The sequence below is a fragment of the Sarcophilus harrisii genome, chromosome 2, assembly GCF_902635505.1.
Source record: "Sarcophilus harrisii chromosome 2, mSarHar1.11, whole genome shotgun sequence".
Taxonomy (NCBI): domain Eukaryota; kingdom Metazoa; phylum Chordata; class Mammalia; order Dasyuromorphia; family Dasyuridae; genus Sarcophilus; species Sarcophilus harrisii.
The window spans coordinates 420,531,055-420,797,476 of NC_045427.1; the positions used below are offsets into that span (position 1 = coordinate 420,531,055).

The window sequence follows — 266,422 nt, forward strand, 5'->3', positions numbered from 1 at the left end:
GGCAGGGTAGAAGGGGGAAAGAGGGAAACTTGCTATGGCATGTAAAAAACCATTATATCAATAAAAACTTATCTTTAGAGATTATGTCATGAATCCAACTTATAGCTTTCAATGCTGTCCTGTTTGTCTGTGCTTCCTTCTCACCTTCTTTCAGTTTTCTGAATTATTTTTTTTTTTCTGAATTATTTTTAAAAGGGATACAATGGCCCTCTTTTCTGTCTTGCCACCCTATTTTCCCCGCTCTTTGTCAAAATCCTTGACCTACCTATTGGAAAAGAAAAAAGAAAAACAAAGCCCATGTAACAGAAGAAATAACTTCCAAAATCAGAGCTTCCCCAAAGAAGAAGGCGTTGCCTTTTGGAGCAGGGTGAGAAAGGGAGAGTAGTGTGTTCCCTCTCTCTTCAAGTGGAGGCTAAAGGCTCTTTTATTAGAAAAGATGTAGAAGGGATTCTTCTTCAAGGACCAGCTGCTCCAGATGCCCGCTGAGACCCTTTCTAACTCTGAGATTGTGTATTTCTATCATATCCTCTTCTTCCTTAGAGAACAGTAGTATTCTTAGCAGGATCTCTGGGTCCTGATCTTTCTAAAATGATTCCTCACAGCTGTCTCCTAAGCCCCAACCAGGCCGGCCATTCAGAATGACTGAAGCCAGTACTTAGGGATACCAGGGTCTCTTTCCATCTGGTTTCCTGGGGCTGATTATTCCCATTCAGACCTTTGTTCCCCAAAGCCCTCAGGTCTGTTGAATATTTGGGGAAGGAACACAGAGGCACTATTGTTCTTCTTTATAGGTCTGTTTCCTTTTCTCTTCTAGGTTAACCCTTTCCTTACCCCATCAGAGCAAGATTGCTTGATATATATTTATATCCTTTCTGGGCCTGGCAGACTCTTGACATCAAATTTTGGTCCTGTGGTATCCTTAGGGTCGTGCTCAATTTGTGCTGACAAATCGCAAGGTTAGCTGGCAAGCTAGATGCCAGCCATCTAGCTAGCAAGCTAACCCTGCTGAAGCAGTGAGACTGAAAGGAGGCAGTTGCCAGGTAAGTCTAACCACCATCAACCTCCATTATCTCCTCTTTGAGCCCAATGGAAGTATTTTCTTCCTATTTTCATTCCAGAACCTGAAGTTATATTCTCCAGAGTGGAGAAGGGACCTGAATTCTTATACCAGTTGACAATTACTGCCGCTAAAAGGCATATAACTAAGAGCCCTAGGAATGGCAGTATTGCTCACATCATCAGGCTGCCAGTCTAACCCTCATAGCAACATTGTGGGGTGTGAAAATATGGCCTGACTGCTTCTTCAACAACAACAATAAAAGACCTCGGAATTAAAGTTTTTACTGCCCAAAACCTTGAAACCTTTCTGTCTCAGAAAATGATAGTGTTATCCATAGAAAAGACATGAAATTTGAGTTGTATCCACCTACCTCTAAGGACCGTTGCATTCAACTTGGGGCTAAATCTTCTCTGTCTTTGGGACCCTCATTTTGTTCTATTTCTTGCCAATTGATACAGATAGCTCTAGAGGAGAAAGTGAGCCTTCCCTACCTAAATCCAATTCACTTGCAATTCATCTCCTTTCAGATGTCCTGGTTCTCTTCTAGAAAGGACAATCAACAACAATTAAAATAAGCATCTTAAGAGCTGGAACTGTTTTTTCCATTTGTATTTTCAGTGAGTTAATTTTGCATATTCTAAGTGCCTGCCTAATAAATGCTCTTTCATTTATTCGGCTTTTTTTCCTCCGTGCCTTATGCTGCTCCCTAAGGTGATTTACCTCCTGCATGTGTCCAATCCCTTGCTGACACTATAAAGATCCCCAGCTCTTGATCTCAGTATTCTCCAGTCTCCAGGTCCATAGAAAAAGAATCATAGAATCTCAGAGTTGGAAGAACCTCATCTATTCAAACTTTACATAAGTAATCCCCTCTTAAAAACAACCCTAACAAATAGTCAGCTAGCTACTGCTTGAAGCTCTTCAGTGATGGAGAACTCACTACTGACCAAAGTAGTTCACTACACTTTGGGGCCACTGTAATTTTTACTTAAGTGTCCTGTGATGTGACTAGAAATCTTAAAGTGTCATCTAGACCCCAGTTTCTTTCACTGTAGTTCTTGACACCATCTTGGGTTTTGTAATTGAATGTGGAGATCGCAAAACTATGATTTATTATCAGTAAATATTTGGTTTGTATACTTATTTTATATCCCTTATATGTGAAGTCATCTAAAAATTTCTTGAATGAAAAGGGGTCATAAGTGGAAAAAGTTTAAGAAGCACTGATGTAGACTATCTTACTCTCCACTCTTTCAGGCAATTATTAAACTGCCGTCTCCTTAATCATTTTTTCCTTTTATCTAAATTCTTGAAAAATTTTAAAGTAATTATTCTTTATTTTAACATTTAGCATAATGCTGAGAAGGTAAGCAATACAATATTAATTATATATATGAAGTCATACAAAACATTTTCAGATTAGTCATATTACCAAAAAAAAAAAAAAAAAGGCAAACAAAAGTGAAAAAAAGTACTATTCAATCTGCCCTCAAGAGTTTATCAGTTCTTCCTCTGAAGGTGGATAATATTTTTCATCATTAGTCTCTTGTATCATTGTATTGATTGATCAGTTAATCATCATTACTATGTACAATGATCTGCTCACTTCATCAATCCATATAGATTTTTCCAGGTTCTTCTGAAACCATCCTGCTTGCCATGTCTTATAGCACAGTAGTATTTCGTCATAATCATATACCATAACTTATTCAACCATTCCCCAACTTATGGACATCCTCTGGATTTCCAGTTCTTTGCCACCACAAAAAGAGTGGCTATAAATATTTTTGCACATATACGTCCTTTTTCTTTTCCTAATCTCTTTTGGACTACCTAAATTGTAGTATTACTACTACCTTTTCTTACAAAGGTAATTTTCAAGGCTATTTTCAAATGTTTGGGAAAGGAAATTAAACCCTCTTAGGGATGCATTCCTAGGTTTAACCACCAACGCAAAAGGAAATTCTGCAGGTTCTCTCCTTCGCTAGAAGTTGATTCATTCTCCAAAAAAGGGAAGGAGGTTCAGTCAAGCATAAGGGACTCAGGATGCTGGAAAGACTGTGGACCAGTGGGCAAAGATCGGAGTCAAAAAGCCCACCTATTACAAGATGCTCCAGTGACGTCCGAGTAGGCGGTTCCCCCTTCACAGCCCAGGAGAGGCGGGGACGTGATGCATTGTCAGGGGCCGGACCTGAAGCAGAGAGGCGGGACCAGGACGCTGTCGGGCCAGTCCAGGGATGGGGCCAGTTCGGGGAGGGGCGGGATCAGAATACGTCTGGGCCAGTCCAGGGATGGAGCCAGGTGGGGGAGGTGCGGGGGCGGAGCACTCTAATAGTGGGGTGGGACCAGTCTGGAGGTGGGGCCAGCGGGGGGGCGGGGCTGCGGCCTAACTGAGCTGGGTCCAGCTCGGCCTCCGCTGTCGGCGTTGGCTCGGAGCTGCTGGGACCGCGGCTGCACCACGGGCGATGGTGGGCATCCCGGGAGCGGCTGCCTTCCAATGTAAGCGGGGCTGGGGCTGGGAGGATGCGACGAAGGGGTCCCAAGCCCTGGTGGCCCCTGGGCCGGCGGGAAGAGGGAGTTGTGTATCTCCATGTAGTGCTTGGAGGGTTGGGGGAGTGTGCTCCATCCACGTTGGCTCTCGGGGCTCGCCACGGCCATCATTGAGCCGGAGTAGGAGGTGTCCATCATTGGCCCGAGAGTGGAACGTGATCCAGAACCATGGGCTGAGACCCAGAGAGGGAGATTAACTTGCCCAAGGTCACACAGCTCGAATCTAAGGTAAAGGCCAGGTTGGACATCCCCTCCTTTCCTTAGGGGTCTTGACGTTCAGTCCAAGCTACCTTCCATAGGGCCCCGCCTCTTTCCTTTCCACCCCGGACAAACCCACGGCATAAACACTTTCCCGCTATCTTCGAGTTCGGGCGCAAACCGGCGGCCAAGAGGCCCCAGGTTTGGGAGGGGGTCGTGTTTCCGGGCGCGCAGAGAGGGTTTGCCTTTGTGAAAGGGCAAACACCCTTTCTTGCTTTCCTTCCTCAGCCTCAATCAGCGATGGGTCCAACTAGACCCTTATGGCGAAGACTCCAGTGGGAGATAAAAAACTCATCTTTTGACAGAGACTCGGTGGAATCTTATTCCAAAAACTGGGAAAAGTCCTGCTTCCCTCTCTCCTAAAAAATGCTTGTTGACTGACTGACCGATCTCTGGAATCCTGGGCTTAGAAAACTAGCTTTCTCTTGGAGAGGTTAACCTTTTTATAATCGGCTCCGGTTTACCTTTGGGCTCTTTCCAAAAAGTTGCAACTCTGCACCTGAGCTGGCTCCGAAAGGGCTAGATGTAGGAGGAAGCTTTGGACAATGAATCTTGCTAGAGGGGTTACTTCCCAATTTAGCTACGCCGGAGCATTCGTTTACCTTCTCTGGACGGGACCACCTACTAGGATTTGGTTGCCTCTTGATATTTTGCATGTGTGTAAAGCACATTTTTTAAATGGAAAAAAAAAATGGTACACATTATTATATTAGTTGGTAGTAGGGAAAACTGCAGATTTGGGATAGATGGATCACAGTCACTAAGCATTTATTAAACACCTATTATGTGCCTGGCATGGCTATATTCAAACAAAGATAAGAGCCCCAGTAGTAAAAGACTAGTAGATTTACTGTCTATTGAGGAGACACATTGAAGAGACAGTAGATTTAAAGCCAACTCAACTGTCCCCTTTTACAGATAGTGCAACTAAGGTCCCCGGAGATTTCAAAACAATGATCCCTTCTTCCCTAAGCGAATTTGAATCCTGAGCTCTTTATATTGCACAGAGCTGCCTCTTTACTAGATTCAAATTTCCCCTTTGCTACTTGTGCGACTTTGAAATAGTTTCCTTTATCAGACTCAGTTTCCCCATCTGCAAAATGAGAGAGTTGGATTTGATGAGCTCCTGAGGGTTCCTTTCAGTCTCCACAAGTAAAGAAACAGGATCTGCTTTGAAGATTCAATTCCTGTGGCGTTGGGGGAGGGGGATGATCCTAAGAGAGTGAATTCCGGAAGTTTCCTTGGGCTGTATAGATGGGGCCTACCTGGGTGTTTATTTATTTGGGAGTGGAAATCTTCAAACTGTAATTTTTAATCGGAACATTTTGGATTTTGCATTAATTCAATTTTGGTTATGTTGAGAAAGGTTCTTTTATAAATGAAAGTGGGAAAGGAGGCGGAGAAAAAACTTATCAGATTAGTTCAGTAGTCTTTCCTAAGTTTTGGTTCCCTAAATAATCATTCAGAACATAAAGCAAGCAAAAAAGTTTGACTCTTGGTCCATCATAAATTGTGGATTCATTATGGGGGAAGGAGGCCAGATTTGTGATTTCATCTGTGTGGATCCCCACACTTTGTTTCTTTAGAAAAAGAGTGGCTTGTGTACCTCAAAGTTTCTAGAAGCAGAAAGAAGTTAATGACTTGTCCTTGGTCACTCAGTCAGAGTTGGTCCTAGGTAGAATCTGAACCCAGATCTTTTGTCTCCAAGGCCCTTCCTCTCTTCACTAGTTCATGCTGTCTCAGTGTTTCATAGAGCAAATTTATAGGTTTTTGGTATCAAATCTTTTTTTAAAAAATAATAATAGCTTTTTATTTTTCAAAATACATACAGAGGTAATTTTCAACATTAATACATGCAAAAACCAAATTTTTCTCCTCTCTTTACTTCCCCACTTCCCCAAGTAATCCAATATAGGTTAAACATGGGCGATTCTTCTAAACATTTCCACATTTATCATACTGCACAAGAAAAAATTAGATCAAAAGGAAAAACAAACAAACAAGCTAAACAAGGACAACTAAAATGAAACTACTATGTTATGATCCACATTCAGTCCCCATAGTTCTCTCTTTGGATGCAGATGGTTCTCTCCATTACAAGTCTATTGGAATCACCTCATTGTTGAAAAGAGACGAGTCTCACGTAATTTTTTTGCTGAGTACAATGTTCTTTTGGTTCTACTCACTTCATTTAGTATCAGTTCATGTAAGTCTCTCCAGGCCTTTCTGAAATCTGCTGATCATTTCTTATAGAATAATAATATTCCATCACATTCATGGTGTCAAATCTTAATATGATGAATGATTTGCTCAACTGGTACTTGAACTTAAAGTTTTATCTCTAAATAGATTTATGTACACTACACATGACTTTTAAAAGCACTTTTCATTTTAAAAACATTGAATAGGAAAAAAAAATTTTGTGGATTCTTATCAGTGTTGTTAAGCCTTAGGGAAGTTGTCTCTGCCTTCTAGAAGTTTATCTTGGTACTGAAACTATGGTGAAATGCAGAAAAATGTGATACTTAGAAACTGTGTTAGATTAGGTAACCAGACAAAAAGTTTTAGGAAAACTTAGGAAATTACTGGTAGCTGGGGATGGAAGTGGGGGTAGGGAGGAGAGGTGAAGAAAGGAAAGGAAGATTCTGAGAGATTTCATGGCAACTACTGTACCTCAACCTGGCTAGGAAGAAAATAAGAATTTTAGAAAGCAGCAAGTTTATAGAAGTTGTCTATAGCTAGAGATAATAAATACTATACACATTATATATGCATCTGTATATATGTGTATATAGTCCACATATACATATCTACACACATACACATATATGTATATACACAAGTATATATATCTGTATGTTTTATCTGTTTATATTTATCCACCTACCTAAATTGACTGAGGCAAGAGAGGGAAGGTTTATGAGTTTCCAACTGGTTCAGTTGGACAGGAATATCATATAATGCACGAAAGGATTCAGAATAAAATGTGGCTGTAGAGATATAGATAGAAACACTAGGTTGAGTTTGTATTTTTAATGGCTAGACTATGGGAGAGCACTGGAAATTTCTGAGCAGGTTAGAAACATGATGAAACCTTTATTTTAGAAAAATTATTTTGGCAGCTAGGTGGAGAGAATGGTTCAGAGAGAACAAGATTGGAAGCAAGAAGATCCAGGAGAAAGCTATTACAGTGGTCCAATTGAGATATAATGTGGGTTTGAAAGAGGAAGCCCTATGATTTGAGTGGAGATTGTGGTGGGGAAGTTGACAAGATTTAGCAACAAATTGGGTGTGAAGGAGTGAGGAAGAGAGAAGAATCAAAAGTTTATAGCAAGGTTTTCTGGACCAAAATGACTGGGAAGATAGTGTCACATTAGCTGCAATAGGAAAATGAAGAGGAGAGGAAGGTTTAAGAGGAAAGATCATGAATTAAGTTTTGGAAGTGATGAGTATGAGATGTTTTCCAGACATTCAATTGTAAATATAAAGCATAGGCTGTTGGAATTGAAAGGAATTTTAGAAGACAAAGCTTAGAATGTCACTGCTGGAAAGGACTTTAGAACATTCAATTTCAGAGCTCTTAGAAGGAACTTTAGAATAATAACAATAACAGTAATTTGTTCAGTTGTATACAATTTTTCATAACCCCATTTGAGGTTCTCTTGGCAAAGATACTGGAGTGGTTCTCCAGTTCATTTTACAGATGAGGAAACTGAGGCAAAGACAGTTAAGTGACTTTTTCAGGGTTATATAGTAAGTATATAAGTATTACAAATAAGTATGTAAGTAATACAAATATATTTGAACCCTAGAGGATGAGCCTCCCTGATTTCAGGGCCAGCATTTTATCCACTGTGCCCCTAGCTCTCTCCAGTAGCCCAAGACTGGACAGTGCAACTCACAAGCATGTGAATGGCTGAGAAGGTCTGTTGCCTTCACTTACCAACTGGGGAAACACAGTGAAGGAAAGAGCATGTTGGGATACCACTGGCACTGGTGATGGCCTATTCTGGCTCCATTGCTATAATAATAGCCAGCATTTATATAGTGCAATAAGATTTGCAAAGCACTTTACAAATATTATTTTGATTTGTCTTTACAACACTTCTGGGAGGTTATTGCTATTATTATACCATTTAATTAGGGGGGAAACTGAGACATTCTGCAGTTAAGTGACTTGCCCAAGGACATAGTGTCTGAGGCTTGTATAGAATATCAGAGTTATAAAAGAATTTAGAAATGTACCTGTAGAACCTAGACTATTAAAAATGATAGGAGTCTTAGAATACAAAGAATAATATATCTGTACTGGAAGGAACTGTTAGGTTCCAGTACAGTCTTTTCATTTTGCAGATAGGCCTGGAGAGGGTAAGGGCCTTTCCCACCTGTCCCCAGCATGTTAGTGGCAGAGCCAAGATTAGAAGCAGCTCTCTGAATTCCAAGTTCAGGGAATATCCATGGTCAGCCGCCTCTCTGGATAGCAGAATGCATAAACCAGGTCATCTTCCAAGTGAATAGAAAAAGCTTTTAGAAAGAAAAATGATGGCAGGTACCTAAACTAGTTCACAAATCCCAGGGACTGGAGGATCCCTACCCCTCCCTACAAAAAGATAGGAAGACCCAACTAAGTTAATAATTTAGAAATAGATCTCTGTGGCAGCTCTTTCAGTCTTTAGTTCCTTTTGATGATAACTAATAGTAACAGCTAATATTTATATCTCATTTAAAAAACATTTGCAAAAACACTTTGCAGGGTGTCCCAGGTGACTTAGTGTGTTTTTAAATTGTAATGGCTTAAATTTAAAGCCATTTTAAAGAACTTTAAATTTAAAGAACTTAAAACTTCACTAAGGCTTTTGAGACACCCTTTAGAATTCTGTGAAGTAGGTATTATTATCCCCATTTTACAGATAAGGAAATTGAGACCAAGAGAGTTTAAGTGATGAGGTTTATAGTCACATGGTTGATAAGACTCGTATCTAGAGCTGGAAGAAACCTCAGCTGCTATTTAGCCTTTCACAAGGAATTCAAACTCAGACCTTCCTGGTTCCAAGTTTATTCTTTCCACTATCCACTACTGCCTTCTGTAAAAGTAAACACTATTTTGAAGTTTATATGAGAAGGGATGATGTAAAGGGATTCACATACTCTTTCATTCCATATATATTAGTCTCCTAAAAAAAGTTTTCATTATCCTAAATGATTTGGAGCCAATAAAAATGAATTTTCATAGAAATAAAAATGGAAATGCTAGAATTCAATTATCCCACAGGTGTTTTATCATAGATGGAGATCTCAAAGAGGCTTTGGAAATGTACTGTTCAACTGTGGCACTTCACAGATCAATCAATTTTTAAGCACCTACTTTCTGCCAGGCACTGTGTTAAGTGCAGAGAATACAAAAAGAGGCAAAAGACTCTGAAAGACTCTCACCATTTATTGGGAGGAACAACCTGCAAACAAATTATATGCCCAGAAGCTTTTGTATCCATTCTCTCAAAAAGCAAGGAAAAAGAGGAAATAATGAACAGAGGGAAGACACTGGAATTAAGGAGGGGAATGCTACCTGTAGGAGGTGGGATTTTCATTGGGACTTGCTGGAAGCCAGGGAGGTCAGTTGGACTAGTCAGAGTCGAAAACAGTGAATATTCTGGCATGGAGGACAATCAGAGAAATGGAGTGGAATATTTCATTTGTGGAACAGCCAGGGGGTCAGAATCAGAAGAGTATAGATAAGAAAACTGAGATCTAGAAATGTGAAGCGATGTGCAAAGTCACAAGGTCATTTACATTGAATAATTTTTAATGAAGGGGGAAGGAAGCATCTTCAACTTGAAATTCAACAAACCTTTATTCAGTGCTACAATTAAGTGCTTACTATATGCCCAGCACCATGTTAGTTTTGAGGATACAAAAACTAAAATGAAGTAACTCTTATCCTCAAGGAACTTAGATTCTCCTGGAAGTACATGCCTAAGGCTTATGCCTAGATCTGGGGATAGGGATAAAGAAGAAAAATGATCTGGTTTTTCTTTCCAAGTAGTTTAGGAAAGCACCTTCCCTCTATTGATTATTTCCAGTTTGAGAGCAAGGAATGCCTTTTTTCTCTCTTTGTATTCCTAGCACTTAGGCCATACTGGGCTTTATTGACTGACTGAGCCAACCATACCTGTACATATAGAAATACACTTACACAGTAAGTGTCTAAGGCTATATTTGAACCCTAGAAGATGAGTTTCCCTGATTTCAGGGCCAGCATTTTATCCACTGTGCCCCTAGCCCTCTTCAGTAGGCTAGGACTGATGAGAAGAGATAATAAGATGTCCAGAAGGAATACTTAGAGGAAAGCATGAAGAGCTGAGCTCCAGTTTACCTAGTCTGAAGAGGGGAATCAGGGAATATATTTTGAAGAAAATGACATTGGAGTTATGCCTTGAAAAAAGTTAGATTTCAACAGGTGGAGTTAAGGAAGGAATGTCTTCTTGTTTGGGGAAACAGCCTGCAAATATGCTTCAAGTGGGAGCAGGGGGAATTCTGAGAAAGGCTAGCAGTCTTGTTTGCTGAGAACGTGTAGTATGGAGTACTAAGGCTGGAACCATAAATCTGAGTTAGATGAAACAATGAGCTTAAGACATTTTATCTTATAGGGCTGTGGTCTTCCCCCCCTTTTTTAAAAATCATGTACCTCAATAAAAAAAATTTTTGAGTACAAGTCCTCTAATATGTATATTTTTTACTTATTAAAATGGTCATTGAACCAAGAAGACCAAATCTGTACACCTACTATGTATCCTGAACCAGTCACTTAATCCTTATGCTCCCTTCTCTCCTGAAACACCTTTCTAAGACTATAAATTACCAAGGAAATGTGCAACTCTAAGATGGTAGAGTTGAGTATATCATTAAAATCACAGTTCTTTTCCTCAATTCCTCTCCATGTACTGTTGTACAATATTATTATGTATATTATAAAAGTTATATAAAAATAAAAAATTTTTAAAAGTAGCTTATATGAACTATGATTCTCAACTTTTTGTTGAGTTTTGGACCCTGTTAGCAGTCTGGACCCTGAAGCAGTCTATGAATCCTGCTTCAGAATCATGTTTTAAAATAATTGAAGGACAGACAAGATTTCAATTAGAGCTTAGGGAAATTAAAGATGTAAAAATTTTCTATCCCCAAAATCTCTACACTGATCCCCTCAGCCTCTGGTTAAGAACCCCCTGTCCTAGGAAGCCATTGGAGTTTATTCAGTGGGCATATAACATAGTTTTATCTTATTGCAGGAAAATCACTGGCAAATATGTGAAAAATGCATTGGAGTAGAGATAGAGTTGAAACAGGGAAACCAATGTGAAAGGCTTTTACAACAGTAAGCCAATGGAAAAAGGTGGGGACATTGAGACTGTATGATGCCCGAGTAGAGAAATCTATAGTTGAGGGGTGGTGCGAAAAGACATGCGACTGGGCAAATATTGGTTGAGAGTGAAGAGTTGAGATTGCAAACATGGATGACAGGAAGGATGATGGCCTTAGATGAAATGGGAAGTTTGGAAAAAGGGGTAGATTTGGGGGAAAGATAATGGAAAGATGAGATCGGTAATGCAGATTGTATTTAGGTCTCTTTAGCCTGTGCTAGTTAATTGTGTCCCATTAAAAACCCAAAGTGGGAAGATGGGGGCGGGGGGGGGGGGAATTTGACTTGTACCCTAAAACAGGGCTTCTTAAAGTTTTTCCACTTGAGGCCCCTTTTTGTCCCCTCTTGTCCCTCCCCAATTTAGAGATCTCTACTGTAAGAAGTAAGGAGCAGCTAAAAGTTTTTGTGGAAGAAAACAATGGGGTCAGAATAAGACATTAAGATTTTGGAGGCTGTGTGAAGAAGGCTGATAAAGGAAAGTCCAAGATCACAGTAAATAGTCCAGAAAGTATCTCGTGGGCCATCCAGTCTAATTTCTTCCCTTCACAGATGAGGAAATTGGGGATTTTAAACAACTTGTCCAGTATCCCACAGGTGGTAAGCAGCAGAGGCTAGATTTGAACCCATTTCCTCTGACTCTAGACCTCATGTTCTTTCCACTGTACTGAGCCCAAGAAGTATTTACTGAATGTCTGTCCAATCTAGCCTTTGCGCCTGGTAAACTGAGAAACTGAAACGGAAGAGAGCTGGAGGGGGATTGTGGTGGTACAAGTGTGGGAAGCTTTATTTATGACCGAGTATTGAATTTACCTTTCCCAATTTCCCTGTTGCTGTGTGGTCTGGGAATGCAGAATCATTTTAAATATTAACTTGACCAAATCATAATTAGGAAGATAAACCTGGTGGGAGAAAAGTCCCATGCTAGGGGAGAAAATCCAGATAGAATATAAATGACTTTGAAATTATCCATCCTCCCAGTCAGTGCCTGGCTATTTTTAGGGAGGGATGAAGCACCTTTAACCCACACTGTTTGCAAGTACATGGACTTCTCCAGACAGCATGAATTCAGTAGCTGAGGTTGGGCAATAAGGGTGTTGCAGTGTCCAAGCCTGGATTTGGTGTCTGGTATATTTGTGAATGTTCTGGCGTCGTTTCAGAGACACTTAGTCTCCTAGGCTGCCGCCCTTTTAGCTCAGCAGATTAGGGCTCTCCCGATACTCAGGATGCCAAGGGCCGTCCCTCCTAGATTTAAGTCACACATGGGTTGTGTAGCTCTATCATGGGTTCCATCATGGAAGAGTATACCTCACCCCACCCCCTCCGGGTCAGCTGTCTCTCAACTATGTGCCCTTTAACACAAGGAGAGCTGGTATAGGGAGTGGGTGGTTCAGAGCAAGGGTATTTTGTGTATCCCACTTACTAAAAAAGAATTCTGAGAGTGTGACCCCAGCTGGGGATCAGCTTTGGACACTATTACACATGGTGATGATAAGTATTTTGGTTGTACATAGGGCTGGACAGTTTCACAGACATTCTTTCACAGGTGAAAAAACAGGCAAAGGGGGAGATAGAAGTGGTCACTCAAGTAGTCATTCAAGGTCCCCTGTAATAGTGGAAGACCCAACCTGGCTTAGTCCAGGTCTCCTACTGCCTGATACAGCTTTTTCCCCGCTGATCTATAGACACCTTATGGGTTCATTGAAATGGTACAGCAAGTCAAATTATCCTCTTCCTCTAAATTTGATAGATGATAGGACATTTTCAGATGTGATATTCCCCAATGAAGCAGAAAATTAAAAAAAAAAAAGAAAAGGGCTCTTTCTTGGTCTCAATGTAAATTTAGATGGCTTTTTGTTTATTTAAAAAAAAAAAAAAAAGGAAAGAAAGATTAATATGAAAAGAGAGAAAAAAAGAAAGGAAGGAAAGAAGTTGACAGTTATCCAAAAGAGATGAGCCAGTCTTCAGGAAGAAGGTAGGCCAGGAATTGTTAATCTGAAGTTCCTAAAGGGTTGTGGATAGATTTTGGGGTCCTAGAGCTTAATTAGAGGGAAATTTACATCTCTATTTTCATTACAATTGGTTTCCTTTGTAACCCAATGTTTTTTGTTTTATGTATTTAAAAACATTCTGAGAAAGGGTTTATAGGTTTCTCTCCTCTCCTTTCCTTTTCCTTCCCCTCCACTCTCCCCTCCAAGCTCTCTTTTCTGTCCTTTCCTTTTCTTTGTCCTTTTCCTTTTCTTTGTCATTTTCTTTCCTTCTTTTCCCCTTCCTTTCAAAAATAAACTGAATACTATCTAAATTTACTTTGAGAAGTGTAGTGAACAAGAAAAGCAATCTTTTCTCAGAAGGGAAAATTACTTGGGAAGCCCAGTTAAGATTGGAATATTGCTAGATAAATATAGAATCTAAGGTGTTAAGGGAAATTATAAGCAGTGGAGGAGGCATAGGGAGTGTCAGCTCTTTTAGAGTTCTTTAGCTATAAGCCAGGTCACCTTCCCAACCTTATCTTCTGTTCCAGCCATTCGGTTCTGCTTACCCTCACTCTTATGCCAGACTTTTGCTATTGTGCCTTGGTGGGCTCTGTCCTTAGGGATGTTCTGCCTTCCTTGCCCCGCTTTTCCTTTCCAATAAATAATGTTTTGATAGCTCTTTAAATTTTACAAAGTCCTTTGATGTACATTATCTCATTTTATCCTTACCACAACCCAGCAGATGGGTAATGAAAAATGATAAAATAGAAGTCTGAGACCTCAGGTACTTCAAGTGGTTATTCATCGATCAAAAAAGTTAAATGTCAGGGGCAAGAATGAGACCGCGGGATCATGTAGGTTTAGATTTAGAAAGAGTTTTAGCCTAAACTCTTCTTTGTGCAGGTGAGAAAACAGGCCGGTAGCAGCAAGGTCACAAGGGTCTTTTCATCTAAATGGGAGAATCATAATTCAAACTCAGACCCCCTTATTCCAAACCTAAAAATTTTCCCCAGATCTCTTCTGGATTTCAGGACTCTCTTCACTACATCCTTTAAAGCATTTCTCAGATGCTTTGTCCTGAATGAAGCCCATATCCCCCACAATCAATAATGACCTTCTTTGGACCTCATGCAGCTCTGGGTTTGGTTGTTTTTTATTTTTGTTTTGATAGAACATTTCCTGGCACAATTCTAAACTCTCTTGGGGGAAAAAAGGTTTTAAGAAACTCCTCATGTATTTATATTCCCCCAAAGTCATTTAAAAAAAAAAAAACCCAAGGCATTCTTTTGTCCTTCCCAACAAACCATTCCACTATGCAGGACAGCTCTTTGGGGGTAAAGCCCCATTACCCTCAGCTTAACCACCCATTGAGATACAGTAGGATTATACCTGAGAATTTAGGAATACACACTGACAACCTCTTCTTCCCCCAGCCATTCCTCTTGATCTGTCTTGGTGCAATGGTGTTGGATTTACATAACATACGACTCCCTAAAGCTTGAAAGGGGTGCTTTATAGTTGTGGGGCTTCCTGTCTCTTCTTGATGATCATTAGCAATACAAAGGCATCTGGTCTCACTCATTCTTAAGCATTTGCCTTTTTCTGCTGGGGGGAAAAAACTCATGCTTACATTCTCCAAAATTCATTCCCTTCTTGATAGATTGTAGTCAGAATGGGCTGAGAAAATGAACTTGGAGACATAAATGATTAACCTGTATCATAAATGCTATTGCGAATCCTGTGAGGAGTCATCTTCCTGGAGGGCATTTACCCCCACCTCAGCCACTTTTTCTTTTAACGTTCTTGAATTTTTTGTTTTGTTTTGTCCTCAATTACAAAAGCAACACTTTCAATATTTGTTTTTGTTTTTTTCCCAAAATTTTGAGTTCCAAATCTCTTCCTCTTTCCTCTTCTTGAGAAGGCAATTTGATATAAATAAAACATGTGAAGTCATCCAGAACATTTCCACATTAGCCATACTGCAAAAAAACAAAAAAACAAACAAACAAAAAATCAAAAACCTTAAGAATAATAAAGTGAAAAAGTATGCTTCAGTCCGCATTCAGATTCCATACATACTTTCATTTAAAGGTGAGCTAATATAGGAAGTCCTTTGATACTGTCTTGGATCATTGTGTTGCTTGGGAATCATTCACAGCTGATAATCGTTCAATATTGCTGTTATTATGTATAATCTAATCTTGGTTCTTGCTCACTTCACTTTGCATCAATCCCAGGTTTTTCTGAAAGCATCTTGCTCATGATTTCTTATAGCACAATAGTTTTGTGTCATAAATCTGTACCACAACTTGTTCAGCCATTCCCCAGTAGATAGGCATCTCCTCACCTTAGCCACTCTTGATAATACCTTGTCATTCTTATCACAGCAATCCCTAGTAGAAGGGGATCTTGGATATTGGCATTTCAGAACTCTCTGGATCACTGTGTGTTTCTACTGCATGCATGCAGAAAGACCTCTCTAATTGAAACTGCTCTTTTATGGACTATATTCAGGAGTGCCATTTGTAGGGTCATTAGGAAGGCCTTATCAAGGAAAGACTGATATCCTAACCCACAGAACATCAGGACCTTGCGCTAAGGCCTTCAAACTGGACTTCCAGGGCCTTGATCTGAATGGGGTGTTTTTCCCCCACTGCAGACTTTTTAAGAGAGAAGTGAAGAGCTTGCTTCTGCTAGCAAGCATCGCTCCAACATGCCTGCATTGGGGCAGCAGAACGAATACAATCAGAAAATTCACCAAAAACACCCTTTGGAGGCCCAGACAGTATATAATAAGCTAGGTTTTCTGAGGCAAGGCTTCAGTGTAGGAGTTGCATTAACTGGAATGGAAGGAATCCTATAGCACTCTAATAGTTTTCACAGAATAATTATTTGTGGTATGAATGAAACTAGACCAATCTAAATAAGACATTACCTCCTCCCAGAGCTCCTAACATCCCTTTGCCTATCCCCTACTCTCTGGACTGTGCACATGGTTGGTCCCAAATATTTCTTTAATTGAATTTGCTTTACCTACAAAGTAAAGGCCTAAGTTTTGGCTCTTTGCCTATTTACTCTTTATACACAGGTATAACAAGGTTTTTTCTGGGGGTTTGAGGTGTGTTTTTTTTTTTAAACCTAAATTTCCATATCCTAAATTTAGAAAGTTGGAACAAAGAGTTTCTATGTGTAGCTTTAAAGGATAGCAAGGAAGAAGAAAAACAATTATAGGCAGGCCAAACCAGTTTGTTCAGACTGCTTCAGCACTGATGTTCATAACTATCTCCTGCTTCCTAGAGAAAAGACATGAATAATATTCAATGTCTCCAGTAAAAAGCCAGGGACATATGTGAAACATTGAGGTTTCCATCCAAAAAGGTCAATCTTTGGTTAAAAAATCAAAACCAAAACAAAGGATTTTTTTAGGGGGAAAAAACTGTTGCTTCAAAGGATTAAATGTCATTCCTTCAGAAAATTCAACATCTCTGTAGAAAACTTTGTGATTTTTTTTGGGGGGGGAGGAGAATAAGAACAACATTTAAGGGAAAGAAAGCATCTGAGGGGATCTGGAAATGTCTATGTTGGAGGGGACTCTTCTATTCCAAATGCTTTTTCCTTTGTTGGGGAGGGGAGGAGCAAATCTAAGTCAGGGTCACATAGTTAAGAAACATACTGCCACAGGGGAGCCTAGTAATGTGCAAGAGGAGGTGGAGCTGAAGGTTTTTAGGTTTCTGCCTTCTCCCAGTGCTATCTCTCATTCTAAAGACCTGGGGAAGAATGAACAGTTTCAAGTTAGTGACATGTGTTTGTCTTCATCCCTGTACACATTGTGTTCTGTTAGGGCATAGATTAGAGTTTTTCTTTTCTTTTTTTTTGGTGGAATATTTGAAAGGGGACAGTGGGTTGAGGTCCAAGGTTTGGAATTTATTGAATCAATCAATCAGAATTTATTAAAGGCCTATTATGTTAGTGGACATTGTGCTAGACTTTGGGTATCATAGATTTCGAGTTAAAAGGAACCTCTGAGGTTATCTCCATCCAACTCCTCATCTTACAAATGAGGGAAACTGAGACTCAGAGATTAAAGTGAGTTGCCCAATATTAACATAGTAAGAGGCAGAGGTAGGATTTGAACCCAGCTCCTTCTATGCTTTTTAGAATCACTTTATTGGGGGGGGGGGCAAGGATCTTGGGGTTAAATGGCTTGCCAAGGATTACACAGCTAGTAAATGCCAAGTATTTGAGGTCTACTCAACACCATTTTCCTTTATGTTACACTGACTCGATTAAAAAGTCAAAAATCAAATTCCTTTCTTTTTTAATTAAACAATTTCTTGACTTGGATTCGTGAGTTGGTTTTAGCACTGTTTGATTTTGTACAGGTTTATTCTGGATAGAAACCTGATAGAATTGTAGTTTTCAGAGGCAGCAATGGTCTTGATAGAAGGGACATAAGAAATCATGATACTACTGTAGAGTATGGATTTTTAAAAAATTAATGCCTTTTGTTTTAATATCACATTTATTTCCAAATACATTCTTTTCTTCCCTTCCCTAGTTATCCTCATAGTAAGGATTCCCCCCCACCCCCCGCTTTGGTATAGAAAGGATTTATAAGGAAAGGAAGTAAAAGTAGTTTGGAAAATTCCATACAGCATATCTGTAGGGGTTGATTGGTTATACAGTATTTAACATCCATAATTCACTATCTATCCAGTGATGGGCAAGAGATGCATTTTATTATTTGTATATTAATTTTTAATAGCTGTTAAAGGGTATACGTCTCCAGGTTTTTGGTGTTTTTTTGTTTGTTTGTTTGTTTTTGTGGTGAGCTTCTTAAATCAAATGTGTGTTTAACCAGAAAATGTGAGACAAAAGATCAGGAGTTTAAATTTTTTACTATTCTCTAAAAGAAAAGAGGGAAGAAGCTGTGTAATTGGCAAATTTTTTATCCAATATGAGTCCTAGAATATGAGCCTAAATGTATAGGAAGATCCTATTTATGGACTGCTAAGTAGCCAGTGGGGCATTCCCAGGCCCTTCTATTAAGATACTCTAATAACTCTGCCAATCCAAATTTCAATATCAGAAGTAACAATATAATAACTCCAGTCTCTTAATCTCTGTCCAACAATAATTATAACTATTGCCATATGTTTTAATTTACAAAGCTCTTTACTTATAACAACCCTGTGAAGTAGGTAGCACAGTTATTGTACTTTTTTGTGTAATATGAAACACCTTCCCACCTTCCCATCTCCTTCATTCTCCCAATTCCCACAAGAACTGGAAGGTTGGGTTCCCAGAGGATAGTCCTCTACCCCTCATGGAGTTTTCTAATACAACATATTGTTCTTGAGCCCCAATCTGGTATGCTCTCTACTGATCATCTATTAGCTAATCCAAGTTAATTAGCCTTTAGAAACAGGCATTTACTAAGGTATAATTAATAGGAGGATTTGGTACAAAACATTACCCACAAACTAGGGCATTCTGTCCTAACATACAAATTCCTTGGGGAGACTGGGCTCAAACTTAATACATGTGGCCAACATATAACTCAGTGTTTTTGTTTACTGGAAGACATTTTCTTCCTTTATGGAATCCTTATACAATTCTCTTGGAAATTTATCTTCCTTCTAGAGTGAGAATCTCTGTCCGTATAGAGTCCTTTTTCAGTGTGTCCAGTTTGCCTTAACTTTGATGTGTTTCTCAGCCCCTAAAGTGATTGTAACACTGGCATTAGCCTCTGTTGCTCCAGAGACAATACTGTCAAAAAATGAGTCCATGTCTTTCAAAGTTCACAAGATCATCCACTGGGTGAGGAAGAGAAATTCAGTCTTCTTAGTTTGGCTTGTTGCTGAAATCTCCTGGTGTAAATATTGGAATCCATATATATTTATAGGCATAGGTATGTATAGGTATATATGATATATATGAATGTATGTGTATGTCTATATACAGATATACATAAAAATGTAGACATAGATATGGATAGATATATGTGGTATAGATGAATATGTCTATATGAGTATGTCTATATGAGTATGTTTATATACATATATATTATACTATACACATATGTGTGTAGGCATAGGTATGTATAGGTATATATGGCATATATGAATAAATACATGTATGTCTATATATAGGTGCTATACTTTATATATGTGTGTATAGATATAGGTATGTATAGGTATATGTGAATAGATTTGTGTGTCTATATACATATGTATTATACCATACATATATGTGTAGGCAAAGATATGTATAGATATATGGTATATATGAATATCTATGTGTGTCTGTATACATATATACTCTATATGCTTATACATATCTACCTATATATATGTGTGTGTGTGTACATATATATATGTATATATGTATGTATTTCCATCCAGAAGTAAATGATTCTTTAAACCCTTCTTCATAGCCATCATCTGCTTTCATTCAGTTATCCAACTACCTCATGCTTCCCAGATTTATGAAGAATTTGCGCATGCCTAATTCACATCTTAGATTAATTTATTCAATTAAGAAATGTATGTTCTCTCTGTCCACATTAAATGTAAACATTCATGCAAATACACAGACAAAGGAATTGTCGCCCAGATAGGTGATAGATGTAATAAAAGACTGATAAGTCTTCTTTAAGCCAAGGACTGCCTCTTGAGTGAAACAATGTTTCATGTTCTTAGGTATCTCTTTGTGGATAATGTTTTTATAATAACTTTGTGGATAAATTTGAGCTACTTTAAGTCTGCTTGCTCCTGTGGAGCTGGCCCCTTCTCTGATAAGGGCACGCCATTCTGGGCGATCCTGTGCCAGTATCTCCTCGGTCACTAATCAGTTCCGGAGTTCTTATGAAAGACCTTGAGAACTGTCCTTGTATTGCCTTTTCTGAGCGCCATGTGAGCGCTTGCCCTGTGGGGGGGAAAAATAGAATAGTCTTTTTGGCGAGCGGACATCTGGCATTCGAACAATGTGGCCAGCCTCATGAAGTCGTGCTCTCTGTAATAGATAGAGTTGGAATGCTTGGCAGTTTAGTTCGAGGAAGGACCTCTGTGTCTGGTATCTTATCCCGCCAGGACATCTTCAGAATCTTCCTGAGACAATTCAGATGGAAGCCATTCAGTTTCCTGGTGTGGCGCTGATACACTGTCCAGGTTTCACAGACACACAACCAGGAGGTGAGCATAAAGACTCTGCAGACCTTCAGTGTGATAGGCAGTCCACTTCCTCTCCTCTCCTGCTCTATCCCTTTGGAGCCTCCCAGACACTGAGTTAGCTCCAGTAGTTTGTGTGTCAACCTCATTGTCAATGTGGACATTCCTGGAAAGTGTACTCCTGCCAAGGTTAAGTGAACTTAACCACAGCATTCGGAACGCCTCTGTTTGACGTAACCTATGGTTCCACATATGGATGATGTACTGGCTGACGGAGCACCTGTGTTTTCTTAGTAGTAATTGTTAGATCAAAATTAGCACAAGCAGCAGAGAATCAATCTATACTTTGTTGCATTTTAGCTTTGGAGCTGCATTGAATACCCAATTATCTGCATACTAAAAATCTGCATCAACACTCCCTCCATTTTGGTTATGTTTTATTTTTCTGATCACCTTCACTTCTGAGTATATTCCTCCTCATTCTCCTCCTCAGTAAACTATGATATAATGCAAAAAAGAAAAGGGGAAAGGGATGAAACGATAAACATTAATGCTCTGAATATTTGACCAGCATCTCATGAGCTGATAAGATGAGATGGACCTTGGGCTGCAGCAAAAATGGCCAATAAAAGGAGAAATCCAATTTACCTTCCCTGACTCATCTACTTTCCCTTTTGCTACTTCTTTTTCTAAACATGTAGTAGAGTATTGGAGCTTTCCTTGGCTCTAGGCTAAGGGTGCTGACTGCTTTTATTTTTTTTTTTTTCAGCTATATATGAGCTCATACTTTCTGAAAGTCTTGTTGAACTTGCGTGAACTATTTCTCCAGCAGAGCCTGGGTTCAGTGGCCACACCCCCTACTTCCTTTTTCATCTCAAGTATAATTTTACAGCTTTTCTTCTCTCCAGTACCTAGATCAGGACACTGGATTACTACCACCTTCATCAGGTCTCAGCTGTTGTGATCCTCTCACCTTCCTAAATGCCCTTGTCCTTAGCCCTTGATAAAATAGAAGAGAGGTGGTAATTTCATTAGTAGTGGAGGCCAGGCCACTGGCCTGTGCATTAAGAAACTGGGAGTCACGCCAAAAAAAGGGAGTCTAGTGGCACCCAGGGGTGCAATGGGATCCTTACCTATCTTCACAATGAGTGGCAATAGGTCTATCTTTTTTGCCCTCCTCTCCTTGTCCTAGGGTTAAAAGGTAGGTGGGGGAGAGGAAAGGGTTCTGCCTTTCTTAATTGCTTTCCTGGTGTGCCTCTGGAAAATGCAAAAAAGTGATAAAGCCATTTAACTAGACATTACCATTTTCTGTAAGGCTTCTTGTTTTACAAAGTGCTCTTTAAAAGCTTAGGTCTCCAGATTTATCTAAAACAGAATTCCATCTAGAAAAGAATGTAGGACTTTTCAGTGTCTTAGCTCTGGCCTGCAAGAAAGTAGGTAAACTCTTAAGTAGAAAAATGCTGAGTTTGTATTGGGGTTTGGGTAGATCTGTGTTTTGTTCATTTATTTGATCCTTCCTAAAAAATGATGATACTTTGCACTAAATTTGCTTCCCAAGTTGATATGAGGGGCTTTTTGCTCTGGGTTTTTTTTTTTTTTTTTTAATTAGGAGGAGAGATGGAAGAGCATATTGGGTTATTTGGTTTATCGTTTGAGTTAATATATGACTCTCCTTTCAAAAGAAGTTCATGTATTTTGCTTTAAGAAATCAGACATTCCTTCTTTTTAAATTACTGATGGAAAAAATGTAAATTTGATTAAATTTGATTTGACAGAACAGACATTTTCCAAAGTTTTATTTTTTCAAAAGCTCTTACTTGTACTACTCTAAAGAGTAGTTATAAATATCTTAAGATATCTGTAAAAATCATTCACCTTGAATGTGGACACCATCAAATACATGCCAGGAATTTCAAATGTTTTCTTATCTATTCTGCAAAGATTGAGTATCTATTGGCTATAGAGCCCTGTGCAAAGTGTCAAGTATACAAAGGCATTCTCTGGTCTGTCAGCCAATATGTGTCCAAGGGCAGGGACATCTATCTACTATTACTACTACTGTGCTACCACCACCACTGCTACTACTACTACTACTACTATTGCAACTAGTACTGCCACTACTACGCTATTACAACTAGTACTGCCACTACTACTACTGCCATTACTAGTGTTATTACTACTACTGCTTCTATTACTACTGTGCTACTACTATTGCTGCTACTTCTGCTACCATTACATACTGTACTACTACTACTTTGCTACTGCTACTACTACTACTACTGTGCTGCTACTACTACTATTACTACTGTGCTACTACTACTAGTATTACTAGTACTGCTACTACTACTACTGTCATTACTACTGTGCTACTACTACTATTACTACTGTGCTACTACTGCTACTACTATTAATTACATGCTACTACTACTATTACTACTAGTACTGCCACTACTACTGCTATCATTACTATTGTGCTATTACTGTGCTACTGCTACTACTACTACTACTACTATGCTGCTATTATTATTATTACTGCTGTGCTTCTACTATTACTATTGTGCTACTACTACTATTATTATGAGTACTGATACTACTAATACTTCTACCATTGCTACTACTGCTACTGTGCTACTGCTACTACTACTACTATTACCACTAGTACTACCACTACTACTACTGTCATTACTACTGTGCTACTACTACTGCTTTTATTGCTACTAGTACTATGCTTCTGCTACTACTACTACTGCCATTACTACTGTACTACTACTACTGTTCTCCTCCTCCTCCTCCTCCTCCTCCTCCTACTACTACTACTGTGCTATTACTGTTATTATTACCAGTACTGCTACTATTACTCCTGCTACTGTGCTACTGCTACTACTACTACTATATGTTATTTCTCAGATACATTTGTAAATAAGTATGGCTTTGTGGATGGATGGAAGAAAGGATGGATGGGTAGATGATAGGTGGATAAATAAATGTATACATGGAGCATATATATATATATATATATATATATATATATATGCTGCATGTTGGGTATATTATATATCAGAGACAGCTAGGAGAGAACTTTGGCCCTGAGTTAAGAGGACCTGATTTAAATCCAGGCTCAGACACTAGCTGTGTGGTCCTGGGCAAGTCACTTAACTGTTCTTTGCCTAAATTTCTTCATCTGTAAAATGAAGATAATAGCATTATTTACCTCCTTAGGATTATGAGATTTAAGTGAGATAATATTTGCAATTTTGTTGTTGTTTTTGTTCCCATTTGGGGTTATCTTTGCCAAAATACTGAAGTGGTTTGCCATTTTCTTCTCCTGCTCTTTTATAGATGAGGAAACCAAGGCAAATGGGGTGATGTGAATTGCCCAGGGTCACACAGCTGGTAAGTGTCAGAAGGCCAGATTTTAATTTAGAAAGATCAGTCTTCCCTACATGACTCACTGTGCACATAGCTGCAACATAGCTGTCCATATGTGTATATATATATATATATTATGTACATATACACACATATAGATGTGTGCACACATTGACATGCATGTGTGTGTAAGCACAATATACATGTATTGTTATGTGACTTTGGACAAAGCCTTTATCTGAGTGCTTTAGGACACTAGAATTTGGGAGAACTCTGGCTAGAAGTTGGGAGAAGCTATTGGTCTGGTCCCTATTCCTAAGTGTGTGTTTGTATGTATACATAGCTCACTAATATAGAGATACCCTTGTGATAATAAATGCAAATTTGTACCTACTTTGTAATTTAGAGCCCTGTAGAGTTGGCCAGAGCCCTAGAGTTAAATGACTTTCTCTTGTGATCTTTTGGTCAGCATTTCTTGTGGTGAGACTTGAACTCAGTTCCTGATTTGAACCCAACTGTTCCTGATTTCCTTTAAAGCTGCCCCATAGATTGGCTGTTTCTTTTCTGCTATTCTTTCTTTGTTGTACCTAGTAATTTGTGATAAACTGACTTGCCCCAAATCATGCTGGCCATATTCTTTCTTACCGTTTCTTATAGTTGAAAGTACCCATCCTATGATTAGATTTGCAAGGTTGAGGGGCAAATATGTTTTTGAACTAGCTTTTCTTAGTTATATTTCATCCTTAGGCAAGGTCCATCATGCCTATATTTTAAGACATGGCCCCAAAATCCAAGCTTTCGTTATCTAATGCCAACTTAAAATTAATTCTTATTTTTATCACTGCCTTTTGTTTTGATCGCTTTCATTTCCAAATACATTCCTCCTTTTCCAACTCAAATGAGCTGGAATTTAAAATTTAATTTTAAATTTAATTGTAGCAAAATTTTAAAAAGAAAAGGGGAGAAAATCAAGCTCATTAAGCCAAGTTAGCAAGCCTACCAATCATCAGGGGTCTGGCAGTATTTACAGCGTGCCTTACCTCTGCCATATAGGTACAGAAGTGTATTTTCTTAATTGTTCTCTGAGGCCAGGAATAATCATTATGACTGGTGGTCCATTTTGAGTTTTATTTCTTTACAGTAATATTTGCCTTTCTTCGCCGTATCATCTATTTTCCATGATGAAGATAGCACTTGGATCTCCAAAGTTTTTGGTTTCTGATCCAGGTTTCATTATCCTATCAGTACTTTCCAGGCCTCTCTTGTTGATCTCTGTTGACTAATCTTCACAAGTTGTCTCTTTTTCTCCTCTTTTTCCATGACTAGTAACCTTTTACCTGATAGTGTTAGTGGACATAAGCTGGCCGGTGCTCTATCCCCTGTGGCACCTCGATGTTCTCATTTATATTCTTTGGAAAATAAGAAGCTACTTCTTCTGGAGGTGGTCCAGCTCAGGCGTCTAGAGGAAGAGCCTTGTACAGAGAACTGTAGTAGAAGAAATGTTAGCTTTAGAAGCAAAGGAGCTGGGTGTAAATTCCAGTTCTGCCCCTTACTATCTGTGCTGTGTGAGTGTGGGCAGGACAATTCCCAATCTCTGGACCTTTTTCCCTCAGCCTTCCTAGTTTCCACCTGTAGCCATATAGGCTATAATTCTACTGACCTGTATGTCCTTACCACTTATAAATCTATGATTCTGTGTATTTGAAGATCAAAATGAGCCTGATTTTTCAGTAAATTGTCTTTTCCCTCCCGAGGCAATTGGGGTTAAGTGACTTGCCTAGGGTCACACATCCAGTAAGTGTCTGAGGCTAGATCTGAACTCAAGAAGATGAGTCCTCCTGATTCCAAGTCTGGTACTTTATGAAATGCATTACCTAGCTGCCCCTTGTAACTATGACTCGATAACTTTTCCAACCTTCAAGTCCTTTGCACTTCAATTGTGACATTCAGAGATTAAAATGAGTCTGATTTTCAGTAAATTGTTTTTGAAGTGATTGAATTACCAACTTTTTATAGTGCCTGGCTCGTTGTAGATATTTAATAATAGGAACAACAGCAAAAATAATAATAGGCACTTAGTAATCAATATCTGCTTATTGATTTTGAAAACAGTTTAGTCTTGACACTATATTCCATAGAGTGCCATAATCACAGCTAGGGAGAGTAAATCACTTTTTAAAATAATAGCTTTTTATTTTCAAAATATATGTAGAGATAATTTTTTAATATTCACCCTTGCTAAACCTCGTGTTCCAAATTTTTTCTCCCTCTCTTCTCTTCTCTCCCAGATAGCAAGTAATCCAATATATCTTAAACATGTGTAAGTGAATCACATTTGTTTAAAAAAAAAGATTTTGCAGTTCTTTGTGACATGTTGGCTTAAATTTCTCTTATTTTCAGATATAGATATAGTGCTAAGATCCTCTACCTTAATTGGACTGCCTTTGGAAGATTTTGTTCAGTTAGGGAAGTACATTTTAGGAAAGATTGACAAATTAGAGCATGCCCAGGAGGGGCAACCAGGATGTTTAGGAAACAAAACCAAATCTTACAAATGCATGATTTGAAGAGACTAAATGGGAGAACTCCTTGACCCCCTTTGCCATAATTGTTGTTTTAATAAGTATTTAAAGAAGTGTTCTGTGGCAAAGACTTTTTTTGGGGGGACAGAGGGCATTACAAATGACATTGGGCAGATAAGATCTTTGGGCCTCAGTTTCCTTATCTGCAAAATTAGATCAAACCAACGAGATGGTCCCAGAGATCCCTTTCAGCTTGAATTATAGGATCCTATGAATAATTTCCTGAGGATCAGCTATCCAAAATGTTGCAGGCTGTCGCATCTTGAGGTAAAATTAGGGTTTCTCCCCTCTTAAGGCTTTCCAACAAAAGGTTGTATAACCACTTATCAGAGTGTTTTGTCGAAGAGATTCATGGGCAACTACCAGTTGGATGCTATGTCTCCTTCCTCCCGCTCTGAGCTCCTCAGATTGGTGTCAATGGTTTGGCCCCAGTTTTTGCCGGCAGCCGCAACCGCCTGCCTGAGTTCCCAATAGGTAATTTATGGTGTGAGAGCTTGGCCATGTGCTGAGCTGCAGGCTTGCTCTGAGGAAGGCCTCTTTGTGCACAGGCTCATTTGCCAGACCCTGTTTACATAAGGGCACTCTGTGAGGTAGGGGGAAAACAGACAGACAGTCAGCCTGAGAGTCTGTTTTACATACCAATTAATCCTGAAACATGCCAGACTGACTCAGACACCACAAGATCACAGAGAAAAGAGATTTCAGATTTTATTAAATCTATCCTCAATAGAGTGACATTTATTTTTAGAAATATTGGTGGGGGTATCTGTGGAGAATTATGTGTACTAGATATATGCAATTTTTTTCTTATTTAAATAATTCCTTGTACCTAGCCTGACTTTGTCAGAGTAACTGGGCTCAAATCCCTTTCTTCTGTCACCCCACTCAACTTGAGGAAAGCAGTTAACTTCATGTTCTTATTTGTCAATATATTTCCTAAAATGTTCCCCCAGAACTGAACAAAACCCTGGAAAGATAGTCCAATCAAGGTAGAGGACCTCAGGGTTATATCTATACCTGAAAGTAAAGGAAGTTTAAACCAACCTGTTACAAAGAAAAGCAAAATCCTCCTCCTCTTCTTCTTCTTTTTTTTTTTCTTTACAGATACGATTCACTCTCCCCAGCTTTAGTTTCCTCAAGATTAAAATGAGAGGGCTGAGTCTCTTCCATGAACTCCATGAATGTTATACACTAGAGCAAATCTTAACAGATAATCTATTCTAACCCTTCTGTACAGCTTGAGGTAATTGAGGTTCAGAGTGGAGCAACAGACTTATTCACAGTTATATAGGAAGGATTCTAACTTTCCTCTCCTGGGTCTGGTTCAGTATTTTTCACCATGTTGCAGTCACGTTCCAAGGGTTTGGATTTATCTTAATTTTAACACTAGTAACCACTTTTTAAGGATGATTGATCAAATCACATATTCATTGTCAGAGTTGTGCCATTTGTAAACTGAGAATAAACCCTATTCCTCCCTTCTCACAAGTAGCTGTTGTGGAGACAAATTCACAGTATTTTGTGTTTGTTATGATTAGTAGTTAATATTCACATAGCACCTACTATGTGCCAGGCTAAGTACTTTATAATTATTATCTTATTTGGTTCTCACAACAACTCTGGGAGGTCAGTGCTATTATCCCCAATTTTCAGATAAGGAAACTGAGGTAAATAGAGGTTAAATGACTTGCTCAGGATCACATGACTAATAATTATTTGGGTCCAATTTTGAATTCAGGTCTTCTGACTAGGCCCAGTACCCTCTACCCACTATACCACTTAGTGCCAATCTGTCATTTTGGTGTAGGTAATTTGTTCAGTCATTTTTCATGATCTGATTTGGAGTGTTCTTGGCAAAGATGCTGGAATGCCATTTCTTTCTTCAACTCATTTTACAGATGAGAAAACTGAGGCAAACACATCTAAGTGTGTTTATTAGTAGTCTAATACTAGGTATTGCGTAGGTGCTGTGAGTATAGTGAGAAAAATGATGTAGTTCTGCCCTCAAGCAGCTTGAATTCTACTCTTCACCTTGCATTGATGTCATTGGACAGGACAAAGAATATTGGATTTGGAATCAGGAAACTGGTTCTAATCTCATTACTGCTGTTAGCTATCGGGGTAGCTGCTCTAGCTTTGCTAAGGGCTGTATAATCTCCAAGGATTCTTAGTTCTAAATCCCCATGTTCCCATGGAAAGGGAGGAAGGAATAGAGTAGCTGTTTAGGGTAGGGATGGAGGAGGCTGGAGTTCCTAGCCAAAAGCAGCTTTTGTTCACCAGAATATGTAATAGGATTAACAAATCTTTGTGCTGAGAAATTAAGGCCTTTCTGAATCAAAGTACAAAAGTTAAATTTAAAACCAACATCCTGTTATGGTGCTAAAGAAGTTTAATAAAGACTAGGTTTTATACATCCTAGGTTCTTTTTTTTTGCTGGTCAATCCATACTTTGCTATTAGGGATTAAATCATCAGAACATTTCATAGATCATCTATTTTGAATTGAAAAAAGACTTTAGAAATTATCCTTAAACACAAGAGTTTTCACAGAGTCAATCTTGAAAAATTGTCCATGCATATGTTTTGAAAATAAAAAGCTTTAATAAAAAAAAAAAAAAAAAAGAAATTATCCATAGTCAAACCTTTTCATTTTATAGATAGGTCAAATGCCTTGTCCAAGGTCACACAGTGAGTTGTACAGACAAGATTTGAACCCAGATTCTCAGCTTCGTTTCGAAACCAAGCTGCCCTATTTCCCAGTGAAGTTTTGAATTCTACCTTTCCAAGTGACTTCTAGTACTCCAAGTGAATATTAGAGAGGCAGCATGAATCTACAGAACCCTGAGGCCTCAAGGACTTCAGAGGTTGACTGCTGGCTAAAGTGCATTGCCAGTACAAATAGAGTAGATCAAGAACTGGGCTTGGAGTCAAATTTTGCCTCAGGCATTTACTTGCTCTGAGAGACACCGGGCAAGAAGTCCTTTAACCTTGGTTTGCCTCCATTTTTTCAATTGTAAAGCAAGGGTAATAAAAGCACCAATCTCCGAGGGCCGTTGTGAAAATCAGGCCCTGCCTGGCACAAAGCAGGTGCTATTTAAATTTTCTTTCCCTTCTTTTCTTCTCTCTAATATCCCTAACAAGTAGTCACTTAGACTTCTGCTAGAGTTAGTAGAGCTAAGATCAGTCTGTCGCTCTTGTTTCACTCCCTATACCCAGAGAACTTGTGTTGTTTTTGGATTGCATTGATGGTTATGCTCCCTTTTATGATGAGAATTAATGTTCCCCAAACCTGAATCTATCAAGACCCTTGAACTCTACTAACCAAAACCAATAATTTTAACCACAATATTCTTATTTCTTACCAATTCTAGATGAAGAGGAAATGTTTTATACTTATGGGCAGATAGATACCTCATCTCATTCATGTTCTTGATTAGGCCTTAATGGTTCAGAGAGGTTGTTATTTTACATAAAAACAAAACCACAGGGGAAGCAATATATAGGAGTAGTGAAGTATGATGGGGAAAGCATTGGACTTGGGATCCAATTCTTTATGGATGGGTTCAAATCTTAATTCTTTCATCCGTGGAGCGATTTCTGACTAGAGTCATAAAAAACTCTGAGCCTTATCTCTATAAAATGGTCCTAATAGTATTTAAATTTACCTGGTGTATATATGCAAAATAAAATCATCAATATTCTGCATGGTGCAGCAGGATCTAATTAAAATAAAATTGGGAAACTTTAGCAAAAAAAAATTACAGTTTAGTATAAGTAATGTTAACATGATTTTCTAAGTCAATATCATCCTTCAGGAATCTTTTAGTAGGGTTTAGTGGTCTGGTTCCCCTTTTGTTTGCCTTTTATATTACTGACTAAAAGCACCATGAAAAATGGAAAAAATAGATTTTTTTTTAATCTATGTGGAGCTGATTCTATATCAAGGGCCAGAGAAATCCACTGTTGATATTGTTAATCTCTTGGGGATTGACCAACCTTTGAAGAGATCACACCTTTCCATCTTTTTTTTGGTAGACAACTTTCCCAATGTTCTTCATGGCAAGGGTTGACCTACCTGTATGTGATAGATCTTTTTCTCTTTCTCAGAAAGTTCATAGTTATCCATTTGGGCCAGAGGGAAGCATTTGTTCCTCCAGGTGCTCCTTGTTACTTGGGGGTTGTGAGAGCTGATATTGCTCCATCTGCCTAATGACAAAAAAGAAATAAAAGATCTGTAAAGTTCTGTTAGAGTAGAACCAGGGCCCATTTTTAGGTTTGCTGAAGGAGCAAGAAGAGCTTGAAGGGATGGCCCTGTCCTTTATATTGCTGCTGTGCCTTGAGCCAGGTCTCAATTTAGAGACAGACAGCTGGCCATCTATGCAGACTGCCTTATGTCCCCAGCAGATTGGATTTTGTTTTTAACATCTAATGTTAAAGATTAGCATGCATCAAATTCCTCAATATTTAGGATTTTCCTCAGGGGCAACCTCCTCCCTCCCCCAAAAAAGGATGACTCAGTTGGTGTGGACCATCTTAATAGGTGACATTACCATGGCCAGAGCTTAAGATATTCCTTTGGTAATGGGGGTGGAAATAACAAATGAAGTCCTTTGTCCCTTGCTGAACTTATCTCTAGTTAAGGAAAGTGTGAGCTCATAATATGAGCAAGTGTAAACTGAGCATATAAAGAATTTCATGGTGTCCTGAATTGAGCAGTAGATTTGGAGACAAAAGTTCTGTTTGTCTCTCTAACACTAATTTAGCTGGGCAAGTCTTTTATTAGCATATAAGCCTCTGTTTCCTTATCTGTTAAATGGGTATTCTAATCCCTGATATGTCCACCTTCCTAGAGTTTTGTGAGAATCCATTAAGATTGTGCACATAAAACTACTTTGGGGAAACTGGTTTGCCAGGTTGCTAGTGTTTGTTCATTCAGCAAATATTTGTGGAAGTGTTTTATTTAAAAAGTGATAAGGAAAGTTGTGGGGTGAGTGTTTCAAGGGGAAAAAAAGTCCACTGGTATTGAACAGATTGCTTTGGATAGCAATAGAATGTAAGCTTTGGGGGTGGGAGGGAGGGTGAGAGTAGAGAAACAGTCTTTTATTTTTTCATTTTCTGAGTCTCGAACTGTATGTACCCATGGTGTTCTACTTATCAGATGCTTATTGAATTGACTTTTGACATTTGTAGGGTAGAGAGTGGACATTTGATTGAATTAATGAATGGAAAAACAATTAATAAGCCTATGAATTTTGTCCAGTTCTGAGTGCTTTGGATAAAAACACAAAAAGCAAAAAACAGTCCCTATTGTCCAGGGACTTTTTACCTTTAAAAGGGAGGGGTACTTTGATTGGAAAAATGACTAGAATGGGGAATTAATAATGAGGAAGGTTCTGTGAATTAAAAAAAATTTTTTTTTATATCTATATTTCATTATGCGGGTTTCCCTTTTAATCTTGTACATTTTATTGTATGCATTTAAAAACAATTCTGGGGAGTTCCATGGCTTCACCAGATTGCCCAAGGGGTCTCTGACTTAAAAAAAAAAAAAGTTTAAGAACCCGCTTCTAAGATAAAACTTTAGTTTCACTGAAGATAACATTTAGAAGTGATAATATTGTGGCTTGCCAAAAACTACCCAGAAGAGAGGCACATTTTCTTCCCAGAGAGTTAGTTGAGTAAATTTGCCCCTTGGCTTAACAGATAGAAAAGGAAATTAATTCCATTGTCATTTTCAGAAAAAGAAATTGCCTTGCTGTAATTTAAAACTGGTCCTAACTACTGCCCCTTCAGTCCTTCGAGGCTCTATGTGTTAACCATTCATTTTCCATCTAGCCTTGGGTGTTTTTTTTTGTTTTTTTTTTTTTTTTTAAACCAGTTAATTACTGTTTGGGGAGGGAGAGTGGCTGAGAAAAGGAAGCTTGGGTTATCTGCACATTTTGTCTGAAGTCTCTAGCTCTAGCTAGTTCCTGATGTATTACAGAGGCTTGTGGCTAGTCCTACTTCAAGTCCCTAGGATAACCCATGGACCCAACTAAGCTTCCCTGAGTGAACAATGGAAATGCTGATCTGGCTTAAGAGAGGCCCGGTGCTTCTGAGCTGCTCTGGAGGCTGGAGGGGCACCCTGAGCCAGGTGTTTCACTCTCCCTGCAGCTGGGCCGTCTGTGGGAGCAGGTGGAGACATTCTGTAGAGTCAGCAGAGCACAGCTGGGAAGAGTTTAGGGGAAGTGCAAATTCACAGCTTCCCAGGGGCCAACCTAGCCCCAGAGTGCAAGCACATCTGATTCCAGGCTGATTTTACCCTTACACAGGTGTTGCCTCCAGCCAGGACTATTAGCGGGCAAAAAAAAAAAAAAAAAAAAAAAAAAAAAAAAAGGTGTGTGTCAGCTGCTTGTTCTCAGAGTGGTAGCTGAGAAACAGCACTGAAAGAAACTCAGTTTTTCTAACTTGCCTCAAGTTCTTGAAGAAAAAGTTTCACATGCATCCTGCAGTCAGCCTTTCTGAGCACTGCCCATGGCAGTCAAGTCAATAAGGATTTATTTTATTAAATGCCTGATATGTGCAAGGCACTGGGGATACAAGTTAAGGCAGAAATCAGTCTCTACTCCCAAGGAGCTCGCAGCTTAATTGGGAGAGACAACATGCAAAATAATGCTGTACAAACAAGCTATAGACTGGATAAATTGGAGATAATTAACAGAAGACATTAGCAGTAAGAGAATTTGAGAAAGGTTTGCTTTTTGTTTTTTTTTTTTTTAACAAGAGTTGGGGGTTTAGTTAGTACCGGAAAGAGGCCAGAATGCTGGGATGAAGGACAGACAGAATTCCAGGTGTAGGGAAAGGCAGTGAAATGAAGTCAGAGATGGAGTGTCATGAGTGAAGAAAAGTGAAGGAGGTCAGTGTCATTGGATTGCATAGTGGGGAGATGGGAAGGAGGTATTGGAGAGGAGGGTGTAAAGTGACTGAAAAGTAGGAAGGGGTCAGCTTGTTTAAAAAAATGCCAGAGAAGAGAATTTTCATATTTGATCCTGGAGGTAATGGGGAGACACTGTAATTTATTGAATAGGAATGGGAAAAAAAAAATAAAGGGAAGGGAATAAATATGTGTGTGTAAGATATAGATACACACACACACACACACACACACACACACTACTATATGCTAGGTATTGTACTGAACATTTTTTTAAACAAAAAATATTTAATTTGATACTTACTGAGAATATGGTAATGCCCTCCACAGTGTTAGGGAAATTAGGAAGAGGAAAATGCTTGTGGAAGAGGAAATATAGTGAGCTCAATTTTGGATATCAGTTTAAGATGTGATTCTAGACATTAAGAAAAAAAAAGTTAGGGTTTGGATAAGTAGATTTGAAAATTATCAGCATAGAGATGATTGATGAGAAAGTAAAATAATAATCATGAAGAGGAAAAGAAGGCCCAGAGAAGAACTTTGGGGGGACATTTGTGATTAGTAAGAAGGATCTGGCTGAAGATCTAGTAAAGGAGCCTGAGAAGGAGTTCTCAGACTGGTAGAAAGAGTATCTAGAGAGAACATTGTCTTGAAAATCTTAAGAGAATATCAAGAAGATTGAAATTAAGGCAAAAGGAGGCATAAAGCTCCTAGCAATTTGTTTGCAAAGTTTCACTTTGCCAGTGAACAGATCTCAGCCTGAGAGCCTGAAGAGAGCTGACAGATCATTTTTTATGAACTAAGAGAGGGTTATCCAAAAAACAGAAGGCAACATCATAGATGGAGAAAGTGGTTACAGAGTCAGAAGCATCATAGAAGTGAGGGATGATCTGACTGACTGGAAATTTGGAATGCAGAGCTAGCAAGAACCTCCCTTTCCATCTTGTTGCTATGGAAAGCTCATTGGTGGTGTCCACTGACGGGGCTAGTTAGTGTCATGGTGATAACAGATCACACTTTCTTGAAGGATAGTGTTGCAGAGATAGCTGGCATCTTTCTGCATCCTTCAAGAATAACAGATTTCTTTGACACAAAAATAGAACAGTGATTAACGGGAAAACCGAACCTCTAAACTTAAATCAGAGACAAATAATTGACAGGAAAACTGAACTTGTAGACAAATGAAACATGATTTACATAGTTATACAAAATTTTATTAGTGATCCAAAATGAAATCAATTGCAGAACAAAATCAGTTTGATTTTTCTCAGTTTTCAGAAACAATCAATAGGCTAAGGATTGAGCTAAAGTCCATTCGATTTGTTTAGAAATCATTGGTTATTCCAGAGAATTCAGTTCCAGTTGAATGATATAGTTAGACACCAGATTGTGAAGAGTTAAGAGAGTGAGAGGAAAGAAAATGAAGGCACCAATTATAGATGGCCTTCTCAAGGATTTTAGCTATGAAAGGGAATAGATATAATGTTACTTAGAGAGGATAAATTAAAGGTTAATTGAGGATGAGGAGATATGGACATATTTGTAGGCAGTAGAGAAATAGCTAGTACATAGGGAAAGATTAAAATATAGTAAAGGTGGAGATAAGAGAATGCACTCTTCTAGAGAAGAACAAATGAAATGGAATCACTTATGCATATAGAAGGATCTGCCTTGGCAAGGAGCCAGCTCCTCATTTCAGACCAGGGTGAAGGAGGAGATTATAGGGGAAGCCTGGCACCTGAGTGATGTGAATGAAGAGAAAGGAAGAAGAGCAAGTTTTCAATGAATTGTTTAAATTTTTTCAGTGAAATATGAGGCAGGGTTTTCAGTTGAGAGTCGGGGGAGGGAAGAATATGGAAGGAAAGGAGGAAAGAGTTGGAAATGACATTCAGGGGAGTGGGATAGTGAATCATTTTAGAGGAAGTGTAAAAGGATTGCTTCCATGAGGCTCCAGTTGGGATTATGTAACATAAATTTGTAATGGACCCAATCAACTTGACTTTGTAATTTTCTTCAACTTTCCTTTAAAACAAACAAACAACAAAAAAAAAAAAAAAAACAGTTCTGGGTTGAAAGCTTCTTCTATTCTTTATTTTATTTTATTTTGGAAGGGACTTGCCCAGGGTCATACTACTAGTATGTATTTAAGATAGGATTTGAACTTCTCCTGACCCCAGGGCTGGTGCTCTTATCAACTGTCATCTGGTTGCCCCAATATGTTGGGGGTTTTTGTTTTTTTAATTCATTCATTCCTTCCTTCAGACATGAGTAGGAGCAAAGGCAGCAGCAGCAAATGGTGGGAATGATCCAAGGCACATTTTTGGCAGGTCAACATCAGCTATAGGAAAAAGTCTAAGGGACTAGTGAAAAGAGGGCAATGTAGAATTCAATTACGGTCATAAGATATAGCGTGGGAAGGGACCTTAGAGGTCATCCTGTTCAGTCCCTTCTTTATACATGAGGAAACTGAGTCTCTTAGAGGTAAAGTCATCCCTTCTAAAATCCTAGATCTCAAAATTCTTTGAACCTTTTTTTTTTAAAGCAAAAAGTGCAAAGTTTGCCGGAAAACTTTCCATAAAAGTGCAAAGTTTTTTTTTTTTTTTTTTTTTTTTTTTTTTTGACAGAATCCATGCCAGGGTAATTTTTTTACAACATTATCCCTTGCACTCACTTCTGTTCCGATTTTTCCCTCCCACCCTCCACTCCCTCTCCTAGATGGCAAGCAGTCCTATATATGTTGAATATGTCCTAGTATCCTAGATACAATGTATGTGTGCAGATCCAAACAGTTTTCTTGTTGCACAGGGAGAATTGGATTCAGAAGGTAAAAATAACCCGGGAAGAAAAACAAAAATGCAAACAGTTTACATTCATTTCCCAGTGTTCTTTCTTTGGGTGTAGCTGCTTCTGTCCATCATTGATCAATTGAAACTGAATTAGGTCTCTTTGTCAAAGAAATCCACTTCCATCAGATTACATCTTCATACAGTATCGTTGTTGTCGTATATAATGATCTCTTGGTTCTGCTCATTTCACTTAGCATCAGTTCATGTAAGTCTCTCCAAGCCTCTCTGTATTCATCCTGCTGGTCATTTCTTACAGAACAATAATATTCCATAACATTCATATACCACAATTTACCCAACCATTCTCCAATTGATGGGCATCCACTCAGTTTCCAGCTTCTAGCCACTACAAACAGGGCTGCCACAAACATTTTGGCACATACAGGTCCCTTTCTCTTCTTTAGTATCTCCTTGGGGTATAAGCCCAGTAGAAACACTGCTGGATCAAAGGGTATGCACAGTTTGATAAAAGTGCAAAGTTTTTATGGGAGGTAACAAATCCTCCAGTAGGAATAGAGATCGTCTAACCCTGTCTTGGAGAATAAGGTTCCTTCACCATTTTGGTGTCTTAGCCTCCTTGGGAAGTCCAGTAATATCTATGGCCTTTGTCTCAGAATAATGTTTTTTTAAAAATTTCATTATTATAGCTTTTTATTTACTAGATATATGCATGGGTAATTTTTCAACACTGACCCTTGCAAAACCTTCTGTTCCAAATTTTCCCCTCCTTCTCCCCCCACTTCCTCCCTTAGATGGCAGGTAGACCAATACAAGTTAAATATGTTAAAGAATATGTTAAATCCAATATATGTATATATATTTATACAGTTATCTTGCTGCACAAGAAAAATCAGATCTAGAAAGAAAGAAAAACACCTGAGAGGGAAAACAAAAATGCAAGCAAACAATAACAGAAAGAGTGAGAATGCTATGCTGTGATCTATACTCATTTCCCATAGTTCTCTCTCTGAGTATAGATGACTCTCTTTATTATTGAACAATTGTAACTGGCCTGAATCATCTCATTTTTGAAGAGAGCCATGTCCATCAGAGTTGATCATCGTATAATTTTCTTGTTGCTGTGCACAATGATCTCCTGGTTCTGCTTATTTTGCTTAGCATCAATTCATGTAAGTCTCTCCAAGACTCTCTGAAATCTTCCTGCTGGTCATTTCTTATAGAACAATAATATTCCATAACACAGAATAATGTTTTTTAAATGCATAAAATAAAATGTGTAGGATTATAAAGGAAACTATGTTGAAATGTAGTTATTAAAATGTTTTTAAAAACAATTTCGTGGATGCTAGGTTAAGAATCCTTGCTGGAGATAATTGACTTTTGTATTATCCATGAGCAGATTATTATCTGTAAATCTTAGTACCAGCTACTTGCTTCTTCTCCCTCCCCCATCTCCTTCTCTCCACCCCGCCCCTTCTCTCAGTCCCAAGCACCAAACAAGATCTCATTTCCCTTTGGTGTGTGCTTAGGGAAGACAGGCTTATTTTAATATGAACCCAAAAGACATTTCAGGTGCATTAGTTTGGCTTCCATCCCAAAACAACTCCAAACAGCTTCAGGCCACTGATAGCTGCCTTTGAGGCAGATCACTGAACCAGTTATCTGTCCCAAAAGTGCTGTTTCAAATACATGGAAGGCTAAAAACCTGAACAGTATTTACTTGCTGCTCAGGTTGCTAGCATTAGAACCTATGTCCTAGGAAAAATACGGAAGTTACCTTGACACTCCATCCCCTAATTGAGCACTTTCCACCAGCTGGCTCCTATACCTGCCTCCTCATCTCTGTCTCCTGGCTTTTCAGTTTTCCTTCAACTCTCAGCAGAAGTCCCCTTTTGCAAGATGCCTTTCTCAGTCCCCTTAAATCTGGAACCTTGCAAGACCACTTCCACAAGACCCTACCTATGTCTTGTTTGGCCATAATTGTGGGTTGTTTTCCTTGAGAAGAGAGTGCTTTTTGCCTTTCTTTGTATCCCCGGTGCTAGCCTGCTAAATGCTAGCTGACTGATTTGAAGAGGTAATGTCGAATAGTATCATGATATGATATTCTGTTATATGGGACAGTATTGGGAAATAACGAATTCTCTGGTATAAAGAACAGTCAATAATCAGCCTGCCTTTTCAAGAACAGGTTTTGTCTGGCTAAATTAATCTCCTTTGATGAGTGTCAGGAACAATAAATATAATCTAGTTTGATTTTAACAAATCTTTTAATTCTGCCTATTGGTGATGGATTGGGAATATTTGTCACCGAACCCATCTTGCTGTTGGGGAGGGAGAAAGTACCACCTCCCTGGTGAATGCAGAGCTTTGATTAATAAGTAATGGGAGTCTGGGGGGTTAGGGAAGGGATCCATATGGGGTGGCCCTGGGGGGCTGGTTCTGCTTTCCAGAGTTGTGATGTTTTTGTGACCTGGATGGTGAAAGCAAGACTGTGTTATCTGGGTTTATAGGTGGCACTGAGCTTGGGGCAGGTGCCAGGTGGCTGGCACTCTGGAGGATTCAGTTAGGAGTCAAAATGACCTTGATAGGTTTGAGAAGAGGCCAGAATAAGAGGCAGTTAGCCTAAATATGCCCAAAGAGGAGGGACCAGAAGTAGAATTGGGACTGCCCCTCCGATAAGCAGATAAGATATGAGCATATGGTGGGAGAGAGTGAAGATTGAGGGGGTCCACACTATAGAGGGGAATCAGCCACCTGAGTGCATGCTGTTTGGAAAGTACTATAGTCATATTTCTGAGATGTGTGTAAGTAATAGCACAGAAGAAGCAGGAGGGCAGCCTTTGGTTAAACTTCAGGCTACCAAGAACCCCCAAATCCTGATAACCTCTTAAAGTTGTTTGATGCACCAGTGGAGGAATTCTGGCATTTCTTGTCTGTGCTAAAAAAAAATAAATCATCAAACCTTTTCCATGTGGCTGCCAAATTAAAATTCCTAAAACACAGGTCTCCCTTGCAAGAGGTCCCTGTGGCTCCCTGTGGCATTTAAGACCCTTCAGATTTCTTCAGATTTCCTTTCCCAACTTTGTTATGCATTACTTCTCTTTCCTCAGGTTCAATAATTTCCGTTTTTTCCGATTCTTAGTGATCTCATTTGGGGTTTTCTTGCCATTCTTTCTCCAGTTCATTTTAAAACTGAGGAAAGTGAGGTAAATAGAGTTAAGTGACTTCCCCAGAATCACACAGCTATTATGTGTCTGAGGGCAAATTGGAACTCAGGTGTTCCTGGCTGCAGGCCAGGTGCTTATCTACTGTGCTACTCAGCTGCTGACCTAATATTTAGGGCTCTCTAAAAGTGGAATGGCTGACTCCTGAGGTAGTAGAAGTCCCCATCACCAGAAGGCTTTAGCAGTAAATGATGGATGACTTTTGGGGGATGATGGAGAAAAGATTCATGTATGGATTGGACAGGATGAACTCAGGAGTCCCAGTCAACTCTGGAATTCTATAATTCTGTGAGGCAATGTGTTTATTTAAATCTAAGTTCTGTTTGAATAGCAAGCGAGCACAGTTCCTCCCTTCATTGTTTATATGACCATCTGGTGGTAACTGAGGGGTTTATGGACATGTGGGGTCTTGTGTACATTGTGGCTTCTTTCTGTTTTATTTTTCTGGAATTTGCCTCAGTGGACATGTATCTGGGTGGAGTAAGCTACATTACTTGGAAATGTTGTGCCCTTTTCAAAGGAAAGGATATTTTACTAATTTATTTTTAATGTGCCTTCTAATCCAGATGTTTCAGCTAGGCAACTTAAAAAAAAGAGACAATCCTAAATAAAGGACCTATATTAATGGGACAGGCAGGTAGTTGGATCTCTTCCTGAGTTCAGTTTGGCTTCAGGCACTTATTAGCATTGTGACCCTGGGCAAGTCACTTAAATTAGTTTGCCTCAGTTTCCTCATCTGTCAAATGAGCTGAAAAAGGAAATGGCAAAATCACTCCAGCACCTTTGTCGGGAAAACCCCAAATGAGGTCACTAAGAGCCAGCTACAATCGAAAGGGCAGAGCCACCACAAATTAATGGGACAGTTCAAAACCCATATGAAGTGGATTGCTTTGTTATAGCTGTTCTTCAGCCATCCAGTGCGTGAATAAATAAATGTTGTAGCACATTGTCTTTCATGCATTTGGGTCATAATTCTGTTAACCCATGACAAGTCCCAAGTTTTAACAGAAACTCCAAAGCCAGAATTATCAATTGGTTGGGGTTTTTTTGGGGGTGGAGTGGGGGGAGAGGTTTGTAGTAATTCTGTTGCTAGCAGTCATTTTCCAAAGCTAGAATTACCAATTGGTTAGATTTTTAATTTATTTTTTTGCTGTAGTTCTGTTTTTATCAAAGTCCTTTCAGTCGATTATAATCGCCTCCCTTCCCCAATGTACCTCTTCTATGTAACAAAAAACCCAGCAGCTGCCTGATGAGGTCCCTGTGTTCTCCATCTCCAGATCTCCTCTTATCACCTAAGAGGTGTTTATCAGTTCTCCAGACTGTTCATTACACTTCATCATAGAGATTTTAATTTTAATTTTCCCCAACATGGAAGATAATTTATTTTTTTCTGATTCTGCAGAATAAACATTTTCACTTTAGTTAAGGTAATAACATCAAGTTATGTTCTCAGTTGGGAAATTTCCTCAAAAATGAAGATTTGGTGATTATTGTTCTTTGTGATTGACAAAAACCCAGGTAGAGAACTAAGGATCTTACCTCATATCTGTTTTATTTGGCCTGCATTTTTTGTAGGGAAAAGAGAGTGGGAAGGAAGGCGGGGCTGGCTGTGCTGTGGGCCTGCACCTGGCCAGTGCAGGTGTGTATTTGCATGATTGCATCAGCAAATATGTACACCTGTCCTCATGTGATTGGAGTGACCTCTCCAGCATCTCCTTTCCTTATTTTATAGAGCGAGCTAAGAATCTGCTTCTGATTCATGCCTCCCAAACTGCCAGAGGGCTTAGAGCTGGGAGTTCTGACCATTCAGCCAAGATCATCCCATCCAATGCTCTCTCTTCAGCCTTACTCCCCCTTGGCCTCTTTGTAGTTCTTGCTAACCACCCTCTCCTCCTTGCAAGATGCCTTCCTTGATTGTTTTCTAATCACTATCCCGTGTTCTCCTTCCTCTTTAACCTGATCTCTCTTTTATTTCTCTTCATTTTGAACTGGCTCCTCCCCTATTTTGGTAAATGTGGGAGTGCCTCCCTCTAGGTGCTGTAATTAATTAAGCCTTTGTATTTGGCCTCTTTTCTAAAATTTAAACTCCTCCTCCCAGGTGCAGCCAGATCCCTGCCCAACTACTCCTTGCACCTCCGCAAATTCCCCCTGTCCTGAACCATATACTCTCTTCCTGTTCTTTTAGCTATTCATCAATGCTGCCTGGGGATATTTCTTGGATTGTTGTATTGAACTAGTATTTATCTAGTCTATTTGTTTGGCTTTTTTTTTTGGCTATCTGTCTTTTCTTTGGAACTAGATTGTAAACCCTTAAGAGCAAGGTCTGGTTCAATTTTGTATATGCCACAGATCCTCACTATCTAATTTGTCATGTAGCCCAGCAAACAGCTTTCTTTTCTCTCCCTCCTTCCCTCCCTCCTCTCCTTCTCCTCTTCTCCTTCTCCTCGTCTCTCCCTCTCCCTATCTCTCTCCCTCACCCTTCCTCTCTCCCCATCTTCCTCCCCTCCCTATTTCTCTCTCCCTCCCTCCCCCTCAATTTCTCTCTCTCTCTCTCTCTCTCTCTTTCTCTCTCTCTCTCTCTCTCTCTCTCTGTCTCTCTGTCTCTCTCTCTCCTCCTCCTCCTCCTCCTCCTTCTTCTTCTTCTTCTGTCTCTCTCTGTGTCTCTGTCTCTCTGTGTCTCTGTCTCTCTGTGTCTCTGTCTCTCTGTGTCTCTGTCTCTCTCTGTCTCTCTGTCTCTGTCTCTCTTTCTCTCTCTCTCTCTCTCTCTCTCTCTCTCTCTCTCTCTCTCTCTTTCCTTGAATTTCCCTATCTTTCTTGTCCAGCTGGAACTACAATAACCATACATGACCAATCCCAATATTGATTGGTAAAGAAACTTTAACCTGCTCCATTTCTGAGCCTCTTTGTCCCTCCTTAGCCAGCCTCCTGGTCTTCTACCAGTGGCCCACTTCAAACATCCATTGATTTTAGCCGTGCTACCACTTAGAATTCTGGAACTTCAGAAATCCCTAATTGGCAAGGATTACAGGCATATACCCCATGCCCTAGCATACTTGGCCAAAGAGAATTTCAACAACTGTTTGTCCCTCTGTTGGACCCACTTCGTTACACCCAAGACTGTTACTCATTCTCATGAATATACTAGCTGGATGGAACAGTGGATAAAGCACTGAGTCTGGGGGCAGGAAGACTAGTGCATATCCTATCTCAGACAGATACTGGACAAGTCACTTAACTTATATTTACCGCAGTTTCCTCATCTATAAAATATATATATTTAGCATCTATAAAAATGCTATAATAATAGCATCTACTAGCATCTACCTCTCAGGGTTGTTGTAAGGATCAAAAGAGAAAATCATTATAAAATGTTTAACACAGTGCCTGGCACATAGTAAGTGATTTTTAGCTGTTGTTGTAGCTCTTATTGCTATAAAGTCTCCCGAAGGTAAGGGTTTGAATATCTCCTCTTATACTTACTGGCTCTGTGATTGTAATCTAGTCACTTAAGTAAGTTCCCTAAACCTGGGTTTCTTTATTTGTAAAATGAGGACCATCAAAACTATTAAAGTAGGTAAAGTACTATCTACACTACCTATGGCTTTATCAGTCTTGGCTTTCTTTCTGTTAGTTCTTTCATATTGCCATTTTACAGATGGAAAAATTATGACAAGTGTTTTCATTTTTTCAATCAAATATCAAATCAAAAGTCATTTACTATGGACCTGGTACTGTCCTGTCCTCAATGAGCTCAGAGGTCCTTCTCAAGAAGAATGAAGTTCTATAGGACATCTTTCATTTTCAGGAAATGGTGCTGTGTAGGCTTGTAGACCATCACAAAACATCACAATGGAGTATACTGTAATGGAGTATGGTTTGTAATGGAAGAATATGGTATAAATTCAGAGGAGGGAGAACAACTTAAGGCATTTGTTCTGGATCTTAAAGAATCAGTTACAAAACAGTCACCAAGATGTATGGCAGATTCAGATCTAATAATAATAGCATTGTTCAGATAGAATTTGAAGGTTATTTAGAGGTTATTAAGTAAACAGAATTCCTTTTTAACAGCCTTTCAAGATGGACACATTTTACAGATGAAGAAACTGAGACTCATAGAGTAGGAAGCAGCTTTCCTGAGGTCACAGTTATTAAATAGCAGTGGAATTTGGGTCTTTTGACTTTAAATTCTACTACACTGCAGATGCCTAATTGAACCTCTATTTCTTGATGTTTCTCCCCCTTATCCTCCCTTTCTCCAAATGGATGTCATTAGATCACTGGTTCAGAGTATCCATTAACTTTCTCCTTCATCTGAACCCAAAGATTATGGGATTCTAGCCTTTCCCAGAAGGGTGGTGATAGTAATTCAAGCTCTCTGGCTCTGGACTAGACTGCATCTTTAGTTCCAATCTGAACTTGAAATTTGAGTATGGAGCCAGGGACATGACCATTAAGTGCTTTCCTTCCTTCCCTCATATGCTCCCCCCTCCCATCCTCCAACTTTTGCCAAAGCGGGATTCCATGCCCTCCTTTGGGAAGAGATCCAATGTTCTACCCCAGTAAGGCCTTCTTAGGCAGATTGTGCCACCCAGTGGCCAGTATGGAAAAAAATCTGACCCATCACCTCTTTTCTTTCCTTTTGGCTAGTTAATATATTCATATTTTTCTCCTCTTTTTCAACTCCTAGTCCAATTAGTCCTTATTTAGAAAATTATTTTCATATGTACTTAGGAATTCTTCATCTTCTTTTCCTTTTCTTCCCTTGCCCAGTCAGTGAGTTCAGGGAAATCTTTTTGTTGCTTTCTTTATTCTTCTTTCCTATTGATTTGTGATCCAAACCATGATTCTAATCGTGGTTGACCAGTTTAAAACTAACTATATCAAGGAAAACCATAGACTTAGAAGTGAAATTAGAAGTAATAAGAGCAGCCAGGGATCATTAACCTCTGAAAGGACTCAGAAATACCCTTCACAACTTATCCAGAAGTCTCCATCTGTCTCTTTATTATCCTAATTATAATAATAAAACCAAATTTTCCTTTAGCACTAACATTCATGAGTAATAAATTTTCTTATTTAATTTTATTCTATTTCATTCCAGTGCTAAGATTGCTACTATTCATTGTAAATGTGAGTCTTGGGGTTCTGTTGCTTGTAGATCGATAGATATTTTAATGAATTGTTCTGGAAATTAAACCACTTTTATAACATGGTTTCTGTGGGGAATTGTTATCTGAGTTAGAAACAAAACATGCACACAATACTATGAATAGAACATAATAAGTTAGGCACTGCCTGCCCTTACTAAGTTTGATTCCTTTATATCTTTTGATGATGGCTCCTATCTTGCTTGTCGTTTTCTCTTTGTGGTATGTGGACTTGTTTAGAACACAATTCCAGAATCTCAAGTTTGATCTGTAAAGGGCCAGGGTGTTAACTCAGGGGGAAAATGTTGCAAACTCACTTTAAAATGCCTGCTATTGATTAAGTACTTTCCTCTAAGATTTCACATGTATGTATATTGTCTACCGAGTGGGAAAGTGTTCATTTGGGGAATGGAGGTGGAGACTTCTGTTTTTGTTTCCATTTCTGTCACAATTAAGTATCTTCCAATGATTGATAGTTTTGCTTGTCTCATTTTCTCATAGGAGAGCAGCAAACTGAATTAGACCAAAGTCTGACTTTAGAGGATTCTATTTTGTTTCTGGGATGGGAGATTGAGCCTAGTAAAATATATACTGGACATCTCAGAAGTCTCCATGCATTTTTTAGCTTATTAAATCCTTTTACCAGGTGCAAGGACTGTTGTATTTAGTAAAAAAAAACAACAAAAAAAAAACAAAAACAAAAACAAAAAAACCAGAAATAAAAGATTTGAGTAGTTCTGCCTTCTCTGATGTCAGGTAGAATCATCCCACCCATCTCATGCAGTGGTCCTTGCCTTTCTTTGATCATTAGGATGAAGTGCCCATGCTTGAGAAAACTCACACACACACACACTTTTTAATTTAACTTAAATATCCTTTACCATCCCTATCTTATACAAAGCTTTACAATTCCCGTCCTAATTTTTATAGACCTATACCATATTGCTATATTTATCCTCTTTTCCCTGCCCTTTCTTCCAGAAGCCTTATGTTATCTGTCTTTTAAAAATGCAAGTTGCTTGGTCAGTTTCCTGTGCATACATACCAATTTCTTCAGATAACTTCTGTTTTTTCTCCTCCTTGGGATGGTTTCCATTTGTATCTTTAGAATTTCATTTTTGAGAAGTTTCTGATTCCTCCAAGGTTGACCTATTCTATAGAATTGTTAAGTTCTCGGAATCCCATACTTGAATGGAATTAAATACTTGAAAGACATTATTATTATTAGAATTATTGTATTATTAAAATATAAGCTCCATGAAAGAAGGGACTATCTTTCTGTTTGTATTCTTAACACCCAAGACAGTGCCTAGCACCTAGCAAGTATATTAATTTTCAGATAGTTTTTAAATATTTCTTAAGGGCTTACCAAGCACTGTGTTTAAGTGCTGGGGATACAAATTTAAAAAAAAAAAAAGAGAGAGAGAGAGAAGAGAATCTTTTTTTTTTTTCCATCAAGGAAAAAATACACAAAAGAAAACTGGGGGGTGGGCAAGGAAGGTACCCCAAGGACACACAGGAGTGCAGCCAGCTGGGGAAGAAGAGGCCATGTAGGAGGAGGCATTTGCTGAAGCTTGTTCCAATTGATCCCAAGGGGGTAGAACCAATGGCAGCAGGTGGAAGCTACGGGGGTAAATTTAGACTTAGTGGAAGAGACAATCTGAAAGTGAAATAATAGACTTCTTCTAGAGGTGGTGGGTTCTTCCTTCCACATAGTTTTCAAGTAGAGATGGGATGACTGCTTGTGGCCAGTGTTTCGGTAGGATTTGCTTTCCAATATGGCTTGGCCTGTATGATCACTGAAGTCGGGTCTTTTCCAACTCTAAATTTCTGTGATTCCATTATTATCAGTTAACTAACTAATACTAATCTATTAATTAAATAATAATGATAAAAACCATTTCTTTAGGTCTTTGACGTTTATAAACCATGTTGTACACATTTATTCAATTTGATCCTCCCAGTTCTATGGGAGTGGGTACTATGAGTGTTACTGTCTCCATTTTGCAGATGAGAAAGCTGAGGCTGAGAAGTTAAGTGACTTGTCCAGAGTCTCACAGCTAGGAAAGTATCTGAGTCAGGATCTGAACCTGTCCTTGAGTCCAAATCCATTGCTGTTGCCATTATACCATACTGATCCCTGCAGTGAGATCCCAGAAGGGGTTAGGATGACTGGCTAGCATGGCCAACACATGAGACAATATGTGACAAGTGACATGGGAGTGAAAGTCTCAAGGAGGGAACAGATTATTTTCAGCTGAACTGGGATTTAAGAAGGACTTCATGCTGAAGGTGGCCTTTAAGGTGGACCTTCTAGGAGGAGTACAATGGGACCATCAAGGTCTCCAAGCCCAAACCCCTCATTGTTCAGAGGAGTGAAAAATGGTGATTGCTCAAGATCTCACAAGTTGTAAGTAGCAGAGGGGGGAGGTTTGAACCCAGCCTCCAAATCTTAGGCTTTTCCACAGTACCTCTTTGGAGGGGGTCTGGGAGGAAGCTGTGGAAAGGACGAACTACTCAAAAGAAGGTGTGAACAAAAGCAGAGAGAGGGAGAAGAAAGCATGGAGCATATTCAGGGAAGTCCAGTTATGCTGGAGCATACCATGCATATTGCTGCCATATAGTCTCATCCTCATGTGTTTGGGCATTTTTAAAAGGCATTTTTGTAGGATTACTCCTTCAGATTTTTTCCCCCTGATCTGTTGTAACTTCATTTTTGAAAGCATTCCCTTTCTGTTCCCTCTTCCTGGGATTCCATCCCCCCTCCCCCACCACTCCCCATGCTCTGTGGTCATACTGGCCCTGAGCCCTTCTGGGGCTGAATGTGAGCACAGCATCCCAGGGCCTCTGTGTGTGAGCAGGGATGGAAGGCATATGGGAGTGGTAGGAAGGGAGCCCTTGGAGTTTTGCATGCTTGGGTGGGCGAACTAAACTAATAGCTCCCAGCAGTTCTTTGAAATCAGACATTGTGGAGCCAAGAGTCTCGAGTTTGGAATGCCACTGCCTGCTCCAAAGGTCTGTCTTTTATCCTCAAACCACCATTTGTTACAAGGCTAATGATCCAGTGGACCGGTTGACAACAAAGGACCCTGGTAAAGATCAAGTTTAAAAAAAAAAAAAAAAAAAAAGAACGAAAAGTTCAAAGGCAGGTAAAAACAAGACTTGACCATAGTCTTCTCTCTCTTCCCTCCCCATTTCATTCCCGCCCCTTCCCTGACCTGCCCCTTGGCCATTTAAAAGTACAGTTTTGGAAAAACTCAAAACAGTGCTTCAGTATTAAGCCTGATAAATAAAATCAAAGAGCCAAAAGTTTTAATTTCCTTTTTTCTTCTTCTTTTGAAGTTCATAGCACATCAGCACTGGAAGGGCATCTAGCCCAAAAGTCTAATTTTTCATGTTAAGGATACTGAGGTCCAGAAAAGGGAAGGTTTTATTCAGGGCCATACAGTAAGGGTGTCATTGGTGGGACCATAATGTTTCTTCTTGTGACTTGAGGCTGTTGCCTGATGCCCTCTAGATTCCCCCAGTTTTCCTTTCTCCAATGGAATTGGCTCATGGACCTAACAATCTCCAGAGTGATGGTGGAATGAGCAAATGGAAGCCAAACAAGCTGGTCAGGGAACCCAGGTGGGATTGGTGTCCTGGATTAGTAAGCAAGAGGCAGGGGGATGTTGGGGAAGGAGGCTGGGGTTAGAGGCTAGACGGTTTGGAGCTGGTGGAATGTCCAAATCCCATCTAGGCTGCTTACTACCTCTATGACTTCAGGCAACTCGATTCATAGCTCTGGGCCTCTGCTTGCTCCTGTTTAGATTTCAGGGTTTGGACTATATATATGCATACTTGGGAGAGTCTAGTAGAATGTGAACTTAAAAGTTAACTGATTATCAGCACCTGGTATATGCAGGGTATGCATTTGATAAATGCTTATTCAATTGAGCAGAAGGTTCCTTCCCCCTCTGAATTCCAAGTTTTTTCTTAACTAGAGAACTAAGGTCATTTCTGGCTCTTAGATTCACAATTTTTCTGCATTTGCTTTTCAAAAATGTGTTTCGTGCCCAGTTTTTCAGAACTACCTATTCTGAAGGTGAAGCATACTTGGAAAACATGAAGTAAATCACAACTTCCTGGACTTTAGTTCTCTCATTTATAAAACGAGGGAATTAGACAATAAAAGTAACATCTGAGATTCTGCCTCATCTTTTGGAAGAAAGATGTCAACAGTATCCCTGACAGCTGGTATTCCAGCCTTTGCTTAAACACAACCAGAGAAGCAAGCTTCCTATCTCACAAAGCAACCCATTCCAGTTTCTTTCTGTGTCTCTGAGAATCTTTCCTATTTTCCAGTGAAACTAAAAGGGAATGAGCCCCAGATAGTCAAAAAATAGGTTTGAATTCTGACTCTGTTATTTGCTCATGTGGCCCAGGTGAGTCAATTTCCTTTTCTGATTGGCCAGAAAGTTAGCATGTCATTGGAGACTTGGGAAGGGAAAAAGAGGAGAAATAGAGATCCAGTTTCAAAATCAGCACAACCAGAGTGTAAATTCCACTTTGAGGACATACTGGCAGAATGATTGGCCAAATCATTTGATCTTTCAATGCTCCTCAAAGCGAAAGGGCTTGTAGAATAATTGCAGATCTGCATGAGTGGAGGGAGTTTCCCCACTGGGAAGGACTTGTCTCGATGAAATCACAGATGTGTACCCCAGAATCCCCAATAGAAATCTTTTTCTGCCTCCTTCACTGACCTTTTGTAGGGCAAATACTTTGTAAACCTTAAAGCACTATATAAATGTTGGCTGTTGGCAGTTTGACCTAATGTCTAGATCACCATTGCTTGCCAGGAACTTGCTGTCAGGAACACCTGGTTCTGTGTTCTTGTGGGTCTTAACCTCTTCAGTTGAAAAGTGGAATGTTTGAATTAGATGACCTCCAATATCTTAGCCAATTTCAAACCTATGCTTTCTTTTACAGTAATAATAGCAATTCTTTATCGGTGTTGGGAAAGCATTGTTTTAGCTAACTTGGTACTCTGTAACTAGAAAGTGGGGCAGCTAGGTGACAAAGTGACAAATGCCAGTCTTGGAGCCAGTTTAAATCTGGCACTTAATTGCTAGGTGACCCTGGGCAAGTCACATCACTCTCTGTATTTCAGTTTTCTCATCAAGAAAACCCCAAATGGGTTTGTGAAGAATTGGACACAACTGAAAAACAAATGAATGGCAGCAACAAACTAGAAAGTGCTATGTAAAGGCCAACTGGGAGCATATGAAAAATTGCAGATGGACTTCTCCATGGCTGGCCTGGTAGGGTCATCTCATTGGAATAAACCAGTCTGCCAAAAGATCCCAGAGCCACAGACTCCCTGAGCCTTCCCTGAGCATTCTGACTTCTTGGAATTCTCAGATGCTCGAAGGCTTAGGAGACCGACCATAAATAGTTTCTATGGTTAATAAGGTAATTATGGGAGCAGTCTGTTAAGTGTTTCCTTGCCCTCTTTTGCACCTTTTCTCCCCTGTAAACAGACACTACCCATCTGCTCTTTAAGACCCTGTCATGGAATCATAGAATCTCCCTGATCTGGTGCAGAAAGCCCTCCCTAGTATTTCTGACAGGAAGGCACAGACCTTTGCTTAAACACTCCAGTGATGGGCAGCCACTGCTTGCTTTACAGAACAACCCATTCTAGTTTTTTCAGTCTATTGGAAATTTTTGCATATATTAAACTTTAACCTACCTCCCCTCCTCTCCCATTAGTTCTGCTTTTGCCTTCTGGGTCCAAGAATATCTACTTCTATGCATGACAGGTTTTCAGATATTTGAGGACAGCAATTATGTACCCTTCTCCCCCAAGTCTAATCTTCAGGCTCAACTTTCCCAACACTTTCAGATATCTTTGGATAGATGTTTTCCTATCCTGATCACTTTCCTCAGGCTTATCTCAACTTTCAATTTCCTTCTTAAATGGTGGTACAAGTGTCAGAAGTGGGCACAATACTTCATTCAGACTGAACAAGACTGTTTCCTCCCTTACCCTGGATATTTTGTGAGATACTATTGACTCCTGGAGCTTGAAGTCTCCCAAGAACCCCAGGTCTTTGTAATGGGAATTAGTATTAAAATGGGTTTTGCACATCTTTCGTGTTGCTCACAGTGCCTTTCTTAGTGCTGGTTGTATATAGTAGATACTTGGTTTATGCTCCTGGTTGAAACTTACATGGTACTTTTTAGTTTCAAAATACTTTATATACATTATTTTATTTTGCTTTGATGGTATAATTCCAGGCAATATTGTTGATTGGCAGCTAGGTTATTTTCAAGGATGATGGAAAATCATTTACAAAAGAATAGTGTGGTGAAAATGCTAGTAATTTATTGCCCAGCTTGAATAAAGTTTGTTTGGGGGAAAAGTACAATTTATGGCCAAGCTGTATATTAGCTGTTCTGTGTTTACAGCTCAGCCTTAAACCATAGTTTATCACCAACCGACTGGTAAGGTCTTGCAGCAAATTTGACCTGGTGGGACTAAAACCATTTATTGCCACCGTGGCTCTTTGTCAGCTTTTTGACTTTCGTGACCCTGAGAAATGGTTCCAGACTCAGTTTGAGGTTGAGTGTTTCCATGTGGTTGGCTCTCAGACAAGTGAGTACAGACAGCTGGTGGGAATAGTCTGGGTCCTCGGAGCAAAACTTAACCCACCCACCCCCTTTCCTGTAGCAGCCTTATTTCAAAAGTTTCTTTACTTCTTGTTAGGTCAGAGCCCCACAGAAGAGTTTGGTCCTCCGGGCCAGGAAAAGATGTCCCTAGATAAGGAGATTGTAGGTATAAACAGAAAGTTGTAAAAGGAGGTCAACCAGTATAACCTGGAGGTGGCCACTTAGGTTATGTGCAGGACTTCATGGAGCATTCCCAGTGAGCAACTGGGTTTTTGTGGTTGTTGTTTGTCCTTCATTCTCAAAGAGGGCCATGACATGCAGGTAAAGTATAATTAAGTAAGGGAGCGCTACGCAAGGTCACCAGCGTCACTTTTTCCTCTGGAGCCATCTGGGTTCAGTGGCAAGATATGGATCAGGATGGCCTTGGATGCAGTGGGAGACCTTGGCCTTTTTTAAAAGGTCTCAAATTGACTGTCCTATTAGTGGTTAGGTAAAGCTAGGTAAGAAATGAGGCAAAGAAGTGGCCTCTTTTACATAGTTTAAAGGGTTTTTACCTCAAGGTTTCTGGCCAAAACAGAAACAATTGCTATTTATATTCACTCTGAGCCAATCAGGGATCAAACTTTGACCAAAGGGGACTTGGCCTGGGACCTCTTGTTGGCCAATCAATGAACCCCAATGATTTGGGTTTAAGGCATGGTCCTTAAGAAAGAAATGTGGCCTATAAATCCCAAGATTAGGGGCTGTTTTTTCTAAAGCATAATGCTTTACTTTGTCAGATTCTTTCCCAGCCAGAAACATAAGCTATTTTAACAAAATCTTTTAAGCTGGGATACCTTTGATGTAGAGTCAGAACATTCCAGCCTGAAAGCTCTGGCTATAAAAAAGGTAAATTGAGGATGAGAATGGGTCTAGAAATGTTGAAACGTGCTCTAGAGGAAGGATTGCGGGATTTAGTATCAGTCTGGACTTGGATATCTGTTTCATCACTTACTTAACTGTGTGATCTTGGATAAGTCTTGGACTTCCCTGAAACTCCATTTCCTCACCTATCAAACAAGGAATTGATTTAGATAACTTCTTAGATTCCTTTCATGTTTGACTCTAGGATCCTTTGACCCTAAATAGTTGATGATGATTTGGGAGAAGAAAAATTTAGGAAATGGTGGTAGAGATGATGGGGTTAGAGTGAAAAGAATATTGAGAAGATAATAAATGAGAAGTTATTCATGTTGCTGACCCATTTTGGAAAACTTCCCTTACTGGCTCTGCCTCTATTATCAGGAGCTGATTCAGAAACTTGAGTATGGGTATGTGTGTTGGGGCTGGCTCCCTGCCATTGGTCTAAAGCACAGAGATCATCACTTTCAAGTTCAAACTGGTGACTCAGTTCTCAAGTTTTACAGATTAGGAAATTGAGGCCTCAAAAAGTGAAATGTTTCGGCCAAAGTCACACAGATCTATATTAGCAGCTACTGTATAGCTTTCTCCAGGCCCATATCACGTTCTCCCTGAATTATAGCTCTTTTTGTCTATGTCTTATTTCCCTTAGTAGACAACAAGCTCCATATGGGCAGAAGTTTGTGTGTTCTTTATCTTTGCTGTCACCAATGACACCTCCAATAAATATTTGGTGAATATTACGTAGGCAGGATAGTATGGTTTTAAGAACACCATCCTGGGATCAATCAGCCTGGGTTCATATCCTGGCTCTGGCATTAGCTTTATGTGACCCTGGGCAAGACACTTGAGCCTCTTCATATGTAAAATGGTGGGGGGTGCTAATAATAAACACATAGCCTACATATAACCTACAATAAGGTTGTTGTAAAGGAAGAATAAGGTCCCAGAGAAATATGAATCAATCCTCTTATTATACACACCCACGTGTGTCATCTGGGTGAAATCTGTTAGAATATAATATGACTGTGCTTTGTTCCTGGGTTTTGGGGATGCTACTGAGGCCTGAGTTCTTTGGTTCTCTCTGCCAGGCTTTGGGTTTTTTGTTTGTTTGTTTGTTTTTTGCTCTGGGACAGCAGGTCCCCATATGCTCTACCTAGTGACAGAATGAGGAATTTTGCAATTTCACTTTTTTACTGGACTTAAAAAAAAAAAAAAAAAAACCCACTCTTCCTCCCACTCCAACAAACTCCTATTAGATGTAATCCACAGGTTAGAGAAAGATGGAGAATGGTTCCCACCTAGGAGGCCCCTTGATGGCTTTTATAGCAGGACAAAGGGGGGGGGACATTGGTTTTCACAGCCAGAGAAAAGGAAAAACACCCTAGGGGTCCTTGGGTCTTGGGCCTTGGGGTCCTTGGAATATTATGAGCCAGAAAAGGGCCTGAAGTACATAAGGTGGATTCTATATGGAAGATACAGGAATCATATAGGATGGAAGATGTTAAAGAAATTGCAGTTTGTCCCAGTGGAGGGAGTATCCATCTACCATTGATGAGATCCAAGATTCCCTTTGAAATTTTGGGTTATTTGATGTTTGTCAAGTTCAGAATTTAAAAAATACAATATTCGATTCAGTCAGGCATGGAGACTGCAGAGAGCAAGGGTGAGTGGGTGGAGACATCATGAGCAAATGACTAGCATTGTGTGTGTGTGTGTGTGTGTGTGTGTGTGTGTGTGACAGAGACAGAGACAGAGACAGACAGACTGACTGACTGACTGATTGTAGAGGTCTGACTGCCATAGATTTTTAGACCAAAAGAGAAAAAGTGGAAGAGAATATTGAATTAAAAGTAGGGTGTGGTCATATTATAGAGAGCCTTGAATTGCCAAGTGATGGGGTTTGGATTTTAGCTTGTAGGAAGAAGAGATTGGGGGGGGGGGAGGTAAGGGGAGTAAGGGGCTAAATTGGATTGACTTGAATCCCAAAAAGGTTCTGAGAGCCAGGATGAGATTGCTTTGAGTAGGTGAGGTATCCATACCTGACAGCTGTGCACAGTTCAAAGGATAGATTGTAGGGGTGGAAAAGAGAGAGGAAGGAAGACTGGAAATCTGAGAACAATTACAAGATGTAGTACCAGTTTAGGTTTTGAAAGAAGAAAAGCTAAAGGATTCCAATAGGGAATAGTCTCCTTGAGAGCAAGGGTCTGTTTTTTGCTTCTGAATTTGTATCCTAGCATCTAATACAGTCAGTGTCTTGCATGTATAACAAGGGTTCTTAATAAATGTTTATAGAATTAAATCAAATTCTTTGTAATCACCTTAGTAATCACTAGGCCAAAGGGCTCCCTCTTTCACCTCATCCCCATTTTACAGGAGAAGGCCCTGAGGCCCCTTACTCTCAAACAAGCAGCAAGTCAGTGCCATGGATGTGACCAGAATCATGGTTTCTGTTTCCTAGTTGAGTATATTTTCCCCTGGACGCTAACTCCAGGCACCCAGGGTGGTCCTTGTAGGATCCGGGTGTGGTGATGCAGTCACTGAAGGAGAAATCCTAGAGAGACTACATCCCGTTCCCTGAGAGCCACCAGAAGCGTGGGAATGAAACCAGAGGAATCCTTTATACCTCTTTGCCACTGGAGCTTAGGATGAGATGTAAGAGGCTGGAGGTATTAGAAGGAAAAATTGTTATGTGTTGACATTTCAGAAGCAAAAGAAAGAGGAGAAATACTGAGCCTCATCCAAGGGGGTTTCCACTTCAGAGCCTTGTGTCTTCTGCCAATGTAGTTTGGAAAATGCTTAGATGATAAATCAGGGAATTTTGAGAGCTGTAAAGGTCCATAGAGCATAGAATGGAACTGGAAGGGGCCTTAGAAATTCTATTTGGGAGTTTGGCTTATATGTTCCATGACATCTCGAGGATGGTGACTTTTTTATGTTTGAATGAACATGTTTCAATTTCAGGAAAAAAGTTTCATTGGAAAGCATGCTACTTTCAGATATACTCTCCCCCTCAGCACTACCACCACCCAAATCAAGGGCAAATAGCAAAGTGGATGAGAATAAAATAGAATTTTATTTTTTAAAAAGATATGAATAATGCCTTTTGTTTTTTCATTGTAATAATATCTGGATAAACTTCCCATTTCCACCACCAAATGAGCCCTTCTTACGATGGAACAAAATTAAATAAATAAAGCGATATTAACACAGTGACACTGTAGGACAGCATGTACAGCACTCTATACCTGGAGTCCCCTGCCACCTCTGTAGCCAAAGGAGGAAGTGCTTTATCTAGAGCCAAAATTGCCATGACTCAAAATAACAGCTCATTTTTTGCCTAGCTTTCTTGCTAGAAGAGCCTCCATTATAATGCTATTCTTCTAGTCTCCAAGATGATAGTGAAATGTGAAATCTCTGGGTCACAAAATGGACTCACAAGTGAGGACACTGAAATAATCCCAAACTTGTTTGTTTTCTCCTTATGAAATCTAGTTTAGCAGTTCAGGATTTAATTTCCAGCCCAAAAATCTGTAATAAAAAAAATCAAATATGGAAAACTTTTGAATAATTATCTCATGTTGAAATAAACTTAAATAATAAATACCCTATTGATGCCAAGCGAGGAAATATGATTAGACTTAGTCGATAAATAAATCTGTTAACATAATCTACCGTGTGCCAATTTAAATAATGAGCGTTTTGATGTAGGAGTATGTTTGTTAAATGTACTGCAGTGATTCTGTCTTTTGTGAGAGACCAGCACACTGTGGAGGTTTCCTAATTGTTCATTGATAATGAAGCTGCATTTTCTTCCCACCAAGAGGGCTGTTAACTAGTCACTCTGAGGGAGAATGTATTTATGAGCATAACTTCCTTTGGCTTTAATAGGATTCATTCATAGATCCTGTGGGTATCAATAACTGAGAGTCTTCTTATACTGTAATTATAGGATATCAGAGTTGGAAGGCTCCTTGGAGACCATTTATTGTGCTAGTCGAGCACACACACACATCCCTCTCCCCCCACATACACACTCTGCTCTTCTACCCCTCATCCCTCCAATTTGCAGATGGGAAAACTGAGGTCTAGAATAAGGGAAGGCACTTGCTCTAAGTCATATTCCATTCCTTTCCCCAAAACTTCTGTTGTAGTTTTTATAAGCTCAAAACTTGGCTAATACTTTCTGAAGTCTTTTATAGGAAATAATAAAAGCAAATTAAGAGGATAATAAAAATTTATCTTCCTTGCCAAGGCCTAGAAATGACAGAAGGAAAAGAGACTGATTCTGCTTCATGTAAGCTTGTTTATAGGATATGCCATGATATAGGATAGGATGCTCCTTTGACAGATTCTAGAGGTCCAGGGAGTGTAAACATTTGTGGTTTATCAGGACACCTGCAAAGAGAGGGCATGTTCAGAGTCACCTGCTGTAGAGATGGATAGAGATGGAAGTGACAGATCAAAATGGAAAGAATAGAAATAGATAGTTGGGTAGAGTTCTGCTTTCTGTTTAGGACTGGACAATAGTGTATGCAAGTAGTTGGTTGAATTTTGGCTTCCATTGACGATTTGTTTTAAAAATGGAAAGTAAAAATATCTATGAGCAATTTCCATTCAGGAATTAAGTTTGCCCAGCTGTCAAAGGTGAGGGTATTGAACCTTCTAAGCTTCCATCTAATTCTGATAGTCTCGGATTATTTTGTATGCATCGTGCCATATCAAATGACAGGAAACAAGAAGGCCAGTTTTGTGGAATTTTATTTTATACCTGTAGAAAATTCTGCATTGGCACACATGCTCAAGGGAATTCATTCTTGCAACATTGGTTTAACATCTGTAAAGTGTAAACTTGCATTATAAAATCTGAAACATAACCACAAAGGGGGCGGGGGGGGGGGAATCTCAATTGATTACAATGAAAACTTTTTAGGAAGGTAGCTCTTTCTTGTCTTTGGTTACATTAACTATTTACTCTTGCATTGCATTTAAAAATTTTTCTCTTGTATCTCTCCATTCCTTATTGGTTACATTCTAGCTTCCAAAGAATTATATTCTTTGGAGAGAGAGAACTGTGGGACTGAGTGTGGATCACAACATAGTATTTTCAGCTTTTTTTTGTTGTAGTTTGCTTGCATTTTGTTTTCTTTCTCATTTTTTTCCCTTTTTGATCCGATTTTTCTTGTGCAGCATGATAATTGTGGAAATACGTATAGAAGAATTGCACATGTTTAACATATTAGATGATTTGTCTAGGGAAGGATGAAGGTGGAAAGAGAGGAAGAAAAATTTGGAACACAAGATTTTTCAAGGGTGAATGTTGAAAATTATCTATGCATATGTTTTGAAAATAAAACAAAAATTGTAATAATAATAAACAAATGGGAGGGTTGAACTAAAATCATCTTTAAGGTCCCTGCTAGCTCTAACATTCTTGGAGTCCTTTTTTCCACCTTTTCTTTCTGAATATACTGTCTAATGGAGTTTGGTTGCAATACTATGCTTCACCAGTAGGTACCATGGCTAAACACATTTCTCTGGAAGATTCTTAGGATCTTAAAATACTGGGGCAGAAAAAGACCTCTCTGCCCTCCTGCTTGAGGCTTTGACCAATGGAGATATTTGTTTCCTGATTAAGAAATTTCGTATATTTATTTTGCCCAGGTCAATCATTCATGCCTGTCAGTGTTTTCTTTTTTTTTTTTTTTCTGCTATTGGGGATTGCTGGGAGCCAAATGCATTGTTTTCTCCTTTTTGCTTGCTTCTAAAAGCTTTTCTCATATAGAAGAGAACAATCTCCACCTACCTGCCTGTGGGCTAATTTCTATGTTCAATTCCCAGGAATTTATCAGAAATCAGGCAAGGTATCACTACCTGTAGGATGTTCATTCAAGCTTGAGCATAGTCAGCTTAAGAGTGCCATATAATTGGCTTTCAGAATTACAGGGAGTCCTCTTCCATTCTCTTTGACTTTTTATCATTTCCAAATGGGTCTGGGAGCATTTCTGAGCTGTCTTGAGCAGTGACCTTTCAAAGAGTATTTTCAGCTACATAGATTGTAAGAACTTGCATTTAGAGGTGAAAGAGACCCACTCAGGTCTTCTAAGTCAACTTCATTATTTTAATTTCTTCTTTCATTTTAAAAATGATGTCTTTTATTTTTCCTTTTACATCTTGTTATTTGTTTCTATTTTTCTCCCACCACTACCACCACCACTGAACCCTCTTATGCAACCAAAAATGAAAACAAAACATAGGTAAGCACATTGACCAAAAAAGCAACCAAGTCTGATGTGTTGTGTTGTCTCTATCTACCAAGTGTATCACATCCTTTGTGCTTTAGTATTTACTGTCCATTGTGATTAATCCAATTTGTATTATTTCTGTTTGCATCATTACAGTCCTTGCTTATGTAGTTCATTGCCTACTACTGTCTTTGCTTTGCATCAGTTCATACAAATCTTCACAAGTTTATCTGGTATATATTATTCCATTCTATCCATATCCTACTTTTTGTTCAGCTGTTCCCCAACCATTTAGTGCCTACTTTGCATGCAGATTTTTGCTGACATAAGGTGCTGATGAGGTTTTGTTATATACAGTTCTTTAATTCCATTGTCTTCTGTCTGTTGATTATTTCCTGTTAATCTTGTATACAACTCATTTTGTCCAGAATTGTTTGCAGGGCTTTTTTTGCCCTTTAGATTGTGGAAGCATAGATTATCTTTTGCCTTTCTTTGTATCTCTAGTGCCTAGTCAGAGTGCCTGAGTTACAGTAGGTGCTATTTAGCAGAGTGCCTGATGGGTAGTATGTGCTTAATACTTATGGACTCCATATTTTTTTTCCTTTTTTTTTTTTTAAATCTCCTTGGAGGTATTTTGCTGTTTAATAGTAGGACTATTGAAGCAAAAGATAGAAACAGCCTATGGGACTTTTTTGAAGTTATTTTCCAGAATATCAACCTATATTTTATAAATAAGAAAACTGGGGCTCAGGGACATTATGGTATTTGCTCCAGGTCACATAGATAGTACATAGCCAAGCTGGGATTTATACATGGATCTTCTTTTTTAAATTTTAATATTTTGTTTTCCCCCAATTATGTGGGGAAACAATTTTATTTTATTTTTGGGACAATTGGGGTTAAGTGACTTGCCTGAGGTCATATACACCTACTTAGTGTCTTGAGGCCAGTTTGAACTCAGGTCTTCTTGACTCTATCCACAGTGCCACCTAGCTGCCCTTTAAAAACAAATTTTACATTTATTTAAATTGTAAATTCCAAATTCTCTCCCTCCCTACCCACTTTGTTGAGAAGGCAAGCAGTTTGATAGAAATTATATAGGTGCAGTTGTGCAAAACATGTTTCCATTAGTCCACATGGGTCTTCTGAATTCAAATCCACAAATCCATCTCTCTTTCTACTTTATCATGTTGCCTTCCCCCAAGGGACACTAGTGCTATCCCTTCAGGACTGCTGGTTAGTGGTGACTGCCCTCAATTAGCCCTTAATACTTTGGGTTTTGCTCCTGTGTCCTTGGTGAAAACTAAAAGACTATTGCCTGACTTTTTACAAGCAGCAACTAGACCCCCCCCCCCTTTTTTTTTTTCTTTGTGTAGTGGGGGAAAGGCACTAGGTTAGAATCTGGATTATAAATCTCTGCAAATGATCTAGGGAAAGTGCTGTTTTTAATTACTTGTAGTATGCCTAAATTGAAAAAAATTGAGCTTTCCTGCTAGAATGCAGCTCTAGCTCTGTAGAAATACACCTTGTCTTTGTAATGCCCCTTCCTTCAGACACTTCCCCACCAAATTTTTTTTTCTTTTAAAAGTATTTTTTCAATTATATGCAAAGATAATTTTTAACATTCGCTTTTATTTTTTTTTCCTTCTCCAGCTCATTTACTTTTTATTTTTTTATTAAGGCTTTTTATTTTCAAAGCATATACATGGATAATTTTTCAATATTGACCCTTGTATAGCCTGTGTTTCAAATTTTCCTCTCTCCCCTCCACCATCTCCCCCCCCCCCCCCCCTCGGTCAATGGCAAGCAATCCAATATATGTTATACATGTTAAAAATATAGACATTCACTTTTTTTTGTGCTGCAGCAGCTGGGGTTAAGTGACTTGCCCAGGGTCACACAGCTAGAACAGTAATTTTTTCCTTCCAATTTTTGTCTCTTTTATTCATTCATTTATTTAATTAGAGCTTTTTATTTTCAAAACATATGCATGTGTAATTTTTCAACATTGATCCTTACAAAACCTTGTGTTTCAACTTTTCCCCTTATTCCCCTCACCCCGTTCTTTAGATGCAGGTAGCCCAATACATTAAATATGTAGAACATTCACTTTTATTTTTTTCACTCTTGAATTTTTATTTTATTTTATTTTGAATACAGTAGCATTCTTTTCATTAACACTTATTTTTTTGTTTTTTTTCTTTTTCTTTTTATTATATAGCTTTTAATTTACAAGATATATGCATGGGTAATTTTTCAGCATTGACCATTGCAAAACTTTTTGTTCCAACTTTTCCCCTTCTTCTCCTCACCCCCTCCTTTAGATGCAGATAGTCTAATACATTAAATATGTAGAACATTCACTTTTAAAAAGAGATTTTTGAGTTCCAAATTTCTTCCCTCCCTAAGACAGTAAGCAAGATGATGTAACTTATATTGGTATATCATAATCATATTTTACTTGAGCTGAAGACACTTCATGGTCCTTTTCCTGAGAATGATAATCGTAATGGCACTCCTAGTAAACGAAGATACTGCTGGTGATATTGAATTTATAGTTATTGCTTTGATCAGAGTTCTGGTATGTTGTTTTCCCGTACATTGATGGCAAGTAACAGTAATTAACATTTAGAGTGTTTTAAGATTTGCAAAGCATTTTACATATATTAACTCATTTGATCCTGACAATAACCCTGAGGTAATAGCATCTATGATTATCTCCATTTTCCAGATGAGGAAACTGAGGCTGAGAAGGGGTTAAGATTTTCTTAGGGTTACATTGCTAACAAATACCTGAAGCAAGATTTCTACTGAAAGATATTGATTCTAGGCCTCACGTGAGGTCTTTATCTAGTACCCTACCTCAAGAGTAAATAATAAATAATAAGATGGACAGGCTGTTCTTCATTGATAACCAAGCAATGTGAAAAGGTCCCCAGCATGTTAGGTAAATTCTCCCTCCCTGCCCGCTACTGAATTGATGGGAGGACATGGATGAGAGCACAGAATAGATCAGTGTGTCTGGGTTGTGGCTAGAACCACTGGCAAGACTAACCACATCAATGAGATCAGGCATATGTTGGAGTTGAATAACAGCAGTAAATATCCTTGCAAATAGCTACTCTTCCAGTGAATGTGAGCCAAAAAAAGAATTTCTCTAATGAGAAATTTCTTATCACTTAGATGTTAGTTTAATAGTTTCTATTTGTTCTCTGCTACTAAACCGAACCGAGATTGCTCTTGCTGTACTCTCCTTTCTATCTCCCTTAGGGCCTAAAATATAATGATAAGCATTGGATCTGTGATTTTTGTGGGTATAAGAAACTCCGTGGAGAGGAAATTTCCTTTATCAATGGAAGTTCCAACTTGTCTGGAGAGTTGCCTAGAATTCTTACTGAGAAGTTTATGGCCCAGGATCACACAGCCAGGATGTGGCAGATGCGGGACTTAAGTATAGGTCCTTCAGGCTCCAAGGCCATTCATCTCTCCACATCCCCATGCTCCTTTTCCTAAGGGCATGTAGGAAGTGCTTAAAAATATTTCTTGAATGTGTAAATGATTTAAAATGGAAAAATCCAAACAAACCAGACTGTTTATCCAATGAGTTTTTGTAATCTTATTTGTTTTTTTCTTTTTTCTTTTATTTTTAAAATAAAGCTTTTTATTTTCAAAACACGATAGATAGTTTTCAATATTTACCCTTATAAAAACTTGTATTCCAAAATTTTTTCTCCCTCCCTTCCAACTTTTCCCCTTCCCTAGATGGCAAGAAATCTAATATATGTTAAACATGTGCAGTTCTTGTGTATATGTTTCCACAATATCATGCTGCACAAGAAAAATCAGATCAAAAGAGAAAAAAAAAAGAGAAAACAAAATGCAAGCAAACAATAACAAAAGGAGTGAAAATACTATGTTGTGATTCACACTCAGTTCCCACAGTCCTCTCTCTGGATGCAGAATGGCTCTCTCCACCACAAGGCTGTTGGAACTGGCTTGAATCACCTCGCTGTTGAAAAGAACCACATCCATCAGAATTGAACATCGTATAATTTTGTTGCTGTGTACAATGTTCTCTTGGTTCTACTCACTTCATTTAGCATCAGTTCATCTAAGTCTCTCCAGGCCTTTTTGAAATCATCCTTGCACTCTTATTTGTGATTAAAATATTGAAAGGCTTGGATTAGTTTGTGAGTTCCTTCAGGACAGAAACTATCCTTTGCCTTTTTTTGTTCCCCAGCATTTAGCACAGCGCCAGAAACATAGTAGGTTTTTAGTACATGTTTATTGAGTTGAATCGAAAGGTTATTCACTTCTACTTTTTATGGATTCTGTTGAATTAATTGAAAAGTTATTAGGCTTACTTCAATGAAGAAAAGTTAAGGACGCTGACATAGATTGAATAACACTGTTTGTCAAGAATCTGTTTTATTATGTATATGAAGCTAACTCTCAGGGTCACAGGATGAAAGAAATAGAGCTTGAATTTCAGAAGTCACCTAATATAATTACTTCATTTTACCTATGAGGGATGGGAGGTCCGAAGAGATCAAATGACTTAACTTTGGACATTAAGATAGGAAGTGACAGAATCTGGAATTCAAATTGAGGACCTTCCATTCCAAATCCAGAGTTCTTTGTTACTCTGTGACCTTGCCTCCATTTCCTTATGGATGAGATTGGCTCCCACATCCTCACCAACTAGCTTTGTATTCTCTTTCTGTCAGGATGCTAGTCATTGTCAAATATTGGCTTTTATTTGTCCAAGTTAATAGATTTGAAAAATACTCAAGGGACAAGAGAGGGACTTTAGGGTAGATATGTAATTGAGTGGTGAGATTGACCTTATTCTAGGCTTAGTCCTCTTAGAATCATAGAAAATTAGAAGGATCAGGGACTTGAAACAGAACCCCACTTTCCAAGTGAGAAAATTATGGCCTGGGGGGTTTTCTGAATATCAAATGCAGTGCTCTTTCCCCATTATATGCTTTTGCCTTAGAATACAGGATTTATATGTTGGTTCAATAAATAAATATCTGCCTTTGTTTATCTTTTGATACTCTGTCCCATCAACTTTTTATCTGCTTTGCCAATTCAGTTGAGTACTTCAATCAATAAAATCAATCAGTAAACATTTATTAAGCATCTACTATATACCAGGTACTGTGTTAAGTGTCAGGGATGTAAAAAGAGTCAAAAGGCAGTCCTTACCCTCAAGGGGCTTATAGTTAAATTCGGGAAGACAAGATACCAAAAAACCAAAACAAAAACAACAACAAAAAAAACTATATAAAGAATAAATGAGTGGGAAATAATTAACAGAAGGAAGTCAGTAGAATTAACATGTTTGGGAGAAGCTTCCAGTAGAAGATGGGATTTTAATTGGGATTTAAAGGAAACCAGGGAAATCAGTAGATAAGAGTTGAGAAGGCAGAATATTCCAGGCTTAGGGACAGCTGGAGAAAATGCCTAGAGCTGAGAGATGGAGCATCAGTACCTTGTTTATGGAACATCCAAGAGACCAGGATCTCTAGATTGTATAGATATGAAGGGAATAAGGTTTAAAAAGATTTTAAAGGGAGGAGGGATTGGGACATGATTTGTGTCCCAACAGGGCTAGTGACTCATCCACAAGGAGAGTTTATACTCACTGGGGAGTACTCTACTTTCCATGGCGAATCTTAAATGTGGTGCTAGAAATTTTTTGTGTTGTGTAGTTTCCCACATAAATAACAGCTTATTAGAAGGTATTATATTATGAAAGGTAGCATAGTATAGTAGAAGGTGGAAGGCACCTTGGGCAGCTTATCAGGAAATCAGAATTCAAATCTTGGCTCTCCCTGACTTTAGTTTCTTCATATGTAAATGGAGGAATATTAATACTTATGCTTATATCCCAGGTGGTTGTAAGAAAAGTGCTTTGTTTATAAATCATTTTGTTGGGGTGGCAGTTATTAAATCATAAATGTCTGAATGTTGTTCCATTGACAAAAGTTTTAATTTGGCTGAAATCTAAACTTAATTATTCTGTTTTAAGTAGCTTTTTTTTTTTTTTTTTATGACAGGAGCCACATGCTAGATGCTTAGAGATACCAAGATAAATCTGAAACTGCCCTTGCCTTCAGAGAGCTTATAGTCTAATTGAGAGACTGTATAAAGAGATATATAAATAGTATACATATAAGTACAAGATAATTTTCTGAAAAGAAGGCAATTGCATCTAGGATCTTGTGGAATTCATTTCAGAGGGTTTCCCAAAGAGCTAATATTTTTTTTAAACTACTGATGGGGGCAGATAGTGGATGGGTGTGCAGTGGGTAAAGTATTGGCCTTGGCGTCAGAGGTCCTGAATTCAAATGTGACCCCAGACATTTACTAGTAAATACTTTTTCTAGTAAGTGGACTTTAAGTAGAGTTTTGGAGCTTTGAAGCAAACAAAAAGTTTTGTAGGAAGAAAAAAAAGTAAGAAGTTGGATTGTGAAGAACTTCCACTGTTGAACTAAAGAGTTGTTATTTGATCTAAAGGCAACAGGGAGCCACTAGAGTTTATTGAGTAGGGGAATGACATGGTCAGAAGTGACATGGTCAGAGGTGACCTTTAGAAAAATTTCTTTGGTTGCTATGTCAGATGGATTGGAGTATGGGGTGTATCAACAAGGAGGCTATTGCTGCAACAGCAGCAACCTTCTTGTTAAGAAGGGAAGAGGTACTCTAATCAGTAAATATTGCCAAACTTCATGAAGTATATTTGCAAACAAAGTTTCCTTTTAAATCATACTTCTCAAACTTGTTCCACTCATCATTCCTTTTTGCCTGAGAAATTTTAATGTGACTCTGGGTATATAAAATAGGTATACAAATAAAACATTTGCTGATAATGAATCATAATTTCACAGCCCCTACATTGAGTTTAGTACTTTAAAAAATGCTAACTCTTTGGATGCCCCTCTAAAATGAATTCCACATGCCCCCATGCTGTAAAGCCAAGGATCTTCAGTGATGATAGCTGAAAAAAATGTCTTACTTTATCCTTGGGAATAAGATAGCGAATCATGGTATAGAATGTGAGCTCTCTGAGGGCAGGGGTACTTTTATGTTTGTGTTTGCATCCTCAGCTCCTAGCCCAGTGCCTGACATTTATTCTTGGTTGGTTGACTGACTGGGCTGGCTGAAGTTATGTGGCTTCAGGACTAGATGAAGAACCACATCCTAGGACTAATGATTAAGGAATCTTATTCTACCTTTAGGAAGCTCTCCTTTGGTAGCCATAGGATCTGTTTTCTGCTCTTTTTTGGATACTTTTTGGTGAATGACTTGGACAAAAACACAAGGAATACAATTATACAATATCTAGAGAACATGCACTTGGGATGGATAGCTGTCAGATGTCTGAACTATTACTACCATGATCCAAAAAGCCCTCGGTAGACAAAACAATGGGTCAAAACTAAGGTGACATAATTTAATAGAAATTAATATAAAGTCTTACATTTGAATTCAAAACGTCAACTATGCAAGTCCAGGATGGGAAAGGCTAGTTTGACAGCCCATCAGATGAAGAAGAGGGCTGGTGTTTTAATGACTGCCAAGTTTCATATGAGTTGTCAACACCGTGACAAGGAGGCCAAGAACACTAATGCAGCCTAAGGTGTGAGAGGACAATCTTGATGTCTTCAATTCCCATTTCAGCTCAGCTGACAGTATTGTATTCAACTCTGGAGCTATGCTTTATAGGAAAAGAACTGACAAACTGGAACATCCGAAGCAGGGTGACCAGGTTGGAGATAGTACTAGGGACCAGGGGCACTTATCCTTCAAGTTGGTCAGTGTCTGTTTGGCCCTGGCTGAGGAGAAAATGGCCCTAGACATATGGGGATCAGCACATAATTATTGAGAATAGCATATCTATCTATTCTGTCCACATTTGAATATTTGTGTATTTATGTATGCACATGTATGTGCCAAAGGTTTTGAATGACTTGGTAGAGGTTCTTGGATCATAATTTATAGATAAAATGGACCTTCACACCATTGAATTCTACTTCTTAGAGAATAGAAAACCGAGCCAGGGAAGTGAAGTAATTTGCCCATCAACCTGAGATGTCAAGCTTTTGGGCATGGGTTGCATTCAATTTGGTCTATTTGGTATTTATTATGTATCTCTTGGGTATGAAATGCTGGCCTTCTGGTTGGAGGGGATCCCAAAATCTGAGTTGGAAGAGACTCTTAAGTCATTCACTCCAAATTGTACCTGACCAGGAATTTCCTCACATGCTTGAAGTTGTCAGTCAATCTTCTCTTGAACACCTCCAGTGAAAAGAGCTCACTAACTCCTACTTGTTTCTTTTGGACAGCTCTCATTGTAAGTTTTTTCTAATGTCAAGCCAGAAGCTCTCCAGTTTCTTCTCTCCAAGACATTATTCTTTTTCCCACCTACGCAGCTAGGGCCTGGAATTGAGAAGATCCCAAGTTCAAATCTGACCTCAGATACTTATGAGGTGTTTACCTGTAGGCATATCAGTTAAACTCTTTCTGCCTCAGTTTCTTCAACTGTAAAATGGGGATCATAATAGCATTGACTTCTTAGAATTGCGAGTAAGGATCAAATGACACAATATCTGTAAAGCACTTAGCACAGCTGCCTAACACAGAGTAGATGTTGAATTGTTTTTTTTTCTTTCTATCTATCATGGAGAGGTGTAGTCTAGGAATGGAATAGAACATGTGAATAATTGCAATGCAGAAGACCATGGGAGAACTAGAAGAAACTTTAAAGGCTATTATTACCTCATTTTACAAATGGGGAAACTGAGTTCCAGAGTGGCTAGTTGACTTGTATAGGATCACACAAATAATAAGTTTCAGAATTAGGATTTGAACCCATATTGTCTCTCTCCAGATCTAGCTGTCTTTCTGCTGTACCACATGACCTTTCACTGCACTTCCTTGGGAGGTGTTGAGTAGTCTCTCACTGAAAGTCTTCATGCAGAGCCCAGATATGTCCAATATGTTACAGTAGGAATTTATTTCTCATATGGGTTGGACTAGATAACAACTAATGTCCTTTTCAACTCTAAAATTCCGTGATTCTGTAAACTAGATGGGGGGGAGGGGAGGATGCTAGACTGTTCTTGTACAATTCCTCCTTTTAATTCTTTTTACCAAAACTTCTAGTAAGTGTTAAGACTGTCTATTTCAGGGGAGATGTCAGAGCAAAGCTGATTAGTTCAAAATAGTGAGCCATTCTCAAGTGATATATTCTCATTTTAGACTTGCCCTGGTTAAAGGATTTGGAAATTATGGATTAGGAACTCAAAGGAAATGTAAAGCCATCTATTCCAATTAACCCTCTTATTTTTAGATAAGAAAATTCATCCAAAACAAGGGCTCTTGCCTTTCAAGGTCACTTTTTCCTATAAAGGCCACTTGTCTCCCATAAACTGATTATTTAGCAGTCTATTATGACTGATGAGGTTGTGATGTAAATTTATAATCATTTATTTTCACTCCTGAATTAACATTAAGTTAGTTTCAGAACTGCAAGTTTTTGTGATCTTAATTCCATATTAAATTTCACAATGAGAATCTCTTTTGGTTAATTTGTGTTTTTCTTTATCTTTTCTTTCTGTTAAAGAAAAAAAAAATACAGAATTGTAGAGTAGTAGGGTCAAAAGACACCTAAAACTGGAGACTGTGGACACAGACTGCCGCATACAGCATCGGGTATAGTTGCTTGGGTTACCTTCCACTTTCTTAAACTTTGGGTTGCAACCTCCCAACTCTTATAGTCTCACAACTAAGTGTGTGACAGGGTCATGAAATTATGATTTATTATCAGTAAATGTTTGATTTGTATGTCTATCTTACATACCTATAAACCTGGCATCACCTAAAAATTTCTCAGGCAAAAAGAAGTCACAAATGGACAAAGTATAATAAGTCCTGGATTATTTTATCTGGTTTTCCTTTTACAACAGATTAGAGGAGCAAGGAGTCTATTCATAAGTATCTATGATGTAAAAAGAATGGTTCTCAATAACGCTCTAAAAAGTAGTGAACATAAAAAGCATCGCATTGAATTCTTATTTGATGGGAAGGAATTGAGGTCTAGATTTGGGGAAACCCTTGGCCAAGGTCATGTAGCTCATTAGGCACTATTGAGGCTTGAACTCAACTTTTTTTTGACTTGTCCAGCCCTTCTAACAGTGTATTGTCTCTCATTTTCGCTTAATTTGTTTTTATTTCAGTAATTTTTTATTGATGTCTTTGATTTTTTTTTTCATATTTGGTTTATTTTTAAAGACATGTAGATGTAGTTTTGAGGAAGGATATGCTGGCAAAGTGTGGAGAGGGTAGGCTTGAGCCTCTGTACTTATATACTAGAAAGGGAGGGAAGAAGAAGGAAGTCAGAGATACCGAATACAAGGAACAGAGAATTGCCTTTGACTTGGACCATCTTTTCCCACCATTATTTGAGCCTAAGTATGGCTCCCTGGAAGAAGGAAAGAAATGAGAACAAAAAGGGGATGGTATAAGTCCCTTTGAGGAGGACTGGACATCCCAGCATGGGAAGTCTTCCTGATGTGTTTTCCCCCTTATATATACTCCTTGGGTAGAATAATTTGCTGGACAGCTCATGGAATTGCAAGGAACCTGAGTCTGGGAGGGGGGAACTGGAGTTTTTCCAGTTTAGTTGTATGATATTAAATCAGTGATTTCAAATGGGGGAAAATTTAACAAGTTTGCAAATCCAAATGAGTTTAATTCTCTTTCTTCTACTTAACCTCCTGTATTTGATGTACTGTATAGCAGGATATGAACTGGTATTGACATTCTAACACTAATTCTGAAAGTCCCACAGTGACTGAGCCGCCCCCCCACCACTGCCTTAGCCCCGTTTCCTGCCCATCTCCTATCTTGATCCTCTGACTGTCCCTCAGTTGTGTGTTCCCCTCACTCGTATAATCTTCACAGCCTCCCCGTCTTTTCTGCAGTTGTCTAATTTTAAACACATGCCAGTTTTGCAGAGCTACTGAATCTAGAGTGGAGAGGCAGCTTGTATGAGTGATTTCCATAGGTCTCAGAATGTGTTCTTCAGAGTTTGCAAGTTTACTACATTTGCCCCACTTCTGAGTTCATGTTCAAATTCAGTTTTTCTTAGGGTGGTGTGGGTAGGAAGGGGGGAAGGCATCCCTAGAGTGAATACAAGCATGGAAGAGGGCCCCAGCAATTGCAGAAGCTAGTCTAACAATAGGGAAAGCAAAAAGACAACAGAGAATATTAGGGAGCTACTAGAGAAGTGAATGTCCCAGCATTTGCCTTTGCACCCTTGTCCCTCTTTACATTTACTGGGGTATCATGGGGAGAGTTTGCACAATCTCATCGCTGTTATTGTCAGCCATAAACAAATTACGCGTATTTAACACGTTAATGTCAGATTGGCTAGGAACCACTGGGAGGTGTGTACTTAGTGACATCAGCTGGCAAGGAGCCCTGGTAATAGGGAGGGAGGGAAGGAGGGGTGAGAGAGAGACAGAGAGAGGGAGAGGGGAAAAGAGAGAGACAGAAAGAGGGAGAAGAGAGGGAGGGAGGAAGAGAGGGAGTGTGTGTGTATGTGTGTGTATCTAGGGATTCTGGCAAGGTAAAGAGCTGGTCTGTTTGGCAGGACCTTCCCATCTGGGATCCATCTGTGTTTCCCTGGAATTGGACAGGCAGCTCTAGTCAGTGAGAAATCACAGATGTGAGAGAGCTGACACATGTCCAGCTAATGAAAGGAGGAGGAAGGCTGGTCCCAGGCTGTGCTCAGAGATCAGGAGCAGGGGAAGAGGAGCATTTTATTCCTATTTCAAATAAATTTGGCTTCTTGGGCATCTGGATTGTGGTCATCTGGGCATCTAGGGTAAGTGAGACTTTTCATCTTGCTACTGCTTTTTATGCTGAGACAGGCAGGGATCTCCCGGTGCCTTTCGGAGCTCTTGGTTGTCTTAGATGAGAAACGATGCGGTGTTTCTGGGGCTTTGGTAGAAGAGCCCAACCTACAGGCGGCTGCTCAGCTTTGCACAGGGTAGCTTCGGGTTGGCCACATTGCCTGGTCGACTCTGTCATCCACCTCCGTTCAAATGCTGCATTTTGCTAAATGGAAACTTGGGGCAACAATCTAAGAGTAAAGTGTGACTCTTACCCCTGGAAATGCAGTCCTGAAAAAGCATCTCGACAAAGGATAAATGGATAGATAGACAGACAGAAAGACAGACAGAGACAGATAGATAGATATATAATCATGTTAGGTACTTCTGTGATATGAATGATGAAGAACTGTCTCCTTTAGCAATAACCTGATGGTCCAGGGTGTGAGACAAACATTTTTTTTTTTTGAGGGAAGGTCTTTTTTCCTTATTAGACTTCATACTAGTGGAATTATGGCCATTCCTAATAGAATTACAAAGAGCCTGCCATCCTTGCTGTTCCTGTTATCTGTTTAGCCTAACTGCTCTCAAGACTAAATTTTGCCCTTACATTGTAAGTTAAGGGAGCCACTTCTGTTGCCCTCTAGTAAATGTCTCCCTGGGAGGAAGTTTAGGTAGTTTTGTAATGCAACAAATCTATATGCAGCCTTCCTTGTGTGTCTGTGTTTCATTTTCCAATCCGAGGATCAGAGCTATAGGGCCGGAGGAAACCTGAGAGCTCAGCTGGTCCAACCTCATCAGTTTACAGATGAGGAGGCAGCTGAAACCCAGAAAAAGAAAATGACTTGGCCACTGACGCCCAGCTAGAAAGTAGTAGAGTTGGTTCTCTGAATACAGGTCTTGTCCATACATAGGATTATTATTATCATCATTATTTTACCAAATAAGCACCCCTTTTGCACGAGGTCAAGATGATCTCGACCTTTCTGGCTCTAAAATTCCCTGGCTCTCTATATTTTTAAGGTCATCTAGATTTCACTATTGTTTGTTTAGGGAATAAAGTCCATCCATGGCAGTAATCCTTCCAGTTTGACAGCATCCATCCAGATCCTGAGCTAAGGTTCCCCTATAACCTTGATTATTTTCTTTTTCCCTGAAAGTCTTCCTTCTGTCTGCTTCCACCACCCTGAGCCTCCACTGCTACAACCCACTTATTCCCATGCCTTTTTGTTGGTTGCAAAGACTAGTTTTTTGTGGCAAATAACAATTAGAGGGGCTGTCTGGGTGTGAATATGTAAATGAGCCTCCTAGAACCTAACTGAAGGGTGAAAACTTTGGAAAGTCTTCCCAAGAGCCAGATTTGTGCCATCCCTGGGGAACACTGGTCCATCCTTTTGTCCTTTGGAAGCTTCCAGATAATCTTTTTTAAAGAACTGAGGTTTCTCTAGGACTTGGCACATAGTAGGTATTTAATGAATGTTGATTGATTAATTCTTTCCACCTGTCTTTTGATGAGCTTTGATCAATGTCATTTTAGTTCTAGGTTAGATAGAAAAGACCTTGCATTGAAATGTCAGCCCAGAACTTCATTATGGCCATTATGGCCTCCAGGGGCAGTCTGTATATCTGTTCTCCATCAGAGATTTGAACAAGCAGCTTACAGATATGGGCCCTGAGCATATTTGCTATTTCTTGCTGAAGGTACTAGACTGACTTCATAGAGGTTTCTAGGTTTTCGTTTTAGGATAGATCTTACATATTTTTCTCCACAATATTTCCCTTTTGGTATTTGATACTGGCACAGCTGTCCAGCATCTGTATTGGTTAATTTGAATGTCTGAAAAATGTATGTACATGTGTGTACATATTTTTATTTAAGACTTTATTAACTGGAGATGGGTATAGAGAGCTATACTAAGGCTCAGAAAGTTACAAACATAAATGAGACATAGTTCTTATTCTCTTGATGCTTACAGTCTAGTAGAAGAATATGCATATAAACATAATTGTCATTAATTTATATAATCTTCCTTCAGAGTAAACAAGCCTCAGGAATTTGGTTTTTGATGATAAGTTGAATTTAATTCAATTTTAAGTCAACAAATACAGTACCTGATGAGCCATACTAGAGCTCAGGAAGATACAAAAATAAATAAGACATAGTCCTTGTCCTCTTGGATCTTACAGTCTAGTAGAGGCACATGACACATAATGATAACTCAGAATACATGGTAGAATATGTTAAGTAAATAAGTGAAATATAAACAAAAGCCCAATGAAGAAAGGATAATTTCCAGCGGGAGTTGGGGAGGGGACTGGGTAGGCAGAGATGGATCTTGAAGGATAGAGAAGTTTTCAAGTTCATAGATGGAGGGAGGGCATTCTTGGTAGCGGGCACTTGAGCAAAGGTATGGAACTTGGAAATAGACATGAATAGGAAAAAGAGAAAGCTGTGTTTTCACTGAAGTAGCCCATGCTTTATCCATTTAGCGACTTGGTAGCACCATAAGAAAAGTGAAAAATTTGTAAAGTGGAAACCCCTACAAATGTGCTTCTCTTGTATCCTGGAGTTTAAAACCTGATAAAATTTATATTAAATTTTATATAAATTCTGTTAAATTAAATTTATTTTAAACAATAGAAGAAGCAATCCTGGATTAATTTCAAGGGGAAGTTCTAAGCGAAGTTTTTTTGGGTTTTTTGAGCAATAGAATTATGCAGTTCTGTAGACACAATATTAGTAAAAAACAGTACAGAACATATAGTCACAAAATGTTTTGGCTGGAAGAGACCATAGAGCATAGAATGCCATAACTAGGAAGTAAGAAAGAAGAAAAGAAAACTAAGAAAGCATCTATTCCAACCCACACTCTTTACAGATGGGAAAAATGGAGATTCTGAGAGTAGAAAAAGCTTTAAATAAGGCAGCTAGGTGATACATTAGATAAAGGTTAGACTTGGAGTCAGAAAATCTTAACCTTAAATTCAACTTTAGATGCTTATTTATGAATGTGACTCAGAGCAACTTTATTTCCCTTTCCCAGCCTTAGTTTCCTCATCTGTAAAAAGGGGGTAGCATTGATTTCCCAAGTTTGTTATGAGGTAACACATATAAAGATCTTTGAAATCCCAGTCCTATTTAAATGCTAGCTATTATTGGTAGTTATTATTGTTAACATAAGTTGAGCATTATGCTTGAACACCATAAAACCAACAAGTCAGATAAAGGGGAAGTTATACTTTTTGAGGGCATCATAAATTTTGAGTTTTGATTAAATAAATTCTGTACAAGGTTATGTGTGTATAGTTGTGGAGGATTTGAATTCGATTTTAAAAGAAAGTTAGTCTAGTTTGTAGAAAGTCCTTCACATCACATGTTCAGGGGAAGAGATGTCTACAGGCTTGCATAGCCTTAATAAATGAGATCTGGGGACTTTTTTTGTGCCAAATGTATAGATCAACCTAGTACTTCAAAAAGCTAATTGGGAGCTGGGAGGATATTTGGCACAGTCCCTTCTTGAACAGATGAGAAATTTGGGATCAGAGAGGGAAAGGGACACGCCCAGCCTAGTAGCAGAGGGTACCCCGACTCTTACAGTCTAGTACTCATTAGGCTTTAGTGTTGTTGGGATGGAGAGAAAAGGACATAGAGGAACTTTTTGGTTTTCTGGTGGTTTTAAAGGAAGAATGTCTTTGGTTATAATACCAGACTTAATCCTAGGATAATTCTTTTGGATGTGATCAAAAAGTCTTGGATTGTTGGAGAGTTGCAGAATTTGAATATTTGTTTTGTTTTTGGGGTTTTTTATGTGAAAGTCACTGGTAATGAGAAGTGGAGGTTAGGTTTTTGTGGCTTCCAAAAAAATCATTGTTTTGTGACAAGGGTTGGATCTTTTGGTTGTCCAGTGGTTAAGGCAGGCCTCTGTGGCTGGGCCCCGCTCATCCTTGGCGCAGCTGCCTGTGTTCAGGGGCCTGCCAGTGATGCAGACTGTGTGCATGCAAACTTGAAAAGCGCACCCTGGATGACTTTGAAAAAGGGCGCCAGAGTGAACTCCCTTTGTTCCGCCCAGCAAAGGCAGGGCTTTGTCTATTGTCTGGGGTCTGGGCCAGTCACATTCCTGTCTCCTTTCATTCTGAAGCAGTTGGGAGATGATGGGCAGGGCAAGGGTTCTGTGTCGGCACAGAATCTGGACACCCTCAGCCACAGTTGGGAGTGGGGGGTGGGGTGGGGAACGGAGCTGGGGCTCCAAACATGTCTGTACATCATCCATTTGTATTTTCTGATGCAATCATTGTGGCCTTTCCCATGACCACTTCTCCCCTAAGCAGCATAGGATCAGCAGAAAGCCTTCTGGGGAAAAACAACATGTATTTTATACCTTTTAAAACTGATGTGTGTGCTTAGTGGGAGGGGTCATAGACCCCTAAAGGCACAGGAGATTTGAAGCCAAAGGAGATCTGGCTTCAGATTTTGGTTCTGCCACTTCCCAACTTGTGTGATATGTCACTGTGCCTCAGTTTCCTCATCTGTAAAATGGATTGGACTAGATAATTTCTAAGTTCTCTTTTAGTTCTATGAACATGATGGTTACCGAGTGTGTGTGTGTGTGTGTGGGGGGGTAGTATTGTCATGTAGGGGCTGGAGCCACTTAAAACAAGTGCCACCAATGGTAAATCAGTTAACCTCCCAGAGTCTCAAGTTTTCCACTCTGTAAAAGAACTGGGGTGGGGGTGGGGTGGGGGGGTTAGATTAGTTTCCTAACAAAGCTGCTGGCTTAGGTTCTATCCAAGAGTATAGACTGAGCACCAGAAGGGATTTTGGAGGTCACAGAATTTGAATTTAGACCTCATAAGGACATCAGAAGACAGCTAATTTGACCCCTTTGGTTTTACAAAAGAGGAAACTGAGTCTCTGGGGGAGTTGGGTGATTCGGCTAAGGTTTTACCAGATCCTAAGTCCTAGGAGCCACCTCATAAACCCATTACTTGGTACTTTGGCCTTTCCACTACCTCCTCACCCTTTAATTTTTGGGGTGAGGGTTATTCGTCCCCAGGGTGGCAGGAGAACCAGGATTCAGGGTCAGGATTCGAATTCGGGGCATCGGATTCCCTATCCACTCTCACCACTAGAGCTGCTGATCCCCAATTGAGGCCCAGAGAGGTGTGAAGGGAGTCGCTGGAGATTCCTAAAAGGAATTAATAAATGTGGATGATGGAGTGAGCATTGGAACCCAGCTCCAACTCCTCCATGCATCTTCCGGAGGCAGTCGTTCCTTCTTGCTTCTCTAGCTAAGGATAGGAAGCAGACGCGAGAAGACTTGCAGCAGTTTCGAATTTGGGGGACCGAGGACAACAACGACAACAACACTGAAACCTGTTGCTGAGCTGCAAGCTGTTAATGTTTCGCGGTCCCCGGATTACTTACCAGGCGGGCGGGGGGCTGGGGGCTGGGCCGGCCCAGGGTAACAGATGTGCCCTGGGCTGTTGGCGCGTGCCGGCTCTGTTCCCCTGCTCCTAGCACCAGGTGCAGCTATTGTTCGCCTTGGTCTCCATTCATCCGGCCTCGTCTGTTGCTCTGCGCTTTCTAGCTCATTGTTTCGGCAGGAAATTAGCATTAAAAACCCATCCGAAACCCCCACGTCCCTCAGCTGCAGGTGACTGCTATTGGCCCCAGCTGCCACCCTTGCGCTTGATTACTTCCATATGGGGCTGTGCAGAGACGAAGTCACCATTTATTGATTTTCCAGCTCCCCACTCCCCACCCCTGCTACCCGAAGTATAATGCCCTGAAATCTATTAGGCCCCCAATGGGCTCCATGGCTCGGTCAGTATTACAACTGTGATGAACGGTTTACAAGCAAAACTAATTACTCCCTCCCACCCAACCACCCAACCTAAATATTAAATGTAAATAACGGAGGGTGATGAGCAGGATGTGAAATCTTTACGATGACTGGAGACCAAGCCGGCTTCTGAAGCAGGAAGGTTGTTATACTTTGGATGGGCTTTTATGGAAAATTTTTAGTCACTGCTTTAAATATTTCATACCACGCCCATGAACATCCAAGCCAACGGGACCCAGTGGGCCCCTGGGGGGAAAACATTTCTATCTTCTGCTGGTTAATTTCCTAAGTTTAGTTAGAAGGGGAGGAGGGGGGAAGAGAAAGGCAGGGCGCTTCCAGCACGACCCTATTTTTTTTTTTTTAGTGGGAATGTAGGGATTACTTGAAACGGCCCCTCCCCCAATCCTTTTAACCCTTGGGTTTTGAAAAGGGTTTTTGTTCTGTTTGCCTACGTGGTTATTCTAGTTTGCTTAATAAAATACTCTCCCTGCAGCACGTTGGTAGCAGTCTGGTGTTCCTGTCTTTGCTCCCACCAGAACAAAGTTAGATGGCCCATTTGGGATTTCTTTCTAGATGGGCTTTAGAGGAGGAGCAGATGTTGATAAAACTAGTGTGGAGGAACCAGACATGTAGTTCTTGGAGAACAGGTCAAGAGCAGTTATTTCCAATTCTGATGACTCCCTTTGTGACCAAAGACAAGATCCTTTCCCTGTCCTCTATCCCCATCTGAAAAGTGAAGACAGTAATAGCTCCCTTGGGCAGTGGTCCTTAAGGGACCCATCTCTTGTCTGAGGTCGTTAAGCACTGTCTGGGGTAGGGTAAAGATTGGAATTGAGGACTAAATTTCTGCTGACTTAAGTTATGCAACCTAGTTTTGAAACAGAGCTGCAGCAATAAAATCACTTTGTGGTTTTGAAAGTTTGTAAACTAAAGTGCTAAAAGGCATTACCACATTCTGGGCGGGGCTAGTTAACTAGTTAGTAGAACCCAACCTAAAGGACTTTAAGTGCTAGATGATCTAGGCTGAGTGCCAGCAAGGCATTGCTAGAGATTTTAGAGACATGGAACTTTACAGTCAGAGTGGGACCCTAAGAGCCTGGCAGGTTCACCCAAATGTTTGACATGAAGGAACTGAGACCCTTAGTGGGGAAATGGCTTACCCAGGATTGATGTAGAAGAGTAAAGAGAGTTATCTGTGTTCACATCCCATCCCTGCTGCCTTTATTATTTAACCTTCTGGGCCTGAGTCTTGTAAAATGGATTTGGTCTCTATGGCCTCTGAAGTTCTTTCTAGCTCCAGACTTTGAATCTTCTGAATGGCACAGCTAGTAAATGGGAGAACCCAAGTGTACTGTGCCTGGAGATGAAAAAATTAATATTTTTGCACTCAGTGATGATAATAATAATAACTGACATTTCTATGGCATTTAAAGATTTGTAAAACACTTTGCACGTGTTGGAAATTTTCTCCACCGGGAGGATTTCTTGGGAGAGGCATACCAGCCAGCAGGGGTCCAATGATTGCAGGTCAAAGATAGAAGGCCAAACTGAAAGCAGAGAAATGTATTAGCATACTAAGGAGGCCTGCTGCCTGAAAGCAGCTTCAGCCTCCTAGGCTGCCAGTTTGATTTTTATAACTTCTCAGCACACTTAGAGAAAACAGCCCAGCAGCGGCATTTTGCAGCAACTTAGGATAGGTAAGTATAGCATTTTAAAGAGAGGAAGGGGTACAGAAAGGGGGGAGTCATTTGAGGGAGAAAATGGGAGCATTTTGAATGCATTTAGCAGGATTTATTATTGGAATAAGAAAACATTTCCTGATTGAGGGCAGGAGACAAGGGGAGGTGGCCAAATATTTTTACAATTGTTTAAGAAATCAGATTTAGACAAAAATGCAGGTGCCTCTTGTTTAAGGGCAATACTGAATGGAACCATCTGCTTTAGTGTACCCTTGCATAGTTACATTTTATTTTTTCTTGAAGATGGGTTTGGGACTTTGCACCATTAGATCACCAGGTGATTGAAGATTAGTCCATCCAATTTTTCCTGAAATGATTGTAGTTCCTATTTCTCTCTTTCCCCCTAACACCTCCACCATACAAGTTTTTTTTTTTTTTCCTTTTTTGCTTCAGACATTATTGTCTCTATTTCACAGTTGAGGAAACTAAGAAAGAAGTAAAGTGATTCACGTAGGGTCACACACCACTAGTAAGCACATGAAACATTTTTATCCAGGTATTCCTAGCTCCTGAATCCAGCTTTCTATTCACAAGTCAGACTCCTACAAGAATGATGGACTCCCTGGTAAACTATCTTATTTTACTTGGGAGGTTTAGTTGTTGATTTTTTTCCTCTGATGCTCTTTAGTTTAAGCAGGATCATGGATTTTCATTTTTATTCTCTAAAGCCGAGTTTTATTTCTAAGACAGTCCTGCACGAGCAAAGTATGTTCTTTCTCCTGTCCCCAAAATACATTATCGTGTCAAATGACCACATGTGGCCTAATTTCCCCAAATAGCATTTTGGGTCATGACACTTCAGATAATGTCCAGAATATGGTGGTGAGGGCTGGCCTGGGTTGCCTCCAGCTCTAACGACCACGGTCTTCTATCTTTGTGTCCAACAATGAATAACATTATGTGTCCCCTTGGGAGATGGCATAAAGTCTTCCTAGCCAAGAATAGCTCAGCCATCAGATCTTGAAATCTGTCTGAGAGGGAAGCAGGAGTGCTTACTTGGAAATTATTTGTGGTGATTGGATTTCTTTTTAAGTAGCCTCCCCCAAAATGGTTAATAAATGTTCGATGAATTGAATTCAGTTCCTATTGTCTATAGGCCACTATGGTGGGTAGAAAGAGAAACAGAGATGAATGAGAATCTTTGCTCCCATGGGGCTCATAATCTAGTTGGAGGATAAGATAAATAATGCTTAACACAAAATAGAACATGAGATAGAGTTTCAACACATGGGGGATGAGGGCAGTCAGGGGAAAGTCATTATAGGAATGGGGAACATTATAAACAAAGACACCAAGATAGAAAGATTTAGTTTATGAGAAGGACTGAGGCTGCCAAATAATCTAGGTTAAGGAGTTAAAAGAGAATCTGTCTTTCTATTGCTAATTTATGTACTTGGTACTTCCCTGAATCTCTGCCTCCCCCTGTATACACAGAAAGACTTCCCCTTCCACACTGTCAGGTTGGTCAGGAATTTGGGAGCTGAAGAGACATTGGATTCCTTCCTGGGCATCTCACAGCACTGCAGGGGATGTTTCAGGCCATACCTGACCATCCACAGAGTCCTAAAGTACAGGTGCCACTCAGGCTAGTCTCATATTTTGTCTTTGGATACTGTTTCCATGCCTCTGTCCTTGGTTAGAAGGTAGGAAGGAGGTATCCAAATCCTATTTGAATATCAACTATGTAACTTACAGGAATCAGAAAGTTGAAAAAAAAGATAATAATCTGAATATGGTGGGATCCTGGGAAAAGAGATCCAAGAACTAGGAGGAGTTTCAGAGGTCCTTTGGTTTAATCCTTTCTTTTTTCTGCCTAGGAAAGTGCCCAAGGTCAATAGCAGGGGTCAAAGGCAAGGTTAGAATCTGGTTCCTCTGGCTCTGAAGCTAAAGCTCTTTTCATTGTCCTAGACAAGTAGGCTCCTTGCAGACTCGTGAAGTACACTGCTCAGATTGGTACTTTTCATAAACTATCATTGGCATAAGCTTTCCAGAATCTGGCGAGCCTTCTCCCTCTAAACTGGGGGAAAAAGGAAAACTAATCTTGAGTGTGCTACACCAGGACAATTGGGAGGGTGGGAGCCATGGCAGGGATGGCTACAAGTTCTTCCCTTGCTAGGCTATGAGGGTCGGCCTGTGTTTGTTCAGATGCTCAGATTTAAATAGGATGTTGTGCCTTACTCTGTGAGTCATGAAACAAGAGAAAAGAATATTGCCTCTCAAATCAGGGAACAGGGCTCATATCCCTCTTCTGCCATTTTTAGCTATGTGACCTTGAACCAGTCATATTAATTCTGGGGGCCTTAGTTTCCTCATCTGAAAAATGAGAAAGTCAGACTAGCTGCCCTCTAAGGTTTCTTCTGGCTCAAAATCAATGATCCTATGAACTTGATCTCCCCAAAATATATTGTTAAGGATCTAGAAATCCAGAAATCATGACTGAAAGTCTGGCTTTATAAGTTGTTGGGTCCTTTTGTAAGATTTGGTAACTCTGGGCTCTCCAATACCCTCCAATACCAAATATACAATATTTGTATACTTTGAATTTGTCCATTTTAAATCTCTGCTTGGAAAACAAATGCTTCTGTTTATACATTTTGTCCTTCTTTAGCCCAGATCAATTAGTGGAGAAGCAGAATGGGGGAATTGGAAAGACCAGGAAAGGAGTTAGGAGATTTGAGTTCTGATATCATCTCTGGCACTTAAACTCTTTTTGTTTAGTAAGTTTTTATTGATGTCTTTGGCACTAACTCTTGTAACACTTTATTGATAACCAAACCTCTCTGGATATCAGTTTTCCTTCTTTGTAGAATGAGGTGGTTGTTGGATTAACATCTTAGAATTCATTCTTCTATCTTTTAAATGTGTATGACTCTGAAAGGTATTTGAGTGCAAAGACAGTCGTATTTATTGTTCTTATTTCCCTGTTTCTCCATCCAGAGACACTCACTAAGTGGCTGACTTAGGTGATTGGCTGACTGAATAGTTGATGAATGAGTGAAGGCACTGGCTCAAGGAATTATATGGCTGTTACAGTGGCCACTTGAAAAAGGGAGAGCATTGGAATGGTGCAATTACAGAGAGGGAGGATTAGATCCAGGCCTGAGTGGTTTTGGAATATAGAAGAGAAAAGTTTGATTGGAGTGGAACGTTTTTAAAGGGAAGCAGGAGGTAAAGCTGGGAATTAATCTGGCCCTCGAGATGCCAGGAACTTGATCCTGAAGGCAGATGGGAGCTAGTGAAAGTCTGAGCAGGATAGTGTATGGTCAAAACAGTATTTTAGAACATTTTGTTAACAGGATGGATTGGAACAGGGTGAGTCTGATTTTGTTTCATGATCTGTCCTGAAGTGTCATGTCAATCCAGATTTGTTGAATATTGGGATAGGGAGGTTTATGAAAGCTGAGTGTTGTGGGGTTTTTTTTGGGGGGGGAGGAGGGCGGGTTTTGGACCACAGTGTATTTTTACAATATTACTTTTTTTCCTCAAGTTCTGGAGCAAGCATCCCTCTGTACAGGAAGTCCTTCATGGGCAGCACTGAATAAATGAGCTGGGTAGGGTAGTGAGACATGTAGGCTGTGTTGTAGATGATATTAGAAAACCTTCTTATTGAGTATTTTCAAAAGTTCGTCAAACTCTTAACTGATAATAGCTCAGTTATATTGTTTCTATAGGACCCTGCTTATAGTCTTGTGGGCAAAACAGAAAACTATTCAAAAAAATAATTACTTAATAACTAAATTAACTATTCATTGATTTGGAATCAGAATAACCAGAGATCTAGTTGTTCTTCAGATATGGACTGTGTGACCTTGGGCAAGTCACTCATCATTTTTTGGCCTCAAAAATCCTCATCTTAAAATGGGAATAATAATAGCACCTGTCTCACAGAATTATTGTGAAAATCTAATGCGATAATATATGTAAAGTTTTTTTGTAAACCTTAAAGCACTGCACAAAATTGGTTATCAATAGCTACTCCTACTTCTATCTAATATTACTACTATAGTCCAGTTATCTTCTGCCTTTTCTTGTATGCATACTTTCATACTTTTTCTATATCCCTACAGCACTGGGTTTCACTCAGCATTCAATATTCTCTATATTGCATTAATCTGATATCATTGGATAGCATCAGAAAAATCTATTCCTGAAAAAAAAAAAGTGAGCTGTTGGATGGCCTGTCTGCTCTGTTAGCATCCATTCAGCATCAAGAGAACCAGAGGAAGATTGCCAATAGATTGGATGAAATGCCTGTGGGGAAGGGGACATAGATGAGGGTAAAACAGAATAGGTTGTGTAAGGTTTGCCCATCAGAGTATTAAGCCAGTTGCTTATTTCCCCATCCAGATTGTGAGCCTAGCTTTGAGGACAAGGGATGCTTGCCTTATAATTCCATTCCAATAAACAAGTATTTTTAAAGTGCCTGTTCAAGACACTTAGATACTGCTTCTGTGCTCCCCTAGAAGGGTCTGATGCTGAGTAGATATTAGATAGAATGGGGAAGGGAGTATTTAGAGCTGGAAGGGATCTCAGAGGCCACCCCCTAACTCAATCCTCTTATTTTACAAAGGCCCAGAAAGGTTAAGTTACTCACCCCAGAGGTAGTGAACTCTTTTTTCCACTGCGCCATATTACTGGCAGCATATTGGCGTACAAAGGATGGCCTTTGTTTCCATGAGAAGCTCGGGGTCATTTGGAGAATTCTTTAGTTTCCCAAGGCAATCCAACATGCTCTCTTCTTCCTGTTCAATCTTTAGTTCAGTTTATTGTCCAGTTGCAGTGTCTCTACAAGATAAATGCACTGAAGGGTGACCTCTGTGATTTTTTCCAATCCAAACTGCCCATTAGAGTCTGGACAAAAGACATTCTTCAGTCACATTGTTTTTCCTACATGGATAATGAGTTAAATAATTTGATGCAGTGAACATAATGTCATCCACTACTAGGACTATCTGAAGGACCTCACCATCTCTATGGAATCCCTCTACCGCTTGGTCTCTGCCCTGGATCTCTCCTCCATGACATTGGCAAACAATCATGGTGAGCATCTTTCTCTCTTGCTTGATGTAAAAACAAATGAAAAACTTGTAATTGGGGAAAAATAAAATATTATTTTAAAAAAGAGAGCAAATGAAAACATGTAATTGGGGGAAAATAAAAATATTATTTAAAAAAAGAAAACAAATGAAAGACATGTAATTGGAAGAAAATAAAATATTATTTAAAAAACAAATGAAAGACATGTAATTGGGGGAAATAAAATGCTATTTTAAAAAAACAAATGAAAGACATGTAATTGGGAGAAAATAAAATATTATTTTAAAAAAACAAATGAAAGACATAATTGGGGGAAAATAAAATATTTTTAAAAAAGAAAGCAAATGAAAGAAAAGTAATTGGGGGAAATAAAATATTATTTAAAAAAACAAATGAAAGACGTAATTGGGGGGAATAAAATGTTATTTAAAAAAGAAAATGAAAGACATGAGGGGAAATTGAGGGGAAATAAAATGTATTTAAAAAAGAAAACAACTGAAAGACATGTAATTGGGGGGAAAATATTATTTAAAAAAGAAAACAAATGAAAGACATGTAATTGGGGGGGGGGAATAAAGTGTTATTTAAAAAAAAAATGAAAAGCAAACCTTGAAATTCACATATCTTTTTAAGCTTTTAGGTTTAAACAAACAAGCAAATAACAACAACCCCAAAAAATCTCTTATCTACACAGTTCTGTGATATAAGTCAGAGTTTTTAAAGATGCCCAGATTAAAAAGTAATCCGGAAATACTTAACAAAACCAAAGTTTAATAGAACATAGATAAGGTTTATATGTAGTTTCCTAAGTCAATATGCAGCCAGAAAGGATCCTCATGTATGATTTAGTGGCCCTGTTTCTATCTGATTTTAGCACCACTGATAGGAGCAATTCAAGAATTATTTTAAAGATGAGGAAACTGAGATTCAAAGAATGGTAGGTAATCCTTTGTCTGATATATAGGTCTTCTTGATTCTAAATCCAGTGTTTTTTCCAGTAAACTACAATGCCCTAATATTTTTGAAGGCCAAGGTATTTTGATACCATAATTTTGAAAAAAAAATTTTTTCTTGATTCTTTAAAAAAAATCACTTATGTAATAAAAGCATAGGTAATTAAAATAAACCAGCACAGTGTCCAGGCTGGCCTCGAATGCCTCATTCACACTTCCCTGCCTAGAAGAGGAAAATATGTTTTAGCCCACTGGCCTTCTTGAATCAAGATTGAACTCCAGTCAAAGCAATAATCAGATTATTCCAGTGCTTTTTTTTTTTTTTCAATATTACTGTGAAACAGACTCAATTCTTTTAGCTATCCCATAAGATTGAAGGATTGGTGTCATTAACTCTTTTTTTTCCCCAGGAAGAAATTAAAGTGATTCTATCTCTCAAACCCTCTTCTTCTCCTACTCCCTGCCCCCTAAGCTCACAGTTAGCTGGAAGCAGAGCCAGTTTGGGACCAAACATACCAATTCCCAGTAATTTTCCTAGTAGGCTGTTACTTTGTGAATTTGAGGTTAAAGAGGTGGAGTTGGGGGTAGGGGTGCAAGGTCAGCTGGCTTTTAAGTTAAATGCTCTGGGAGTGAATAGTTATGGTGGCCAAAGGGTGATCAAAAAACAACTTGTAAATGAAGCATGATCTAACAGGACTGAAGTGGATTGGTATAGTAGAAAGAAGTAGGGGAGTCCAGGGACCTTGATTTGAATCCTGTAGGATCTTGGGCAATCCATTCCACTGCTCTGTTGTGTATCTATAAAATATAGGCATTGGATTCTGAGGACCCTCCCCACTCTGTGACTAACTGTCCCCTTGGCCAAGGGGCCTTGACTGTGTTTTCAGAACTTAGTGTGATAAAAGCCTTTTTGTTGCAGAGGGAGGCTGGCAAATAAGGATGGGGCATGATGTATTTTATTAGACATTTGGGGGCGGACAAAGCAATACAAAAATATCTCACCACTTTATTTTCATATTTATCTAAAGCCTGAAAAAGTAACTTTTGGGCTTTCTTCTTTGTAATTAGATTAGTGAAGCATATGGTGTTTACCCAGGCTGCCTGTGCAAGCTAGTGAGAAAAGGAGGCCTGTGTGTGTGTGCAGGCAGGCCAGGAGACTGCCTTCTGGTTTTTGAGGACTTGATCCTGCCATTAGCCCCTCTTCCTCTCCTTAGGTCACGAGGTCATTCTCACCATTCCCATTTCCTTTGGTGATTGATATAGGGATGTTCTTCAGCTATCCCTGCCTTTGCCTCTGTTGACCTGAGAGAAAAAGATTTTTGAGAGCCTTGAAAAGTAGAAAAGAAGCTCTCGCTATAGAGCTTCTACGTGCCTATAGTCCTTTCTAATGTCTTGACTGGCATTAGAAAAGGCTGAAAGGGGTGGGAGTGGGGATTATTGTCTGGTTGTGGTCTTTGTATAAAGGCATTCCTTGCAGCCCATTTCATACTGTTTGGCTCCTAACTCTGGGTTTACTTTTTAGGGGGAATGTGTGATATGATCCTAGCATAATTAGAAAGGTTACTGTGGCCAAAACAGAAAGATCCTCTTTTGGTATAACATATTAACTTCTGTTGTCAGTGGTTCTCCTCCCTCTCCCCCCAAGGTTTTGTTAAGTCTGAAGTGTAATAATTTCATTTAAGTGGAAACTACCTCAAATATAAAGACCTTGAAGTGAATTTTTTTAAAAAAGTCTTTGTGGTGAGAAAAATAGCAGCTACAAAGCCCATGCACTTTATTCTGATTAAGAGAGTGGTTCTACTGTGTAATATAATGACTGGAAGTTCTGAATGGTACTTGAAGAAAATCACCGATACCCAGTGATAACACTGAGAAATGATTGTAAGAAGAGGTAGTTGAACTAAAAAAATGAATCTAGAACCTAGAATGACCTAGAACCTAGAAATGAATCATATCATCCCAGAACTCTTAGTAGCCTCACAAATTCAATGCAAAGTGTTAGCATGGACTCACACAATTTAATGGTGAAAGAAGCCCCAGTGGCCACAGAGATCAACCCATACCAAAACAAGATGTTCCGTAGGATCATAGAATGAGACAGAATCTCAAGTGCTTTCTAATTTAACCCCCTTGTTTGATCCATAAACAAACCAAGACTTAGGAAAATTAATGATTTCACAGTGTCACACAGTAAATATCAACATTGGGATTTAAATTCAGGCCTTCCGACTCCACTTCTAGCACTCTTCCTACCACACATCTTCATTTCCTTTCTTCAGCAATGGGGAACTGGGGATCCAAAAAAGAAAAAAAACAAAAGTATCTTATTTACAAAAGCACATTACACCTTTGAGCTACCTTCTTCTTGAGCAATATTCCCTGAGACTCAGCTGAAGGCTGCTTGATCTTTAGCTTCCCCTCATTGCTCTTAAGTTTTGTCTAACTCATTCTTCCATATGACCAGAACTTCTGGGTACAGTGTGACTTAGACTGTAGGCCTTGAATTGTTTTCCTTCTCGAACTCTCTATTTATGATCCTGCTTGAAATGTTGTAAAGAGTGGATGGTAGGGTCTAGAAAATGGTCCAAGCGAACTCTGGTGGTAGACTTGTAGCAATTTTGGCCTTCATAGCCAAAGATCTGGGCTTAGGTGATGGTGATTGTGGTAATGGTGAAGAGACACATAAATTACAATGGAAGAATGGAAAGGATGGTGATGTTCATGACGTAAATGATTGAAATTTTTGAACCTGGATTGATTGACTGATAGAATGATGGTGCCATTAATTTAAATGGAGATATCCAGAGGCTTTGGTAGTGAAGATAATGAGTTTTATTATAAGCCAGATTGAGCTCCTTTATTCCAAAAGAGGTGAAAGAAAAAGGAAAAAGACCACAGTACAATTATATTTATAGCAGCTATTTTGTGGTAGCAAAGAATTAGAAATCGAGGGGATACCCACCAATTGGGAAGTGGCTGTACAAGTTGTGATATCTGAATGTGATGAATGCTATTTTCTACAAAGAATGAGAGAAGTGGTTTCAGAAAAACTTGGGAATATCCACATGAATTAGTAAAAAGTAACTTAAGCAGAACCAGAACATTATACACAGTAGCAACAATATTATAACAATGATCAACTATAGAAGACATTTATTACTCTGATAAATGCAATAATCCAAGACAATTCTAAAGGACTCATGATGAAAAATGCTATTCATCTCCCGAAAGAGAGAATCGATGAACTCTGAATGCAAATTGAAACATAGTTTTTTTTTTTTAACTTTCTTAATTGTTCTTGTCTTTTTTTTTTAAACAACATAGCTAGTACATAGGAAAATGTGTTTTTATGACAATATATCAATTATAAAAAATGTTTTTTATAATTGATATATTGTTTGCCTTCTCATTGGTTGGGGAAGGTCTGAAGGGAGGGAGAGAATTTTGGAACTCAATTTAAAAAGAAAGAGAACACCACAAATGAATGAATGAATGATGGGTGTTTGGTTTGGCTTTTTTTTTTCTCCTTTAAGTCAGGGCAAACTTGACGCTATGCCTGGATATCCATTGATATCCACCAGTTTGTTAAAAAGCATAGATTATAGAATCACATTCAGTTTCAGATTTCAAGCTCAAAGAGGCTTTAGAAGTCACTTAGTCTAACCTGCCATTATACAAAGGAGAAAACTGAGGCCCAGAGAACTGAAGTCACTTGTCTAATGGGACGTACATCGTAGATGCTTATTATGGGGAAGAATTTGAGTTTGAATACAGCTCTTCTAACTTCAAAATCAGCAGTCTTTTCACTCCACCATCCTGTTTCTCTAACACAGGACTTAAGCATAAGAAAATGGGCTGCTTTAGTTACAATTTTTTATATAAAGTGATTGCTTTAGAGAGAGAGAGAGAGAGAGAGAGAGAGAGAGAGAGAGGGAGACGGAGGAGACAGACACAGACTTTTAAGAATACTCTAAAAGTAATTTAAGAGATAAAGGAATGACAGGTGTGCCTTATACCTGCACTCTGATCTCAAAAGTGATCAAATGAGGCAACAAAGAGGCTCTGTAAAAATGCTACCTTTTAAAAATGTCAATTAGTAAATACATTTGCTGACACTGACAGGAACTCAACAGGAGCCTCTGAAATCATTCTCTTCCATCATCTATCTTCGATCATTCCCCCCTTTTTTTCCTCCAATAATCCCTTTCATATCTCAGCTTTCCTCATTTAGGATTTGATATATCCCAAGTCGGCATAAGAAATTAAGAGGAAATTTGAAAAGAGTTTTGGGGAGGTTACAGATGACACATGACAACCAGCAGATGACACAGAAAAAGTTTACAAACGCAGAAATGAATAAAATATATGTATAGTATTGTATACTAGCAACATATTTTATCTTTTAATAACATAATAGTTCAAACAAATAATCCAGAGGATGGACCAAAAAATTTTATGAGATTTTCTAGATTGAGGAGCCTTGAAAAGTGGAAGGGGTAAATGTACTGTCCAGCAACATTCTTGATCCAGATTTAGAGAGCCACATCAAATCTGAGTCTGTCTAGAGACTATGGGAGATGTTATATTTGACTAATATCAGTTAATTGCTAGTGCTACCTTGGTTAAAAAAACAAACAAACAAACCCAAAAACTGATACCTTGTTCTCAGGAGGCTGGCCCAGGATAGATAAATTGTCCTATTAAGATCAAGTTTGATTTATATTCTTGTCTTGGATCAGAGGCTCTTCTGCTTCTTGCTATAAAGCATCCCATTTCCTGATATTAACCTTGAAGAAGAAATTATTGCCTAGTGGGGTTTTGTGATAATGATTAACAATTACTATTAGTAAGTTCCTTGAAGGTGATAACTTTGTATCTTAGCCCTTACTCCAGGGCCTGGTATATATATATATTAGATGCTTAATCATAGATAATATATAAATATTGCAACTTATATAAATAGGACTACAAATAGCAATATAAATATTATACAAATATGTAAGTAACTATAAATAAGTAATATGTATATAGTTGCAAAATACTTTTGTACATTACCTAACTTAGAACAACCCTATAAAGTAGGTGTTATTATTTTCCTTGTACAGATTAAGAAACTTAGATTTACATTTCTAGCCATATAAAAAAAGTGTTCTAAATCACTATTGATCGGAGAAATGCAAATTAAAACAACTCTGAGGTACCACTACACACCTCTCAGATTGGTTAAGATGACAGGAAAAAATAATGACGAATGTTGGAGGGGATGCGGGGAAAACCGAGACACTAATACATTGTAGGTAAAGTTGTGAACTGATCCAACCATTCTGGAGCGTGATTTAGAACTATGCAAACTGTGCATACACTTTGACCCAGTTTCTACTGGGCTTATATCCCAAAGAGATCTTAAAGAAGGAAAAGGGACCTGTATGTGCCAAAATGTTTGTGGCAGCTATTTTTATAGTTGCAAGAAACTGGAAAATGAATGGATGCCCATCAGTTGGAGAATGGCTGAATAAATTGTGGTATATGAATATTATGGAATATTATTGTTCTGTAAAAAATGACCAGCAGGATAATTTCAGAGAAGCTTGGGGAGACTTATATGAACTGATGCTGAGTGAAATGAGCAGGACCAGGAGATCATTGTACACAGCAACAATAATATTATTCAATGATCAGTTTGGATAAACATCATTCTTTTCAACAATGAGATGATTGAGGCCAGTTCCAATGATTTTGTGATGAAGAGAGCCATCTACACCCAGAGAGAGGACTGTGGGAACTGTGTGTGGATCACAACATAGTATTTTCACTCTTTTTGTTGTTGTTCACTTGCATTTTTTTTCTTTCTAATTTTTTCCCTGTTTGATTTTTCTTGTGCAGCAAGATAATTGTATAAATATACAAATATATATATATATATACATATATTGGATTTAACATATGTTTTAACATGTTTAACATATATTAGATTACCTGCCATCTGGGGAGGGGAAGATGGGGGAAATTTGGAACGCAAGGTTTTGCAAAGGTCAATGTTGAAAAATTATCTATGCATATGTGTTTTGAAAATAAAAAGCTTTAATAAAACAAAGATGAAACCTAGATTTAAGGAGGTAAACTAATTTGCCCAGAGTCACAACTAGGAAGCAACAGATGTAGTTTTGAGCCTGTGTTCCTGACTCCAAGGTTAGAACTTTAAACAGTATCCTAGGAATTAGAAATAGATTTGTGGGAAACCTTGATGTTGAGATCTATGACAGATCCTACAGGTGTAAGATAATTCTCTTCATGAGGCAGAGAGAGGGTGGGGAAGAAGGCTGTATTTATATTCCAAATATAAGGGGGATTTATATTCCAAAATTATAGTCTTAGAGAAGAGACTTAATGTACTAAAAGTTAATTAAATAACATTTCTAGGATCACATAGCTAGTATATGTCATAGGCAGGACTTAATGATATTGTTATCAGGTACTGTGAATATTATTATTCACATTTTGTAGATGAGGAAAGTGAGATTCTGGCAACTTAAATGACTTGTCCATGGCCATCTGGCTACTCCGGATTTTTTAATGTGATTTCCTAATCTCAAAGATTAAGAGAGGGACACAAAGAGACATGGAATCTGGGTTTCAAAGACACAACATTTATCATATTTACCAGTTGTTTCTTTTAAGAGTCTGGCAAGGAAGGTGAGGGAGGAAAAGGAGAATGATTGAGGCAATGCCCTGCTCACCTTATTCCCTCTATTTCCCTAATCAGTTTGATTTTCATATGAAACCCCCTTTCCAAAGCCAGTCAGGCTGTCTTTTGCTGGATGTGAGGATATTATAGACTACTTAAAATACTCAGATTTAGGGTATTGTAGTATAGACACATGATTGGCTCTCAGGACTTGTAACTGAACAATTGGTATTTTTTTGTTGGGAATGAGACTATTATATATATTCCAAACTATTCAAATTAGGGTCATTGTAAGACAAAGATGTGATTGGCTCTGTGGTCTTGCCATTGAGACATTGCCACTGACTACTAGTAGTGACTAAATGTGAGCCCTGACACAGGGTTGGTCATTGGTCACAGCCCTGACTCCAAGCTCCCCACTCTCTAGTATTTATCTCATGTAAAAACTAGTAAAAGGCCACAGTCATAACAAAAAATGTAAGCCATTTTAAATGAACAGGCTGCCTTTACTACACATGGAGTGGCAGAAGATGCCAAATGTGGTCAGGCTCCGGAGCAGGATGGCAGCAGAACATAGAATTTGCCATGATGTCAGCAATGGTGGTTTGGTGGGTTTTGGGTTTGTTTGCTTTTTAATTTCTGGGTTGGTCGTTTTCTCCCAGAAGAGAGCAGAGGAAGTTAGAATCCTGAAAAATCATTCTCAAGGGGCAGCTCCCATGACGCAGTGTGGGCTTTCTGGGTGCCCCATAACAAGGGCTTTCTCTCTCCAAAGGCAAACTTACGAGCCCTTTGTCATAGAAGCTGGTGGCAAAAATACTCCCCATATGTGCAGAATGTTCCCTGCTGAAAGCCGTGACCAAGAGAGAACAGAGAGAAGCAGACAGAGTGTCGCTAACACAGTTCCGTCCGGGTGGGACATCTGTGAGTAGCTCTTGAGGGGTGGATTTTTCTGGTATCCCAGAACTAGCTAGGACATCAGTCAGTTGACAGCTTGCCCTATTTACAGAATACCTTATATTGACTCATTTCATCTCACCTTCTGTACGTCTCCTTTAATGCTGACCCAGTGGTGATGGAGCACAGATCAAACCCTACCAACAGGGGAAAAACACTTAGATACCCCCAAAATGTGCATTGCAGAGAGAAGTGCAAGTTGTTTCCAATCCTGTTTTGATGTTGGCTGGCATATTCTCCATCTTCCTGTCTATCTGGGTGCCCACGTTCAAGAGTTAATATGGACACTTTTCTATGTAGTTGCCAAGACAGCTGTCAAGCTAAAATCCATCTTCTCCAGCAAGTAGTGAAGGCTGTCATGGTTTTAAAGGCATCAAAAAAAAGTGTTCTGTCAAAAGCTGTCCAAAATACCCCCAAAACACCCATTGACCTGGAAGTGGAAGCCATGTGATTACTGTAAAACAGAGACTCGTCCTTTTTTGTGACATGAATCCCTTTGGAGGGGACTGGGGAAGCTCATGGACTTTTCAGAGCCATGTTTTTAAAGGCAAATATATATATATATATATATATATATATATATATATATATATGTATATATATATACATATATATATATATATATATATTTTTCAAGTCATGCTCTACTCTTTGTGATCCTATTTGGGGGTTTCTTGGCAAAGATACTGCAATAGTTTGCTATTCCTTTCTTCAGCTCATTTTACAGATGAGGAAACTGAGGCAAACAGTTAAGTGACTTGCTCAGGATCACCAGCTAATAAGTGTCTGAGGCCAGGTTTGAATTCAGGAAGATAAGTCTTCCTGACTCTAGGCTCAGTACTCTTTATCTACTTTGATACCTAGCTTCACCCTTTTCTCCCTTTCCCCCTCCCCATATATATTGTATATGTAAAACTCTTTATCTAGTTTTTAAAGTTCACTGACCCCAAGTTAAGAACTTCTGCTATAAACATATTTCATGGTTCCTAGAAAAAAAATGATTGGAAGAAATGACTTAATATGTGCACTATATGTTTCTACTGGGCTTATACCCCAAGGAGATACTAAAGAAGGGAAAGGGACCAGTATGTGCCAAAATGTTTGTGGCAGCCCTGTTTGTAGTGGCTAGAAACTGAAAACTGAGTGGATGCCCATCCATTGGAGAATGTTTGGGTAAATTGTGGTATGTGAATGTTATGGAATATTATTGCTCTGTAATAAATGACCAGCAAGATGAATACAGAGAAGCTTGGAGAGAATTACATGAACTGATGCTAAGTGAAATGAGCAGAACCAAGAGATCATTATATACTTCAACAACGATACTGTATGATGATGTAATCTGATGGAAATGGATTTCTTTGACAAAGAGAACTAATTCAGTTTCAATTGATCAATGATGGACAGAAGCAGCTACACCCAAAGAAAAAACACTGGGAAATGAATGTAAACTGTTTGCATTTTTGTTTTTCTTCCTGGGTTACTTCTACCTTCTGAATCCAGTTCTCCCTGTGCAACAAGAAAACTGTTTGGATCTGCACACATACATTGTATCTAGGATATACTAGGACATATTCAACATATATAGGACTGCTTGCCATCTAGGGGAGGGGGTGGAGGGTGGGAGGGAAAAAATCGGAACAGAAGTGAGTGCAAGGGATAATGTTGTAAAAAAAATTACCCTGGCATGGATTCTGTCAATAAAAAGTCACTATAATAATAATTTTTAAAAAAAGTGCACTATAAGAGAGTCTATCTTTGACAGAGAGAGTGGGAGGGATTGATGCAAAGCCAGAGTCTTCAGCTCCTGGGGGAGCTGTTCTATCCCCCTGTGACACTCCCACAAAGCAGCCCAAGGGGAGATTGTTCGGAACAGGGCCAAAAACTGCGCTAAGTTTCTATTTGTAAGGAACCTCAAAGTCCATCCAGCCCTTACTCCAGCATCTTACAGATGACCTGGAGAGGTCAAGGTCACGTTGTAAATATCAAAGCTGAGATCTGAACCCACATTTTCTTGGTTATTTCTCATTTATACTATAAATATTTTGGGACTGTGTTATTTTTTTTTAAACCTTTTGTTGTACCCTCAGAACTCAGTCCAGTACCTGGCTGGCCCATAGTGGGCACTTCATGTTACTCGACTGACTACAGATTCAGGACTCTTTCCACTGTTCTGTTCTGATTCTCTCTGTGGAGGATGCACATCTGGAACAACCTTATCAAGTATTTTGTGTGAAGCTAGATCACCTCAATCTTTGCCCCCATCCTTCCTCTATAGTCTTCCTATCTTGATCAGGGAACCCAGAAAGTGAGATATGTCACTTAATGTGCTTGTCATTCAGATTTAGTAATCTGCTTTCTCTGGGACCTACAAATGAGCCTGGTTTTTTCTCCTGCTGAGCTGAAGATCTCCATAAGCTACTCTGATAGGATTTTAGATTTTTATTTAATCTCAGAGCTCTCTCACTTTTTGTACCTTTTATTATTTCTTTCTTATTCTTCATTTGAAACAGACCCCAAATTGTGGGACTTTGAAATCCTGGCTTATTATGCTTAATGCCTAGTATATATATATATATACTTATGCCTATTATGGCTTATTATGCTTAATGCCTAGTGTATATATATATATATATATATATATATATATATATATACTTAATAAATGTTTGTTGATTGGTTCAAAATTGCCCACTCAGATCCCGGAGAAAGGTGTAGAGAAAAGAGTCAGTGTGGGATGGTGGTTCAAAGAATAGATTTGGAAAAGGACCCAAGGTCAAATTTCAGCTTCATTAGGTCTTACCAGGCTGGGAAAGAAGGCTTTGAGTAAAAAATGGATATTTACTGAGGATCAGACTCCTTAAGAATTCCATGTTCCCTTTGTGACCCTGGGCAAGTCACTCTACTCCTGGACCTCAGTTCCTTCATCTATGAAATGAAGGGGTTCACCTAATGATCTTCAATGGCCTTCCAACTCTAGGTCAAGAATCCTATGTTGAAGAAGCCAAACCAAGAAATTTAGCAGAAATTTGCTGCTCCTTTTTAGAAGCTTTGGTGAATAAGGCCCCTCCTTCTGCCTGGGCACAGCTGGTACTACTTTTCCCTATTGCTTTTTAGCACTTAACTGTGTGTTGTGAAGGTGTGAAGAGACTGTGTCAAGCCAATGTGGCTCGGGCAGGAGTACGTGTGTGGCAGCCATTCCTGCCAGGGACTCAAATGCCCCAGTGCCTCAGCCTACTTCCTACCAGATGCTGCTCTTGCCACTCTGAGTGAAGAGGAGCTCACAAGTGGATTTGCTCTTAAAATGGGGAAAAATTCTTACCTTGGTCCTCTCATTGCATGTGCTGTTGACTAGAAGGGAATGTTTTGGGGCTCAACTTTGACTTGAACACTGGTTTTGTGTTATCTTTAAAAAAATTTTTTTTTACTCCAAGCTTGCCCCTTTCTCCTAAAGTATAAAAGGTAGAAAACACTGACCACATTGCCTAAAAGTTTTTGGAAAAAGAAAAAGTGTTGCATGTTCTTCTTTGCAATCCCTGTCATCTAGAGATTAGATATAGAGACAGCACAAAAGGAAGTCTTGTGTCAATTCTGTTTAAATTTTATTTTGTCCTAAAGTACCAATCATATATTAATTACAGCTAATATTTAGATAGCATGTTAAAGCTTGCAAAGCTTTTTGCATATGTTATTTCATTTGATCTATGGGTTAATGTAATTCTTCAAAGGCAAGTTTCAAGTCTGCTACTTAAAGAGGATGTAAAAGAACAAAAGATAGCAATAGAGTGAATACACACACAATTTTTAAAAAGCTTTTTATTTTCAAAATATACTCCTAATTAATTTTCAACATTCACCCTTGTAAAACCTTCTGTTACATATTTTTTCCTCCCTCTCTTCACCCTACCCCTTCCCAAGCAATCCAAATTATGTTAAACAACGCTCATAATTAAAAAAAAAAAAAAGGTCTGACCCATAGCACAGATAACTTCTAAAACAAGAGAATAGAGAGATTTTTACTACTTCTCAAGGGTGAATTGGTGTGGTTTGAAAATAGGATCATAGATTTTGAGCTAGATGGTGATATAAAGGTTCTCAGACTGACCTTGTAGATGTAGACTGTGATCTCCTTTACATTTGAGAAAACTGAAGGCCAGAAAGGCGAAACTGTTACACCACAGCTGTGTAGCTAGCAAATAGCAGTTAGGATTTGAATCCCCGCCCCCTGGTACCTCACCCAACCTCCCAGCACTTGCCACCACTTTATGATACCCATCTATCCAGAATGAGGCAGAGGATAGCCCATTTTGCGTTCGTGGCTCTACATCTGCTCTATTGTGTTCCGTTCACACGACTGCACACTTTGCCCAGAAATGATGGTGGTGAGCCATGGGGTAGAGATATGAGCTTGAGCTCTGCAGCCTTAAATGTCAGAGACAGACTGAAGAGATGAGGTGGGCCATGGCCCAGGATTTGTAACCAACAGGAGTAAATCAGATTCATCAAGTAGCCATGTTGACTTGGGTAGCTTGAGAATACGAGCATCATGGGACATCCACTAGCATAGGGAACGATGGGCAAGCCAAGGATCCCATCTAGAAGGGAGGCTTGCCAGGCTTACCTCATCTTTTTTCAGTCACCCTATCCCATAGATATCACAATATCATTGGCCACTTTTAAACATGAAGGATCATACTTTTCTGTGTTCATAGAGGCATTCCTCAAAAGTTTAAAATCCAACCCTATTTTAATTGTGCTTAGGAGCCAATAATTATGGTTTGTTTGTTTTTTTTCTTAATTAAAATTGTATTGATATCATTTATTTTCATATCATGGTCATTTGTAGATTGTATCTGCTCTTTGCCTCTGGAATTGAACTCCTCTTCCCTGCAACAAAGAAACAGTTGAACAAAAACAACCGACTCAGTGACCACGTGTGACCAGTATATACCACATTCTGCCCTAGTAGCATCCCGCAACTCTTGGCAAGGAGGAAGGAGGTATAGTCGATCTTCTGTTCAACAGGCCCAATCTTGGTTATTCTGCAACACAAAGCCCTGTGTCCCTTGACTGATCTTTGCATTTGCCTTGTCATTATGGGTATTATTCTTCTGCTTGTTTCATCTCAGAATACATTGATCTTACCTAGTTTCTCTGAATTCCTCAGTTTCTCTATTTTTTCCTTCCCAATGTGATGTTCTATCCATAGAGCAACCTTAATTTAAGTGACGCATGAGGTGAATTCTTTCCCCCACTGCTTTGGAGGGGCTAGGACCAACTAGGTGATGTCAGGCATGCCTCTGTGCCTTTCTCAGCCTTAATTTCCACAACTATAAAAGGTGGAGGTGGGTCTGACAGGCTCCTAGTCTCTCATCTTGATAATCCCACTACCTGCCGACCATCAGTGCTTTTAACAGAAAAACTTGAAGAACGGCTCATGAACTTCCGCAATTGTGAACTTTAAATACATTTTGCTCTTGAAGGTGGTAGCTGGGGTGATAGGCCCCCACCTCTCTTCCTGATGTATGCAGGCACTGAAATTGCCTGAAAAGTCCAGGGGAGCCAGAGGCGTTATCCCATGTTTTCAAACTCGGTTTGGGTAGCGGCACAAACAGCTGCCACACTGAATAATTGTCACGTCATTATGAGGGTTCCTGTCACTAACTGATCTGTTTGTATAAATCGAGCTCTCACCACATGTGATTGGTAAAATTAGTTCTTGGGAGACTTTCTGCTGTTGAGGCCATCTGTTCCCTGCTCCCCAAATCCGGGATGAAGAGTTAGCTTTGAAGCCACATGGTAGAAAATGCACATTAGCCCCTGTAGTTTCAGTGTGAAGTGTGTGAACAGGAGGGAGGGGTGTCAGGAGGCAGGAGGGGCAGGATGAGGAGTGGCTGGATCATCCCTCTGAGCCCTAAGGAAGCTCTGCAGGTGGCTCTCTTGTCAGTTGGCGTTAATGGATGAGCTCCATTGCCACCCTAGCCAAATGTCAGGATGGGCAGGGTCCAGTTTTTAGGTTTCTGGAAGAATGGTTCTAGGCAACTTATATAGTTTCCTTTAATGCCTGTATTCTACCCTACTATACCCTCCCCTGCTCCTAAAATATAATTTCTTTTTTTTAATCTCCAATAGAACTCTTTCTATCATTCAATAATTTATCAATTTATTAGCTGCCTAATCTGTTCTAGGCACTGAGGATGCAAATACAGTAGATGAAATAATTCCCTTTCTCAAAGAGCTTGCATTATATTAGGGGGAGTCAAGCAGACATGTCCAAGTATATATACAGAATAGTCAGTAAGCATTTATTAAATGTCTACTGTGTTCCAGGAGCCATAGTTAGTACTGTGGATACAGAGAAAAATAAATGGCTATCCCTTCTGTCAAGAGGCTCTTACTCTAATGGGGAAGATAGCCTGCATCAGTTACGCACAGACAAAATATATGCAGGATAAATAGGCAATAATCTTAGGGAAAGCACTGAGATTCAGGAGACCTGGAAAGAGTTCTTACAGAAGATTGGACTTCAACTGATACTTGAAGGAAGCCAGAAGAAATATAAATGGAAGAAATAGAAATAAAAAGTAACTAAATATAAGATAGTGGATGGAGGACATTAGCAGTTAGAGGTGGGAATCAAGAAAGACTTTATGTAGAAGATGGTACTTGTACTAGGTCTTGAAGCAAGGAATTGTGCAAGTGCAGTACATTGGCTATATAAGGACACAGGCCTAATTCTATACTTATATAGTCTACTGCCTCTCTGCCCAAAGAAGGAAGGCCTGCCTCCCTGTCTTTGAAGAGTTTATGATCTGATTGTGCATGAATGATTCCCATAAACAAATGAATAGACTGTGAAGTGCATACAAAATCCCATATATTAGGAGAGGGACATAGAGCTCAGTTATGTCAAATTTGTCTTAGACTATAGGGAATTAGAGGGTCAAAGTCATATATATAGATAAGAGTTTGTTAAATGTAGATCATATATGTGTATGGTATAATTATTTGTGTAAAACAAGAGAAAGAAGAGAGGGATAGATGGGAAGAGACAAAGGCATCTTTACAAACATATATACTCATGGAAGTCATACCTTGTCTCTTCATTCATACACACATACTCATACACACATACAAGCAGTGAGGTGATGCACTGGTTAGAGCACTGTACCTGAATTCAAATTTAGCCTCAGACAGTAGTTGTGGGATTCTGGTCAAATCACTTAACTCTCTTTGCCTCAGTTTCCTCATCTGTAAATTGAGCTTGAGAACAAGATGGCAAACCATTCAAGAATCTTTGCCAAGAAAACCCTAAATGGGCTGGTGAAGAATTAAGCGTGACTGAAATGACTAAACAACAACACATGCACATATGCATACTAAAGTGATATAGTGGAGGAATACTGTCAATAAACATTTATTAAATGTCCACCATGTGTGCTGGGGATTAAAATGTAAAGAGAAATTCCCTCATGGCATTTACAATTTAATGGGGGACCTCTCCCCTCCAAAAAAAAAAAAAAGGAAGCTGAAAAGAGAAGATGAAGATAGCCCAAAGAAGTAAGGAACAGAGTTCCTTAAGTAGTTGGTTGGAGTTCTTGACCCTACATTCTTTTTTTTTTTTTTTTTTAAATTTAATAGCCTTTTATTTACAGGATATATAGATGGGTAACTTTACAGCATTAACAATTGCCAAACCTCTTGTTCCAATTTTTCACCTCTTACCCCCTCCACCCCCTCCCCTAAATGGCAGGATGACCAGTAGATGTTAAATATATTAAAATATAACTTAGATACACAATAAGTATACATGACCAAAACATTATTTTGCTGTACAAAAAGAATCAGACTCTGAATTATTGTACAATTAGCTTGTGAAGGAAATCAAAGATGCAGGTGTGCATAAATATAGGGATTAGAATTCAATGTAATGGTTTTAGTCATCTCCCAGAGTTCTTTTTCTGGGTATAGCTAGTTCAGTTCATTACTGCTCCATTAGAAATGATTTGGTTGATCTTGTTGCTGAGGATGGCCTGATCCATCAGAACTGGTCATCATCTAGTATTGTTGTTGAAGTATATAATGATCTCCCGGGTCCTGCTCATTTCACTCAGCATCAGTTCGTGTAAGTCTCTCCAGGCCTTTCTGAAATCATCCTGTTGGTCATTTCTTACAGAACAGTAATATTCCATAATTTTCATATACCACAATTTATTCAGCCATTCTCCAACTGATGGACATCCATTCAGTTTCAGTTTCTAGCCACTACAAAAGGAGCTGCCACAAACATTCGTGCACATACAGGTCCCTTTCCCTTCTTTATAATCTCTTTGGGATATAATCCCAGTAGTAACACTGCTGGATCAAAGGGTATGCACAGTTTGATAACTTTTTGAGCATAGTTCCAAACTACTCTCCATAATGGTTGGATTCGTTCACAACTCCACCAACAATGAATCAATGTCCCAGTTTTCCCACATCCCCTCCAACAATCATCATTATTTTTTCCTGTCATCTTAGCCAATCTGACAGGTGTGTAGTGGTATCTTAGAGTTGCTTGACCCTACATTCTAACCAGTCAATCCAGTACTCATAGTTTTAACTTATTTGGACTTGCAGTGTATCCTTCTATAGAGAAAACAAGTTAGGTGAAATGGTTTGTAAGATCTCTGCCAATTCAATTAGGCAAGTATTTATTAAGTACCTACTAAGTGCTTGGCACTAGAGAGACAAAGGCAAAAATAAAACTTCCTGCTGTCAATGAATTACATTCTATCCTAGGAATAGAGCATTGAGCCACCTAGATAGCAGAGTAGAAAGAGTGCTGGATATGGAGGTAGGGAGACCTAGTTCAAATTCTTCCTCAGATATTTACTAGTTGAATGACCCTGGACATACAACCTCTCTGTGATGAAAGTTCCTTATTTATAAAATGACGAGTTTGGGCTTGATGACTACTTAAGGTCCCTTCCATATTGTATAATTAAAGAGAGAGATAACATTAAACTAGAGACATTAGAGAAGACTTCATGGAGGAGGCAGTAATCTGAGGAAGCAGAGGTGAAGAGAAAATGAACTCTAGACATGTATTTTAGAAATTTGTGCAGATGTTCTATATCCAAAGTTCTTAAGTTGAGGGTCAGTAGGTACATATCAGGAGTTCATGAATTTAGATAGGGACTGCATTTGAATTTTCACTAGCTTCTGACTGAATTTGCGTTTCCTTTAATTAGGAATGTAGGCAATAATTTGCAAGGGTCTGTAAGCTTTAATAGGTTGCCAAAGGGATTCTGAACACAAAAAGGTTAAGAATTCCTGCTGGAGGTGCTAGGATGAGTTCTTTTCACACCTTACTTCTGTTTTATGGAATGTTAATGAATTTGTATTATCAAATGTTTTCAGTTGAATAACAGATAGGCTGCCTATAGCCTGGGTCATTCATGAACTCTTTCAATAGGACTGGGATACCCATTCAATAGGTCTGGGAGTCCTATTGAAAGACTTCATGAATGACCCAGCCTATAGGCTATCTACTTGGGCATTGGACTGGGCAGAGAGCCCACAGCTCTCTTTGCTAAACAAGCCCCAGAGCTGTGCCAGGACAGCATCACAGCTATAGTCTGAACTCTCAGGGAATGTGATTGGACCATGTCAGATCAGAGGCTGGGACACCCCACTCACAGATTAGCTAGAGATGTTGGAGAATTTTTTAAGAGGCAAAGGAGCCATTTTCTCTGTGATATCATAGATACTATTCATTGAGAGAGGGGGAGAGAGGGAGGGAGGGGGAGAGGGAGGGGGAGAGAGAGAGAGAGAAAGAGAGAGAGAGAGAGAGAGAGAGAGAGAAATGATATGCCTCAAATAATATTGCTCTAGACTGTGTCATTTTACCAAAAAAAACACGCTTTTAAGATGTTTTAAAGGCAAAGCCCACACAGGTCCTTTGAGCCTAACTTCACCATATCATGGTACATCTAACTAGATGTTCCTTAGATCTGTCAACCAGTCAGCAAGTAACACTTATTAAGCCTAGTTCCAGGCACTGCGGTAGGTGCTGAGGATACCAAAACAGCTCCATTATTTGGTGTGTTTTGTGGTTTGACCCATTCATTCTTTAGGATTAAATTATTTAGTTCCAAATCATTTTTGGTCTGTTTTTTTCCCCAGGGTCTTTATCCCACATAATTTTTGCTGCATCCTGATCTGAAAAGGATGCATTTAATATTTCTTCCTTTCTGCATTTGACTGTGAGGTTTTTATGCCCTTGGTCAGCTTTTCTATAGGTGATATGTACTGCTGAGAAAAAGGTTCCTTTTTATCCCCATTCACTTTTCTCCAGAGAGTCTGTCAGACCTAACTTTTCTAAAATTCCCTTCTTGGCATATTCTGTCAACCAAAACAAACCTAGTTCAGCACTGTCTCCAGGGACTCCACTTGGGACTCTTTTTCCCTTGTCCCAGCATGAATACTGGCATCTAGCCCCTCTTTCCTAATCTACTCTGATTCATTAAAATTAACTTCCTATTATTATTTTGCCTATTTTTTTTTTTTTTTTGTTAACATCTGTGCTATTCTTATAAGTGGGTCCCAGAGCCCTTCAGCAATCATTGTCAGTCTGGTAGGTATGAGAGGAAGGGGAGGGAAATAAGCATGTATTAATTGTCTACTACATGCTAGCCTCTGTGCTAAGCATTTTATCATTATTCTCATTTGATACTCACAACAATCTCATGATGTAGGTGCTATTGGTTTTCCTTAAGTCCAGCACTCGTTATGGACTGTGCCATCTAACTACTTAGCTAGGAATAATAATAGCAAACATTTATATAGCACTTAGTATGTATCAGAAGCTGTACTAAGCACTTTACAATCATCTTATCTGATCCTTGAGGTGATTCTCCCCATTTTACAGTTAAAGAACCTGAGGCAGACAGTTAAATGATATACCATGCAAGTGTCTGAGCCTCAGGTCTAGGACTGTGCTGTGGCACTTAGCTAGTAGAACATTAGAGTTGCTTTAATTTGCATTTTTTAAATTGTTTAATATTTTCTTAATTTTAAAAATAATTTTAATCAGTATCTTGTCTATAAAATCTTTATCAGAGATACTTGCTGATTTTTCTCCCAAGTGACCTGTTTCTCTTCCCTTTTTTTTCTACAGAAATTTTTAAATTTTATATCATCAGATTTACCCATTTTATTTTCTTTTTGCCTTTCTATCCTCTGTTCTGTCATGAACTCTTCCTATATCTACAGGTCCAAAAAGATAATTTCCTCCTTCCTTGCTCCTCTAGTTTGTTCATGAAGTCACCTTTTATGTCTTAAGTTATATATCCATTTGTAACTAATATTTTGGTATATGAAATAAAGTGTTGGGCCATACCTAATTTCTTGCAGACTATTTTCTAGTTTTTCCCCACAATTTTTGTTAATGGGTCTTTACCTCAGTAGCTGATTTTATCAAATACTGTGGTAACCCTTTGCGATAACTATAGTTCACCTCTCCTTAAGGTTTATGAAACTCTTTCTTCACAATAGTTCTGTTAGGTAGTACAAGCTTTGTTATGTACTCTTTTGGTTTATTTATTTGTTTTTGGTGACCCTATGGGGTTAAGGACTTCCTCAAGGCTACACAGCCAGCAAGTGTCAATATTCTGAGACCTCATTTGAACTCAGTTCCAGGACCGGTGCCATCTATTGTGCCCCTGTACATTTTCCAGATGAGGAAACAGGCCCAGAGAGGCTGAGTTGCCCATAGTTACTCAGCTCAGAAGTATCAGGATCTGGAGCTAGAACTAAACCAAAGCTTTCAACTGTGCCATAGTGCTTCAACTACAACATTTAGTGATTCTCTGTGGACTTCTTCAATTGACAGATGCGTTCTGTTGAGAAAAGCTGACTTGTTGACTTGGTTGATGCCAGTCAGCAGGGAGAAAAACCAAAAAGATAAGTAGCCAGTTCCTGATTGGGGTTGCAGGAGGTAGTTATTTGTTATTCTTTATGAATAAGAAGCTAAGTTTAATTCAATTCTGTTCAATAAGCATTTACTAAAATCCTACATGGGCAGCTAGGTGGTGCCATAGGGTATAGAGTGCCCATCGTAGAGTCAGCCAAGATGCATCTTGGTGAGTTCAAGTCCAGCCTTAAGCACCAGCTGTGGAGTAAGTTACTTACTCCTGTTGGCTTCAGTTTCCTCATCTGTAAAATGAGCTGGAGAAGGAAGTAGCAAACCATTCTGATATTATTGCCAAGAAAACTCTAAATGCATATAACCTGTAAATAAAAGGCTATTAAATAAAATTTTAAAAAAAGAAAACTCTAAATGAGGTCATGAAGAGGCAAAAGTGCTTGAATAACCACACTGGATCCTACTATCTACTAAACTCTGTACTAGGTATTATGCAGAGATAAAAACAAAAAAGTCCTGCCCTCCAAAAGCTTGCATAATGATGGGGGGAACATAAAACATGTATTCAAATAATATGACATATATCCAAATAAGCATAATGTTATAATGGAGAGCAGGAGAAAGACGCACTAACAGTTTGGAAGGCTCAAGAAGGACTTCTTGTAAGAAGTTTGACTTGAGCCGAGCCAAGTTGTGATCCTGTGTTGAGTCCACAGTCTCACTGATTATAAGTTAAAACAAAAAGTCTTTCTATACCTTAATTCAATAATAAGATAGCAAATTAGATTTTCATAAAGCTGGATGAACTAACCAGAAATGCAGACCAAGATCTATAATGCTGAAGTCCACATGTGATGATTTCACTCTTTTTTTTTTTTCTCTTTTTTTTTTAACTCTTTTTTTTTTTATTATTTTTTTTATTTTTTTTATTTAATAGCCTTTAATTTACAGGATATATACATGGGTAACTTTACAGCATTAACAATTGCCAAACCTCTTGTTCCAATTTTTCACCTCTTACCCCCCCCCACTCCCTCCCCTAAATGGCAGGATGACCAGTAGATGTTAAATATATTAAAATATAACTTAGATACACAATAAGTATACATGACCAAAACATTATTTTGCTGTACAAAAAGAAGATGATTTCACTCTTAATGGTGGTAAAAAGAGCTTGTTCTAAAAAACTCTACTTTTTTTTTTTCCCTTCAGTTTCTCATCTATTTGTTGTCCTCTCTCTAATTTCATCCTTAAATTCCATTAAGGAATTAGTCAACAAATCAATGTAGAATAAATTCTATTAATTAAATGTGTTAATTTCAGGAACCAGTGAATTACTAAGCTTCTTTCTCTTCCTATCTCTTAATGATGGATGTGCTGATAATTCCAGAATCTTCTATATTTGCATTGAAGAGTTAACTTTTTACTTGGGCATTTGATTCTCTGGCCTCATTGTTTTTGCTTTGACTAGTGTTGATGTGACCTTAAATTCCTTCATTGAACTTCATATCCCAAGGGCTGATAGAGAAAACCTGGAATTGAAAAGTGTTTATGAATAACTGAGATATATGACTGTAAGAAATGTAGGAGTAGTTTCTATGATAGGCTCAAACAATAAGTGAGGAATTACCCTGTCAGCTTGCCTGTTTCAGAAGACTCTAGTTTTGCCAGTTATATGACCTTTGACAAGTAATTTGCCTACTCTAGATCTTGGTTTCTTTCTCTACAAAATTGGGAGAGTGGATAAGATTATATGATGTCTTAAGCATGGTTATCTCTATTTACCAACTACATCTCTTTTTTCCCTTCTATTTTCTATCTTCATATTTCTTCCCCCTCCCCCACCAAAAAAAGGGGAGATACATTGGAGCAGTAACATTAGATCAGTAGAGCTAGTTTCCAATCTTTGGAACATAGATTACAAAGCTGGACAGGATGGCAGAAGACAATTAATGCAGCCTACTCTGGGACACATCAATAATGGTGTCAGAAGTGGGATGTAGTGCTTCTTACATTACAGAAAGGAAACTAAGTCCCAGGAAATGAAGGGATTCACCCAAAATCACAGAAGCTGGCTTAGAATTCGAGCCCATGTCTTCCAGCTTGGAATCTAGCAGTCTTTCCACCATATCTTGTTTCCTCTATTTATTCAGTGGACTGCATTTAGTAATGCCTTAGAAAAAAATAAACATTTCTGTAGTGTCCAGCTCTTTGCTGGCACTCAAATGGAGTTTATTATAAGAAAAGTATTTGCATATCTTAAAGCCATATATAAATTTGAGTTATTGCTAATTGATTAATTGCTCTTGCTTTCATAATTTATTTATTTTTAATTGGCCTCTTTATCTGAATCTTACTGTTAAAACCTTACTTCCTTGTTGGAAGAAATTTTAATTATTTTTAGGCTTCATGTCCTCATGTGGAGAGAAATCATAATTTAATTTATCTCAAAATGTGATAGATAAATACCATATAATTTTTGTGCTTATTTAAATTTTCTTTTGACTGGGCCCTTATAAAGTCAGATTTAACCCTCTTCTCCAAACTCTTCCTTGCTGTCCTTCCTGTCCTAGTCAGGAGTCTCTTCTCCTTTTTGTCATAATGATGCTCTCCCCCTCAGATTTCCTTTATCTAAATATACTTACCATCTAAAATTGTGTGTTGTAGCTATCTGTGAATTGATGTTATCCAGTTTTCTGGATACAAGCTCAATTGCAGCAGGACTATGTCTGATTTATTTGTTTCCCCCTCCGTGTCAGCATGGAGCTTTGTATACAGTTGGCACTTAATGTTTATTGATGAACTCTCACAATTTAGTAGCTCTTATCTAGTTGAACATGTACATTTCTTCTTCCTCCTACTGTACAGAGCTTCATTAGGACCGTTACTAGGTCTAATCCATCTCCCTGCATTCCTGTAAGTACCAGTCTCAGGGTTCTCTGCTTAATAGGCACTTGGGAAACATTAACTGAATGAATAAATTAATCTTACTCATACTTTCTTTATACAGGCAGATGAGGTAGATACTCACATCTGGAATGCTCATTCCAAACATTTCATTCAGAAAGTTTTAATTACACTAGAAATTCCTAATAGAAAGCAGTGAACATAGTCAAAAGAAGTTAATACTACTTGTCAAATTCCAACAGTCATAAAATCTTGTTTCAAGACACCCAGGAAGTCATCGGGTCTATATACCCATACCCAGTGGAAGAATCTGCTCTGAAAACAAATTTTTGGGGGGTTTTAAGGCATGGCCATTGATTAGACAAAAATAGGTCCCAGGGCAAGCCCCAATTAGTCGTTGATTGATAAATGACAAAGTTGTTGATTGGGAACTGATTGACAAAGAGTGAATGTAAATAGCGGTCATTTCTATTTTGGCCAGAAACCCTGAAGGTCTCCTCCTCCCAGATTCATTCATTTAAAAAATTTATTTAGATTGTGTATTTGTTTAATTTTTTGGCTAGGTGGCAAGAGGCCATTTTCTGCATCAATTGCTACCTAGCTTTAATCACTGAATGGGTGTTGCCTCCGTCAAACTGAGACCTAGTTGAAGACCTTAGCTTAAAAAGGCCAAGGTCTTCCATTTCATCCAGGGCTATCTCAAGTTATCTCGATTTATATCTTTTTACTGGATCCAGATGGTTCTGGAGGGGAGCCATCCCTCCAGCTATGCTATCTCTTGGAATTTTTACCAGTACTAGTTTGATAACTTAAGAATGAAATTGGTTTTTAATTAGACAGCTTGGCTGATCAGTCCTTTTTCTTTTTAAAATTTAATTTAACTTAAAAAATTTTTTATTAAAGCTTTTTATTTTCAAAAATATGCATGGATAATTTTTTAACATTAACCCTTGCAAAACCTTGTGTTCTAATTTTCTCCCCCCCCCATGGCAATTAATCCAATATATGTTAAACATGATCAAAATATGTTAAATCTAATATATATATATATATATATACATATTTATACAGTTATCTTGCTGCACAAGAAAAATCAGATCAGATAGGGAAAAAAGTGAGAAAGAAAATAAAGTGCAAGCAAACAACAACAAAAAGAGTAAAAATGCTATGTTGTGAATCACACTCAGTTTCTACACTCCTTTCTCTGGAAACTGGAAATTGAAGGGATGTCCATCAGTTGGAGAATGGCTGAATAAGTTATGGTATATGAATGTTATGGAATATTATTGTTCTATAAGAAACAACCAGCAGAATAATTTTAGAGAGATCTGGAGAGACTTACATGAACTGATGCTAAGTGAAGTGAGCAGAACTAGGAGATCATTATACATGCAACAACAAGATTATATGATGATCAATTCTGATGGACATGGCTCTCTTCAAAAATGAGATGATTCAGACCAGTTCCAATGATCTTCCAGTTTCTTGCCACTGCAAAAAGGGCTGCCACAAACATTTTTTGCACATGTGGGTCCCTTTCCCTTCTTTAAGATCTCTTTGGGATATAATCCTAGTAGAAACACTGATGAGTCAAAGGGTATGCATAGTATGATAATTCTTTGGGCATAGTTCCAAATTGCTCTCCAGAATGGTTGGATCAGTTCACAATTCCAGTGTTTTAGTGTCCCAGTTTTCCCATATCTCCTCCAAATCTTTTCCTGTCATCTTAGCCAAGTTGAGAAGTGGGTAGGGGTATCTCAGAATTGTCTTAATTTGCATTTTTCTGATCAGTCCTATATATCCTATCTTTCTAGAAGTCTCTAACTTTGTTTTTCTTTCTTTCACCTATTTTTTTTGGGGGGGAGGGTGGGATTCCATTCCTCATGTCTTGTGATTCCATTTATTATGGGGAACTTCAGCATGGAAAGTAAATTATAGTTATTTACAGAGTTTTCTGGGCACTGAAAGTTTAAATGACTTGCTTTAAATGACATAGTCACATAGCCAGTATGCCAAAGGTAACACTTGAAGCCAGGTTTTATGACTCCAAAACTGGTCTTTTTTTCTGCCACGTATATATTACCTCTCTTTCAACTTAAACTGTTGGAATTCTTTATCTCATCTGAAGATATTCAGGTTCTTGGAGGACATTCATATCCTAGAGTAGTAATTCTTAAAGTAGTGTGCCTATAACACCCCCCCCCCCAAAGAGGTCTGTGGATAGATTTCAGTGGAGGGTAGAGAGCAATGGATGGGGGGAAATAGCATCTTTATTTTTTGTGCTACAAATTTAAAAAAAAAAATAGCACTCTAAGAAAGTGTCCAGAAGCTTAAACACACTGTCTAGGTCATATAAAAAGATTAAGACTAACATAAAATGCAAAGGATTACAAAAGAAATCAATTATATTGAAGTATGGTTATTAAAATATTCTTTATAGTTCTCAGACTCCAGATTAAGAATCCTTGACCTAGATAGTCCCAAATAACTTCAGAGTTGAATGCTTATTTTCCCTTTGAACTTTAAATCTCTAGATGCCATTTAGTTCTCAAACTCATATTACACTTGGAGACTAAAAAATTGTCAGTTTCCCCCATGGAGCTTACAGTCTAGTAGTAAGAGTCTAATCTGAGGAGACTTTAACCAAGGAGGTTCATGTAAGTATGTTGAATGTGTACGTGCCTGCTGTTAATAACTAGAATTCCATTGAATTTGCAAAACATGGCAGCATTCTGAGTTTAATATTTGCAGCCTGAAAGTGAAACAGCTGTGTGTGGGGGAGGATGGGTATAAATATAGCATCCTTGAGAAGGAAAAGGCCTATGGAGTGAGTGAATTATAAGAGCAAGAGAGTGGATGCCTGCCTTTAATCTGAGATTTTCACTAGCGATTTAAACACATAAACATTCAACCTTGTTGGAAACCATTTTTAGTGGAATTTATAGTGTATAAGCCAGATAATGCTATCCTTTGTACATGAAGACAGCCCTCGTGAGCTGTATTTCCAGCACTGGGAATGGATTGACACATATCCCTACATTTGCATGCAATTCTTTTGCACAAGTTTCTGAGGTGAAGATCACAGCTTCTGGCCTTTGGAATAGAATGTTAGCATCCTGATCTAATTAGCAATGCTAAGTAATGTGTCTTAATTTTATACTAACTTTTCATTTTCCCCATGAAAATTGTTTATCAAAATTATATATATATGTATGCATATATTGGACTTAACATTTATTACTACCATATTTAACATATATTGGACTACTTGCCATCTAGGGCAAGGCATGGTGGAAGGGGGGAAAAATTGGAACACAACCCCTTTTGCAAGGGCTAATGTTGAAGAATTGTCCACGCATATGTTTTGAAAAATAAAAAGCTTTAGTAAAGGAGGGGAAAAAAGAAAATTGTTAATCAAGTTCCTGCTTGGTCATCAAACAGCTTGTATATCTCAAGAATCAGTAACGGTCCCTGCCTTCAAAAAGCTTAGAGACTGATTAGCAAGATAAGAGATTATATGGGAAAGTACAAAGGTGTGCAAATTTTAGTTATAATTAGGATGTGGCAAAGCTCACAAAATCACAGAATCACAGAATTTTACAGTAGGGAGAGATCTCAGAGAGCATTTAGTCCATCCTTACCTGAATAAGAAATCAACTGAGTAAACACTGATTAAGCACTTATTATGTACCAGACACTGTGCTAAGTGCTAGAGATGTAAGTGTAAAAATTAAAGATTCTTTCCTCGAGGAGTTTACAATCTAAATGGGTAGACAGAACACCATAATAAACTGCAAAAAGGTGGGTGAAAGGAAAGGAAGGACATATCAGGTAGCACCTGGTCCTGATGTACATAATGTTCCCTGGAGTTGAAACAAAGTTCATATGCTAATAGAAATTAGAGTTACCAGAAAGTTCTGAACTTTCTATAAAAGAAGACTTTGGGGAAAGTTTATTGCCCTTTAATTAGAAGGGAAAGAAAATTGAGAAGTTATCAATTATCACAAATTAATTCAGTCTGCATGATGATGAGATTTCAGATGATTGGTCTTTCGTTTTATCTGGGGAAGCATGATGTTCCATGCAGTTAAAATCAATCAGAGACACCTTCAATAATGTCTCTTTATAACAAATATTCATCTGTCTCCTCAAATTTGAAGACAGCTCATTACAGTGTTTCTAATAGTGAGTATAATGCTGCCTGTTTCTTCTCATTCTTGTTTTAAGTGGAGATAAAGACCATCCCCTTGTATTATTCTTTTTCTCTGGACCTAGTGTCTTTAACATTTTTCCTCGGTTTTATTTTCTTTTATTATGTTTGTGACTCTTCTCTTGAGCCTCTTCAAAGCTCCTCATGTCTTTAAATCTGAGACCTAGAAAGAAAAAAAAATGTTTTAGCCAATTTTATGTATAATACAATAGGGCTCTGAAGCTTTTTACCAAATGCCTTATCATGATACAGAGCCAGCTCGGAGCTCTGAAAAACCAGTCTAGAACATTGAAGTTTAAGGGATGGGAGGAGCTCATTCAGCAGGAGTAGAATAGTTACACAAATCTTGTTGGAAGATGCAATGCTTTTGCTGGCCCTTTGAAGAATAGCTGGGAATTAGACAGGTAGAGAGGATATCATGGAGATATCTTGGGCCAAAGATGGAGAGAACATGCTTTGAAGTTGTGGGAAGAGAACATAAAAAGGCTACGGTTCAGTTAGTCTGCATATATTAAGCATTTACTATGCCAAGTCATAGGGGCACCTAGATCACAGCCTGTTTTATACCTGCCCAGATGGTCCTACTCACCCTAGTCTCACCTGTGTCTTCCCATAAAAGTGCCACAATGAAGTTCCTATACAACATACTGGGGGCCCTCCTTGCATTAAGGCTGAGCTGACCCTGGAAAGAACTGTTTTTCAGAGACGTATTTATTTACCACATTTTACCTTAAGTCTCAGTAAATACTTATATAGGAGTCCTCATTTGCCTGAAATTGTATTTCTACAAATTACTAAGCACTTATAACAGGAAGGCATCTTAGAGAGTGAATCCATCTCCTTGTTTTACAGGTAGGGATACTGAGACCTGGAAAGGGTGAAGGCTTTTATATAGACAAATAGTGGGAAAGAATCCTAGACTAATGAGTCCCCAGGCATTATTCTTTTGAGTTGTATTTCAGCAAATTCAAGCTATTGTGGGTCTGGCCTCCTCAAGCAGGGAAAATGTTAATCCAGTTTAATTTTAAGTCTTCCTATTTCTCAGTTCTTGATGTGAAAAACATTAGCTTGGTGGAGACATAAAACAGATGGTGTGCCATTGAAGTAGATAATGCTATTATTCAAAATCAGCGTTTGCAGAGCTGGAAGGCATGGATCCATATATCATGTCTCCTGTTTACCTTATCAGGTTGGGCTATGCTGGGACTGCTCTTAGCTTGCATTGAGCTTAGTAACCACAAGCCATTTGCAATGGCAGGCAAATTAGTCTATCCTTTTGAATCTAGGAAGGATACAGTTACAAATCTAGAGATACAATGAATGGACACATTTCTTCCTGGTCATGACTGATGGATAGCTAGTTAGCTAGTATCTACTGAGAGAGTCAGAGCTTGGTTCTGACATCTGGATCCACTGCCAGACTGCCCTTCTAGTTAGAAAATGCCTTGTGAATATGTAATCCAGTCCGTATCTGAGAAAAAAATGATGGACTGTTCATATGACAGGCGAGAGACAGCCACTGGACAGTCTGTGGCTCCCATGGTAACCACATGAAATCCAAAATCACAGCTCTAGAGCTAAAAGGGACCTTGGAGGCCATTTAGTCTGATGCCTTCACAGATGAGTAAACTGAGGTTTAGAGAAGCTAAGAGAAAGCTAAGCTTTCAGAAGTGGGCATGTTATTGAAAGAGAGCAAGGAAGGCCCCCAGTATGCTGTGTGGGAGCTTCCTTGTAACACATTTATGGGAGGACACAGGTGAGTGTGAAGTGAATAGTACCATCTGGCAGGCATAAACAAGCTATGATCTGAATCACTGAAGGGAATCTTCCCATAGAGGAGATGACTGATTCCCTAGACTATTTCTTAGGCAAATATTTGGTACATGGCGAGAGTGCTAGGCTTAGCAGTAGGGAAATGTGAGTTCAAATCATGCTTGAGATACTTTATAGTCATAAAATCCATGGCAAATTGTTTTAAAATCTTTGATTTTTCTCATTTGTAAAATGGGGTGTTGGACTCAATAGTCTCTGAAGTCCCTTCTAACTCTTTATAAATCTGTAATCCTATTAATCCAATTCTCCTGGTTCAAATAAGCTTTTTGCAAGTAGTTTCTCCGTTTAACCATTAGAGAAGCCTTGACTTTTAGGGCCAGGTTGAGGGAAGGACCAGATTTGACATAAAATATGTAATCTGATTTTAAATATCTGTTGCTGAGGTTGTGGATTTGTACTACATAGATCTGCAAATAGAAGGAAAGGGACACAAGTCATTGGTTGTTTTTTTGTTTGTTTGTTTTTTTGTTTTTTTCTATTCTGACCCTTCTCTATACTTCAAGATGCACATTTCACTTGTTGGTGCTTCAAAAATGAGCCAGGTTCCATCAACTTTGTTTAGAAGGATATTTTTATGGTGGGGTTATTATATGAAATGGTCCATGATATATTGACATCATAGGATTAGTCTTGTAATAATAATTCTGAAATAATGAGCTGAGGTATAACAGAATTCTCTTGTTACTTGGTTTGAATTTGAGTGTCTGATGATCTTGGAATTAAAAACACTTCAAGTAAAATTATTAAATGATGCTGTTAGAACCCAACTCAAGAGATGCTGGAAAATTTCATAGTTTACTCATCTCCTTCCTCCCTCCCTCCCACCCTTCACCCCCACTCCTACCTCTTCCCTTTTTCACATTCCATTCTAGAAATAAACAGCATCACCTTTCAGTCTTTTAGCTCTTAGAAGGGTTACCCTTCCTTATCAAGCTTATTGCCTATATGGTTCCCATCTTCTTTCCCTTGCAGTAATGTTTGGCTTTTACATAACATTTGTAGGTTACTCCACATTGTGAGAGGTCTGTGTAACAAAGTAAAACCAATAACACAATGGCCTCATCTGAAAGTACATGCATCATTTCATATTTGTAGCAGCCTGGTGCCTCTTTATTTAGAAAAAAGTTTTAAAAATTTATTTTCTTTCCTACCCTATTGAAAAGAAAATTTCTTGTCATAAATATGCGTAGTGAAGGAAAACAAATTCCCTCAATGTTTGTTTACAAAATACATCTGTAACACTCTATATATCTATATGTGTGCATATGTCTCATTCTGCAACCTAAATCCATTTCTACTTTGCAATTGATAGCATGTTTCATCATTGTTCCTCTGGAAATCATGCATGGATGGCCACAGTTAAGATAGTCTGACTTCAAAGTCATTTGTTTTTATAGTGTTATTACATAAATTATTCTCCTGTTTCTATTTATTTCATCCTTCATTGATTTATAAAAGATCTCTGAATTGTTAATTTTTATAATGTTGATTTACAATGTAAATATTTTGGGGGTTCTACCTACCTTACTCTGCATCAGTTCATAAAAGTTTTTCCATATTTTGCGGGCTGGTAATCACAGGTTTCAAAGGTCTCTGGCCATTCATTGAGCCTATCTTCTTATTGGTTTGAGAAACAAGTTAACAGAGATGATAAAAATCAGCAAAGGAGTTAAAAAAAAAAAAAAAAAAGGTTTGCCATGAAATCATGTGGACAGCCTTATTTAGTGCAATAGCAAAAATAACTGACTTTTATAGTGCTTCACTTTACAAAGCACTTTACACCTTCTCACATCATTCATTCTTCATAAAAACCTTGCAAAGGACATACCGTCAGTATTATTGCTACTTTGCAGATAGAACAGACTCAGAAGGGAAGTCACTCAAGGTGTGATGGTAAAGTTGTTTAAAGTTACATAGCTATAGTAGAATTGTTCATGTTTAACATATATTGGATTATTTGCTAACTAGAGGAGTGCGTGTAACAAGAAAAAAGGGAGAAAAATTTGGAACACAAAGTTTGAATGTTGAAAACTATCTGCTCATATATTTTGAAAATAAAAAGCTATATTATTTTTTAAAATAAAATTTAAAAAAGGTATAGAGTTGTAGATAAACCCAGAAGGCCGCTGGATACTGTAATAGTAATCTTCATGTAAGATGTGACTTAAAGCAATATGGTTAAGTAAATGGATAATTGGGTGTGGGGGTAGGTGGGCCAGGAATGTAACAAAGGGGAAAAATAAAATGATCCATGAAATATAAAAAGTCAAGAAAGCCTCTAACATATTGTATAGGCCCTCTGGAGAGGATTCATGGGAGAAAAATCAGGAGAAGGTGTGGTTGGGTTGTGATCTGCATCTTTCAGTGAGCATTTATTAAGCATTTATTTTATACCAGATTCTGGGCTAATTCTTGGTTACTGAGATTCAAAAATGAAACAGTCCCTGCTCTCAGGAGCTTATATTCCATCAGAATAGAGAACATGTGGTTAATTGAGAATGTCCATAATGTAGAGAAGAGAAATACATAGTAATGGGCAGGGGAGGATGTGAACAAAGATTCTGTGTATAAAAGTTGGTGTTTGAGTTGAGTCTTGCAGGGAGCAACATTCCACAAGATCACACATCTCTTAAAAGAAAAATCCAAACCCTGAAGTTTGCAGTAGGGTCTCTTCCCATTTTACCCCATTGCTCTTGGGTAACTATTCTGGGGAGAGGGCTTCATGTTAGTTTTGATTTTTTTCAATTGTAAGAAACCACAAAAGTGTTTTGTGTGATTTATCCTATGCCTTTGCTACTCTGTCTAGCATACAAAGTGTTTGCGAGAAGAATCACACATGTGGCCAACCATTTCATCCATTCACACTCTAGTCCAACCAGCTCATTCTGCCTCCTACAGGAAGGCTATCCCCAGTTCCCAAGCTCCTCTTTTGTGGCTTGGCCTTGGAGAAGGGATTTCCCACAGTACTCTGTAATAGCCTATTACTTCCTTTGTCAGTCACCACAGATATCTCCTGTCTTGTCCAGGGGGAAGAAATGATGGCCTGGGGAAGCTAGAGTATTGTCTATAGTATTGTCTTTGGTTTTCGGTGGCCTGTAGTCACCTTTAAGTAAGGCTGGGAGCAAGGAAGAGCAGCCAAAGGAGAGGAACATGTCTTTTCCTTTTACTCATGATAAAACGAATCTCAGAAGAGTTTAAATTAACTTCCCAAAGATTGTTGGACTTCCTAATGTCTAGATTATCTGCTCCCTTCACTGTTTCTTACTTCCTTCTTTAAAACCTTAAACGTGAATGTCAGTATAGCCAACTAAACTTTTGTAATAACTATTTACATTTTAATTTCAATGATAGAAATATAATAGTTTTTTCAGTCACTCAGTATATTTTGTCTATTCATCCTGATTCATTTTTCTCCTTACATGATTGTAGTTAGTGAATACATACTCTGTTCTGCTCTGTTTTTCTTTGCATTTTTAAATCATAAAGGAAACATGGAGGTAGAGCAAAATTCTCTCCCCCCTATTTAAAGTTAAATTTTATTTTCAATTTTAAATTCTTTCTCTTCCTTCTGCACTCCACCCATGAGAAGACAAAAAAACCAAAATTCATGTGTCAAAATAAATTCCTACATTAACCATGTCATTTTAAAAATAAAAAAGAAAGAAAGGAAAATATGCTTAGATATGTACTCTGAAGCAATCATCTCTATCTGGAGATGGAAAGCATGTTTCATCATGTCTTTTGGATTTGCTGATGGTTGTTGTGTTCATCAGAGGTCCTTAGTCTTTCAAAGTTGTTTATCTTTACAGTATTGTTATTGTGTCGATTCTTCTCCCGGTTTTGCTCTTTTCACTCTGCATCACTTCATATAAATCTTCCCACATTTTTCTAAAACCATTTTCTTCAACATTTCTTATAAAACACCTTCATAGACTATAATTTATTCAGCCATTCCCCAACTGATGGCCACCTCCTCAGCTTCCAGTTCCTTAGATCTGAAATTCTTAATCTGCAATCTATAAATTTAAATATATATAGATAATTATTTCAGTATAATTTATTTCTTTTGCAAATTCTATGAATTTTTTTTTGCATTTATATATCTTTTTTTTTTTTTTTGAGAAGGGGATCCAAAGGCTGTAGAACAGATTGTATAAGGACATGACACAGAAAAGTTTAAGAACTACAAACTTGGTGACTTGGATTCCAGTGCTGCCTCTGACACATACTGGCTATGTGTTCCTGGCCAGGTCACTTAACTTCTCATTGCCCCTTAAAGATCATAAATTTCAGAAAAGATACAGATTTTCATTGGTAAAGTAAGCACTTAGCTGGGAATTGATAAAATCACAAACCAAAATTTCATTCATCTCCTTATAGATTTTTTTACATCCCTCATACTTGTCCATTTTTAATGGCATTATAGTATTCTATTTATGAACCTCCTAATTTTTTTTTTTAACTCTAATCCTGTTCTTGGACATTTAAGTTGGTTCCAGTTTACAATTACATTTAGTGCTGCTGAGAAATCTTTAAGGGGCAGCTAGGTGGTGCAATAGCCAGAGCACCAGCCCTGAAGTCAGGAGGACCTGAGTTCAAATTTGGCCTCATACACTTCCTAGCTGTGTGACCCTGGGCAAGTCACTTGACCCCAATTGCCTCAGCAGAAAGAAAGAAAAGCAAAATAAAATCTTTGAAATGCAAATTAAGACAACTCTAATATACCACTACACATCTCTCAGATTGATGAAAATGACAGGAAAAGGTAATGATGAAACTTGGAGGGGATGTGGGAAAACTGGGACACTGATACATTATTGGTGAAATGTGAATGAATCCAACCATTCTGGAAAGCGATTTGCAACTATGCTTAAAAAGTTATCAAAACTGTGCAAACCCTTTGATCCAGCAGTGTTTCTACTGGGCTTATATCCCAAAGAGATCTTAAAAGAGAGAAAGGGACCCACATGTGCAAAAATGTTTGTGGCAGCCCTCTTTGTAGTGGCAAGAAACTGGAAACTGAGTGGATGCCCATCAGTTGAAGAATGGCTGCTTAAATTATGATACATGAATATTATGGAATATTATTGTTCTGTAAGAAATGATCAGCAAGATGATTTCAGAGAGGCCTGGAGAGCAACATGAACTGGTGCAGCAAGATAACTGTATAAATAGGTATACATATATTAGATTTAACATATTTAATATGTATAGGACTACCTGCCATCTAAAGGAAGGGGGGGAGGAGGAAAAAATTTGGAACAGAAGGTTTTGCAAGGGTCAATGTTGAAAAATTAGCCATGCATATGTTTTGTAAATAAAAAACTTTAATAAAAAAAGAAAAGAAAAGAAAAAGAAAATCTTTGCACTAAGAGTTTATTTGTGGTTTTTGTTTTGTTTTAATAGGAATGGATCAATAATATTTTCAGGCTATGATCCCCATTGGGTCAAGAATAATTATTCTTGATTTGCACTTTTAATTTTTAATAGCATTTTATTTTTTCCCAATTATGTGGAAAGATTATTTTGAACATTGATTTTTTTTTAATTTGTATTCCCAAATTTTATCCCTAAGATGTTGAGTTGAGAGAGGTTATATATGTGCAATTTATTCTTGTAATATGTGTTGTGTCTCCCTTCCCTCTTTTGTAAGAAGATTCCCGAAATCAAATTGCATAGGATATTCTTCTAATCTCACCCCTTAATGGAATCCCCCATTACCTATGAAAAGATGTGACTGTGTTGCTCTTTCTCTTTTCTGTAAAAATCAGAGGATTGTAAGCTGCCAATGATGAAAAGGATCTTTGAAATCTTTTAGTCCAGTGGTCTTCAGACTTTTTGACTCCATGCTTAAAAATTGTTGAGAAACTGCCTAAGAGCTTTTGTTTATGTGGATTGTGTGTATCAGCATTTGCCATGCTTCAAACGAAAACTGATTAACACTTTAAAATATTTATTTCATTTAGTAATAATAAATCCATTATATTTTAAAATAAATAACATTTTAAAAATAAAAATAGCTATTTTTCCAGAACAAAAGAAAAATTTAGTGAAAAGAGTGGAATTGTTTTACATAGTTTTGCAATTCTCTTTACTATATGGCTTAATAGAAGTTGGCTAAATTGTCCTATGCTCTTTTGCATTCAGTATATTGTGATTAGTTGTTTTGGTTCGAGTATATGAAGAAAATTCAACCTTACACAAATATGTGATTAGGAAAAGTATTTTAATAAGCAAATAATTGTAATAATATTACTAATTTAATTTTACCTCACACACTCCCTGAAAGGGTCATCTAGGTTACCCAGTGGAGAGAACACAGAGCTTGAAGTTAGGAAAACATGTCTAGTTGCAGACTCGGGTGACCGAGCAAGTCATTTTACCTCTTTGTCAGCTTCCTTAGCAGTAAATTAGAGATAATAATCGCACTCACCTTTCAGGTTTGTTGGATAATAATCGCACTCACCTTTCAGGTTTGTTGTTGTTTGTCCTTAGTTCCCCAAAAAGACCATGACATCAGGGAGGGGATGCAATTGAATTGAATTGGATTGGATTGAAGTGAAGGAGGGCTGGGCAAGGTCACCTGCCTTACTTTCCCCTCCAGAGCCTCTGGGTCCAGTGACCAGATAAATATCAGGATGACTGGAGATGCCCTGGATGCACTGGGAGACCTTGATCTTTTTCAAGGGGGTTGTTATGAGGAACAAATAAGATAATGTTTGCAAACTACTTGGTGGCACAAAGTACACACTAGAAACGCTTATTCTCCCTCCTTTTCCCCTTTCTCTGGACCACATTTTGAGAACTGTTGCTTTAGTCCCACCCTCTCATTTCACAGAGAAAGAAGTTGAGCCTACAAAAAGAGAGCAGCATCTCATGTCAAGTCAGGACTGGAGCAGGACCTACATCATGGTCTCCCAGTTCCACCCTCATCATGATTGGTTTTCGGCAAAACTTGGGAATTACCAAATAGTGACTGACTTGAGTTCTCTAGAATAAATAGCTATTTAGTTACTATTCCAGATTCTGATCTGGGGAGACTGTTATTTTGGGTATTTTTCATCTGGAGTTGTGTTTGGTGAAGTCTTCATAGAAAACGTTGTTGACAGTCCTTAGAGATTTTAAAGATTATTCTGAGGCTCTGCACTTGATAAATATTGGAAATATTTTGCTATTTAGATTTGAGTTTTGTTTTTAGGTCCCTTCAAGTGCTGAACTTTCACCCACCATTACCCCTATCATCCTTGCTTGGATAATGGATTACTCAGAGCCTTAGGGTTAAACGCTTCAATTTATTTCATTAAAAAAAAAAAAAAAATGTAAACCAGCAGTCCCTAGATAGAAAGTAATCCACAAGGTGATAAAAAACAGACTGAGAAAATGAAAGCCATTGACAAGGAAATTCCTTGGAGTTTCAGAATTCCCTCCTTCAACATCCCAATTTTTTTTTTTTAATTCTCCTTGCCCACAGGACCCACAGCTAGCTCCCAATAAGTATACCTGAGGTCAAAATGAACCCAAACTGCCCTAGACATGTTTCAGGAGCCTTGCTCATCCCAACACCGATTGGTGTTGTGGGAATGCGGAGCTTACTTCAAGATTCCCCCGCTAGTATTCATACCCCATGACATGAAGAATTGAATAGAATGGAGAGGTGAGTTGCAAGGGAAGGTCCAAGATGTCACCAGGGGATAGATCCCAGATCCCTTTTCATATACTATAACTGTGTCTGAATTTCTTTAAAATGGAGATTGTTTTAACTTCTAGTTCTGTTTGTTAAAACGATCCTTCTCATATTTACCCCTTCCTACTCACTAGTGGGAGGGGAAACCCCTATAAAATGACTCACTTGGGCGAAGGTCCCACTCAGCTCTTTACTGCGATCTTAGGATTCCAGTATTCGTCAGAGCACTTCAAAGCCAAGAGTAACAGGAGGCCAATACTGGACTCAGGTGATCTGGGTTTGAATGCCAGCTCATAATTACTAGTTGTATATCCCCAGAGAATTCCATCTAGTTCAGTAAAGCCTCACATGATAAAAAATAGATTCAGTTCCACCATTACTGGATATTCATGAATTTTCAGGCCATATTTTGGACATTTTGTTAATTTTTCCAGGCTAGTGGTTAGAGAAATCCTTATTATCTGATTACAGGATGGTCCAGGTGTCAATGACTGAGCTCTCATGCTTATTATCAACCTGGGTCTTGGTGGAGCCGTAGATTGTGTGGGAGTTGGTGTCAGAAAGAACTGTGTTTGAATTTTGCTTCAGGGATTTTTGCTGGCTGTGGGATCCTAGCAAGGGTATTTGGGAACCAGCTCCAGCCCTGAGAGCCTAGTGAACTTTCAGTGTCAGCATTTACACCTCACAAATAGACATTAAGAAAGTGTTAATGATGCATTTTAAACTTTTTGGAAAAAAATTCAATAGAATCTCATTTTCCAGTTAAATGCAAAGAGAATTCTCAATATTTATTCTTGACAGGTTTCTAGTTCCAATTTTTTTTTCTCCTTCTCTCCCTTACCTCCCTCCTCCCCAAGACTAATACAGGTTATCTGATGCAGCAATCTGCATACAGCAAGCAATCTGATACAGGTTATACATGTATAAATAATTTTAAACATATTTCCATATTAGTCATGTTGTAAAAGAAAAATCAGAATGAAAGGGGGAAACCATGTGGAAATAAAGCAAATCAAAAAAAAAGGTGAAAATAATAATGTACATATTAAACTTAAACGTGTTTGTCCTTATATATGTGGATAGATATAATTTTTCCTCCCAGAAAGTTCTGTTAAACATTTGCCAACAGCCTCAGTTTCCTCATCTGTAAAAGGGACTAATAACATCTTAGTGTTATTGTGAGGATCAAATGAAATTATGCATGTAAAGCATTTTTCAAATCTTCAAGTCCTATGTAGGTACTAGCTATGGTTAATTTTTTTTTGTCTTATTTAACCTTTTGGTTTTGCTCCACATTCATTTCCAAATATATCCCTTTCCCCTACCCCATTCTCTGTCCAATGAGATATCCCTTGCAATAAATATTTTATAAGAAGGGTTTAAAAAACAAAACAGTTTAAAATAGGGTTTTGTAGCAAATCAAATAACTTCACATTTTGAGTTTTACAAAACTACTTCCTTATGACACCCCTGTGATATAAACAATGTAGATATTTTTGCTTGTCTCCATTTTACTCATGAAGGAACTGATGCTCAACAAAGTGAAATAGCCAATAGATGTCAGAGCCTGAACAGTTTCATAACCAGTAAAACCCCACTTTGAGGTTCCTGAAAAACCTCAGTCTTAGGAGTTTTGGTAGATCCAATGCCCTCTGACCTATACCTTGGTTCCAACAGAACATCCTTCTAGTTAATGAGGGATCTTCCACACAGATGTTCATCAATTATTGAATTAAATTTTTTCCTTTTTCTTTCATTTCTCCAGAGTCAGACTCATCCTCAGTGTATTGGACCTGTTGAAAGTGGATAGCATTAGTAGCTCAGCACTGGTTTTTATTTTTTGCACCTTTGTGATCTGAGACTAAAATGAAGTGGGTTATATGTGCAAGTACTGATATTTCATTTTACAAATGAGGAAACTAAGTCTTTGAAAAGTCGTGACTTGCCTAGGATCATTAAGAAGTGGTAGTACTGTGACCCTACATGAGGATTTCAATTCCAGTGGTTTTCTCATATCCGTCTTCAGGAACTTTTGACCCAAGTGGAAGCAGGCAATCCAATAGGACAATATCAGATGAACATGTAAATAGGAATTAAAGGGACATTGATAATAATCACAAAATCTGTATCACAGACTCAAAGGTTGTTAGGGACCGTAAATCCATCTAGTCAAACCCAGACCAGAAAAAGAAATCTCTGTCAATCAGTTAGTCAACAAGCATTTATTAAATGTCTACTATGACCCTCATTTCTTTCACACATACTAGCTATTTGACCTTTCATATCTCCTCTTCCTAAAGGGAATAATCCTAATTAATACTCCCTTAGCATGTTGCTAAAGAATATGCTGATGGATATTTGAGAAAAGGGGAATAATATTTTGGGAAATGAAGGTAATAATTTAATTTTTTTCCCACTAGGAAATATGTAGAGTTCAGATGTGACAACAGTTCTTGGTCCCCAGGGTTCTCACAGTTTAGGAGGAGCATGGCACACATTGTAAGGAACAGCATCAATTGATTGATAAGTAAATTACAGATTTCTAAAAAATGAAGTGTTTCTGGAGATCTGCTAAAAGTTTGAAGAGAAACAGTCCAAGATGCCTGTTCCTAAGTATGTTGGGTAGTGATCAAGACAGTCTGTCCCTGTGCTTTCTTAGGACATGGAGACCGTAAAGAAGTGAATACTAGTATTTAGTTAGTTTCTTGGAAGTGATGAAGCATTCAAGACAGAGAGAACAAATTTCCCATTTGCAATTTTTTAAAATAAATTAATCACTTTTATTTTTAAAATTTAAAAAGTTTAATTAATACCTTATATTTTTCTCTCCTTTTTTTTTTTTTTTTAAAGCAGTGCCTGGTGCATTGTAAGCATTAAATTTTGATTTAAAATTGATAAAATCATTACCACATTAATAAAATTATTCATTATTGAATTCTTATCTTTTATACCACATTTATTTCCCACTTGGCTCCCAACCCCACTCCACCTTGATTCCTCCCTTTGTAATAAAGAAAAACAGTTGAGCAAAACTAAACAACTAAAATACAAAATGTGTAACATTCTGCTCCCTTGGTCCACCACCTTTCCAAAAGGAGGGAAATGTGTTTCATGCTTTATTCTGAAAGGTCAAAATTGATGGGTATAATTAGTCAGAGTTCAGAGGCTTTTTACTATTTCTGTGTATATTTTTCTCCTAGATCTGTCTCACCTTGCTCAGGGACACAGGATCAGGATGTGTGAGAGATCAATTTGAATGGGATTCTTGTAACTCCTTCCACCAAGTTGCCCCTCATTCATCTATAGCTAGATAGAGCTATATTCACTTTATTCATAGATCCACATATATGAATATAATGCTTTTCAGCCTGATAGGTACTTTTACTATTGTATTTACTGTCAGATGTAATTGATGTGTTTTGGATTTTTTGTAAATCTGCCTTATTTTTCTTTCAATAATGCTATTAATATCTTTTGTTTTTTCATCCCTAAACTTCATCCTGTAAATCCCATCCCCTTTATTTTTAATGCTTGCTACAAGGCATGACTTACTGGGGAGGGATATATTTAGAAATGAGGGTGTTGTGAAAACAAAAATCAAATCTGAAAAAAAAGATTTTTAAGGCATTTTGATATTCAGAATCTTCTTTGTCCTTATAGCACTGCTGTGGAGATAGGCAGGCCAGATGGCATTATCCCCATTAGACAGATGAGCAAACTGAGTAGGGTTAAGAGGTTAACCCCAAGGTCATATCCAGACCAGTTAGCAGAGCCAGGCCGAGCGCTCAGGCCTCCTTGTTCCCAATCTGGTGTTCTTTTCACTATTGTGTGTATTAGAGATTAACTTTTTTCACAGTGCTATCTGCTAGTGAAAGCTTGTGGCCAGTGGAAAGTCACGTGGCAGGCCTTTGATTCATCGGCCTGGCAGCTGGTGTGGCAGATCCATCAGAAAGGAACTGAAGCTTTCAGTCCCCTACATTTGGGCTGCTCGGGATTTTTCCTTCTGCCAAGCCCTGAATGTGAAAATGTGTCCAACTGCTAAGCTCTCCTCAGGCCCTTGGCGCCAGTGTGGGGAAGGCAGGTGGTCTGAGGAAAGGCTCCCTTTAGGTTGCCGCACAGCGCACACAACGCAGAACAGTGTGAGACAACTGTCAGTTCCTTCCTTCCCTTCTCCCCCTCCTCAGCAAAGCTGGGCCACAGATGGATGAGCTGGAAACATGTCAACCCTTCTCTGAAGGGCACTGCGAGAGCACAGTCCCGGCAAAGGCACCAGCTCCATCACTTGGCTAATCTGTTTGGCCAGCAGAGAAAATGGCCTGTGAGCGGGCAAGGAATAGGAAGGGGTGGCTAGCTTGTCTGTTACTGCCCTTCCTGGCCTGACTGGCCTCTCTAGCTTCCAGAGTCCAGCAGACTTCTCCCCCAGACACTTGGTGGCTTTGAAGTTCGGTATCATTCCTTGCATATGTCTCTAAAGGGTAGCCATTTTTGAAGGAAAAAATCTGAGGTCTAAAGTAGACGGCTTTATTTTCTCATTTTTGTTAAGAACTGAAATTTATATAGTACTTTAAGCTTATAAGCACTTCAAATGACATTATATCTCATTTTGGGCCTTATAACAAACCATGTGAAGGTACTCTGGGCATTACTGCCCCCATTTTATAGATGAGGAAAGACTCAGAGCTTAAATGGCTTTTCTTGTAAGAGAAGGAAATGTAATGTAGTTGGATAGATAGTAGTGGAAATAGTTACAGAAGCCTAGAACTAGAAGTGAAAGGGAGCTCCTAGAGTCCTCAAACTTTTAAAATAGGGGCCAGTTCACTATCCCTCAGACTATTGGAGGGCCGGCTATAGTAAAAACAAAAACTTTGTTTTGTGGGCCTTTAAATAAAGAAACTTCATAGCCCTGGGTGAGGGGGATAATCGTCCTCAGCTGCCGCATCTGGCCCACTGGCCATAGTGTGAGGATCCCTGTGACCTAGGCCAATAAGTAAATTGAGGCCTATGGGAGTTAAATGATTCCCCCATGTTCCAGAGGGAGTAAGCTTTGCAAGTTGATTATTTGGTTGATAATGGAGTTGATCCACACTAACTCAAAGAGACTGCCACAATTGCAATTAAGGTAAACTGAGGCACAAAGTTCTGTGCACAGAGTGTTAATTTGCCAATAAATAGTCTCAACCTCCCCATCAATAGTTAAGAACCAGAGGTAAGGCTTTAGAGATCATTTTAATAGACACAAGGAGGATCATCATAGATGAGAAAACACTTATGATTGGCTGGAGATCAAATAGGTGGGAAGGGAGGGTAACAAGCCACCCTCCTTCCATCTAGTTGTTGATTGATTATGTCCACCTATAAGATTAGTTAGTGGTACATAGATAACAAACCAGACTTCCTTGAAAGGTGACTAGTAGGACAGAGAGAATAGGTTTCTTTGACACAAGAATAGACCATTGATTTCACACACAAAAAAAACTGAATTTGTAAACAACTTAGAGACAAAAAATAATTTACTGGAATGATAAACTTCTAAACTTAACTCAGAGGCAATAAAACATGACTTAGGCAGTTACACAAATGTCAGCAGTAATACATATTGAAATCAATTCTAAAGTAGAGTCAATTTTATTTATTTATTTTTTTTACAGGGCTTGGGTTCAGAGGCCCCCCTCAGATTCTAGAGCACCTGTATGAACCTGGGCAAATTACTAAATTTTTTCATTGAGGGGATAAAAATACCTAAAGTACCTACTGGGTTGTTAGGCTTAAACAATAATGGTATTGTTCTATATGTAATGCTTAGTGACTTCAACTTTGCAAAACCCTATGTAAATATGCATAGTTGTCATCCTCTGTTCTAGGTCATTTCTAGTGTTGGTCCAGTTCTAGGGAGAAGAAAACTTTAGAATTGGCCACAGCCTGAATCTGAACTCTGATCCAATTTCTTTATGTATAAATTCCAGCAAATATGAAATGAAGTCTGGAAAGGATCGATGGGATACAGATCTGAAGAACTTTTTATTCTTGGCAGATAGGCAGTTCTGTTTTTGAATGGTAAAAGATTTAGAAGATTTGACCTAGTTATTAACTAAATTAAATGACTGATTCTTCAAAAAGAAAGAAATATTTTTTTGAAAACATGAGGGATAAGAATCCAGTTACTCTTTTCCCATTTCTGTGAGTTTATAGAATCAGGTTTATTTTAGATGGAAAATGCCATCTGCAACCAGAGAGAGACCTATGAATATAAGATCAATGCATGCTATTTTTACCTTTTTTCCCCCCTTTCTCATGGTTTTTTTTTTTTTCCCTTTTGTTTTATTTTTCTTTCCCAACCTGACTCATATGGAAATATGTAAAAAAAAATGAATGTACCTGTATAGTCTAAAAAGAAAATAAAAAAAGATCATTCGGACCAAATTTCATCACTGTCACATTAAGCCTTTACCTGCCTTTCCTTCCTGCCATCCTTAAATGTCCAGAGTTTCAGACAACTGCTATAAATCACCCCAGAGCGAAGTGTAACCTCTGCTTAGTCTGAACAGTTCACTTAAGTTTATGAATGAGCTCCATGATAAGGGAGTATTCTTTCACAATCTGATGGTATCCTATTCCCATTGCATACTGGGAAACTTGGGTGTGTGTGTGTGTGTGTGTGTGTGTGTGTATGTATGTATGTATGTGTGTTTGTGATGGATTGGGAGGAGATGGATTTCCACAGACATCTCCACCCTTAGCTCACTTCAGATAAATGAACCTCTTTTCTTTTTCTTTTTAAAAATCTCTTAAGAACTTTATTTTTAAAATGTTTTTGTTCCAAATTTTTCCCTCCTTCTCCCCACCCCTTCCCCTAGATGGCAAATAATCCAATATACTTTAAACATGGATGAACCTCTTTTCTGTAAAATGGTGCCGCCAGTCGCCCCACCACCCAGGAGTAAATATTTCACAATCAGCTATCCAAAACATAATTTTAAGTTTGAGCTGCATTTTTACTATTTTCTTCATCTCTTTCCTTAAGTCCAGGCCATCAATAAAACAACAAATCAACCTCTGATTTGTAGCTTTTGCAGTGTGTCTGAATTCTAAATGCTCATACTGAAAATTTAACAATTGGCTTTTGTGAGGATGGCGTCCAGCCGGCTCCTGCATACCTCTGACATTACCCGTCTTGAAGGGCATTGGGAATGAATGAAATGCAATCTGTGAAGCATTCTACTTAGCCTTTTAGAGAACATCAGAGCCCAGTTCCAGGGTAGTGGTGAAGGGGAAACCCCGGAAGCCGGAGATAGAGGGCATGAGTTCAAGTCCATTTGCTGAAAACTCACCATGTGATTTTGAAGTTCTTTTCCCTCTCTGAGCCTCAGCTTCCTCATATTAAAAAAAAAAAAAAAAAAAAAAAAAAAGAGAGGGGGCATTGGATTGGATGGGCTCTCAGCCCCGTCCTCCAGTTCTAAGTCTTTGGTGGCAGGTTATGAATTCATATTTCCCCAAGCTGCGCTCGCTGTATGCCATGTCCCCTATGAAAGAACTGTGTTGTTGCTCTGTCTTGTTGAGATGTATATTCCTTTTTTCCTTCACAGTTGCTGGTGAGAAGAGGGTGCCAGCGATGCCTGGATCCCCCGTGGAAGTAAAAATACAGTCCAGATCATCACCTCCCACCATGCCTCCCCGGCCACCCATCAACGCCGGTGGGCCCCGCCCGGGCTCCTTCACCCCAACAGCATGTGAGACTGCCACCCTTGCTCACAGAGCCTTTGATGATGAGGGACGGGGAGGGGGTGGTTCGGGAGAGTGGGCAATATTGCCATTTTCTTTTCTCCTTAATTTAAGGCACTTTCTCTACCCAGGAGATCAGAGCAGGACAGGAACAGGACCTCTGCTCTTATTAGTATGGGGAGGTCCTTTTACCAAGGCAAGATGCTAATGACTTTTTCTTAGGAAGAGAGGGGGTGCAATTTTATTCTTTTAGGACAGAGGTTCTTATTAACCTTTTTTTTGGGGGGGATTTCCCTTTGATAGTTTAATGAAGTCAATGGACCCCTTCTCAAAATAATGTTTTTAAATGCATAAGATTACTAAGAAAACTCATTATGTTGAGATTATGTCAGAATCAAAAAAAAAAAAAATGTTCATAGAATCCAGCACTGAGACATTCAGGTCACTCCGCCAGTAAGTATCAGAGGTATGATCTGAATTTGGATCTTCCTGATTAAAAAGCCAGCTCACTATCTGCTGTGCTATGCTGCCTCTCAGTCCAGGTTATTTCTGTGATCCAGATCATTTCTGAACCTAGTGCTCTGTTTGGTTTTCCCACGTGGTCTTTTTTTTTTTGCCTGGGGAATTTTGTGGTTCTTTTTGAGTGAAGCTAAAATGGCCAACTTAAATGATTATCTTGGATTTTCAAAATACTTAGGACTCCAAATATTCCCTTCCTAATGTTATTGGAATTTTAGGGCAATTTCCAAAACACTAGCATGACTATTACCAGATGCTGGTTAAAGTAGCTTTTTTTTTTTGGCCATATGAGGATACATAGCTTTTTGTGGAACAAGAAAATGTGTTTATTTTATTATCCCTAGCATACCAATAGGTGCTTAATTAATACTTATTAATTGACTGCATCTGCCTTAGTTTCCCTTCCCTGCATAGAATGCAGCTTGACAACCATGATCCAAAAGTAGCCTCTGGAGAGGTAGGGTGTCCATCGTTCATCATCACACTGATCCATACTCCTGATTTTTCTCTTTTGTTCAACACTCCTATCCTCTCTTCTCCCATATCTAGTAGTTCCATGCCATGAGTACCACATTCTAAGTGCTGATTCCACCTTTAATGTCTGCAGGTGGGGAAGAAAATCACCATCAGAAAAGGGAAGAAATTACATATCGCTGCCTGCTGGGTTAATATAATTTCTGGACCTCATCCAGAGATCCCAGAAAGAAATTTGCTTGCAAAGTAGTTAGGCCTGTAGTGGTAACGGGAGCTTTAGGTTACACAGGACTTGTTCCAAGGCAGGGCCATCCTGGGCTAATTGTGTGGACATGAGTGGAAAATGTCCCAGGATCATAGAATCAGAGCTTGAAAGGCCCTTGGTGAACACTGAATTTTAGTGCCTTTAGCCAAGCAAGATAGAGCACCAAGCATGGAGTCAGGATCTCAGATCAGGCCTGTAACACTTTGTGATCCTGGTCAGATCAACTAGCTCTCCTTATATGGGCAATGGATGGGGACAGGGGATCATAATAGCACCTACTTTATGAGATGATTGTGAGGATCAAATGAGATAATTGTAAAACAATTAGCAGGTCCCCGGAGCATAGTATTACAGATGAAGAAACTGGGACAAGCAGAAGGGAAGGGACTGACCTAAGAACTTAAGGGGGAAGGGGATTCATGCGAAGGCCTCCTGCCCTTCCATCCTCACCAAGCACTCTCACATAGCAAAAAGTGAGAACAAGCCAAAACGTTTCAGGGCCGCCTTTAGCCCGAGACTTCATGTTCTTTGACAGATCCCCATCCCTTGAAGTGAAAGAGCAGGGCTGTGGATTGATTTTAGCCCCAGGTGATCACGGCCACTGGAGAGTCCTGAGCAAAACCAGTGACTGCCTTGCGGCTTCTGGTCTAAACAGACCTGTGTGTTTTGAGATGAAGCAGACCTTAATTACCTGATAAACATTTCCTGGTATTTAGACTTCAGAGGCCAGGCCAGGCTGCAGATGCCTACATGAATGTCTTCCATTTTTATCTCCATGTTTGGCCACTTGGGGGTGGGTATGTTTTATTTGGGAAAAGACTGGACCATAATAAGCTTTTATTAAGCTGGCTGTCAAAGAGACTTCCTTTGAGCTAAGGCCTGTGGGAAGAAAAGCGCACAGTGGGGGTGGGTCAGCGGTGGGAGGAGGGTATTTATGGGGTCACTTGTGAGGAGGGCAGAGTTCCAAAGACAACTGACCTTTCAGTGGAAACAGGCAGTAAAACATTACAGAAAGGGAGCAAAAGGTGAGAGCTAATTTTTCATGCAATAAACAATGCAGCTCCAGCCCCTCTGTCTGCCCCTCGCTAGATAATGTTTGAGAGTGGCCGTGGCCAAAATCATGGTCCCCTGCAGCCTCCCTGGTGGCCTTACCCCTGGATGAACAACAAGCATACCAGCCAAGGATCATAAATTTAGAGCTGTAAAGGAGCCCTCTAGGCCAGCTCCCATCTTGTAGGAGTCTGGGGACCAGACATGTTGAGTGGATTGCCCTAAGGGGCCCAGCTAAGATTTGATCTCCTGTCCTCTACTTTCAAATCCATTGCCCTTTCCACTACAATAAAGCATAAATGTGTGAGAGCTATGATTGTCCTTCTTGGAAGAGAGAGTGGAAGCAGCTGGGTGGATCAGGGAATAGAGCCTTGGTCCTGGAGTCAAAAAGGCTCTGAATTCAAATGTGGCCTCAGACACTTATTAGCTGGCTAAGTCACTTCCCCCTATTTGCCTCCATATTAGGTCATTTGTAAAATGAGCTGGAGCAAGAAATGGCAAACCCTCCAGTATCTTTGCCAGAAAACCCCAAATGGGGTCACAGAGACTTGGACACCATTGAACAATGACAATAGGGAAGGGGAGAGGCTATTTTTTAATCTAGGTACAGGGCTGGGAAGAAGATGGAGCTTAGAGAAGGCTACTTGAAGCAGTTGGCATCTGTGCTAGGCCTTGAAGGATGAATAGAATGTTAATAAAAGGCCAGGGGTGGAGAGGGGGGAAAAAAGGAAGGGGGAGAGCATTCTGCTTTGGTGAAAGACCCAGGCTGCCTCTCTCAATGGCCCAGCCCTCTCAAACCACTTCTCGCATCAAGCGGATTTTGTGGTGTGTTCAACTGGAAAATTATACTGAAAGGCATGTAGAATCCCCTTGTAATATGAGGGAAGGACATTGAAAATTTGAAATTTTAATTAGTAAGTAGCAAATTAATTATATCTAAACATCTGATTTCTCAGGATTAGAGACAGACACAGGGACTGGAATTTTCAGTGGTATAGGAAAACTGTCCAGGGAGACATTCCTTCTCCCAGGGGCGGATCAGCACCTTCTCTTCAACTTAGAGTCTTAGAAAATTTTGTAGAACTCTGAGGAAAGTGGTTAAGGATCATATAGCCAGTCAATGTCAGAAGCAGAATTTGAATCTGATTCTTCAGGCTTCATAGGCAGCCCTATGCCATCTTGCCTTCATAGTATTATAGACAATATGTACATGAATACACACTCTCACACACACACACACACACACACACACACACACACACTTTTTTGCTTCACTGTGTCACATTGTTGATTTCCTTAAATTAAGATCTTTCACATGAATTGTTATCCAGCCCTGCCTCCCATTTCTGGGAGGTTAGTTTCTTGGACTTGAATGTAGAGTTTCACATTTATCCCTATTAAATTTTCTGAGAATGGGTCCATCATTCAAGCGTGCTAAGATTTGGAGCAGGTGTCCGGGGGGGAATGCTGAATTTTGTCATCCAAGATACAGCTTTTGATGCATCGGAGTCCCAGCCTCAAAGGCCAAAGGCATTAGTAGCACAATTGGCCTTAAGGTTCTGGATCGTGCTGGCCAGTCACTTATCAAGGGTACTCTGTGTCTCTCTTTAGTGTCCAATGGGATTAACCATTCCCCACCCACCCTGAATGGCGCTCCATCCCCACCACAGAGATTCAGCAATGGCCCCGCATCATCCTCATCCTCTTCGCTCACCAATCAGCAGCTTCCTGCTACCTGTGGGGCCCGACAGCTCAGCAAACTGAAGCGCTTCTTAACCACCCTCCAGCAGTTTGGTAATGACATTTCCCCCGAGATTGGAGAGAAGGTTCGGACCCTCGTCCTGGCTTTGGTAGTAAGTATAACGTTCCCATCCTCCACAGTCTCAGTACCCGACTCTGTCCCCTTTTCTGAAACACCCTCTTTTTCTATCCCAGAATGACAAAATCTCTAATATTTGTGTATTCTGTTCTCCAATACTCATGCAGAATGTGAACTCCTTGAAGGTAGGGGCCATTTTGTTTCCTCTCCCCACCCAGAACTTACATAGTGACTGGCTGATAGTAAGCACTTAATAAATACACATTGCTTTGGATTGAATTCATAATGAGGGCATTTATGAAAGAATTGTTATACTCTTTGTTCTGGTTGTGTATTTTTTTGTCTGGCCTTTCAGGCCTGATGAGCCTGGCAAAGGTACTTTTCTTCTGCCTCCCTAACTATGTCCCAACAGACTAACATGCAGCAGAATCAGGCCAAGGTTTTTATTTCCCGGCCACGTGCCTGTGACATTATTTCCATACTAAAGAAGAGAAAACCAAACAGCAGGTTTAATTTTCAAAATAACAATTTTCCAAATTACAAGCTTCACTTGTCTGTCAGCTCCAGGGGGCTCCCACCACTCAGCACCTCACAGGAAGGCAATTCCCTTGGAACTGCTAAGCACACGTTATTTCTGTAGCTGCCACTTTCACATTTGGGTCCCTTGGGAACAAGATGGTGCAGGGGAGCTATGATTTCCTTGTGTCCACTGCTCAATGGGCCTTCAGTTTTTTGCTGTTGCTTTCAGATGCATCAGTGCTGGATTCCCAGCATTTGTAAGCCACAAACTGTTCCATAAAAGCTGCTGAGGTGCTGCTGACCCTAGTAGAGGAAGAAGTTGTTAAGGTCTCCTGTCCTTTTGATGTCAGCCCCCATCTTAAATATTTTTCTTGTAAATATATGCAAAGCATGAGTGTGAGCCTGAGACGGAAGATTGTATACTCAGCACCACAAATAAAACTGTTGATCATCACCTGAATTATTAGAGAAGCAATTTAATGCAGCAAAAAGAAATCGGGCTGAGATCCAGTCTTTGGCATTTACTAGCTGTGTGACAACAGCTGTTTGTGAGGAGCAATTTACTTAATCCCTCTGAGCCTAATTTTTCTCATCTGTAAAATGGGGGTACCTGCCTCATATTGTTGTATGAAGAGCAGTCAGCGCTTATTATAGTACCTATTCTGTGCAGACACTAAGGACACACATTTAAAAGGGAAATAGGCTCTGCCCTCAAGAAGCTTATGTTCTGTCATTTGAGACAAACATTTACATACACATGTATGTGTATTTTGCTGTGTTTGATCTATACCAGATCGATGAAAGGTGATTTAAGGAGACAAAGACAAAGGTAATCAGAGAGAAGGGTGGGGAATGAGGAGAGACAGATCAGCAAAGCCCAGAAAGGGGCCCCTATGGTCAATATCGATGGAACCTGATTCTCAGAGGCAGGAGTGAGGAACAAGTGCATTCACATGGAAGACAAAAGTGGGAAATGAATTGTCCTGCATGAAGAAGGAAGAGATGAGATAATATGCTTAAAGCTCTTAGGAAAGCTTAAAGTATTACATAACTATCAGACGTAATGGGGTGTCTCAGCGGAGAAATAACAGGGCTTACAAGACTCCTCTTCCTGAGTTCAAATCTGGCTTCAGACACTTATAACTTGTGTAACCCTAAACAAGTCACTTAACCCTGTTTACCTCAATTAAATGGGCTGGAGAAAGAAAAGGCAAACTGCTCTGGTATCTCTGCCAAGAAAACCCCAAACGGGGTCACCAAGAGTTGGACAAGACTGAAATGGCTCAATGACAACAGAAGTGTCAGATATCATCCTTTTATCCAAAAAGTCTAGGGAAGGTTTGAACCTCAAATTTCAAGCTTGTGAATTGAGAATCTTTCTCACTTAAGAGTACTGTCAGCATGTCCAGATGTTGCTCTGGTAGCCAGAGCCTTAAAAATAAAAATTATTCACACTACTGTGTTCTACTTTAGGATTTGCCAAATACTTTCCCTCCCCTATAAGGTATGTCCTATGGCTTGTAAGATCATAGGATCCTAGATTAGAATTGGAGGGGATCTTAAAGGCCATGTAGTATAATTGAAACTGAGACTCAGGGTCATGAGATCCCTGGACTCTCAGCTCTCTCAACAATTTCTCCTCATGCTGATGAAATGAGTAAATGAAAAGACTTTATCCTCCCCCATTTGGGACCAGCAACAATGGATTATACTCACGTTCCCCATAGATCTTGAATTGAAACAAAGTTTTGTCTCCTATTTCCCATGCAACATTAGCGCCCTTTGCAGTCAAGCAGTTACCTGTTTAAAGAGTGAAGGGTTAGATTTGGGTGAATTTTCCATTTTCCAAGGAAGATTGGAAGATGTTACACTACTGAATTGAATGGACCTTTTCACACTTTGTATTGGAAAGTTTTGAAATTAAACCTCCTGTCTGATATTCAGAAGAGAATGGACGAGATGTTATCTTCTTGCTTCATTCCCTTTCAGTTGGAATTGTAGGTTCTTGAAATGAAGGAAGTAAGACTAGACCTCTCTGAGGATTCCATTCAAACTTGTGATATATGAAGGAACACATTAATATGTTCTTCCCTGTGCCCCTCTTCTTCTTCCTCTTCTCCTTTTTCCTTCTGCACTTTTCTTTTTCCTACTCTTTATCCTTTACTTCTTCCTCTTCCCTCCCTCTTTTTCTCCTTCTGCTTTCCCTCCTGCCTTCCCTTTATTCTCTCCTCCTTCCTTTTCCTCCTCTCTTTACTCCTCTCATCTGAGCCTCTGGGAAAAGTCCATTCTGAAATCCAAAGAATGCTGCTTAGTGTGGCCACCCAAGTCTCTGGCGGTCTTGTGTGGGGGACTGCCTTGGGGTGGGGGTGGGGGGTAACGGTGAGTTGTCAGCAGCTCCGGCATCTGCTTATCCCCTCTCACGGTAGAGATGATCCTCCAGTGACAAGCCCTGCTCAGGCATGGAATTCTTGTCTCCTGAAGTGTCAAGGGGCAGCACTGTCTAATGGGACCTTTGAGGCAGCTGCATGATGTTAGAAGCCTATAATGCAGCCCAGCAGCAGTGGACAAAGGGAAATGGACAAAAGGAGCTTGTTTGGGTTTGGGGAATGGGGGTATTTTCTGAGTGTCCCCCCCAACTCTAACTTCCTCTTTACAGAACTCCACGGTGACCATTGAGGAATTCCATTGTAAGCTGCAAGAAGCCACCAACTTTCCTCTTCGTCCCTTTGTGATTCCATTCTTGAAGGTAACAAGCAAACCCTGGCTACCCTGGGGTCCAAGGCCAGTACTCTGTGACCCCCTCCCCAGCCTCCCCACCCCCTACCTCCCAGGCATTGATTTCTAGCTTCAAAGGTTTCAGTTTTTAAAAGTGGTTCATCATCCCTGAGCAGGGCTCAGCAGGCCTTTCCAAGGTGACAGATAAATCTCAGATTTCTTAATCACTCTTGCAGGGATGAGTGGGGAAGAGCCATTGTTCTTAACAAAGCAGGACTATCCATTTAGAGTTTCCTGGGACCTCCAGGGTCACTTGGTCCAACCCCCTCATTTAAAGAGGAACCAACTCTTACTGAGGGCCAGGACAGAAAGTAAATTGCCCCAGACCACCCTATAATAAGACTCACAGATGGCACTTAAACACAAATCATAGCATAGTGGATGGAGAGATGGAAGGGACTTCCAAGCTCTGTCACTCAATCCCTTCCTTTTACAGTGGGGGAAACAAGCCCAGAAAGGTGATGTGCTTTGCCTTAGGTTATTTGTGTGAAATTTGTTTCCAGCTCCTCTGACTCAAAATTCAGCACACTTCTTTGTACCACAAGGTGATACAGTGCCTTTCAGATCTGACACAGGAAAGCTTTTGACCCACATTCATTTGGGATGCATGTGCCCCTTTCTCTTGCTGTCCTGGTAGCTGAAGGGCTTGAGAAAGGAGTTCAGAGGTACAGCTTCCTTTGCACCCCTTCTCTGCAAATGCAAAGCCATGAGCACCGGGGGCTTCTGGCTATCAGTAACAACATGGTAGGAAGGAGCCGGCGGGCCAGCCGAGAATGTTGGGCTGTTTCCACAGGGGAACCAGAAGTGGGATCTTGAGCAGAAAGGGAGTTAGGAAAATCCTGGTAGTCCTATCTCAGAATGAGAAGAGAGGGAGGCTGCTGGGAGTATCTTCGGTATGAATTAGTCTGGACAGGAACGGGCTCCAGATTTTAGCTGGGATCCTTTCACCATTGAGTCCTGATGACTTTGGCCGAGTCTTTAGCCAATCTCCTTGGCCCTCACCCCCATGGGGATTTCCATCCAGTTTGGGCACATAGTCCAGCTGCCCCCAGCTCTTTTCTCTTTGTCCTTGGAAAGTCCCTCTGAGATTCCCACTTCCAGAGGGGAGAAAAGAGTCCTGTCTGATCTCCTGGGTCTGCACCAACCCCACTCATGATTCAGGAGACGCCATCTGTTACCTCTTCCCCTTGATTCCTTTCAAAGACTGTGTGGGGACCTACCCCAAGAGCAGCTGGGTGTGAGTGATTTAGGAGAATTTGGCAGTGGTTGACTTTCCAAAAGGAAGGCAACTGAAAGATTGTATTTGTGGCCTGTAAAAAGCAGGGTGACTGCCCTACACTGATACGGCCCTCACTGCTGGATTTTGGGAGTTTATGTTTTATATCGTTTCTCTGACTCCTTCCTCATATACTGACCTGCTGCAAACCCCAGCCCCTCACTCCCAGCCCTGCCCTAACTCTTGATTTTCCAGTTCTGATTTGATCTGGGAAAGTTAGTAAGATAACCAAGTTTGTTAGAATTGTGAATAAAATAAAGAGTCAGCAGGCTCTGAGTAAGTGCTTATAAAGTACATGGATTGGGAGCCAACTGTTTTCGATTTCATTACTTAGGAGACTTTTTTTTACTTTTGTAGAAATATTGCAATTAGGTAATTTATTTGGTCTATGACTTCTGAATAAGTGAGATGTTGATTGTATTTACTACTTAATGCCTCATATCTCAGAAGATTTTTCCCTACTACCTAAAGGAGATGGAAAACAGAAAGTTGTAGAAAAAAATTCCAAAATGATAACTTTTCAATTTAGCTGAATATTTCAGGAGCTGAAATAGGTCTGCCTACCAAGAGAGTGGTAGTATTAGGTCTTTAATTATCACAGTGACTCTGTATGGACTGCCCTATTGTCCCCACTACAAACAACTGTGTCTCCAGCAGGTCTAGATCTTGAGATTTCCTCGACAGATATGTTCCACGAGACTCCAGAATCATGAAAGTATTAACAGACTTGTTATCCTAAGAAATAATTATAGTATATTTTTATCCATCAAAGGACAGGTTGAACACAGGCAGAGCTCACACAGCCTCCTCCACCACTTTTCTGCGCCAAAATACAAAGATCCGACATTCTTTTTAAAAAAAAAAAAAAATTGTTAATCCCGAGTGCCTGCTGTTCATCTCCCTAGAACAGTGAGCCTGTCTCTGTAACTGCTCTGCCTGGTCAGGTCCTCCTCCCTCCTTCATTCTGCTATTTGGGCACACAGCAGGAGACAGGGACATGGTGGCAGCTTTTTGGCATTGGGGCTGCTGTCAGCTTCTTTCAGCTCCAGACACTAATGAGGGTGCTGGCTGTATTAACCCTTCATGCAGAGCTGGCTCCATGCATGTACATTCAGTCCCTCTCCTGAGCTGAGGGCTCAGCCAAGAGGCAGCATGACTGCCAGAGAGGGCTGCTGGCCCTGAGTCAGGAAGACGGGGTGCAAGTACCCAGTCTGACTAGCACAGCAGTGTGACCTTGGCTATTTCGTACTTTCATGGCCTGGGCAGCAATTTCAGACTGCCCTTTACAAACAGGTCACCCAGCTGCAGTTGAGGAAACTTCCTACACTAGTGAGTTTGTAAAGAGATGAAATCATAGGCCTGGACCAGCCTGACCCCTCCAAGAAAAATTGATCATCCATCTCCCTTTAGGAGAAAAGTCAGTTTTGATTCTTTAATTCAGGCTCAGTTTGAGTTTGGATCTGCATTTAAAAACAAAACAAAACATCTTCACTCTCTTAAATTAGGGTTGTATAAACATGATAGCAAATTTTACTTTTTCTGTCCAAAAATCTAATACACTTGAAATGTTAAATTCAGATAATTAGAGTTCTAATTAGGGATAGTTTTCAGTAATAGTTTTAAGTTTGGAAGAAAGGAAAAGGGAGAAGAAAATCAGCACTTGTATAACACCTAGTATGAACTGGCACTGAGCTAAGTACTTTACAAATATTGTTGGTCCTTGCAACAACTTTGAAACATTAGCCCCATTTTTCAGATAATAATAATAATGATAGCTAACATTTATATAGGACTTATTATAAGTGAACACCGCATGAAGGGCTTTACAAATATCTCTGGTCCTCATAACAATGCATGACAAGTAAGTACTACTATTATTCCCATATTACAGTTCAGGAAACTGAGGCAAGCTTGCCCAGGGTCATACGGCTAGTAAGTATCTGAGGTCACATTTGAACTCAGGTCTTCCTGACTACAGGTCCAGCACTCTACCTATTCAACTGCTTCCTGAACAAAATAACCAAAGGAGTCATAGGATTTTAAAAAAAAGCTCCTTCAGGTGAGGAAATTGTTATTCAGAAAGGTGAACTGAGGAGTCCTGGATGCCAGAATCATAGATTTATATCTGCATTCCTGATAGGAAGGGCCACTGTTTGAACTCTTTCATCGATGTGCAGCTCACTATCTCACAAGACAGCTTGTCCCATTTTGCAGCCCTCAGTTTTTAAAGAAAATATTCACATGCTATTATTGACCTGGAATTTGCATCCTTGGATATCTGCCCACTAATCCTGGCAAAAACAGATATCTGCTTTTTCTTCTGTGTAACAATGGCCTTCCAAATCAGGATTCAAAATAAATGCAAGGACCAACCTAGGTTCCAAAGGACAGGAGGGGGTAGACGTTGGGGTGCAGAATGTTGTGTACCTTATCCAAAATAGTTATCGTGTCACCTGCGGAAAGACTTTACTGTTTTCCTTATACATATATACGTACGTTTGTGTGTGTGTGTGTGTGTGTAGAGATAAACAAATTGTTTCATCTCTTCTCTTTTGTTCTCTTCTCTCCTCTCTCCTTTTTCTTCCCTCTTCTCTTTCTCTTCTCCTTTCTTTTCTCTTTCTCTCTTTTTTCTCTTCTTTCTTTCTCTTTTCTTTCTCTTCTTTCTTCCTTCCTCCCTCCTTCTTTTTCCTCCTCTCTGTTCCCCACCCCCCTTTCCTCCTCTCTCTAAACATTTCAATTTCTCCAATCACCAGTCCTTATAGAAGAACATGACCTCCAGACCCCCTGGCCCCCGTGACTTTTTTAGACTGTCTCCAGCCTATCAAATCAATGTTCTTCTCAAAATAAGTTATATACCTCATTAGTGCAGTCTGAAAGGATCTTTTTCTCTTTTGCTTCTTTCACATCAGTTTTTCTTCTGTGGTGTCTGTGCTTCGCTCCTTCCCCCCCCAGCTCTCTTGCCATGTGACCTGTTCTCACCCTGTCCCCCCGTCCTGTACTCATGCATGTGGTGTTGCAGGCTCTATATTTAAGTTCCCCATTTCCTTTCATCTTGCTGCTTTCCTCTCCATCACTCCAGCCATTGAGGTCACTTGAATCTTGGTTCTGTCATCCATCATCTCCACACACTTGATAAGCCATCTGTGCTTTCACCCAAGCCATTGATAAAAATGCTGAATGGAACAGGGCCAGGGACAGATATTTGCAACTACCACTAGGGACTCCCTCAGAGTTGATCTCAGTCACATACTGTACATAATCAAAACTCCTTGGGTCCTGTTACTCGTAACATAACGAAGAGTGTGGCAGAGGGAAACTGCATCCCAGAATTCTAGAACTTGGCGGCATTTGTTGAAGATGGAGAGTTTACTTCTCAGACCCTGAAATCCTCAAATGTACTTTGGTTCTCATCTACTTGGATGTTCCCTCCAGAGGTAAAGATCGCAGACCTTCCAACTGGACTCCATGCATGGGAGGAATGCTGTATTTTTTCAATGTATCAGATAATGAACCTTAAGATGTGGTTCTGGCAGAGGGCTGGAAGGCAAGGATCAGAAATCCACTCTGTTTTATCTTGGGCAGTGGCAGTTCTGGATACACTCATTTCCTGTCTCACCTTCCTTGCTCATGTAAAGTTTTGGGAATCGAAAAGTATCAGACATGGGCTGCACTAGCCCCCAGGAATAGCTTCATTTGCAGAATTGAAACCTATCCAGCGTGGAGAGTGGGAAATATGAAATCACATATCATTGCTATAGGGTTTTGACATTTAAAAACTAAAGGTCTCCATAGTCAAGTGTGAGAACTGGCTTCCTGTCTTTCCTCTCCATATGCTGCTCACCGCGGGGGGCAGAGCGCAGCCTGCATTGGCTGTGAGCGGCACATGGAAGCAGGGCAGGAGGCTCCCCGCTGTCGCCTTGTGCCTTCAGACTGCAGGGTGTACTGACTTGGAGATGTCTGCCTTAATGTGACCCACGTGGAAAGCAGGCAGAGAGGGTGCTTCTGGATGTGTTCTTGCAGACGGGCTGGACTCTCCCCAGATGTATCCAGTGACCATTTCCCTTCCACTCCTTGGCTCCCTGGAGTGTGCCCCGGGCATCAGGACAAACCTCTGCCTTGGGGCAATTTAGCCTCCACGCCAGAGCAGCCTCCACACTCCGGAGATTCCCTGTGCCTCAGTGGCCCTTTCCTCTCGTCGGTCACTTCCTCCTAGATCCCCCCATGTTTAAGAAAAGTATCCATTCGGTTATTCTCCACACCAGTGCCTACTTTTCATTTTCCTTTTTTGTGTTGCCTTCTCCCATTAGGATATAAGTTCCTTGAAGGCAAAAACTGTCTTTCTGCTTTATTTGTTTTTGTGGTACTTAGCATAGTGCTTGGCTCATGATAAACATTTAAAAAATGCTTATTGACTTGAGGACAGTTCTGCAGGATTGTAAAGTGCCTGTATTCCTTATGAGTGACTATAAAAACTGTCTATCCTTTGTTGGAAATTATGTGTGTGTATATATGTGTGTGTGTGTGTGTGTGTGTGTGTGTATGTATGTATAAAAGAGAGATCCTAACCCCATAAACCCAGCTCCCGACCAGAAAAAGCCCCCCAGAAGAAACATTAGGATCCTATAATAGAGCCCCTAAAATGCTTTAAAAACAAAACAATAAAACAATAAAAACTCACTGGAGGCTTTGAGAAATAGGATTCAGCTCACTAGACTGCAAGATAGGAGGTCTGAGTTCTATCCCAGTTCTGGAACTTATTGTGTGACCCTTAGTAATCACTTCCCCCTCATTTTGATTTCCATTTTCTTGACTATTCACCAAGGTGGGGGGCCCAGGTGTATGTGTATGTGTGAATCAGACGAGATAAGCTCTTAAGTTCCTCTCAACTCTCAAATTAGTGAGCTAGTATTAATAATCATTACAGTGAGGATTTACTTTTCCAGGAGGGGGAGGCACGTATTTATGTAGTATATAAGGCTAGAGACGGAAATGGTTTCTAAATTATAATCAATACTTCTTGCCTGTGTCAGCTTCTGCTCTGCTCTTCTCACAATACCGGGCTCGGATAGGAGAGACAGGTTTGAAGATTACTGCTCACACTTATCTAGTCGTGTAAGAGACAAGTCACTCAGTGAGCTTCCCAGAGCTCCAGGGTTTCTCATAGGTAGACAGGATAATAATAGTGACACTTTAGTTGTTTTAATTGTGTCCATTTCTTTGTGATCCCATTTGGAGTTTTCCTGGGAAAGATGCGGGAGTGGTTGGCCATGTCCTTTTTCAGCTCATTTTATAGATGAGGAAACTGAGGCAGACAGGGTTAAGTGATTTGTACAAAGTCACACAGCTAGTAAGTGGCTGAAGGCCAAATTTGAACTCATATCCTCTTGACCTCAGATCTAGTACCATATCAATAGTGCCAGCTCGCTTCCTCCAATAATGGTACATATCCTGGGGTTATTGCAAAGATCAAATGAGATAATCATTTTTTTCCTTTTTTTTTTTTTGAAAGTTTTTTATTTTCAAAGCATTTGCATGGATAATTTTTCAACACTGACCCTTGCATAGTCTTGTGTTCCAAATTTTCCTCTCCTTCCCTCTACTCTCTCCCCTAGATAGCAAGCAATCCAATATATGTTAAACATGTTAAATCCAATATATGTAAGCAAATTTATACTATTACTGCATAAGAAAAATTAGATCAAAAAGGAAAGAAGATGAATAAGAAAACAAAATACAAGCAAACACTAACAAGAAGAGTGAGAATGTTATATTGTGATCCACACTCAGTTCCCACAGTCCTCTCTGTGGGTGTAGATGGCTCTCTTCATCACAAGATCATTGGAATTGGCTTCAATCCATGAGATAATCATTGAAAAAAGACCTTTTTAAAGTGTCATTTTCTTTTTATAAAGATTTGATCATTTCTTTCCAATGTTTTAATTTGTTAAAAGATCATCTTTTCAAATTCTGGTTAAAATGGAGCATCAGAGAAAAGCTGCTATTCTAACCTTACAGATGACTAACTTCATAGGGAAAAGCAGGGATTTCAGTGGTTAGCACAGAGACTAAAACTAGTCTTTCTGAGTTAGGAGTCCATCTTTCCAAGACACTTGGGCCACACTGGGGCTATCCTAGCTCCCTCCACCCTTCCATTATTCTCTTGTTACCCAGCTTCCCTTTAAGCAGACTTAAAGGGAAGATGAGCTTTGAGCCCATAGGAAGACAGTTTCATATGAAGAATTAGAGACTCAGAAGCAAAAATAGGACTTTTTCCTTCATTTAGTCTTGAGCCCAAGAGGAAGTTGCAAGTGCCAGACAGGGCAGGGGAGAAACCATCTTTCACTGTCTCTTCTGTTCCAGGCCAACCTTCCCCTGTTACAGAGGGAGCTGCTGCACTGTGCCCGGGCAGCCAAGCAGACCCCTTCGCAGTACCTGGCCCAGCATGAACACCTTCTGCTCAACACAAATACCACCTCCCCAGCTGATTCTGCAGAGCTTCTCATAGAAGTGCATGGGAATGGCAAGAGACACAGTCCTGACAGGTAAAAGTGGCTCAGTGTTCTCTAGCCTCTTAATCCCTTTTTTCTCTTTTCTCTCCTATTTTCTTTTCAGTAGGTTCCCTTTCCCCCATGATCAGAACATTTTCCCTCTTCTCCTCTGCTTCCTAGTTTCCTTTGAGTCTCAGCTAAAATCCCGCCTTCTATGGGAAACCTTTCCTGAACCCCCTTAATTCCCGTGCTTTCTCTTTCTTGGTTATATCCAGTTTATCTCCAATCTATTTTATTTATTTGTTGTCTCCCCCATTGGACTGTAAGCTCACTGAGGGCAGGAATTATCTTTTTTTTTTTTTTTTTTTTTTTTTTTTTTTTTTTTTTTTTGCCTTTCTTTGTATCTCCCTGCACTTAGCAGTTATTGTTGCTCAGTTCTGTAAGATCATTCTCCCATTGAAGGTGAGAGCTGGGCTTAATTACTTCATAATTCAATAAACACTTATTAAGGTCTGTTATGTGCCAGGCACTGTACTAAGCACCGGGGATAAAAATAATTTAAAAATACCTTACAACCTAATGGAAGAGGAGGCTGAGAGTGGTGGGGAAGTAGGAGAGGCAGGTCAACATACCAGCCACGGGGACACGTTGTTCTGTGGAGTGGAAGCCAGGCAGAGTTGTTGCTGATGGAGAGTGGGATTGCCAGGAAGCTGGTGAACTTCACAAAAAGGAAGGCTTTGGGAGTAGTCTAGTGTTCCACCTTCTAGGTCTCCAATCAGAGGCGTGAGACCTCTGAAAATGAGCTGAAAAGGTGCAGAGCATCCAAACCTGAGTTGCCCTTGATGATGAACTTACCCTGGGAAGGGTGGGAAGGTATCTCTGTGTGTTCCCACTGCCACTGATTTTTGCATGATCAGCATTTTTCCTCTGGTTTTTCTGCAGGAGAGAAGACGCCAGCTTTGAGCGAGACACAGTCCCCCCTGAGCCTCCTGCCAAGAGAGTGTGTACCATTAGCCCCGCTCCCCGGCACAGCCCTGCTCTCTCCCTGCCCCTCATGAATCCTGGTGGACAGTTCCATCCTACCCCACCACCTCTGCAGCATTATACCTTGGAAGACTTTGCCACTTCACACCTATACAGAGACTCCACCAAGATGCTGGAGCATCGAGAAATCCGTGGTGGCGGCAGTGGTGGAAGTAGTGGCGGCGGCGGCGGAAGTGGTGGCGGCGGCAGCGGTGACCGCCATCATGCACTTGGTAAGCCATCTGTAGAGAGAGCTTTCCTCCACTCAGCAATTGTGTAAATTCAATATATCTTACTCCAGCCTGAAGGCTTTCCTAATCAGTAACAAGTAAAGTGTTGTGGTCAGTATTCCAGAGAGAAACCAAGGTAGTAGTAATAAAAGAGTCAAGGAAGAAAATTGGGGGGAGAGGGGAGACCGACCTGTGATTCCATCTGCATCAGAAATATCCTCCAAAAATGCAAATCAGTGACTCATCTCTAACTTAGTCCTTGAGAGTTGCCTGTTAACAAATTATCATTTATCCCTGGTCAGCTGAAGCTCAGGTTTTCCTCCATCCAAGGTCTTTTCTCTTTCTTTTGTGTCAAGAAAGCCACAAATTTCAAATTATAATTACACAAATTTTCCTTTTTTTGTTATTTTATTTTTATTATGAATTTAACAATCATAAACAGGTATAAACATTTCAGTAGACAAGTATACAACTTTTGTTATGTATACTTTATTTTTAAAAGAGTATGTTAAATTTCACACACAGTAATAACAAAATTGCCTTATTCCTTTGTCTTCTGTGAATTTATGTTTTATGGGCCTTTTAAAAATTTATTTTTATTAAATGTTATTTAATTTAATATTTAATTTAATAAATATTAAATTTTACACATAATAATATAAACATTAGCTTTAATAAATAATGAATATTAAATATTATTAAATATTTTTATTTACAAAACATAGGCATGGGTAATTTTTCAGCATTGACCCTTGCAAAGCCTACCATTCCAAATTACCCCCTCTTTCCCCTCTACCTCCTCCCCTAGTAGAGATCAGGTAGTACAATTATACGTTAAATATGTTAAAATATTTGTTAAATACAATATATGTGTAAGTATTTATACAGTTACCTTGCTTCACAAGAAAAATTGGATAAAGAAGGAAGAAAAAACTGGCAAGAAAACAAAATACAAGTAAACAACAATAGAGTGAATGAGAATGCTATGTTGTGTTCCACACTCAGTTCCCACATTCTTCTCTCTGAGTGTAGATGGCTCTCTTCATCACTGAACAATTGGAATTGATTTGAATTATCTCAGTGTTGAAGAGAATTGACCTTTTTTTTTTTACATTTTCTTTACATATCGATCACTTCTTGCTAACTCAAACCACCTATAAACCAATATTTCTAGTGAAAAATAATGGAAAATATGGAGTACAAGGTACTATATATGGCCTAGCATATTAATGTATGTGTGGCATATTAATACACTTCCATTTTATTTCTATATTTTGTAACATTTTGCATTAAAATATAATATGTATAATATGCAAACAATAAAAAATGAAATTTAGCTATAATTTCATTTAACTGTCACAACAACCCTACAAAGTAGATGCCATTACAATACCATTTTATAGATGAAGAAGCTGAAGGAAGTTTAAATGACTTGCCTAGAACTACAAAACCAGCCAGGAAGTACCAGGGGGATACTTCATATCTTCCTGACTCTTAGGTCCAGTGGTCTGTCTTCCACATGGCCATACAGAAGAGCCCAGTGTCCTTTACTTGGCCCTTCCCTTCTCTAGCTTGGAGGCTCTAAACATTGTTAATGTCCTAGGTATCTTGGCTATCTGGAGAAGTCTATGGATCCCTTCTCAGAATAATATTCATAAATGAAGGAAACAGGATTTCAAAAGAAGCTAATTATTTTGAAATAGTTACCAAAATATGGTGGAGTTGTTTTTTAAGTCCAAAAACCCCGGGTTAAGAACCCCTGTTCTGAATACCTACATTTTACCATTGTTTGGAAAACTGGACTCTTGTGATTAAGAGGAGCTCATCTCATGGTTCTTACCCACAAAGATGACTCCAGGAAGCCATATCCGTAGGGAATTGTCATCAATGTTTTTTTTTTTTTTTTGAGGGGCAGGAGGGAGAAAGAGTAGTTCCCTCTTTGTTTCATCTTTTCAACTCATAACCCAGTGTCTGTCTTCTTAATAAAATGCTCCCAGGCTATAGTGAGTGATCTCTGTCATCAATAGCCTCACCATAAGAGAAAATGGCAACTTGTCCTGGATCATTCTTTTTCTCCAGCAAAGCTGCCAGTAATTTCTCACAGAGTGCTTACTTTGGGCCCCATTTGCGGTAGGTTACTCACAAGTGGATTTGGATAATAGACCTAACAAGGTCATAAATTTAGAGCTTATTGCTCAGTCATTTCAGTCTTGTCCAATTCTTCATGGCCCCATTTTGGGATTTTCTTGGCAAAGATGCTGGAGTAGTTTGCTATTTCCTTCTCTAGCTTATTTTACAGATGAGAAAATTGAAGCAAACAGGTAAAGTGATTTGCTCAGAGTCATCTCTGTAGTAAGTGTCTGTGGCTGGATTTGAACTCGGGAAGATGCGTGGGCTCGGCACCCTAATTCAGGCCTCCATTCACTTGGGCTATATATTGCAACAGTTTTCCGTCCCACAGTCCTTCCTTCTACATTCCATCCTAAACTCTGTTGCCAAATTAAACTTCCTATAATTTCTCCAATAACGTCACCCTTTGAGTAAAAAAATAAATAAAACTCCCCTTTTTCATTCATTTTCTGAATAAAATCCAGACTCTTCACCCTAGTATTCAAGGCCCTGAGACTGAACTCAACCATCCGCTGTTTAGCATTGTCTCTCACTTTCTCTCTAGCAAGCAATCGATTCCCTGTCCCCCAAACACACCCCATTCTTTTACGAACTGTGACTCCATGAGGCACCTACCTCTCTGTGCTTCCTCCTCTGTCAGATGAGGGTAATAAAAGCCCTGCTTTGCCAGCAGCTCTTAGAGGGCAGAACTGACTCCCAAGAGGGTAATACGAGGGTCAGGGCTGGCTATTTGCGACTGTTGGCATGGGACACTATTGAGATTGTGGAATGAGAATTTGGAACTTAAAAAAAAATTAATGTTAAAAATTTTTGTTTATATATAATTGAGAAAAGATAAAAATTAAGTGTAAAAAAATTAAAATGTGATAACACTAAAAAAAAAAAAAAAAAAGATTGTAGAATGAAATGTACTAAGAGCTGTCCTGCTTTAGAAGCCTTTGCCTTAGGGCATTTCTAAGGGAAAGGGGAGGGGGCAGGCTATTGGCCAGCTCAGCTGAGCTCAGAGGGTCTTAAAGGAGATTCCCTGGCTTTGAGTAAAAATCACAGCACTGAGTCATTCATTCCTCGCTGTTTCCCCAACCAGCACTCCTTGGCTAGGCGTTCTCTTCATAGTTTGTGTTTCTTATCCCATCATCACCGCTGCTGGCTTCTCCTTCCTGCAGTGCTGCTTGTACACCTTCCTCAGGCCTCTCCCTTCCCTCAGCCAAAAGCAGACAGATCCCCATTGGGTTTAGAACAGTATGTCCCACCCTGGAGCCGTGAGCCTGAGTTTATATTCCAAGAGGTTGCAGCCTAGTACGGGAAGCAAAGCAAAGGCCAGGGTTTACTTAAATGTAAAATACAGGAACCACCAGAGTTTCCTCTGACCCCCAGCACTGTCCCATGCTCCCCTAGCCAAAGACAGCCTTTCACCCCTGAGCCCCAACACATCAATAGTAGTCGTAGCCTGAAAATTCTTTCACTTTGTCTTGGGAAAATGAACTGGCCTTTTTTTTTTTCCTTCTTTTATTTTTAAAATTGATTTATTATGAACCAAAAATAAACACATGTTTATAACATCATTAAACATAAAAAGCTGTCAGTCACTCTGCAATAAGGCAGCCTCTCTCTCTTCCTGTTTCACAACAATCTAATCTCCCTCCATGCTTTCTTTTTTTTTATTTGTTTTCTTTTTCATTAGCTTAGCCAACAATAAATGTGCACATTTTAGTAAAAAAAAAAAAGGAAAGAAAAAAAAGATTGGATATGAAATGCTGAACTTGTATTGCACTCGGTTTTTGAAGTGTATATGGAATTTAATATAGTAATAAAATCTGCTTGGTCTCTTCTCATTTGTAAACGGTGCAGAGGCTGATTTTAGGTTAAGGGCATAGGTGTATAAAGTGGGTAGCACAGTCATTAGGGGTTTGGACTTGCATTTTCTAAGTTTCTTAGAACAGACATAAAACAGGCACTTAATAACTGCTGATTGATCGATTGTTAACTATTGTTAGGGCCTAGCCTTCCCAGTTATACTGTTCTCATACCTTCTGCTCTAAATTACCTTGTCTTTTTTAGTGCACTGTCCATTATGTGATGACTACAGAGGAAACTCAGAAATTTTCCCATCAAGTTTTCCTCTCCCCTCCCCAACCAGTCATTTCATTGTTGTAAAGACTTTCTGGTTATAATAATGAAAATGCATTTTATATATATCATATATTATTTTATTATCTTATTTCATCCTCACAACAACCTTGTGAAGTAAGAATTGTTATTACTCATATTTGACAGATGAGGAAACTGAGGCACACAGGTTAAGTGACCTAGCAAGTATCTGAGGCAGGTTTTTACCTTGGGTTTTCCCGATTCTAAATCCAGAACTGTATCCACCATACCATCTAACTGCAGAAATAGACTCGAAACCAAGCTTCTCATCCTGACTCCCTAATACTGTGTAGAGATAGGATCCTAAAACAACACACCCCTACTCCTCCCATTCCACCGCCTCCACACCAGATCTTAAGCCCCCAGTGGAACTGATCACCCAGGTTTAAGACACACCTAATTTTTGTAAACACACTCTACTTCTCCCAAAGCTTCTTTACACTTTGCCAATACCATCTTGGCTTACTCCCTTGATCTTCCCCACCCAGACTCACCCTCTCTTCTCTGCATTCTCAAGGCTTAATTCTTCCCACCATTCTTTAAACACCCGGAAAGAGGTGTGTTCTATAGTCTTAAAGCAGCCTGGGTGATAACTGGCATATTCAGGCAGGGGTATTACCCGCAGCCTCAGTCACCCAGCTGTATCCCCTTCACCAGCATCTTCAGCTCCACTCAGCTGTTGCCCAATTTGTGTTAAGAGTGAAAGTCTTCAATTCCAGTGTTCTTGTGATGGAGAGAGCCATCTGGACCCAGGAGAGAAATGTGGGGACTGAGTGTGGATCACAACATACTGTTTTCACTTTTTTTGTTGTTGTTTGCTTCCATTTTGTTTTCTTTCTCATTTTTTCCCTTTTTGATCTGATTTTTCTTGTGCAGCAAGATACTTGTGGGATTATATATAGAAGAATTGTACATGTTTAATATATATTGGATTTCTTGCCATCTAGGGAAGGGAGTGGGGGGAAGGGAGAGAGAAAAAAAATTGGAACATAAGGTTTTACAAGAGTAAATGTTGAAAATAATCCTTGCGTATGTTTCAAAAATAAAAAGCTTAAATAAAAAAGACTGAAAGCCTTTCCCAGCACCTCCCTCCTAATTGTAGAAAATGTACTCTCTAATTTTGTACAGGCTTAAATGGAGGATACCAGGAAGAGCTGGTGGACCACCGTTTGACAGAGAGAGAATGGGCTGATGAGTGGAAACATCTCGATCACGTAAGAACCTGGGCAATGACATCTTAATAAGTTGTAGCACTGGCGGGATGATTCCCAGACAACCTAGAAATTCCATCAAATAATGTCGAGGTTCTGGTCCCTCTCTTCTTTCCTGTTTTAGTGTCAATCTAGATTAACTAGCTATGTGGGTATCCTGCAAGATAGAGATAGAGAAGTTGGGCATTTTTGCAGTGGGTAGAATAGGCAAATTCTCTTTGTCTGAACATAGAAGATGGAGTATCCCAGGTGAAAGCAGAGAACTGCCAAACGGGAAATAGGAGACCAAGATGACTTCAGAAGAAAGGGGAATTTGTCTGCCTCTAAAACAGAGTCCTAGCAGTCACTCTCATTTTAGTATGAAGTCAAGCAGTTTTCTCTCAGATTCCTAACCACAACATACTGAGGGCTTAGAGGTTGGGGCAGGTAGCAGAACAAAAAGTAATGACTTGGGATCATGGGGTATAACAATTGAGCAGCAGTTGGGGACGGTGAAAAAACCTTTATACATCAAGCCAAGGGAGACCTGGATTTGAATTCCAACTCTAGTGCTCTTCCTTTTTCTGCCCCATTAACAAATCATTAACTTCTCTAAACCACTTTAATTCCCTTGTCTGTTGGAGGCAATCAGGATTACTTGACTTGCCCAGAGTCACACAGCCAATAAGCGCATGAGGCTGGATTTGAATTCAGGTCTTTCTGGCTCTGGGTATGCTGCTCTATCCATTGAGCCTCATTGCTGTCCTCTCTTCTCCCTCCAGTGAGGTTTTACCCAGTCCACATCTACTACCACATGCTGGTAGTTACTGTCCACTGACTTCCAAAACATCTTGTTAGTGAGTTCAGTGACTCACAATATTTCTTTTCTCCTTAGCTCCTGCCCCCATACATACTTAGGTAGTTCTTCTCAACCCCCCTAACTTCACAGTTGCTTGATTTACTTATTTCACAGGACCAGTACTAACCCATCATATCTCACCTCCCACAGAGATGGTCTTGCCCTTAATCTGGCCATTACCACAGATGCACCAGTACCATGCTCGTGAACTCTGAAACTCCCTTATCTGATCCTAATCTGGTATAATTCCATCTCTCTCTCTCTCTCTCTCTCTCTCTCTCTCTCTCTCTTCCTTGCAACCCCAAACTCTTTTCCTTGTCCACATTATGGTGGATGAGTTGTTAGCATCCAATTCCTTGACCTCTCAGTTTGTTTCCAGGCTATATTGTACTGACTATAATCTTTTTCTTTCTTCCTGAACTTTGGTGAACCAGTTCAGCTCTTCCCTGTCTGCTTTTCTTATGTCCTTTGCCCCTCAGTAAACTGCCAATTTTTCCCTGTCAAACTTAACTCTAGGTTTTTCTCACCCTCTGTTGTATTTACTATTAGCACACTTGCTACTAAGTGAAACTGGAGAAAATCATGAAACCATGCATCCACTTTCAATTTATGTTATGTACCCTCAGGTGGGCCCTCTCTGCTGCTGGGCATTCCTATTACAGCTGCTTAAGTAGCTCATTATCCCACTCCCCCCAGCAGCTTTTCCAAACTTTTTCATCTATCATCCACCCTCTTAACTGTGAAAACCTTGTTTCATGTTTTACTGAAAAAAATTAAGGTCATTTGCCTTCTTCTCTCCTCCTTCTTATCTCCCATCACCCAAATGAATTCTGCCACAGTCTTCATCCTGTTTCAGACAAAGAGATGGCCCATCGATGTTGTAATGATGATCAGCTCTGAAAGACTTGGCTACTCTGTTCAGGAGTAATCTAAATTAGTTTCTGAAGACTCATAATCGAAAAAACTTTCTACCTCCAGAGAGGTAGATGATGAACTCCGATTGCAAATTGAAGTGTAATTATTTCATTTTATTGCACAAGTGATCCCAGTCCACCCCATCTTCCACAGCAGTCTAACTCCCCCTGATTCTTACTCTCTTCGTTGTCTTCAATCCTGTTCTGTGTTTTGGCTACTTCTCTACTGTCTACAAACATATCTATATTTCCCCCATTCTCAAAAGCCCTCACTTGGTCCATCTCCTAGCTCTCATTCCCTCTCTCTTCTGCCTTTTGTGGCTAATCTTCTTAAAAAGGCCATCTACAGTGGGTACCTTCTTCCTTCCCTCTCCCTTCTTAACTCTCCACACTCTGATTTATGACTTCATCATTCAGTTAGAAGGCACTAATGATCTCTTAATTGCCAAATCTAATGACCTTTTCTCAAGCCTCATCCTTCTTGAATCACTGCAGCTTTTGATACTCAGTCACTCTTTTTTGCTTAATACCCTCTCTCAGCTCCTGGTTCACCTCCCACCTTTACTTTTTCTCTCTCTCTCCCCCTCTCTCTCCCTTTGTGTTTCCTTTCATTCTCCCCTATCCTTTCCTTCCCTTTCTCTCTCCCTTTTTCTTTCTTTCTCCTTTCTTCTTTCTTTCTCTCTCTTTCCTTTTTCTCTCTTTTCTCTTTCTTCCCTTCCATTCTTCTCTCTCTCCTTCCTTCTTTCATTCTTCTCTCTTTTTTTTTTCACTTTTTTCTCTCCTCTTCCTCCTCTTCTCTTCCTGCTCCTCTTTCTCTCTTTCACACACACATACCTTCCCCATTTCTTTAATAAACTTCATTGGCTCCCTATCACTTCCGACCAAAAGTGACCATTCAAATAATAACCTGCACCCACTACTCCTTTTTCTACTCTTCTTCCCCCTTACACCCTTCAGTATACTCCACAGTGTAGATGACAACTGGCCTCCAGACATTTTTACCGGCTGCATTCAGTGCCTAGAATTCTCCCCATCCTCACCTGTCTCTTGGCTTCCCTAGCTTCCTTCAAGTCTCAGATAAAATTCCACTGTCCTTGGGAAACCTTTCCCAGATTTCTTGAATTCTAGTTCCTTCCTTCTGTTGATTATTTCCGACTTATCCTCCATTCTTTCATTCCCAGGCTCTGAATTGCATCATGGAAATGGTAGAGAAAACCCGACGTTCCATGGCTGTCCTGCGGCGCTGCCAGGAAGCCGATCGGGAAGAACTCAACTTTTGGAAGAGACGATGCAGCGAGAATACAGAGACCAGGAAAGCCGGGAGTGAGCTCATTTCCAGGCAGCACAGCCCAGGAAGCTCAGACTCACTCAGCAATGGTAAGAAATGCAGCCGGGCACACCTACAGAGATGTCCGTGGCTCCACTTAGCACATCTGGGAATGCTTTTTGTTTGTTTTGTTGTTGTTCTTGTTTTGAAATTTTTTTTTTCCTTTTATTTTTGTCTTTTAAAGAAGCTAGTCTTGGTAAAGTATTAGGATAAAAGATCAGTAAAATATTTTTCTCTCTCCTGGTTCTTACACCCAGGGACATGCTTCAGAGTGTGTCAGTGCAGGAAATAAGCTCACCTCATTGTGAATTTGAGTTTTTCTTGAGAGCAGAGGCAGGAGAATCAATCCCCTACCAGTGACAAGGAGGGAGGAACATGGCTCAGTAGCTCAGGCAGCATTCATCATGAATCTTAACCAAGTTAAAATTCTTCTGTCAGCCTATGATAAGAAGGTATCAACTAAAGCTGAGAAATCTAATTTTTTTAATAGATAGAAATCTAATAGCTTTGTTGTGTGACTTCATTAAGGATTTTCTTGGCAAAGATACTGGTATATTTTGCCATTTCCTTTTCTGGCCCATTTTATTGATGAGGAAACAGAGGCAAACAGGGTTAAATAGCTGGTTAAATAGCTGGTTCCGGGTCACAGAGCTAATAAATATCTGAGGTTGGATTTGAATTCAGGAAGATGAGTCTCCTGACTCTAGGCCCAGCATTCTTTCCATTACACCATTCAACTGCCCGGTAGCGTTAGAGACATCTGTATCTCAGGGAAACAAATGGGATTTGATGGAAATGGAAGAGACCCCAAAAGCCCATCAGGTCAAAATCCTTCATTTACAGATGAGGAAACTGAGACACAGAGAATGTAAGTGACCTACCCAAGCTCATAGTTTATAAATATCTGATGCAGTATTTGAGCCCTGTGCATGCTCTACCATGCATACTGCACGGTGACCTATATTTCATGTTTACCCATTTTTGTCCTCTCTATGTAGTTATCCCCTCCTTACCAAATGGATAAAGATTTTTAAAAAATGTTTTCCCTCAAGAGTTTCCCACAGTTTATTTTTTTCCCTATATTTATTTTTTCATGTTGTGAAACTTCTGGTGACTGCCACATTTTTTTTTTCGGATGACTGACAGCAAGAGTTCTCTATGTAGCTGTCTCCTGGCTGATGATAGTGGTGACCATGTCCACCTGTATGTCATTAAGAGGGAAAAGCAGATGTGTGGTTGCTATGGATGATTTAGATCAGTCCCCATATGTGGAGGCCCAAAGGTCTAGATTACAGGCACTTGTTCCAAGGGTTTGTGACTTGGAGTGAGTTATTTCGTAGATAAGAATGAGACTAAATAGATTATCTGTAGATGAGAAATCCTGTGAGGATTGGTAAAGGGGACCAGTGGCAGGCTGAGGTACCTTCTCATTCTCAATCAGGGGCTTACTTAATTTATTTTGTTAATACCATAATTTTAGATTGAACACCAAACAAAAACAAAAAATCCACTTTAATTAGGCAGCTTTCTTTCTGATTTCTAGCTGAGATTAGGTAAAGTCAGAACATGGATATTCAAATAGTATGAGAATTCTAAGTTAGATAATTTTGGAGAATGGAGCACTTGGGGGTGAGGGTGGAAAGCAGTACTTAGAGAAACTAACTGTTCGTTACCTGGGATACAGAAATAGGTGGGAGGAAGACAAAGACAAATCTGTACTCTAGAGATTTTGCACAGGGCAGTTCTGTGTCCAGGAGGATGGTGGGGGAAGGGCAAAAGAAGTCTTTTTCTTGCCTATATGGTTTCCTCTTCTCCCTTTGTTCTCTGCTATGTTTTATCTTTCCTTCCTCCACCTTGTATTTCATTTTCTCAATCTTTTATTTTCTTCTTTATCATAGAGTTTCTGCCCATATCTCAAAACTCAAGACTGGTTCTATTGGTTAATATATTATTCAGCTACTTTCAGAGTTGAATGGCTTCAGAGGAAAGCCAGCACAGATTTCCTATTTGTCATTGTATGTTTTTCTCAGTCAGGAAAATATGTTCAGAGACCCTCTACATTGCTGCTCTACCTGCCTTCACCACAAAAGAGAAGGACTTCTACATAGACTTTCAAAGCATATAGTATTTATAAGTTGGAGGTTATCTGTACCTGTATTGGCACCTATGGGTATCTAAACGTTAATAAATAGCATCTTAAGAACCACTCCTGAAGACCACAGATGACTTTGATAGCTTTCCTAGTTCTGCTGAAGAATAATTTCAGTTCAGTATCATCTGGAACTTGACTTTCTGAGTCAATGAATTGTGAATGCTCATGAATGAGATTGCTGCTTTTAAAATAAATGTAACATTAAATCCTCAGCATTTTTATACATCACCAACAAAATCCAAGAGCAAGAGATACAAAGAGAAATTCCATTTAAAATAACTGTCGACAGCATAAAATATTTGGGAATCTATCTCCCAAAGGAAAGTTGGGAATTATATGAGCACAATTACAAAAACCTTTCCACACAAATAAAGTCAGATTTAAATAATCGGAAAAATATTAAGTGCTCTTGGATAGGCCGAGTGAATATAATAAAGATGGCAATACTCCCTAAACTAATCTATTTATTTAGTGCTATACCAATCAAACTCCCAAGAAAATATTTTAATGATCTAGAAAAAATAACAACAAAATTCATATGGAAGAATAAAAGGTCGAGAATCTCAAGGGACTTAATGAAAAAAAAATCAAATGAAGGTGGTCTAGCTGTACCTGATCTAAAACTATATTATAAGCAGTCACCAAAACCATTTGGTATTGGCTAAGAAATAGATGAGTTGATCAATGGAATAGGTTAGGTTCACAGGACAAAATAGTTAATAAATATAGCAATCTAGTGTTTGACAAACCCAAAGATCCTAACTTTTGGGATAAGAATTCATTTTTTGACAAAAACTGCTGGGAAAATTGGAGATTAGTATGGCAGAAACTAGACATGGACCCACACTTAACACCGTATACCAAGATAAGATCCATAATTTAGGCATAAAGAATGAGATTACAAATAAATTAGAGAAACATAAGATAACGTTTACCTCTCAGACTTGTGGAGGAAGAAATTTGTGACCAAAGATGAGCTAGAGATCATTATTGATGACAAAATAGAAAATTTTGACTATATCAAATTAAAAAGCCTTTGTACAAACAAAACTAATGCAAAAAATAAATGTAACTTTGGAAAAATAAAAATATTATTGAAAAATTTAAAAATAAAATAAAATATTTTGTGTGTGTGCATGTACACACAAAGAATAAGTGTAAAGAGAAATATAAAAGGTCCCAGTCACCCACAGTGTCCCTTTTCTGGAGTCCCTGGGCCCTAGCCTTACCATTTTTTTCAGTATCCTTTAACATCTGTCTCTAGTAGTGAAGGCTTTGGGCAAGTACCTTGGACTAATTAGAGTCTGAATTCCTTTCTGGCAAGTGCTCACAGAGTTGCATAAAGAAAAGAGGTCTAGGGGAAACTGATTCATAGCATCTGGCTTATGGCCTTCATTAGCGAAAGGTGCCAGCTGCTGCTTTTCTCCCTCTGTCCAGGGCTTTGAAAATTTTCGTTTCTAATGGTTATCAATCAACATGATTGACAGACTATATACTAGGCGCTGTCCTTGGCGCTATGAAAACAGATTTAAAAAAGTGAAATTGCTTGTCCTCAAGAAGCTTATGTTCTGTCGGGGGAGACCACAGACACATTTACGTAAATATAGGAGTAAGACAGTTGGGGAAACAGGATCAGAAAGGGCTTCCTGCAGACAATGCAAGCAGTGAGAGATCCTGTGAGGTGAGGATGAATGTGGGGTGAGCCAGTAACAGCACGTGGAGTGTCACCTGTGAGCAATAGAGAAGAGAGTGGCTCCCATGATTTTAGCAGCAAAATCCTGAGGGCTCAGAGTGGGAACAAGAGCCCTTGCCCCTTCTCCCAGACCGGAAAGTCTCATAGCCCTTCATTGCTTCTGTTCACTATTACAGTGCTACATTTCCTCTCTATCCCTTCCAGTTGCCTTCTCTAAATGCCCCTTCTTTGCCTCTTTGTCCTAAAGGCTTTTCCTCTTTTCCTCAGAGCTTTCTGGATCTTTGGTTCCATCTTAAGGTCTTTGATCTAGAGTTGGATGGGACCTCAGTCCATCTAATCAGGCCATTTCATTTGATCAATGAGTGAAACTGAGGCTCAGAGAGTTTAAAGGATTTTCCTGAGGTCATCCAGTAAGTACTAGAAGTAGAATTTGAACCCAGAGCCTCTGACCCCAAAGCCAAACTTCTTTCCACTTATCTTGCAGAATAGCATCCTTCCTGTTCCTAAAGGGAATACCTAACGGTTAACCCTCAGTTTCTAGACCCTAGTCCATCATTAATGACAGACCAGAATTGCATGGCTTTGAAGAATTCTATTCATAATCCCTTGGTTTCTCCTTGTTTTGGTCCACTTTAAAGTTTTGTAGATGAATTTTTTTCAAAGGGATGAGCCATTTCATTTTAATTCACCAAACACTTATCAAGTACCTATACCACACATAGCCCAGCTGTTCCCTTTTGGCATTTTTAAATATAAATACATTATAGCCCATCTCTAACCACACAGGAAAAGATCCGACCTCTGCATTAGCCTTATTTCCTGGCCTTCTGGTGCTTTGGACTACATTCTACTGCACTCACTTAGAAAAGCCTCTAGTGGGGTTTGCTATTATTATTTCTCTCTTCCCGGAGAATCATGAGATGTCATAAGTGACTTGCCTCTGGTCAAGTAGGTAGGAAGTAATCAGAATTTGATTTGAGCCCATAGATTACCAATTTTGCATTCACTTTTTCTACTATGCGCTTATGCTATCTTAGTATAAATTTGTTTTTTTGTCATTTACGTAATTCTTAAATTCATTTACAAAGCTTTATTAATTTAGATTTATAGTACTAACTTAAGATGTGACCTGAATCTCTAAATGTTTGGAGTTTCCTCTCATTTCCTCCCCTCATCCTTTTCTTTCTCTCTCTCTCTCTCTCTCTCTCTCTCCTCCTCTTCCTTCTCCTCCTTCTCCTGCCTTCTTTCTTCCTCTACCTTCTCCTCTCCTTTTCCTCTCTTTCTCCCTCTTTCTTTTTCTTTCTCTTCTCTTCCTCTCCTTGTCTCTCCCCCATCTCTTCTCTTTGTTTCTCTCCCTGCCTTTTTCAAAATGCAGATGAAAGAGAATTTGGGGCCTCAATGCATGGAGATGGGAGTTGGGGGGTCCCCTCTGATACCACTTTATTTCCCCTTCTCTCTGCAGATTCCCAGCGCGAGTTCAGCAGTAGGTCAGGAACAGGCTATGTCACTGAAGAGATCTGGAAAAAAGCTGGTAAGTGTGTGAGTTTGCTTGTGGGTTTTATGAATTCCCTACAAGTGGAGTGATTCTACTTAGAAGAAAGCATTTGACCTGGGCTGCAAATGTAAATCAATTTTTCCCATCCTTGGATCATGTAGATTAAAGTCTCCCCTGCTGGAATCATCTAAGATTGTGGGGCTGACTCCCAGCCCTGGCTGGCCTTGGGAGCCAAGCATCTGGTCCGGAGGCCCTTCATGCAATCTGAAACTCATGAGTATCGATTTATCTGATGTCCCGTGGGTTATTTTTTTCCTGTATTCCCTTTTCCTGGTTCTTGGTTGGCCAGTCATAGAACACAGAATGGACGGGACCTTAGAGATCATCTCGTCTAAACCTCACAATTAATGGATGGGGAAATAAACCCAGAAGAGAAACCAAGGTCATTTATCAAGCCAGCAGCATTCAGAGGAGAGTTAAGGATCTTCTCATAGTGCCAGATGCTGCCTCTCTCTTTTTTTTTTTTTTTTCACCTTAATTTTTCTTCCATCCTTGCCATTTCCTGCTTTGCCTTGTCACTACTGAACTCCACTTAGGTTTTCTTGACACGGCCCTTGTCACCCTGCCCAGGTTTCCTGGTATTAACTCAGTTCACTGCCCAGAACTCAAAGGGCTACAAAGCAAAGTTTCCTTAGCTCACTCCTTCTAACAGTCAGTCTCCTATGTCCACACACTTCTCCATCATTCGGTGACCCAAATCACTGCCTGAACTTCTGTATTCTGGTCATGTGCTGCCTCAGTCACCCCACTTCCAACCCCATAGCCCCAGGCCTTCCTTAAAAACCCTAAAACCCGAGTCTTTGCTTTGTTGTTCTTCTCTTGTTCATACAGCTCAATATACTCTGAAAACTTCTTCACAAAAGTTTTCTCTTGGTCTCATATTTCTTTCTATTTCATTCAGTATGGTTAATCCTGTTAAAAATAGCATTTTTATTATATTACTTCCCTGCTCAAGAACATGGAATGGCTCCCTAGTTACCTCCTCTCTAGACAGGATCATGGTCTCCTAATTCTCTGTCTCACACACACACACACACACACACACACACACACACACACAAAGCCTTCTCATTTTTGCCTTTCTGACTTTGCTCATATTTTGCTTTTCTCTGCCTAGAGTTCTCTCTCCCAACTCTACCCTGTCATATTCAGTCATCCAGTAAATATTCACTAAGCACCTACTATATATGTCGTCCTATGTCCCATGCCAGGGGATATACAGAATTTAGATAAAATTGTATTTCTGTTTTGGGGGAACTCACGGCATAGGTAAGAGATACATAGATAGATAAGTGTAATATACAATGTTATTTGATCAGTGCTTTAGAGCTGTCCAAGCAAAGTTCCACATGGGATCTTGGGAGGAAGATTGTTCTTAACCAGGACTATTAGGGAGGTTTCCGGAAGGAAATCGCTTTATAAGATGGATAGAAATTCAGCAGAGGAAAAAGAGGAAGGAAGACGTTCTAAACATGACAGCCGTGGCAAAGGCAAAGAGAAAGCAGGACAAGACATATTTAGGGGAAAGAAAGTATTCCAGTTTAATTGGTGGGTAGAGTACATGGCAGGACATAATGTAAGAGAAGGCTGAAAAGGATGGGTGGTCCAGGTTATGGGGACCTTGAAAGCCAGGTAGCTTTACTCCAAAGTCACTGAACATTTGGGGAGATCTAAACAGGAAAAAATCCTCATTTTGGCCACGAGGATTGCTGCAGTGGTCCATGGCTTGGAGCAAGCCCCAGCTCCCAGCTGTTCCAGCCCTTGGCTCCTGCCTTGTCCACCCTCCAGAGTGGTAGCCTCCTCTAGCACCATGCACTTTTTCATTGTTTCTCCAGTTCTTCTACTTGTCAAATTCTAAACTCCCTGAAGCCAGGGAGGGAAGAGGACCCTGTTGCATTCCTCCTGTATCCCTAGTGGATTAAGTTTGGGGTCCCTTGACCAGGTTCCCAGCCTCCTAGGCTGACAGAGTTACAAGAGACTTTAGAGACCATCCTGTCCGGCCCCTTCCTTTTAGGTGAGTGCAGACAGGATTTGAGCTTGGGTCTTCTTGACTCCCTGTTTAGAACTCTATTCACTGGACCCCCCGGTAGGTCCTACCTACCCCAGCTCATCAGGAGACCTTCTGCCCGGCATCCCTGCGGCGCCATTGTTTTTTCCCTTTTTCGCGAGGCATTTGGGGTTAAGTGCCCAGTCATGCAGCTAGTAACTGTTAAGAATCCAGGCCGGGTCCTCCTGTGAGTTTGGGTCCCTCCTCTTCAGGGAATTTACACACTAATACATTTGAAGGGTGAAAAATGAAATACTAAACTGAATAGGATAAAATTCTAGAGAAGGAAAAGCCCTGGAGAAATGGGCTGGAAAAGCTAAAGAAGGGGGACCTGAATGTGACCTTGATCAATGGGTAGCATATAAGAAGAACTCTTTACCCTCTTGTGCTCATCTCACACAAGGGCTGGGGAATAGACTTGGCCACAAAAACCTTAGTTCTCCTTAACCCAAAGGAAGGCCTTGGTGAGCCAGCCAGCCTAGAGAGGCCTTCCTAACAGCGCAGACAATGTCAAGCCAAGGTCATGTCGCTCCCTCCCATCACACACCAGTGTGGCCGGGCTAATAGCCCGGCTTTCCAGCTTCTTCAGGATCTCTGTTGGACACGTTTCCTGCAAGCACCGTGAAGGGAGTGACTATTTCTCAAGAGTCCCGTGTGCCGCATGCTACACGGAGCAAATATTCCATTCTAGAAGTTCTAGGGGGACGGGCCTTCCTATTGGAACGTGAGCCTAAAACCCAAGGGCAGCATTTGCAGAAACGGGGCGGTTTGGATGTAGTCCCTTTGCTTACGCTCCCCCTTAGCCGGCAGCAGAGGAGCGCAGCCGCGGGCTTCTCTGGCCAGTTAATGATCCCGTTGTGTTTCCCTAGAAGAAGCTGTGAATGAGGTGAAGCGTCAGGCCATGTCGGAAGTGCAGAAGGCCGTGGCGGAGGCCGAGCAGAAAGCCTTTGAGATGATTGCATCAGAGAGAGCCCGCATGGAGCAGACCATCGCCGACGCCAAGCGCCAGGCCACAGAAGATGCGTTCCTTGTCATAAATGAACAGGAAGAGTCCACCGAGGTAAGAGCTTTCTGAATTAGCACCTGGGTATAGAATGTTACATCTTTTTTTTTCTCACCCAGAACTTTATTTTATTTTTTTTTTATTTAATAGCCTTTTATTTACAGGATATATGCATGGGTAACTTTACAGCATTAACAATTGCCAAACCTCTTGTTCCAATTTTTCACCTCTTACCCCCCCACCCCCTCCCTTAGATGGCAGGATGACCAGTAGATGTTAAATATATTAAAATATAAATTAGATACACAATAAGTATACATGACCAAACCGTTATTTTGCTGTACAAAAAGAATCAGACTCTGAAATATTGTACAATTAGCTTGTGAAGGAAATCAAAAATGCAGGTGTGCATAAATATAGGGATTGGGAATTCAATGTAATGGTTTTTAGTCATCTCCCAGAGTTCTTTCTCTGGGCATAGTTGGTTCAGTTCATTACTGCTCCATTGGAAATGATTTGGTTGATCTCGTTGCTGAGGATGGCCTGGTCCATCAGAACTGGTCATCATATAGTATTGTTGTTGAAGTATCACCCAGAACTTTAAAAGAAAAAAAAAGTAATGAAATGAATTTTTGGCTTAAATTTGTGATATTCAAAGGAACCAACAACATTAAATTATTTCTGTATACAAATATTGTATTTAATATATACTTTAACATATTTAACATGTATTGGACTACCTGCCATCTAGGGGAGGAGGTGGGAAGAAGGAGGGGAAAATTTGGAACAGAAGGCTTTGTAGGGGTCAATGTTGAAAAATTACCCATGCATATGTTTTGTAAATAAAAAGCTTAAATTAAAAAAATTTTTTAATTAAAATATTTCTCCTTGGCAGCACAAAGAGAAGGTGAATGTAAGGGATGGTCCATATGATCCATATGGTAGTGGGCAGATTATAGTCCTCAAGCAAGGAAGACCTAGGGGTGCCTGTCCTTCCTGACCCATGCTGGCTTCGTGACTCTGGACTAGTCACTTAACACATTAGTGTTAAGCTCTAAGATTGTTGCTGGCTATATTGGGTCAGGGAGATTAGTCATCCAAGAGGTCCCTAATATAAATGAAATCTCAGTGAAGTCCTTGCATAGGGACCCCCTCTCCTTCTTCCCTCCCCTGGCAGATTTCAAGTGGAATCATCCCGATGGGGCCCGCTTTCGGCCCCTGCCCTGGTTATTCTCATCCAGTCACACTGGCAGGGTGGGCTTTTTGGGGTGAGAAGGGGCACAGGACAGGGAGGGGGATTCAGCCCCTTATTCCCAGCCCCATGAGACCTGTTTCATTAGCCTTGAGACTCAACTTGAAACAGGTGTGACAGTCCCACATCGTATTACTAGCCTACAGTGGAGCACTACGTAGGCCGAGGATGGTACCAAAAGAGAGATAGACCCTTTATCTCTTTGCTGGGTTGGTCCCAGCTCCTGCTCTGGATAAAGACTGGCAGTTTTGTATATCTTAAAAGTTCTGCATTTCATTAACTCTGCCAAATAACTTCAGTCTGTCTTTTACAAATAAAAAAATAAAACCCACCCTCTTCTGCATTACAAACACTGATATCTTTGGATATTAAGTGACCCAGCCTGATCCCTCTGAATCCAAGACCAGTTTTTTGTCCACTAGATGACGTGACTTCCCATGGTGCTTTTCCCTTCCCCTTAATTAGAGTGGGCCCTAAGGAAAGTTGTGTCAGCATCCTTATTCTCACACCTATTTTCTTTTTCTTTTTTTTTTGCTGAGGCATTTGGGGTTAAGTGATGGGCCCAGGGTCACTCAGCTCATACTTATTTTCAAAGTGACAAGCGTTATTTTTATTCCCCCGCTTACCCTTCCTGTGACAGACAAGCCCCATTTGTACACCCTGGGGCTCCCATCCTCGGGTAGAGCCCTGGGGTGCCTGGGCCAGCCCACGCGGTTACTCAGTGTGTCTGGCAGGTAAGCGGCTGATGCTGGGGCCCCCAGGGCCCTGTTGGAGGGGACGCACAGCTCTTCTGGGGCTCAGCCGCCGCTGGGCCCACATCAGTAAGTATTTCTCGAGCAGCCATGAGTGCCGCGGCATGGGCAGCAAGAAGGGCCCTGGGATCTTCTCCTTTTCTGCCCGTTTTTGGCCTTTGCCTCGGTCTGCTCCCCCTTGACTTGGACCATTGTCTTTCAGAGCTGCTGGAACTGCGGACGCAAGGCCAGCGAGACCTGCAGCGGCTGCAACATTGCTCGGTACTGTGGCTCCTTCTGCCAGCACAAGGACTGGGAGCGTCACCACCGCATCTGCGGCCAGGGGCCCCACAGCCAGAGCAAGCCACTCCTCCCCCCCAGTGGCCGCGTCTCTGCCACCAAAGCTGCCGACGGGGGGCTGAGCCCGGCCCTGGACAAGAGCTCGGCGGCCACCTCGCGGTCCTCGACCCCTGCCTCGGTGACCGCCATCGACACCAACGGACTCTGAGTGGCCGCTCGCGGCTCCCCTGTGGTCGCTTCTTTACCCCACAACTGGCCTGGGTGGCCCCCGAGAAGGCAGCAGTTTCGGCTGATAGAGGCTCCCTCAAACCCTTGGCACCCCCGATCCCACCCGAGTGGGCAGCAGGGGCGGGGACAGCAACTTTCTCCGCCTGTCCCAAGCCCCGGGGATGACTGATGGCCACTCCCAAGGTCCCTGGCCAGAGCCGGCCTTCCTCGGCCTCCCTCCCCCAAGGCCGTCAGCCTCCGTGCCCGGCAGTGGGGATCATTGTGCCGCCCACTTCCCTTGGGACTGCCAGCTTCCCTGCCCTTCAGTGCCCCGGTTCCAAGCTTCCCTGCCTCCCGGTGCGCTCTTGAGGCTGTGGAAGGGATCCGGTTCTGCAAGGAGCCTCAAGCCGCCTGCCCCGGCTGCATTTACTTCCAAGCCATTTGGTGATGGAGACCCGCTCCAGCTGCCAGCCTCAGCACAGCTTCCTCACCCCGCCCAGGAGCCCCGATTGAGCACCCGGAGAGAAGGTGACCCCACAAGCTACTTAATCATTGAGCCACACTGTTGGGCGGGAGTCCGGAATCCCAGGCCTGACGGGACCTTCCACAAGGAGAAAAGCCACTGCCCTTTGCATTCTCGACAGCTCCCAGAGCCCAGGGGAGAGTCAGCTCGGACTTGGAGGGAGGGAGGAGCTGAATGTGCCATGAAATGCATTTCTAGGAAGGGATGTTAGTCATCCCTGCCCTGTCCGAGCCGGAGCCTGCTTCTCACTGGCTCCTGAGGTGCAGTTTGGGACCACAAGGAGGATGGATTCTGATTGTTCTTTGTTTGGGGCTATGCAGAGAACGTCTTATCCACTGCATGGAAGAGAATCCCTTTTATATTTCTATAGAAATGGCTTTTTTTTTTTTTAAAGAGTGAGCACAAGAGACAGAAGAGAGAGAAATTGAATTTATCATTAGCCCACTCTCTCCAAGCATGTTGGCCAAAATTATGCCTGTCAAGTTTAGGAACTGCAGACCCTCATGCCCCGCACTCCATGGATTGGAATATTAACTGTGTTCCAGATCATACTTATCCAGGTCCCCGAGTTTCTTCCTGACGTGCCTGTGAGTCCAGGAATAGTCTCACCTCACGCAGAATGTGAAACAAACCGGCTGGGATTAATGCGGCCTGGCCCAGGGTGGCTATGGGTCCTGCCCAGCCAGTCAAGCAAGGCCCTACATTTGGGGGTTTTCTGGTTTTTGTTTTATTGGTGTTATTTTGGTTTTTGGTTTTTGTTTTATATAAAAGAAGCATGTGCCACGTCCAAAAAGATTTCTCCAGCTTCTGTGCTTTCAGATACTTTAACATCTATCATCTGTCTTGTTAACCATCCACAGGCTACATGGTGCTTTATCAAACGGTCAGTCCAATCCAGTGAGTGTGTTTCCTAGGTACTAGGGCCTAGGACCACACAGACAAAATGGGGGGGAAATGTTACTGGCCCTCGAGGGATTTACATCCTGCTATTTAAAAGCCTTCTCCCTCCCATCACTGCCCTGTTGATGCAAGAAATGAAATAACATTTCCTCTGAGCTCCTCCACCCCTAGGCGATTTTAGGAAAATCTCATGGAAAACAGAGAAAAGCACATTGCTAAGAGCCAGCCTGCCACGGCTGCCTGGTTGGAGCTGGGACAGAGGGAAAACATTGAGCTCCTTAGGGAAACGTCCTTGGTCCTACAAGCCTTTCCCCATTTACAAATCCCTGAACCTTGTTTCTTGGGTGGGCATGCAGGGGCACATCTTGGCATATGTGACCAGTGTTACGGGTTCAGTAGAGGAGCACATAGTGAGTAACCTAAGAGGCCCCACCATACACATCCTGTCTGCCAGACACATCAGGCCGGTCAGCGCAAGCTACAGCAAGCATCTAGTAGATCAGAAGGGTCTCCTACCCAAAAGACAAAGAAGGTTCCAAAGATTTGCTCCTATCGCAGCGAGCAACCGAAGCCTGGACTGACATCTCCTCACAAGAGTGATACTTAAAACCCAAAGAGGAATTGATGACGGAGGAGGGGAAAAAATGTTTCACATGAGGAGCCTCATTGAGTTAGGTTTACCTCACTTTTTAAAAGTCCAGCAATGATTAACCCACCAAACTTAGAAAACAAAAAATCTTACTTTCTGAAGGAAGTTGCTGTGGAGTAATAGTAGTATATTCAAAGTTATATTGGGTAAAACATTAGAGAAAGAATAAGGAGGTAAAGTATAGGGTAACAAGATCGCTTCCACTGGCAATCTCTGTATTTTGCAGTGAACCCCAGGACTGTCTGGCCAGTAATTAGTGCCCGTTCCTATGAGAGAGCTGGCAATGCCATGTGTATTTCTCAGTGGATTTCAGCCAAGCCATCCCAGGGTATCCATGGTAACTCTATAGAGAGACAGGGGCTAGGTAATAAGAGATAAGTCAAATAGTCTCAGAACTGGTTGAACAATTGGACCCAGGATTCCACTAAGGAATTAGTGGTTAATGTCGAGTGGCGAGGGAAGAGTGTCTAGTGATGGCCACCAGACACTGTCCTTCTCAACGTTTTTATCAGTGGCTTTGATAAAGGCCTTGTTTATCCAATATGAAGCCCAAAAAAACTGGGGAAGGGGTAGCTAATGTGCAGGATAAAAATGTCCAATACAGGGATTTTTCAGTATGTTTCAAAAGGATAGGCTAAGGGTTGAAATTTAACAAGAATCAGTGAAAAATCTTGGATATTTAAATTCACATAAATTCAGTGAAAAATCATGGATATTTAAATTCACATAAATTCAGTGAAAAATCATGGATATTTAAATTCAGAAAATCCATTACATAAATAGAGAATTGTCTAAACCGACAGCCATTTGGGTAACAAAAACCAAGAAGCTTTAGGATGAACCAAGAGTGTGTGATAAAGAAGCTTGCACAATCCTGGATTCCATATATAGAAGTACAGTGCCCACAGTGAGGGCGATGCCATCCTCTGTCCTAATCAGGCCCTACTGGGAGTATATAGTTCCCTTTGGGAACAAACTAGAGCCTCTCAGATGGTGAGAGCCCATGAACAGGGATGTGCAGCCTGAGGAAAGGGAAGGCTTTGGGTGGGAGTAGGAAGTAGCACGGGATTGATGCCTTCTTTGGACTAAGGAAGAGAAATTAAGAGGGCTTCCTCTTGGCCCCAAGGCCCGAAGGAGGAGGGGTAGGTGGAAGTTATGGGGAAGAACCCTTGAGGAGCTGCCCAAGAACGGAGCAAGCTGCCTTGTTTGGGGGGCGAGCTCCCAGCCACCGGCAGTATTTTGAGCTGGCTAGATGACCTTCCATCTGTAATGCCATAGGAGGGGTTCCTGCACCAGGTGAGGGATGACCTCTAAGGTTTGCTCTGGTTCAGTGAAAACAAAGACTTTACCCTAAATGCCCATTTCCAAAGATGAGGAAACCGACGAGGTGGGGGGGAGGCAGGGAGGCTGAGCAGCGTGCTCCCCATAGGCAATGCTCCCACAGGCAGTGCTCCCGTTACTCCAGGAGGCCCTTGCTAGGCCCGCTCCTGCCCCGTGTGCCCTGTTGCTTTGCAATGTATTTCTCAAACCAAATAGGTGTGCTTGTGTGTGTCTGTCCGTCTGACTGTCTCTCCTTGGGTGAAAGCCCCAAATAGCTGTGGGAAACGTGGGAAGGCGAGTCAGGGGTGGAAAGAAGCAGAGAGGGCGTGGGTCTCCTAGGGCCCCGGCCAGGCGTCTGCACCCGGCCTTCCAAGTTTCTGGGGAGGAAACCGGAGGGTTCTGGGTCTCAGGCGGGATGAGAATGGAAATGAGGGGTGCTCCAGCAGCTCCCCACTGGGGCCTTCAAAAAAGCTGAGCAGGAGAAAACCACAGGACTGAGGAGAGGACAAGGGGGTGTTTTCTATCTTCTTTGCCATTTAACCTGAATAGCAATTTTTTTTTTTGTCGTTTCTTAATTCCATGCATAACTTATTTAATGTCTTGTATAAAGGAACCAAAATTGTTAAATATGTATTTAGTTTGTTCTACTTTAAGTAGTCAATAAAAGGCTATATTCCTTTTCTGGCTCCAGGCTGCTTTGGGAAGGGAGGGGAGAAGTTTGCCGGCCCCAGTGATCGCCCTCTCCAGGCTGGCCTGAGGGGAGCCCTGGAAGGCGAAAGCAGTGTGTCATGCTCCGCAGGGAGATACCAAGGACACTGTGCCAGGCTCTGGCACCGGGCAGGGGCACAAACAGCCTCACACACGCACTCTCCCTCCCCCAGCCAGCAACTTTTTTTTCTCCTGGGTGACTGGTCCACACAGCCTGGCACAAACCTGGTGTCGGACTAGATTCGAATCCCTCTTCTGACACAGCTTTGTGACTGGGTGGGGGCAGGGTGATTTAACTTCTCCCTGAGCCTCAGTTTCTTTGTCTATAAAATGGGGACAATTAATAATATCAGTAGTACCTGCCTGGTAGGGTTGTATATGTGCCACATGCTCTATAAACTTGTATAAACACCATATAAGGGGGACAATTAGATGGCACAGTGGATAAAGCACCAGCCCTGAAGTCAGGAGGACCTGAGTTCAAATCTTAACACTTCCTAGCTGTGTGACCCTGGGCAAGTCACTTAACCTCAATTGCCTCAGCAAAAAACAAACAAACATGAAAACACCATATAAATATATCAGTTATTTTCACTGTGTGCAAAACATTGTACTGGGCATGGGAGACAATGTAAATATAGGACATAGTCCCTGCTTTCATGGAACTTATGACTGAATGGGTCAGGGAGTGGGGGGAACAAATAATACAGATCATAATAGAGGGTATCCATGATTTGGTGCAAACTTAAGTTTATAACTATAATTAAGTTAGTAATTTATTAAATCCAGAGACTTTTGGACCACTCTATTATAATAACGTATCACTGTCAAAGCAGAGGTTCCAGAGAGGTCCAAAGTGGGGTAGGGCGTGCAAAGGAAGGTGATTACTTACCAGGGACATCAAGAAAGCCTTTTTTGGATGCAGATGGCCTTTGAGATAGGTAGGAATTCATTCAACAAGCCAAGAGGGAATGATGTGAATAGACCACCAAGTTAGGAGAGCTTGGCGGGGCTGGGCTAGCAGGGAGTAACCCGGTGTGTCTGAAGTAGAGAATATTATATAAAGGGGACTAATAAAGGCCAGAAAGGTAGCATGCTGCCAGGCTATGGAGAGCTTTGAATGCCAAGCAGAGGAGTCTGAATTTTACTCCATGGGCAAGGAAAGCTTTAGGGCAGAGATCTTTGTTTAAGGAGTGTAGTCATCCCATCCTGCTGAACTGATCTTTGGCCAGCATGAAGACAGAAATAGACAACATCTGGATACCTTCTCTTCCTTCTCCCCCCCACATCCTCTCCTTAATTCTCAGGCCTTTTCCTGTCTGTAGGGCTGAAGTTGAGATGAAAACTTACAGATGGTGTGACTTTACATGAGCCAGCAGGGGAATTGTGGCCTGGGTTTCCAAGCCCCACTCAGACCCCTCTCCCTGCATAATCCGAGTTCTGCTGGTGATACAGATGTTCCCTACCTAGGATCTCCAGAGAGCTGGAAGGAACTTCAGAAACCAGATTGAGACACAGGCCCAGAGATGTTGATTCATCCAAGAGCCACACAGGTTCTATATCAGAGGGGAATCCAAACTGAGGTCCAAGTACAAATCTGGGGGTTTTTGTTTTGACAGATTTCCTGCATCTGCAAGATCTGCTCCAGGAATTAACTCTTTCCCCCAGTTCCTTCCACATAGAAAGGAGGGGAAATGGGCTCATTCTGTGGATCTTCCAGCCTGACTTTGCTTCTGATCCTTAATTTTTGTGGGAGGATAAAGGGATCGAGTAGGGAGCTGCTGCCCTGGTTCCAGATGTAAGAACAATAGGAAGCATATGGTCCCCACAGGTTCCATCCCTCCCTGACCCATCCAACCTAGTCCGTTCTTTGGGAAGAAAGGATCCTAAACATAGACAGAGGGAAGACCAAGGAGGCATGGAGTGAGGGCAGCAATAGACCATTCAGGCAGACCTGTGGAGGGAGAGAGGGAAGAAAAGGGGAAAAACAAGCTTCTGGAGCCCTTAATAGCCTATAATAAAATAAAATAAATAAAAGGGTCTGCGTCCTGGGGATTTATCTGAACCCTTGAATCTACATCCTGTTCAGCCTCTCAGGAAAAAATACATTAGAGACCTGAGCAGCCCCAAGGATGAGGAAGAATCTTCGGGAAGAGTCTTTGAGGACTTAGGAACAAAGAGTTCTTGTTTCTTTTGAGCCCAGTGGGCCAGGGCCAAGTTGGAGCATCCCCTAGTGGTCACAGGCACTCATTACAACCAGGAGGTCTTGGAGATTATAACATTTGAAACTGAAAAGGATTTCATCCGGCCTTCACACTGAAGGTCATCTAGTCCCTGTCCTTCGATCTAGTGTCCACAGGACTCCCAAAACAGAGTGGGAGCACCACAAGAAGCCGAACCAGACGGCCTCAAAGGTCCCTTTCAGGTGATCTTCCAAAAGCAAAAAAAAAACTTTGGTTCCAAAGTCTAACAGTCTCCCTCGCCTGCCCAAAGAAGCACCGGGGGTCTACCTCCATGAAGCAGTTCCAGTCCTGCCCAATCAAGCTCTCCCTACCTTTCCGGGATGTCTGGGACTCCCTCTCTGCACACTGAGGCAGCCAGTGCCCTTCATACACATAATGTTCCACCCTCTCAGGGACTTGGTACGGGCTCTAAGCCATACATGGAGTCCTCGCCTCTACCTCTCAAAATCCCCAGCTTCCTTCAAAACTGAGCTCACATGACACCCCCTAGAAGTGTGAGCCACACCGGGCAGTCTCTAGGACCCCTGCCCCAGAAATTTCCTTTTTACCTTGTAAATATTTTGTGGGATTAAATGAGATCATCTTTGCAAAGCTTAAAGCTATGTAAATAATAGCTATTATTGTAGACTTAATCTGAATTTTATCACACCCTCTGCCCCAGTGGAATAGCCTTTTTGAGGGCAAAGACTAACATAAAAGGCAATTAGTAAACACTTACTGAATAAGTCCAACTCCATTTTATAAAGGAGCAAACTGAGGCTCAGAGAGTTAAGGTGACTTTTTTAAGGTCACACAAATAACCTCCGGCACGACCAGGATGCCACCCCAGGTTCTTAGTCTCCAAATACAGCCCTTTTCTGGGCCCTTACTGCTGGGAGTTGAACACCCTCATTGCCAAGATGCTCCCATGGTCTAGCAGGGGTGACAGAACAGGGTTCAGAGCCTGACTTCCAGTTCAGGAATCTCATTCAGCTTTGTGCTGAAGCAGAACTTTTGTCACCATTTTGGACAGAGCATTTTTTAAAATTTGCTCTCCCAGACCCTCTTGTGGATGCTGAGATTTTCTCCCCGCCCACCTAGGAGAGAGAAGGCATTCCCATTAGGAAGTACTCCCTCCGCTCTGTTGGCCCTGGGGCTATCGCCATCCCCATTTCAGGCGCATCCAGTCCCTCACCCACAGCTGCCTCGGGCCCGTTTGTCCCCGGGGGTGGGGGGGTCCGAGCTCTGCAGGTGCACGGCCAGGGTGTGCCCCAGAGCGCGGCCATTCCTCGGAGAGCGCCTGGAGGCGCTGCCCACCCCGGCCCCCCACCAGGCCCAGCCCCAGAGGGGTGACAGAAGCTGCCTCCCCCAGGGACTGGCTGACAAAGCTCCGGCTGGGCTGGAGCCCCGGGGCCGGGAGATTCCACACCAGCCCCTGCCTCTAACCCCCCCCCCTGCAAGCTGGCATTGGGACCCCTACAGAGAATGAACTCAAGATCAGGGGGTGAGGGTGAAAGTGTGCCTCAGTCATGAAGCCTGGAGGAAGAAAAGGAAAGCGATGACCGGAGTGACACAGGAACCTTTATTGCAGGTGAAGTGGGAGCATCACAGGCTCCTCTTCCGTGACTCAAGTCCTCGGTGTTACTGCTACTCATGCAGTCACTTTTATCCTAAAGATAGCTGCATGTGGGTGGTACACGGACATGCAAAGTATATGCAAAATACATGCAAATTAGAGCTCCTCTCCTTCCCATGAGGAGATGGGGCAGAGCCCTTGTTCCTCCCCTCCCCATCACCACTTAACACACACAGATACTTATGCTACACAGCAAGGCCTGTATCCTGACTCCCCAGCAGGCCCAGTATGAGGTGACCCAGTCCCCACCAAGGCCTTCAGTCACCCTTCTAAGCCCAGTGAAATGGTCGTCAAGCAGCCACAGGACCTTAGAAATCATCAGATACAACCCTCCCCCCATTTTACAAACTGGGAAACTGAGGCCCACAGAGAGGAAGAAAGCGACTCAGATTGAGACCCAAGCTGACCCTGCGCTTTCCTCCGCCATGGAGAAGTCCCCCCACCCTATGGGATCTGCCTGTGCATATGGAAACCCACCACCCTCAGCAGCCTGGGGCCTGGGGCACGTGGGATGGGTGTTGGGGGCAGCTTGGAGGAGGGCTTCTGAAAGGCAGCGCGCGGGCTGGGAAACCTCCCTGTGCGGACACCTGGCTCCCCCCACCTCCGGAGCTTTCAAACCACACAGAGCCAAGTCGCTAATCTTGAGTCCTCAGGCTCCTGGGGATAAGCGGCAATGAGGGGCTGAAGAGACCTTCATCCCAAGACCAGGATTCAGTTATTCATGATCCACCATGAAGCTGGAAAAGGAACGTTAGCGTCAGATCCCACCTCACTGAGGGCCCACTTTGTGACAAGCCAAAAAACGCAAGGAAGATGAATGTAGAGTTAGCTTAGAATCAGCCTGGGCAGCATTCTGGGAAAAGAGGGAGCTCCCACCCAGAGAAACGAACCAAAGGGAGCCTGAGATCGGGACATCTGTGACCCTTCCCTCTCCCTCCACCCCAGCACCTCGTCCTTAAGGTCTTGTTGGGTCTAACCACAACCTCTCTCCCAAACTCTTCCCTATCCTCTCCACTCCTTTGGTCTCTTGTCACATCTCTAAGAGCCTTTCCTCTGCTCTCTTTTTTCCCTATTCGGTAATTTTGGGAGACCCCTTAAAGTAAGAGCGTAGGAGGTAGGAGCAGGAGTGGAAGAGACGGGGTCTAGTGCTATCTCCTCTGACTTTGACAATTCCCTCCTCTACGCTCAGTTTCCCTATTACTAAAATGATCTCTCAGATAATCTCTCAGCCCTTTCTATCTCTAAGTTTCTATAAATCTGTAAGAAAATACCAAACTTCGGATGCTGGTATTCAAGGCCCTCTGCCATCTGCTTCCACCCTGCTCCTCTCCTATCTGATTTTACACTATTCCCTTCCGTGTAATGTATGCCCTGGGGATACTGGGTTACATGCAAAGGTCTGGGACTGGGAGTCAGGGAGATGGGGAGCTCACCAGGAAAAAGCATGGTGGTCAAGATCTCTGGGGTCTGCAGGTGGTCAATGAGAACTCTCTGGAAGGCCTTGGAACAGCTTGTCTGGGAGTGACTGCGGGGTATTTAGAAAAAGTAAGGAAGAACACAGGTGGGTGGTTTTCTCTACTCCTGCCAGCCCCCGATTGGACCCCAAACTCTCCACACATGACCCCCAAAAGATGAATCATGGGATCATAAATCTAGAGTCATAAGGAATACCAAAGGACAGCCAGTCCTTCGGAGTCATAGAGGCCCAGTGAGGGTTAGGTCATGCAGACAGCAGGAGGTAGGCCTGGACTCCGGGCCTTGAAAGCCAGAGCCAGCGTTCTTTCCCAAGTGCCTCACTGCTCCAGGGGCATGGAGAAGGTCCCCCTCATCTCCAGCCCCTGAGGGATGCTTACCTCTTCCAGGAGGCTTCATCCTTCCAGAACTCAAACAGAATGAAGCTGGCTCTGTCCCGCAGGTGCTGCACCGACACGCTGGAAGGGACAGAGCATGCATGCACTGGCAGACAAGCGGCCGGACCCCCGGAGGCTGGCCCTTCTGCCATCAACTCTCTGCGGGGCCCGACGCCCCGGCAGCACCACCCCTGGTGGACAGGTACCCTCCCAGCTCAGGCTTCCCCAGACTCTGCCCCCACCACTGCCTCAAGTGGTGCCCCCACACACTCACTGGAGGCAGCTGCTCTGGGCACTTGTAAAATCTGTGTAGCAGCTGAGGGCCCGCTGGAAGTCCTGCAGGGCCTCCCCAGTCACTGAGATCTGCCTCCGCGCCACCAGGATCTGCTGCCAAGAGAGAGAGAAGCGCTGTGGAGAAATGAGCCACTGCCCGAGGGGCCACCTGGTGCCGGGGCCTCTGAGCCTCTGGCAGGAGGCCTGAGCCAACAAGCGGAACACCAGAGCAAAGGTGAGGCGGGGGGAGCACGGGAGAGAGGGGTGGGAGAAAGGATCAGATGTTCCAGCCAGGAAGTGCAGTTCTGCTGGAAGAGAACCCCCCTCCCCTTCCCACAGGGGCTGGGTGCTCTCTAGGAAAGGAACGCCAGGCCAGGGCTGGGTAGATAGCAGGGCCTAACAGTGCAGGTTTACAGGGGAACTCAGAGAACCACATACGGTCTGGACTACCATGGGGAGAAAGTGTGCCCTCTCTTACTCCATTTCTGTGCCCTGAGACTAAGTCCCATTGCCCTAGCCTAGTTATAACTCTTAAGGGAGCCATTCCCTCCTACCTTAGTCAGGAATGAGATAAGGGAGCACAGCCAGTTAAAGAATGCAAGAATGGGAGGCAGTGGCAAAACCCCTGGATTCGGGGGTCAGAAGCATTGGATTTGAGTTTGGCTCTGACATTAACCCTATAATAATAAAAAACTATTTTATTGTTATATATTATATTAATTATATCTAATATAAATAGTATTATCTATAAATTCTATATATTATAGAGACGTTTATATAGCACCCACTTTGTGCCAGGCACTGTGCTAAGCACATTACAATTATTATCTCATCTGATCCTCACAACAATCCTGGGAAGTAGGTGTTATTAATATCCCAGTTTACAGTTGAGGAGACTAAAGAAAACAGAAGTGGAGTGACTTGCTCAGAATCACATAGCTATTGTCTGTCTGGAGTGTATTCTGAGTCCATTCCTGGTGCCCTACCCACTGTTCTTGTTATAATCATAGATTTGTGGCTCGGACCTTGTGTCCAGGAGGGCCCAACAGAAACAGAGGCTTAAAAACAGAGTCTCAGCCTTATTAGGAACAGCCTGAAATGAAGAAGAGTGCCCGCTATAGGGAGGGACCCAAGAAGCAGAAGATCCAGGACACAAGGTTAGTGATCGACTGAAATAGGGGGAAGGAAGGGAATTCTGGTGTGGAAACTTCCTCCACTTGTGCAAATCAGCATCTCATCAAAGACTGAGATTCCAAACCCAGCGCCCCACAATGCCTCAAAGTCCCCGGATGCTGTGGTTATATAGTGGGGCTTTCTATTACTCAGAGTCTTTTTATATCAATTCTTCCATTAGATCCTGATAATAGTCTTTGAAGGAGGATGCTAAAAGAATTATCGTGTATTTTATGTGTTTTTTAAGTGACACACAAGTGGTGATTATTAAAGGTTTAATTATTTGAATGGGCAATCACTTGCCCAGAATCCAACAGAAAGTTAGTGGCAGAGCCAGGACTCCTGATTCAAAGCCCCACAGTGTGAGGGAATCCTCGCTGAAGAGAACATTTGTGGTTATGAATAAGTTGGAGTGGTGGGCCCTTTTGCCCTCCCCCGCTGGGCAGGCTCTCCCTGCCCTCCGGTTGGCGGACCCCCCCACTGAGGGGAGTTGGGTAATGGCATCTGTGGCCTCCCCTCTCTTGAGAGAGAGTCCCTTCCAATTATGTGATTCTGTGAGTCAAGCACGGGAATCCTGAGATGCACTCGTAAGATTCAGATTGGGACATGGGGCTAGCCAGACACGTAACTGTACCGCCTGGCTGAGCGTGGAGCTCCCCCCCGGGCTGCCAGCCTCTCCACGCACCCAGACATGCCATGTGGGACTTGGGAACAGCTCCTTGATGCACTTACTGAGTCAGCTGCTCTGCAGACTACGCCTTCTGTTAAGGGCTCCAGCCGCAGGGTCTGCTGTGGAGAAAGGCAATGGGAAGCAGGGTTGAGTTTGGAAGAGGTGTAGAGATGAAAGGTAGGTAGAGTAGGGAGGTATGGGAAGGAACTGGGGAAGAGAAGATGGGGCTGGGATGGGGGGGGGGAGAGGAGATACATGATAGCTATGTACAAGTACATAGGAGCTTAAGGTCCCCAAATGACAGAATGAGGAGCCAAGGGTAAGTAAGTTGAGGAAGCTGTCAAGAGCCAGAGTTCAAAGCAATAATAAATAAAAATTCATTATTTATTTATTTATTATCATTATTTTTTATTCTGAGGTAATTGGGTTTCAGTGACTTGCCCAGGATCACACAGCCAGGAAGGGTTATGTGTCTGAAGCTGGATTTGAACTTGGGTCCTCCTGGCTTCCGGGCTGGTGCTCTATCCATTGTGGAAATTTTTTTTAATGGATCTCTCCAAAAAGGAAAGGTACTGCCTTGGAAAGTGAATAAATTCTCCTTTACTTGAGATCTTCAAAAAGAGGTAGGATGACTATCCATTTGTGGGATACTGTGAAGAAGGGATTCCTGCCCACCCATCCCAATTTGGGTGCTGAGTCCCTTCTAGTTCTGAGGCTCTGTGAGTCTGGCATGGTGGGCAGCCATCTTTCTGGGACTTCTCTTTGGGACCCCTCCTGGCTTCCTGCCTGCTCTCAGCTGCCCCTGGAACACAGGTAGAGAGGGGCGAGGATGCCTCCCACTCAGCGGAGCAGCACTGGGACCTGTAGGGCCTGGGGCTGAGCTAGACCCGAGGGCCACATACCTTACACTCCAACTGGTCTATGAGCTGCTGTAATCGGTTCACTTGCACCATCCACTGAGTGTCAGACTCCACATAGAGATCTGTGTGTGTCACAGAGACGGAAGAAGGGCTTTGAAATCCTGGGCCCCGATCCCTCCCGGGCAATCTTTCCCCCACCTCCATCGCCACCCCCTGCCCTTTCTTCCCAGCCGGCCCCCTTCGCCATCAGGCTGAAGGGCCAGGGAGGTGACACAGACCTGCTTGTTCTGGCTTAGGACAAGGCCTGAGAGACTTTAAAAGAGAGAAAAGACCGGAGAAAGGAACCTCACCGCTGTGCACTGAGGAAGCGAGGCGGCCCACCCACCTGGGTTCGGGATCCCACAATCTGGGGTGCTCGCAGAGAGGCAGATGCTCCGCATGGCCCGACGCCCAGACCGCCTGCCAGCTCGAGGCCGCCCTGACTCTTCTGCTTTCTGCATGGGCATATCCATCCTGCAGGGAACAGGCTTGAGACCCAGATGTTCGAGGCCACTGCCCCTCCCCAGCCCTGGAGACTGGCTCACAAGCCCAAAGGACCACAGCTGCCAATGCAAGGTGGTTCCCCAGTCTCTGCCACTCCCCAGGTCATCCCTCCTCCCAGCGGGGTGATCCACCTCTCTCTCAGCCCATTGTGATCTCGCTGCCCGACTCTCACCATAAAATCATAAGATTTAGAACAGTTGAAGACCTTAGAGATCAGGCAGTCCAATCCCCTTCATTTTAGGGGTGGGTTTGGGTTGGGTTTTGGGGGATGGGGTTGGAGGCAATTGGGGTTAAGTGTCTTGCCTAGGGTCACACAACTAGTAAGTATCTGAAGCTAAATTTGAACTCAGGTCCTCCTGACTCACTGTCCCCCTTCATTTTAGAGATAAAGAAACGGAGGCACAAAAGGCTTAAGAGCTTTGCCCAGGGTCAAATGAGTAATGAAACTGGAAAACAAACTCGGGGTTCTTTTCATTGGCTCTGGGTCCTCTTCCTTTTCTCCTTTGTCTTTGCTGCCCTCTCAGACTCACTACTTTCCCCAGCACTGCCCAACCCCCATTTCCACACTGGGCCTTCTTCTCATTCTTACCGAGAGCCACCCATCTGTCCCTCAAGTGTGTTTGAGGCTCCCTCCAGGGAGCCCTGCAGGGCCTGCAGCTGATCCACTGTCTCCCGGAGAAGGAATCGCATTACAAATTGGTCCACTTTGGATGCATGGTCATACTCCTGGGGTGGGGGAGGAGAGAGGGGAACATGGCAGTGACCAGGCTCAAGACCCCCCAGAAATCTAGCTAATCACAGGTGTGAGTGTGCATGTGTGCGCGCACACACACACATACACACACACACACACACACACTCTCACTCCCTCTCTTTCTCTCTTCCTTCCCGCCTTCTCTTTTTCTTTCTTCCTCCCTCCTTCCCCCTTCTCCCTCTCTCTCTCTCTCTTTCTCCCTCTCCGTCTCTTTCTCTCTGTCTCTGTCTCTCTCCCCCTCTCTCCCTCTCTCCCTTCCTTCCTCCTTCCTTCTATCTCTCTGTGTGTGTCTCTTTTTCTCTTTCAATCTCTCTCTCTTCCTTCCCCCCTCCTCTCTCTGTCTTTTCCTGTGTGTGTGTGTGTCTCTCTCTCTGTTTCTCTTTCTCTGTGTATTTTTCTCTGTGTCTCTCTGTTTCTCTTTCTCTCTATCTCTCTGTATTTCTCTCTGTCTCTTTTTCTCTTTCTCTCTGTTCTCTCTCTCTCTCCTTGCTTTGTCTCTCTTTTCCTTCCCTCCTCTCTCTTTCTTTCTTCCTTTCTCCTTCCCCCCACCCATACCAATCAGCAGGGTTGCTTCCTGCCTCAGGGCTGAAATAATGTAAAATAACTCACACTTTTATGGTGTTTTGAGATTCGCAAAACTAAATTAGTTAATACAAGTATTATCATCCCCACGGTACAAAGGAGAAAATGCAGTACTGAAGAGAAGGGAATCATGGCTACAAGGGCAGAGTTCATGTTCTGGCTCTGACAGTAGCTATATAATGGTGAGGAAATTATTTAACCTCTCTAAAAGGGGTTGTTGTAAGGAACGCATTTTGTACACTATTAAGTGAGGCATCATTAGGATAAGTTATTAAAACTATCTAATTTAATCCCTCATTTTACAGATGAAGAAACAGGCTCGGGGAAGGAAGAGTGCGCTGGCTAATGTTACACAGCAAACGGCAGAGCCAGGACTTAATTCCAAGTTCCCTGCCTCCAAAGTCACTGCTCTTCCCATTAAACTTCTCTGTCTCTCTGCTAAACTTCAATAGGTGGATTTCTGTGAGTCCCAAGCTAGCCAGGATATTCCTGTGCCAGCAGGATTAGCTCCAACGCCTCAGGCCCCCACGTCACGTGGGGAGCAAAGGGGCACCAGAGAACCTGGGGCAGCTCAGGAACGGGGTGGGACAGAGGGGGCACAGGCCTCTCCCAGCCGGAGGAGGGCCACCCAGCTGGCACTGGGCAGAAGGAGCCATTGAAGCCCACGGGGACCGCCAGTCTCCCTTAGGCTCCTCCTGCTGAGCAGTGAGACAGAGAAGAAGCAGAAGTAGCCCCATAAAAAGGTCAGAGCTGCTGAGAACAGCAGGAGGTCCCGGAAGCTCCAGAAAAGCAGCAGATGAGAAGTTAGATTCTCCCCTCTCCCACCTCCCATCCCCCTAGGAAAGGAGATGCTGGAGGATGGGTGGGAGGGATCGGGAGGGTAGGGAGGAGAGGCAAAGCTAATGATGAGAAAATCTGCAGGGAAAGAGAAGGCAGATGGGCTCACACCCATGATTCTGGGCTGTCTCTCACCAGCTTTCTCTCAAAAATCCCAGAGGCCTCTCTAGTCCCAAGGTGCTCCAGGAAGTATGCTCACCTCCAGCCTCTAAACCTCTGCAATATACCAGTTATCCCTCCTTTGTCTCCCTTCGCCCCACTCCCCCATATCCTCCTCCATCATAGCCTAGAACCTATCTCTAGAACCATAGCCTAGAACATAGACATCTCCCCCTCTCCCATAGTGCTTGAGGTCTCCCTCCCCCATTCATGACTAAAAAAACCTGACTTCCCCACCTTCTCTCTGCCCACAGTTGCAGCCTACGGACCCACCTCTTCCTATATAAGTGCATACTTATACACGTAAACATGCGCTCCCAAGGCAGCCAATCTCCATCTGCACAGGGACACACTTACCCAATTTTTTCCACAGTTATATCAATCTCTCGCCCACAACACACCCCGAATATACCTGCACACACACAGATGTCCCAGATTCACAGCCCCCCAGATATACAAGCACTCGCCATTGCACATACCCCAGACCTTATCTCCCCATCAGCAATCTTGCACATGCACACATATACCTGAACCCCGACTTTATCACCCTATAGTTTCTCTCTCCTCCTCCTCATTGCCAAATCCTATGGGAGAAAATTACCTGCCCTTGTTATATCCTCCCCTCTCACTCCCTTCCCAGCCTACTTTCTGTCCCTCTCCAGGGTTACCCAACAGTATCTCGGTCACCACATCCAACGGGTTTTCCCAGTCCTCATCCTTCTCACCCACCTGCAGCATTCGCCTCTGGACAAATTAGCCCTCTCATTTCTTGGCCATTTCTCTTGGCTAAGGGGTCTCTTGCCTGTCTGGCTGCCGGCTCCTCTGCTGGCTCACCATCCCCCACACACCAAGAGGAGATACCCAGGGCACTGTCCTGAGCCCTCCTCAGTTCTCCCCGGCACTCTCTCTCAGTGATGCCCTTCGCTCCCAGGGGTTCCATGATCGTCTCTGAATAACCAACACTAGATCTCCATATCCAACTCCATCTCTCTCACAACTAACAGCAATATTGAACAAATGTACCAAATGGTGCTGTGCCAATGGCACAGCATCTAAATATTTAAAGGAAAAGTAAATGCATTATGAGGAGAAATAGTAAAACAAATAGCAGGGCACTTCAATTTATGCTTCTCAGACCTAGATAAATCTAATCAAAAAAAAAAAAAAGAAGTGAAGGACCTAAATAGAATTTTGGAAAAGTTGGCTATGAGAGACTGAAATTTCTGAATGAACATATCAAGGAATATACATATTTCACAGCTGTGCATGGCACCTTCACAAACATTAGTCATGTATTAAGACATAAAAACCTGACACATCCAAGGAAACAATAATCTTAAAGACATTTTTACAATGCATTTTCACAATGCAATAAAAACTTTTCAGTAAACTGACATTGAAATTAATTGAAGACTAAATAACAATCCCAAGAATGAGTGAGCCAAAGAACAAATGATAGAAATAATCGTTACCTTAAAGATAATGATAACGATAACACAAGATATCAAAATTTAGGGTATGTAGTCAAATGTGTTCTTAGCAGAAATTTTATATCTCTCGAGACTTTTATTAATAAACAAGAGAGCAAATTAATAAATTGGGCATGCAACTAAATAAACCAAAAACCCCCAACAAATTAAAAACTCCCAACTAGCTACCAAAATATAAATCCTATCAATCAAAAAAGAGATCACAAAATTGAAAACAACCCAACAAACTAGTAAGCAAAATCAGGAGCTTTTTTAGATCAATAAAACAGATAAACCATTAGTTAACTTGATTTTTAGAAAGAAAAAAGAAATAAGAAATTCAAAATATCAGTATCAAAAATAAAAAGGGTAAATTCACAACCAATAAAGAAGAAATTTAAAAAAAAGTATTAGGAACAATTTCATCCAATTATATGCCAACAAAATTGGCAACATAAATGAAATAAAATAATATTTTAAAAATAGAAAACTTAATTAACCCAATTTGAAACAAAAAAAATGTAATCAGTTGTAATCAAACTCCCAAAGGAAAAAAAGAAAAGGTCAGATGATTAACAAGCAAATTTTCTCACATTTTGAGAGAATACTTCATCCCAATATTTTATAAGCTGTTAACGATAGGAAAAGAAGGAATTCTACCAAATGTTTTCCATGACAAAAAATAAGATCATTTGATTGTAAACTCCTTGAGAGCAAGGGTTTGTTTTTTGCATCCCCAGCTTTTGTCACTGTACCTGGCCATATGTGGTGCCTTAGCATAGTGTCTAGCCCTAAATGTTTATTGAGATACCCAAATCCAGGAAGAGTCTAACCAGGAAAAAAAAACAAAAAACTAAAAACTAATCTCCCTAACAAATATTGATACAAATTTTTAAAATTAAATTTTAGTATGAAGACAACAGCAATATATCACAAAGTTGTTATGCAATGAATAGGCCAGAATTATAACATGATGCGAGGCTGGTTCAATACTAGAAAAACTATAAACACAATATGATAATATGATAATTTTTATTTAAAAAGAAACTTGGAAAAATGGAAAGCAGTCTGGAAGAGAATAAATGCAGATTAATATCTCCTATATATCAAGAGAAGCTACAAATGGGTACATGACTTAGACATGAAGAGTGACATTAAATAAATTAAACAAAAAGAAGAAATTATCTGTCAGATCTACGGATGGGGGAAGAATTCATGACCAAACAAAACAAAGAAAGGGTCCCACAAGATAAAATGGACAATTCTGATTGCACAATTTTTAAAAAATGTTACACAAAATCAATGAAGCAAAAATTAGAAAAAGAAGCAAAGAAATGGAGAAAATCTTTGCAAAAAGCTTCTCGATGAAATTCTTATTTCTGAGATGTATAGGGAATTTCAGATTTATAAGAATAAGAGTCATTCTTCAATTAATAAGTGGTCAAAGAATATAAATAGGCATTTTCAGAAGAAAAAACCTAAATTATCAATAGCTGAATAAAAAAAAGGTGCTCTAAATCACTGATCATTAGGAAGATGCAAATTAAAATGACTCAAATTATATCTCATATCCATCAGATTGGAAAAGTCGATCAAAAAAAGGTTAATGAAAGGTACACTGTAGAATGATGACTAAAAAAAGTTATTAAGTTATAAGAAATGACAAAATGAATGGGAAGAACTGGGAAGACTTGCATAAAATGATGCAAAGTGAAGTGAGCAGAAACAGGAAAATAATTTATACTTTAACAACAATATTATAAAGGCAATATTACATTATTTCTTTGAAAGATTAGGAACATTGTTCAACCTAATGACCAACCATAAATCCAGAGGATTCATCATGAAACAGACTACTCATCTCCTGATAGAGAGATGAAACTCAGAGAATAGATGGAGACATATTAACGCACATTTCAATAAATCTAAACCATCAAAATCTCTACATGCCCTGAAATACACTTAAAACTTACCCACATAATTCAAGTCAATCAGCATTTATTAAGTACCTATTGTAAGCCAGGCATTGGACTAAATATTAAGGATATAAAGACAAAAAAAAAATAATAACCGTAAGGAAGGGACCTTGGAGACTATCAAGTCCAATTCTCTCAGTTTACAGATGAGGAAGCAGCAGCAGCAAAGTCAAGTCAGAAAACTATTAAATATTGAAGGGAGAATATGAACTCAGGTCTTCCAGACTCAAAGACTAACACCTTATCCACAATGCCAACTAAGTAATTGTCCTTGCCTTCAAGGAACTTATTGGGACAAGCCCTGTGATTCTCTTAACATATCCATACACATTTCCACTATCTCCACAAATACTGAATCTGCCTACTTAAAAACAAAAGTACCCCTCTCTCTCTCTCTTTCTCTCTCTCTCAGAAACATGCAACCCTACTCTCTCCTACATACACACATAAAGTTCTCAGTCATGGCCTTGTCCATAGATGCCCAATTGATATTTAGATGAATATAATGGAATATTATTTCACAGTATATGGCTAAAAATAGGCCTATTAGGATTTGTATAACTAAGATAAGAAAATAGGACAACTAAGTAGAGCACTGGATAGAGCACCTGGCCTGGAGGCAGGAAGACCTGAGTTCAAACTCAGCCTCAGACACTAGCTGGGTGACCTTGGACAAATCTCTTAGCCCTACCTGCCTCAGTTTTCTCATATGTAAAATGACCTGGAAAAGAAGATGGCAAAACATTCCAGTATCTCTGCCAAGAAAATTCTAAATGGGATTATGAAGAATCAAACAAGACTAAAACAAGTTACAACAAAAAGAAATGATGAATTGGAAGAATTCAGAGAGACAGATTCTTACAAACTGATACAGAACAAACATGAGCAGAACCAAGAAAACTATATAAGAAGACAACCAAAAAAAAAAAAAATAAGTGAAAAGATCTTATAGGAACTTATTTTCACCTTTTCTGTTGTTGTTTTCTTGCTCTTTGTTTTCTCTCACTTTTTTATCTGATTTTTCTTGTGTAACATGATAAATGTGGAAATATATATTGTACATGTTTCACATATATTGGATTATTTGCTGTCTAGGGGAAGAGAAAAGGGAAGGGAGGGAGAAAAATTTGGAATACAAGGTTTTGCAAGGATGAATATTGTAAACTATCTTTGCACATATTTCAAAAAAAAGTTATTATTTTAAAATAAATAATAAATATATTCCCCCTTTAAAAATAAAATAAAATAAAGATGCTTCAAATAATGGAAAAACCAATGTTTTCCCTGAGAATGCATTATAGACCCACACATTTAGAGCTAGAAGGGATCTTAGAGACTAAGTATAATAAAAATTTGTTTCCTCAAGTACTGCATACATTATTAGACATGGTTCCTGAATTGATGTTTTAGCATAATTGTTTTTCTTTGTCACAAGGGAGAGCTCAGTCTCCATTCTTCTCCATGTTACACTTCTAACACTTTGGACTTTCTCTACCAAGCCTTTCTCAATCAAGTCTTACCCTTCCCACCTTTGTTTTTCAGCTCCTTTTTCTGTATTTCTTTTCCTCATTAGAATGCAAATTCCTTGACAGCAGGAGCTATCTTTCTTTCAGCATGTATTAGTAATCTAAGAGCTTAGTCCAGTGCCTAACACATTGTTAGCACTTAATAAATGCTGCCTGACTTACTTGAGCCTGAAGAAAGAGACTGAAATGAAAGAACTGTGGTATTGTAAAGCAAAAAGGCATAAAGAAAATGTATTTTAACTAGTTCAAATAATTAATAACTTTGGCAAAGTTTCAGGATGTATCAGCATTTCTATATATTGCCAACAAAGTCCAACAGCAAGAGATAGAAAGAGAAATTTCATTTAAAATAACAACTGCAGAAAACATGAAATACTTGGGAATCTACCTACTAAGACTAATCCAGAAACTATTTGAACACAATTACAAAACACTTTTCAACCAAATAAAGTTGGATCTAAATTATTGGAAAAATATTCATTGCTCACAAGTAGGATGAACTGATATTATAAAAATGACAATTCTACCTAAATTTATTTACTTATTCAATGCCATGACAATAAAAATACCAAAAAAAAATTTTTATGGCGGTAGAAAAAAAAAATTCATGTGGAGGAAGAAAAAGTCAAGAATATTAATGGAATCAATGAAAAAAATTTTAAAAAGTAACCCAGGAGTATCAGATGGTATTCTGTATTACAAAGTGGTAATCATAAAACAAGATGGTGGAGCAGCTAGGTAGCACAGTAGATGGAGCACCTGAAGTCAGGAGGGCCTGAGTTCAAATCTGCTCTCAGACACTTAACACTTCCTCGCTGTGTGACCCTGAAAGTCACTTAACCCCAATTGCCTCAGCAAAACAAAACAAAACAAAAAATAACCCAAGATGGTACTGACTAAGAAATAGAGTGACAGATCAGTGGAAATTCAGATCTAAATTCTGATCAAAAGGGAAGAAATATGAGATTAAGTACACAATACACAGTAGTAAATGACCACATCTATTATTTAATAAACCCAAAGGTCCAAGTTTTAAGGGTAAGAGCTCAATATTTGATAAAATTGTTGGGAAACCTGGCAAAAATTAGGTACAGATCAACATCTCACACTGTATACCAAAATAAAGTCAAAATGGATGTTTCTTAGAAATAAAGGGTGATATTCTCAAATTGACTAAAATGATAGTAAAAGATAATGATAAATATTGGAGGGAATGTGGGAAAACTGGGACACTAATGCATTGTTGGTGGAGTTGTGAAATGATCCAATCATTCTGGAAAGCCATTTGGAACTCTTCCCTAAGGGCTATAAAAATGCATACCCTTTGATCCAGCAGTGTCTCTACCAAGTATATATCCCAAAGAGGTCATAAAAAAATTTACAGCAGACCTTTTTCTATGCTAATAGCTTTTTTATTTTTCAAAATACAGGCAAAGATAATTTTCAACATTCACCCCTGAAGAACCTTGGGTTCCAAATTTTTCTTCTTCTGCTTCCTCTCCCCCCTTCTATAGACATCAAGTAATCCTATATAAGTTAAACATGTACAATTCTGCTAAACACAGTTCCACATTTATCATGCTGCACAAGAAAATTCAGATCAAAAGGGAAGAAATATGAGAGAAAAAAAAAAGCAAGCAAACAACAAAAAAGTGAAAATACTATGTGGTGATTCACATTCATTCCCAATAGTCCTTTCTCTGGATGCAGATGACTCCCTCACAAATCTATTGGAATTGGCCTGAATCACCTCACTGTTGAAGAGAGCCACATCCAACAGAGCTAATCATCACATAATATTTTTGTTGCTGTATATAATGATGTTCTCATAGTTCTATTCACTTTACTTAGCATCAGTTCATGTAAATTTCTCCAGGCCTTTCTGAAATCATCCTGCTGATCGTTTCTTATAGAATAATAATAATATTCAATTACATTCACATATCATAACTTATTCAGTCATTCTCCAACAGATGGGCATCCATCCAGTTTCTAGTTCCCTGACACTACAAAAAGGGCTGTGTGGAAATATGTTTAGAAGAATTACATATGCTTAACCTATATCAGATTGCTTTGCTCTCTTGGGGAAGGGGATGGTGGGGAGGAAGGGAGAAAAATTTGGAATACAAAATTTCTCAAAGTTGTTGAAAACTATCTTTGCATGTATTTGGAAAAATAAAATACTCAAGAAAGAAAGGATGATAATATAAGCAAATTGGTAAAGCATGAAAAAATGTTGAATCTATGGATAAGAGAAGAATTTATGACCAAAAACATATAGAGAACATTAAGGGATGTAAAATAAATAATTTTATTACATTAAAAAGGTTTTACACAAATAAAACCAATGTAATGTATCCACAATTAGAAAGAAAGTAGAAAACTTGAAGGATTTTTTTTTTGCATTTCTTTGATAAAGTTCTCAGTTCTCAAATATAGAGAGAACAGAAGCAAATTTATAAGAATGAGTCATTCTCCAATTAATAAGTGATTAAAGGATAAGAACAAGCAATTTTCAAAAGAATCAAATCTATCAAAGATATCAAATCAAGTTGTCGTATAAAAAATGCTCTCAGTCACTATCGATTAGGAAATGAACAACTCTGAGGTACCTTCTCATATCTATCAGTTTGACTAATACAATAGGAAAAGAAAATTACAAATGTCGGAGGGAAGGTGGGAAAATTGGCACTCTAATACACTGGTGGTAGAATTATGAACTAATTCAATCATTCTGAAGAACAATTTGGAACTATGCCCAAAGGACTACAAAACTGTCCTTTGACCCAGTGATATGACTACTATATATCCTAAGGAGATATTTTTTTAAAAGAAAAAGCACCTTCCTGTACAAAAAATACTTATATCAGCTCTTTTTGTGGTGACAAAGAATTCAAAATTAAGGGAATGCCCATCAATTAATGAATGACTGAACAAGTTATATGATTGTGATGGAACATTGCTGTGTTATAAGAAAAAGGCAAGAAGATGCTTTTCAGAAAAACCAGAAAAGACATACATAAACTTATGCAAAGTAAAGTGAGCAGAACCAGGAAAAGGTTGTACATAGTAACAGCAATATGGTAATAACAATGATCAACTATGAAAGACTTAGCTATTCTCAGCAATGCAATTCTCTGAGACAGTTCCATAGGCCTCATGATACATCCATATCCAGAAAGAGATAGTTCAAAGTTTATCAATTTGAATCTAAATTGAAGCATTTTTTTAACTAACTTTATTTTTCTCAAGGGTTTTTTGTCTGTTTTCTTCCACAATGTGACTAATAGGGAAATATGTTTTATATGACTATACATATATAGATAGTTTAAATAAAATTGCTTGACTTCTCAATGAGTGGGGAGAGGAGGGAGGGAAATAATTTGGAAATCAACATTTTTTTAAAAAGAATGCTAAAAATCGTTTGTATGTAATTGGACAAAAATAAAATACATTTTAAAAAAAATAGCCTGAACATCAGAAGAAAACTTAGACATCATCTAATACAATACTATCATTTTACAGAAGAGAAATGGAGATTTGGAAAAAGAGATTTGCCAAGGATCATATAGTGATACAGCTAGGAAAAGAGCCTGAGCCTTTCTGAGTCTCCATGCTGGAAGAAAAGACAAGCGAAGAACTCTAGAACTCTAGAGGGTCCTGATGAGGTCGTGGACAATGAGGTCACAATATCCCCTCCTCAGGATGTTGGAGGAAGAATGCAGAGGGCAGCCCAGAGGGCAAGGAGAGGCTCAGGATGGGACCGGGACCTTAATGTGAGCTGATAGGGAGCTGCACCCATAGCTGCTATCCACCATGGGTAACTACAACTCTCACAAGAAAACCAAGGTTCCCAAGAAGAAACTAAAGAAGAAACCTCCAGACAAGGAGAAGGCCAAGAAGAAGCCCTTCTTTGGCCGCTCGAAGAGTGTGAGTGTCCGGGAGAGTCCCAGCCCAGTGACCCACCGGGGGAGGCTAGCGGACCTGTCTAGCTCTTGATTCCTGGCTCCTTTCCAAGCCTGGCCTAAAGATGAAATGTTGTGCTTTGAGCCCATCCCCTGGGAAGGACACAGGGGGCCCACAGTCCGCCCCCATGGATGGTCCCTTCACCTCCCATCCCAGGGCCAGGGTGTTCCTCCCTGCCCAGGGAGGAAGAGAAAAGAAGTCTTAGGAACACCCAAAAACCAGTCACATGAAGCCCTAGGTCCTTTTGGGTTCCAGCCCTCAGTTTTTTCCATCTGCAAAATAGGAAGGGGACCCGGCCTCTGGTGGAGGCAAGAAAGTTTCACCAGCTTTCCTTCTCCTTCTCCACAGCCCAAGATTGTGCTGCTCCTGCCCTTGAACAAGAGGAACCAGCTGGCAGAGACCACCGTGCCCCTTAGATCCCAGTGGGCCGGAAGACCCCAGGATGAGGCCGGAGCAGCACCCGCAGACTGCTCGCTGAAAGGCGCAGGCGATGGGACAGGCCCCCGGGCGGACTCTCGGGCGCGGGAGATGAAGAAGATTTTGGTCTTCCTGCTCCTGCTGGATGCCCGTCTGCAGGATGAATGGTGGAAAGCGGACAGCGGTTCCAAGAGTGCCCAGGCCTGGCAGCACCTCCACAGCCGGCTGCTAGCTGAGAACGAGGCTGAGGACCAGCCGCAACCGCAGAAGCGCTGGCACCAGGCCCGCTGCCAGAACTGAGCCCGGGCAGGGCAGGCAGGACAATAAAGATCATGGAGCATTCAACTGGCTGGCCCAAGCTGGTATGTCCCTGAGCTGGCTCTAGGGCACTCCCCCCAATGTAGGGTCTGTGGCAATAAAAGCACGGCAACAGGAGGGGGGGACAAGCAGTGACTGCCACCCCTTTCTCTCTCCCCTCCTTCCCTACCCCCAGGGTTAGAGCAAGAGAGGGGGATCAAGGCAGAGAGCCTGGAAATCTCAGGATCACAGACCTAAAGCTTAAAGGACCATGACTAAAGATAAGCTGAGGTCTCTTGGGGTCTCTGACCCCTGGCACAGGGCGTAGTGAATGGATGCAACTGAAATAGAAGCCTCTTCTGACTGAACCAACACCACCAAACATGGTGTCTGCCCTACCCACCGGCTTCATTTCTCCCCCACTACACTGATACTCTCCTTCTCCACAGAGACTCCCAAATCCCTATCTCAAGCCCTGTTTGTTCTCCCAAGCTTCAGTCTACATCTCCACCTCCCTGCAGGGCATCTCCACCTACATGTGCTACATACATCTCAGACTAAAGAGGTACAAGACCAAAATTTTTATTGTTTCCTACAAGGAGGGGAAAAAACCCTACCTGACTATTCTGTCAATGGCACCGCCATTCTCTGGGTCAGCCAGGCTGGAAACCTTTAGCTTTCCCCTCTATGGTCAATCAGGGTATCTAGGGAAGAAAGGGCCTGATGTGAGGAAGACTCATCCTCCTAAGTTCAAAGTGCTAATAGTACTATGTGCAAACCGGACAGCTCAAAGGTGCAGGGCCTAGAGTCACAAAGACTTCCTGAGTCCAAATCTGGCCTCAGACACTTAGTGGCTGTGTGAGCCAGGGCAAATCACCCCGTTTGCCTCAGTTTCCTTATCTGTAAAATGAGTTGGAGAAGGAATTGGCAAACTATTCCAGTATTTCTGCCAAAGAAAACCCCAAATGAGGTCATGAAGAGTTGGACACAATTAAAATGACTGAACAACAAACAAAAATCCAGTTAACGACCAATTCTTCTCAATTCTATGTGGATAATATATGTATCACTTCTCTCCTTTTCCACTCTCACCGGCTAGTTCAAGCCCTCTCTTTCCTTGCTTATACTTCTGAAGCAGCCTCCCTAAGAGTCCCCTTGCCTCAGTCTAGTCTCTCCAATTCATCCTTTACATGCTGCCAAAATAATCTTTCTAATATCTATGTCTAACCATTTCACTCCCCTATTCAAAACTCCATAGTTTCCTATTGCCTCTATGATAAAAGACAAACTCATAATCTGATGTTTGAGGCACTCCACAGCTGTCTTTTATCTCCTGCTTCCCGTATGCTTCAGCTAAACTGGTCTGCTGTCTCCCTGAAAAAGACTTCTATTTTCTCAACTTTCCACCTTTGCTCCTCCCTCTACCCACAACCCTCCATTCCTCTCCCAGAAAGGTCTTCTCTGGCCCAACTTGCATAAGTCCTATCCATCCTTCAATGCTCGTCTTAAATCTTACTTCTCCAATTAAGCTTTAACTGACCCCTGCAGCCCAAAGTCTTCTGAAATAAACCCACAAATAGTATTCTTATCACTGGGCATGAGCCAGCCTGCCCTGATCTTCAAGCATTTTATATTTACCTCCTGTCTCCACTGCTGGAATCCACCTGGATCCCATCAATGAGACCACCATCAGAGCCAAGAGAGATAGCTGAAAGTGTACCTTTCCAGGATATACCTGAAAAAGTCACACAGCCTCTCTGTGGGTAGGCAGGAAGAGTGGGCAGGGATGAACAGAATGAGAATGTGGGAGTAGGGGATAGCATCTAGAGAGATGGTAGAGAGGGCTGGCTTCTGATGGGCCTAGCCCAGCCCTTGAGGTCTTAACCCCTCTCGCTGTTGCCATTCCCATCCTATTTCTCGCAGCCTACTCTTCTCAAGGGAACTTGACTGGGAGAGGCAAAGGTAAGAACAAAGGGAAAGCCAGGGAAGACTGTGAGGATCCTGAGCCTCAGACAACAGAGGTAAATCTGCAACATCAGGGCAGCTAGGTGATGCAGTGGATAGCATTCCAACCTGAAGTCAGGAAGGTTCCTCTTCCTAAGTTCAAATCTGGCCTTAGACACTTAACTAGATATGCGATTTTTTTTTGGTGAGTCACATAACCCTTTTTGCCTCAGTTTTCTCATCTGTAAAATGAGCTGAAGAAGGAAATGGTAAACCACACCAGTTTCTCTGCCAGGAAAACCCCAAATGAGTCTACAAAGAATCAGACACAACCAAAAACTCAACACCAAAAAGCATAAGGCAGGGAAAGTCAGAGGGAGTGAGGAGGCAACACCCCGGATGGTGTTCAAGTCCTAGGGATACATAAGTCCTAAGTCCTAAGGTACATAATAGTTTGGGGGCCTCAGTTCCTTGGCTGGTTCACAGAAAGGAATGACTGATGTGACCAGCCCCTAGCAACTGCCTCCCACGCAGAGAGAAATTATTGCTGCCTCCACATTGTTGCTTTCTGCTCAGAAGACTGGCCCCTCCGTCTTTGTCTTTATCCAACATTTGCCTGGCTCTCTGGCTCACCTTCTGCACTCCAGCTTCAGCCCTTCATTATTTAAAAGAAATTGTTCCTTCCTAGGTCACCAGTGACTTTCCTAATCACCAAATCACGGGATTGTGGATTTAGAACTGGCAAGAAGTTAGCCCAACCCCTTCAGCTTTCAGATGAGAGAACTGAGGCCTGTTGAGGTTAAGGCCTAAAGTCCTTTGGGTAATGCCAGCTGGGGGATCAAACTAGGATGCCTGGTACTTGAGCTGGGGGTCTTCTCCATGCAAGGCTCCATTCTCTTGCTCCCTCCATCCCCTCTCACTTCCCTGCAGCTTTTGACACCATCAGCTCCTCCATCAGACAGGCTTTCCTCCCCAGGCATCTGCAGACAGCTCAGTCTCTCATTTCTCCTTCCTGCCTAGCTCCATTTCCTTCTCGGTGTGCTTGAATGGCTCTAACTGTTGTTATGGAGCCAAAACCTATGTTTCCCAAGAATCGGTCAGTAGTTTTCATAGCATTTCAGTGATCTGTGGGCTGACTCCAGCTCCTGAGAGCAAGAAGTAACTAGCTCAGGATCACAGACTCCCACAATATAGCGCAGAAATCAGGGCTCCTTCCTTAGGACTTCCCTCTGCCCTCCCCATGGGCAATCTCACGCCTTCCCTGAAGGAACAGGAGTTTCTGAGGGCTCCCTAAGTACAGGGCACTGCTGGGAGAGAGACAAGGATCGCAGCCACCCAGTTCATGCCCTCGAGGAGCTTTCATTCCAAGTCAGACACCTTCCTAATTTGAATCTTCAGTCCTTTTTTCCTCAGCTTCAGGTCTGCAGTTCTGGATCATTGTTCAGTTGAGTCTCTGAGACCCCATGGCCCATAGCGCATCAATGCTGGGGATGGAGTTTTCTTGCCTGGTTTGCCATTTTTTCCTCCGGCTCATTTTACAGATGAGGAAACTGAGGCAAACAGGGTGCAGGGACTTGCCCAGGGTGCAGACACTTGGGAAGTGTCTGAGGTTATATTTTAATTCGGGTCTCCCCAACTCCAGGCCCAGCGCTCTGTTCACTGACGCAGCTAGCTACCTCCTCCAGAATAACCCTTACCTGCCCCAGCCCCTCAAACTCAGCATCCCCAAACCACATCTTTCTCTCAATCTCCCACCTGACACCACCATTTGTAACAGCCACTCCCCCGTCTGAAAATCTTGGTGTGCTACAGACCGCTCCCTATCTCTCACCAGCTGTGGCCGTCAGTGCACCAGGCCTTGTGCACTCCATCCTTGGGCCACTCTTCTATGTGGTCTCTCCTCCACAGCCCCATCGCTCCCATCCTAACCTGGGTGTTCATTAATCCTTGCCTGAACTGTGAGAGCAGTTGCTTTGCACAACTCCTTTCAGTTTGCTCCCTCCTCCCCCAGGCCATTACCAGGACCTAAGTCATGTTACTCTTTCCCAAAAATGCTTGGATCAAGCGCTGCATTGGCCTTCAGAGCCCCCTTTCCCTTTCCAGCTAGAACCTTCGCCCCTCTCCTCTGCGCTCTCCACAATCTAGCCAACGTGGCCAGGTCCCCTAGCCCTCTCTCACCCCGCTTTCCTTCCCTTCCCTCGCCCTGGGACTGGCCCCCCTCGCCCCTCGATTTGTTGACTCCCCAGCCATCCTCTAAGGTCCCATTCACACACCACCTCTTGTGTTCAGCGTTCCTTCCTCCTTCCCCTCTCCTGGTGGGCATTTATCCCATAAAACTGGGCTACCTTAGGCTCTATCTTCTCATGCTAGACTGTGACCTCCGGCAGGCAGGGGCCCCGTCTTTGCATCTCCCTAGCTCCCAGGTAGCTCTTCATGGCCCATTTTGGAGTTTTCCTGGCAGACACTGAAGGGGGTGCCACTTCCTTCTCCAGCTGACTTAACAAATCAGTAACTTGAGGACAAGGCTGCCGGTGCCCCTGACTGGTGAGCGCCCGCTGCCCCACACCCTGGTTCCAGCCTGGGCCACAGCTCTCAGGCCCGGCTTTCCAGGAAGTGCCCATGCTGGCGGCCAACATGCTGAGGGCTGGGGGTCCCCATGCTATTTCCTGCAGCTGCAGGCCCCGTGCCAGGAGCAGCAACAGTGCCAGCCATGGTTGCTGCAGGCAGCGACATCAGGGACAGTGTCGCATCCACAGCTGGTGGCCAAGCCTGAGAGGGCCCAGCAACCTGGGTAAGAGGGTCCATGGCTGTTCCCTCCTTCCCTGGCCACGGGTGGCCCCTGCCCTGTGTGAGGAGTGAGGGGCAGGCTACGCACATGGCCTCTGCATAAAAGGGGGTGCCAAGGCAGCCCTATCTGAAGTTAATGCTTAGAATGCTACCGAAGACATTTGGGAGACCACAGAGGGCCTGGGAACAGAGCCAGATTCCCCCTGATCCTGGGCAGGGCGACTCCTTGACCCCGAATGGGGATCACAGAGCCAGGGAAGATAGTCCAGGGCTTACCTGGGCAGAACCTGGCCAGCTCAGTCCCTCCCAAGCAGCTCTCTGGGAGACACGCAAGAGCTGTGTGGTTGTGAGGATGTATGACTGCAGGTAACTCAGCTATGACTGTCTACCTCTGTGGGAGCAGGAACACTGGTGAGGGAGCCTTTCTGGGGGGATCTGTATGTGAGAGTGGGCTGATACACAGGGAAAGAAACGTGCTCGAGTGTGAGCAGTGTGTACAAGGAAAACAATCACATAATGAAGCCTGGAGAAACACCGGTAAGGGAAAGAAATCTCCCTTTGGGTTTTTTTTTTTTAATTGGATTGTCTTAAAGTGAGATATTATGAAAATGGGCCCAGGCAGGACAGGAAGAAGTGGATCTGACCGGATCCAGCCCCCCAGGCTCTGCTCACCCTCCTCTCTGCTCAGAGGATTCCCAAACTATCTCCTCCTATTCTGATTCTACCTGTCCAGGCCAGATGCTGCCTCCTCTTCCCTGCTCCCCTCTCTTCTTGAACACACACACGCACACAACACAGTATCTCTCTCTCTGTCTCTCTCTCTCTCTCTTTCTCTCTCTCTCTTTCTCTCTCTCTCTCTCTCTCTGTCTGTCTTTCTTTCTCTCTCTGGAGTTTTCAAAAGGATTTTATGTGAGATAATGAAAGGAAGATCACAGAGTCGTAGGGTTAGAGCTGAAAGAGACCTTAATGGTCACCTAAACAAACCCCTCATTTTAAAGATGAGGAAAAGACCCTGTCAGGTAAAATAGCATTCCCAGGGCCACCCCAGGCAGTCAAGGTAGCAACAGGATGAATCAAGACCTGCTGTCCTTTCCACAACACAGTTCTGTCAAACAGTCAAACTAGGCAAACTCAAACTCGGCACCGCTGGTCTCAAGGGGTCCCGGGCTGTTTACTTGCAGGCTTGGGCCCTACCACTCTGTCCCTGGAAGTCTGCCCTGCTGGCTGACTAGCTAACAACAATAGGCGGATGCCAGTCCTTGCCACCAATTTTGAGGGCCGGGGCCTCTAGCCTGTGTATTTGCCTTAGTGTTGCTTCCACGGGGGCCGGGTCCTCGTTTCTGTCCCCAACCAGGGAGATTGCCCACAGGTCACCACCGCCAACCTCTACCGTAGGGACATGTCCATCCCCATGCACACCTGGGACCTGCCCAACAACGCCCACGCGCAATTTCCAGGAGCAGGAAGGGAGTAGGAAGGGGCGAGGAAGGTGCATCCATGAGTACCGGAGCACAGATTCACCTGGATTTGCTCATCTGGGTGTGTGCATACATATAACATGCTGGCGCAGACGGCCCCCAGAGCTTGTGCCGAGCTTATCTCAGACTGGCTGCTTCCCCCAGCCCCCTGCCCTCCAGCCACGGGACAGGGGGAGCCCAGCACCAGGAGGTCTTAGGCCCTGAATGCCCACTCACCAGCTTGGTGGCATCCATGGCGGCGAGCACTGCGCTGTTCAGGGCCTCCAAGGCAGCCAGTACAGGTCGGTATGCACCCAGATGCTCTGAGAAATAGTCTGGAGTTGGGGTGAGAGAGAGAGGGAAATGGCTGTGTTCTACCATGAAAGATCTGCCCACCTGGGGCCCCAGACCCCCAGGTCCCTCCCTGCCCGGGTCTTCTACCTGGCTCACCTCCCCAAGGTCCCCATCTGTCTGGTCAGTGGTGCAGTCTTGGGGCCTGGGAACAAGGAGACCAGAGGGAAGGCTGGTGAGAAAGCCCTGGCAAGGGTGCACTAAGGACAAGTGGGAGAGTCCCAGCCTTCCAGACCAAAGTAGCTCTTGGAAGGATAAAATGCAAAGCTGGGAAGAGATGGGCTGAAGGGATGGGGCAGAGGGCTAGGCCCGCTCCCTCCTAGACCACCCTTGGGACTCAGGGCCCAACAATATCCTGTGATGGTCTTCTCTGTGGTGGGGGAAAGAATCGGTGTTCCCTTCTGAACCAAGAGACTCAGAACTAGAGAGGCCCCTGTATAACTGAACTCTCCGTCCCGAGACCCCTAAGGGGGAAGGGGAAGGGCAAGACCTAAACGAATGGCTCTCCTTTGTCTCTTAATAGCACTCAAAGAGTTCTAAAAACTTCCCTCCTCTCTCCATTCCCATCAGCTAACGAATCCTATCCCCTTCAATTCAAGAGCTCCCCAAATTCTAGAGCAGGGCTGTCTCAGGAGCCAGACTTCAGGGCTACTGGCTTTGGACTGCTAGAGTGACGGGGCCTACCGCCACCCCAAACAGACATGGAATGTATATGAATTCATACAAATCTATATAAATGTGCATCAGGACAGAGCCAGGCCCATCAGAGATCTGGCAGCAACTTACCACAAAGCTTCTCAGTTTCCAGATTGCTGCAGGGAAAAAAGAAATCAGGGCTTGTTAGACAGCATTTGACATCCAAGTGGTGGCTGCTACAAAAATAGCATAGGGGAACCTGCTGATTAGGGGTTTTGTAGCTCGAGCCCCTAGCAAGGACCTTCCCTCGGAGTCTTTCCTCACAGGGGCCAGAGGGAGGCATCAATCTGCAGCCATTATCCCTGCTCCCTTTGGGTTGGCCCAGGACCTCCCAGGAATGGAAGGTCAGCACCTACTTCCCTTTCCTGGCTTCAGGAACTGACTGGAAACCGGTTTCCAGAGGCACATATGCCCAGTCTTATACAAATATGTTCCTGTCATATATGTGTGTCTGTATGCATGTTCAGAGTGGTACAGCGCCCTGGGAAATGGTTTTTGTGCTGCTTCTGGGGGCTGACTCTATTTCAGGCTCATGGTATCATTCCAGCCCATCCCTTTTTAATCCATGCCTTCTTCCTCTCATCCCCTAACTCCCCAAGGAAATTCTCATTAAGCACCACTCATTCCTTCTCCCAAACCTCCCAGTCTTTCTACAATCCTCTCAAGATCCCATCCCTACCAGACTAAATTCCCCTGAGGTTCTGTCCCTGCCCACATCCCTCAAAGCCCTTTAGAGAAGTCAGAGACCATATCACTCTTTCCTGGAAAAGGTGGAAAACCCTCGTTTCCTCTATCCCACTTAATAAGTGACCTATTTGGTAGCAGAGTAACAGTCTGGTTGTGAGAGGAAGCTCAAGGTCCATCCCAAAGCCAGACCCTTCCTACTCTGTGGTTCAGATAGATGCAGCAGCCAGAAGCTCTCCTGGATCAGGGGATAAGGGTTATAGATCCCCACTCCAAAACCTGGATCAAGCTTGAGTGGGAGGCCAGACAGCCTGGCCCACATCTGTCTAAAGTCACTGGGATGAGCCCAGATTTCTTTGATGAGGACTGTTCTGCCATGGGAAGTTTTCTCCTTTTGCCCCTCCATGAGCTGGGAATTGGGCAGTTCCTCCGCCCTAGACCAGGTTGGTGCTAGTGGAAAGTGGAGGGGTGCAGAGGAGGAAGCCTGGTTCATCTCCAGGCTATTTTGAGACCCTGGCTTGGATTTATCCCAGCAGGCAGGAGCTGAGCTGCTCAGAGTGTGTCTGGAGGAGGAGTGGAGGAGGAGAAGGAGGAGAAGGAGGAGGAGGGTAGACCATCAGCTCAACCTGAAACCCAGAGGTAATCCCTAGCCTCCCTGACCTCGCCCCTTACACCTAGCCTCAGCCCAGGAGAACGGTCTCATCCCATAGCCCTGTGGCCTTGGGAGACACCTCCTCTCCCAGGACTGTGAAGGCGGGACCCCCCTAGGACTCCTCACTCAGTTCAGCTCAGCTCAGCTCCCAGCTCACGATCAGCTCCTGGCAGCTGCCCCTCGTTATTCTCAAATGCTCATTAACCATAATTAGCACTGAGCTGGTAACGAAGGGTGTGAGTGAGTCACCATTCTCTTTCAGGGAGCATCTGCTGAGCAGAGCAAGAGGGAGCTAGGAACACCGAGACTGGTGACTCCATGACCCACAGCTCAGCTCCACTCCAGCTGGGGCCCCCAGCCCCATTTCTGTCCCCATCCATCATCCCAGCTGCCCCCATCTTAGAACCCAGTCTAGTGCCAAGGTGGAGGCCCAGAAATTGCAGAGAATACTTCTTCCCCTGGACAATGAGGAAATCAGAAGGGTCTACCCAGCAGGTGCTCCACCACTCTGTCAGGGCACAGGCTGTAGATTAATGCTGGGCAGTGCCAGGCAGCAGCAGTCTAAAAGAAAGAGTGCTGGTTCGGTCCCCAGCTCTGCCACTAACTTGTGTGATCGTGGACAAAACAAGGCCATCTCTGGGCTTCGGTTTTCTTCTTTGTCTTATAGGACTATAGGATGACAGGGCTAGAAGGGAGCTTATACTCCTTATATTATGAGGACACTGAGTCCCAAGGGAAGTCCCACTACCCTTCCTCCTACACTGTACCCAGGACACAACCTTCCCCTCCCACCAACCATCATGTTCTGAGAGCCCGAATCCTGACAAATACTCACTCTGAGTAATGCCGGTCAATGTTGCTGAAGAGCTCCCGGAGTTCCCCAGAACTGAGAATCCCATCTGCAAAATAATTCTGGAATTCCTCAAAGGACAGCTTCCCATCATCTATGGGAACGGGGGAAAGGAGAAGTCAGAATCCTAACTCAGAATCCAAGCCTTAGCCCCAGCCCCTTTGAAGGACAGGGAAGTGGGAGACACAGATGCTGGGGACAGGGATCGTCAGGCCTCTCAGAATGCCCCCATGAACCTCCTCTTTTCACAGACTGGCAGGAACCAGGGAGATGGACCTCTCCTGGACCATCAACATCAGGTCATTCTGCAGCTACCATCAGCCCATAAGGAGACAGAGGGAGTCCTGCCCTGCAAGGTTAAACTTCCGGGAGTTCTAAAAGGGAGGCTAGTTAGTTGTTTGTGGGGAGGGGAAAGGATCTGAGCTGGGACCAGGAATCTGGGGATTGATGAGAGATTGTGGGAAGCAATGAAAAACAGGGGCTATCTGGACAAGGACAGATAGATAGAAATATCCCAGAGGTTATCAGAGACATCTAACCAAGGCTCTTTGGGGCTGAGAAGGGGAAAGAAGGGAAGGATCTTCAGAGCTTCAGGGCAAGTCAGCCAGGCTTTCCCATGTTTCCCAATTCATCTCCTCCTGACTGGCCTGGCAGCCCTAGTCTCTGGTCAGCACTCTACCCCAAGGTACTGTGGCCCTTCCTGACCTCTTTTCCTCTTCCCCCATTCCCCTTCCCTGGGGGCTATTGCTCACCATTCTTATCAGCTCGACGGAAAACCTGAAAGGAAATTAGAAGGAACATGTATATCCCGGTGCCCTCCTGGGCCTAGCCACAAAGCCCCTCCCAACAACCAGTAGCCGGCCATGAGACTTCCTCCCTCAGGGAGCCCTCAGGCAGAACAACACTCTTTGCCTAGGCTTAAGTCCCTGCAGTTAACACCAGACAAGAAGCACTCTCTGACTACCATGTCCCGGTCCTAAAACCGATAACTATCTTTTGGCTTTATCCTCCCAGCCAATAGGCTGCTCAGAATTCAGAAAGGCGGAAATGCTGACTTTAGAGCTGGAGGCTGAGGATTCAAATAGTGAGACCCTGGGCAGAGGAGAACCTACTTAATCTCAGTCTCAGTTTCCTCATTTGTAAAATGAGGGGCTTAGACTAAATAAATTTGAAAGTCCCCTTTAAAGCTATGATCCTAAATTAAATATTGTTTTACACCTCGGAAGCCAAACCTCTCCTGGGAGTCAAGTTCTTTCCATAAGAGGAAAGGGAAAGCTCTCCCACAGTATTAAGGGGCCGGGGCTTGTTGTTTGTCCTTCCTTCTGGAAGAGGAACTGGATTGGAGGGAGGGAGGGTTGGGCAGGGTCCCCTCCAGAGCCATCTGGGTCCAGTGGCCAGATATAAATCAGGACGACTGGAGAAGGCCCCGGATGCAGGGGGAGGCCTCAGCCTTTTTAAGCTAAGGTCTTCAACAGGTCTCAGCTTGACTGAAGCAAGGCCCAATCGGTGATAAGGCGAGGCAGGAAGCAAGGGCTTGTGGGCTACTCTGGCCATTAAACAGAGACACCTCAACTGACCCTCCTATGCTAATCTTTTACTCCTCAATCCTCCCAATTTAGAGTTGGTGGGAGTGGGAAGAGGCTTAAGGTCTCTCTTGTCCCTGAACAAATAAACTGGCATAGCCCTCATCCCCTTAAACTGTCTCCTCATCCCCATCAGCTAACTACCCTTCCTGCCTCCCTCTGAACTCCCTGGTACGGACTCCACAGAAGAGAGACCCCTCCAAGTCACAGGGACTCAGACTCCCCTTGCCCGCAGCAATGGCCCAGGCCTGTCCCCATCCCCCTGATGACCCACGCCTGTACGCAGCAGACAAGCCTAAAAGTAGGCAGCCTCCTGTCCCCAGGAGGAGGCTCAAGGGGACACTGCGGGACTTCCCTGAGGAGAGGGAACCCTTCCACAGAAGGGCTTTGAAAGGGGCAAACTATCTGAGCAGTCCCTAGCTCAGGTGTTTTTGCTGACCTTGACTCTGGCCCTCCTTTCACTCCTGTTGCAGCCCTGGGAAACCTCAATGATGGAGACCGATTCCGAGTCACATGGGTGGGTGCAGAAGGCAGAAGGCACCTCTCCCCCACCCTATTTCCAACCTTGGCTCTGGATGCTATTTGTAGCCAGGGGCCTCCTGCTGGTGCCCTTTCTTCCTCCCTGGCCTGTCCCCAGCCCCTTCCTGGGCACCCAGCAAGAGCTTCCCCTCAGACAGGAGACTGGGAAAAGCTCTGAACTTACTTCCCCTCTGCTTCTCCATCCAAATCCACTGGCCCTTCACCCTGGAAGCTCTGGGCCACCCCAGTGAGAAGGGACACGCTTAGAAGGGAAGGAAGGGGCAAAAAGCAGAGTAGGGGGAGGAGCAAGGTCAGCGCCGGCCGCTGGGGCAGGGGGCAAACAACGCCCTGGCGCTGCCGCTGCAGCAGAGCGCCGGCCGGGCCCCAGTCCCAGCTCGGCGGGGAAAGGATGCCCGGAGCTCCCTGTAGTCAGAGCAGAGGGAGGGAGGCAGCCCGAGGGCCTGTTCTCACTGCCCGGCTCCGCAAGAACACCCTTCCCCAGGCAGCTCCCGGGGCACGCGGCGGGCTGCACGGCCCCGCTGCCCCCCGAGGCAGGGCCTCCGCCCCCGACCCTGCTTGCCGCCCTGGGCGCCCGGGCCATGCCCAAGGCCCGGGAAAGGCGGCCCCTGCCCCAGGAGGAGACGGCGGGGCCAGAAGCGCCGCTCCGTCGCCCGCGCCCTTCGGTCTCAGCCTGGGAGCCAGAGCGGCTCTCCTGCTGGGGGGAGCGTCACCCCGTGCTGCGCTGGGGAGGGTCGGCGCGGTCCGCCTCGGAGATGCTGACTCATGGGAAGAGAAGCCTGCCCCGCGGTGGGCGCGCGAAGCCAGAGTGGGGCGGGGGTCCCCTCCAGGGAGTCCGGCCCCGGCTCGGGGCAGAGAAGGAGCGCCGAGTGCGGATGCCAAAGGTGTGCGGGGGAAGGGGGCTCCTCGCCCCGGACAGGGGGGCACGGGGCGGCAAGAGCGCGCCCTCGGACGGAGCGAGCCCCGCGGCTTCGGCCACAGCGGAGCCCCGGGCCGGCACGGGCACTTCTGCCCCTCTCCCGCAGCTCAGCCCCACTAGGAGCCGGCCACCCCACGCTCGGCGGTGGGAACAGCCGGCTGCCCGTTGCCCTGCTCGGCGGCTGGGAGCGGGGAGGCCGGGGACAGCGCCCGTGCCCGGCCCTCCTGCCCGCCCCGCTGCCCTCGCCGAGCGCGGCCCTCCGCAGACCCCCCCCCCCCCGGGGTGGTAAGTTTCCGGCCCGTTCTCTCGGCGGGGCCCGCCCCCGGCCCCGGCCCCGGCTCGCCCGCACCTCTCCCCTCCCCCTCCCCGTTCTGAGACCCACGGCCGCCCCCCCCCCCCCCGCCCCCCCGGGGTCCCCCACGTCCTGAAAGAGTGCGAGGCCGGCGAAGGCCGGGGCCGGGACGGCGGGGAGGGCTGCAGGGGCCTCTCGGGCGGCAGCCTTGGGCCGGAGCAGGCACATGGTCAGCAGCTCCACGCACGACATGCTTGAGGACCCCCCGGAGGGGCGGGGGAGAGCCGCAGGGCAGGGGCAGGGGGAGGGCAAGGGCGAGGACGGGGCCAGGGCAGGGGTCCGGCAAGGGGGCGTGGGCAGCGCGGGGGGAGGGAGTCCGGGACAGCCACCGGGGACAGGTGGGGCTGAGGCGGCGCGACGGTGAGCGCTCCGCAGCGGCTGCTCGGGGCCAGCCCGGGACAGGAGTCAGCGCAGCAGGGCCCCGGGAGTCCGAGTCCGGGACAGGAGCGTCCGGGCGTCCCCCGGGCTGCAGCACTGAACACGGATCCCTCGAAGTTGGGCCTGGAGCGGGGAGCTGGGCTGCCGCCTCTCGCCGGAATGATTGGTCAGCGGAGCCGATTGGCAACAGGGAGCCCCCGCCTCCAGGAAGGAGGATTGGTCGCCAACCGTGATTGGCAGCCCCGGCCCCGCCCCCACGCAGACCCCAGATTTAGGGAGCGAAGGGAGAAACCTTCGGGGCTGCAATCCCGGCTTTGGGCCCATTTCCCTTGCCAGGAAACTAAGGCGCAGAGAGACACTTCGAGGTCCCGCTGAGGACCGGCGCAGAAAAAGGCGACGCGCCCCGGTACGGCTCAGGAGCTTGCGTCGTCTGTCCGGCCGCCCTTCCCGGCCGAGGGCCTGGAGCCGGGTGCGAGTCCCAGGGCCGGTGCTGTCTGTGGGCGCGGAGGGAGGGAGGGGAGGGGAGTCGGGCCGAAGTGAGCTCTGAAAGCCTCCTGAGCTGCCCACGCTTCACATGTGTCGGGGTACTTGCCTTCTGGGGCAGGGGTGGGGAGAGGGGAAGGGAGCACTGGCAGCGCAAGGCTTCACAAGGGCGAGCGCCGACAACTGCCCGTGCGCACGTTCTGAAAACTAAAAAACCTCCTTCCTAGCTCCACGGGGGGGGGGGGGGGGGGACACTTTTCTGGTGTCTGGTGATTGCTAATCCCCGCTTGCCCTGACAGCCCGCCCGCCGCTGCCCCTCGGGGCAGGCCGGTCCTCGGGCGGAAGGCAGGCCGCGCCCTTCCAGGAGAGCAGGCGGAGAGAGGGCCGGAAGGGGCCCGGGATGTCAGATGGCGCGGCCCGGTCTGCGGAGCCACTGCGGAGCCGCTTGCTGCACCTCGCGGTCCCCCTGGAACGGAGACTCCGGCCCACTCTGCAAAGGCTCCACCTCTCAGGCCCGAGCAGAAGGCCTTGGCTCCAGCAGCGGACAGGGTATCGCCCGGGGCGCCTCAGGACTAAGCCGCCCAGAATGACCGGCGCAACGGCGCAGTCGCCTTGGGGGGTACGGTGGGAGAGGGAGGGTGGCTGAACAGCGGGGGCCAGAAAAAGAGCTGGGGTTTTTAGTAGACTGCAAGCTCAGTACACATAAACCATGTCACATGCGCGCCCCCCCCAAAAAAATAATCAAATCAAAACCCGAGCTCCGGGTACAAATTTCCAGCGAGGCAGTAGGAATGGGGCCCCCCCCCCCCCCAATCTGTTCTGATTATACTGGAAGAGGGACTAGGCTTGTTCTGTTTGATCTCAGGGGACACAACTAGGAACAAGAAGTGGATGTTTCAGAGAGCCAAATTTAGGCTTGATGTCAAGAAAAACTTCCAAATTTCCTGTTGTTGTTCAGTCGTTTCAATCCTTTGCCACTCTTTGTGACCCTAGTTGGGGTTTTCTTGGCAAAGACACTGGTTCACTGTTTCTTTTTCCAGTTCATTTTACAGATGAGGAAACTGAGGCAAATTAACTTGTCCCAAAGAGGGTTGTTAGTATCTATTAGATCTATCCCAAAGTGGAATGGACTGTTTCTAGAAGCAGTAAGCAACCCTTTACTGGTGATTTTCCATCAGAGACTGAATGACCACTTGGTCCAGTATGCTGTAGTTAGTATTCTTGTTCAGGTGCAGGTTGGGCTAGATGACCTTTGAGGGCCTTCCCAAATCTGAAAAACTGATTTAGGCCACATCTGGAGCATTGTGTTCTATGGTTTGGGTGCTACAACTTATTAAGGACATGATGAGTTGGAAGGCATCGGGTATGATGAAGGGCTTCATGTTTATGTCGTAAGAGCTGGAGATTGTCCTGAATCATGTCACTATTTTCCAGTATTTCAAAGGCTGGCTCTTAGAGTTTAGATTTGATTTATTAGGCCCCAGGGAGAAAAGCTAGGAACTATGTTGTGGGGGCGGGGGGGGGGGGAGAACCCAAGTTGGGAAGAGGCAAATTGAAGCCTGATGTTAAGAAAAACCTAACTAGAACCCCAAAAGCGTGTTACCCCAAGAATTAGGAATTTCTCTCCTCATTGGAGAGAGTTCTAAGGAGGAGCTGGTTGACCAGTTTTTGGCATGTCATGAAGAACATATGGGCTTGCTTTGGTGTGAAACTAAATGGCTTTAGAGGTCTCTTCCAACTCTGAGATTCTGTGATTCAATCAGCCCTATCCCTCCACCCAGCTCCTCATTCACCCGTGCTTGTCTCCCTCATTTCCTTCTTCCCTCCCTTCCTCCATCTCTGTCTGTCTCTCTCTCAAACACACATAAAACCAGCCTGGCCTCAGAGATATAAAAACTCTGGGATGACAATGGAGGATTCAGGAACTCCCCATTCAGCCTTCTCTCAATCTGAAAGGACATTAGAAGGCCACCTTTTCTATTACCAGTATGACTGTGCTTGAATCCTTTGGAGTCCCCTACCAGGGGATGGGGCTGCCATAGTGCTACTCCCAATTTCTCAAAACATCCTATCTCACTGAAGACATAAATGAGGAGTCCAAACCCTCCTTTCTCTCCAGAACCCAGCATTGAAATCCCACCATCCTTTAAAATCCAACTCAAAAGCAATCTCTTTCTGAAAGTATATTCCTTAATATATTATATAATGCATTCACTAGTTTAAGCTCCACAAGACCTAAGACTTAACTAAACTTTGTATTTTCCCCAGTATAATAGGTAAAGCACTGAGCACAGGAGGCTTTTAAGGTTTATTTATTTACATATAGTTCCAGCCTCATATAATAGTGCAGAGTTTGTAGTGTGGAATTATCCAAATCCTGTCTAACACTGGGGCACCTTATGTAGCCCTAGTCAAGTCATTTAATCTCTGTGCCTCAAATTGTTCCCAAACCAGAATAATTTTCCTTAAGTGCAATTCTGGTCTTAGATTCCCTATCAACCAACTCCGGTGACTTCCTATTGCCTTTAAGATAAAATCGTAACTCCTCTGTTTAGCTTTTAAAGTCCTGTACAACTTAACCTCAATCTTTCTTTGCAGCCTCACTGGTTTTTTTTTAGAACCAGCCAAGTTGGCTTTCTCTCTGTTCCTCAATCCTGACAGCTTATCTCTAATAGCCATGCCTTTGCTTAGGCCTCCCCCATATCTTCCTTCCCTTGTCCTTAAAGCCCCTTTTCCTTTAGAAAGCAGCTCAGAAATCATCTTCTGCATGAACCCTTTCAGGGTTTCCACTAACTGTTGGTGTCCCCCTTTCCAAACTATTTTGTCATTAATCATATGTTCATATATTTTTTAATTTTTTATTTATGCTATGTATATATTTGAATGTGCTTGTCTCTTCCATTAAAATATAAGCTCCTTGAGGGTAGGGATTGTTTCATTCTTTAGCTTCTGATGCCACGTACCCAACCGAGGTAGGTGCTGAACTTGTCACCTGATTTGATGTGTGCATGCATGCACGTAGATGAAAGCCCACCCCAATTGTTGCCTTGGGAAGTCTGGCTTGAGGGGGTTTATTATACAAGGTCCAAGGCACCCCAGGCCCAGCCTGGCCTAAAAGTTGGTCATTCAGTAACCACATTCCCAGAACAGCTCCCTAAGACAAGGCAGGGGCATAGCTGGGAGGTAACCCTTGGAGGAGGGGGGGAAATTCTGTAGTGACCGCCACTGCCCTTTCCCTATCCCCAGAGAAGTGGTGGCTAGACAGTTATCCAGATTCCCCTCCCCATCCTGAGAAACTGAGCTTTTACCCAAAACAGGCCAAACATCATCAAAATATTTATTGAAACCAAAGCACAATAAGATACTCATCTGAAAAGGCAAATCTGTGGCTGGGGAGAGGACTGGGTCCTATAAGCAGCTGGCCCACCCCCCCAAAGACAAAAAGCCGGCACCAAGTGTGCTGCCCCTGTCCCCACAGACCCTAAACCTAAGCCTCCTCCAGTTGAACAGAAAGCAGAGAAAACACTGGAAATTGGAGGACTGGGGAGAGGTAGGGAATCAGGGATTTGCCTCTGAAACATCCTCCTAGTCTTTTAGTCTGAGCCTTTCTTCTGCATCATCTCGCCCTGCCTAGGAGACCCCACCTCAGAGAGGCCCCGGCCAACCCAGACAAGGCTCTTTCCTCTCCCACCATCCAAATGGTGAAATAGAATCTGGGAAAGTAAAGAAAGGAGAGGGAGAGCTTGTTAGGCCTCGGCGACAGGGCCATGTCCTCAGAGGCTGGCACACAACAGCCTGGGGCAGAGGCAGCAGAGGTCAGGGACAGAGACTAGATACCTCTCTCTCTCTCTCCAGCCTACGTGCTACCAAAAATGCCCGGTCAGGCTTCAGGCCAGAAGCAAAGTGAGGACCTGAGGCTGCTTTTGGCCTGTGCTAACTGCTCTCCACTCCTGTGGTAAGGGTAGGGCAAGGGAGCAAGATCCTTCCACCCCACCCCAGGAGAGTCACTTCTCCAACTCTGCAAACATGCTTCTCCTCCTGTCACTGCTTCCTCCACCGAGCTTTGACAACCCTGCCTCTGATCCTGGCACCCCAGCAGACTTTCCCATCATACCCAGGCCCAAAAAGCCCGGGTCCCAGCTGCAGCTCCGGCTCTAGCCTTCAAAAGCTGACCAGTCTCCTGGTGCAGCCAATTCTCTCCTTCATCCTCCTTTCACTGACCTATCCTACTTCTCCTAGAGTCTCTCTTTGCTCCTGGCCTATGACTTTCTCCCTCTTGCCATTCCCAATAAATAAATAAAGTCAAGACATCAAAATTCTTCTACCCAGGGGTGATCCCTCTTGGACTCTTCCCCTCTTCCTTTGTGACTGACCTTCTGCCCCAGGCCCCAGAGGCTGAGGAGCTCCTGTTCCTCTACCTCTTCCTTTGGGCCCGAATGGACACGCATGGGCCATGCGGACCTCTGCCCCCCAGGGATGCTGCTCCCCAGCTCCCATTCCACCTGGGAAGTGGGGGCCGGCCATGGCCAACTTCAATAAATAAATAAGTTTGCACACACTGCGTTTTAGTAAAGCTTTGCGAAAAATAACCTTTTAAGACGACAAAAGTGCTCTCTCCATGCAGCCTGGACCTCCAAAGAGGTGCTGCAATCTTTCATCCAGCACTGGCTGGTTGGTTGGCTGGGGGAAAGCCTCCTGGGAGGAGGCCATCAAGCCCTCACCCCCTCTGAGGTGGTTCTAGGACTCAGGTCCTGCCTTACCGGCAGTCTCCAAGCCCTCCATATAGAGAAGATGAGCAAAAGTGCACTTAACGTTCCCATCACACAAAAGCACCCCCATCCATCACCAGCTCCTTCCCTCCTGGGGTACTCACTGGGTGCTCCAAATCCCGAGGGGGTGGAGAATTCCAGCCCATAGAAGAACCAAACACAGGGGGTGGGAAGAGAAGACCAAAAAAGGGGGAAATAAATTAGGTGGCTTTTGTGACAAAATCAGATCACTGGGGTAGACTCCCTGGCAGGGCAGAGATCCCCTCCTGGGAAGTCTTAGAAAGGATAAGATAGGAGAGAGGGAAATAGGCCTGGGGCTACAGCAGCTTTCAGTATTTCCAAGTATGTAGGAAAGGAAAGCTGGTGATGGCCAGGGAAGGCTGTCCACATGCTTTCCTCCACATACAAGGACACTCAGACAGCAGCCAAGCCTCTCCAGGAGTCTGACCCTTTTCATTTGACTTAAGTCATCCTCCTAGTCATTGTGATGTCCCCTCTCTACTCTCTGAGCTCCTTGACCTATCCGTGGGTCCGGGGAGCTTCCCGTTGCCTTGTGTCAGAAATCTAGGGGGGTGAAGTCCCCAAAGTCACAGTCAAAGAGTTCCCTAATGCCCTCTCCTTCCTCCAGGCCAAAGTGATAGTCCTGGCCCTGAGGAGGGGAGAGGCTGATGAACTCATCTGGCAGAAGGCTGGAGAAATCCTCCTTCACTTGGTCCAGGAGGCTGTCCACAGACACTAGTGGAGACAAGCGTCCATCTTCTGTTGAGGCTCTGAGGGATGCCGGGCTTGCCCTGGACAGGAGGTGTTCTGGAGAGAGGAAGCAGGAGCCCACATTATACAACATCTGGGGTGGCCATGTCCCACGCCACTGCTCCACCCTGGCTCAAGAGGGCAGGCCTGGCCTGGCCCAGAGAAGCGTGACCCATATGAACCACAAGATCTCTTCCCTCCCAAATCCTACTCAGCTCCCAAGCCCACTGTCCTCCCCACATGAGAAGGACTAATAGAGCAGCCCTCGTTTTGGTACTATTGGCCATATGTGGAGACTTTCAGGCTGCATACCCGTCTGAAACTACTTCCTCAGCAGAGGCAGGAACAGAGAAGCAGGCTTTGTATTGTGTTCCCCTCCCTCCTCCAACTCCCAGCCCACACACCTTGCTCGCTGGTGAGCAGGGGCAAGTTGCCATCCTGTATGGAAGCTGTGAGGGGGCTTGGAGGTGGTGGCGGCGGCTGGGGGGGAAGGGTGGGCTCCAGACTGAGGCCAGTCTCCTCAGGAGTTGCTTTAAAGGGACTCTTCACTGGACTGCACACATCCGAGCTTTCCTCAGGGCACAGAAACACGTCGATGGGACCTCGGCTGCTTTTCAGGGAGATCTGGAATGCCTAGAGGTACATTGGGAGAACGTGTCATTAGAAAGAGTCCCTTCTACCTGCGTTGGTTCCACAAGAGCAAAATAGCTCCAAATAGAGCGAGGGCTAGGGATGGAAAGGGAGAAGCAGAGGCAATTCTGAGAAACACCTTGGCCAAACTTGCTGAAAAACTGCTGTGAGCCCCTTCATGTTTGCCTATGCCCACCTCGTAGCAGAGGCTATAATCACAGGATACTAGGTCTGGTCTTTGCCTGGTCTCTGGGTCCCTTCCCTACACTGCCCACCTCCCTCTGTCACCAGGGGATCTCAAAAATGGAGGTTATCTTCCAAAACATGATTTAATATGGATATGTTTTACATGATTGCTTATATATCACCTATGTCAAATTGCTTACCGTCTTAGGAAAGAAGGAGAGTAAGGAAGGAGGGAAAAAATTTGGAACGCAAAACAATATAAAAAATGAATGTTAAAATTATTTTCACATATAATTAAAAAAAATTAAATGCTATGTAAGTGTGGAGATCAGCCAAGAAAAGAATAAGGAGAGGTGCCCAATGAGTGATGAAGGGTCAGGGTTACCTCTGCAGGGTCTGCTGCTTGTAGCTGTGTCTCAGGTGGGGCCTTAATCACCATCACCATCTGCTCTGCAGGGTCTGCTATACTTCGTAGGTCTTGGCAGGTCACATAGGCTAAGGTGCACTTAAAAGTCAAGGATCACAACATCATGGTGTCAACCTCTCCCTTAACTCCCTCCTCGGTGATTCTCCTACCTCACTGAAGGGGCCCTACAGAAGGGATGACCTAGCCTTGATCTAAGCTTCACTATTCTGCACTTCCTCAACCAAGCACAAGCCAATGTGGCAGAAAAGGCCTTAGATAGAGAGTTAAGAGATGCAGGTACTTGGATGCCCATCAGCTGGAGAATGGCTAAATAAGTTGTGGTATATGAATATTATTGCTCCATAAGAAACGATCAGTAAGCTGATTTCAAAAAGACCTGGAGAGACTTACATGAACTGATGCTAAGTGAGATGAGTAGAACCAGGAGAACACTGTACACAGCAACAACAAGATTACAATCAACTCTTTTCAATAATGAGATGATTCAGACCAATTCCAATGGCCTTGTGATGGAGAGAGCCATCTGCATCCAGAGAGGGGACTGCGGGGCTGTGGGGACTAAATGTGGATCACAACACAGTATTTTCACCTTTTTTGTTTACTTGCTTTTTTTTCCCTCATTTTTTTCTTTTTTGATCTATTTTTTTTTTGTACAGCATGATAATTGTGGAAATATGAATAAAAGAATTGCACAAGTTTAACATATATTGGATTACTTGCTATTAAGGGAGGGGGATGGAGGAAGGGAGAAAACAATTTTGGAACACAAGATTTTACAAAGGTAAATGTTGAAAACTATCTTTGCATGTATTTTGAAAATAAAAAGCTATTATTTAAAAAAAAGAAAGAAAGAAAGAAAGAAAGAAAGAGAATTGCAGGTTCTACTCTTAGCTCTAATACTTACTAGCTATGTAACCTTGGAAAAGGGGACAGCTGGGTGGTGCAGTGAATAAAGCATTGGTTCTGAAGTCAGGAGGACTTGAGCTGAAATCTGGCCTCAGACTTAACACATACTGACTGGGCAAAGTCAATTAAACCCCACTATCTCAACCCCCTCCTGCAAAAAAACCAGTCATGGGACCCCTACAAGCTTCTTTCTCTTCTATAAATGATGATCCTAATTCCTGTTCTACCTGACTCACAAGGATGCTCTAAGAATCCAATAAAATACCAGATGTTGTGAGAACTTAACGATACCTCAGGGGAAACATACATGAGATCTCATTTTAGTAATGCACTTGACAAAGTTTTCTCAAAATTCTTGCGGTCAAGATGGAGAGATATGAGCTACATGATAATAGGTAGATTGGGAATAGGCTGGCTAATCAAACGTAAACCAAAGAAAAGAGATATGTCCATGGGTCTCTTCTGTTCAACAGTGACTTGAATGGTGTACATATCATAAATTAGAGGATAATATATTGTCATTCAAAGAGAGTTAACCGTCTGAATGACAGGAAAATCCAAAAGGATCTCAACAGGCCACAGCAATAGAATATGTTAGTTGAGTAAAATGGAATTGAATAGTAATGATGATAAAGTCATATACTTAGTTGATTACCCAAGTACAGGATGGAAGAAATATAGCAAGACAGAAGTGTCTGGGGAGAATAACGATCTTAAGGACTTAAAAGGTACTGTCTATGATGGGGAAGCAAAACCAAAACCTAATGCAATTTAAATTAGGCCACGGGACCATATGATAGCCAGAACTTGGGAGGTGAGGATTCTATTTCACTGAGGCTTCCTAAATCAGGCTAGTTCTAGATAATCATATTCATTTCCAAGAACCACAGTTAGGAGAAATTTTGACAAGCTGGAGTACATCTAGAAGATGAGGAGCAGAAGAAGAAGAATGGAGCTTCTAAGAGGATCAGCTGAAAGAACTAGGAATATTTAGTCTAGAAGAAATTACACTTGGGAGATGGGGATGAGTAGAAGTCATATAATGGTTGAAACATTCAGTCATGTAAGTCTCCTTGTCAGATTTTGGGATTTTCTTGGCAGAAATGATGGAGTGGTTTTGCCATTTCCTTCTCCAGCTCACCTGACAGATGAGGAAACAGAGATAAACAGAGTTCAGTGACGTGCACAGAGTCACAAACATAGTAAGTGTCTGGGGCTGGGTTTGAACTCAGAAAAATTAGTCTTCCTGATCATAGGCCCTGCACTATCCACTATGCTACCTCACTACCCTGGTCATATCTGAAGGTAATATCCAGTATCCAAGACTTCCCAGATGGCAGAACTATTACTCGTGGTAGGAGATTACAAGGAAGATTTGGATTCACTGTCTGGAAGTAATGAGAGCTATCCAACTACAGAAGGAGTTGTCTCACGAGATGCTAAGTTTGTCCTCAAGCTGGGGATGCAGAAGCAGAGGCTGGAGGACCAGTTATCAAAGATGCTGCATGTAGGGTTCACCTCTCAGCAGTGGTTGATATCTAAGAATGCTGCATGATGTTTATGGAAGTCCCTTCTAGGCCTGGAATCTTTGATTCTGAATATGGGGGATCAAACCCCTAGCACTACCACATCACTGCGACTCCCCCTCCCTGCTCACTTCCTTCCCCACAAGGATATTGCTGATTGTCGGCATCTTCAGTGAGCAGTTTGAGCTGAACGGTGCACATCTGGATCAAGTCATCCAGCTGCCTCTCAGCCTCCTGGAGATGATGCAAGTCCTTAGCTAGCATCTGCTGCTTGCTGGTGTTGACGGCTACAGAATGATTCCCACTGGAAGCAGAGCAGGGAGAAAAGTAAGGTACATCTGTGAGAGGGGCTTCCCCTTGCTCTCTTCTCTTTCTTGGAACAACTTCTTTGGTCTTCAACTTAAAGGGGGAATGGTGAAAGGAAAAGAAGGGAGGGCTACATTGGGGTTCCTTATGTTCAAAGAACTGTCTCAGTTCTCCTAGCACCCCCAGGTTCCAAAAACCAGCTGTCCAGAGAGCTCCCACCACTACCTTCACCCAGTGTACCCACACTGAGATAAGCAAGTGGCTGGGATGAGAATGGGCAGCAAACGCAAAGCTGGGCTCGCCTCAGTTACACCCTAACCCTGGAATTATAGTCTTTTCCTAAAGTTTACAAGGGAGAAAAAGGCACCAAGATCCTCACTTACTCCCAACCCTCAGGCAGCCAGGACCAGACAGGATGCAAGAGTCTGGAGACGAGTGTTCCTTCTTCATGCGGAGGAGACCCTCAGTGAGAGTCCCTCAGATACAAAGCCCTTTGGCCATCATTCTGCCTGCATGTCCTGCTGTCTGGCCAGCTGCCTCACTCCCTCTTATGTGATGTACTGCCCAACTGCCCCCTTCTCTGGCTTCCCTCCTGCCCTTATTCGAGGCTCTAGCAGCAAACCCTGAGTTGGGAATTAAGCACTTGAATCTTAGTCCCTGTCCTGCCAGGTTCTCAAGGGGTGACCTGAGGAAGATTACTTTCCCTTTCTGGACATCAGTTTCTCATAAATAAAATGAGGGAGTTAAGACGTTTCTGCACTGAATTTCTGCTTTTGTCACTCACAGACAGTATAATTCTCTCCTACTGAAATGGCATAATAATCCTGAGAGCTAGCCTTTATAGAGCACTTACTATGTGTCAGGCACTGTGCTAAGCACCTTATAAATACTACCTTATTTAATCCTCACAACGTTGAGAAATAGGTGCTGTTATTATCCCCATTTTACAGATGGGAAAACTGAGGCAAACAGTGACTTGCTTGGAGTCATACTACTGAGCCAGAACTCGGGTTTCCCTGACTCCAAACCTGGTACTCTTACCTTCTACTGCATCTAGCTGCCCCAGAGCATTGCTCTCCAACCCCTCTGCTTTCCAAGCCTCCCTGCCTACCTCCCCCTAGTTAGGACAGAGACCTGAAAACTGCATTATGAAAAATAGCCCTAGGTCTTCCTTGCCCTCTCCCCTTCCGGAACCAACTTGTGGCTGGGGCTGTGGTCTGGGCAGTGGGGCCCAGACGAAGCTGTGCTGGGGAGTAGAGAGCTGGCAGGAGAGCACCCTCCCCGCCCCTGGGACCCGGCACCTACAGCCACTGGATGTGGTTCTTGGACTTCTTGGTGATGAGCTGGATGCCCTCGAGCACGTTGGTGATGTCATAGATGCGCCTCTTCTGCACCTTCAGCACCTCGGCTGCCCAGTTCAGGTCCACCACGCCATCCGTAGACTGGTTCAGTAACTCCAGGAAGCGTTTGGTAGTCAGGTTCAGTGAGGTCTCGTAGCGAGACTTCTCCCCTGGGGACTTCACACCTGCTGGCAGGGACCAAGAACCCAGGCTCAGGCCCACATCCTCCCAGGACACCCCTGCCTCAGGCAACAGCTAGGACAGGAAAGCTCCCTGGTCTGCAGGGTTGGAAAGCTGCTGAGACCAGGGTTTAAAGGGCAGAAGAGGACTCTGCCCCACCTGAAGGGCTCACAGACCTTCTCCTTCTCTGTTCACAGATGCCACAGGGCATCGCCCCGGCAGGAAAGCCCCCTGTGTTGACACACCCTACCCCAGCTCTGCCACCAACCACAGAACTTCCTGCCAGAGTTGGGGAACCCAGCCCATTCCCCCCACAAAGCCTGACTGCCTCCCCAAAGGCCAAATCCTTAAGCCAAAAAGGTATTAGGCTCCTTACTAGGGACCTTGCCCAGCTCTCCTGATCCAGTGCCTTGTCTACACAGGGGTAAGGAGGTGAGAAAAGAGAGCCAAGTTTTCAAAACTCCCGCCCTCTGTCTGGCTTTGGCTACTCCGAGCATCAGGGTCCACTAGGGAAGGGGAAAATCAGGAGTAGGAGAAAGGGCCTGGGGCTGAGGGCCTTTCCTCCCCCAAAGCACCCATTCATAGGGAACAGAGAAAAAACCAGACGCCCCGGCTGGCTCCAGCTCAGTGTGGGGACACTGGCTTCCCAGTGTCCTAAGCAGTCTAACCAGGGGGCCAGAAAAGGGGGAGCTGAAGTGGAGCCTGCTTGGGTAAGGAAGGCCCATACCTTTGCCAGGGGGTCTGGGCCTGGCCCGGGTTGGCTGACTGCCTTCAGCTATGTACTGATGGTCTGTTTCCAAGTCCAGTTTCCTTTTCACCTGCAGCACAGGGGAGAGGAAAAGAGAGGCCTCATCAGAGACCCAAAGAGGCCCAGGAAGGGGGCTGGAAACCTATCCTGGAACAGGGCTGGTGCTGGGCCTCCCCATCTTAGAAACAACTGCGTGTTCCCTCCCCGGATGAAGGGATGAACCAGATAATCAATGATTCTCCCCCTGCTCCCAAAGCAGTTCTCAAAGACTCCAGGGCACGCCCTAAAAATAGATCGGATCAGGTCTGGACAGGACTGCAGGACCCCAATCTATCCCAGGCCCCATCAACTGAAGGCAAGAGGGATGGCCAGGAAAGAGGGATGGCCATCGAATTCAGCCTGATCTCCATCTCCAATTGCTATCCCCCTCCCCAAGCCCCAAATGTGAAGATGGTCCTGGAACACATGGAAGAGGGGGCTGGGAAATGACCATGGAGAGCAACCAATCAATGTGTTTAATAAATGTCACTTGTGGGGGAAAAAGGAAAAACAACAAACAGTCCCTGCCCTGCATCCCCCCCATTTCATAGGGAGAGGCAAAAGATAGGTGACACAGCAGATAAGCCTGTCAGACTTGGAATCAGAAAGACCAGAGTTCAAATCCTCCCAGGGAACATCACTTAACATCTCTCAGCCTCAGTTTCCTGATTTGTAAGATGGGGGTGATACTAACAGCAAAATTAAACGAGAAAGCATGTAAAGCAATTTGCCAACCCTAAAGTGCTCTATAAATACTCTACCATTATTATTATCGTAATTATTATTATTACTATTACTGACAAGGAAATGAAGGCCCAGGGTCATACAGAGTATCTCCCCCTGCTTAGTGACCACTGGGCTTCGGGAGCTTGGACATCTCCCTTTTCAGGAAGGCTTTCCTGACTCCCCCAAGGTTTCAAAGCCCCGCCCCCTTGAAGCTCCCTGATGTCTGAGTGCTTCGACCGTGCAGCTCTCTAGCACAGGGCAGGAGATGGCCCACGCTCATGGATCTAGGCAGGAGTGTGGGCCAATTTGAACTCAGGACCTCTGACTCTAGAGTCATTATACTTTGCTATATGAAGTATATGTTATTGTACCAAGATGAAGAGTCAGATCTGGAATCTAGTCAGGCCTCCGCCACTAACTCACTGCCCATAAACTCTCTAAGCCTGTTTTTTCATTTGTAAAACAGAGATAAGAACCTTTACCCTGTCCCCCTCAAAGAGGTATTTGTGAGGCTCCCCTAAAATAACAACAGTCCAGGTAGCAGCCACTGATGGGCTGTGTTCCTTGGGAGCACAAAGCTGTTGATGTTCTCAGAAGAATAAGGATCATCCTCGTGACTGGGACATCTAGAAACAGCAGAGGCGAGAGGCCCCATAAATAGCACTGATGCCTAAAGCATCAGTTAATGCCATTAAAGGTCAGAGGACCTTGTAGTGGAAGCAGTGAAATAGCCCTTCCAAAGCCCCCCCCCCCCTCAGGGGGGACATCACACTGGGACCTGAGCCACCCTGACCTCAAGAAGGCATTCTACCATAGGCATAGGATTGGCATGCCCACAAGGTGTTATAGTGGCTCCTAGTCCTGAGCCTGGACTTGGACAGCCAAGGTAGGGATCTGCATGGGAGCCCTTCTCTGAACCACACAATCTTTATCTTTGAAATGAGAATATTCCTAAAGTCCAGGATATTCAGAAACCAGAACTAGGAATGACTGTCAGGTAATGGGGCAGACAAGCAGATTCCAGCTCAATAAAAGGAAGAAATTCCTTAAAAATCAGGAGTCCCTCAGTAGAATAGGCTGTCCCCATTCTAGGTCTTATTACCTCATATCCAGACTATCCCAGACTCCTAACTGCTTTTTCCTTTCCAACTTCCCCTAAAGAGACTGCCAGATTAGATCCGGTCATGTCACTCATTCCTCTCCTGGAAAATTTTTACAGGCTTCTCACCACCTCCCTAGGTAAAAGTCCAAATTTCTTAGTGAAGCATTCAGAACTCTGAATATTCTATCTCTAATCTATTCCCCTCCATGTACTCTTTAATTCAACCAGACAAGATGATTTATGGCCCAGTCTTCCCTACTCAGATTATATCTCACTCCTGGAAGTCCATTCCTACTCCCTCCCACTTTGCTTGTTGACTTCCATTGCTCTTTTCCAGAACCAGACCCCCTGACTTCATGGCTCTCTCTGCTCCTGATGTACTCACAATCTAGGCCTGTTTTATATACAAGACCTATATATGCAAGCCAGACCAATCCCCTAGAGATACCAGTAATGAAAATGATAACCCACATTTAAAGTAATTTACAAATCACTTCATACATTATTTCATTCTAGACATGAAATCAACAAGACTTGAGCTGGAATCCTGCCTCAAACACTTAACTAGTTCTATATCCACAAGCAAGTCAGCCATCTTAGCCTCAGTTCCCTCATCTGTAAAATGGGGGCAATATGAAATGATAGACATTATCTTTGCAAAAGCTATAGGAATGTTAGTTGTTGTTAAATGGTGGTTGATGACCTGAGACCAACCACGCAGAGAGAAGGGCAGTGGGAAGCTGAGATCTGGGAGGGCAGGAGAGGGCCCGGCACCTTGGAGGGTGTGGGAGAGAGCCATGGCCAGGAAGCCAGTGCTTGCACATGCTCCCCAGGCTGGCATTCCTCACCCACAGACACAGAACAGGTTTTCCCTCTGGGCGGTGGTGAAGGGAGGAGGCAGGGCAGGGCAGGGCAGGAGAGAGTCTGGGCTGTTACACCAGAATGACACTCATTCTCCCTCCAACTGGGACCCAAAGTAAGGGGCTGGGAAGCAGGGGCACACAAAGGCCTGTCCCCAAGGAGCTCTAAACACCAACAGGCCTGTCTTCTTCCCATTTTCCCGTTACTAGGCCCCCCAAAGCAGAGAAGAGAGAAAAGGAGTGATATGGGCGTCCATGTGAGAAGGCACGAGGCCCCTGTGTGACAGATAAGGAAGGAACCTGGGACTCCGGCAGGGGAAGTGACTTGAAGGAAGCTCCATAGATAAGTGGCAGAAGCTATGTTAGAACCCAGCTCCTAACCACAAATCTAAGGCTCTCCCCTCCACTCCGATGCCTCTCGCCACTCCCCACCATTATGCGTCCCCCTGGGAATGTCACCGTTCAATAGAGGGGGAGAGGAAAGGCTGAGAAGTCCATATGGCAGGGATTCAGCCGGGCATGAGCGAGGTCAGCAGGTCATTGGTGGGATCTCCTCTCCCTGACCTATGCAGAAGAGCTAACTTAGCAGGGCACCTTCTCTCAGGCCGCAGTGGGGGGTCTGCCATCTGATTCCGAGACCTTCTATGACCTCCATCCAAACCTTCTCACACTGTAGCCATCTGAATCACTGACAGCTGCTAAGAAAGGGCCTGGATTTCGGCAAGTTTTCCAACAAGACTGGTGCACCTGCTGTAATTCCCTTTTCTCAACACTCCCCAGGGCCAAGAATTTTTTTTAGTTTTTCAGATAGGTTCTTCCTTTCAGACTGTACAATCTAGCAGCCTCATGAATACCCCAGACATCTTTGGGGAATTCCCCTGGAAAGGCCCTGGTACTCTGACTTGACCCCCAAGCGTGTCTTAGGAATACCGGGCCAAACCCCCTCTGTACAGCCGATGTTCCTGAGGCTAACTGTACCAGTTAGAGTCTGACTACATAAAAGGGGGCTAACTCCCCCTTTTCGCACAGCGGTCCCTCTCAGGCCAGGCCACCAGCCTCCAGGGGTCGCAGCTGTGTTAGGGCCAGGCGCTAAGGCCAAACGCAGGGCCTGGTGTCTGGCTTTCAGACAAGAGGGAGAGCTTTCTTTGGCCTCCACCTGAAGGAGCCCAACCAGGTTCTACAGGTTCAGAGAGAAAAGGGGGGAGGGGAACGGAAGAGCTGCCGGGGTGCAGAGGGAAGGGGGGTACATGCCACAAGCAGCTCCACCGCGGCCTCCTGCCTCATTCAGCCCTTCCCCCAGCCACCCAGCCACCCCCCCAACAGAGGCCAAGGACCAGCTCAGTCACCCGTTCCCTTCCCCTCCCCCAGGGGGCCTAGGGGAGCCGAACAAGTTCACTGAGCATTTAGACACTATGGCAACAAGCCCCTTGAAAATATGAAGGCAGGTGGAGAGGGCCAACAGATGGAGGGGGCGGTGGGAGGGAGGAGATCAGCTGCCACTCCAGGCTGTACCCTCGGCCCCTAATGGGGGAGAGGCAGGCCCTATTCCCGCCTTCGCAGGCCTCCCGCAAACAGCCCCTGTCCATTCTGGCCCCTTTCTGGGCGCGGAGGGAGCGGGGCAGGCCCCTCTATCTGAGGACCTCACACTGGGCAGGTTTCGCTCGGCCGGCACTAAGCGTTCAGCGCAAGCATGAGACTTCTCAGCATCCTTTCTCCCCTCCCCCCTTGCGCGCGTACTACAGCCTTTGCAGAGAGCCCTCCTGCGCTACAGCGCGCAGCCACTCCTGGGGACGCGGACCCACCATCTCCTCTCGCTGCCATCGGGGATGCGGTTAATAAAACAGGACTTTGGACAGACGCAAACCCTGGCACCCGGTCCGTCCTCCGTCTCCCTCTGCCCCGGGCCAAGGGCTGCCCTTTGGCGGCCGGAGCCGGCCCCCTCACGGAGCGGGGAAGCGGGGGGTGCCAGCTCCCGCTCCGGCCCCGAGCTCCGGGCCGCGACCCTCGGAGAGGGCAAAGGTAGAGCGGCCCCCGGCGCCGTGCGGCGCGCCGATCAGCTCCACCCCGGAGGCGGGCGCGCAGCAAGGGGGCTCGCTCTGGCGCAAACCCACCCCCCGCTGCACGCGCACACGCTCCCTCCCCCCGCCCGCCCGCAGGGCCGCCCTCCCGGGCGTGGGAGCTCCTGGAGGGCCGCCCGGAGCCCCCGGCGCTCGGGCCGGGCCCCGGAGATGCAGCTCGCAGAGGTGCCCGGAGCCCAGGCCCGCCCAGAGTGCTGGGGGGGGGTGGGGGGGGGGGCGGGGAATGGAGTAGTTACCGGAGGCCGGCCCAGGGCAGGCCTGGGGCCGCTGGCTCCCGGCCGGGGCGCCTGGGGCGTTGCGAACAGCAGCAACTCGGCCTCTCGGGGCCCCTCTGCGGTGACCGGGACGGCGGCAGCGCTGAGCGGGCCTTCGTCCTGGGTGGAGATGATGACGATCTGCTGCTCCAGCAGCTGCAGCCCCCCAGCCCCCAGCAGGGCCTCCAGCTCCGCCACGCACGTGCCGCCGCCGCCGCCGCCGCTGCCGTCCAGGGCCATGGCGGCTGCGCTGGCTCGCTCGCTCCCCCGGGCGCCGGTTCACATCCCAGGGACGGGGACTGGCCGGCGGGGCCGGGAGGGCCGGGGCGGGGCGCGGCGCGGCCCGAGGCTGCGCGGGCTTCCGCAGTTGCCGCTCGGGGCCCTACCCCCTGCCGGGGGTCTCGGCACTAGAGCCCGCTCCGGATGCCAGGTCCATAGTCCCCGGCTCGGCCCGGCCTGCCGGGCTAGGGCTCAGGGCCCCGGACCCGGGCCGGGGCGCGAGCTGCGGGAGACTCCGAGAGGGCCCTGGCCCATGCGCGGTCCTGGACTCCCGGGTTCAGCAGGGATCGGATCCGCGCAGACGGACGGGGCCGGGGCGGGAGACCGGAGGACAGAACGGGGGCCAGGACCGGGGCCGGAGCTGCGAGCTTGTTTTGGTCTCTCCAGCTGATCCCCGCAAAGTCCCGGACACTTTTACGCGCCAAATCCTTTTTGCCGCGAAAGGGGCACGAGCCGGATAGCGGCGCTTCCATTGGCTGGCAGTTCCGAGATTGATACAGAGAAGCGCCGGCGCCGAGCCCCGCCATTGGTTACGGTGCGCCGGCCCCGGCCTGCGCATCCGAGGGGGGCGGTCAGCACGTCACCCACAGCCAATCGCCGCCCTGAAAATGCGCAGGCTTTGTCCGGGAGGCGCGCCGCGGAGAAGGAGCGGACTCGGAAGCCGAGGTCCTACCCAGTTCTGCCCTGCCCAACCCCGCCCCAGGGGGACCAGCTGGGATTGGCACTCTCCCCCAAGACTCCCCCCGAGTACATCTATCTCCTTACATCAACCCATCCCTACAAGGTACACTTCCGAGATTTGCCCGACCCCTCCACCCCGAGCCTTCTCGCTCCCACTCCAACAGGGTCTCTTCGGCCGAGCAAGCATTTATTAGTCGCTTCCTGTACGCCAGTCTCTTCGGCCGAGCAAGCATTTGTTAATCTCTTCCTGTATGCCAGATGGGGCAGGTACATGGTGCGATGGGTAGATCACGGCCCGGATTCAGGAAGATCTGTGTGACGGTGGGCAAGTCATTGCTGCTTTTCAGTAGTGACCCCATAGTGGACTTTCTTGGCAAAGATTCTGGAGTGGTTTGCCGTTAGCAAGAGAAGGCAGACCCCCACCCGAGGCAGAAACCAGCACAACCAACCAGACCTGCTCTTTCGGGCAAAGGGGTGCTTGCACAATTACTCTTTCATCCTTGGGAGCCTCCAACCACCCTGGGAAGAAGGTGCCATTGTTGCCCCCATTTTACTCTTGAAGTACCCCGAGTCAGACAGCTAATAAATGCACGAGATTAGATTTGGACTCAGGTCTTTCTATCCACTCTGCTGTCTCTGTCATTTCAGGGGTGAATTGGTAACAGCCCTCTAGTGTGGGGGGCAAGCAACCAAGAATAGTGAAGGAAGGTCAGTGAGTCCGGACTGAGAAAGGCAGACTTATGTCCGGATACTACGTCAGACTTGAACTTTGTATTTCAGGAGAAATAGAGTTAATGGTAGGTACTGAACAGATATTTATTGAATGAATGGATGTCATGAAGCAAAAGCAGTGGTTGCAAGGATCCTTCCTGGAGAAGCAAGGGCTGGGCCAAGGAAAGCCTGTAGAGATCAGATCTAGGAAGGAGTCTCTCCAGAAAATGATCCTTCCAGGAGTGATTGAGGGATTTTGGTGTATGGTTCCCTCCGGGCTCTCTCCCACTCACCCTGGCCCAAGTAGGTTGGAGTCCCCAAGAAGGAGATGAAAGATGTCTAATCCCTCCAGTTTTAAATTCTTCCCAGTCAGAACCTGAATACCCTGGGAACTTTCCATAACAGTGACCAGCAGGTGATAAGTATTCCATTGGTGTTCTTATAATGTCATAAGAAATTGAGAAAGTTCTCCAGCATGTGAGAACGTAAACAGATTTTTGCCGTTCTTTATAACCCCAGTGATTAGCATGTATTGTTTAGCAATTTTTCAGTCATATCTGACTCTTCCAGACTCCTTTTGGGAATTTCTTGCCAAGATACTGGAGTGGTTTGCCATTTTCTCCTCCAGCTCATTTGACAGATGAGGAAACTGAGGCAGGCAGAGTTAAGTGCCTTGCCTAGAATCACACAGCTAGTGAGAGTTTGAGACTGGATTAAGACTGAGGAAGATGCATCTTTGTGACTCCAGGCCCTGCACTACCTAGTACATAATGAGTGCTTAGTAAATGCTTGTTCATTTCCCAATTGACTCCCCCTTTGTGGAACTTATAAAAGGACATGGACAATAATGGCACAAGATGGTCAAGCATAAATAAATTGTAATCCATTATCATTGGAAGAAACATGAAAAAACCCAACAAGATCATGCATCCCTTTGAGCATTTTCAATAGCTAGTATATGCTTATTGAATCAGTCCCTTGGGCTGCCCTAGCCTTTTGTCTAATGGGAAGGGATTTTGTGAACTGGGAAGTGTTTGGAAGGTCATTCAGTAAGGGAGATAGTTTTGACCCAAAGGCTTTTTGCCACATGCTTCAAATTATACCACATGAGCCTTTTTTGCCCACACAGGATGAGCTCCACTGAAAACAATCTTTTCTCCCAGCTCTTCCACTACATACAGTTAGAACATCTGCTGGTGCTGGACACGGCAGGTCTGTTACGCTGCCTTCTCAAGCATAACAGCATAATATCTCAATTGTCTTCCTCCATCCCTCCTGCTCACTTCTCTCACTGGCAAGTTCTTTTGGGGGCCACTCTTTTGAGGAAAGGTCCATACATTCTTGGCTTCTCTCTACAAACTTTATCACCAATTTCCAGCCTCCCTACCTCACCTTGCACACCTTCTCAGCTCCCTTTATGTGCTATCTTCTGAAGTTAGAATGAAAGAAAGCTCTTTGAGGGCAGGGCTATCTTTTTTTGTTTTGTTTTGCTTGTATTTATATACCTATTATTTAGCCTTACATAATAATGATGATGATGATAAAATAATTGTAAGGCTTAATAAATACTTATTGCTTGCCAGCCTGTTATTGCTACCCACCTACTAAGAAATCCTCAGTTCTTACCCATCTCTTATCAGCCTTTTCACTGTTTCCAATGAACTCCTATCTAACCCAGCTTGTGCTGCAAGGGTCCTTCTGAAGACACTGTTGTTATTGCTGCTGTTTTACCATGTTGCTCCCCAAATTGGAAGCTTGGGGAAGTTTTTTCTATCAAAAGTCCCTAAGGAAAAAATTAAGTCAAAGTTTTCTCCCCATTGAAAGACCTTGACATTCAACTAGAGAAGAAAGGCAGATGATGGAGTAACCAAAGACCACAGTTTTGTGAGGTTATGTGAAGGGGTGGGGATGGAATTTCTAAATCTCTAAATCTCAGTTCTGCCACTGTGTAACCTCTAACAAGTCACAACCTCTCTGAGCATGTTTCCACCTCTGAATAAAGGAATAATAATCCCTCCCCTGCCTTCCTCTCAAAGTTTTGTGAAAATCAAATGAAATGATGGTTGTTAAAGTTTATAGGAGCATAGGAAAGAGCTACAAGCTCTTCAAGAAAGTGAAGATACCTAAGATTAGGTGATTTTTCTGTTACCAGACAAATGTGAACTAAACTGAAAAAAAAACAGCATTCAATTCATCTGCTTTTTAAAAATTAGCTCAAAAACGGTATAACATTTCTTCAATAAATGCAATATAGAGGGGAGGGCCAAGGAGAATGAATGATAGAAGATTTTAGGCATAAGAAATTCATATACCTAGATAATATTGATATATAGCCCTTTGAGGTTTGCCAAAGCATTGTTCAGACTCTCTGAGTCTACCCACTTCTTACATGGAGCATATAGTGCTTCCTACCACTTGGTTAAGAATAGTCTTTTTTGGATGACTGCCTACATCTTTAAAACCAGAGCTCCATTTACTGTTCTGCCATCTTCATCTACTATACAGTAGGGTCTTTGTGAGGAGATGCCTGCCTCCAACTGGGGTCTTCTTCCTCAACTGAGATATGTGAGAGGTAATACTGGCTAAGGGAGTATTACTTCTGGGTGAACTAGAAGTGGGGGGTCTGGTTAGGCAAGCAAGGAAAGGAAATAGGAAGGACATGTCCCCCTATCACCTGGTTTTTGAACTCCAACAACCCCAAACCACTTGCTCAGGGAAAAAGCTTTGTTGGAGATGATCTTGGCCCATTGCCTAGTGGAAATAAGTCCAGCACCAAGTGGGGTTTGGTCCCCAAGGACACTTCATAGAAGAAGCCACTCCAAAGAGCTTATGTATCTCTCATGGTTTATCATTGTTGACCTGATCCTATAGTACAGATTCCCTTGTACTATGGCTTCCCTTAAGACTAAATTTGAGTATTATATCTCTAACTTCATTCCTGATATACAATTACTAAATGACTACAATAATTCAAACAGGAAAAAACCCACTGTAATGCAATCAAAAGTGAATTTTGCAAAATTGCGAAGAACAAGCATCCTCTACAAACGTGGGAAGTTCTGTATAATTCATTTATCATCAGACTTTTTCAGTGTTTTAATCAGTTTTGCTGATTTTTTGGACTTTTTAATGTTTAAAAACATTTATTATGTGGGTTGGCTCTCTGGGAGAATAGAGACAAGTAGGGAAAATTTTGGTGATCTAAAAAAAAAGTAATCTATCAATAGTCATTTAAAAAAAGGAAAAATGAGATAGTTCTCCAGAAGCTCACATTCTAATTGTAGGAGATAACTCAATTAAGAGTCCACTGGCAGGGTGAAAAGACACAGAAGCATGTAGTGGGGTTGATGACATTGCCTGGAGGTCTTCAGGATGGGGAGGCAGGATAGATGGTAAGACCCAGAGAACATAGGACAGACTTGTAAGACAGATGGAAGAGTTTGGTGGTCCTTATTGGAGTTATTGGAAGAGGTGGGAATTGAAGACTTTCAGCTCATTTTAGTCTGATAAGTCACCATGTCTCTCTTCCCAGTCTGCCATCCTGGACAGCAACAAGGCAACAGGGGAGACTGAAGGAAGAGGAAAAAGAGTAAGGGTGAATGGAAGTAGAGAAGCTAAGGGAAAACTTTTTAACAAGCAGAAATGTCCAGTAGTAGAATGGATTATCTCATGAAGCTGCGAGTTCCCTGCTCCTAAGGGTAGTCTAGCACAGGGTGGACAGCTACTTGTCCGAGTAGTTACGATTGATCCTGGAGAAGATTCATGTATGGCTAGACTGAATGACTCTTTAGATCCCTTTGAAGCCCAGGATTCCATGAATATATCTGTTAAACTTCAGAAAAAGAAAAGGAAAGTCTGGCTTAGCAGGAAAGCTTCTCTAAGGAAGTAGGATTTGAGCTAGGTCTTGAGGGATAGAGAGGATTTGGTTAGGCAGCAAGGAGGTAAACAGTATGAGCAAAGGCACAAAAGTAAGAGCATAGCAGGGGTCAGTTTGGCTTTTTTTTTTTTTTTTTAAGGAGGCTACCTTATGGAAGTTTATGCTGGGGAGAGAGAAATGAGGTGGGAAATGGAGAATAGAGGTCAGAATAAAGAACTTTTAAATGTCAATAATTGAGTTTGGCCCTACTGCTGTCAGTGGGATTTTTAAATTGTGATCCAGAGACTCTTTAGTCTCTCAGACTTTTCAGGGGAGCTGTAAAGTGAATTTTTTTTTTTAAATAAAACTAAGGTATTTTCTGAAGTGCTTTCATTTCTGATACATTAAATATCTATTGACACAAACCATATAAACAAAACTCTTGGTGGGGGAGTGAGGATTTAATAATTAAAAATGTGAAGGACCCCTGTGACCAGGACTTTTTATGAGTATTACTGCAAGAGTAGAAGGGGACCACTGGCATCTCAGCTTGGGCTGCCTGTTGCTAGACCACCCAAAGGGATGCCCGAACATTTGTGACTTGCTTTCTTCTTTGTCTCACTTCCAGACACTCCCAGGCTATTTCTGTCTGTTCCAAAGGACCAGATGAATGGTGGATAAAGCTTTGCAAGAGGCCAGTCTCAACTTGAGCTAAGGATCCCTCATACTGCCAATTTACATATTGCCAGGTGTTCTCTCTTAATGAGAGATTGTATTCCTATCTGAAATATAACAAATCTGTGTTAGTATTCATGGAGTGTAATATTGTTCAGAAAGGTTCCTGGTTACTCTGCTGTCTCAGTGGAAGGAATTAATGTGTTTTGGTGGTTGTAAAAGCTTTTGAAAAGCTTGGTCTCTGATGGTTTCTCTTACATCTGGCTACTGTGCCTTCTGCCCCACAATATGACCATCTCTTGTTCTTCTCTCAGCATAGGGGTATAGGTAATAAGAACTTTCAACCACTTTTCCTCATCCAAGGAAATAATAAGCCCCAGTCATCCCACTTTTGCCCCAGTAACAGCCTTTCGTGGCTCATGTACCCACACCATAAACATTCCCGCATCAGAATGTTCTTGTGGAAATTGGAAGTCAGAAGTTCCAAGTAACTGTGTAATCAAAGGCAAGTCATTTGAGTCTTAGAACCCAAAGTTTCTTTGAAAATTCAACAAAAATGATGAACAAGCTGATTTTAGAAAGACCTGGAAAGATTTACATTATCTGATGCTGAGCAAAACAAGTAGAACCAAGAAAAACACTGTATACAGCAACAGAAAGATTGTGATCCACTATGAAAGGCTTAGTTCTTCTCAGTTCAGTGATCCAAAGCAATCCCAATAACCTTTGGAAAGAAAATACCATCTACATCCAGAAAAAGCTCTAAGGATATTGGATGTAAATCAACACATGCTATGGTCACTTCTTTTTTCTATTTTTTTTTTTTTTACTTCTCCCATGCTTTTTCCCTTTTGCTCCAATTTTTCTCTCCTAACATAATTCATAAAACAATGTGTATTAAAAATAAATTTAAAAAAGAAAATTCAATAAAAAGCCACCTCCTACACAAGCTGATCTCTTCAGCTAGTTGAGCCTCTTCCCCAAATTACCTTAATATTGTGTGTGTGTGTGTGTGTGTGTGTGTATGAGTGAGTGTGTTAAATGTATTTGTGGATAAATTCTCTGCCCTAATGGAATGTAGATATTTAATTACTATGTGCCAGGCACTGTGCCAAGCATAGAGGACATAACATGAGCAAGATAATTCTAGCCCATAAGAAGCTTGCTCTCTAGTGAGAGAAGGCAACACAAAAGTGAGCTGGAGGATGCAAATACAAAATCCAAGGTTTCTGTTGGAGGGAATGACCAGAAAGTCAGTTCTCGAGGAAGAAATTATCTTGATTCTGTACTTCTATCCCAGAAATCTAACATAAAGCCTGACACAAAATAGGTGCTAAATAAATCCTTGACTAAATATGTTTTTCAATCTGTAAAATGAACATGATATCTGGTAGCCTTCCTAATGGGGTTGGGGTAGGGTGAGGAAAATATTCAAACATTGAGTACCTGGTCTATGCAGAAACTAACAAAAGGAACTAAATAGGCTAAGAAGTCTCAGCCAGCAATATTCCTATGGGATAATGGATATCAGATTCATTATACAACGATAATGGATTTTTAGACAATAAAGAGAAAAGGGTTGGAAAAGGAAAGCATCCTTGGTCCTGAGTGAGTATGACCAGAACCCAAACTGGGGAAGAGAAGCTGGAAGCAAGACAAAAGCAGAAAGAGAGGGACCCCCACACTTAAACACATGCACACAGAGTGCCTAGATTAGTACAGTATGGACAGCTGTCTGAAACAGCAGCTGGAACCGCTAGGAAAGGTCTTTTTTTACAATGTGGGCAGCATTTTCCCCACCGCCTGTTAGCAGACTTCTTTCACCCTGGACCCTCTGGATACCAATCTCTAGCCCAGCAAAATTCTCCCTTGGTTAGTGCCAAAGGAAAAAAGCAAGGCCTTTGTCTTCCTGCCTTTAAGTAAGACAAAGAATGACAATGTAGATACTGTGGGGCTGCCCTTTGGGAAGGATCTTGTGAAGAAGTCAGGTTCACCAACTGCAGGTGGTCCATGATTTCATACCTGCCTTTTCTGTGTAGTTGTACCTAATGACAACCTACCCCAGGAATCCTTAGTGACAATTCACTTGTCCTATGTGCTCCCAAGGAAGGTGAACCCCAACAATGTGAAATCATTAGACATTTATGACCTCCTCCCAAACATCATACATTTCTGCTTTTCAATTTTTTTTTGAAATTAACATTCACAAATTAAAAAAGAAATAGTTTAACATAAGTCATCTGGAAGCAGAGATTCCCTCTATGACAGCTGTGACAAGTGGTCATATCCAGTTTCTGCTTAAAGACCTTTAGTGATTAGGAACTCCCTACCTTATAAAGCAGTCTTTCTATTTTCCTACTGATTTAATTGCTAGGAAGTTTTTCCTAATTGGGAGGCAAAATTTACCTCTTTGACCTTTCTCATTTCTCCTGATTCTGGCTCTTCTCAGATAACAATTGTCTCCTTTCCCCTTTGCCTTCCAATTTCCCCCAAGTCTCTTCTTTAAGATAAATATCCCATCCCTATATGGAATGGCTTCAGATTTCCTCATCACCTAGGTCACCTTCCTCTTCAGGGCAAAGAGGAAAATCTCCAAAAGGAGGTGCAGGACTCTTGAGTTTTTCTTCTAAATGTCAAGTATATATGGAGTATGGGAAAGAACCCTGGCCTGGCAGATCAGAGACCTGAATTATAATCCTAACTATGCCTTGACAATGTTGTGTGATGTTAGGCAAGCAAGTCACTAAACATCTCTAGCTCTCTCTTCTTAGACAATGGAAAATAATGGTGTTGAACTAGATTTCTGTGTGATACAATAGAAAGAATGCTCCACTGGAGTTAGGAGAGACCTGGATTTGGATCCTAAGGGTCAAAAGGGAGAATGAATGCAAGGAGGAACTTTGTGAACATTTAAAGAGCTAGAGAAATAATAGCTAAAGAATTACTATATAGGGATAACTAGGTGGTGCAGTAGGTAGAGCACTAGCCCTGAAGTCAGGGATATATCAAAACCAAGGCAAATTTGTTGTCAACTTGTTAAGTATCACTAAATAAGTTAATATATTATGTTACTGTTATTCTTTTAGAAATATGCAGTACTTCATTAATAATGTTCTTTTCTTTTCTGAAAAATAATCTTTAAACTTTTATAATGCACATACTATGTATCTGATATTCAGGTATGCTCTGAGGAAATAAGGCAAAAAATGAAATTATCCTGACCATCAATAAATTTGTAATTGATTGGCAGAGACAATATGCAATATATATATATATATATGTATATGAGGCAACTTCCTTATTCTTCATTACCAAGAATTTTAGGATGATGAAAAATGCTTTTCTAGGAGAGGAAGGAGAATATGCACATCAAGGAACAAATCTGCATTACTCAACAACTAGATTTCTTCCCTGCAGCACAGGGAGGAAACCACCCCCTGTGCTGCAAGAAGAAACCTTTGAAACCAGGAAAAAAGTTGCATCAAGAAGGAAAGACTCTAGCTAAGAAACTACAAACAACATTCTTAAAAGCTCACCTTGATTTTTTTTTTTTTCCAGAAAGAATAAAACTGTTCCTATTGGAGTCCAGACAAGAAAAAAAATTTGGGGGGAAAATCCACAGTCTCCCCAATTTAATTGTATTATTGGAGTTTGAGAGAGAAGTAGAAGGGGAGGAGTCCTCAAAGGAGGAAGAAATAAGTTTTACATAAATGACAAACAGGACATGAAGATGTAGAAAACCCCATCGATAGATAGAGCAATGAGCTCTAACAGGCAGATTATTTCTAGGCCACTTCTTCATTACACACAGCCATTGTTCAGTCCTCTCACGAGTCTGTAGGATTTGCTGAGTGCCCTAAACTAGCCCCAGAAGCTGGTCTGGTGGAAGGATGAGAACACGTTCCCATGACTCCCCTGGGAGCACATAACAATGATCTACCCACAGACAGCTGGGAAACTCGGAGCCTTTAAAGAGCCTGACTAATGGCTGGCCCTGGCCTGATGAGCAGAGCTTGCTCAGGGAATCTGGGGCTCAGAAAGGGAATGGCTGTTAAACAAGGACAGGAGGTGTGCATGCAGGCGCTCCTGGAGAGAAACAAGGCTGGAGCCTGTTTCCTGGAGCTGGGGCAGAAGGACGGGTCAGCAAGGTTGGGCAGGAAGCAGGCCAAGTCCTGCTGACCCAGGCCAGGCCTCTCCTCCTAGTAAGCACCAGAACCAGTGCCAGGAGAGAGCCAGGACTGGGAGCTGGAGGAGGCCTTAGGGCTATTTAGCCCAAACCCAGCATTTATAAACAAGAAAACTGAGGGTCACCCAAGTAGGCAGTGAGTGCTCCTGACTCCCAAGCCATGATGGCTGGGGCTGCCGCGGGTGACCCACACTGTCCTTGCCTGGCCGCTTTTACCTCCACTTCAACCACCTCTGGGAATGCTCTCCAGGGCCACCTAGGAGACCATAAATGCCCCATAGGACTAGGGGTATTACTTTCTGAATCTACATCTTGGATACATTTTCAACAAGGCTTTTGTTTAAAAGCCTTTTCAAAGTACATTTTATTTTCGTTTAAATTAGGAATGTACCATAAAACAGCCCTCTCAGATCTGTATCTTCTTTTCATTCAGACCTGTTTTCCATTCAGTCTACACTGGTTAATTAATCCACCTGGACAAGTAGAGCAACCCTCAGTTGGCAATACAAAAGCCCCAACGCCAACAGGATTGACAGGTGATTAATAGCAGCTCCTCAAAGAAGAAAATGAAAATAAGGGTCTATATCTTGACCTGATCCCCCACTCCCACCCCCAGCTCTTACCCTGATCAAAACATTTTTGTTTCTCAGAATTAGGCTGTGTCACATATAAAGAGTTACACATTCTTGTGTGGGAGAGAAATCAAAAGTGAATGAGGTAATTAATGTAAGGGACAAATTTTACTATATTATATATATGAAGATATATTATCTTATTATAACCTATTTGGGAAGAAAGACAGAGCCAATTTTTCTACCTAATTGGTCTAGAAACTTTCTACTTAGTGATTCTTTAACCCATAGAACCTTCAAAAAAAAATTAAGAATTTTCAAAGGGAATCTAAAATGTTTGAGTATCTCTCTTAATTACATCATAGTTGATTTGTTGTTTTGAACACTGCTAGTTGGGGAATACCATTAGAAGAAATGAAGACAGTTTTCTAAAGAAAAGAGAAAGAGTTCATTCTAATTCTAGTTTACTTTGCTGCTATTAATTAAGATAATCGTATTGCCTACAGATACTACAATTTCCCGTTTTCCCACACACTCCACTGAAACATGCATTTAATGGTATAAAAAGTCCATTCTCTAGGAGATAATCTTTACTAAAGTGATGTAAGAAAAGTTCATCTTTGTCATCATGTTTAAAAAAATCAGTTTTATTCCATTCTACATGAGGAAATGAATTAGACATATATACTGCAGTGAGGATTTAAATCAGAATGCTTTGGGAAGTAGAGTGTTTTTTTTTTTTCTAAAAAATAAGAATTATAGTTCAGTTCCAATGATGATGTGATGAAGAAAACCAGAGAGAGGACTGTGGGAACCACAACATAGCATTTTCATTTTTTGTTGTTGTTTGCTTGCATTTTGTTTTTCTCAGTTTTTTTTTCCTTCTTGATCCAATTTTTCTTGTGCAGCAAGATAACTGTATAAATATGTATACATATATTGGATTTAACATATATTTTAACATATTTAACATGTATTGGACTACCTGCCATCTGGGGGTGGTGGGGAAAGGAGGGGGAAATTTGGAACACAAAGTTTTGCAAGGATCAATGTTGAAAAATTACTTTTGCATATGTTTTGTAAATAAAAAAGCTTTAATAAAAAATGAAAATAAAAAATATTAAAAATAATTATTAAATAAGTTCATAAACTCATAGATTTAAAGCTGGACCTCCAAGGTCATCTAGTTCAATTCTCTCATTTTTCTGCTAAAGAAACTGAGATCAAGTTATTTTTATTTTTTACAAAAACCTAGTATGTTAGATGGAAGAGAACAAAGTATTTTTGAAAACTATGAGTTGATAAGATTTTCCATTCTAGCAAAAAGGTAAATCCAAATTCTGGTTCTTTTCAGACCTCAAAGCATTTATGACAAGTGATTTGGGGGAGGGAAGTAAAGAAAAAACATCAAAATTGCACCATTTGAGCAGTAATGAACTGAACCAGCTACGCCCAGTGAAAGAACTCTGGGAGATAACTAAAAACCATTACATTGAATTCCCAATCCCTATATTTTTGCCTGCCTGCATTTTGGATTTCCTTCACAGGCTAATTGTACAACATTTCAGAGTTCGATTCTTTTTGTACAGCAAAATAACAGTTTGGTCATGTATACTTATTGTGTATCTAATTTATATTTTAATATATTTAACATCTACTGGTCATCCTGCCATCTGGGGGAGGGGGTGGAGGGAAGGAGGGGAAAAATTGGAACAAGAGGTTTGGCAATTGTCAATGCTGTAAAGTTACCCATACATACAACCTGTAAATAAAAGGCTATTTTTTTTTAATTTTTTTTATTTTTTTAAAAGGCTATTTAAAAAAAAAAAAATTGCACCATTTACCCACAGCAGAAAAGCCTACCCATAAAAGCTCATTGGAGAATAGTTCCCTAATGGGGAGTCATCTATTTCAAACCAACCTTGAACTGAAGAGATTCCCATTGGAAAGGCCCCAAATATGCTTTCCTTTCATTTGAAATAGTGTCAATCATGACTGATTTTTCTTTTAACTTTAAGTACCCCTACAATAAATTATTTAGATCTCTGAACATCATCTCATTAGAAACAGACAATAGATGGCATAGTGCCTGGCACAAAGTCAGTTTTAAATTTATATTTGCAATTTTTATGGTTAATAATACTGATTCTACTGGCACCATTACCATTGCAATGAGAGGCAACATGGCATGGTAGAAGGCTGGTGTTGCAATCAGAAAAACCTACTCTCAGTACCTAGGCTTACAAATTACAAATTAGTTCCCAATATGCATGGGTGGAGGAAGTTTGCACAACAGGAATTCCCTACACTGATAAACCACAGGTCCCAGAAAAAATAATAATAATAATTGTGACTCTACAGTAAAAAAAAAAAAAAAATTATAACTAACAAAGTATTTTCACATCTTTTTTTTTTTTTTAAGGTAAATTCTACAATATCCATGGGTATGTACATATTAATCTCATTTGCCAAATGAGGAAAGAGAAATTCAGAAAAAAGAAGTGATCTCTCAAAGTTACAGAACCAGCAACAGTTAAAAATTGAACCCAGGTCTGGTACAAGCCCTTCATGACCTTTTCCTAAGGTCCAAAAAGTCAGAGGGGGCCCCCAAAAAAACAAAAGCTGAAGAGAAAAAAGGAGCAGGATGGGGGGTGGAATGGGTAGGAGATAAAAGGTATTGTGGTTTAAAAGTCATTTATGCAAAGAGCTTTGTGAAAACTGCCTAAGAAAGCCTAGAAACAAACAAGGGGAAATTCTTTTTTGCATTCTTGTCTGAAGTTATAAAGGATGCAAATTGTAATAGGACTCAGTCTAAGCACAGATTATCTCTGGAGAAAATGCCTAATCCAGGAAAACTGGTCTAGAAATCTGGAAGAAAGGTGATAGACATTGGCAATTCAAATCAGGAATCTTGAATGCAGTAAGGTACACAATCTCTATGGCTAGCAAGGGGAAAACTGGCAGGGGATTAAGGCTTAGATGGCTATGTGCTTCTGTTCTTGATGTCACCCTTTGGTTTCTCAATATCCCCATGTTTTATTCTCTGCCTGACTTGTCACAACCTGAAACAGGCAAAACTACAGCCAGGTCTCCATCACCTTTTCACAATCATAAATAGTCCCAGTCTAGCACTCTCTGGTTTGTTTACAGGTACATCTGTTTTATTCTTTGTGCAAAGCAAACCAGGTTTGCAAAAATAATTACATACATTCTTATTGCAAAGTCTAGGTTTAAAATCCTTTTGGATTTCTAAAGGAAAGTTTCCCCCCTCCATTCAAGGAGAGTCAGATAGAAAACCTGATTCTCACAAACCTGTAAACACACTTCACAGGAACAGAGGGAGGAAAAAGAAGATGAAAGAAATTCTGACTGCATTATCACTGACTGCCTTCTAAAAATATAACATCACTAACAAACATGTAATTTTTCATGTTTGATTCAGAAGAAACACACATCACCTTTTAAAAAACCAATGAGTGAGTTATTTAGAAAAATACTACTTTCTTCTAAAGTAGGAAAAAAAAACTGCACAGAAGAGACGTTTGGAGAATCAACTTGTGAGCCAGGGAGGCTATGAAGGAGATTCTAATGGGACACTGGACTAGGAGCTTCTAAGACCCCTTTCAAGTCTGTATTTCTATAGTAAAATCATCTGAAGTAATGTTAAGATCTGTCTTCTATACATAATTACCTTTGAACAGAGTTGCGTTTTGTTTTTGTTTCTTTTTATGAAAAAGATTTATATTCCACTGATGGTCTAAGTAGCTTCCTGTCATTACATAATAAGTACCTTGATTTTAAAAAAAATAGTTCTTTGTAAAATAGGTTAGAGGCCTTGTTACCAATGAAATTAAACATGAATGAACCTTAAAGAATAAAATAAGTCATCACTCATCTCTATTGGAAATTTATGTTGACAAAAAAAACAAAACAAAAACCTAATAGAAAAAAATGGCAGTAGGTTGCATAGTGTTTGTTTGAAAAATTACCAAGAAATCCATTCAGGGGACGGCAAAAACCAATCTGAAAACCCTTTAGGTTTACATTGAAGACAACACCCCAGTCGCTGTCTCTGACCCCAATCCCAGGGCCCCCCATTACCCACTTTGCCAAACCCTGCAGCTTATTTCCCAGAGTGGCTTTTATTATAGATAAGGAAGTCTGTGATGTCGTGCCAGACGTTGCTGTCATCATAGAGGTAGGTCATGGAGGACTGCAGGGAGGGCTGCAGTGTGTGTCTGTGGTACTCAAAGAGCCAAAGGATGAGGCCCCAGATGATAGAGGAAAACAAGGGGAAAGGGTCCTGCTTGGGCTCCGGGAGAAAGCCTTTCTCCACAGCTAGCCGGGCCAGTCCAAACAGAGTTCGAGACAGCAGGTACATGTTAATCTGCAAAAAAGGAAAACCTGAGTAGAGAACAGCCCCCCAGTGCCCGCCATGCTTCCCTGTCCCCTCCATTCCAAGACTCCTTGTCAACCAGACACAAACCAAAAAGGAAAAAAGTCTGGGAGATGGGTTCAAGACCACCTCGTGGCACTCCAGCACTTCCAAGGGAAGGAAGAGCCACGGAGTCACTATTTTACTCCATCACATAATCATGTACTTCTGACTGCAGGACTGATCAGGAAAATCCTGGACTTGGGTGAGGGAGTAATGAGCCGCTAGAGCAGGAGAGGAATGCAGGGGCAGGCAAACTTTAACCAAACAGGGAAAATCTAATTTTAGACCTTGATAGCAGCTCAGGCTAATGATTAATCATCATGAGATAATGATCTGCACAGGCATGGGGCAAGTGGGAAAGCAGAGGACGGTTCCCATGAAACGATTCTAAAACCATAAACAAGAAGTCCAAATACAAGTTTGAGACAGGTGAGGTGATAGGAAATAGTTGCCCAGAAAAGAGGGGGCTTCACTTACCTGGCTGTTGATGTTATTATTTTCTCCAAAAACCAACCAGCCACCAATACAGGCTGCCAGGAAGGAATGAAACTGGAAGGTCTGTCCCTGGATCCGGGACTGCAAGGCGCACAAGCCCTTGTAGGTAAAAACAAAATAAGCCAGATTTCGGGAATGCGTGTATGTGGCCTGAACGATTGCCTTCAGCTTCTCCTTTAGGCTAAATGAACAAATACACACACATGAGAATTAGGAAGACTGTGATCACAATGAAAATATGAAGACAAAGAGAATATTTTCCTTTGGAAAGCATTGAAAGCTATGCGTGCAAGGGCTAGGGGATTGGTTAATTTACAAAATATAACAATGTGTTTTCCCAAACACAAGATCATACTATAAGACTCAGGAATGCTGCTGGAGATAAGCCATGCAGAAATACAAAATCAGAGAGTCCATACCTTCCGCTTCTGAAGAGAAATGTCATGACCAGAGCATGGGGTGCACGGATTTTAGCTCCATAACTGGGAAAGAAAAACAATTTTCATAAGATATTGGGCTCTTTGGATAAATGCAAGAAAGGTCTTTAACACTAATAAATGACTTAGCTTCCCCTCAGTTCTCAGGTAAACAAGATTATTCAACCCTATCAAGACACCGTTAATCACATGCTCACAGATTAAATTACATAGATTATTAGAGGTGGAAGGGTCCTTAGATATCATTTAGTCCACCATTCTCATTAAAAAGGAAAACAAGACTCCAGGGGAGTTGGAAGTGGTGGAACAAGAGTGGTGGACTAGAGAAGCATTCGGAGGACCTCTCCCAACAACTTTAAAATAACACTTCAAATTTCATTCTGGAGTAGGAGAGCCAACAGAAGGTCAGAATGAGACATTCAGTCTAAGGCAACCTAGGAAGTAGAATGAGTGACAAGGGGAAGGAGGCCCCTAGCCCACATGGATGAAACACCAATGAGGGGACTAGGGTGGTCATGGCATAAGCAAGAGCAGCTTCAGGAGTTCTCAAGCCAGAGACAGTAAGGGGACCTGGCAATTGCTCTGGACAGATGCTGTTTGACAACTCTATTGCCTATACTCACTTTTGGGTCATAATTCAAGGGCAGAAAGGAGCACTTCATGAGGAAGCAGGAAACCTGAGGGGCAACTGTTTGGCAAGTCCCATACACACAACATACACACTTCTAGGTCATAGTTCAAGGGTGGAGAGGAGCACCTCTGATCAAGGGGATGTGGCAACCCTAAGGGGCAGTATAACTTCCAGCCTCAAGGGATCAGAGACCCTGAAGAGCAGTATCAATTGCAATGCCAAGGAATCTGGGATCCTGACCAGAATACAGACCAAGACCACACCTCTCACCAGATCACAGAACCTTGGAAACCTGAAAACTACCAAACTCCCAGAGCTAAATCTGAAAACAATGCAAAAAATCCTAAAGATTGAGATGAGAGTTTTTCCTTTGCCCCATTGTGAAAACTGAGCTCAACATTAACATGAAGTTCTAAATCAAGAATTAGAGTGAAAAAATTAGAAAACAACCAAAAAAGAATATTACCATAAAAAGTTACTATGGTGACAGGGAATATCAAGACACAAATTCAGAAAAGATAATAAAATTAAAGTTGTTACAAGAAAAAGTGAATTGGACACAAACCCAGCAAGAAATTATTAGAAGGGCTAAAAAGTAATTTTTAAAATCAAATAAAAGTGGTAGAGGAAAAATTAAGCAGAGAAATGAAAGCAAAGGAAGAAAAGCATGAAAAGACAATAGCCTAGTAAAAGAGATACAAAAATACTGAAGGAACATCTTTAAAAAGAGAATTGGCCAAATTGAAAAAGAGGTATACAAATTCACTGATAAAAATAACTACTCAAACAGAAGAAATAGCCAAATGAAAAGAGGTACAAAAACTTATGAAGACTATAATTCCTTAAAAATAAGAATTGGACTCATGACACCCCAAGATGGCAAAAACCAATAAAACATACTCCAAAAAATGAAAAAAAAATTGAAGAAAATATGAAATATTTCATCTGGAAAAAAAAAATCAAGGGATAATTTTTAAATGGTTGGATTACTTGGAAGCTATGATCATAGAAAGATCCTAGATATATTTCAAGAAATTATTAAGGAAAACTGACTACTCAGTACCTAGTCCTACTATACTAGGACCTATCCTACTATTTCCTAGATATCCTAGAACCAGAAGGTAAAACAGAGTTTAAAATAATTTGTTGATTACCATGTGAAAGAGATGTCAAAATGAAAACTCCCAGAAATATTATAGCAAAATTCTAGAACTGCCAGATTTTCAAGCAGAAAATAGAATCATTCAAGATTTAGCACTATATTAAAGAAGTGGAGAATTTGGCATTTTGCCAGAAGGCAATAGATCTCAGATTACAACCAAGAATCACTTACCTAGTAAAATAGTACAATATTTCAAGGGGAAAAAAAATTTAATGGAACAGAAGACTATCAAGAATTCCTGATGAAAAAACAAGAGTTGAATAGAAAATTTGACTTTCAAATACAAGACTCAAAAGAAGCATAATAAGGTAAACATGAAAGAGAAATCATAAGGGACTCAATAAGGTTAAACTGTTTGCCTTTCTATATGGGGAAAGGATAAATATATCTTCTAAGAATTATATCATTATTAGGACAGTTAGAAGGCTTCTACAAGGAAAGTGTATATATGAGTGAGTTGATACATTGGGATGTTAAAAAAAAATGAAAAGGTGAAAAAGAGGAGGATAGGGAAACTTATCTCCCATTAAAGTGGTATGCAAGGAAGAGTTTTTATACTGCAGGGGGAAATGGTATGTATGGGAGGGGCATGATTCTTGAACCTCACCACATCTAAGTTGGTTCAAAAAGGGAAAATGTACATGCATACTCAATTGGTAATAGAAATCTGATTTACCCAAAAGAAAAAAAAAATAAAGGTGGGGATAAGGAGAGAGGAAATATTAAAAGGGAAGTTAGATATAAGAAGGCAGTGGTCAAAAGCAAAACAAACGAGAGGAAATACAGGATAAAATGAGAAAGACTTGAGAACCACACAATTAGTAATCATAAATGTGAAGGTAAATGGGATGAACTCATCCATAAAACAGAAGTAGATGGCCAAATTGATTAGAAGTCAAAATCCAATGGTATGTTGTTTATAAGAAACCCATTTAAGACAGAGACATAAACACACACACATACACACACACACTGGAGGCTGGAGCAGAATTTATTATGCTTCAGCTAAGGTACAGAAAGCTGGGGTATCCATCATGATGTAACACAAAGCAAAGGCAAAAAAATTGATCTAAATAAAAGATTTAAGTGGGGAAACAACATTTTGCTAAAAGATATAAAAGACAATAAAGTAATATCAATACTAGACATGTTTGCACTAAATGGCATAACATCCAAATTCTTAGAGGCAAAGTTAAATGATTTAAGGAGAAAAAAGCACTAGATAAATCTAATGATAAAATAAATGAACAAGAAGATGAATAAAATCTTAGAAAAGTTAGATATAAAAGACATCTGAAGAAAACTGATGGGAAGAAAAAGGAGTATGGTACATACTAACCATGTATTAGAACATAAAAATCTCATAACCAAATGCAGAAAAGCAAGAAATATTAAATTCACCCTTTTCAGACAAGAAGGCAATAGAAATTACATTTAACAAAGGGTCATGTAAAGATAGAGTGAAAGCTAATTGGAAACTAAATAATCTAATCCTAAAGAACAAATGGGTCAAACAAATCATAGAATGATCAATCATTTCATTAAAGAGAAAGACAACAATAAGACAACATTCCAAAATCTGTGGGATGTGGCCAAAGCAATAAGTAGGGGGGAAATTATAGCTCTAAATGCTTACTTCTATAACATAAAGAGTGGATCAATTTCAAGTTAAAAAAACTAGAAAAAGAACTAATCAAAAATCTCTAATTAAATACAAAAATGGAAATCCTGAAAATCAAAGGAGAAATTAATAAAAACTAAAGTAAACAAAACCATTTAACTAATAAATGAACTAGGAGTAAGTTTTATGAAAAAAATAAAATTTCAACAAAACAGATAAATCACTGGTTAATTTGATTTAAAAAATTAATGAAAACCAAATTACTAGTATCAAAAATAAAATGGTTTGTAAAAGTCCCATCAATGAAGATGAAATTAATTATTTAGAATTATTTTTCCAATTATATGCCAATAAAACTGGCAATCCAAGTGAACTGGATAAATATTTACAAATATATAAACTGCCCAGATTAACAAAAGGAGAAATAGAATATTTAAATAACCCTATTTTGGAAAAGGAAATAGAATATGCTATCAATGGGTTCCCTAAGGAAAAATCCCCAGGACCAGATGGATTGACAAGTGAATTCTACCAAACAATTCTAAAACTAAATAAACTATTTTAATAAACTGGTAAAGAGGAGTCTTAAAAATTCCTTTTATGACACAAATATGATTTTGATACCTAAACGAGGGAGAGCAAAAACAGAGAAAGAAAACTACAAATGAATTTCCTTAATAACTACTGATGAAACATGTGTAACCTATAGTAGATTGCTCACTGTCTTGGGGAGGGAGGAAAGGGGGAGGAAAAATTGGAACACAAGGTTTTGCAAAGGTAAATGCTTAAAACTACCTTTACAAGTATTTGGAAAAATAAATTATTATTATTAAAAAATGAATATTGATACAAAAGTTTTAAATAAAAAACTAGCAAAGGTATTACAACAGTATATCACAAAGATCATATCCTATGACCAAGTGGGACTTATACCAGGAATGTAGTACTGGTTCAATATTATTGATTTTTGATTACCCACATAACTGACCATATCAATAATCAAAACAAAAATCATATTATCAGATCAATAGATGGAGAAAAAGTCTTTAACAAAATACAAAATCTCATTCTTATTAAAAACATTAGAAAGCATAGGAATCAATGGAGCTTTTCTTAAAATGATACAATAATAAATGATATAAATGATTATTATTGATATGATTATTATTAAAATGATATAATAATATAAGGTAATAAATGATAAATTAAATTATTATTATTAAAATTATATAATAAATGGCACAGTAGAGAGATCACCTGCCCTGGAGTAAGGAGCACTCTAGTTCAAATATGATATACTATGTGATCTTGACCAAGTCATTTAATCCCAACCATCATTTATATATACATATATATTATGTATGATATACATGGGAGTAAAGCAAAGAATTCCATTATCACTATTGTTCATTATTCCCTAGAAAGGTTAGCAATAGCAATAAGACAAGAAAAAGAAATTGAAAGAACAAAAATAGGCAATAGGAAAACAAAACTATAATGCGTGAGAAACCTAAAAATCAACAACTTTAGAAACATTGCAGGATATAAAACAAACCCACAGAAATCATCAGCATTTCTATGTATTACCAAAAAAATCCAGCAGTAAGAGAAAGAGAAATTCCATTTAAAATAACTGCAAACAATATAAAATACTTGGAAGTATATCTGCCAAGACAAACCCAGGGATTACATGAACATAATTACAAAACACTTTTTGTACAGATACATCCAAACAATTGGAAAAATATTAATTGCTCATGGGAAGACCAAGTCAATATAATATAATGCTATCTAAATTAATTTATTTATTTGGTGCCATATCAATAAAACTATCAAAAAACAATTTTATAGAAACAGAAAAATAGTAACAAAATTCATCTGGAAGAACAAAAACCCAAGAATATCAAATGAATTTGAAAAAAAAAATGTGAAAGGAGGTAGCCTAGGAGTATTTGAGATCTAATTTGAGATCTGTATTACAAGGCAATAATCATCAAAACAGTCTATACAATGGTAAATCGGTGAAATACATTAGGGACACAATATACAAAAGTAAATGACCATAGTCCTCTAGTGTTTGATAAACCCAACGATTCAAGTTTTTGGGGAAGAATTCAACATTTGACAAAAATTGCTGGGGGAAAATGGAAAGTGGTTTGGCAGAAATCAGGTACAGACCAACGTTTCACACTATACCAAGATAAAATCAAAAACGATATAGGATTTCAACATAAAAGGTGGTATTATAAGCAAATTAGGGGTACATGGGGAAATGTATCCAATAGATATATGAAAAAGGGAAGAGTTTATGACCAAACAAGAGATAGAAAGGATTAAGAAAGTAAAATAGATAATTTTGATTACATGAAATTAAAAAGCTTTTGTACAAATAATAGATATGCCATCAAAATTAGAAGAAAAACAAGAAACTGGGGGAATAATTTTACAGCATTTTTCTAATAAAGGTCTTATTTCCAAGATATATAGGGAACTGAACCAAATTCATAAAAATAAGATCCATTCCACAGTTGATAAACAATCAAAGGACATTAACAGGCAGTTTTCAGAAAAAGAAAGCAAAGCTATCAATTGTCAGATAGAAAAATGCTCTAAATTACTACTGATTAGGGAAACAAAAATTGTAATAATCCTGAGATACCACCTTATACCTATCAGATTAGCTAACATGCTAGAAAAGGAAAATGATAAATTCTGGAGGGGTTATGAAAAAGTTGGGACACTAATGCATTGTCAGTGGAGTTGTGAACTGATCCACCCATTCTTTAGAGCAATTTGGAACTATGCCACAAAGAGCTATTAAAAACTATGCCTAGCATATACCTTTGACCTAGCAAAAACATTATTAGGTCTGAATCCCAAAGAGATCAAAGAAAAGGGGAAGAATCTATTTGTGCAAAATATTTATAGCAGCTCTTTTTATAATGGTTAAGAATGGAAAGTTGAGGGAATGCCTTCAATAGCTGAATAAATTGTGATGTATGAATGTGATGAAATACTGTTGTGCTCTAAAAGATGACAAGCAAAATGGTTTCCAAAAAACTTGGAAAGAAGTGAGTGACGTGAGCAGAACTAGAACATCATATACCATTAAGGCAATAGTGTAATAAAGATCAACTGTGAAAGACTTTGCTACTCTGATCACAATTATCCAAGATAATTCCAAAGGACTTCAGAGAGTAAACTGATAACTCCTAAAAGCAGACTGAAGCATATTTTTAAACTTTTTAAAATTTTTCTTGTTTGTGTGTATCTTTTCTTTTGCAACATTACTAAAATGGAAATGTTTTGTATGAATTAACATGTACAATTAGTATCACATTATTTGTCTTCTCAGGAAGGGGGGAAGGGTAGGAGGAAGGAAAAAAAATTTAAACCTCAAAATTAAAAGAAATCATGTTAAAATTTTTTACATATAATAGGAAATATTAACAAACTAAAATATGTGCATGTGGATATGTGTGTGTGTATGTGTGTGTGTGCACATACACACACACACACATACACATTTTTTTAAGACGAAATTGAGGGGCAGCTAAATGGTACAGTGGATGGCCCTGGAGTCAGGAAGACCTGAGTTCAAATCTGACCTTGAATATTAACACTTCCTAGCTATGTGACCTTGGGCAAGTCATTTAACCCCAGCTAGGTGGTACAGTGAATGGAGTACTAGCCCTGAAGTCAGAAGACCTGAGTTCAAATTTGACCTGAAATTGTGTGACTTTGGAAAAGTCACTTCACCCTGACTTCTCTTTAAAAAAAAAAAAAAAAAGAGGAAATTGAGATTTAGAGAAGTTGAGGTACTTGTTCATAATTAATTAACAATGAATATGTGAAATGATTATGAAAAAAAGTGGTGTTTACAAAGAGAAATAAGATATTTCTTGCTTATATAAATGTATCTACAGTATCTAGAGAGATACTCAGGCAACAAATCTGAATGGGTCGGCTAGCTATGACTTCCTTCCCCTCCCTATTCTACCCCCATCATCCACAGTACTACATGAGAGCACCTTCAGTTTTTGTTCTGAACCCAAATCAAGAATTCCTAATAATGGGACAACTTCCCATCATCCTTTCAGTACTCTTCCTCTGCTTATATGCTAAGCTTGACAGACTTTTCTTTCAATTCTAGTATTAGATACTCTTTAATGCTAGCTAGGAAAACTAAGAAAAAAAACAGGAGTCTGGATGAACTTGAAGAACAATTACACAATAGAATGGCAAACATTGTAGATAGCAACCAAAAAACATCACATTATGGCCATCCAAGCCACTATCTATGGTCTGATAGTGGCCCTAAAGACCAAGAGGCAATATGACCAGAGGGAGGAGAACATTATTCTTTCTAATCTCAAAGGTTAGGGAGGTTCCCTTTAATAGCCATGCTTTCATTAATAACTCACCATGGATCTGTCATTCAGAAATTCGGTGACAGTCTTTTGAAATCTATTGTTGTTTTGTCTGGATCATCCTTTAGATCAATGCTTCTGGTAATTTGGGATTTGGTAAAAGTCTTCTTCACCCTTTCTATCCTCTTCACAATATGAGAAAACATCTTTTGTATTCCCCTTAGTGTGAATACTCAAACATAAGACATTGGAATATATGCATGTTGAACAGTGGTTTCAAACTAAAATAAAAACGGCAGCCTCTAAACCATACATATGGTTCTCAGTGGGTGGCATCTTGGCTTAGTTTTACAATGAAATATTATACATGTTTTATTGTATTTTAACTTATTTTGTTAAATATTTTCCAATTACATTTTAATCTGATTCCTGCACACTCAGGATTGTTGTGAGTGCTGCCCAAGACATATTTGATACTTCTTATGGAAAATACAAGTTCCCTAAAGGCAAGGACCATTTCATTTTTGTTTGACCTTCCAGAACCTAACAAAGTACCTACTACAGAGTAAACAGTAAATAAACACTTGTAGAATAGAACTGAATTGAATTTCAACAATGTTATAATTACTAACCATCTATAAAAGTTGTCCTCAAATTTATTTAATGGCAGAATTATGCATTTAAGCTATGGTATCATTATTAATATTATTATCAATGCTGTACAAAGTTTTTTCAAACAAGCTTGGAAACAACGTTGGGCCCCTACTTTTGAGGAATTAAAAACAAACAAAAGATTTCATTTGAATCAGTAAAGAAGATTCTTCCACCACTCTATGTATGCTTGCTTTTAGCCACTGAGTCAGTCATAACATATTACTGGTCGAATAGCTAAGCCAATCATATACTATTCTGAGAAGCCTGGTTGGCACTAGACCTGCATTAATTTCTCTCAACTTCCAAAACAAACATTTCACAAAACCATAGAATCTTGAAGTGAGAAGGAGCTTTGAAAGTCACCTGGCTTGACCTTCACTTGAAACTTAAATCTCTTCTACAACATTCTTCAACAAGGAGCCATCCAGCCTTCCACTGAAGATCTCCAACAATGAAATTAACTTTGCCACTTCTACTGAGGTGACATCAACTAGATTTCTAACTTCAGTCATCTTAAATTTTCCCTCTTTCTCACTACCCACATGCAATCAGCAAACAAGTCTTTTTGATTTTTACTTCCACAACATGTCTCACATTTGTCCCCTTCTCTCCTTTGAAATGGCTCATATCCTAATTCACATCCACATCTCTCTCCACCTAAAATGCTACAATAGGCTTTTTACTGGCTTCTAGTTTATCCCTTCTCTAATTCATCTTTCCACACAGCTACCAAATTAACATACCTAAAACACTAATCTGTCACAACACTGCCCAAAACTTCTGTGGCTCCCTACTACCTCTAGAATAAAATACAAAATTCTTATTCTATTATTTAAAGGTCTATGGTTTCCATCTATCTTTTCAAGTTATATCCCTTAAAACACATGCTTATTTTCCAGAAAATCGATCTTTCAAGCCTCAGCACAACTGCTACTCCTCTTATTAAACAAAGCCTTTCCTGATTCTCTTCAGTTGTTAGTACTTTCTCTTTCTTTTAAATCAGGGAGCTCTTAACCTGGGCCCTGTAAATTTGTTTGCTCATTTATTTTGCTAACTGAATTTCAACATAATTGATTTCCATTGTAATCTTGTTTGTTTTATTTTAGGCATTTAAAAATATATTCTGAGAATGGGGCCCATAAGCTTCAGACTAACAAAAGGATGTGCTGATAAATGTTTAACAACTGACTCTCTGGAAATGCACTGACATACTTTAAAGTTTAAACTGCATTTTTCCTATCACTTTTAAAAGTCTAGATAATCATCAAAACAATAAATCAAGCCTTGATTTATAACATTTGCCAATTTCCAAGGTCTAAATGGTCACAGAAAAGAAAATTTAACAATCAGCTGTCCAGGGCCAGTACAAGTCAGCTTCCACATATCTGAGTCCATAACAACAACAACAACAACAAAAAATTAAGAACTCTTGCTCCAAATTATCTTTTACTTATTTCCATGCATGTTGGATCCCTCCAACAGAATGTAATCTCCTTGAGGTAAGAAATTATTATTATTATTATTTTTTTTTGGTGGAGGGGTCTTTGTAACTAGCAAAATGCGTGTTCATAATAGGTACTTAATAAATATTTGTTGAATTAGATTGTGAGTTCACTATCCACAGGGCATTCAATTTTATTTCTGGACAACTCTAATTGTTAGAAATGTCCTGCACTGGGATTAAATATGCTTGCCTATTGATTTCCAATGCCTGTCTCCCACTATCAAGTAGAGCAAAAGGAATCATTCTACCACATGAGCCTTTCAAATATTTGAAACCACTCTTGCTACTCCTAAGTCTTATCTTTGTCAGACTGTTTGGTTTATACATCCTTATACTATTCAGAGGAACCCTTATAATTAAATATGACATGCATCCAAATATCATACCATTCCTTTCACCACTCCTCATACAACCTGTAGCATCTAAAACTAGAAAAATACTACACATGTTCTGGCCAGAGCAGATAACAGTAGACTACCATTTCCTTGATTCTGATACTTTTATTAACATCCTCTAATAATAAATTGGGTCTTTTGACTAATCACACTTTTGATTCACACTGAACCTGCATTCAACTATAATTCCCAATCTGTGTCAAGCCTGTGTTACAAAATGACACATCCTACAGACACAATTCAGCTATCATACTTCCAAGTTGCTCAATTGCATTGTTTCTTCCCAACTCCTAACCTTACCAATCTTAGGTCATTGCTCTTACTCCAGGTTGTAGAAGTCCTGCGAGTTTCCCAAGTCACAGACAGAAATATGCAGCACTGTGCAAAATAAATATGTATTACATAAAAACACAACATGGGTGGGAAAGAATTTGAGACCTCTCTTGTCTATTTCCATTGTGATCTGAACTTTTTAGGTTCCATTAATGCTCAGTTCTGGGCACCACATTCTAGGAAGGACATCAATAAAGTAGCTTGTGTATAGAAAGGGTAATGAAGATACTAAGAGATTTAGTCATAGCCTATGAGTATCTGTTGAAGAAATTAAAAACATTTAGGCTGAAAAGCAGAAAAATTAGAAGGCCGCTAATAATGCCTGCCTTTAAATAATTGGAAGACTCAAAAAATTTAAAAACAAACGTAACAAAATAATTTGTTTTGAATGTAACTGAGGGAAATATTAGATAAACAAATCTAATTCAAATAAATAAATAATTGGAAGAGTACTAATCAGAAGAAGGTATTACTAGGCATAAGTAGGAACTTATGGGTTATTGAGACTGATTTCACCTCAATAGAAACAACTTTTTAACACTTAAAAGCCGTCCACCAATGGAATAGATTATCTCATAAGGCAGTGAGCTTCTTCTTTCTGCAAGTATTTAGGCAGATGGATACTCACCACTAGGATATGTGACAGATTTCTACTTAAGCTGTAACCAGAACTGAGATTTTATTATTTAAACCATTAAGTTATTGTTCCTATTCTCATTTCAGGCCAGTAGGTCTTTTGAAGTTAGGAAGCTTGATAGAAAGTATAATGAAAGTAGAAAAAATACTGTACCAATTACTGTGTGACTTATTACCTCCCCAGCTTGCTCCTCTATTCGGTGTCAGACTAAATACTCTGTATTCCATTCACCTCTAAATCCATGATTTATCTAAGATCTCTAAGATTTTCCAGAATTAAGGCAGAAAGAACCCATAGGAGAGGGTGGTGAAGTACCTTAAGATCATTTGAAGGAACTGATGGTATTTAGCTTGGAAAGAAGACTCTGTGGGGACACAAAGTAAGGGTTGTCATGAGGAAAGAGACTCAGGTTTGTTCTCTTGGCTCCAGAGGCGAAAACCCGCGTGGGGATGAGAGCGTGACGGAGATAGAATCTACAAAGAGGTAGGTCTCCTAAAGCAACAGAGGAATCCAGAAATTAAATGGGCCGCTTCTGGAGGTAGCAGGTTCTCTTTCACTAGAAATATTCAAGAAAAGGCTCGATCACCACTTGTGGAATGTGTCCTAGAGATTGCATTCTCATCCGGGTGTGGGCTGGACTAGACGGTCTCGGAGTTCCCTTATCTCTCGGAGATTCTGTACAACGTCCCTCACAGCGAAGGGCAACGGGAGCCGCAAGCAGCACTGCCCATCCCACGACTGCCCGGAGTCCAAGGCTTCCCCCCAGCCCCGACCCTGCACGTGACCGTGACCCTGCACGTGACCGTGACCCTGAGGGCTCTAGCCCTGAATTCCCCAGGACTCCGCTTTCTCCGCACTCCATGACACTACCCCCGCCCCCCTGCCCCAGGCCTCAGTCTGAGCCCTAACCCTCGACGACCCGGAGCCCGGCCCCCGGCTCACACGGCTCCGTTGCGGAAGCCCTTGAGCACGGCCAGCGCTGCGTGGTAGCGCCGCTTGCGCAGCAGCGTGTTGACGGTGTAGACCAAGATCTCGAGCTTCGGCGGGAGGCCCATGATTGACTGCCAAAAGGAGCTGGGACACCGAGACAGAGAGCGAGCAGGCAGCAGCGGGCGAAGCTCCTGGAATAACTCTGCACCGACCTTCCGGGGCCTACCAAAACCCATTTTCTTATAGGGCAGTGGATCCGTCATTCACAGAGACCGACCAATCAGAATCACGGACTTTCTCTAAAGTCATGGGAACTTGGGGTTTCCTTGGAATTACTGGCTCAACCATCACCAATTACATGATAGGCTCCTCCTCCTCTGGCTTGGTGTAGGAGGTGTAGTCAGCATTCCTCTCACTAGAGCTTGGTGTCCCTTAGGGAGTGTACTCGTTATCTGGTCCGGGGCTGGGAAGGTTCTGCCTAGGGTGATAGACTGATACAATTTTTTGAAAACGGTAACATTTCAAGTTTAGAGCTCAGAGGTCATGGGAAATGCCAAACTTCTTTGCTTTTACACATAAGGAAACTGAGAACTGGAGATGGGACGCGCCAAATCACGCAGCTGGCAAATAGCAGAACCAACGCTTTCACTGAAGCCCTATAAGCTTAGATTTATCCAGCCTTCTGCTGGTCCTTAAAATCAATTCCCCAGAAGATAAATGGATATGAAAAGGATATTGAGGGGCAGCTAGGTGGCGCAGTGGATAGAGCGCCAGCCCTGATCTAACCTCAGACACTGAACACTTCCTGGCTGTGTGACTCTGGGCAAGTCACTTCACCCCAATTGCCTCAGAAAAAAACAAACAAAAAGGATATCGAAGGGAAAGGAACAGTTATTTTAAAAGAAACGCACATTGACAACCACCACCAAAACAGTGTTTTGGGTTTTCTAGCTGTCATTTTTTTCTGACAAAAAACAAAAACTCCAGAAAATGCTGCATACCACCTTAAATCAGATTAATGATAATGATAATCAAAACAGACAAAAAGTCAATGTGGTTGGAATTATATGAGACCAATCACACTGCCGAGGGGGCTGCGAATGGTACAATCGTTTTGAGAAGCAGCATAACAACATATAGGTAAGTTATGAAATTGTACTTACCCTTGACCTAGTGATCATGCTCTTAGACTCTTAGAACAATACCTAAGGGAAGATTAACTGCACAAAGCTGCTTTGTTTGGAGTGGCAAACAACTGGGAAGTATATTTCACCTTCTGTCATCATCCCCCAAAGTTGTGGGACCATCAGCTACTTCCTGGTTTGAGATGTTTTCTAGATATATTTGAGGCACATACTTCAATAAAATATTTAATATAAAAGAGTAGGTAAGTCAATCAAATCATCCAATTCTCCCTTAAAGTGACAATATAACTATGCTTTGATAACTTTGTCAGGTGACAAGTTAATTAGAGATGTGAACTAAATGTGAGCAAAGCTTAGACATCAATCACAAAGTTGAAGTGTAAAAAGTCAATATTAGCTATAGCAATAAGAGAAGAAAAATTAAAGACATTGAAATAGACAAGGAGGAAACTAAATTATCGCTCCTTGCAGATGATGTGCTAGTATATTTAGAAAATCCAGAGAATCAATTAAAAAAACCTCTCAAAAGTTTTAACAACTTTAACAAGTTTGCAGAATACAAAATAAACACACACCAATCATCAGCATTTCTATATATTATCAACAAAGTCCAGCAGCAAGAAATAGAAAGAGAAACTTCATTAAAAATAACTGTAGACAATATAAATTACTTGGAAGTCTACCTGCCAAGACAAACCCAGGAACATAACTATAAAACATTTTTCACACAAATAAGGTCAAATCTAAAAATTGGAAAAAAAAACATTAATTGTGCTTGGGTTGACTGAGCCAATATAATATAATATAATAAAAATGATAATTCATAAAGTCATATCTAAAAATTTGAAAACTATTAATTGTTCATGGGTAGGCAATTTATTAAGTGCCATACCAAACAAACTATTGTGTGTGTGTGTGTGTGTGTGTGTGTGTGTGTGTGTGTAGTTGAAGAACTTCCAGCAGCTGTGTGTAGTAAAGATAAGGTGAAGAACTTCCAAGGACGTTTAAATTCCTCTTCTATATTTTAGTTTCTCTAGTTCTCTGTGACCTGCGTGTGGGTATGTTGAGTGATAGCCAATATGTACTTAGATTTTAGTCATATGTATTTAACCTCAAATGATAGCATTTATCGCTGTTCAAGTTACCAACATCTGGCCAATTAGTTGCCTGATGTATGGTTTCTCCTGGAACTAGGGAATCTGCTGTTTTGGGCACCAATAACATCCAACCTATCTCTTAATGTTCTCCAACTCATGATGTAATCCTTTGTATCTAAAATCTATAAAAACTGTATACCTTATCCCCTTCTTTAGCCCTTCTACCATGAGTTCTCTCTCTTTCCCTCCTCGCAGTGGAATTCCTCATTCTCATGAGAATTAATTAAATAAACAACTTTTCTGCTTTTTACTTCTGAGAGGTCTCTGAGTAGTCATTTTTGGATAGGATTTTCTATCCCTCACACTATCAAAAATCATTTTATGGAGCTAGAAAAATAATAACAAAATTCATCTAGAAGAACAAAAATTCAAGAATATCAAGGTAGTCAATGAAAAAAAAAAATACAAAAAGAAGGTGGTCTAGCCATACCAGATCTTAAACTGAATTATATAGCAATAGGTTATCAAATACTCTGGTATTGGCTAAGAAATAGGGTGGTGGATCGATGGAATAGATTAGGTACAAATTACATTATAGTAAATGAATATAATAATCTTGTGTATAATATAGCCAAAGATTTAAGATTTTGGAACAAAAACTTATTTTACAAAAAATTCTGGGAAAACTGGAAAACAATATGGCAGTATGGCAGAAACTAGGTATAGATCAATATTTTATACTATATGGTAAGATGAGGTCAAAATAGGTACATGATTTATGGATAAAAGATGATACCATATACACATTAAAAGAGCATGGGATAGTTTATCCATTTGATAAGGAAAGAATTTAAGACCAAAGATATAGAGGGCATTATAAAATGTAAAACAGATAATTTTGATTATACAAAATTTAAAAGTTTTTGCACAAACAAAACCAATGCAAGCAAAGTTATACAGAAAACAGAAAATGGGGAGGTGAATTTTGCAACATGTATCTCTGATAAAGGCCTCATTTCTCAACTACATAGAGAAATCAAATTTATAAAACTGCAAGTCATTCCCCAATTGCTAAATAGTCAAAGGATATGAATAGGCAGTTTTCAAAGAAATCAAAACTATCTATAGTTATATGAAAAAATGCTCTAAATCACTATTGATCAGAGAAATGTAAATTAAAATATTTAATTATTTATTAATAAATAATAATTGATTAAAATAAAATAAAGTAGCAAAATAAGTTAAATAATAAATAAAAATTTAAAAAATAAAAAAATAAAATAAAATACTACCTCACACCTATCAGATTACCTTATACAGCAAAAATGGAAAATGTCTATTGGAGGGAATATGGAAAAACTGGAACACTAATGCACTATCGGTGGAGTTGTGAACTAATCCAACTATTCTGGAGAGTAATTTGGAACTATGTCCAAACAACTATAAAACTATCCATACTCTTTGATACAGCAATATCTAACCACTGTTAGATCTATATCCAAAAGATATTAAAAAAAAAAGGGGGTAAAGGACATATTTGTACAAAAATATTTATAGCAGGGTCAGCTAGATGGTACAATAGATAGATCATCAGCCTTGGAATTAGAAGGACCTGAGTTCAAATGTGACCTCAGACACTTAACACCTCTTAGCTCTGTGATGCTGGGCAAGTCACTTAACCCCAATTGCCTCAAACAAACAAACAATAAACAATAAGCATATATGTATATATATGCCCATCCATTGGGAAATGGCTAAACAAGGACTATTATTGTACCATCCAAAAAATGACAAGCAGGATGATTTCAGAAAGACTTACATGAACTGATTCATAGTGAAGTGAACAGAACCAAGAGAATATTGTACACAGTAATAGCAATATTGTTCAGTGGAGAATTGTGAATGACTTGGCTATTCTCAGCAATACAATGATTCAAGATAATCCCAAAGGACTAATAATGAAGTATTTATCTTCCTCCAGAGAAAGAGCTGATATTGATTGAAAACAACAAACAAAAAAAGAGCATGATACTTTTCAATTTTTTCTATAATTTTTTTTCTTTTATTCAAGTCTTTTTGTACAAAACAACTAATATGGAAATGTTTTACATAATTGCACATATATATCCTATATCTAATTGTTTACCATCTCAGGGAGAGATAGAATTTGGAACTCAAATTTTTAAATAAAAATATTTTTTTTTAAATTGGAGGGGAAAGTCAGTTTGGCAATCCTTGAGATGAAGTGTGCCATACAGGTAGTGTTTTGATTGATTGGTGGCCACATATCATGTGAGTCTTGTATAAAGTCAACAAATTAGTTTGGAATTGAGGAGGAGAGGTAGGGGACAAGAGATCTTACCTGAAGTTGGGGCCTAGATCTCTTCATCTTTGCTCAGAAAAAGACCTTGTGAACTTCAAAAGGTCTGAATTTAATTCGTTATCATCTTAGTTCTAGTAGCATCTCCAGAAGAGCTGACACATTATCTGCATCTGAAGCAGGGAATTAACTAGATACAATGAAGAAAGGCAGATTTAATACTCTTACCAAGAGCCCAGCAGAAAAGCTATATCATGCCTGGGGGAATATTTTAAGAATTTCATTTAAAAAAAAAAAAAACTCATCATCTTTGAGGAGATATAATTTATTCCTCTGCTGCAAATGCTAAATTTAAATCCCATTTTCCCTGGATTCTATGTATTTGTGTGAGAATGTGCTTTATACCCTTTTTGTGGGGGGACAGTATTTGATATCTACTATAATAGCATAATAAATTCCTGTTTCTAAAAGCTAATTACATTAGTTTCTGTCTCTGTCTCTGTATCTCTCACTAGCTCTTTTCCTACAACCTGCAATCATGCCCATATTTTCTCACCTCGCTTGACTTTATGTAGCTTTGAAGGCATTGTCCCATATTTCTTTTCTCTTTTACTACAAAGCTAGATTTACACTTTCACTGTCTGCATAGGTTTAGCATTCATTCTTCAACCCCTTGTTGAAAATGTCCTCTCCTGACTCATTAAAAATCTCTTAAATGCTAAATAAATGCTAGATATTTTCTGGTCTTCATCATCCCTGACTACTCAATAACTTTTCACATTATTGATTACCCTTTTAAGATACCCAGCCTTAGCAGTTCCTGAAACTATGAAATAGTAGTAATGATAGTTAACATTTATATAACACTTACTATGTGCCAGGCACAATGGTAAACACTTTACAATAATTATCTCTTTTGAACATATTATCTCCATTTTACAATTAAAGAAACTGTGTCAAACAGTAATAAAGTGATTTGTTTAAGGTCATACAGCTGGTAAGTATCCAAGACTATAGTTGAACTTAGGTCTTCCTGACTCCAGGCCCTATGCTCTCTGCACTGTACCATCTAACTTCCCTAAAAAGGCAGCAGAAAAAGCAAGAGGAAAAAACTGAGCCCAGATAGTCCCCCAAGAAGTCTATAGAGTCTGATGAGGAGACTGGTCATGAAATCAGAAAATAAGCTGAATGAATGAGCAAACAAAAAGAATCCCACCATAATAGTTCTTTATGGGGTCAATGGAATATTCAAGATACAAACCCAGAAACATAAAATAATTCTAAAACATCTACAACAAAAGTTTCACTGGGCCCAAAGGGCTATCAAAATGTGCATACCCTTAGGTCCAGCAGTGTCTCTTCTGGTCTTATATCCTAAAGAGATCTTAAAGGAGAGAAAGGGACCCACATGTGCAAAAATGTTTGTGGCAGCCCTTTTGGTAGTGGAAAGAAACTGGAAACTGAATGGATGCCCATCAATTGGAGAATGGCTGAATAAATTATGGTATATGAATACTATGGAATATTATTGTTTTGTAAGAAACGACCAGCAGGATGAATTCAGAGAGGCTTGGAGAGACCTACATGAATTGATGCAGAGTGAAGTGAGCAGAACCAGGGGATTATTGTACAATGCAACATCAATACTATAGGATGATCAGTTCTGATGAACATGGCTCTTTTCAATAATAAGATGATTCAGAACAGTTCCTTTGATCTTGTGTTGAAGAGAACCATCTACAGAGAGGACTTGTGGGAACTGAGTGTGGATTACCACATAGCATTTTCACTCTTTTTGTTCTTGTTTGCTTGCATTTTATTTTCTTTCTCATTTTTTTCCTTTTTGGTTTTATTTTTCTTGTGCAGTAAGATAATTGTAAAAATATATATGCATATATTAGATTTAATTTTTTTTTTTTACCATGCTTAACATATATTTGATTACTGGCCATCTGGTGAGGTAGTTGGAGGAAGTGGGGGAAATTGGTGCAAAGGTTAATGTTGAAAAGTTATCTATCTATGCATGTATTTTGAAAATTAAAAAGCTTTAATAAAAAAAAGAATTTGGTTGCTAAAAAAGCAAAAACAAAAAAAAAAGAAAAAAGAAAAGTTTCAAAGAAAAATTATAATTTGCTCAAAAGTTCAATTAGACCTCCTAGAAGATATGAAGCTATTGCTTAAAAAAGAAAAATCTAAAAATAATTTTAAAAAACAAATAAAAGCATGAGGGAAAATGCTAAATAAATAAATAAATATAAGCTAGTGAAGAAAAAACTTAAAAAACATTGATTTGATAGCCATGAACAACAACAAAAAAAGTCTAGACATTAAATTTCAACAAATCATAAAAGAGGACTAACTAAACTTGTTAGAAGTTTTCTCCTGTCTTTCTAGACTTCTTATATCTTACTCTCAAACAGATACTCTTTCAACCAGTGACACTGCTCTCCTGGCTGATTCACAAACAAAACATTTGATCTATCAGCTCTAGGTATTCTTAATCTGGCTGTCCCTTGTAGCTGGAATGCTCTCCTTCCTCCAATCCAAATATTAACCTTTGTGGCTTTACCTTCTACAAGAACCCTTCCCCAATCTCTCTTAATTTCAATAGCTCTCCTCTGTTAAGTATTCCTTATTTGTCATGTATATACCTTGCTATTTGTATACTGTCTCCTTTATCAGATGCTAACTCCTTGAGGCAGGAATTGTCTTTTGCTTCTTTTTCTATCTCTGGAACTTAGCACAGTGCCTGGCACATAGTAGACACTTAACCAGAGGGCAAAATGAAAATAGAGAGAATAGAACTGAAAGAAACTCTAAAATGAAAGCTATCATTTCCAAGATATTTATGAACTTATTCCAATTTATAAGAGCCATTCTCTAACTGAGAAATGGTTGAATGATATGAAGAGGCAGTTCTCAAAAGAAGAAATAGAAGCTATTAGTAGTCTAAATTGCTAATTATTAGGGAAATGAAAATTAATATGACTCTGAGTTTCCACTTTACATCTATCAGATTGGCAAATTTGACCAAAAAAAAAGAAAAATAACAAATGTTGGCAGGCCTGTGGGAAAGTAGGTACATTAATGTACTGCTAGTGAAGCTATGAACTGGTCTAATCATTCTGGAAAGCAATTTGGAATTACACTCAAAGAGCTATTGAACTGTGCATATTCTTTGTCCCAGTGATTCTGTGGGAAAACTTTATTGTATTATTTGAATCTAGTCCTTTATAGCTTAGAAACCAGACCTGTTGCTTAAAGACCAGATTTGTTTAATTCTTAATTTAAGACTTCACTTTATGTTGACCAGGAACTTCCCAGTGGAGATGAATCTTGAATCCTGTATGATGTATGACTTATATAGACTGTATGGGGATGGGTAGGAAGTGAACCACCATTTAGGCTTCTTTTTCTGCCTGATAACTTAGTAAACTTTTAAAAAATTATTTGATTTCTGGGTTTTATTCTCAGTCAATAATTTGTAGTATCAAAAGTGGAATATCTGATGCTCAACCTGAAGAGCAGGACCAAACGAAATAAGATCACTGCACAATAAAAACCAGGTGAATAACCTGAGAGTTAGGTGAAACACAATCCTTGTTCCTTCTTTTAAACTTGTAGGCAAGCCTGATACATCTTTACCCAGGGATTTACTCAAAGTAGAGTTAAAACTAGCCACATATCGGCAAATGAACCAGCCTCTTGGACTGGACAACCAAAGGGACTGGGGGCATTTGGTCAGTTGTCCTTAAGCATATTTCTCTGCTCTTTTGCCTCTTTCTTCCTGCATTTAACTCAGTCACCTGTAACCATTAAAAATAAATTAAAGAATGGTGCTGTGATTATATATTAGTGTAGCTGCCCAGCTATCCTGACAACATGGCACTGTGATCCAAAATTCAAAGTCAAGGACTGCCATTTGATCCACATGACCTTCTGGGAGATAATCCTTTATCATATATTTGTGTTATGTCTTGTTCTGACCTGTTTAGTTAATTAAGCAACCCTGATGAACACGCTGAATGAATGTGTTGGTAAAAAAATAAATAAATAAACAGACTGTTGTTCAGGCTTGAGCATACACAAGACTGAATACTCATACCCCAAAAGTAGGCAATCCCCTTTTCACCCTCTCTACCCTCTCTGTGAGTTTCGTAAGAAAACTTTTGATTTGTGTTATATATAGTATTTTTTTGTATTCTGTTATCTTGAAAGATTTCTAAGGAGAAAATGCCTCTAGCTAATAAAGACTGCTGTAAAAATATTGCAGCCAAGGAGTTTAGAATGGTGGGAAAAATTAATGAAGTTCTGTACTTGAAACAACTCTCCTAGTTTTCTGTAATCTGATATTAAACCATCCTTTCCATTAAACAAGGAATTCTCCCATTTCCTACTTTTAAGAGGAGATAAAGTTTTAAACAGGAAAAAAAGAAGAAAAAATGGTAAAATAACTTTCTGTCATTTCAGCCCTGGTCAGGTTGAGGTTATAGAGAAAAACTCAGATCAGCAAAGAACAGAAATCTTTTTCCTAGTTTGTAGAAATTTATAGCATTGTAAAATAATTAGAGACTAAATTTGTACCTTAAGTATAATGCCTTTGCTATAAATTTCCAAATTATGGTCTGAAAATTTTGCAAATGCTGAAACATTTTTAAAAGGAAATGAAATAGTATGACTTCCAGAGCATAAATCTTTAGAAGGATTAACAGAAAGCAATGAGCTCTATAATTTGGGGTGTTGGCAACTAATGATTCTTGGGAAAATTGAGATTTTGAATGATAACATTTGTAATTAAAATCCAAATTTGATTTGACTGAGTTTGTCTTTAAGCTAAATTATAATATGGTCTCGTTTAAAGTGAGATGCATTCTCCTATTAGGATAATTGTAATATTTGACCCTGTATAAAAAGATCAGATCTTAATGAAAAAGATATTTGATATTTTATATTAGGGCAGTATGTTTAGAAACTACATGAATAAGAAATAAAAGTGAAATTGTTTCTTTTCTAAATGTGAATAGTACAGAATGCCAAATCAATAGCTGGATGAAGTCATTTTGTAAGTAAGATGATTTGGAAATATATTCAACCAAATTATTATTTGACTTTTATTTTGTGTTATCTTTTAAAAATCCATTATGTTAGTTATGTTATTGTTAGATTTCTAATTTTTGTTGTAATGTAATTTGTGGGAAATCATTATATAAGAAATGCTATTAATTTGAAAAATAGATATTCAAGGAGTATTGTATGTTAGGAAAATTAACTCCTGTTCTGAAAGAAACTGTTATTGTTATAGGTTAAAATAAACTGTTGAATGTTTAATTAAATATATTTTGTTTTTGAAATGAATAATGATAATTATTTATACTTCAGGAAAATGCCACAATCTTTGGAAAATCTGTGAAGTTCTTTGGGGACTTGCCAGATTTTCAGTCTTCAGGATCTTTAGTCTTGGCAAGGTCACAAATCTTTTTAGTTCTGTGAGAAGTTGTTGATAGAATAGTGTAATATTCTCAATTTAGTACTGACAGATCCCAGATTTAAAGATTTTGTTTTGCTTTAGGGATTAATACCATCATATATGAATATCTACCAGCCTCAAAGCTTATAATAGCCAGCATTTTTCTGGCTTTTAAATGAACTATCATGCATTCACTGAATTCATTAATGCAGCTAATATTATGATTCACTAATCATAGAATGTCATTCTTAATTTCTAATGATTATTTTCTGCCCTTCAAACAAGGAAGGATAAGGCTTTATATGTTAATTGTTATTGTAACATTAGGAAAAAAACATTCTTGGAACTGTAATTTTATATTTTTAAGTATGATTGTCTGAATTGTCTTAAGCCAATAATCCACCATTTAAAGGAAATTCCATGTGTTACTCAAAGGAAGTGTAATTTGAGAACTGCTATAGCCTGGGAAGATTGAAAAGATAACCTTGCATTGGGAGGGTAGGCTTCTCATGGCTGAGTTTCTTTTTTTGTGTTATTTCCTTTCCGAATAGGAAATTTCCCTACCTGATTAATTCTGAGTTTGAGTGTGATATTCTGTGAATAATGTAGTACTTTGCTTTATGATTGGTTTTTTTTTAAAATAAAGGTTTAACTCTGACACCTAGAATTGAACAAAGCTAAGGGAACTTTATCCTATTATGCTTATATCAGGTCTTTGAAGGGACAGTCTTGATATTATTATAACTATGTCCTTTTATATGTGTGTGTGTACATAGTAATAAAAATCTATCTTACTCAATAAGGAAGTAAATAGAGAAAGACATAAGGGTGGAGGGAGGTCATAAAGGGAGGGTAGATAAAAGAAAGTGGACAAAAGCAAAACAGACTTGAGAAGAAAGACAGGATGAAAAGAGAAATATACATATTTATTTATATCAAAGCTTCTTAAACTGTGGATCATGACCCCATATGGGATCATATGTGGGGGGAGGGTCATGAAATTATGCTTTATTGAGAGTAAATGTTTGATTTCTATACTAATTTTATATACCTGTATACCAAGGCATATAAAAATTTCTCCGGCGAAAAGGGGTAATGGGTGGGGAAAGTTTAAGTAAACCTGATTTATAGTTATGTTTATATTAGACATGGCCATGCTGAAATATGTTTTGCTTGAGTATGTTTTTGAACAAGGGTTTGGTTTTTGTTGCTTTCTCAGGCAAGGGATAGGAAGAAAGGAGAGAAGGTGAATGTGATTTAATTTTAAAAACTATTTTAAAGTATTTGATAATTCCATATATTACTTTCAAAATTGTGTTGTTCAGTTCTGACCAATATCTCACTGTATACCAAGATTTGGTCAAAATGGGTACACAATTTACACATAAAGGGTGATACTATAAGCAATTTAGGAGAGCAAGGAATAGTTTACCTGTCAGATCTATGGAGAAGGAAGGAATTTATGATTAATAGGACATAGAGAACATTATGAAATGCAAAATGGATAATTTTGATTATATTACATTAAAAAGATTTTGCACAAACAGGGGCAATGCAACCAAGATTAGAAGGGAACGAGAAAAGTGGGAAACAATTTTTACAGTCAATGTTTCTGATAAAGACCTCATTTCTAAAATCTGTAGAGATCTGAGCCAAATTTATAAGAGTCCAAGCCATTCTCCAGTTGATAAGTGATCAAAGAACATGAACAGGATATTTTCAGATGAAGAAATTAAAGCTATCTATAATCATATAAAATGCTCTAAATCATTATTAATTGGAGAAATGCAAAACATCTCTGAGGTACCACCACATAACTATCAGATTGGCTAATATGACAGAAAAGGAAAATAATAAATATTGGAAAGGATGTGGGAAAATTGGAACACTAATGTATTATTGGTGGAGTTGTGGACTGATCCATTCTAGAGAGCAATTCAGAAGTATGCCCAAAGAGCTATAAAACTGTGCATACCTTTGATCCAACAGTGTTTCTATTGGGTCTGTATCCCATAAAGGAGGGAAAGGGACCCACATGTGCAACGATGTTTGTGGCAGCTCTTTTTATAGTGGCAAGGAACTGGAAAGTGAGTGGATGCCCGTCAGTTGGAGAATGGCTGAATAAGTTATGGTATATGAATGTTATGGAATATTATTGTTCTGTAAGAAATGATCAACATGATGATTTCAAGAAGGCCTGGAGAGACTTACATGAACTGATGCTAAGTGAAGTGACTAGAACCAAGAGAACATTGTACATAGCAACAAGAAGATTATGTGATGATCAACTCAGATAGATATTTTTAAACAATGAGGTGACTCAGGTCAATTCCAATAGACTTGTGATGGAGAGAGTCATCTGCACCCAGAGAGAGGACTGTGGGGGCTGAATGTGGATCACGACATAGTATTTTCACCTTTTTTTGTTGTAATTTGCTTCCTTTTTTAAAAATTCTCATTTTTAATCTTATTTTTTCTTGAGCACCATGATAAATGAAGAAATATGTTAAGAAAAATTCCTCGTTTCATTTATCTTGTATTATTTGCTGTCCAGGAGAGGAGGTTGGGGGAAAGGGAGGGAAAAAAACTGGAATATAAGGTTTAGTAAGAGTGAATGTTGGATCTACTGGTCATCCTGCCATCTAGGGGAGGGGGTGGGGGGGTAAGAGGTGAAAAATTGGAACAAGAGGTTTGGCAATTGTTAATGCTGTAAAGTTACCCATGCATATATCCTGTAAATAAAAGGCTATTAAATAAAAGAAAAAAGAAAAAAAAGAGTGAATGTTGGAAACTATTTTACAAGTATTTTGAAAATAAAAAGTAGTATCAGTTGAAAGATGAGATCAGAAGCCAGACTTCAGAGAGTTAAGAAGAAATTGAGAAGAAAGGAAATGGTTGCACCTGTTATAGGCAACTTCCTAGGTAGTTTAGCCACAAAGGGAAGAAAAAAACGTGGGACAATAGCTAGCAAGGATGGATGGATCAAGTAAGGGTTGGTTTTTTGTTTGTTTAGTATGGGGAATGTATAGGCATGTTTGTAAGCAGTAGACAAGCAACCATAGACAGATCTAAGATAAGTGAAAATAGAGAGGATAAACTCTGGGTAACATGTTTCATTACAGAACCTGTGCAGACACAGTTGGTCACTGCATTGAAAAAAATTCTTGTCTTTAAAAGTTATTTTACTTTAAAATGTCATTATTGGGGCAGCTAGATGGCACTGTGGATAGAGCATCAGCTCTATTTCTATATACATTCAGAAGGACCTGAGTTCAAATGTGGTCTCAGTTACTTAACATTCACTGGCTATGTAACCCTGGACAAATCACTTAACCCCAATTGCCTCACACACATATACAAAAAGACATCTATTTATAAAATATCATTATTCTTTTTTCTATTTTATCTTAAAAAATTAAAAAGTGTTTTATTTTCAAAACAATCATAGATAGTTTTCAACATTTACCCTAGCAAAACCTTGTGCTCCAATTTTTTTTCTCCCTCTATTTCCACTATTCCCTCCCCTAGACAGCAAATAATCCAAAACATGTTAAACATGTTCAATTTTTCTATACATGTTTCCACAATTACCATGGCGCACAAGAAAAATCAGATCAAAGAGGAAAAAAAAGAGAAAGAAAACAACATGCAAGCAAATAACCAAAAAAGTGAAAATACAATGTTGTGATCCACACTCAGTCCCTACACGCCTCTCTCTAGGTTCAGATGGCTCTCATCATCCAAGAACATTGGAACTGGTCTGAATCACCTTGCTGTTGAAAAGAGTCATGTCCATCAAAATTGATCATCATATAATCTTGTTACTGTGTGCAAAGTTCTCCTAATGCTACTCACTTCATTTAGCATCAGTTCATAAAGTCTCTCCAGGCCTTTCTGAAATCATACTGTGGGTAATTCTTCCCAGTCCCATTAGTTCTACAGATATTCAAGCAAACTGAGGTTCAGAAATATTAAATGATTTATTCATAGTCACATAACAAATGCCTGAGTTTAGATTCTAACCCAGATTTTCCTATTTCTAAGTCTATTATGCCATTCTGTTAGACAAGAATCAATTCTTCACTTGAGGATCTCTAATGAGGGGGAACTCATTACTTCTTTGGGCAGCAACCCATTCTGCTTTTGAACAGTTTTACTTAACTGATGAGAAGTTTTCCCTGATATGAAGACCTGAAACTGTACATCATGGCTTCTCCCCAGTGAGACCAAGGAGAATAAAGCTAAATTGCCTTCCACATGAAAAACCTTCATATTTTGAAGACATAACTCCTCCATATTTCTCATTCTTCATATTCCTTGGACATGAAATGTTTATCAGATACATTTAATGCAAATATTTTTGTTTGTGCAAAAGTTTTAAATTTTTATTTCATTGCAATGGTTGATCTGGTCTTTTATAGTCACTTTTATGCCTTATTTGATATGTATTATTCTTCTAATCATAGTTTAGAGAGGCACCTCATTATACTCTTAAATTTTTTTTCTGATATGACTTTTCACATTTAAATTGCTTAAAATTTCCTGGGGACAAAGAATTTGAAATATAATGGATTCTCTTTAATTGGGGAATGGCTAAACAAACTATAGCAAACGAATGTAATGGACTGTTAATGTGCAGCAAGAATGACAAATATGAAGAATTCAGAGCTGTAAGAAGAGGTTAATATGAGCTAAATCAGGGTAGATTAAGGAGAACCAAGAAAGCAATATATAATAAATAGAATTTAGTTAGAATAAGCAGAACCAAGAAAACAACATATAATAAATATAATTTATTAAATATAAATTTCATAGTCACAAAAGTGTGTTTTTAAAAAAGAAAGAAAAATAAAAAAACTGACTGCTGTGCAAATTGAATGACTAAACTTGGGCCTAGAATAGAAATAAGAAAACATCACTTTCCATTCATTGGAGAAGTGGGAAAGTAGGGTATGTAATGTGTGCAATCAGACTGGTAATTATGTCAAATGTCCTTGCTCTTTGGGGTAGGAGAAGAGAAAAGCACATTCAAGGATGAAGGAAATGAGGGGAAAAGGCAAATTGACCAACACACGCTTTAAATTAATGTAATCAGGTGCTCAGATTACCTAACATGGAGGCACCCTGCCACTGGAAGAAGATATTATGTTTTCCCCTACCACTTGAATGAGAATAGCCTCCTTCAAATGGCTAACTAGCTAAAACAGGCTGCATGCATCTTTAAAACTGCCAGACTAGAATGCTCTCTTTCTTGCTCAGACTTGAGAGAGGGTGAATATTCATTCACCCATAGCATAGATATTATGAATTGAACTGCTACTGCTTCCTTTTTAGCCCCAAGGTGCCCAAGAAATGGTCTTGGGGTTTGTCCTTGGTTTTAGATGCAGGAGATAGATTCCTCACTGGAATCATGAAGGCAGAGTGATCTGTGACCTTGGAGGCAAGATTTCAAGCTGGATACAAAGCTGGCCAGCCTAGCAGGGATGCCCTGAGAAACTAGGCTTCCTGGGACTTGAGTCCCAGGTAGACTTTAGATTTAGAACTTGTGACTTTGCTATAGATGAATTGAGCTAAATTGTTAATTAATCTCCTCCCCAGACTATGAAGTTGCCTTGGAGAATTGGAGGTATTGGAGAATACATTTGTATATTTGTTTTCAGTATACCAGTACAGTAAATATTCTTCTGTAAACATTAATACAAGTGGGATGCAGGGGGAACATCATCAATGGGAGCTGGAACCAATAGCCAAGTATCTAAAGACCCCCAGAATCCTTAAGAGTACCCAGGATAGTTAGCTTTCAGGCAGTGTGGCTAAATGTAGCCATTGTTATACTAATGTAAATGCAATTATAATACTTTTTTAATGAAATAAAGAATGATTTAAGTGAAAGGTTATTATTTTCTCCTAGTTAGGCTTCACTAATCAATAAACTAATCGCGCAATAAGCCGTTATTAAGTGCTAATCAAGTACTGTGCTAAATACTTGGCATAGAAAGAAAAGTGACTGACATTTTCCTATCTCTCCTTGGCTGGAAGTGCTGGGGATGCTCACAGGCCCTATGCCATCACCGTACGGATTCTGCACTCAGGTCAGACATCCATAGGCCTCGTCCACTGCGGTCCAAAACTTCTACTCAAGAAATCCGCCAGCCTCAGTTTCCCCCCTCGCTGGGCTTACAGAAGGTACTGTGAGCCTTCAGGCAACCGCTTACGCTGCTCAGAGACGACATGTCCATTTAGACACGTAACCCAGCGCTGCACAGAAAACGGGCACTTGCGCGCTTGCCTCCCACCGCCTAGGGGGGTTCCGTTCCTCGGCCCTGTGGGGACAACTTAGGTTCCTGGCTGCTTCTAACTGTGCCCTTTGGGATGGCAGCCCCTAATCCACTGCCGAGCCCCAGAGGCTGGTGACTCGAGGGATCTTTACATAAAGGACTGTCTCTTCTCTTCCCAGCCGTGGGGGTCTTTTGAGCCACTTCCTAGGGCACGTCGGGGCAAAGACAGCGAGCAAACGGAAGCTGAAGTTCATGACCTTCCTAGGCATAAGCAGCTTGGCGCGCTAGAAGCGCTCCAAGGAAGCGGCTTGAAGACGGTCCTGGTGGGACCGGCGGCGGGAAAAGGAGAGAGCGAGAGAACTGGAAGTTACCTGCCTTGTAAAGGTCGGCTTGGTTATTGTCTCTCCCTGCCCGGGGCCCCCGAGGGGTCTCCGCCGGCTTTCATTGGGCACAGAGAGGTGGGTGACAGCGCTTTGCTGGGGGAGTGGAGAAAGGCTCATGGGAGAGAGAGCAGGGGCAAAATCCCCGGGGCAGTGAGAGAAGGGGGAGGTCATCGGAGGCGGGGCGCCGGGAAGGAGAGGGATGCCCTCAGACCGTGACAGGAAAGAAAGTGTGCTGGAGGGGCCGAGGCTGCTTAGCGGCAGAGCGGGCTCCTTGGGGCCGTATCGCCTCCAAGACCTGCCTGACATCTAATTCAGGACCTCTGGAGAGCAGTAGTAGGTTGGAGAATCCTTTGCGAAGAGAAGAGAAGTCCGCGGCGACTGATGAGACCACACAGAGAGCTAGCGCTGAGGGAGAAGAGAGGGGACTCCAGGGCGGAGCCTGGTGGCTCCCCCTCGCGCGGAGGGCGTGGGCTCCGGCAGAGGAGGCGCTGAAGCGGCCCGCGGCCTAGAGAGGGCAGAGGGTCAGTCAGAGGCACAGCCCGGCGTGAATGGCCAGAGGCCATGGGCGGCTGTGGGAAGAGCGCTGCGGGGGGGGGATGAGGCCAGAGGCCAGATGGGAAGGGTCCTGAAAGAGAGTAAGCAGGGCGCCCCCGTTACGGGTGGCCTTCTCCAGGAGCTCCGCCGCAAAGGCCGCAAGCTGAGGTTAGCTGGCGCGGCTGTTTGAGGGTGAACGCAGGTTTGTAAGCAGTGAGGAAACAGCCAGAAGTATGGGAGATACATGACCAAGTAGAAGGAGCAGCCTGTTAGAAGAGGCGGGAAGGAGTCACCTGGGCAAGCACGGGGCTTGGGCTTGCTGAGGAACAAAGTCACCTGGGGTCGGGGGTAAGAGGGGAAAAACTGGAACAAGAGTTTGGCAATTGTGAATGCTGTGAAGTTACCCATGCATATATCCTGTAAATAAAAGGCCATTAAATAAAAAAAAGGGAATAAAGTCACCTGCTCATGTGAGACAGAGGTGAAGAAGGAGCGTGACAGAAGATATGAGTAAAATAAAATGAGGGAGAATGGAGAAGAGACATCTCATGGCAAATGACCTCAATTTTTTTTGTGAAATAAAAGTCAGTTTTTAACTAAGAAAGTTGGAGGGTGAGGAAGTTACAAGAGGTCTGAAGAAAGACAGAAAGATTTGGAAGAACCATTATGGAAAGTAAGACAGTGAGTTCATAAAGGAGATATAGAAAGATTGCCTATCATCAGTAAGACCTCATTTGAAATTGTATAACAGAAATTTGTAGTGGACCCATACAGAAATATTTATTTCCTCCACTTTGGTTCAGCAGCACATATATAGAAACGAAAGTTGAGGAGGGTCCAAACAAAGCTGAGACGGGCTCAGGGTACAATGGTTGATAATATAAGGAAGTTAGAGACTCAAGAAAATTGGACAGTGTAGAATTGAACTAGTCTACTAATGGGGTCAAGATAAGGAAAAGAGGAGGAAGTGACTAGCACAGAGGTGATGACCTGGGAGAGAAGTGAAGGACCGAGGAATTTAAATCATTGGTGAACTGTGTAGGGTTTAGTAGATTATGTTAGATAAGGAGATTTTACGGTTCTAGAACATGGAGATGGTGCTTTTGTAACTGATTGCAAGATCAAGGACATGACTGTCTTTGTATGTGGTTGAAGCAGAGCTGGAGGAATAGCTCATGGAAAGTCAATAGCTTGAGTAATTAGGGATTTGAGGGACAGACAATGTAGACA

The 266,422-nt window shown here is 41.3% G+C and overlaps 5 protein-coding genes and 1 long non-coding RNA gene across 19 annotated transcripts; 3 read left to right on the forward strand and 3 right to left on the reverse strand.

The window, feature by feature from the left end:
• Positions 1 to 3,421: 3,421 nt before the first annotated feature.
• CBFA2T2 (CBFA2/RUNX1 partner transcriptional co-repressor 2) lies at positions 3,422 to 167,661 on the forward strand. Of its 6 annotated transcripts, none has more exons than XM_031953847.1 (12): positions 3,422 to 3,559; positions 82,702 to 82,795; positions 127,510 to 127,653; positions 131,565 to 131,806; positions 134,948 to 135,037; positions 142,703 to 142,884; positions 143,773 to 144,086; positions 149,490 to 149,575; positions 152,506 to 152,701; positions 157,959 to 158,027; positions 160,968 to 161,158; positions 163,308 to 167,661. In XM_031953847.1, exons 2-12 carry the CDS (start codon positions 82,729 to 82,731, stop codon positions 163,590 to 163,592), a joined length of 1,866 nt encoding a protein of 621 aa, XP_031809707.1. In that variant the 5' UTR covers positions 3,422 to 3,559; positions 82,702 to 82,728; the 3' UTR covers positions 163,593 to 167,661. The 6 variants fall into 6 exon arrangements, with proteins under 6 accessions (XP_031809707.1, XP_031809710.1, XP_031809712.1 ...); XM_031953850.1 differs by having other exon boundaries at positions 160,971 to 161,158; XM_031953852.1 differs by lacking the exon at positions 82,702 to 82,795 and adding an exon at positions 96,231 to 96,384.
• A 3,816-nt stretch (positions 167,662 to 171,477) lies between these two features.
• Positions 171,478 to 202,368, reverse strand: NECAB3 (N-terminal EF-hand calcium binding protein 3). Of its 4 annotated transcripts, none has more exons than XM_031953857.1 (13): positions 201,783 to 202,368; positions 199,075 to 199,099; positions 198,308 to 198,416; positions 196,227 to 196,252; positions 195,327 to 195,424; positions 177,508 to 177,644; positions 176,761 to 176,888; positions 176,418 to 176,497; positions 175,578 to 175,631; positions 173,674 to 173,783; positions 173,403 to 173,480; positions 172,983 to 173,074; positions 171,478 to 172,286 (listed from the first exon to the last, which is right to left on the reverse strand). In XM_031953857.1, exons 1-13 carry the CDS (start codon positions 201,903 to 201,905, stop codon positions 172,261 to 172,263), a joined length of 1,086 nt encoding a protein of 361 aa, XP_031809717.1. In that variant the 5' UTR covers positions 201,906 to 202,368; the 3' UTR covers positions 171,478 to 172,260. The 4 variants fall into 4 exon arrangements, with proteins under 4 accessions (XP_031809717.1, XP_031809716.1, XP_031809715.1 ...); XM_031953856.1 differs by having other exon boundaries at positions 173,674 to 173,786; XM_031953855.1 differs by having other exon boundaries at positions 175,578 to 175,634.
• On the forward strand, positions 187,893 to 189,050 carry C2H20orf144 (chromosome 2 C20orf144 homolog). The gene is made up of 2 exons (XM_031953858.1): positions 187,893 to 188,151; positions 188,536 to 189,050. The coding sequence occupies exons 1-2, from the start codon at positions 188,038 to 188,040 to the stop codon at positions 188,902 to 188,904; spliced, it is 483 nt and encodes a 160-aa protein (XP_031809718.1). The 5' UTR covers positions 187,893 to 188,037; the 3' UTR covers positions 188,905 to 189,050.
• On the forward strand, positions 196,946 to 199,865 carry LOC116421695. The gene is made up of 4 exons (XR_004232186.1): positions 196,946 to 197,263; positions 197,354 to 197,459; positions 198,574 to 198,678; positions 199,337 to 199,865. It is a non-coding gene; the product is annotated as an uncharacterized LOC116421695 (long non-coding RNA).
• Positions 202,369 to 205,890: 3,522 nt separating the features above from the next.
• On the reverse strand, positions 205,891 to 220,141 carry E2F1 (E2F transcription factor 1). 3 transcript variants are annotated; one of them, XM_031953860.1, is made up of 7 exons: positions 219,384 to 220,141; positions 214,322 to 214,412; positions 213,380 to 213,602; positions 211,920 to 212,072; positions 209,295 to 209,409; positions 208,498 to 208,726; positions 205,891 to 208,150 (listed from the first exon to the last, which is right to left on the reverse strand). In XM_031953860.1, the coding sequence occupies exons 1-7, from the start codon at positions 219,639 to 219,641 to the stop codon at positions 207,900 to 207,902; spliced, it is 1,320 nt and encodes a 439-aa protein (XP_031809720.1). In that variant the 5' UTR covers positions 219,642 to 220,141; the 3' UTR covers positions 205,891 to 207,899. The 3 variants fall into 3 exon arrangements, with proteins under 3 accessions (XP_031809720.1, XP_031809721.1, XP_031809722.1); XM_031953861.1 differs by having other exon boundaries at positions 213,380 to 213,599; positions 219,384 to 220,140; XM_031953862.1 differs by lacking the exon at positions 219,384 to 220,141 and adding an exon at positions 218,872 to 219,339.
• A 13,734-nt stretch (positions 220,142 to 233,875) lies between these two features.
• Positions 233,876 to 248,193, reverse strand: PXMP4 (peroxisomal membrane protein 4). Of its 4 annotated transcripts, XM_012553106.3 has the most exons (5): positions 247,981 to 248,062; positions 247,354 to 247,530; positions 235,714 to 235,776; positions 235,277 to 235,475; positions 233,876 to 234,748 (listed from the first exon to the last, which is right to left on the reverse strand). In XM_012553106.3, the coding sequence occupies exons 2-5, from the start codon at positions 247,362 to 247,364 to the stop codon at positions 234,485 to 234,487; spliced, it is 537 nt and encodes a 178-aa protein (XP_012408560.1). In that variant the 5' UTR covers positions 247,365 to 247,530; positions 247,981 to 248,062; the 3' UTR covers positions 233,876 to 234,484. The 4 variants fall into 4 exon arrangements, with proteins under 4 accessions (XP_012408560.1, XP_003756998.1, XP_031809723.1 ...); XM_003756950.4 differs by lacking the exon at positions 247,354 to 247,530 and having other exon boundaries at positions 247,981 to 248,193; XM_031953863.1 differs by lacking the exon at positions 247,981 to 248,062 and having other exon boundaries at positions 247,354 to 247,921.
• Between the last annotated feature and the right edge of the window lie 18,229 nt (positions 248,194 to 266,422).

Bases quoted from the DNA above. Each gene is read 5' to 3' on its own strand.
- E2F1 (XM_031953860.1), bottom strand. From the start codon at position 219,641: ATGGCCCTGGACGGCAGCGGCGGCGGCGGCGGCGGCACGTGCGTGGCG. The intron at 212,073-213,379 runs GTAGGTGCCGGG...CTCTGCTTCCAG, and splicing joins AAGAACCACATCCAGTGGCT to TGGGAATCATTCTGTAGCCG. The intron at 208,151-208,497 runs GTGTGTGGGCTG...TCCTCTCTCCAG, and splicing joins CCTGCTCACCAGCGAGCAAG to AACACCTCCTGTCCAGGGCA.
- NECAB3 (XM_031953854.1), bottom strand. From the start codon at position 201,905: ATGTCGTGCGTGGAGCTGCTGACCATGTGCCTGCTCCGGCCCAAGGCT. The intron at 196,253-198,307 runs GTGAGTATTTGT...TTTTCCCTGCAG, and splicing joins ATTGACCGGCATTACTCAGA to CAATCTGGAAACTGAGAAGC. The intron at 176,498-176,760 runs GTGGGTGGGCCG...TGACACACACAG, and splicing joins TTGTGGGATCCCGAACCCAG to ATCTCTATGTGGAGTCTGAC.
- C2H20orf144 (XM_031953858.1), top strand. From the start codon at position 188,038: ATGGGTAACTACAACTCTCACAAGAAAACCAAGGTTCCCAAGAAGAAA. The intron at 188,152-188,535 runs GTGAGTGTCCGG...CCTTCTCCACAG, and splicing joins TCTTTGGCCGCTCGAAGAGT to CCCAAGATTGTGCTGCTCCT.
- PXMP4 (XM_003756950.4), bottom strand. From the start codon at position 248,093: ATGGGCCTCCCGCCGAAGCTCGAGATCTTGGTCTACACCGTCAACACG. The intron at 235,476-235,713 runs GTATGGACTCTC...TTGTTCATTTAG, and splicing joins TTTCTCTTCAGAAGCGGAAG to CCTAAAGGAGAAGCTGAAGG. The intron at 234,749-235,276 runs GTAAGTGAAGCC...CCTTTTTTGCAG, and splicing joins ATAATAACATCAACAGCCAG to ATTAACATGTACCTGCTGTC.
- CBFA2T2 (XM_031953847.1), top strand. From the start codon at position 82,729: ATGGAATCCCTCTACCGCTTGGTCTCTGCCCTGGATCTCTCCTCCATG. The intron at 127,654-131,564 runs GTGAGACTGCCA...GTCTCTCTTTAG, and splicing joins CTCCTTCACCCCAACAGCAT to TGTCCAATGGGATTAACCAT. The intron at 144,087-149,489 runs GTAAGCCATCTG...AATTTTGTACAG, and splicing joins TGACCGCCATCATGCACTTG to GCTTAAATGGAGGATACCAG.